At 44.6% G+C, this 288,358-nt stretch overlaps 2 protein-coding genes and 1 long non-coding RNA gene across 9 annotated transcripts; 1 reads left to right on the top strand and 2 right to left on the bottom strand.

Moving 5' to 3' along the window:
• Window positions 1-1,015: 1,015 nt before the first annotated feature.
• On the bottom strand, window positions 1,016-49,160 carry EXOG (exo/endonuclease G). Of its 4 annotated transcripts, XR_008731834.1 has the most exons (10): window positions 48,905-49,160; window positions 47,493-47,642; window positions 43,902-44,041; window positions 42,066-42,142; window positions 39,044-39,158; window positions 12,454-12,618; window positions 8,779-9,847; window positions 7,360-7,692; window positions 3,697-3,893; window positions 1,016-3,333 (listed from the first exon to the last, which is right to left on the bottom strand). XR_008731834.1 is itself a non-coding variant. In XM_055707923.1 (8 exons), exons 1-7 carry the CDS (start codon window positions 49,143-49,145, stop codon window positions 3,831-3,833), a joined length of 951 nt encoding a protein of 316 aa, XP_055563898.1. In that variant the 5' UTR covers window positions 49,146-49,160; the 3' UTR covers window positions 1,016-3,333; window positions 3,801-3,830. The 4 variants fall into 4 exon arrangements, 2 of the variants coding, with proteins under 2 accessions (XP_055563898.1, XP_055563897.1); XR_008731833.1 differs by lacking the exons at window positions 7,360-7,692; window positions 8,779-9,847; XM_055707923.1 differs by lacking the exons at window positions 7,360-7,692; window positions 8,779-9,847 and having other exon boundaries at window positions 3,801-3,893.
• A 1,473-nt stretch (window positions 49,161-50,633) lies between these two features.
• ACVR2B (activin A receptor type 2B) lies at window positions 50,634-158,932 on the bottom strand. The gene is made up of 11 exons (XM_055709474.1): window positions 158,541-158,932; window positions 78,892-79,099; window positions 75,045-75,154; window positions 73,543-73,694; window positions 72,262-72,405; window positions 71,013-71,156; window positions 69,966-70,114; window positions 66,222-66,336; window positions 63,404-63,542; window positions 60,933-61,063; window positions 50,634-59,796 (listed from the first exon to the last, which is right to left on the bottom strand). The coding sequence occupies exons 1-11, from the start codon at window positions 158,590-158,592 to the stop codon at window positions 59,602-59,604; spliced, it is 1,539 nt and encodes a 512-aa protein (XP_055565449.1). The 5' UTR covers window positions 158,593-158,932; the 3' UTR covers window positions 50,634-59,601.
• Window positions 158,933-159,132: 200 nt separating this feature from the next.
• Window positions 159,133-164,421, top strand: LOC114016718 (uncharacterized). 4 transcript variants are annotated; one of them, XR_008732171.1, is made up of 3 exons: window positions 159,133-159,223; window positions 160,034-160,259; window positions 161,494-164,421. It is a non-coding gene; the product is annotated as an uncharacterized LOC114016718 (long non-coding RNA). The 4 variants fall into 4 exon arrangements; XR_008732172.1 differs by lacking the exon at window positions 159,133-159,223 and adding an exon at window positions 159,400-159,610; XR_008732170.1 differs by lacking the exon at window positions 159,133-159,223 and having other exon boundaries at window positions 159,617-160,259.
• The last annotated feature ends 123,937 nt before the right edge of the window (window positions 164,422-288,358 follow it).

Genomic DNA, 288,358 nt, shown 5'->3' on the forward strand with positions numbered 1-288,358 from the left:
GGGAAGGAGGACACGGGGCCAGGCTCCATCCAGGAGCAACCCCGAGGATGATGCCAGATTTGGGGCAAGATGGTTCTCTGATTAGAAAAATTCTCTGCAGGTGGAAGGGTGAGAAGATGTGGTACATACTTTTTTGAGAGTTTGGATAGCAGATGCAATCCCTGATGTTTTATTTGAAATAACTCCTACTCATTTGTGGAAGAAGAGCTCACAATACTCACATTTCCAGTGCACCTTATTTCTCTTGTAACCTGCAGCCCACAACTGTCACCTTGATGCACAGTAAAATATGTAGACATAAAATGGTCAGGAAAATTCTCCATTTGCTAAGCAACAAATATGATCAGTGCTTCTTTGTTCACTCTAAGACTCTGTAAAAAAAAGGCCTAAAAATTTGAAAATGTAGATTACTAGCAAACCTTAAAGGTCATCCTGACACATAAGGCATTTAATGAATTCCTGGATTGATATTTTTCTTAATTCTTCTGGAATTAGATTATAATGATTGTATTTGCACAGTCTCAATTTTTTTGGAAATGAAGTGTTTGGTTTCATTAAATAAACTAGGGACTTTGCTTCAGAAAGAGTGACTTTCTTTATGAAACTAGCTTAATTGCAACTAAAATACGGGCATATATGCTGCAGTAATCACCCTCTTCCACAATTGTTTCAGTAATTCAATTAGCCTGATATACAAGAAAGGAAAGTAAATTTAGCTTCAAATTGAAGGCTACATATGATTGGTATATTTGACTTCAGGGGATATTTATAAGCAGATTATTCTTGGGGAACTTCAGCAGGTAGGACTAGAACTGCATTTTTTTAAAGACACTCTGTACAGGCACCGAAATAAATGGTCAGTGCTTATGGTAGTCCAGCCTGGAGATCCTCTGACAACATAGGTCCAAACACTTGAAAAAAGTCTGATCCAGGGCTTCCTTCTACAGAGGGCATGACATTTTTATAAATGGTTAAATCTACACAAGAATTACCACTAATTCCAACTTCAGAGAACTACATTGAAAATGTGTTTATTTAAAATTGCTATTCAGCTGTTCCTTAATTAAAGTTTACAAAGCCTGAGTATGCAGGAACACCCGCTAGAAGACCTGTAATTCTTGGCAAAGGGCAGAATTGAAGATGTGGTGCTTTTTTTTCCCACATTCTCTGAGCTAGCACAGGGAGTTTTCTGCCCACCAGCTTTCTTGGTCCCACACTAAGGCACCAAACCCCTCCAGTTTCTATGTGCAGCTCCGTAGCACCAAGCTCAAGGCTGCAGGGTCCATGAGATGTCACAGAAATAAAGAGTCAGCCTGAATATTGCAGTGTTTAATCCAAGCAAACCAGATTACTGGGAGGATTTATGTCCTAGTGCAAACTTCAGCAGTTAGTCCCATAACACATGTGAAGCTTCTGAAGCCTTATCTTCTCTTTATCAGTTGAATAATACCGGCTCCTGCCTAGCCAGACTAAATGGGATTTTAATTGAATGTTTCCTTTAAAAATCAATGGCAGGAAAACAACAGGGTCAATAGTGCATGAGCATGTGCTCAATTCCCCCAAATGACACACGCACACCCACCAAACACATCCATGTAGGCAATACAGCACTAGCGTGATTATTGTGATTATCATTATTACATATTCTTCTGAAATCTGAATTCAGCTCTTGATTCCTTGGGCTATGGGTAGGCACACGCTTGGGGAGGGGGCACGTAATTATAAATGTTGCAGCTGGTGCCCATTGCCTCACCCAGAAAAGCCTGGGATGGCTGCAGGAATCGCTGGGCACATTCTCATGGCCTGCCTTCACTGTGCAGAAAGGCAAATCAGATGATTGCCGTGGTCTCTTCTTGTTCGTGTCCTTGCTAAAATAAGTCACCCTGCTCTTCACCCTGTGATCGGTTCCCGAAGGCAAGTGCCTGCTCTCACATGGCTTCTTAAAAAGCCCATGCATCGCCGTTCAGATGCAGGCTTTTGCCAGTCCTGATCTGATTGCAGGAGACAGCCGTCTGCGGAGCTGCGTGGGATAGGGTAGTTTTTAAGGGATAGCCTGGTCTTTGGTCTGAACAGAGAAAAAATGTCCCTCAAAATGAGTCTGAAGGGACGGGACTCAACGTGAGCCTTTGGCTGATTCCGTGCAAGCTTCACGCATGCACATACACAACCGTGCCTCGGTCTTGGCTTCGGGCACCCTTCGTCTCCCAGTGACAGCCCTCCCCTAAAAGAAGGACATTAGTTATGGTGACCTGAACAGTATTTTCATGACAGTACCCACCAGAATTACTTCAGCTCCATCTTCTCTCCATGGATGGGATGGGTATTTCCAGCTCAGCTTCTGCAGGTGCTGCACAGCAGGTGTCTGCAGCCACAGGTCCCTATTGCTGCATCTTTCTGCTCCTTCCCGTGCCCATGACCCATGTCCCCTCCACCTCGTGCACTGCCTTGGGCCATGGGACTGATTCTGAGCCCACTGATGCTCACCAAAAGCTGAGCTCAGAAAAACGTGCTGCGTGCTGTAGTTCCTCCTGGCTTTCCTTCCCATGCCCCAAAAGACGTATGTCATGCATTGTTCCCCAGCCAGCACTGCCCTGGCTTTGCCATGCATGCTTTTAGCCCTTTACTGGGTTTCCTTGCCCCCCCGCTGCATAGCCACCTCTGCAAATCTGTCTCCTTCCCTACACATCCCCTCTGCATTTCGCACATCATTCCCTTCACTGTGTCCGGCTTTACCAGGTTTTCAAGCTTTGACTCGAACAGGGACATTTTTTAGCTGTATGAACCCTCTAGAGTTAAATCCCTCTGCAGATTTTTCTTTCCTCTTTTCTCTTTTTTTTTAACCCAAAATAAGGGTGCCTTTTTCCAGTGTAGCTTATACTGCTTGCAGCCTGCTTTGCTCCCAGATACATCTGAGCCACTTCCCAGTCATAACAGAGAGAGAAGTATGCTGAATGGCGTGAGCAGAAGAGATAAAGGCTGCTGTGCAGCAGCATCTGCTGCTGGGACCACTCCACGTCTCTCTTGCCCCTTCTCACCTGAGTGGAGCTGTGCATGGATGTCTGAGAGCTAAAAAAGATGCGTGCACAGTAGGAATCTAACCCTGCGCTCGTGGAGATGGAAATCTAAAGAATTTGTTAAAATCAAGATGCAGTTATCTCTTTCACATTTACTGCCAGTTCAGTGAGGATAAGTATCAGTCATCTTCCAGGTCATTAGCAGCCTTCCCCGAGCATTGCTTTCCAAGCTCTGCTTTCACAGCCTGAGGCTCCAGGTATTTTCGAAATACTACAGCAAGGTGGATGCAACTTCTAGGACACAGATCCCAGTTTTAACCTGCGTAAAGAAGAAAAGCTTTTAAAAGTCTATGTTTTGGTTGAAAACTGCTTATCCGTTTGAAAGAGCAATAACTAATAAAATCAGATATTTTGTAGCTCTTATTGCTCTAGGATGAGCTATTACTGCCCTACCCAGGTTACAAGGCATCGGCGTCAGCAGCACCAAGGCATATTCTCTCCCTTTCACCCCCAGGCTTATTTTACTCATGAGCCGCTGGAAAATGCAAAAGCTGGTGTTTGACGTTGGGGTGAGCTTTTTGGGGGACACCATGCTATCTGCTTTGCCACTAAATGAAGCAAAGCGGCCGCTCTACATCCCCTGCTGTGTGTTTGGCTGACTTGTTACCCGTGATAACCTCACCAGCTGCCCAGGCTGCTTCAAACGGCGCCTTGGCTGTGGCATCCATAGCCTGGGCTCTCCAGGGAAAGGGCTTTTAGAGGGAACACGCCTCCCTTCCACCTCACCCAGCTCACTCAGGCTTGGAAAGCCTCCAATCACAGCTGGTTGTAGCAAAGGTCGGGGTTTTCTGTCGGGCTTTTTTCTTCTCTCTTTCTGGCCTGGAAGAAAGCAGCAGAACCACAGGTGATGCAATTCGATTAGAAGCTCCCGAGGCTTAAATTAAACAGAATTATTTATCAAATCTCTGGGCCATTAACCCCGTCTCTAACAACAGCCGTACAATAACCTCCCCCTCGCTCCTCCCACATACACTTCCCTTCTCTTACAAAGGCTCAGTGAGATCCAATAACATAAAATAAATAAAACCCCCCACATCCTTCAGTTAAAAAAAAAGAAAGTGGCAATGACAATAACAAACAAACAAGTGACCTCAGTGCTGGATGCCGGATGCTTTGCTGGCTGCTACGGGACTCAGGCTGTGCTGCATCCCTGGGGGGGCACTGGTTGGGCCCCCCAGCTCGTGAGCCATGTGGGTGTTGCAAGGACAGCGGTGCTGCCCGCTGCCATTGACCTTTCCCTCATCCTCATCCTCACCCTGCACAAGCTAGCTAAACCTTCATCTGTGTAAATAAATCAGAGTCCCCAGCAGGGAGGTACACCCGCTGCCAGATATGTTTGGGATGATGCACAGTGCGCCTAGCACTCGTGTCTTCGCTTGATGCTCTTCCCAGGGCTGATGCTCCCAACCCTACAGCCAACACCAGCCTCCCCATCCCACCCCTCCAAACCTCACTGAGAAGGACCCTGAAGAACCAAGACCTCATTGCTAAGACTGCACACATTTAATATTTTTTTTTCTTTGCTAATTAATTTTTAGTTCTTTGTTCCCTGGTTGATGAGAATTTAGGTTTTGGGAGAGCTAGACTTTCTCATACTTTCACCTCAGCCACAGCAACTGAGCTTTATCTGGGGTGAGACAGTGTAATGGAAGCCAGACTCTGCTCTGCTTGCCATTGGTACTGGGAGCACCAAGTGAAACGTCAAGTTATTTTGCAACATGGAGTAAATCTGTAGTAGCTGGCAATGTGGCAAATGAGCTACATGTTGCTGAAAGGAAATCAATAGACTGCTTGAGCCTGGAAAATTTTACTTCTCTGATTTTGATATTTTATCCCATAGGTTGCATTTGTCTGATATTTTTTATAGTTCTCTGGGACAAAATCAGCCTGACAGACATGAAACCTTTGTTTGCACAAAGAAACTTTGTTTCTTCCTGTTTTCCTGCCTAAGCAAATTAAACATTTTACATTTCAGTCGTCTCCAGCATGCCTGCCCTGCAGGAATGTTACTGGTGCTATTTGCAGAGAGAAGATGCTGAATAAAAGAGCAGAACCTGTCCCTTGGTATTTTACACTTCCCCTACCCTTGGCTGATTAACAAAGATTTTAGTTCTATCTTAGTACTTCCTTCCGGCTTTGTTCAAATTATTTGTCTTGAACATTTCTTGGCTTGAAAGTATGTCAAGTTCAGTCTCTCCTGTGGGAATACCAGGACTTCTACTCCAACCACGAAACACTGCCGGTGCAGCCTGCTCCAGAGCAAGTAACTCGGCTTGCACCAGGAAAAGAGGCAGGAGAGACTCCATGAATACTGTTCACCTCCTGGGCCAAAGTTTAGAACTGCTAGTGTTTAACTTGCAATGGTTTATCAGTTCCCAACTGAAATAATAACACAGTCAGATGTAATCCAGATAGGTCAGAAAAGGTAGAGAATGAGGAGGCAGGAATTCTATGGAGTCTTTATGAAGCCCTCTATATTTATATGCATAAAGACAAACTTTACATATATAAAGATGATATGGTTTTATCACCTTTAAGGAAGCTGGGGCTGTGTTTCATTTAAATTAATTACAAATGTTACCCATTAACGTTCTTCTGACCTCTTGCTGACTAATTAAAGGCCTATCATGATGCTCAGAAATGTTATTCAAAGTGAACCAGTCTTGAAATACGTAATGTAATATATACGATTAAGAAAAGTATAGCAATTGCCTAATTAGGTAAACAAGTAATATAATAACTCTTATTTGAAAGTTTTTTCTGACTGCTTCCTGAGCTGGGAGACAATTAAAAAAATAAAAAAGAATGAAAAATCCAAGTCCAAATGCAGCAGGCCAGAACTGTTTTTTAGACACAGGGTAAACAAACCTCCCATGGTTTAACCGTCACTTATAAAGACAGAAAGAATTCAAGCTTTCCAAGTGGACTCTACTTTTGACAAAGCAAATCATTCTATTTCTGCCTTAAATCATGATCTGGAAATGAAGGGCATTTCAAATGTCACTTGATGTAGCGCACTGACGTGGCTGTATTTTGGTAAGAAACCTATCATTAACTAGTCTTAAAAGTTTGTACAGGGCTCGGCAACCATTTGATGGTCTGCTGCAAGCGCCACGGAGACAACCTCAATTCTGGCATTGCCACACTTGTGTAAGCCTGGCTGCGTGACCTTAAGACATCTGTCTGTATGTGGCAAGTACAGATCCTATTTCTCCCTTCCTTACATTTGCTCCAGTCGTTCACATCCGTGCAAAGCAGGTGCAAAACGTCATGACTGTTCTCACGCAAACAACGAGAAGGTCGGTCAATGCCAGTAATGATGCCTCAAAGTTAATTACCCCCTACTTTGAAGGGGGGGGAGGGTAAAATTAGAATATAATCCTGAATTTAACAAACATAAAAGAGCATTTAATTATTCTAGTTATATTGTTATCCCCAGACACTTTCTCATTTTCGACAGGATCTGCTCCTCTAGGGCAGGAGATAATTGCTTATTTCCTTGTACACTTCAGTGATCATTCTGGAGTAGTTAATGATTTATTAGGAGAGCTGGAAGTGTTCAGCCGCTCTGCAAGTCAGGCAGCAGCACTGTGTCCAGCACCTTTGATGCTGATAACAAAAAATCCAGCAGCCCAGAATCAGGGCCACTGATCAGGAGCACTGCCAGGCAGTGACAGGGTGGTGATACAGGCTCTTTGCAGAGATTCCCCTCCTGTGAGATACCTGTGATGAGTCAGACTCTGGGAAGAAAAGATAATTCTGGTGTAGGGAAGTCTCTCCCACTCCGTGTTTACCTGCTGTAAAATCTCCTCCGGGCCGGCGGAAGCACAGCTGCATTAGCACAAAGCCTGTGGTCTGGCTGGAACCCTCTCCAGACTTTCAGGTTGTCAAATTAACATTTGCATCAATTTAATTTTCACATGACTCATCATTAAGTGATTCAGTCTCCAAACAGCCTTCAAATGGAGCTGACCTCTCTTTCAAAGCTTGACCTCAGGTGGGGATTGAGAGGAGGAACAGGAGACTGATGCAAGTGCAGATGCCAGGGTCAGGCAGCTCTGGCTTCCCAGGGCGCAGCTCGCAGAGGACCAGGGCTGTCGCTGCGCACCCACCACCTGCCACACACGCTTCCTTGCCGCCTTGTATCAACCGGCAAAAAGGACAGTACGCACAGAGATAGGAGTGGAAAGCAACCGCAAGACAGCAAAAAGCACCCATGTGGGACCCTAACGCTGAGATTGAAACGTATTTTTTAGGTAAGACCTATGAGCTGTATGAAACTTACCCAAGTCCTGTGCACTCTCTTGGTGCCCGGGATGTCCTTTTGCCTGGAGCAAGCTGGGACGCGCTGGCGTTAAATGTCAGTAGATGGGACTACAGTGAAGAATTTGCAGGGGACATGCTTTCCTGAAAGCATAAAGGCCCAGCCTTTTTCAGCCTGTCTTTAGACCTCTGCAGCTGCATGTTTTGCCTCCAGACACTTCCCTAGTGGACATCAATAGTGATGTAGCAATCACACCAGCAGGCAGGCGAGTTTGAAGACCGGTCCCTTTTCAAGTTGCTTGTAAAAGAACTGTGGTTCCCATTGCTCCTAGGGAAGCAGGAGGGGCTGCAGCACCTGGTTTGATGAGGAACACAGAAACCAAATGTAGTGCTAATATTTGTAGAGGGAGAAAACAAAGCTCTAAAGGGGAACAAACCCCACAGCAGGTGTTCACCTACACCTGGGTAAGATGGGTCAAGCCACCCCTCTGGAGCCATCTACCGCTCTCTCAAAACTAGGAAGGGAGCAAACATCTGAAGTAGGTGGTTGGTCTGAATTCCCTCCATTGCCAATACCTGTCCCAAATGGCCTAAATTTGGTCAGACAAGGTCAGGCTCAGCCTGGCAGTTACCTCCTGAGTGCAGCATGCCAGACAACTTCACCACCATCAGCTAATGGGCCACCAAACAGCAGCATCTTAAGGATCACCTGGCAAAAGAACTGTGTACAGGTCTACATTCAAAGGTGGCCCATGGTGATCATCCTCCCCATCTCCCTTCCCTGTCTTTCTCATATATTCTATCTACAAAGCTCCAGTATCAATGGTTGCTCCTAAGCACCTACTTCTTTACACCATCCCAGTAGGATTCGAGGAAAACTCAGGTTAGAAGGGACCTCAGGTGGTCATGTGCTCCATGCTCTCCCATTTTGTTTCTTGGAGGGGAATTAAAGGCTCGAAAGAAGTAAGCAGGACCTGCTGGTTTTAGGAAGATCCCAGAAAAATGACGGCCTTGGGCCCACCTCACCAAGCAAAGTCATGTCTCCTCTGCTCCATAGTGTCAGCCCCCATTCCAAACGCGGCACTTTCTTCTTCTTTTTGTGCACTCCCACCCTTCAGCATCCTCCCCACCAAAAATCCCACCCGTATCGCCCAAAACCCTGGTTCATCTCAGGTCTTTGACCTATGCCAGTTTTGGGAGCCACCAGCAGCTGCCCAAGCTCTGTGCCCTGCTGCCAAGAGAGACCCAAGCCTGATAGGGAATGTTCTGGATTTTCCTGAAGGCTTGTTTTTTAGTAACTCTCCATTTTCAGAGCTTATTGGCTTGCTCTTATCGTGAAAGGTGCCCCTGGCAATACTCATCCTTCCTTTATACGGAAAACATCCCGGGCCTGAAGTTATATAAGTGTCACAAGGGTTTAAGGCATTTTTTCCCCACTCACTCATAAGTGTCAGTTAGCTTCTTATCCACAGGCTGGGAGTCCAGGAGCAGTTTGTGTCTCTTTGGCTCCCGTATCTCATCATAGGGCACTTTTCACTTCAGAAATCTCTCTTCCCTTCTTAGGCTACTCCTCAAGTCGGGAGAAAGACTATCAACTGATGTCTGAAGGGGAGGTCAGCCCAGCAAGCAGCTTGATTTGTCTCTCCGCAAAGCTGAAAGTCAGGGGTATTTATAAGACGGAAAGACACAGGGCACTGACCCTTTCATCTCACATTTCATTGTGAGGGATCTGAACTGTTAATTTTCCAGTGCACCGCCAAGAGGACCGCCAAAGAAAGTCCCAACTGCTAAAAAAACTCATAGTAAGCTGTGAGAGTCCTCTTGCTAGTTGAATGACAGAACTGTATTCAAAAGCATATAGATAAGCGTGAAAAAAGCTGTGAAACAGGGAGGAAAAGCATGAGAAACAAAAAGAGTCGCAGGCTGCCTCCGTGCTAGGGTGCTGAGCCAGCCACCAGCAGCACATGCAGACCGAGGCTGGAAAGGCCCAGAGCCCTGTCCTTCTCTCTGTTGTGGGCATGTTTCTCCAAATGCATTGCCAGAATTTCATAGAGACCATGGCCAAAGCCGCAGATAACAGCAGATAAAGATGTTCCATTTCTCCTCCGGACCAAAATTGGGGATATCTGCTTTGGTTTGGAACAGAGCCATGCGAGAGAGACTCTCACAGAGCTGGAGGAAACCTCTCCAGCCCAACCGCTTCCCTTGGACAGCTTTGTGGGAAGAGACCACAGCCAAGTGTCCATGGCTGGAGCCCTGAATATTTCAAGCTCTGTGAATCTCTGCTCATGTATTTGCTTCCTAATGTACCGGACTCCGTTAACGGCTCTTGATTTATGACGTGGATGTTGAAACTAGTCTGCTTCCCTGTTTGCCTGAACACATCGGATCCTGGAACCTTAAGGTCTCTTAAGCAGACACCATATGAGAGGACTCATCATTTAGCTTGCTGCTAAGATCTCTTTTTTAACACTCCATCGATGTTAAAAATCCTTAAATGAAGCTCAGGCCTAGAAACAAGAAAAGGGGTGTAAAGTTGTGTTGGTTTCCCACACAAGCACAGGACAGCTACGAGCAAGAGTTAGGCTCACATTTCTTACAAATGGTATGAAATAAATAAGATGGGAGGATGTCCTCCCATCTTTTCCTGACCAGAAATAATTCAGTTTATAATGGTTGCAAGCAAGAAACTTTTAGAGGGAAGCACGGTATTTGGGTGAACGTCTCTCGCACCTCTGAAATTTGTCTAGCTGATCTATACAGTCTTCCCGTGACCCAGCCGCAGATTCCAGCTATGGTTTAATGTAGCTCTCTTTTTCTTTATGTTACATGTGCCTAACTAATCTCTTTTCCACCCATAAATTTCAGCTAAATACATGCAATATCACAGAAATACAGCTGCTGCCATACAAGAAAACACTTTCCAGAGCTGAGGTCTGCACTCTTCTCCTCCCTTTCTCTGACACACTTACAGTGTATGGTTGCCAGAAAAGTTTATCTAAAATAAGAGTCCCACTGTGGACACCATGAAGTTAATGAATCAATCGATGTACTTAATCCTTACAGCAGGGTGTAATGCACTACCTGGCTTTAGCTGAAAGAAATTTGGAGTTTTTTTCTGATTCCTGGATCTTTTACAACAGCTTTACAGCCCACTACCAGGCTCTTTTGATGTGAACTGTCACTGATCAGCACTGATAATATAGCAAATGAGAGACTTGATGGGCTTCTTAACATCTCAGTCATCCATAGACCGATGACAGTTCCAGATTAGCTGTTGCTGTGCATGAATCCATCTAAAATACAATATTTTGCTATATATTTTTTTTAATACAGGCAAGAGTAATATATCTTGTTCAATATAAACTCAAAAAGAGGGCATAAATATAGACCAAAAAGAAACTTAAACCCTGGGGCACCTACAGATTAGACAGCAGCTGAGTTACGGCTTTGAGAACTTTGGTTGTGTTGAAATTTGTGTCTTTAAGGTTTTGCTTTTAGGTTTTTGGCTAAAGTTTCCAGACATTGAAATTCCTCATTAATTTTATTTCTCTATATTTTCATGGATCATTAATATGTGCAATTTATCAAGCAGGTGATAATAGCATGGCAATAGGAAAAGAAAAAAAAATATCAGTGCAATAATTTAATCAAGTGCCTAAGCCTGCATCACGGGGCTGAGACTTCTGGGTTTCATTGACTCCACACTTGACCTTGAGATAGTTGTGTCTGTCTGCCCATTTGTCTTCAAAATTATAACCTGCATTACAGGTGTGCTGTGAACTTGCAGTCCTGCCTAGGAAGCCCATAAAGAGCATCTGATGAGCGGTACCTCCCTGCACATCACAATGAGCATTTGTAGCATTGCTGGCAGGGAAATCTTGCCACCAGAGACAGTGGAGCGTAAGACACTACTCACCCCACCCTAAAATGGGTGCGTAAAGAATTAGAAGCACACACATCTCTCCATTGATTAGAAATTGAGTTCAGTGCAGCTCACTTAGCAGAGGTCATGGTTTCTTCCCTCCCTGGAAGAGCTTGCAGAGGATCCAGGCTAGACATCCGACTGGGACATGCTGGTGCTGTGATGTGCAGCCCCGCTCCCTCCTGCACGGCTCCTGTACCCAGCAGGGTCAGGTGAGGCAGCTCTGCAGCACAGGTGGGGCACGAGGGGAACCAGAGACCTGAGCTCCAGTTTTCATTTTCTTTCTGCAGGGCTTCATTAGCATACAGCAATGCCTGTTAAATCCAACCAGCACCCAGTTCAGACCCTGCTGTTCCTTCATTTCCATTTCTTTCAGTAAACTTGTATTATCACCATTGATCATTCTGTTAATATGGGGCAGTAGCTCACCAGCACTTGATAAATTACCTGACCAGTCATCACGGTCCATCACCTACCTAATTGCATCCCTGAAAGAAATGGTACTCAGCCCTGTAATGCTCTACTTAAAAGTAATATAGTTGCTCTGGAAAGCTGTTAACGGTGCTGCGCCACATCTCAAAACAACACAGCTGTTAAAAACTCATTGGGGAGGAGGATGCTGACGGTAGGTATTGAAAGCAGAAGTGATATAAAGCCTCTGTGCTTACTGTTCTAATTGTTTAACGCATAAAAACTGGCCAGCACTTGTCAATTATATCTTTTCTTTAAAAGAGAGACAGTAATGTGAGGCGAGAATGGGAAGGATGGGGCTGACTGCCACTGGCATGACTACGGGCTCGATGGGGTCACCACAGTTTGCGCAGTTTTTACATAAGTACCAAATCTGGTTCTAAAATTATTCCTCTTTTGAGAGACAATTGCGTGTTTCATAGCAGGCCCTGGCTCTCCAGAGCAGTCTTTGGTGCTGATTCCTAAATAAAAGTGTATCTCAGAAGGGTTTGGCTCAGGAAGCTGCAAGTCCAATTCTGATGACCTGCTTAGGTAATTAACGTAAGTATAGTGACAGCAAAAATACTGTGTCCTGCTGTGTTAGGACGCTCCAGACTGCCTAATCGGGGACCTCCCCGTGCCTTCAGCAGGAGATGTACCTCTGAAGGGTGAAGTCAGAAAACCTGGGGGCAGACGGCAGGAGTCATGAGCTGGTAATAGGCACCAGGCAGAGTCATGTACCTGATTTTCCTCTCCTGGAGCTTGGATCTCCCATCGGACGGACACCTTCAGCCACTTTGCACTCTCTTGTGTCACCAAAGTACAGCTCATGCTCTTCAAAGCACCATCAGTGAGTAAGGCACCACCCAGTCTGTGCAGGACAGGAATATTTTGACATTGGGTGCCCTGGAGGATTGACAGATGGGAGAATGAGTTTCTAAGCAGAAAGAATAGACAGCAACCTACCACACCTCTATTCCAGCCCTCCCACAGCCTGTGGGTATGCCAAGAGGCAGACTTTCTCTATGTCTATCCCTGGAGCTGGAGCCAAGCTGCCCCAGATGCACCACGCCTAGGACAGAAAGATGGAAAATTAGACCATCACCCCATAGTGCTGGCCACACACCGAAGGACAGACCAGCGCTCTGGTCTCTCCTCTCAGGACATTCCTGAGTTTTTCAGTCAACAACTGTCTCCTACAAAGGGAATAAGCCATGCCTGAAGCAGGGATCAGCACCCAGGAAGGCCATGACAGAAGACCCAGCAGCACCTGGGCCAGAGGATCACCCACCCATCACTTCATAGTTAGGATGGCTTTCCCTGAAACTTAACTTTGTTTTTCTTTGATGGCAAAATACAGCAATTTCTTCCTGCTCTTCCCGCCCAGACATTCCCCTCCATCCCAGATTAGAAATTCATAGCGCACACGGCAGGTCCATGACTGCTATTTTTGCACATTCTGCTCATCATTTTCTTTAGTCACACCTCTGTGATGTTTAATAAGACCTCGCTGAATTTGACAGCAGTTGTACGCCAGAAGCAGACATAGCATTAGTCATCTTTCCTCTACTGTGGAGTAATGCAATAATGACTAGTTAATTAAAGCCTGCCCCTTACTAATACACTGGGCTTCATGCTTTTTCTTTTGTATATTCAAAATCCAGGCATTTTCCCCTGCAGATCAGCCCTGTCTGAAGCGGACAAACCCTGGTGAATTGCACAGCGAAGGCAGTGCCAGAACACCAAGGAACGAGGGAGGAACAAGTGAAGTGAGAGCAAAAGAGGAAAAAGTACATGAAAAACAGTAAGGTAGAGGGAAAAGTGGGAGGACAGGGACTACTTGAAAGCCACAAGCATCCTGGGCCATTACCCACTGCCTTGTCTGAGACCTCTGCAGTCACCCCAAAAGTGAAATGGCAACACAGTCCACCGTGGTGCGAGGGAAGGTAGCAGGACACACAGAGCACATGTAGTAAGATACATGGACACATCAGGTAACGTGGAATAACAGTGCTTTAGAAAAGATGTTAATCTGTACACAAAAGTATTTTCTTTTGAGTTTTGAGCTTTCATCCTGTGCTCTAAAGTGGTTATAAGGCAAGAGAGTTACAATCGCTGGTAGATGCATGATATCTGCACCCTTCATCGTGAGTCGTCCTCACAAATTTCCTTTCTCATTATGTTCTTCCTCATCTGATATTTTTTATACTTTCTTTTGAAAACCAAGGGTAGGATTGTCATATGTCAATGTTTAAATTTAAGTTGTTAAGCACATTTTAAAATATCAGGTCAATAGCAGAACCATTTCAGTCTCCATTATAACTAAGACTGATGACAAACTAATGCAGGCCACGTAAGGTGGCTGCTAATTATTTTGTGTCTGAGGTAGAAGAGCGAGGACCTGATCCCACAGAGTGCGTCCTGAAAGTCAGACTGAGATATTTATCTCAGTGTACCAGGTCGCTTTTAAGACTCCTCTTGTGAGGCTTCAAATTTTGGCTTTTACTGAGCTGAGGATCACTGAGCGGAGGATGCAACACCATCCTCAGGCCATGTGCAGCAGCAGCATGGACACTCCAACAGCAAATGCACCTCTTCCCTGCTAGACCAACACCCTTTAACCCAAACACAGAATAGTTTTTTTCCTGTACAAGGCTTCTGACCTTCACAATGCAGCTGATGTTATGGAAAGGCCACAGATGAGCAGGAGTAACTGCCAAATAATTCACAAAAAACCAGGCTGTTTAGGCAACCCGGAGACTTATGACACAAAGGAAGACAACAACGATATGTTATCAGCGAGACATGATTTTGACATTAGATGTTGGATGATGAGAGCCCTGGGGACTCAAACATCAAGACAACATCCTGAGCTGGGGCTCCACGTGTTGATCCTGCTCTGTTCCTACATTCCTCTTTCGTAATGCCTGCTAAAGCCAGCACTAACAGGGACCAAAACAGGATGGTGCCAGTGGCTGAAAACCAGCTTGGGAGGGATGTAGCACCATTGGCTGGAGATGGAGACAAAAACCATGAAGAAGGTGAGGTGGGCCAAGGAGCCAGCAGAACTGACCACGAGTGTGGATCTACTTTACCCTTTAAATAAGGTGCTTAAATGTGCAAACTCCCGAAGAACAACAGCAGCCTGGAGTACTGTAATTGTAAAAACAAGAGCACTTTGTCAGACTTCCCTTTCATGGCATACTGTTTCACCCGAAACAATGTTCCAAAGGTCAACAACGCTGTCACATAAAGTTAAGTATCTCCTTCTGTATCCTGATGCCTCAGGGCCTTTTGCACCCCAAATATAGCTGAAAAGATCTAACATTAGGGATGTAATTTTGACAATTTTGGCCACCATGCCCAATATATTAGTGCTTATATTGTTAAATGTGTACCCTGAATTATATAGGTGGTGCACCATGACTGACTCCATGTTTTCATTTTCTACCTTTTCAACCCCAAAGGCACAAATTTCCTTTTTATGAAGAGTCCCCTTCGAAGTAACTGAGACTATTTGTGTGAATAAGGGTTTGTAGGGTCAAACCTGAAAAGTCTTAAGTCATTTGGATAGGAATCTCATCTTCTCATGCATACAGAAGATATGGGAAGAAAATACATAAACCTGTTAAATTATACATCATAGTCAAGACCTCCGTTCTGCTGTGTTGGCCCATTTGGAGCTGTACTCTGCTCCACTAAAAAGAGTGGGCCTACCTGACAGCTAATAGAACTGAAAATTTCATCCTATGGCTGCAGTTATATTGTCAAATCAGAATCAGATGGATTTCGTATTTAGGATGAAATCCTCAAGCAGGACTGTTCTTTCATGACCTTCAAAGCATGTTCAGATATGTTGTACTGGTAAATTAGCTGGAGGCCTGGTTATTACAAACAATACAGAGCATCTTGCATTAATGTGTCTTTCCACTCCCGCCCCCCCCCCCCCCCCCCCCCCCCCGCCTTCACCCCCCGAAACTGGCTGGTTTTACACAGATTTCTCAGGGAGGAAAGTCCCCAGCCCATGTCCTCACCCTAGCTACACCCAGGTACCTTACAGAAGGCTGCTAGATGGCATGAGCCAAGGCTGTGATAGAAACTGTGCCAAACATTACACAGCCTGGATGCTGCCAGCCCCGTACCCAAGACCTATCCTTGGACCACATATTTTCCTAGCACTCTTTCTGCTGCCTTGGAGTCCCCAGAAGCAGGTTCTCCAGCTCCCTGCCCAGCTCAGGCAGCCCCACCGCTTGGGCTCAACCCCCTCCAGGGGAGCACCCTCAGAGCAGGGCACAGAGACGGTGTGTGACCATGGGGTCACCTGCAGCATGAGCCCCTCAGCATCTTCTGCCCTATCTCCCCCAAAACGTTGTGGACCATCACTGCCAGCTGCCTGGAGGTGGTCCCCAGAGGGGCTGAGCAGCCGCTGCTGTTGGGTGCCAGCAGGCTGGCGTGGGCAAGCCCTGCAAGGGTGACAGCAGCAGCTTTTGGGAACTGAGCATGCTGAAACCACATCTCTCCTGTGCCCCAGCTTAAAAACAAGATCGTGCTTCCTTTCATAAGCCCACTCCTTCTTTCAGTTCCCAGGGATCTCTGAAAGGTCATGAAAGCTGCAATAACAGTCTTTAGTAATAGTAAAATGTTTCTTTTCAAGTATTTGTGTTATGTGTTGGATGTTGCTTACTAAAACATTCACCTGGAGGGAATGAAAACGCCCCCTCAGACACACACACATACATCCCGCAGATAAAAGCTCCTTCTAATTGCAGCAGGAAATGTGACATTTCAAACTGGATGGACGACGGCACTAATCATCCCCGGTGAGGAAGGATCCTGTGGGGACCGGGAGAGGGAGTGGGCAACCAAGCTGCTCCTTTCCAGCTCAGTGCCAATATGCTGTGAAACGTATTTTCTTAATTTAATAAACAGCCCTTCCCTCCCTCACACTAACCACTTCTCACGGAGCAAATACGAAGTGGAGAGACCCTGTGTCGCAGCAAAGGGGGGAAGTTGGTATCAGTTGTGTCCAAGATTCTCCACGTGTTGGCACTACGTGCAAATTTTCTTCTGCTTCCAAGGATGTTAAAGAGTGAAGTGGTTCCCTGCCATTGGTAGACTTCTAGTTAGCATTTAAATTCTTTTTCTCAAAAGGGAGGAAATAAATTTTACATTTAATTGAATGCAAACATACATCTTACATATGGCGTACGTAAAGGTGCTTTACTGCCTGTGGTTGTCCACTCCCCCTGGCTGCCACAGTCCCTTCAGGAAAATAAAAATAATGATGGTAAATTCAGACCTTCAACTCAGTGGATGAGTCCCTATAAGTAATGCCATACCGCTTGTTGAAAGACACTTTGAATGACACATAGACATGTGAGCACACAGTCAATAAATTATCCACCTCTAATTAAAAAAACCCAAAACCTCTCCCTTTTCCCCACCACCAACTACTCCTTCTCCGGCACACATCTGCTGCAGTATTTACATGGATTATTTTTTGTATTATTATTATCCCTTATCCTACCTCCTTACACAGGCACAGCCCCCCTGCCATAGGGTGGGAGCTGCTTAGAGCGGGGCTCAGTCCAGATGTGTTCGCCGCTGGATGCCCAATGCCTGGAGACGCAGCCCAGCACTCAGTGCATGGGATGGGCACAAGGTCCATGGAAGGCCTCCAGGAAGGGCTCATTGCTGCATGCTTAAATCTCATGATGCCTCCTCGAGGTCTAACCATGCTGAAATTGGGACAGTATTGTCATCACCAGTCACAACCAACACCTTCCTGCAAGCAGATATTTAAGCTGTTGTTTTAGAAACTGGCAGAGCAGTGCACCTCCTGACCCTCCTTTGGGTAACCCAAAAAATAGGGGAGTCATTTTGGACTGATCTTGGATGACACATCCTTCCCTGCCAAGCCCTTGCCACAGGATGGAAGAGAGCAGGCAGCTCTCCCCTTGCAGAGAGCATCAGCAGCGTTTTGGATGAGTGAGCTAGTGCAGGATCAGGCATTAGGGACAGAGGGTTTTCTAGGCATCCTTGGGATGCTCACATGGAAAACAGGAGACCCCATTCCACGGATTGAGGAAAAAATGTGCATTTCCTTCAGTTTTAATACCCAGGACTGGAAAATGCTGCATGGCCAGCACTGGGCACATAGCTCTGGGGCAGCAGTGGCCATCGGGGCAGAGAGCAGAGAGGAGGGTGGCAGGAGGGACACAGGCTCTGGCCCTCCCATCTACCTCCCTAAGCGGTTAGGTGACAGGCACAGACAAGGCACATCAGAAAGGGGACACCCCACGTGGGAGTGCAGTGGTTCCTTGCCTACGCATGGCACTGGCAAACCTTGCCGGCTGCCTGACTCGGAGCAGGGAAAAGGATCTGGGTGTTAAGTGGGCAGCATCACCATGGGAGTGGGTGCCGGGCTTTGGGCTCATGGGAGATGCACTGGGGATGGTCCATGGCAGGGCATCACCGCTGCTGGGTGCTCCCCTGACCCCTCTCCGCCTTTCCCTCACTAGCATCTTGCTTTTCTGGAGCATCTCATTTCAGCGTCCAGCTGTACTTGAGGTAAAAATGTGTTGTCTTGAGAAAAAAAAAAGAAGAAAAAAAAAAGTAATTTACTGTGAAGCACTGGCTGAAAATCATTTTCTGAACCACTGCACAATTTTAATCAGACGACCACACTGTATCCAATCAAGGGAGGATTTGCGAGGGGGGTAGGGGGGCGTTTCACCGTGGCCTTCCCCAGAGGACAGTAAATCCAAACTGCTCAGGAAGACGAGATGTCTCAGGCTTTGCAGCCTGCCCAAACCTAATTTGCACTAGAATTACATGGCCATTACTAATGTATACATTGACTCAAATTGATTACTTTGCTATTAGTAAGAGCAACATGCTCACTTTGGTGATGGCAGCTTCCAACAGAGGAGGAGGAGGAGTACAAAGTGGCGAGAGCAAAGTGAAGGTGCTGATTTGAAAGAGTACATGGAGATGAGGAGAGCCACGGGGGTGAAGGGGGCGACGGGGGTGAGGAAGGTCATGCTCAGGGGAGAGTTTGGCAAGCAAAAGAGCATGGAAATGGCTGGATGCTTTATACGCTTAGCACATCTTGCATTAAAAAGAAATACCACCTGGCTTAAACTTTGAGTCCCTGAAGTCTTATCACATGTAACAGGGGCATCTCTGGTTTTAATTCAGACTCCTAAGGCCATGGGAGACCCCAGACCTACCTGGGGCTCCCGTTCATGCTTGCAGTCCTGGGGGTGCTGCTCTGTGGGAGCGCCCAGACATGCTCCTGCACAGTCTCACCCACTTCTTCATGGCACTTACAGCCTTGGCAGGGCAGAGACTCACGCACCTTGCACCACCGATAAGCTCTGCAGTGAGGACTGCATCCTCCCTCGTTGGCCCAATGACAGCCAGAGCTTCTGAGCAGTTTAGGGAAAGTACGAATGTTTTAGCAGGAGAGTTCATGTCCCACTGCCTCCTACACCCCCATGGTGAATGTGTCCCCCCTGGGAGCGGGAACCTGGAATTCAAACCCCCAGTGCAAACTGGGTGCAGGGGTGTTTGAATACTGGCCTCCAGCATCTCCAATATGTGTCTGCTTTTCATCTACATGGCTTTTGCAAGAAGGATGTGGTCTGCTTTGGATACCCAACTCCTGGCAAGGGCTCAGGACAGGCAAGTCCAGGGATGGCGAGGGTGCTGCTCTGCTACTGATCGGACTTATCCTGATGGCAGGAACATCGATTTCTTTCCTGAAATCTCCTACTCGCTACAGCACAGATCTCATATAATGAAAACATAACCCTGGAGCCAAAACTCCTCTCCCACACAGCCACACGCAGATCCTAACTCCACGTGAACATACATTTTGCATTCCCACCCACAGGAATCCTGCCCCCCCTCCACATTAAAGCACCTGAAGACTGGAGCTGAGATAAGGGAGGATGGGGAAATTTTACCACAGCCTTTCACTGCTCCAGTACAGCTTCTCCCCGCACAGCTTTTCCCCATTACACTTGCTTGACATCACAGGATGCCTGTGACAAAGCCCAAAGGAAAGGTTAAGATATTGTCACCCAGGCTATCACACACTAAGCAATCACTCCGTTTGCTCTTTAACCATGGCAGGTATTTCCAGGGCTCCAAAGTTCACCGGGACAGGGGGTGGCAGTGGGGAATGGCAGCCCTGCCACCAGCATGTCCCTTGCCATGAGGTCCTGAGCTCTACCAGATTCTCTGATTAGATTTCCCTCGACTGGAATGGACAGTCAGTCTGATAACAATGCAGTTAGTAGTAGTGTAGCAATAGGAAGAGCAATACGGTTGTCTTCAAGATGGGGTTAAAACCGCTTAGGTTAACCCCAGCACCTTTTTCTGGAGCTCAAGCTGCTGCATCACAGCTTGAGGTGAGCTCAGTTAGGTGCAACGCTGTGTTCCAAATAAATAAGCAGGACAGTGGTTATGTTCTCTCCTCTTCCCACTTTCAGAGGACTGGGAGAGGAGTGGTATCTCCTTGCAGATGATGGAATTCAGCTTGTAGAGGTGTAGGTAAGATAAAGACAGGGAAAGACTGAAGCCTCAGTACCCAGAGCTGGAGACTGAAAAATGAAGTCACGTGTGACGAAAGGAAACCAACTGTGTGCATTGCAAATGCAGCGCTTGCAGCAAGCCCTACACTTCTTGCCCATCTGCTTTTGGGACCATTACATGCATATCCATGCACAGGCATAGGGCGATAATCCTACCTTGTCCACCTCGCCGAGCGGCATCACAGGGCTGATGTTCTACAGAAGGTCCTGCAGCTGCCACTGAAGCAGCTCAGGTTCCACCCAAAGGGACCTGCTGATGGCTGAGGGACATGATTTGGCATCTTCCCCTCTAGCATTGTCACCGGTTAGGTCAGCTTTCTCGCCTTGCTTTCACACCCTTCAGTTTTCACTTACCTTGCATCTTACAACACTTCAGTAATGAAATCCAAGTTCAAGCCCACTGTTACAGCCAGGCTGTCTAATCCAGCTATGGTTCCATTTCACCACGCTTTGTGTCCTGTTGTGGCTCCCCAGGTGCCATGGCCACCCTGCTTTTGAGGGACCACAGCACCAAAGAGCATCAGCTGGGTCACACAACAGGTGTAGGGGGAGGAAGGCTTATTTTTCTTAATACATGAGAATAAAATGAGGCTGGCAGGGAGACGGGCTGGTCTTCCTCCAGATGGGCGCACCCATGGAAAGATGTGACAGGACTTCAGGCTGTTGAGCACCAGCAGCTCGGTGGGTGCTCCCGTTCCCTCCCCAGCTCCAGCCTGCTGAGTGCCGAGCCCTGGCTCATCGGCTGCTGAGAGCTGCTAAAGAAAAATTGCACAGGTCTGTATTTGTTGTCTTGGGCATATTTATGCTTGACACAAACCAAATTTACTTCTGTCATCTGCTAAATACCTCCACACTGGTTTTTAAGCAAAGTTGGAAGCACTTCATTCCAGACCTGTTTTCTGCATCTTTCCCCACTCACTGGACACTCCGGTGGGGATCCCAGCCATTGTACCTCTCAAACTAACATCAAAAGCTTTGCATTCAGCTCTTGGAAGTGAGTGTTTTGGGAATATTATGTTGCCACAGCTGTTAATTTTTCACATGGCAGGTGGAAAACTTGCCCTCTTTGAAGGGCATGACGGAAAAGGCCAGTTGCTCTGTAATATTTTACAAGACGAGAAAGTGGGGGCTGTTTGTAGCCATCCCAGAGCATCCATCCCAGAGTATACACACAGACACTCCAGATATTTTAACCAAATACTCAAAGCTCTTGTTTGGTCTTTTCCTCCAGGCTATGGCAAAAGCGGACAAGCCATTAATTGCACAGGCAGATGGCTATTAGGAAGCGTGTGAGAACTGGCTACACCAGCACTGTGTAGGTGGAGCTGATTAGATGGACCTGAATAAAAAAAAAAAAAAAAAAAAAAAAGGTACATTTCCTTTGCTGCATGGTGAGAAAAGCTTTTCCTCTGTGACTGCAGGAGAAGACAATTCAAAAATAACAGGAAAATTGCTCCTCACTTCCCCACTGAGCCAGGTTACTAGCAAAAGCACTTTGGGGTTTATATATAAATTCCTCCACAGCTTCACTGCTGAGCAACAAACACATGGGACTAGGATGGGCACAGGGGGATTTGGCATTTTCTTCACACAGGCTGGCACAGGTTAAACACGTAGAGACCCAGGCACTACAGTACCAGAGGTGCCCTATTCCCTGCAAGCTGCCACCAAAAACCCCCTCTGTTGCCCTGCGGTCCCATCTTTAAGGAGCTCTGGTTTATCCACCTGCCTGAGATGCATCTTTGGAGCTGCTTCACCATGGAGACCTCCCACCAAAACCAGCTATCATAGTTCAACAGCCCATTCCACCCACCAGCACAGATGATGAAGGCACCTGGCAGGCAGGAGACCTTCCAGTCTTCTGGGGCTGACATGGCCACCTGTCCGGCCAGCAGCCCCTGGGGACAGCACAGCCCTAGCTGGCCAGTTCAGTAGGGTTTGTAGAAACTGGAAGTTTCCACTAGAAAAATCCATGGCTTCAAGTACATGAACCAAATTAAAGAAGGCTGTGAAATCATGCCTGCTCGGACATCTCACTAAACCAGGTGGTGTACTGGCAGAATCATGGAATTGTCTAGGTTGGAAAAGACCTTTAAGATCACCAAGTCCAATTGTAAACCTAACACTGCCAAGCCCACCAGTAAACCATGTCCCTAAGCACCACACCTACACATCTTTTAAATGCCTCCAGGGATGGTGACTCAACCACCTCCCTGGGCAGCCTGTTCCAGTGCTTGACAACCCTTTCGGTGAAGGAATTTTCCCTAATACCCAACCCTTAATATCCAATCTAAACCTTCCCTGGTACAACTTGAGGCCATTTCTTCTTGTCCTATCACTTGTTACTCGGGTGGAGAGACCCACACCCCCCTCACTGCAGCCTAGTTTCAGGCAGTCGTAGGGAGCAATTAGGTCTCCTCTGAGCCTGCTCTTCTCCAAGCTGAACCACCCCAGTTCCCTCAGCCAATTCCAACAAAGGGCTCATGACTGAGAAACCCAGAGGAACCCAGCGCCCACCTCCAGCAAACCCTGCTGGCCAGATTAGCTTCTGCAAATCCTGGGGTTTGTTACCTACCTGCCTCCATTTGTTTTACAGAACACCCAAGTGTCTGTCAGAGAGATGATTCCAGTGATGGAAACAACACAAGTGTGTGTTGCAGTATCTCTTGAAGCCCCTTGATGAAGTAATACCTTAAATTTCTGGGTTTGTATCTTCTCCCCTTCCAGCTGTTGCCTGCTGTATCTAATACACGTTACTTTTTAGGACAGGGACTGTTTCTCCACAGGTTAGTGCAGCACTTAGCACAACTAGCTAATGAGACCCATCTTTACTACTATGGGACAAACTGAAAATTGCAAAATAGTACTCCAAAGTGAACGAAACACACAAAAATTAAACCCAGAACTTTAAATTCCCACCACCCCCCTAAATTGTGTTTACAGATACAAAACAAGAGCATTACACAAGAACAGTGCAGGGTTAAATCGTCACCTAGACTGAAATTCATGAAGAAGCTGGAGTCAAAATTGTCTTTGGAGCAGATACACAACTTGGGTGGTCAATCTAAAGGCACTTTCAGACATTATTATCAAACCCCTTATCTAGGAAAAATCATTAGCTTCATACCACACTGCTGTCAGTATAACAATTCATTTTAAATGGGTATCGTAGCATCACAAGCAGACAGACAGGTATTAGGGGCCGGAGACACTTGTTTCATATCCCCCCATCATTTTTGGCCGCCGAGGCTGACACCATGGAAACAGTCTGCCCTCAAAAGGCCAAATACCAAAAGTGCGCGAGCGGAGCCAGTGGGCTGCAGCCCAAAGCCAGGAGCACGGTGGCAGCCCCTCCCCCCCCCCCGCATTCCCTTCGCTTGCCTGCCTCCTATTTACCATCACTTTCACCCTGATTGAAGATGAGCAGTTACAATCAAGAGTCAACAACAGTCCAGGGAATATCAGAAAATCACTGTATCAGGTTGTGGACAGCCTGGTGTTCAACTTCCCTTGTGATTCAGTTATTTAGCTTTAAACCCAAACAAAACAGCAGAGGAACAAAGGACAGAGTTCTCCGCTTCCAGGGCTCCTGCTGCTTAGCTGCATCATAGATTCGTATTGTCACTACAGATGCACGCAGGGAAGTGATTAAGTGTGCAACAGGAAAGACAGATGGACACGGACACGAGCACAGTTCTCATGAAGGATCTTCAAACAATTACTTACGTAGGTGGCTCAAACAAGTGTGTAAAGCCTCACCCCCCTTGCTATTACTTGTCTTATATTTCCTGTTGTAAAGTACATTTTTTTTGCTATATGCTAGACTCCACACTTACTTCAGATGAGGAAACCAGCAGCAGAGCAGGTGAGCGCACTCTCTGGCACAGACCAGCACTGGAAGTGGTTTCACTGTTCACCACCTGCTGCCACCCTCCAAGGGGAGCTGAGGAACACCAACCATGCTCCAACAGCTGAAAATTATATAGGGAGTCTAGTCTATGCGGTAAGCCAAGAGGCATGGAAGTTATGGTAACTGGGGCTTGCAGGAATTCCAGGGGGTACGTAAGGCCCGAGGAGGTACCGAGTTAAGGAGCAGCTGGGCTCTGCAGGAGGCCTCCAGAGGTGAGTCACATGCCGCACTTTTGCTGGTGTTGTAATGGCAAGCTGTCAGCAGAGAGGGAAGATACCTGGAGTTCCTCGCATACAACCAATGCTGTCCCAAAGGCGCTTTTTTTTGCTACGGATGGACACGTAGCCATAGCACTGAGAGCTGTTTCAGCTGTCCAGAGAAGGTGCAAGCACTGCATGAGATTTGTAACCTCAGCTGAAAGGATCGAGATGAAAGGGAAGGTGAAATGCTGAATTATAAAACATAAATAATTCAAATAATGGGGAAAAAGAGAAAGACAATGCAAAGAGTGATGACAGATACCTTTTCCAACGGGTGAGACCATCGCAGGGCCAAAAGGCTGCTTGGACTCCAGTGAAGCACACAAGACCATCAAGAGGCACGTGAAGTATCTGGCACTTTGTTATTCCAGGCAACACATGCTGTCATCTCCCACATTCTGCAAAGGGAGAGGTGGCTTGTTGTTTTGCGATTTACTGTTTTTGTTACATTTGATAGGATTAACAACCAAAACTCCAGGCTAAAATTGAAATGAGCAATTTCAATTTCCCTCTAATTTATGTGGGCAGTAAGTTTTTATGACGTCCTTAGCTAGTTGCATTTCTCTGGTTTTAAACATCTGGATTTTGTAAATATGTTCTTGGCAAACACAAAAGTGTCATGGGAAATGTAACTGCTTTATAAAGTGATCTACTTTTGGATACTGCAATTGAACTGAGATGAAGGAAACTATACAGTTTTTTAGAACATCCAGACGATGATTCACAACATCCAAATAATGCTCCTGATTCATCCTTTATGTAAACAGCCCAGTTCAACCTGGCACTACATGACCCTTCTCAGAAACCATTAACTCTCGCGTTAAAACTACTGAAGGTGTTTTTTATGGCACAACTCTAAAATTATATAGACTCTTACCACTAAAAAAAATTCTAAGTATTTCCAGTTTTTACTCTTTCTTTCCAGATGCAAAATCTGAGGATCAGAGGACACCAGTCATACTGATTTATGTCTGAAATTCAAGATGTATATACAAATAAAGTACAAAACTAGTGAAAAAAAAAATCATTCAATCTTTCAAGCAGATGTAAATCTAAGCAACTTCAGTTGCTGCTGAAACAGAACTGGAAATGCATTTTTAGTCAATCTTCTGTTTTCACACATAAGTTTTGTTGCGAAACCAACTTTATAAACCAAAGGCTGATGCTAGGAAAAAAGCCAGTGAATGACTACTACAAGCAATGAGAAAGCCATGCTTACCTCTCAGATCAAAAAATACGCAAGAAAACAAATTTATCCAAACTTAGTGGTGAAAGTGAAATATTAAGCTTACATTAATTTATGAAGACCCAGTCTACACTGGTAGCAACTTGTGTAAACTCTGCTTCTATTGCTTTTTTAAAAGAATTGCAGAATTATATATGAATGGAAGAAGTCTGCTGCAAATGACAACAGTTGACAGCTACTGACACGCTGAAGTATCCAAAGCACACAAGGTCAGGAGAGGTTAGAGACAATCTGATTTGGTTAACACAACTAAGTGAAGACTGTAAGGGATTCAGATTATGTCGTACAGGTCTGTAATAAAAGATCTCTAAAGTAAACATTTCCAATTAAATTTTTAAAAATCCCAGAAAGTACCACTGCTTCTACATCATATTGAAAGACATTTACAGGAAGAATTACATTTAAACATGTTCCAGTTATACTCCCAAGGTGTCTACAGTCTATTTTTATAATATTCCTAGAAGGGATTCCATACAAACCCCAAGTCTGACGTCTCGCTTGGAAAATAGCACATAGCCTTTTCTGGACGTCCAGTATCTATTCATGCCAGAAAGGGGTCATTTTCATTTCCCACATCTAAGTACTGCAGCAAACCATGTGTGTGCATCAAGTTACACAAGAATGAACGTTATTCCAAACCCATCAGCTTCCAAATGTTTTATTGCTTTCACAACTCAAAAAAGGATAATTCATAGAGCTCTTGTCTTTGTGTTTGTCTGCAGCTCCCTTTTCAAAGTACAAACCCCAAACATCTTCCTGAGCAAGTACTCAGCCAGCTTTTCCCTCTCTAGCTGCTACTTGTTTTTCCTGTAGTAGCTCCTCTTCTTTCTTCTTGTGAAGTTTCCTAAGATATTCATCAGGCTCAATTCCTGCCTCCCTTAACTCTGCCATGGCTTTCTCCAGCCGGTGCAATGTACGGGCACTCTGCACTTTTCGAGCAGTGATGTACAATGTAAATTCCTTGAAGCCCATCAGTTTACAGGTATCCACTTCACAGATATTTTTAACATCTTTGGTTTTGTCCACCTGGGGGAAGAAAACTAAACCTGACATCTTTTCCAGATCTTCAATATTTACTTGGAACTCAGTGAGGTGGTGACTGAAACCTATGGGATTGTTTGGCACCACAAAAGCCCCCAGTACCAAGGGTTCTGTAGATGTTGTGCTCCGTCTGGCAAGGATCACCTTGTATAGGTGGGATGGCACAGCTACATCATCCTTTCCGATTACCTGTCAAAAGGAAAGCTATGTTACAGATACAGATCTTATCAGTTGAAGGGGAGGAAAAAAAAAAAAAAAGATGCAAGACTAATCCTACTATGTCTGAAAATGAGCCATGGCATATAACTACACATCAAAACCATGTGCAATGTTATCAGACCAGAAGCTTTCCACAGAGGGTGGAAAGTAGCTGGATTGGGTCTTGCTGGGATGGAGACAGTTTTGCCTGTAGCAGCCCTCACAGTGCTGTGCTTTCCGTTGGTAGCTCGAAAGGCAGCTAGAACACACCAGTGCTTTGGCTGCTGCTGAGCAGCGCTTGCACAGCATCCAGGCTGTCCCACCAACATGCCCCCCTCACCAGCAGGCTGAGGGTGGGCAAGATCCTGGGAGGGGACACAGCCAGGACAGCTGACCCAGAATGACCAAAGGGATATTCCATACCATACATCTGCTCAGCACATACATCCATACCATACATCTGCTCAGCCACAGCGCTAAGAGAAGGGGGAGCAGGGAGGCATTCATCATGATGTTGGTCTTCCAGAGCAACCGCTATGCACACTGAAACCCTGCTTCCCAGGAAGCGGCCAGACACTGCCTGCTGATGGGAAGCAGAGAACAAATATTTTATTTTCCTTTGCTTCTGCATGCAAGCCTTTGCTTTTGCTTTATTAAACTGCCTTTATCTTGACCCACAAGTCTTTTTGCATCTTATTTTCTCCCTGCCCCCCTCCCTGTCCTGTTGAGGAGGGGATTGATGGAGCGGCCTGGTGGGCACTTGGCCAAGTCAACACACCACAGCACCATTTCTTTGCAGCCCCTTATATAGCTGTTCAGGAATAAGCTAGTTATTTGATGCCTGAATCTCTCAATCAGGAAAAGCAGGGCAAAGAATGCTTCACTGCAGGGTTATTCGCTCACTGTTGGTAAAAAAGTTTCCCAGAAAGTTCTCTGCTTTTTGCCTCTAACCCACTGGCATTATATTACACTGTTAAGAACAACAATACAGTCAAAAGGTCAAAAGATTAGTCAGTTATTGCCTAAATATTTGTAAAGATCAGCAACAAGAAGCTCTGGTAGAAGAACGAACTCGAATCTCCCAAGCAGATGCAACTTCAGCTACAGCTGAAACTGAACCAGAACCAAATCTGAAAAACATGCTTGGAAAGAGGGAGTCAGCCAAGACCCCAGCTCCCTGATCCTGGTGCAGATCCCTAAGTGTACTCTACCTGAAGGGATGGTAGAGCTCATTTCTCATACTGCCCCACACTGCTAATGCTTGGAAAGCTGTTTTCAGTAACGGTGGCTCTATAGTAAGTTCCTGACCTAACAGTTCCAAATCATATGCATTTTAATATGCATTTCAAATCAGCTCTAACTTACCTTCTGTCAGCTTTTTTTTAATCTCTATTACCTATACACAGGTTGCATTTAAAAGCTATGTTACCTAAGTAAGCATTTTTTTTGAGGGGACCTGGATATAAAGTACATTCAGTCACTCAGTATCTTGGAAGAGAAGCTATCCAAAGAAAATGAACCTGTTTCTTCCACAAATTCACTACAATTCAACTTAAGAGCTTGTACATGTTGGGTTTCCTGCTGGGTCACTCAGACAAGGATCCAGGAAATTAACTGAAGCACTGGGAGTGGAGGATCAGGACTCTGAATTCACATGACATCTGTTAAAAGCTCATACATGTATGTACACAGTAGACACCCCACCCTGGAATAAGGTGTCAGGAAGAAGTCCAAGGAAATACACCTCTTGATGATAAACATAATCTCTCCAGAATTCAAGATGTGACGCTCGTACATGCAATGTATTAGGTTTGGTGGTTTTTTCTTCAATATTGCTGAACTGAATCTGCCATGCTAAGAAAGTACAACAGGCTCACACACGGAAAGTCTTGAGTTTTGCATAACCCTTCTGTGCAGCTACCCTTCTAAAAGCTGTACTTCTATTCTAATGGCAACAGAAGAAAAAGATACAAAAACTATAAAGGCATCTTATTTCACACATAAACCCCAGTAATTTGGTACTATTTCTAGTATATGCACTACCTGCAAAAGCAAAGACTGCTTGTTTTGATTTTTTGACAGTTTTTGTTAGATACAGTTAAAATATAATTTCAGAGAAAGCAGGTATTTATTTTACTGCCACAACAACATTAATAGAAAGTATTTTACAAACTAATTCCGTGTATCAGTCCAGACAGGCTTTGTCCATTCATATGTCTGATATAACTCAGTCACAAAAGAAACACTTCCTATGTATGCTTTATTCTGAGAGTATTCAGCACTTTGGCAAAAGAAAACATGTTTTTACAACTAAACTTTGCCTGTGGCTACTGAATCACCAAGGTTCACATCAGTCTATTCCAATAGTTAATTAATCTCAGTTATGAATTCTTTCAGCGCTTGAAGTGTGTCTTCTACCTCTGTTGTCAGTTTTTTACGTGACCAGTCTTAAAGACTTACTGGTTAGACCAAAACCAGAGAAAGTACCTTCAAGAGAAAGGGAAAACTTTGACAATGTTTTTTTATGTTTTGTACGATAATGTAGTAGTAACATTACTACTGCCTCTCCCAAACATGCTCTTAGATTTCTTTACTCTGTTACAGAGTATTTGCTTCCCCGTCCCCAAACTAGGCTATTTAATAGCTTTGCTATAGTTTAAACTTTTTTTCTTGTGGGTTGGGGTTTGTTTCTTGGTTTTGTTAACAAAATCGATCTTGCTTATGCCACCAGCCTTCTCCTAAATAAAAGCTCTGCCTAGACATCTAACAGTCATTGAAACTGGTAAGTAATAAATAAATGCCTTATGCCAAATCTACTTTCCCTTTCAACGACAACAGATGTCTTGATAGGGAAATCAGAGCTCCCGAGTGTCAAAGCACTTTGCATTTAGCATTCAGTGTGGGTGAAACCACAGTTACAGCTCTGCAGGATCAATGGCATAAATAATCAAAACTGACTGATGCACAGGTAATTTTAAAATATACTAAAAACTACGCATCAACACATTGTTATACCTGGTGGGTTAAAACTGAATTCCAAAATGAATGGTGTTGGGAGTTTAACCTATCTGAGATAGGTGGCACTCAAAATGGGGAGTTTCTACATGCGTCGTACAGGGGTGAGAAGGAGGGAGCCAAGAAGCATTAAGAACCCTGAGTGGGAGAGGAATGAGTTCATATTCCCATATTCACCCCAATGCATCCAGTAACTGACACTATTGAAGGCAGAAGGTTGCAGTTCCTTTTCTCCTGCTGCAGCGGGCAGCTTGCAGCGCCTGCCCTGCAATCCCACCTTCTGCACACTCTAGGGCAGGGCAGAAGAGAAGGGAGGCTGTACACAGCTGCACTATACCCTGAAGCTGCTGTAGCCTCCTGAGAGAAGGCAGTAGCGAGACTAAAGCCTGTTCCCCAGATTCTCCCTGGGCCAACAATCTCCTGACCTGCAGCATTCCTGCGCAGTAAGCCGTGCACTGCCTTTTCCAGGGCCCTTCACATACTTTTTCCCCATTATAAATACATATCTGTGTACCAGGTCCTCCCCAGCTGAGTTCTCTCCCCTTCTCAACACCTCCTACAACCGCCCCCCGCCCCCAACCTCTGCCTGTTGTATAAAAGACTAGAGGAAGAGCGAACATGCAGATGGAGCTGCTACAAGTATCTCCAATTAGGGGGTATATAGCATATGTAAAACAAACAGGTGAATGAGTGTTGAGTGAGCTAGCAGAGGGAACAGGGGATTGAGTCTGAGGACTGAGTGGGTGGATAGAAAGGCTGGGGAATGAATAGAGCTGCACACAGAATAGTTAGGTATGAAATGGAAATGCTGAATGCCTGAAGTGGGTGTTAAGGAAAAACAGACCCCGTGCTTATGTAATATTATGCAAATATATATATTCTATGCAAAATAATGCACATTTATGCATAGTATATGCACCTATGAAGGAGGTAAGGAAAGAGAGGACTAGTTCAAAATGAAGGAAGAATTGGCCTTTTGAGAAATGTAGCTCTTAATACAACTCAACTCTACACAGGCAATGGCCATACACGTAATTTATGTACCACTTCAGTTCCACATAAGCTTTCTTTTGAGGTTTAAAATAAAATTTAAGTAGTGCACAGGCTTTATACTAGTTCTCTGAATAGCTGTAAACTACTCTAATTACATCACTGAGTTCTAATACTGTCAGAGTGATTAAAACAAACTTCAGCCTCTGAACAGCCAGAGTCCACAAGTGTCCTTTCCTTACAGGAATCGGGGCATAAAGTTCTATCCCCAGCTCATTCTGCCGGAGGAGAATACTATCAAAGAAGGGTGCCCAATTTCTCTGACAGAGTAAATATGCATTACAAAGAATATCTAAGTTTTGTCCTGCAGTTTAATGCTTATGTGAACCAGGCACAGGATGCACCACCAATAATTTATGCAGCCAGTGTAACCCAATGATTTCTGTTAGAAAAGGAATGCAGTTCTGGAACATGCCATATTTCCATCATTATGCTCTGTAATATACCACAGTTTGCTTTTTTATGGGAGTAGGTAGAGAAGCTACAGATAAATGTTTCCATAGGCACCCCCCGCATACAGCTCGACAGACAGGGAAGGAAGCTGGATTCTCTAGAAGTGAAGTTTGCAACAGAAGCAATAGGTAGGAAAAACAAACTCAACAATTCATTTCCTATTGCCACCTAGGGGATTCTCCTACCTAACTACAGCGGTCTGAATCACTGTTCTGATCTGCACCATTTCATTTATCTCAGTGCATGCCTAATAGAGCCAGACAGCATATGCTTCTATTGTAACAGAATAGAAAATGGGTTAAGATTATCCATGCACAGATGTTGACTTTGATTTGTACTAGTCTATCCACAGGCAGCAGATGATCTTTCAGCAATCAATGCCTGAAACAGCTAGCTGTCACAGCTGGAGAAGAGCTGCATTTTTAACAGTATCTGTGATTCAAAAAAAAATTTATGTGCTAATACAAGCAATAAATTCCAGCAATGGCCTGTTGAAAATCACTACTGTCCCACATGTCTTCACACTACGGTAATAACAGGCCACAGGGTAAATTTTTGTGCAATCCTTCCATTTTGTTATTCCTATAAAATTTTGCTTAATCTTTCAAATTTTCAATAGCCTCATAATACAAAAAAAAAAAAAACTATCAAGCTAAAAGCCTTCTTTTTATAGCATTAAATATATTCTTTTCCATTCATCATTTGGGAAAACAACATGAAATTTCAGATACTATTTCTCTTCGTTGTCTGTATCAGTCCAATGTGAAAACATTCATTGCCCTAACTTTCAGCAGCTGCTTGTTCCTTTCACTTTTGCTTTGCTCTTACTTTCTTTGGTGATTTGGTGGTGGCTGAAGTCCTTACAAGTGAACTGTAGTCATCTAATAATGCAACATTATGATAATGCAATTTTCAGCATAGTGTTTATTGGTTTTTATTATTATTGACATTGTTATTGACATTCCACAAGTGTGTATAAATTTGTTATACTCCTGGATGCCCAATTAAACGTGGACAGCTGTCATGAGGACAGGCCATTAAAATGTGTGCAATTCCTGACATTTAGAGATGTTTACATATTGCTAAAACAACAAACGTGTTGGTAAGCAGTTATACAAACTTAAAGAGCTCACAGGGACAGATAAAGATAAGGGCAGAAGTAATATGATTTCTTAAAACAGAGAGAACTCTGTGAGCTTTGATAAATCCGGTCTCGTAGCCAAGTCACTGGATGGGGATTTGTCTTAAGCTTGGCTTTCCTTGTGATTTTTGCCAAATCCTTAAACTGTTCTTGGTCGTAGTTTTTAAAATTGGAAGGACTAATTTGATATTATCTGTGGAGTGCTTAAGTATCACAGTAAGTAATGAAGACATTTGCTAAAGTCATGTAGGGTAAGTTAAAGCACATGGCATTAGCTAATTTTACCTTCGTGGTGGTAGTCAGGCAAATAGGAGGCAAATCCCTAAAAATGACAGGCTGGAGTTTATGAGAAAGAAAACTCCATGCTTAAATAAACAGGAGAAAAGGAATACATAAGGTGTAATGGCAGAACACTTCATACTATATTAGAAGAAAACAGAGTGTTACTCTTACCAGAAAGTTTTAAAAATACACAAATGTTACCATATTTTCACTTTATAATGGAGTTCTTAACATCTTCCCAGAGCAGTAACAAAATTATCTTCTTCTGAAAGGGTAGGAGGAATTCTTAAAAGAAAGGACTCTCGAATCTGAAAGTAGTATTTTGCCACCTAGTGACTAGAAAATGAAAATCAACCGTGAAGAGCATTAGCAGAAGGAATTAGCCTTTCATCAGCCAGAGCCAGTTCTGGACTGGCAATTATCTGAGATTCTCTTAGAACCTGGTAAACAGAAATCACATCCAATAATGCCTTAACTGCCAGCACACACCGAAGAGTCCTTGTACCAGAGGGTACCATCATCAAATACGTTAAAATGATAGCTCCAGAAATTCCCTCTGCACTCTACTGTTTCTTCACTCTCACGCTCGCTCTGTATAATAATCTGACTTTAGAAACAAGCCATACTGCAAACCAGAACAGACCGAAAACAAGCATACACACAATTCTCTGTGTAACAGTGCTTCCATCTACATCTGGCAGCAAAAAAATTAAGACTTCTGCCGCACTTCTTGATGGACAGAACCCAAGGACATCATTCTTGTCAACCAAAATAAGACTGTAGCTTTCTCTGAATAGGCATTCGTTTTGTTTTAGCTGTAACTTGAGGCATGATACTGATGAGGCCCACCAGATGTTCTACTGTAGATAATATTCTTGCTGATACAACCCCAGGTTTGACAACCCAGAGCTTTATTGTAATTTGATACTAAATTCTGTATAGAAACAGACTTTTTGGCATTATAAAAAACTCCCTTTGCTATCAGTATAATTTTCTTTACTTGATCATTGTGACAGCATTAACTGCCTTCACTCCAGTTCCTTTTGGATTTGTGTTAGGCAGCACTGATGCTGTTGATATTGTTTTTTCCCCAATATTTGAGAGAACTCTGTCAGATGGCATTGAGAAGAACCAAGGGATGTGAAGGCAAACCTAGCAATACAGAAAATACTACAGATAAAAATCATAGTAACAATCTGCAACAACACTGCACAGCCAAGCACTCCAAAATGCAAATGTACGTACTTGAGGAAAATTTAATTTGTTATGGCTGGTCTGATTGCTACTGCCAAATCATTTGGCAATCCTAAAAAAGAAAAAAAAAAAAGAGATGGTAAACACCCCCCCCCCCCCCGTGCCTAAATACATATTTATGATATTAAAAGACAGACACTTCACCACCACCCCCTTGTTGATTTTTTTTTTTTAATTAAAGAGGGTGTGTATACACATTATGATACTGCATTTATATGGTGACCAATGACTACTACTTCCACAGAATCCACTTAGGTTACTTAACACTGAATGCGCTACAGTCCCTATCACTACTCTTTCCATAATAAAAGAACCTTTGGGATGGGTACAGTGCTAAATAAAAGCAACCCCATAAATCTGTCCTGCACGTTTGGTGTCTCTTCTCCTCCAATTTTAACCCACTCTGTATTATTTTCATTTGTACATCATGTCTAAATTTAGGGCTGACAGCTCCAGACGTTTAAACCAGCTGATCTAAGACCTAGTCTTTTGTACGTAAGTTTTATGGGACGTGTATAATGGACCTCGATCCATTAGTTGCCTGTGTAGCCTTGAGCCTATCTGGAGCAGCCAACAAAAATTAACAGTCCCCAGTTTATTTCCTCCTATAACAAGGATTCCTTCCCCTGTAGCATCTTGGCTAGGAGAAAACCTCTACTACTTCTGAAAGTTGACTGGGGAAAACCATAAAGTACCATCTTATATGTGAGAGGTGCAATGATTTCCCAGGGACTTATACTTACTTTTCATCTAAGTCTGTGGCAGATATCTTCTGGTACAGTTACCATGCATCTCTGGCACAGCCTAGTCATTCAATTTTGAAAATTAAACAGCAGATATGATTCCAGTATGAACCCAGTATATCACTAAAATGTACATTAAAATGTTTCTTCAAACAACAAACAAAATTTTATCCAAATTGTACTTCCATTCACTAACCAGAGCCAATTTTCTTAAATTAGTATTTACTACAACAGCATTGAGAATAAGGAGGGTGAAGCATTGAGTGTGACACTGTAGAATTATTGCAAAATTTGTACTTCAAACTCCAAAATCTGCTGACAGAGGAAAATCACTACAGTGACAGTCACTGGAGAAGAGTACTGTATAAAACAAGAAAATGTCATTTTGATTTGATCTGGACAAAGATGAAAATCCTGTGTCTGCCTCTCCCATGACATAGAACAGACTTTTCCTGTTGGCATTCTATTTTACATATATTCACAAAATATGTTTTTCAGCTACCAAGCATGGTCATCAATCTACTCTTTGCAATAAAAGCCTCCCCTGCAGACAGATGAAATGACAGAACATATCTGAGGATACTGCAAGTTCAGCCAATAGACAGAACACCACTGGCATCTAAGGAGTTCAAGGTTAATTCCCTTTCTGGAATTAAACAACAAATGGTACCAGAGTCCAAGCAGGAACTGGGAACAATGCCATGACCGATGCTCTGTTGTTCCTCTATAGTGATCTAAAAATAACCTTTTTGGATGTCTGATGAGAAAAACACCAGCCTGTGAAGCCATGGATACATGTTTCACTGTTCCTTTAGTCAAAAACAAGGAAACTAGGATTGAAAAGAGGATCTGAGACAAATCAGTGCAGGCACATTCACTGTAGTACTTCAGTGTTTTCTTTTTTCCACAGTTCTAGTCTCAGAGAAGAAGAAAAACATGAGAAAGGAACCTAGCCTTAGCAGTCACATTGTCAGATTATAGGTTGTAAGTTTCAGTACTATTGTGTATACTGTAGCACTTCCAAAACAGCACATACAAAGGACACCTTCTCATATCAGCTTCATAAGCACAAACAATGAGGACTAAAAGCCTTTCATTTCTACGGCACTTGTTTGAACCCAGCAGTTCACTCTGAAAGACGGCTAAGAGGCACCTTCCCTTCTCGTCAGCTGCCAACTCTTAGCACTGGTTTAGGGGCAGAATCCCAGACTACAACAATCAGCGGCAATGGCTGCAATTATATCGAAGGTATCTGTTTGAAAAGAATTTCTCTCCAGTGCTTTGACAGGTTGTGTTCCCTCTTCTAAGTGTATGTGTTGAGATAAGAAGGGAAAAATAAAACCAATCCCAAAATCCAACACACCACTCCACTTTGAAGTCTCTCTCCCCAAAGGACAACTTCAATGACAAGCACAAGAACTTCTGCCGTAAAGAGATTTCAAAAAAACAAAACAATCCTCACACTGTATTTATTTACACTTAGGAGTGTAGCCAAAGGGAACCCAAATAAAATAATTTAATGTTTTAAACAAACAAACAAAACCCCTCAAAAGTAACATTTTACTTTTCCCACTTGTAGACAGCATTATCTGTACTTAAATACAGCTTAAATACAAATCAATTTACATGATGAATCTCACCATAGGAAGCTGAGTAAAGGATTTATGCGTGTGGCCAAATGGTGAAATGAAAGCATGAATACCATCATGTAGCATTCCACCGTTTTCAGTCCAACACTGAACTTCACTTCAGTTTATATTAAGACCAAAAGTGATAAAACATTCATAAAAGACCAGAGTTGTCATCAAACCCAAGGATGATGAAGACATCTTGGCAACAGACAAGAACAGAACGATATGATAATCTAAGCAGCATGGACATTTTGTGCCACTATTATTCCGTCACCATATCCTGGTAGCAAGTTATTTTGAATAAAAGGCAGTAAGATGCAGCGCCTGCTCTTATTTCTAGCTGGAGAATACTAAAATTTACATTTCAAAACCAAAATGGGGAGCCACAATAATTTCTCAGAAAATGTAATCTTTCTCTTCTAAGTAAACACTTTCTCTAGAGGAAAACTAGAGAAAGATGACCAAGATTAAAGTGAAGCAGTTCATAGATGATTCAGCTGCTTCCTGGAAAATCATTTCCAGCTATAAAACGTTCAAGTCAGCTCAGAATTTTTAATTCTTTGCTATGTAAGACAAATATGTATTTTTAGGGATAAAAAAATAAATGCAATATCCTGACAGCTACAAGGAGGCAAATTCCAGCAAGCTATGTGCAAGTCTGGAGAACTCTTATGGTACCGTTCTGCATGACAGTAAGCTAAATGCTCAGCTCAAGGCTGTTGAAAGGAAACATTTCCCTCCTGCTCCCAGCTATGTGCTTTTGGACGTATTCATGCTGTCACCAGTAAGCGCCGGACTCCTCTGTGTGCTGCTCTATCTTTCTAGGGCTGTAGAAAACAAGCCCAATAAGCAAATAAAGAGTCTGGTATGGATGGTCTTCTATTGCATTGAGTAATTAGGCATCTCGTGGAAAGATCTGACAGTCATCACTGCTGGCAGACAAGGGAAAGGACTGAAAAGTATAATGGGCAATGGCAAAGTCATCACTCTCCCTTTGGGTGACAAGGAACCACTGCCAGTCTAAAGCTGATTTTGCCACTAACATCACGTGGCATTGGTCATATCCCTTAACCACGGCTTATTTATCCACTTGCAAATGAGCACAGCTGTCACCTTCCTCACAAAGATGTGGTGAGAGCTGAAGTTTGGAACTGCCACTGAATATGCAATTATTACTACTGCATTTTCATATGCATAATACATGACTGTCTGGGGAAAAAATAACAACAAACCCAAACCCAAAGCTGTGATTTCATCACAGTCAAGGTTATAGACGTGCAGGTGGGGATATGAGACAGTTTTTAAAGAAGTAAAAAGGTAAAAGCGAACAGGAAAAATTAAATACTATCATGACTGCGTTCCAAGTTCAATCAAATGGAAATCACCTGTGTATTTATAATGGAGAAACAGTGCCTAAATCTTACCGCTCAACAAGCCAGTATTGAAAACTGAACACCTCTTTCTTTTGTGTCTCTCGTATCCCTCTGAAACAGGGGCTTGTTGTAGCAAGCTCATTCATTGCTCCTCAGAGAACTAGTTGGACAGCTGAATCACTCACAAGCTGAAGCTGCAGTTGATCCAAGTACTTATTTTCAAGGAAAAGTGTTTTTTCAAGAGGCGCAAAATACAGCATTTGTTATTTGCATCATGCTAGCTTTCATCTAGCAACTGAAGACAGCAATAATATCTCATTACAGCAGGGGCAGAAGGTAATACTCCCTCCCTTGAATGCCTTACTATGCTCAGATCCTACAGACATCTAAACACATGCTCACAAACAGCAAATCCAGATAAGTAGTATTAATTCACCCCTCAACTTGATAGCTTTCCCTATCTGTCTGTCTATCAGCAATGGTTTCTAACAACTGTGCATGATCAATCCTACACCCTCAAGGTATTTTAAGCAGGTAATAAAAATAGGGGACCAAAAGAAGAAGGGGGTGTATCAGTACCATGGACCAGTGATTACACTGCATCCACCTAAAACCTACGGAACTTGCAGCTGACTTTGGTCTGCTCAGAATCTCAGTTGCAAGGCCTCATCTAAGTGATGCATGCAGGATATCGGCAACCAACTGCTTCTGAATTAATGAATGGAAGTATTCCAATACCCTATATAGTTCTGAGAAACCTAAACTACCTTTGTATTGCACGGTCTCTAAAATACATAAATAAATGACTGAATAGATGCCTACATAACAGCAAAACCCACTAACTCTCTGCTTAGAGCCTGACATGTATTATGGAAATCAGGAAACAGCTTTACTGCAAACTGTAAACAGACATTTAATAGATCCCTCTTTGTAAATAAAACACATTATTTTAAAATTATACTTTTTCATGTGTAGGCAAGATCGAACATCACTGCTGATCTTGTGCCAACTAGTACTAGACATTCCCTACATTTTGCATGTACTAGGATGTTTAACTTTGTTTTATCAAGCTACAGTATCACTTTTAAATAAATATTACTACTGCACTGTTAACCCAGCAACATATATACATACCTGATAAGTAACACTCTTCTTTCCATCATCACTTGTTTCAGGCAAGGTCAGAGGTCCAGAAACTACCCAAACATCCTCAAATCTCTGGGTCAATTCCCGACAATACATTTCCATTCTGGAACATATTTGTCAGATAGGGTAAAGTCAGCTGGGAAAACATAATAAACTTTGAAACATACTGTGAAGGGCAAGATAAACATCTGACAGTTTGGGAGCAGTTTTCCAAACTCATGTGACTCAATTCAAAGAGGGAATAATGCAGGTCCAAGTCCTACTTGCCACTTGTCACAGGTTCACTTATTTACAAATAGGGATGTATTATCGCACACATTTGAAAAAGGTTTCTGTAGCCTTACCACCGGTGCTGAAAATCTGAGTTCTCTACTTACTGCCACACTTGACACTAGAAAGATACCGTTGATGGTCCCTTGGGGTTAGTAAAATACTTATTTTAAACAGCAGGTTGTGGCATTCTTACTGCGAAAGATTTTACCACGATACTCAATTTGTTATGCTCCTCCCCAAGGAACCAACATCCCATAAGCTCTTTCTGTAGCTCAAAGTACTTAGGAAAGTTTCTATGCACCATTCCCACAGTCTACTTGTCTTTTTTTTTTTTTTTTAATATAAAACTGTTTAAACATAGAGTAGTATGTTGCTTTTGCTTTTTAAACTGATTCAGTTTATAGCATAAAATATTTCTCCAAATAAGAAGGTTTCTGGATCCTGCCTATTTTATATAAAACAAAAGATTATAGCCTGTCTTCGATCTAACACCCCAAGTGTTAAATGAGTCACGTACAGTGAGCACCCACTGGTCCTTTACTAAAAGACAGAGTTGCACTTAAACGGACAGAGACCACAACATGAGCCAGATGAACCCAGCTAATCTGGCTGCCTCTTAAACAGAGAGGTTTCACCCCCTTCTTTGTTTCATCCCTATTCCTCACACCTCTCCTTTGGGTCACCTTTAGCACTCTTCATCTCTCAATAGCCTAGAACAAACTGTTTTGATTTAATGAGTTAAATCAGCTCATACAAATCAGAATTAGCAGGAATGAGCCCTTTCTTCATGTGATATGCCAAAGCATTGATCACAAGCTAATTTTTTTTCCTGCTGTTGTCAGCTTTGCTTCCAAGCAGCTCAGCTCCTCAGGCTGTCTCATGGCATGGCAATACAACCACCACCTGGCACAAGGAAAGAATGGGAACAAATGCAGCTAGGGAGCAAAGTGCTTTCGGTGGTAGCCAGGACAGAGAACAGATTACAGTGACCACGAATCACACTGAAGACAGAAAACAACAGTTAAACATCAGAAAATAAGAGAAGCACGTGTGTTAGTGGCAAGAGAACAAGAAATGATTAAAGTGCAGTTAGACCACACCACTGAGCCAATCTAATAGCTTACTATCTAACAGCTTGCTGAAAAATGCAGTCCTGCTCTCCCCTTTCCTACTGCTCCCCTTGTCTGCCCCAGCTGAAAGTCCTACTCCATCTTCCACATTGGCTCTGGCACTTATCTCACCAGTTGATCCAATTTTCTAATCTGGAAGAAACATAATCAAGCAAAACAAGATGCAAGTCAGTTCAACTAGGTTCACAAATGGAACTGACTCCCCAAGAGTCAGATTAGTACCACAGCTGGAACTAGGAAAGCAGCAAAAATACATGGCTGGAGGGCAAACACCACTTAAAAAACCCCAACAGATTATTAAACTAAATTGTATTATCTACCTGCACCTCAGAAGACAATTCAAGAAGCAAGCAAGGAGAAGGAGGGGGAGGAAGAGAGTACTGAAGCCAGGAAGGGATACAACACACGTGAAACACGGTATCCTTAAAACTATTCATCACTATACAAAGTGACTGACGGAAAAAGTGGCACCAATACCTTTGTCAAGCATTTAAACTGTGGGGTTGGGAGAAAGTGCTAATAGCTGCTTAAATGGTGGGGCTGACAGTGCCAGGGGAAATTTTCAAACACTCCCCACGATCCCCTTATTAGACAGAGATCCTGCTCAAGGGAAATAAAGGGGTTTTCCAACCTTGAATTAGTATAAATGCCTAGGTTTGGTATAAGGAAATTTTATGCTCAAATACTTCCAAGTATTAAAACAATACCAAAAAATCTCTTAACATGTTATATCATTTTATTTGTCTATAAAACAGTATAACCTTACTGAAAGCCTCATAGGATTTTATATGCATTCTTGTAAAACTGGAAAGCAGTGTGTAGTTGAATGACAATACGGTTTTGGTAGACTTTTAATACAGTACTGTATATAATTCTGCTAACCTTTCCTTGAGTGAACCTTGTGAAAACCCTAATTTTCCCCTCCTGTTTCTGAGTCTTAACATTCTGTAAGTCCTACGCAAGGAGCACTGGATGAATGCTACTTTTATTAATGTTTTCCTCTGCTCCCAGGAAGGAAAGAATACAAATCCTATGTGAAGAGATTTAAATTTATCAACCACTCACTTCACCTCAAAGCCGATCCAGCCAGTGCTCACAAGTGACAGAGAACCTGCCTGACTGCTACTTGGAAGCCAGCACTTGAAGAAACACCCAAGACCTGAAGTAGTCACGACTCAGTGGGGAGCACTCAGATCTTCAATTCAAAGTGAACCAATGTCCACATACAGAGATGGGAAGCACTTTTTTGAGGAAGAGGTGTTAAAGCAAGATCTAAACCCTTTCCTTGCTTCTACTGAATTTTCCTTGAGGACAGAGATGTTAAGCCTGGTACCTCTACCCACATCAGCCAGAGAAGTAATTTTATCTTTTCCAAAAATGTCCTTTACAGTTTTATTGAATAAATAACTAAAGCAATTGTTATACTGTTCTTGCACTGTAAGGACTGAGCTGCCTTTCATTTGAGAGAAAGTTCCTATGATCTCTACAGATAGCCTACAAAGTGCTGTAGAATACCTGGACATGAAGAAGCTTTATAAATATAGCATTTTTTGTTTATGCCACTGCCTGGTGTTTTTCACTTAGTTTACTTAAAAGCAATTTCTCACCTGTTCCAAAATCCAGCATTATTTTCATAATTCTGAGGCACGATGTTGGACAGATAAAATGTTTCAGCCATAGCTCTCTGCACAGAGAAAGAAAATAATTAAACATTTACAAGCTGAAAACACATTTTAGAAGTTTTCAGATCAGAATCCATTTCTAGTTTAGTCTTCACATGATCAACATAAAAGTTCACATAAAATCTAAGTCAGAACATCTCAAAAAAATATTTTGGATTATGAGGTGCATAACTGAGGCTACAAACCTTGCAAAATGTATCTACTTTTTGGGGCTTTGGGGGCGGGGGTTGACAGAAATACAGCACAAGAATGTCCAATTCTAGAGGCATAGGAATCACTATGTCACCCAGTGTCAGTTTCGTAACGTCTTTGGAAGTGACTAGCTACTCTTTTTTTTGAATGAGAAGGATGCTTTCACCCATGCTTGTCATTTATTTGACTGCCTAATGGGTAACTTTTTCTTTCCCTTACAAGTAAAAGTTTTATTAAAAATATTCATCATTATTTTATAAATTCATAACATGCAGGTGATGAAATTATTTACGAGACCGTAATGGCCAAACATGTACATATCTGCCTAATTTTATCTTTCAAAAGTGTTATAAACCTCTCTGAACAGAAGCCCACATGTCTCCAGATACAAAGGATGTGGCACTGAAAAACAACGCCCGTGCAGGCAAATAAAGAAAAAAATTTCCAAGATCTTAACCCAGAATCTTCACAGGTCCTGTACTTGTCAGTGTTTTTTACATAGTACTTTGTCAAATTGAAGGGGCTGACAGAACTCCTTAGGATAATGAGCAAATACTACCCACACTAATTACAACTGTGAAATAAAAATTTTATAATCCTTTATTTGAAAGACTGTATCATCTCACTGCATTTCAAGCCAGGTACAGGATCTCTGCACAGGTAGCTCACCAGCAAAATCTCCCCAAAGACCACAAATAAATAACCACAAAGGCATTTCCAGTAGAAGTAAAACAACTGGTTCTTTCATCCACCACATGCCACTGTGCTGTCACTCTACCCCACCGCATACTGTTCTGTCTGGTAGAAATACAAATTCAAACTGCTTTTTAATTGACAAATTGCTGCATTAGGCACATTTCACAAGAGGATCCAATAAATCCAAGGCTGCTTTGTTAGTCCGCCAAGGCATTAGAGCATGCTTTTCTTACAGCTCAAATAAATGGCAGGTGAAGACATTTTATAGACTGAAAGAACTATGGCAAAAGGTGGTTCTAATTTACCTCATACACACTGCCAGAAAGGAAAAAGCCTTTTAAATCATCCAGGCAATCCCCTTGCCGATACAGAACAGTACTTAACAGCTTCTTTGCTCTGCCCAATCTAGCCTTAAACATCTCAGCACCTGTTGGCCAGAATGAAGTCACCGTACCCTGTCTCCCTTGAACTGAGCTTTGGAAGACAATTGAGGTTAGTCTGATGAAGGTTATCATCTTCATTTTACAGGTAGACAATGTGACATACAAGAGGTTGAGAAGACTTGCTTAACACTACGCTGTTCAAGATATACTCACATCTTCTCTGCCAAACAAGCTAATCAAGGTGTAATTTAATGAAGTATGTCACCAGAGCATGCACCCGATTTAGACGCCTGAAGCAGACTGTGAGAGCATCTACAGTGCTCAGTCAGGAACACACCTTGTAACTCCAAGTCCAGATCTGTGCATCAATAATGAGATCATGTTCCATCTCAAAACAAACTGTAAAAGGAACACTGCACATTACTTTAAAGGGTCTTTTGACCCTTTCTGACTGAAAAACACAAATTAAAAAGAAAAAATAAAATCCTACTGTTGAAAATTTGTTATCTCCCGCTGGTGCCATGTGTCCTCGTGACCATCCGCTCCCAAGGTAATCTTCATTGACAGCACTAAACATTAGAGGGATGTTAGGATCTGGTCTGAATTTACAGTGCCTTCGGTCCGCACTGCCTGAGGAATAACACACCAAACTGTTAGGTTATCATTAAACCATCATAAAAACAAGACAAAAAACTGGTTCTGTCCCATCTTGCCAAGTGACCCAAGCTTAAGGATTCCACACATTCATCTAAATTGGGTATTTGTCTTCTCAACCATAAAAAAGAATAACTCTGCTTAAATACCTGTGCTTCAGTTCTCAATCTGTCCCTACTATACACTAGAAATTCTAACATGCTTTTATAGAGAAAAAGCAAAATACTTTGGCCTTTATCATAAATGCAGGCACATTAAAGGCAAGATTGCTAAAGATATAAACCAGTATATATTCACTCTTTAGGACAATTAAGATACACAGATCTTCACTACAACCATTTCTTCTTTTTCCAAGCCTAGCCTGAAGTAGGATGGGTATATCTTTATAAAATTAGACTTTGTAAAATAATAAGACTTTCTCTTGAATGGGTTAAGTAATTTGTTCTTCATGAACACAGAAATAAACATAGAGCTTTCCTGTTCCTTTCCAAGATTCCCCTTCTGCCTGTCCAGACATTTGGGAAATGTCCACGAAAATGACTAGGCCTAAAGTATTCTGGTAGACAACAACATTTTGCGGGGAGGGTTGGGAGGGGAGCTAACTTAACTGTTGCAGAGTTGGCAGCCCATTCTAAGTTGCTGTCTTCACTGGGGAGTCTGTGCCTTCTTCCCAGGTTTACTGGTCATACACCTACATTTGTGTCCTTCCACTGCGTGAAGTCCCAGTCAACTCCTTGGAAAAGAAATTACGCTGAGTAGGCTGCAACTTTGAGACTACTTCATCCCAAACACTGACTGCCTCCTTGGAAGTGATGGTCAGAAGAGCCCTACATGAATTATTCTGGCACTGACAACCTCCGGTAACACACCATCTTTCTTAGGAAACAGCTTGGGACCTAAGAACTTCCATAGTTAAGGAAGCTGCTCTAGAGAAGCAGCAGACGTACGTGCAAGGGCTAACTCAGCTGTGCCTGTGCAAGGGCTCCACACAGGGAGTGGCACAGCATGCAGCTGGAAAATAACTGGCTTAGAGCACCATCACTGTGTCCACATTTTTTTCTCCAAAATGACAATATAATTCAAAGTATCTACAGCATACTGATTTCTTTCTTTATAAAATTCAGGGTGTCATCTTAGGCATAATTTCATAGATGCAATATACAGGACTGTTTTACAGTCTCTTTTCATTTAAGCATGAATCCGGGCCTGTACACACCAGAGAATTTTCCTCAAACTCAGCAGTTTATAGAGCACCTCCTATTGCTATACAACGCGAATGGCAATTTTCAATAGTCATCACTGCTAGCTGTTAAAACTATTCTTTCTTCTATAGCCGACTGTGCATGCACAGGCAAACTGCAGCACTCTGGCTTTTTTGTCATGTCAATACTATCACTGAGCACATTTGCACCCTACGCTTCCTTGTGCTCCATACTGAGAAAAAAAGTGTGGTACATGTCTCCATTTGGCAGCTCTTTGAAGAACACAAGGATATGCAAAGACCACAAGGAAGAAGGGAAGAGGCGGACAATGAGCATGCATATGGATAATGCATTTCTTGGAAAACAGTGCCTGTAAGCAATTTCCTCTTTGCATAAGTCCATGGAGGTGATGTCAAAACATAGAGGTGGTCAGAGCACCTTTATGCACTGCAGGTAGAAGGAAGGAGCTTCACCTCTCTTTTATTTTGGTAAAGCATGTGACATGACACTTCAACACAGGAGTGATGCTTAGGAAGCCACATGGACAAGTTTATCAGTGTGCAAAACAACAGAATTCTTATTTTTAAAAAATCCTATTTAATCTCAGTATTTACGACAAAGTGTAATCTATCAATTAAACCTGAAAAACAGAAAAATGTATCCTTATTTATTCTGTGTTCACTGCTTTGACGAAAACAGCTAATTTCTTCTGTAATCAATTTTGTACATCTCATATACATGTAAAGATAATTTCTTTCCACTATGTTTTTTAAACATTTAAGTTCTTACTTATCAATAAAGTACATTTTTTTACATCACAGCCTTTTAAAACTCCAGAACACCAAAGGTTTTCGTGACCTTCCCCGAACAACACAGTTCTACCTCAAATCTCAATTGGAGTAGCTATCAGACATAAATCAAGAGTTGAATGCCTCAAGATGCTTGATCTCAGCTTACAGGTTACTTGTATCTGATCATTTGGAAAACATTTTAGCAATTCGGCTATTAAGGCCCACTTGAAAGTAAGCCTGGCATTACTGCTTTCTTCTCAGAAACAAGTGGAATCAATGATGCTACTTAGGGGTTGGTTATAAATATTTTCAGGATCACGCTTTTAATTTTGAAAGGTAATTTGAAGACAGTGATTAAGATATATTTAGAGGGCTACTGCATTCATAAAACATTTTACAATTATACAGTTACCTCCATTACTAATAATTTGCCTTATAAAAACTGAACTAATGCTATAAACTTAATTTACAATGACTGTATACTTCTCATATTTCATTCACTACTGACAGCAAAAAAAATCACTGAGCCTCTGTCTTGCATAAAGAACAGGAGAGAGAGTATTAGATAATGCACATCAGAAAATACAACAGAACTGCATCAGCGTAAATAATGGCTGCAGTAAGTAGGTAATGCCCTATCCATCTTTGAACAATTACAGCAGTTGAAGTCCTTTGCTCCATTTTTATCTCACAAATGGACATTCCTCTTTTCTTCCCATTCTGAGCAAATCTCTAAGATCTGCACATGAACAAGTCTGGTCACTAAAGGCGCTGACTCCACAAGCATTCACACATATGGGGCAGTACCTAAACTGGCATAAACTGGACCACAGAACTAACTACACTAGCTAAGGAAGCAAAAGCAATTTTCATGTGCTTCAGCAGTAACACTGATCTTTGCAGGTCTGAATCCAGTAAGGAAAGTTTAATTTTCAGCGTTTCATCTTTCCTCCATTCATGTTTAAAAGAGATAAGTTAAGCTTCACTCCTGCAACATGACTTAACTGACACAGCTATATTAATCTGGTGCTTACAGACTGTTTCATAGCAGAAATTTCCCACAGAAGGTAGCTCTAGTTCTCCTTCATTCCTCCCTTTCATAGCCCTTGGGCCAAGTGTATCTTGCAGGCTTCAGGACATTGTACATCCAATACCAGACTAGTCCCAACAAGTGAAAGAACACTGAAGAGGCCTGCCAACCTGCAATGACAGATCACTTAAATCACTAGCAACATTAGACATATACTCTCATGAATGAAACTGACATCCACCCAGAGGCACGCTGCCTCCAGTGGGATTGTGAATGGGTGGAAAAATCCATACCTAGAAATCACTATAGTATTTTTCTCCCTGCTTGCTCCTGGGTCCACCTTTCTGTGAACAGCAAAGCCCATTCTGGGCATCATAAACGTAAGCAAATAAATACCTACATACCCAGCGTCTTCTGTTTTGAAATATGTTCTATCACCCATCTAGGCACTCGTTTTGCCTGGTCATAAGACAATGCATGATTTGTATAATATCTGGTCTCTGTTCCAGCTTCAGGGAATCCATATTTTTCCAGCAGAGACTCTTCTACTGGTTCTAAGAAGAAAAATAAACAGAAAGCCATCCAAAGATGAAATGGGATCAGAAACAAGACAGTAAGAAAAGTATGTCAGTGGATGTAAATATACTGTATAGGGAACTACTTGAGGTTACTGCCACAATTAAGACCTAAAAAAAATACGGAGAGCTATCCAGTGAAACTCCCTTCTACAAAAAAAAAAGTTGTGCTTTTCATTGTGTCCTCACATGAGGATCTCAGCTCTAGGACTAACTCATCCACTCTACTGCCTCTCAATATCTACCTAGCAATTGCCTTGGGCTGGCCTTCAGAAGAAAAGCTAACAGATACTTAGGAACAAATCAGTCAAAAAAAGAAGTTACGGACACAGGAAATCAAAACACACCCATTTCACCCTTCAGAGTTGGAAATTACACTCCTCCTCACAAACTGAGATGTAGGAGTTGAGCAAAAGCACGAGTCCTGCAGTCACCAGGAGTGTGTGCTCACACGCTTCTGAATGAACGAAAGCTTCACGTTGAGGATTTGTTGGGGGTTTTTTTGTTGTTTATTTTTTTTTTTTTTGGCAAGTGACATTTTTGTCTCATGGAGGAATATTTACAGCATCTTACTGACTTCCTTGTCCTCCAGCCATGTGTTCGACAGCCACTCGTGTTTTTAGAGCCGTTCTTCCTGTGCTTTCCAACAGTCCGGTGCTTTTAAAGCCTTCAGGTTTCCCCCGGGCCCGGTGCCCCCCGCAGCCCCCTCCCCACGCCGCAGCCCCCTAGGCAGGTGGGCCGGGGCCTTCCCAAGGGGACAGCCACCACCCGTGCTGGCCGCAGCTCCCCGGGGCAGCCCAGGGCACGCAACAGCTTAAACGTAGCTATAGCCTGACCTGAACTGCATGTTTAAAAATAAATATATATATCTGTGTGTGGTGACATTATGGGGCCGTTACCAGATCACACCAGGCTGCTGCTCTCCGCTCCCCACTGCCACACGGGACGCTTGCTGCCACGGTGGCACGAAACCCCCTCCCTGGCAAGCCACCAGCGCCTCGGCGGGAGCAGGTGCGGCGAGGAGACTGCGTTTCCAGCGCAAGTTACAGCCCAGCATCCCCAAATAAGCCCCCCACGCCCCCAACCCGGCGCAGGTACCAGGGAACCGCCCGCCCTCCCGCCCCCCCGGGCGCCCCAGGCTGGGAAAAGGCTCCCCTGAGGGGAGGGCGCCGGTTCGGGGCCGCACGGCTGTGGGGAGCGGGGCCGCCGCGCCCGGCCTCCCCTCTGCCCGCGGCTCTTACCCTCCGGCAGGGCTCGCCCGGGGACCGGCTCCAGCTGGCTCTGGCTGCGGAGAAGCCGCCACGCAACCCAGCACGACACGGCGGCGCCCGCCGCGGCCCCGCAGAAGAAGCCGCCCAGAAAGCGGCGGTGCCGGGGCAAGGCCGCCATGGCGGCGGGCGGGGGTGTGCAGCCGCGGCGCCGCGCTACCCCGCCGCGCCCCCTGCCGGCTCGGCTGCGGCACTGCGGGCGTCTGGGCGCCATGGTGGCGGCATCGCCTCAGCGGCGCCGCGCGGGAAACCACCGGCAGGGAGGGGCGGCGCGGGGTTTGCCCGAGAGCGGTGGGGGAGGGAGGGCGAAGGCGCGGGGCTCGCCCTCACGGGGGCCGCAGGGACCGCCCGCCGAGGGGCGGCCTACCGAACCGCCAGCCGGCGAGCACCGCAGCGTGCAGCGTGATTGGCTTTAATCACCTTCTGGTGATGTGGCATCAGGCTTTCTGTCAGGACCACCACCAGCCCGATTACTGCTGGGGGTTTTTCCCTCACAGGTGCCCGGTAGTGTTTATATGGGCCTCATGTGGGCCCACTGCAAGCATTTCCAAGCCAGCACCAAGCGTGAGGCGTTTTTGCTGAAAAAAAGGACCAGTTTAGCCATGGAAAACACCAAAACATGAGGGCTGCGTCGCCACGCTGTCAGCTCACTGAAGGCAGCTTGCCCAGTGGTCTGGCCACACTTCGGTTTGTGGCTGAGGGCTTCTTCTTGTCTCATGTGGGGACTAGGACATGTGGGGACTAGGAGTGCAGGGGACTCAGGCTTCTTTTTTTTTTTTTTTTTTTTTTTTACCTTTTGTAATCTTCTTCCAGCTCCCGTCCCCCTGCCTCACAGAATCTTTTTCGGTGCCCTGCTGAAGTGGGGAAAAACCCCACCAAGCCCACGGTGTATGGAAGCTGCACCTCGGTCCCCGGTCTCAGCTCCCCCTGGCAGCAGATAGCTCACGCTGAAGCCATTTCCCTGACTGCAGTTTCCCCGCCTGGGAACCTTGCAGCACTCGTGCATGCTGCGTGGTTGCTAACAGCCTCCCTCGGAGGAGGAAAATCTCCAGCCATCTTCATCAAGGACCTGGTTGTGCGGTTGCTGTGGGCACACTGTGAACAGGGGTGTGCTGGTTCATAGCAGCTGTACGTTCAGTGTTGTAACTTTCAACTTCCAGCAGCTGTTAGGGAATTAGCGGACAAATTTTTGTAAATCAGGTTAGAACCATTTAGGCGACTGCTGTCCCTTGCTCTCTGCTCTGCTCTTCTGCTAGAGCTGGTGGAAGGGAAGGGCAGGCACTTCACTGCATGGTCCTGAGATTTACCTTAAACCGCCCCCCCCCCCCCCCCCCCCCGATCACTGGCAGCTGCAGCTACCTTGCTGGACTTTATTGGTAGAGCTTAGCATGCATGTAATTCCCTGTGTAAACAGGTTTTTGCTGGGAATGATAAGCAGTGCTACCATAGCGCTAGAAGAGGCAACACACTTAAAAGCGTACAGCAATTCAAGCTAATTCCCTCTTCCCTCTGGAGGAGTTACAAATGATGGGCAGCAGAGGCCTCAGCTATGCCTCTGCAGGGATTTTGTTAGGGATTTTGGATAGCTGAGAAGCTATTAAAACACCAAAACACTCTTCTATAAAAAAGGAAATACTCCAGCTAGATGCTAAAGACAACAAAGTAACAATGATTTTTCACATTGCACCAACAAAAGAAGCAATTATTTGTAATTTACTGTTTATTTTCATATACAAAAAGATAAACTTGAAATAGGTTCTTTCTAGTTTTTTTCCTCCTATCTGTTGGGGTGTAGCTGCTTCACACAGGGCAAATACTACATTCATACTGATTTATTCAGACACCCAGTGCAAAGCTGAAGCAGCAAAACTCCAACTTGGCAGATCTAATTTCAAACTTGAGACTCATTTCTAAAATACCACAGTAAAAAGGAACAAAGATCCACTGCAAATTCATGAACTATGATACAATGTTCTTTCCAAAATGTCTTCATTTCATAACTGCAATACAATGGATGTCTGCATTAGGCCATTTTATATATACATTTTATATATATATACTTTTGCAGAATACATATATAAAATATACATATATAAAAAATCAGCACACTTCAATCCAAAAGGGGTTACAGCAACGAGCTTAACTCTGTATACTTTTTTCTTTAACAGGATACTTTAGTATAACTTTTGTTAACTCAGTAGTACAAGCTATCTCTGTTCTACATTTTTATAGCTACAAGAGTGAAATATAACCTACAACATTTACATTTCACATATCTTGGTATACAAACAGTACTTATTGAATTTGAGCCAAGGACCAAAAGACTCTTTAAAAATTATTTCACCATCTGATAGAGCTTCCTGTAATTTACACTCAGTTTATTCTGCAATCTTCTAAATCATTTACTTAATCTCATAGTTTGAGTTTAAATCCATTCAAACTGGAAATCCTGGAGAAACAGGTTACTGCAAACTCTTATGTATACTCTATATATACAAGTTAAGTAACACAGCGTAATAAGACTTAGCTATTTATCCTAAAACTGATATACACATATTTCACTACGCTAGACAAGTCTTAGGATTTTTATTTTATTTCTTTAAATAAAGCACAAATTTAGAAGTAGCTGGTAAAACTTACAATAAGATGGTTTAAAATGACAAATGGTTAGGGTGAAATTTCTTTCTGCTGGTGCCAAAACTTTTTCTTGTGAGTTTTGTACTATGCTGTGTTGTTTAACTGTATGCATCTAATGTTACATGCAGAAAGCTCTTTCCACAAGAATTGACATCAAACTGTACTTAAGTCAACTTTACAGTATAAAATTTGTCAAACTTAAGGACGAATGTGAAAATATTAACAGGTGAAAGATCAGGCTTTCAACTCTATCATGAGGATCATGCAGAATTCATAAGTAGATAGTTTGAGCAGATTGACAATGGCATTGTGCGGACTTATGGCATAGAATTGAGGTCAAGAATGTTACTTAGTTTGCAGTAACCACCTCCTTCAATTCTCATCCACCAACAGATCAACTTTTGCATCATAGTTATTCCATTGGAAGGCCAGCAGCATTGCAAAATGCCTCCTCCTGGGAGATTTTAGTATTTTTTGTAAATGATTTACCAAAGATAATCACAAACCATCGATAGCCATAGAAACATTAGACAGTCAAGGAAAAAACAGGGAAAGGGAAGCATCTCCTTTTCTTCCTGTAGTAATAGTAAGTTAATTACTAATATTTAATTAATTAAATGAATTACTAGTAATAGTAAATTCATTACTATTTGGATTGGAAAGCTATTATTTTGTCCAAGTAAAATACAGACTGTAATGTTGCATCAGCTACATGGACACAATTTTAAAAAAACAGACATTTGGGAGGGGAACACATACGTAAGGTGTAGATTAAAAGAACGGTGTAACTTTTTTATTTTTTCCCCAGAAAATATATCCAGAACAGAATTCTCTTCAGCAAAGTACCATTAAGAAGTCATTACGGTTGAAGGTCTGCTTTTATGAGAAGGTTCTTGGGAGAAGGTGGTTGGAAAAAGGAAAGGGCCAGACGGGTTCTAGGTCTTGCCAACACGTTTTTTGCTATTGACAAAGTTGTTCTGGTTCCAAATCCACCTTCAGGAGCTATGAAATGCTCCAAACTCCTCCTCCTCCTCTCTCATGGCTGGAATTTTGGTTTGGATTGGTTTTTTTGGGGGGTTGGGTGGTGGGGGTCCTAGTGTTTTAACAGGGGTGGCAACACAAAGATGCCAGTGACCACTAAATTAGGATTTTAATTGACTAGGATGGTTACTGGTTAAACTTCAGCTCCTCAAAACAGTGGAAAATTTGAATTAAGTATGGCCAATGCCTGCCTTTTCACAAAATCAGAACCTATGAAGTCTTCCCAGAACATGTTTTAGTTTTGCAATACTAACCTTACTGGAATGTTATATACTGAGGTTTGTTTTGGTTTTTTTTAACAACTGGAAAGATTAAGAGGCCTCTGCTTAAAAATGGGCCAAAAAATGCAGAAATAGTATTTTAATCACATCATCTGCCCCATTAAAATACTGAAATAAAAGGCTAACAAAGGAAGCACTTTTCAGAAAACACTTTCTTGATATATATCCAGCACAATGCCATTATAGAGCTTCAGAGAAGCCCTTTTGGTTTCAATGTTGGAAAACAAAAAAGTTTTGCTTTTTTCCTTCAGTCCTTGGGGATCACTTTCCATTTACATATATATATCATATATATACCTGTATATATGTATATGATACATATATATAAACACCCATATATAGCAAGGTTCCTGTTTGTGTATGTTACAATATTGTAGTATCAAGGAGAATCCAGATAGCAACACTGTTGTTTAACATGAGGTTTGAGGTAATTGGTTCTTGAAATACCTGGATCACAGACTGCATCCAGAAATAACAGCTGGGCAATGAAAAGTGTTTTTTCAGACAGAAAAAACTAGTAAAAAAAAAAAAGCTTACAGCAGTTGCTTTTACATGGAGAAACAAAGGCACAACAGAATCGCATTACATTTCAGAACAGCTTGATGGACATAACACAAGTATGATCTCTTTCTGTGGAAGTGTCCTGACAAAAAGGATTACTGCTTACTCGATAGGTTACTACTTCAGTCAGGCAACCGAGCGTCACCCCAGAAGTAGAGTTTTAAGAAAGAAGTCCCATGTAAGTAAGGGACCAGGTGTACTTCGAAAGTGCTCCAGGAACAACACGCACATTCACGGTCCCACAGAACGGGATGGCACCTCTCCCGCTGGCTTCCACAGGGCCAGGACTTCACTAACACCACAGATGTAGGACTCCGCAATTGCAGGAGCCTGCTCAAAGTCGTTTAAGCACTGGTTTCAAAAGGCACACTGTCAAGCCAGCTTCAAGGTAGTGCAATGTACCGTTTGGTTTAAAGCTTTTCTCAGTAGCTCTTACCCCACTGACACTGTGCTGTCGAGGCTAAGGGAACCAAAAAGACCAGAGTGAATTTAACGTCCAATGGGAGAAGTTAGCTGAAGTAAAAAGAAAACATTTTAAGGTGGTTTTTTTTCTTTAATACTTCGAGAATACCTTGGATTGGCTACACAAATTTGGAATGCTCTTTTTCAAAGTAGGACTTTGGACATGACAGTGCTCCTTTTCTCTAGTGCCTCCAGCCCAGCGTAAAATCTGATGCTGGGAACAGAGAGCACATATCTGCGTGTCTGGTGAAGCCCGATTAGTTGTGTCATTTCAGAGAGCAGGAACTTCTAGGAATTGGTTTTATCAGGACTCTACTGGCAACAGCTCCTTACAGATCATATTGTCAATGCAGCAGACACAGCTGCTATAAACGGATACGGCAGTGAGCGAGATCAGCCCGGCTATTTGGTCTTGGTAAATTCTTAACACCCTGACTTCACAACTCACTGCAGCACCATGGCATATGCCAAACGACACACTTCTCACACATGGATACTTGCATGAATACGTGAAAAAAAACTCTTCCTGGTTAAACTGAAGATGGTCATAGAAAAGCAATTAAGCTTATTTAGCAGAAGGGATGTGACATGCAAGATAACCTAAACATATACTCAGTGCCGTCCTCAAAGCATGTCCAAGTACATCCAAACTTGCTCCTCTAACTGGTTTCAGGCTAAATGTGTTCTATCCTCTAGACTTTGATGTAGTGCACACAATTTAGACATCATATATATATTTATTTATTTGCTGTGCATACACAGACCTTTCTCCCCTTTCCCTGCAGAAACATATTAGACATTACAAAAATAATTTGTGGTATAAAAGAATTCTCACACAATGTAGAATTTTTGTTTGTATATGTAACTAAAATATATATATATATTTCCAAAAGTAAAAAAGTCAAAATGTCCTTATGTTCCTCTATTATATAGTCTATTTTATTTACAATGTTACCAAACAATATTCTGTATGTAAAAGTGATAATAGTGTACGGGACACTTCCTGCTTAGCAACTTCTCAAGCAGAGTGTGGCTTGAAGAGGACTGCAACAACAGCACTGTCACAACGTTATCAACCAGCACCTTCACCTGCAGTACGAGTTTCTTCCATACTAAGTGAAATCAAATCTTCCCCCTATAAACAGGGCAAGTTCTGACAGTCTGCCCAGAAAGCAGCCCAAGAGGAATGAAACCTGTGTTCTCCGCTTTCTGCTGTGATACTAAGGGGGATTGGGATTCCTAACAGCGAGGCCTGATCCAGCCAACCTGGAAATGGCCCCCAGCAACGCTGCACTGCGTGGACCCACAAGGCTTCTGCTGCAACCAACAACTTCACGTGGGAAAAGCAGGGAGTCAGACACCCAAGTAAAATGCAGTGGAGTTACCAGGGGACACTCACGGACCTTCTCTTTGGAACAAACACACACAAAGATCTTGGCATTTCCATAGGTGTCACTTTACCTAGCATAGCGTATTCTGTAAGAGAATTTCAGCTGAAGAACAAGGCAGAAGAGAAAATGGCTTTATCTTAAACAGAGAAAACTTTATGATCAGGACTAGCTAACACCCTTAATCATAATAAGCCTGGTACTACTTAACTGATGGTTAGACTGGTTTCTAGCCATCTCTTAGAACATGCACATGTATTTTCCCATGAGCCACGTACAATTTCCAACTTTGCCCTGCTAATGCAATTTCATTAGAAAGTCACAGCTCTATCATCTCAAAAAAAGTGGTGTTAGCTCCTGTGGTACCTCCACTTCCAAACTGTGAACTCAAACTTTCTCCACCTAGGAAACCAGCCCAGCTAGTGCAATAAATTCATAAAGGGAGTTACTCCAGAGAGATGGGGAATCCTGGCTCCTAAAGTCAAGGAGAATTTTTACCCAGGATAGTTAAGGTTAATATTCACCTAAGAAATGCCACACAAGAGAGGAAGGTCAACAATAAAATTCTGCAGCAAAGTTTTTGAAGAGCTACTTCCTCTAAGTCTGAATGGGAAGTGAAATTTGGTGCTTGGAAAGTACCGTAAGAGGTGTTGTACCCATCATATTCAAGGGAGTGTTAAGAGGAAAAGAGCCGCAATTGCTTATTACAGCTAAATGTATGGAGGTGCCCGATGGCTGGCTGGCTTGGAAAAAGCCTCTGCAGTACTGAACAGAACAAAAATCATGTTGTCAATGAGAGTTCAAATGCTAGAGTAGCGCTGAGGAAACCACTTGCTTGACAGCTCAAGCGTTGAAAGACCACTAAGTTAATCAGAGCTTGCCTTCATTAATAAAATAAATAAATACCAGTTTCAAAGAACAGCTTTAGCTAAACTGGTACAAATTTGTAAATAAGCAAAAGTTCAGCATTTCTTTCTCTGCTGCAACAGCAAGACACACATACCTACAAACATTTACAATTTGTAACTGAGCACACACGCAATTTGGAAATTCTTTTAAAAATCATTTTCTGAATCCTGTTGACAAGATGATCTATAAGGAACCATTACACCAGGGAAGATGTAATACTTTACAATCAACATTTGGTCAAAGTTTGTATGGTCGTGCAGTTCCCTGCAGTAAGATAAGCTACACGTGAGAAATTTTTATGCTTTCTCAAAAGAGAAGATTTCGGAGACTGTCTAATAGGCTATTAAAATCATATGGCACTTTCAATAAATACTTTAAAGCTTCTTAAAGAAATCAGGATAAAAAAGCAACTGCTGTAATAAGCCTGTTTTAGCCATAATACATAATGCTGAAGGAAAAAATCCAGAACAGCAAACAAACAGGTATTAACAGTTAAAAGACAGTACAGCTTTTTTCTTTCTGCAGCAATATGAACCAGCTCCCATGCCTGGGGAAATGGAAGCAAGCCCACCTCAAAACAAGTATTCACTCAATCTTAACCGCTCTACGCTCCACCCCAACCCTTACATCACTTCACTACTAAAACATAGTCACATTTTTATATAAATCTCAGTGCAGAAATGTATTAAACATGAAAAATACTGATCCTGCGAACTTTTATGACCATGCCTGACATTAAGTGAGCGCCTAATGTCATGACGCCAGAAGAGCTACCTACACACTTAATGCCAAGCATAGGTATGTTGCAGCATCAGACCCAAAGATGCCAACCACGACCAGGGACATTGGCTGGGACAAAATGGTATGGTTCCGTCTGGTTTTGTCAAGGTGTTCTCAACAGAAGCACATCAACAATAGAAACTTCCAAACCTACACACAGAAATACAGTTACATGTGTGTACATACTAATATGCAATATACATTCAGTAACTTGAAAGAATAGGTTAAGACTTTATTCAGATAGACAAATTAAGGCAATTATCTTAATGTCTCTTCAAGATAAAGGACCATGTCCTCATTTGTGATCTCTAGGTTTTAAAGCTATATTTTTCAAGAAATGTGTTTCAATTTTCTTTGTATTTTCTCCAATTAGTGATTTTTGCTTGCTTAATAAATTATAACTGTGCAAGGGTGCACGCTGACAATTTGGCAGTGGCAAGTCCAATTAGTTTATATAATACAGACTTTTTACATTTTCATAAGAGGGTGATCAGTTTAGAACTGCATTTTGGTTTAACAAACTGAAAAATTTAGGAGTTCTGGCCATTCCATGGATATAACTTTGTCAGTCTAGCAAGACACAGAATTCATGTTATATTCAAAGTCAAAAAAATAAAAATAATTAAAAAAAAAAAAAAAAAAAAAGATGTACTGTCCTTTCACTAAAACAGACCAAAAGAAAAAATAACACAGAATGGAAACAGCCTTCACAAATAAGAGTGAATAATGCCCAGGTACCTTATATAGGCAGTTATTCTACAACTGTATACAGTTATTTACAATGGTGCTTTATAAAACAAACAGAAAAAAAAAATGGTAGCACTTCCTAAAAGATTTTGGAACTTTTTTTCATTTTTTTCTTTTTTTAAAACTCCCTTGTCATAAAAGCCAACTTACATTAAAATATACTTACTACAAGACAACACAACTAACAAAATATATAATAAAACTCATACAAGTAGAAAATTCTGAGGTATTTCTGGTTTGAGGTGGTCTGTGGTCATGAAGTTTTTAATTTTTTTTCAGTTTAAACCTCGGAAGCCACGTAACGTGTGTGTGTGTGTGTTTTGTGGTTTTGTTTTTTTTTTTTAAGTTTTTTTTTTTTAAACATTGCATGTTTTGCAAATTAAAAAAATATTTCAATGTTGAATCAGCAGCATTAGGAACATTCACTGACTAGAGCGAGTTTATGGCATAATAAGAGTAACGGTATTTTAGAATATGCACCACTTTAAGACAAAAGAGTTTCATCACAGAGTGAGGAGAAAGCAGCGTCAAAGAAACCAGTCGGAGAGATGCTGCGATAATCACTGCTGCTGCTCAGCTGCCTGGGCATCCTGCAGCTGGGCAGGTCATAGGTTTCTCGGATGCTACAGGAGCCATCTGCCACCAGTTCAGGTATTTCCACCCCCGCCCCCAACCCCAAATTAAAAAGAGAAAAAAAAAAATATATAGAGCCAGTTTTCACACTTTTCCTCTCTCCACCATCTGCACTGGTAGCTTGGGCTGACAGATAATCAACCCTAAGGCCGAATTCCCTGAACTGACTCACACTTCAAGTGAGATGCAAAAATTTTCCCATCTTCCAGTATTTTACCAAAGTGCTCCTGAAAACACACTTTCCCACCTCTTCTGATTACATTGCTTGAAAGCATCCTTCCCATTACTATCTGGAGTCAAAAAATAAAATGTAATTATAGTTCTGCGCTGTTCTTTTACCACCCAAGCCTGAGATACTGGAGGAAGAACTAGCGCCTTGCTTACAACCACTGGCTCTTTAACTCAGCTTTCTCCATACGCTGCAGCTGTTAATACTCTGCCCAGAAATGTCCTTCCCCTCCTCTAATGGTTACCTGAGAAGTAGCTCCATAGCAAACGATGTTTCCCCAAATGCTGCCAAATCCAACGTCACTCTCCCCACCCCTATTCTATGCTCCCCCCTTCAATTCTACCATCAAGAATTAACATTCTCCGCCCAGTTACTTTTTTTCCATGTTACAATGACACCCGTTAGATCCGTAAAAGACACATCTGCTGTTTTTTTTTGAAGCTCACTTCCAACAAAAAAAAAAAAAAAAAAAAAAAGGAACTGAACCCAAAACCTAAACAAAATGGGGAAAAAAAATCCTTTTGAGGAAGGTGTATTCTTTATATAACAGTCTTTAAGTTTCCTCCACAGTTTGCAGCATTGCGTTTTCAAAGATGGTAGGTGGTTTTCCTTTATGTCACAGATGCTCCGCTCAGAAGACAGACCGATAAAGAGAAACCCAGAAAACTGAATAAAATGAAAACAACTGAAGTGAGTTTGTTGAGGTTCTGAGGTACCTGCACCTTTTCTGCATTCATTAGTCGGCACCTGAATGCTTGCTGAAATGTCCATTTTCTTAATACAGTAGAGCAATGTGCTGGTAAAATTGATCCAATCCAAAAAAATAATAATAATAATAATAACAATAATAATAAAAAGTCAAGATAAAATAGCAGCTGCATTCATGTGTTTGTTGGATTTTTGTGTTTTTGTTTTTTTGTTTTTTTTATGTGTTTTTTTTTTTTTAACTTTTTTCTTTTTTTTAAATCCACTGAGTCTGGAAAGACAAAAGTGAACCAGGACTTAGATACTAGACTCTTTGGGTGGTAAGTCCACGTTGGTGACGGATGTCACGATGGAGACGAGGCAGTCCGAGGTAGTGCCGTTTACGGATTTGCGGATCTGCGCAATGCGCTCCTCGACACAGCCCGCTGAGAGCCGAGCCTCCGCATCGTGGTCCCAGCACTCTTCGATGGTCACACAGAGCTGCGCCAAGCCCTGCAGACAACAAGGGGGAGAAAGCACCTTCAGCAACGAAACCTGCTCCAGGGACCACCTTTGCAGCGAACGGGGAAGTCCACTTCACACAGCCTAATGCTGTAAAGAAAAACTAAGAATATTTCCTCCATGGTATGCCAATTACCCTAAAATTAGCTTTAAGAATTGCTTTCAATATGTGGTTTGGGGATTTTTAAGATTCTGCTTTCTAAGGCTGTAGAGCTTGGTCACATCCAGCTTTTTTTCATAGCCCCTAAAGTATTTTTTTTAATATCAAAATACACCCCAAGATTCAGTAGTTAAAGCTTTAAAAGACATTAAGTATTACGAACCCCATGATAAAACCATGAGAGCTGGCAGCACCATATCAGTTACCACGAAACCATTGCTTTGTGGGCAATCGCTGCTGAGGATATCCCCAAAATAACCAAATTCAACTCTGCTAGAAGAGCACAGCTCTTATTTGAACCCTCATTTGAACTGGAATACTCATCTTTACAACCCACAGCTCTCCTTGACTTCTAGCCTATGAGTTAGTACACATGACTGTAGCCAAAACCGTGGCCGTTTGGTCAGAACAGGGGCATTTTTCCTGAAGCCCTGTGAGATTTCATCATCTGCTCAGCTTCCCAGTCTTAAAAAAAATCACCTCTTTTATTAAAAATGCAAGCCTGAAACAATCTACCTCTGGGAAACCCACGCTGCGTTTTGCTTCATTGTCTGCTTGGCTTCACATTTAATTAGTTTTTCCTCAAAAAATTGTTAAATCTTGTATGTTATCTAGCTAGTGAGGAACACGCCTCCAATGGTATGGATCGTTTTCTTTTTCTTAATGGAAGGGACTTTATTTTCCATCCTTTAGACCCACTAAACCACCACAAGCTCCGTGTTCAGCACTGGCTGACTTCAGACAGCTGATTTACCCTCTAAATACAAGGGACAAATGGGAAGTAGAGCATGAAGGTGTCGAGCAACCCCTCGTGCCCTGGCACTGACACTCTAGCACCAGGGAGCTGGTCTGTGCACCAGGGTGGGCTGGTTAGCTTCCCTCCAAAGCTAACGAGCGATGCATAACCACATCCCTTGTTCCCATCACACAGGAAAATATTTTCCACCGTTAACCAGGAGCAACGTACAGGGTGTTTCAGCCAGTGATCCTTGAACACAGGGCGCATCTTTTTGTGAACCACCACTTCTTGCAGGTCCTCAAGGGATGGGTGCTGACCTATTTCTTCTTCGAAAGGCAGCATGTATTCATCCACTGGACCTGAGGCGCACACAGAGAACTGAGTTAGTACAGAAACGTCCTCCGCAGAGCTACCTCCTCCCCATGCATGAGTGAGCTGCGACTCCAGAGCAACCTCAACCCGCTGCAGCAAAGCCTGAAGTTCACATGTCATTGCAGACAAATGCGATTTACATTCCTCCTGCACAATGGACTTTGCTGTCCCCACTGTTTGTCTGGCCACGCATTTTCCACCTCACTGAGTTACGAATCCAAACCCTCAGCCAGGCCTCCCGATCCCACTGCTCTCCTGGAGGAGACTCGCCGGGTAGTCTGGCTTAGTTTAATAGAAAGAGCAAATCAGCCCATCCTCCTCACATTTTAGCACAAATAGCACAGCAATTTGACAGACAACAACCTAGAGAAAGGTTTCAGCGTAAACATCATTTCATTTTAGGCACTGACTAGCAAGGTCAAGCACATACACCACTTGTGATCCGGCTTGTTCATAGGTTTGATTCAGCCCTGACACGCTGGAGCCAGATGCACTTGTCCCAAGTACCAGGTTTAAGTGCAAAATGATTTCTGAACACTTTAGTTATACCAGTTATAGCTGTGAACTGCCCGGGGCCACAGGAATGAGACAACTGTTTCGAGTATCAGTGCAGGTGCTGGACGGTAGCAATAATTTCTGCTTATTGAAACATCATTTGGCTTTTGGCGATGCATAGATGCTGTCTCACAAATGGCAGCCCCGCTTAACTGACAGGCTTTTTCAGGGTGCTCTGCAGCATCACTTATGGTTTCTCCGTAGCAAAGAGTGACCTCTTTCAAGAGTGGAGATATTTCAAGAGGGCCTTTCCAGACTAAAATAAAAGAGCTGACCACTTCAGCTGGTCATGAACTGTGACACCAACAACCTGACATTTAGGTAATCCAGAAACACCCATTCCAACGTATGACACAGTAACTCTCACAACGTCCCCTTCCTCTTCCTCCAAGAGGAATCAAGGCTACAGAGAGCTGCACTGGTGACCTCCAAGCCAAATCCGCTGTTTACACATCACTTCTGAGCTAGAAGTGCAGATGAGGTTCAGCTCCCAGTTATCCCAAAGGAAGCCTCCTCTCTGATTTAACAGTGCTGCGTATGGCACCTGGAGTAGCTTGGCCAGCTGTTGCCTGAGAAGCGTTGGAAGGGTATCACAAACATGACAGGCAAAAATCCAAGTGGATATTTGGGGGGCCTCAACAGAGAAGGGTTATTCTTTATATGAGTGGATCTGGGTACCGCTGTTTCACCCCACTGTGCTCCTACGTCCCTGCTCCTCTGGCATTTTTTCTAGTTAGTGGATTTTTGAAAAAAAGCCCTCCTCTTACCACACACCTATGCAGCCATCCTAATTATAATCAAGCTCCTTGGTCCTACTGTAATACTAACAAAAACATTTGAAGTCCAGGTGACGTACTGTTAATTTATGAACTTGATATTCAGTCCAGAGTACCTATAACTATACAGAAAGAAAGAAGTTGGAGCAAGCAGACTTGGGGCTACTACAATGAAATGATTGGTTCCCTGGCCGGGGCAAGGTCCTGCAAGTGGCCAGGGTGTCACCAAAGGGCAGCTCTGCTATTTGGATAGAAAAGATGCCCCATTTTGCAGCATCGTTTTAGGATGAAAAACCTGAGAAAGGAGACACCATTAAAGTTCATTCTTCTGGATTACTGAGAAGAAAGGGACGTCCTCTGAAGTTGTTCCATCTACAACAAACTCAGCCCACTGCTGAGAGAAGGCTTGATCAGCGAAAGTCAAAGTTTAATACCAAGCAACTTATGATAGCAGGGAAATGGGCATCCTGATCCAAGAAGATTTTTCCAGCCCTGTGGTCCTGCTATTTCACCGAGGTGTTTCACTTCTGGGCTTTCCATTCAGGCTACCACACTGCCCTGTAGAAGCGAGGTGTGACAGCCAAGCTGGAGCTGAGGGCAGCTCTTCTGTGGAGCTCAGAGCCTGCCCTGGTCACAGGCAGGAAAGCAGAGTGCCACAGAGAGCAGCACAGAGCAGGCTCAGGACTAAAGGACACCCGGCCACCGACAGAAGATTCATGTACTCCTTCTCACTCTGAGTTCTCAGCCAATATGCAATGCAACCGCAATTAAAGGCACTTTGAGACTTGAACACTACAAGGGTTGTTATCTACAGAAAATGACAGCTTATGTCAAAAAACAAGCAAGTGAAAAACAAGTTAGCTGCTTAATAAAAATATGCCATTGATTTTTTTTTTAAATATTTTTTTTTTTAAACAAAGCCAGGCCCATGCTCTGGATCACTAAATCATGCTGAAACAGAACCCTCCCCAGGGAAGAGACAATCTTTATTCTTACCATCAACTGCTCTGCATCTGGAGACTAGCTCCCACAACACCAGTCCCATTGCATACATGTCTATTCTCAGGAAGGCGTCTCGTTGGAAGTTGATTGCTCCTTCTAACACTTCGGGAGCCATATACCTCCTTGTTCCCACCTACAGAGAAAAAAAACCCCACAACTCAAGTTACATTCCAGTTGGGCCCATCAGCTTCTGCTGGCTGGAGACAAGTGACAGGTGGTTTCATTAGCCTTACGGCTACTTCTGCTAAAGTTGCACCTCACTCGAAAAACAAGCAAAAGGGAGCTGTTTTTTCTGACACCGAATTCTCATTAAGATCGCCTGAGTCTAGATAAACTACCTGAAGAAAAAAAGCAAAGTGCATGGCTACATGTGTGATATATCATTCAGCGTATGCTACAGGTCTAAATTAAATGCAGTGCGGCACGGTGGGTACAGATGAAATCCTGCCTGCTTTGCATCCCACCACATCTCGCTCCAGCAGCACACACTGCATGAGAAAATGCAGTCTCTGGAGACACACAAAACCCCCTGAGGGCAAGTCAGACTTGGTTATTTTAACTGTTGAAAGTTCAATCCCCTTTTACTAAAAAAAAAAATAAATCTATATCAATATATATATATATTAAAAAAAAAAAAAAAAAGAGGAGAAAAAAAAGAGGAGAGTAAAATTGACATATCCTGAAATGATAGGAAAAGGTGTTGGTTTGACAGCCCCTGAATAAAACAAGTCTCCTGCATCCACAGGAGTAGTAAAGCATGAACCCTGCAAAGTCTACCCTGCCCTGGCTTGCCATGATGTGGTTCAGAAAAGATCCCCTCTCACTTTGAGGGGATTCAGTCCTCATTATACTGCCTGTTTTGTTGTGATTAGCCCAGGTAGAGCCATACTGAGCTCCTCATATAGTTGTGGTTACATATGCAGCAGAATTACAGCCCATAATGTAGGGCAGCAGAAAGGAGAGCAAGGGGAAAAGCACCTTTATAACATGGGAACTGAAATGCTTTTAGTATTTTCCTTTAGGAAATTTTCATCTCTTCTTGCTGTTACCTGAGGCAGTCAGGACAGGGGGAAGCCAGGATATGAAAACATGTGCAAAATATTGGAAAAGTTCAAAAAACAGGTGGAAAAATGAGGAAACCTGTGGGGAGGAGCTAACCCAGAAGTGTTCACTCTTCCCGAGATAAAGGTAAAAAGGTAGCCTGCACTGGAGATGGGCATTTGGAAAACCCTGGAGGCACAAGGAGGGGATGCTGGCCTTGCTGTGCCCTGGTACAAGAGCAGAACGAGGAGCTTTGCTCTCTGCAGGGCAAAGGCAGAAAATTAAGAATCCATAAAAATGTAGTAGATTGTTTATGCGGCACACAGCCAGCTCACAAGATCTGCCATTGCTAAACGTCACCCAAGCAGTCAGCTTGGCCGAACTCTTAAAACTAAATTAATTACTTTTAGGAGTATTACTATTTGTATTGTAGTACTAGCATTAATATTCAGGAGTATTAATATTTACATTACAGTCTAGACAAGTGGTCCGTGTGGTGGATGGGGAACTGGCTGACAGGCCGCACCCAGAGGGGGTTAGAAAATTGCTCCTTTTATAAAACCGGCAACCTGTTGCGAGTGGGGTCCCCCAGGGATCGATATTGGGCCCAACGCTGTTTAATACCTTTGTAAGTGATCTGCATGATGGGATCAAGTGTACCCTGACGAAGTCTGCTGATGATACCAAACTGCGTGGGGAAGGGGACACTTCGTAAGGGAGGGCCATACTGCAGGAAGACCTGGATGGCTGGAAGAGTGGGGTAACGAGAACCTGAAGAAGTTCAACAAGGACAAGTGCACCTGGGAAAACATAATCCAGGAGTGCAGCACAGGCTGGGACCTACCCAGCTGGGGAGCAGCTCTGTGGAAAGGGACCTGGGGGTCCTGATGGACAAGCTCAATATGAGTGAATGGTGTGCTGCTGTGGCAAAGAAAGCCGATGGGATGCTAGGCTGCATCACCAGTAGAGATAAAGAAGTCATCATCCCATCCCACTCAGCGCTTGTCAGGCCACAACTGGAATATTGTGTTCAGTTTTGGTCCCCGCTATGCAAAAAAAGACGTGGACAGGTTGGAGATGTCCAGAGAAGGGCCACAAAGATCACCAAAGGGCTGGGAAGCCTGCCATGTGAGGAAAGGCTGAGACAATAGGGTTTGTTCAGCCTTGAGAAAAGAAGGCTTAGGGAAGACTTTATCACTGTGTTCCAGTATTTAAAGGGTGGCTACAAAGACGACTGAGACTCCCTTTTTGCAAGGCATTACATGGAAAAGACAAGGATTAATGGATACATCCTGGGGAGATGCCGATTGGACACAAAAGGAAATTTTTTCACAATGAGAACAATCAGCCATTGCAATAATCTCCCCAGGGAAGTGGTGGATTCCCCAACACTGGACACTTTTAAGATTCAGCTGGACTGTGCTTTTGCCAAGGTTGGGCCAGATGATCCTTGTGGTTCCCTCCAACCTGGTATTCTATGATTCTACGAATATTTAATACCGAAGCAATAAAGAGCCAACAAGTCCTGTGTTTGAAGGACGAAGCTGCCTGCCCCTGGGATTGGGGGAACCTCACCTGCACAGTGGTCAGGGGGGGTCTGAGCACTCTCCCAGATCAAAGCAGCTCCTGGAATTTATGTCTGAGCACAAGCTTTTATGGAAAATACATATCTCAAAGAGAATTAAATGCATCTATACAAACTACCTCCCACTTCCAAGGAGCTATGGTAAGCCCAAGTTTTTAAAATGTTATTGTTGACGATAATGATTACCTGTCCATGAGTGTCCCCTGGAGGCTTTCCAGGTTCAAACCGTACAGCTAGTCCAAAATCGGCTAGCACTGCTGTCAAGTCGTTCTTCAGCAAGACATTTTTACTCTTGAAGTCCCTATGGACAAGCCAAGAAGCAAGTTTGGGAAGGGTTTATTACAGCACACGTCCAAATCACATTGCAACAGACCACGCTGTAAGTCTCTAGGCTTAGCAGCCCCCGGCGATCAGCTCCTTCCTTCCCCAGCTGCCCGGCACAGCTGGCTCTGACAAATTCGGCTGCCTCTCACTGCCTGTGTCCCTAAAACACAACCAAGCAGCCCTGTGCTGCCCAGCAGAGTCAGTCAAACTCTGTGGTGAATCAACCTCAAAATAAAAGCAAGGAGTGATATGAAGGGGGGTGTTTAATTAAAGCAGGCAGTATAAGGCACCATTTCTGGCTCTGAGCACCAGCTGTGGACCCCCACCTCTGAGCACTTCTTACTAGTTCTCAGTCCCAACAACAAAAGCAAGACAGGTTCAGGCGGTGCATTTACTCTTTAACCTAGTAAGGATGTTTGCTCCTATCTACGAAATTAGATCTTCCTGGAAATTAACAGATGCTGGTGGGACTCTTTTCACCCTGACAACACGCTTCAACAGACTTTTGCCATAGTCATCTATTACACTTATGTTTTAATTGCAGGATCGATCTTCCCTGGAGAATTTGGAGGGTTGGAAAGCAAGCAGGGAAGGGGGTGAGCCCACACTCAGACAAGCTGTCAGGATCGGACTGGGCAGCTGCTGGGCAGGTGTAAGCATTTGCAGAGAGATGGCGGGTCTGTGTTGAAGGTGGCATTAAGGGGACATTTGTGTCAGTCCTCTGCTATAGCACGATGGTTTCAGGGCAGCTCAGGTAAATCTGCAGGGGCTGCAGAGGGAGGGGGGAGTGGAAGAGGGTCACACTGAGATGCCTAATCCAGTCAAGCCCTGTTCCCTGGGCTTCCTGCATTTTCATCTGAAAAGGAATGTTTGGCAATCTAATTAAATTACAGACCTTAGACAGCAGATGGCAATTGTCCTGTATGCTCAGCATTATAATTTCCCTATCATCAATTCACTCGGTGACCCTGCTGATTGCAGGACATTGCAGGCCTGCACAAAATAATTAATGAGGGCAGATACAATTGTTCCGCACTAGAGAGACCTGTCAAAATTCTTTGGGAAGAGAGGAACTGCTGGACCATAGAGAAGGGCTGCTCACTGTGGCCTCAGATGCCAGAGCACCAGCTCAAAGCACCACGAACAAAAATCATCCTGTACCGCCCAGCCCCTGATTCTGAACTTTAAAAATCAGAAGAAAGGATTTTTGCTTTCTAAACTAAATACAGCGTGATGGGTATTTCTGGCTTGACGATTATGATGGGGGAAGTGAGAGTGAAGTTGGAGAGCACCATACACCAGGGAGCCCCAGCTGAAACCAGCCTCCATCACCACAAGGGGACACACGGGGTTTCTAGGGACACAGTACAGTTTTGCAGAGCCCGCATAACATTTGTACTCCTCTGTTACACAGAAAAACACCATTTACCTAATACCTGTCGTCTTAGAGACTGACTGCTTCCATGTATAGCAGTTTCCCCACAGGCTTAGAAAACAGCCATCATCTAATGACATAGATAAACTCCTTTGCTCAGTCAGCATTAGGGGATTATGCCCTCCAGGATGATACAGATTGTGCACGAGATTTTTGCAAAGCAGTGGCTCAGCTAGGACCACACAGAAATTATTACAGTCTGCTAGAACGATATGCTTCCAAAGTGAAGTGGGATGTAAATCAGTATTATTGCAAAGGCATTTCCTGCTGGTTTTCACCAGCACTGCCCTTCGGGCATGCAACAGTTAACTACCACATCTTGATACATGATGTAGGGACTTCCCTTTGTATTTCCTTTTTCCCCCCAATTTCCATACATTTCCCCATTTTTCCACGCTTTCCTTCCTTCCACAATCCCCCATGAACCGGCAAGTGTGAGTTGCAATGCAAACATACCCAGGACAGGGAGACAGACTTAATCCAAGCCACGCCACGTAGAATTCCCACTAACACCTGATGCATTAGACCATCCTAAAACGGCCACCGGTAAAGTGGCCTGAAAAGAAGAAAGCGTCTTTTTCTGTGCAATGCTTCAAACTAGGGAATAAGAGAGCAAGCACGGGAGATTTTTTCAGCTTCCACGTGGGGGCACTTTCGCACCAACAAGCGATCCCAGAACCTTAATCCTCCTCGTAGTGCCAGGGGCCAGTAAAGCCTTGGCTGAACCCCTGCCCAGCAGTGACTCGGGGAGTCCCACCTGGCAACCCCGCCTCCTCGCATGCATTGTCTGAAGCCATTCAAAAATCCCACCCCCCTGACTGAAAACGTATTTGGTGGTTTCTTTTAAAACAAAAATAAAAGGAGTGGGGTAAAACAAGGGAGGTCCCGTGTGTCCTGAAATCCTTCTTCCCTAGGTATGTGCTGAACTCACACAAATGGTGCATTCTCGTCTTTTATCTTTTGCTAAATGGATGGGGACACTAATGAGCACGATCTGTGGCTTTAAAGCTTTTCTATAGCCTTTCTCTGTTCCCCACCCTTAGGAATTTTCATGTATAAACCACTGCCTTTATTCCACAGGGACAAATGTCAGGGACACAGGGGTCAGTTCCAGGAGCAGCACAAAGGCAGCTGCAGGCTCTTTCAACAGCCCCCAGCTCTCAGAAATCTTCAGGTTCCGGGGAGGGGGTGTGTGTTTTGGGGGCAGGGACAGCCTTGCGAAACCAGGGATTATCTTGCTGTACATGAAGACATGCCCATTAGACCGGGTACAAATTGCTGCAGCTGGACCGTGGGGTTTTAAGTCCCTCCTAGATGAAATGCAGTGGGTGGTGGGGGAGTACGGCAGTGGATTACAGCATGTAGCCTGCATAAATCCCTTCTGGAAAACTCCCCCCTCCTGCCATGACACTAGCAAACCAGCTGGTAGAGATGCTTTAGTCCAGGGCAAGCAAAGTGGAACTGGGAGAGGGGCTAAAACAAGGATCCTTGCATCGAGGATGGTTTAACCCACCACTTTCTGGATTCCCGCTGTCCCCACAGAGCTGCCACCCAGGTGGGTTGGAGCATGTGCCGAGACGTCTCAGAGGCACCGTGGTGCCTGCGCTGGTGTCCATCTTAAGCACCCTGGCACGATTTCGGCACTATGAAGCTACAGTGAAAAATAAATAGCAGCCATTTTCTGCATTTCTACAATTTCTCCATTTCTTACCTAATGATCAAAAGCTCTGTGGGAAGACATGCAGTGGAGTTATCAGTCTAAAACACTTAGGGAAAAACAGGGTCCAAATCTTGGTACAGCCACAGAAATACACAGATTATAATGTGATTTATCATGCACAGTCCTTTCAAAGAGCAGTTCTGCAGCAACCAGATTTTCCTTCCCACTACATGTCAAGAGAAGAGTTGATGGCAGAGGGAAGCACCTACCCTCCAGACATTTGCCATGAACCACTACCAACTGCACTGACTGTTTCACAGACAGGACACAATGCCCTTCACCGTTTCATACGTGACTGAAAAAAATTCTTGCGTTAGCATCGGATTTGTTGGGTTAAAAGGCATTCACATCCTAAAAGCACAATTTCCTCCTTCATTCAACAGCATCATTTCAAAGAGATTGTAAACATTTGAACACAGCACTTGAATGGTGTCAAGGAAAGAAGCCGTACCTGTGTGCTATAGCAGGTTTATGTCCTTCACCTTTGCACCAAGGGACATCTTCATGAAGGTAGGACAAGCCACGGGCCATTGTTTCTGCAACATGGCAGAGCTCATTCCAGCTGATAATATTGCCCTTCAGGTAATCCGTCAGAGAGCCCTGCGAAACAGGACATCGCATGTTCTTAATCGCAGACCCTGCTACGTGACAGATGTGCCAACTCATCAGTTCAGAAAATGGTTTTAATGAGTGCTTGAGAAATCTGAACCTTGATTCTACAGGGGGAAAAAAATCACTAGCAGAAGTAAGAAAGAAGAAGAAATTAAACCCAGAAGCGTTCGTGAGTCCTCAGCCCCTGACAGCACAGAAAGTGTCTGGATGTCTAAAAGGAGTGTACTAATCTGCCAGGCAAGTGGAGGGAGGTAAGGAAGGGACAAAATAATCTCAAACCGAGCAATTCATCTAACCTAAGAAAGGGGAAAGCCTTCCATGCAAGAAGATGATGCATCATATCAGCTGGTTGTGGCAATGATTGACTCAGTAGACCTTGGATTAAACAGAGGGATAACACTGCTGGCTCAACTCTGGATTTGCGTGTGTTTGTTTTATTTTAAGTGTTAGTCCTGTTTGATAACTAAAGCAATTCATGAAGCCGGAGGTGTGCCCCGAGCTTCAAAAGCAAACACAGAGCCCATCTGCAAGGGGTGAGTTGGGACTGAACAGTCTGTGACACCTGGCTCCCACGTGCTCAACTATGCATGGTAAGGGATGGTGACCACCACATATGTGAGCTGTAGTCTTTTGTGCCTCTCTCTCCCCGCCAGGTCCCACCTTTATTAATCTTATATTTGTGTAGGAAAGCCTTGAAAGCTAAAGGAAGGGCCTTTGAAGTAGGGGGGGAGGAGCATTCTTCCACTACCACTGAGCCATAGCTCACCAGGGACAGACTGGAGAGATTACAGGGGAGTTTCTGGGAGAATATTAGACACCAAACCCTTCTGTTCCACAACCAGCCGCTTCTCTGCCTTCCCAAAATGTATGTGCAATGATACGTTACCTTGTCATGGAAAGCTGTGATTAGCCAGAGCTCCGTCTCTAAGTTTGTCCCTCTTTTCTCTGCTGCGATAAATTGCAAAAGGTTTTCATGCTTCATGCCAGGCGTATTGAAAATCTCCCTCTCGCTTTGCCAAGATTGCTTATCCTAGAGCAGGGAGAAATGCACCATCAAAGATCACGCTTCCCTTTAAAGCAAACAGCTCTTTCAGCTCAGTCAGAGATGCTCACGGTCCTCTTAATATCACCCTCCAGCATTTGGATGTGATGTGTCCCTTCAGAATGAGGCTGTTTTCCTAAAAGGTAAGCGCTGGAGAAAGACTGGAAGTAGCTGTTCTCAGTCTCCCTTCTCCAAAATCATCCTCAGCAATTCCTAGAGCACATGTGTGGCGAGCGAGGAGGAATCCAAACTCAACCTCACTGAGAAATAAGATTTGTCAAGATTTCCTAAGGATGCTTGCAAGAATAAAGCCTGTGCATACAGCACCCAGATCCGCATTGTAGCTGAAACTGTTATGAATGCAAGATGTAATCTAGGCTCTATTGAATATTTACCAGTAGGTCACAGCTGGCTTGGACAGAATATGTGCAAATCTCCTTTAACGACACTATGACAACAAATACTGAGCAAAAAATTAATGAAGAAGGAGATAGCAGAGAAGCGCAAAGAAGTTTAAGTCATTCTTCTTTCATTTGAGTTTTGATTGCTTTACTGTTTCCATCTGCAATTCCTAGAGAGTCAAGTCAGGAGTGTTCAAAGGTTTCCTAGAGTGGAAGACGTGAGCTGACAGAAATGCTGCTGTGCAATTAGCTTTCACAGCGCCGGGGCTGTGCCTTTGTAAGCAGTAAACTGTTTGCTAGGTTCGGGTCTGGATTTACAATCTACCCAGGCAAGACACACAAAGCCAGGGCTTTGGTCCTTTGTGTGTGCTTTGGGCATCGCAGCTGCACGCTGTCTTACTGGACTTTAACACCACGGACATTTGCAGTGAAGTTAAAATACCCTGCAGATTTCAAAATGTGCTTGATTTTGCCCTTCTTGCAACAACTACTACTACAGGATGCATTCGGTAAGGAGATAATACAGAGAAAAGTGTAGGAACGGAGGGTCCTTGAACTTTTTCCCCCAGCGGAAGAGTCCAAATGCATTTTTGTTATGGCCTTAAAAAGCATAGCCTCCATGGGCACTTAGAGCATCTCAGCACAGGTGAGGAAGCCCAGCAAGTGAGAACCTAATGCAATGCCTTTCTCACCTGAATAGGGAAGATTTTCACTGCTACGTAGTCATTCATCAGCTGAGCCTTCCACACGCAGCCAAAGCGGCCCCTCGCCTTGATCTCCAAGAGCTGCAGAGGCTTTAGGCCAACCAGGGGAGAAGGCGGTGGCGGGCCAGGGTCCTGCATGAGAGAAAAACCTCGTCACCGGCTGAAGACAGACAGTAAAACAAAGGGAGGGGAGGAATGGAGATATTGCAGATGGGGAAAGAGGTGTAGAGAAGTAACATTTTATTTAATACAAATTATTTAGCCGTACTGTCTGCAGCAAGAGCAGCCCAAAATTCCCTATCTTGCTTTGTAGGGTATTTGTATAGAACATCTATAACAACCTATGCCTCCAGCTGTCACTTTGTGTGTCAAACTCCTACCTGCCATCCTCTGGGCAAAACCTGATTTCTCCCATGTTCTCAAAGCAAGAGCTATTTTGGGCTGTAAAACACTGATGACCTCAAGGCTACCTCCTGCCAAAAGTAGGAACTTCTTGATCTTTGTGACCCAACAGCCAACTACACCGAAAACCTCCCACTGCTTTGCACTTCATTAGCCATGTTTCACATAACCCTAGCAATGGGCAGTAAACAGGTCTGTCAGCATCATAAAGATCGTATCTGTTTAAACTCTGCACTGGTCCAAGAGAACAACGCAACCCTGCAGGATGCGTGGGGCTGGAGCTCTGTCCTATCTGCTTTCAGCTGGGAAAGGTTCACAGTATGGGCTGTAATGGGTAGAGGAGGGAGGGAGAGGTAGCTGCTCAGCCCTTCAGAAGAAACCAGAAGGCTCAGGGCACAGCAGAGCCAGCGAGGACCAGTTCCTGATGGCTTTGGACCATGAGGATGACCTCCTGCACTCATTCTCTGATGGCTCATAAAAACGAGCTTCAACAGGGAAAGCATCTCCCCTCCCTCCGTAAAGCTGGTACAAACTTTATCATCTCTCTGATCTCTGCTCCTCTGCTGAAAGTTGGCTGAAAACAGGCAACAGCTTGGAGATTTTGGGGGGAAGGGTAGCCAACAAGCAGGGCTATGGAACTCCATCCCTTAGGAATCTCAGACGTGGTGATAACCCCATCTAAATCCATCAGCCTCACAGGGGATGCTAACACCACCACGTTGGCCAGCTGTACCACCAACTTCAAAAAGATAAGAGAAGAAAACTTAGGCCACCTGAAAAAGGGTGGAGCAAAAGTGGATGTGAACATATACTACGCAGCCTCCATGCCTTTTGTAAGGTCCAAACAAAGGGGAGTAACTCCCTTACCTCGTTAATGTCGACATGCCCGTAGGGAGGCTTGCGGTGACGGTACATCCAGAAGGCCAAGAGGATGGCCATGGAGAGGACAGCAATGGGGAGCAGCGAGTATACCAAGATGTTGAGCAGGGAGGGCGTTGGTGGCGGTGGCTCGTATATAACTGCGAGAAAAGAGCAGGGTAAGCGAGGGGAAGGACCCTTCAGGCATGCAACAGCACTGTCAGCTACATGTCCAGATGCAACCCAGCCCCATCCTTCCTCCTCCTCCAAAGCTGACAACGCTTAATGGCATGTCCCATCACATCCAACAGTATTCATAACACTCTGCGGTTTACTCCTTTCCATGTGGCTATTAGTAATGGAGTTACAATGGTCCAAACCACACTTTGCAAGGTGAGCCTCCATCTGACCTTTATTTAAGATGGGTATTTCTTGCTGGGATACAGCAAGAAAATTTCCTCCTCTTAACCCTTCCAAAGGTATTAAGTGTGCATGAAATCCCTAGCAGTGTTGCTTTGCCTTTTACAGTGATTGACAAGGTGTCAGTTTTTAGTAGAATGCTGCCGGAGCCACAATCAAATGCACTATTCCCACAGTAGCTCTTGTTCCAAATTACATCAGTGCAGTTGAGACACAAACAATGGGAATACTAAATGGAGCCATGTTGCTATGTTGGAGACAGGGAAGGAAAAAATAGCAAGACTTGCCAAATTAAACAAAAAACTGTGAGAGAAATAATATTTGCTACTAGGTTGCTACGGGTACATTAATAACAGGAGATAATAAACCCCATGTAAACAATTAAATACCTAACAGGAAAGCCCAGGAAAATTTGATAATGGTCTATTGGAACATCTCAGTAAATGTAAGTAGTTGATAGCAAAAGAAACCATCCTAAGGAAAAAATCCACCTGCTTCAATAATTTGTATTGAATGATACTTTAGCAAGCGTACAGCTGAAAGAATCATCATTTCTCTATTAGCCTCCGAAGAAGTACTAGCTATTACTTTCCTTCCTTGAAGTATACCCACAAACTCTGAAAGCTGACACACACACCCATTCCCTTTCAATCCCCAGACCAACAAAGTAGCAATCAAATACAAAAATTACAAATGCTCAAGGTATCTGGAGACCTGTGACCTATGAAAATTAATGAAGAAGGTGTCAAATACCTTTTAAGAGTTTGAGCCTTCTTCCATGCTGTATAAATCACTCTGCCCTCTTCCCCTTGTGCAGGATTTTGGTTTTGTAATATCCCACTGTGAACATCCACCATAAAGAAAAACTAATCCTTGCTGGTGGTATCTGAGGTGCTGGGACAACACATTTTACCCACAGAGTGAAAGAACCTTAAAAAACTATTGTTAAAGAATTGTAGCAGAAGGATTTCTGGACCTTGTAACCAAAATGGTGCTTTGTGTCCTCTCGGATGTATCCAACAACCCAGAAGTCATCACAAACTGGGTCTAGAGGAAGAGACCCCCAACTCCCCGTCCACCGAGTCACTCACCTTCTGGGCCAGTGACTTCAGGCAAATGGGTAAATTTCTCATTGCAATAGTTGCCCTCGCAGCAGCAGAAAAACACTTGAGGGTTTTCTTCTGTGGCTACGCATTCCTGCCTGTGTCAGGGAGGGACAGACATGACAATGAAGGGAAGAGAAAAAACAACGTCAGCCAACTCCTGCCTCTGGTCTTGGGGAGCTGACCTGCCCCAAATCGTCTTCTCCATGCACCTTCTCCTGCTGCTGCGCTGCATAGATCGGCAGTCTCCACTTACAGAAAACAACTTGGCGTTCAAGTACCCCAGCGGATAGCAAAGACCCTTGAAAAGACCGTAAAGGAAACAAATGCTTCCATATGTACTGAAGGCATTAGATGGTGAGTAATAAATAACAGCCGCCGCCGCTAACTGAAAGAGCAGCAGAAAAACGATGGAGAGATGCCTTGTTCCCTGAACAGTGTCATTCTCACAGCCTGTATGTATGCTGTCAGTGGAGAGGAGTATTTGATCATGCAGTTAAAGACTGTGCCATAAAGTACATAAGATGAGGGCTGAGCGAGGACTGCTCTCACCGCCTTGAGCATCGCTAACTCTACGTGCTAGAAGGGCATCGAACACCAGCAGCAACGGTCCCACTGCAGGCAGGAGGGAGGCTGCAGGTTTGGGTTGTGGTTTTTTTTAAGTTTAATTTTCAAATGCTACCTCCTCCTTTAAAAAAGTTATTCCTGCATGAAAGCCTTTAAGAAAAACAGGTTGCAGCTCTCATTTTTTTTGTATTTGCCTGTTATCCAGGTAGCGCTACAGCCTCCTCAGCACTGAGGTTTCCTTCTACACTGTGCAAGGTGTTAGGGGACTTCCACGGATCAGACCAACTCCACTTTCACACATCCTCCCTCTCCCACAGATCAATGCCAAAAGAGCCGTGCAGTGATTTCTGCACTGCTCTAGCAGTCATTTCTTTCTCTTTCTTCAATGTCTGCTTCCCTTCCCTGCCACCTTTTGCTACATTACCCTCTGCTTTTAGTTACGAGGGTTGCAGAGCTGCTCTCCGCAGAGAACTGTATCAAACTATTTCCTGAAGCCCAGCTAAATTATATGCATAACTTCCTTCCTTTGACCACTCGGAGGAAGTAGCAAAACAATCATATGTGTTTGACATTATTACTCATTTATGAACCCATGCCAAGCCTCCCTTTCTGTGGTATCACTGACATACTGCCACGAGAAGAAAGAGCTCTCTTCAGTCATAACACGGGGTAGTTTTCAGTGCTTTACTCCTTTTGGGGGGGGGAAAGTGGCTATAGCCAAAATGTCTCCTGCAAGGTCTCAGCTGGGAAACGCTTGGTTTGTTTTTCAGGCTTTTATTTTTTTAAACTTCAAAGCAAAAAAAGCAGCTATTTGACTTATTCAAATGAACAAAGATTTAACAAGTTAAGCAATGTTTCCAGATGCTTTTTCGTGAAATCAGATAACAAGCCCTTTGGATTTAACAGCATCAGTATTGGAGTCTTCAATAGAAAACACATCCTTTGCTAAATCTGTTGGTTAAGAAATCAAGCTAATGAGTGAAAACAGCCTGCTCCACATCTGCAATTCATTATCCCTGTCTTTGAGTTGGTGTGCGCTCAGGGCAGCCATCCAGGTACACATGACATGTTATACTTAGCAAATATTACAAATGAGACAGTGGGAGAGAATGACACATTTTTCTATGGCACTGAGGGCACGTTTCATAGCAGTACACGTGCTCTTCAAGGGAACGTGAACACAATCTCTCTGGTGGGGCTGTGTAAATAAACAAAGAGCACACAAGTCGATTCTTAAACACTACCTTTTCCTATAACCTTAAATATACATGTGCCACGTTCTTGTTTCCTTACAGAGTAAGGAGCCATCACCCTCAGCATCCCAACCCTTGCACTCCTGCATTTTTCATCTTCCAGCAACAAGGAGGTAGCATCTGGCACGTAGCAGCATGTGCTGCCTGTGCTCCAAGGGGAGCTGCAGCCTGGAATAACAGGACCGTGCCCTGCATCCAGGGGACACTTTTGCAGAGATAGGTACAGATGCATCTCCCAAGGCTGCACCCAGGAGTCCGGTATCCAAAGATGCTGAAGATAGAGACAAAAAGGGCGTCAGCACAGCAGCATCAATTGAAAAATCATCTTTTTAGCCATTTTTCCTGTCTTGGGATGCAACACTACCTGTATGAAAGACTGCAGAGGGCACTCAGGGAAGGGGGGGGGGGGGGGGGGGGGGGGGGGAAGACTGCATTTAAACAGCCTTTATTTAATTAAAGCTAACCTTTATTTCAAATGTTGCTTTCAACACTTGTACTGTTTGTTAATTCTCAGAAGATCTTTTAGCTTTGCCCTGGAACTGTGTCTTTGAAGAATCAGCCTGCAGGATAATGGATGCTCTACCCTGGGGCTGCAAAAAGGCTTGTGAGGAGCCCTGGAAACTTTTTACCATTTTAACAGAGCAACACATTATGACAAAGTTTAAGAACCACTACATCCCTGAGCAGAGACACTCAGTGACAATACAAGTGTCACTGTATACGAGAGCAGGCATTGAAAGGAGAAATCTGTTTACAGTAAACACTTCTGCTTGGAAGTAGGAAACGAGAGTGACCTTCTGTTCTCAGAAGGATCAGCATTAAGATGACTAATGGGCCAAGGAGGATTGATTTATCGGGAAAGAATAAAAATTTAACTATATATAGAGCTTGGCTACGCAACTGGCAAGGGAATAGGTGTGGTGGGAAAGCAACCCCGGGGCTAAGAATAGAATGAAGATGAGGAACGACTCACACTTGGGAAAAGCTAAGACAACGGACACAAAAGTAGGGATAGCATACAGTGCCAAAGGGAGAAAACTCTCCACCCATGGGAATAAATCTAGTCCCAGCTTCAGACCCAGGGTTTAGGTCATGATGTCCTAAAATGTTTGGAATTAGAAGCTACAAAGATGCTCAGCTGGGAATTGGACAAAGGTGTGATCAACCTATACTGGTGTTTTATCAGGTGAAATCCTTGAATTTTATGTTCTGTTAATCCTTACTGAAAGGGCTGGGTTTGGGTGGCTTGGTTGCTCATTGGCATGTTTGTTTTTTTTAACAGAAACAGTAAGTCTAGAGCTACTGAACACTACCCTTTCTAACCGTGAAACTTCAGAGGGCTATTTTCTTTAGCTGTAATTCTTTTCCCCTCTGTAGAGTTCCATCAAGGGAAATGAGAAAAAACTAGTTTATTTTCCCAGCCATTTAATGAGGTTGGAGTCTTCATGCTACAAAACCTTGCTCCTTTTCAGCTTGCTACAGGCAGCGACACACAACCACACCTGTTGCTTTTGCTGCCCCACTCTTTCTCTTGGCCCGTCTTAACTCAGCCAAAGAACAGTGAAACTTTTTGCAACATCACAACGCCAGGATATCTCAACCTCTAACCACCCCCAGATATCTGTGCTTTTCTAGAAAGCTCCAAATGATTCCAAGTTTTCCTTTGTATCGCCAAACGCTCTTGGAAGAACATATTGCTTTTCATTTGATGATACAGGACAGGTTTTTCAATGCATGCCAGAACTATCAAAGCTTTGCTAAGGAAAAAAAAAAACCAACCACCACAACCAAACCCACAACAAAAAACCCTAAAAGTACCTTTTGCAGCTTCTATTTAGAACGTCAACGCAGAAAAGTGACAATTCTGAGACCTGCATTAGCAACAGAAGTAATTATAGGGGATGAATGGGCTGACTGACTTGGACTTGGCTTTCTTTTCCTGATGCAAATATCATGAGCCTTTGCACTTAGAGGAACAATTAAACCTGGATTCAGAAAACCAGTTAGGCTATTACCTGTCATAACAGTTGAAGTCATCTAACCAGCAGCCTTTCTTCACCAGCTCGATGGAGCCCGAGTTGTTTCTCCAGGAGGCGTAGCAGTGGAGCCGCTTGTCCTTCTCCCCCTCGCAGCGCTCCACGCCACTCTGGTTGGTCTTTTCCAGCTCCCAGTTGGCATTGTAGTAAATGCATTCCCTTGTCTCAGCCTCTCCATGGCCTGGTCCTAAAGCAAAATTCAAACCCCAAGTATGTTCAAGCAAAATCAGAAACAGATCCCAGGAGACACATCTCCAGGTGGCTATGCTTTAGGTGATGCATACATTTGCCTCCTGGGAACTAAGCAGCTCATCAAAGTGAGCTTCAGCATGGTGTTGAAGGTTATTCTTTGCTGATGTGAGATGGAGAACAGAGAGCACAGGTTTGCACAGGCTTACAATTTGAGCCCATGGTGAAGTCAAAAGCCCAGCTGAGACCCAACCCCCAGGTCTCCTCTGGCCAGTGCTTCAACCACAGGGCCCTGACATGGGGGGATGTACGAGGCAACCCACACCCAGTTACCTTGTAGCCACAAAAACCCTGTTTAAGCAAGACAACCTCCCAGGGTGCTACATGCCGCTTGCTGGGGTGTCACACAATGGAGTTGCCCTCTCTCTCCACCACTATTTTGAGAAACACCACCTAAAAACAAACGGTTTCTCATGTGTATAGGATGTAACTGAGAATAGATTATATCCATCCTGCTGAGGAGGGCCAGACCAGTGCCTGTTCCACACTTAGATCCCAGTTCAGTCTTATTTGGATAAGTCTCCATAGAATAAATGGCATGGTTTTAGCTGCAGTTGACACAGCTCACACTGCCTCTCCGCTCAAACAAGACCTTCAGCAAAATGCAACTGTTCCTCAAACAGCTCTCACCACCCCAGACATGTGGCCACCCGAAACAAAGAGTCTCCGCAGCCTGTGCATCTTCCCTCCTTTAGAACCTGGTATCAAAGGACCAAGGACCTCCTGCTGCCTCAAGTGAAACAATTCCCCCATAGACACCACGGCACAGAACTGAAACACGATTACAGACACTTCAGTTAAAACTGGAATCAAGCAAGGAAACACAGATGGCTTGTTTTGTCCTAAGCCTTAGAAATCCTATCTCCATTTGGAAATATTCTGCTTTATGGCATTTTGAGGATTAGTTTAAAATGAGAAGAAGAATGAAACAAACACATGGCATAAGCAGACAATCAGAAAAGGTACCATGAAGCTTTTGACTTTGTAAAACCTGAGATGCCCTGCAGCCATCTCTCTTCCGGATTACCCAACCTAAGGCAAGGTCAGACCTGGCTGTTATTTTTCTGGACTGCAATCATGAAAAATATAGGTAGCCCAATAAAATGTGTTGACAACTAAGTAAAAAACATGAATGGGTCCCACAGGATGGTGAAATGAAACTGCTGCGCTCCCAGAATAGCCAGACCTTTGCAAAGCACAGAACTAAATTTCTGGCTGGAAAAATTTGCAGTACTTTCACGACTCTTTATCTTCTCCAAAGGCGACACAACCTTTAATGTTGAGATTAAGGCAGTCAGGGCCATGTCTGCATGATATAACTGCAACCCAGCTTGTGATTCCCACTCAACATGGCAAACCAGCCAGTTCTGAAAGGCCTCTACAAAGTAATGCAATTCAGCCTTCGTAAGATGCTGAGCAGCAAGTGGCTTACAGCCAGCAGAGAAAAAACACCAGCATGAGCACAGGCACCAGCTCCAGGCCCCGGATACCTTCCGTAGCTTCATCGTTTCCACACCTGAACACCCACCCACTACTGATGTAAGTACCCTGACAACACCCAGCTATGGAAGGGAGTATTACTTCCAACTGAAGATCCAACATGCCAAGATTAAATGACTTGTCCCAAGGGAGCAGGAAGCTGGGAGAAGCCTGATCTGCCTTTCCACAGCCTGCAACTCCACAAGTTGCCAAGTCTGCACGCTGTTACCTCACAGCAGGATTCACCTCCAATTTTGCAGTGCACAGAGAGCCCGTTAAAGATGGTGCTTGAGCCAGAGATTGCGTTCAAACTATTCAGTGTAGCCTGATCTGTAGAAAAACAACCTTCTGCTGCCAACACATGCCACGCAAGGAGTGCAAATGATCTGCCACAAAGCAGAAGTGGAACTGCAAGAAGGTTGCAGGAGAAACCATAGCTTATGCACAAGCTAGGGGAGCCGTGTCCAGCCTGCTCTGATACCAACACCTGGAATCAGCAGTGGGCAATTTTCATGGTACGGCACAAACTCATCAGACTAGGAAGATCTCTTCGCAAGTTGAAGAGGTGCTCCATCCTTCAATAACTCTTTTGGGGAGGAATGTTTAATCTGCATCGTGGGAGAGACTGCAAGGGAAGAGGGGTATGAGAAAGTCATAAAGCTGACTTCTGAAACTAGAAATTATATTGACAGCACACATGAACAAGAGCTCAATTTCAATAGCACCTGCAGGTTTTATCGGCACTTGCAAAGCTACATTTGAGTTTTCCTCTGACAAGTTGCTTACTATAATAAAAACAACCTCCCGATATCCCTTAACACAGAACTGTGTCAATATTGACGCTCCTCATTAAAGCCTTGGTATTTGTTCTCTTGATACTTACACCACACTTTGTTAGGGCAGATTAAGCATTTTTCCTAAATACTGGTTAAAACAGCAGGAAAGCGAAGGAACACTGCCTTGTGTGCAGGGAGAGCGATATCTTTTTATTTATAAAGGAATGAATAAATATCTTAGCTTCGTTCTAATACTTCACATGGCTTCCAGCTGATACTTCATAGCTAATAACTCACTATCGCCTTCTGGTCCAGCCCTTGAAATACATTTTGTAATATCATTTCCATCATTCCAAACCCAATCTCGCTTTTGCTCTAGATGGAAATTTCCTCTCCCTCCCCAACCCCATCTCCTGGAGAGCAGGAAGGTTTAATGAGCCATTTGCCTGGGAAGCGGCCCCAAAATCTAATCCTGGCTCAGCCACCTCCATCTGTAACCTCGAGCAATATTATGTAGACTCTGTTTTCTTCCACCTGCAATGAAGGCCAATGCAATGCACAAAGCTGTGGTGAGATTTGATGTTTCCACTCTGCTTTGAAAAGGGAATGTTAAAAAGATGTGAAACAGGAGCTGTATCAGCTGTGGGACCAGCAAACTGAGGCTGCTAAATCCTGCGCTGAGCCCAGGCTCCCTTCCCCCAAGACAGTTGTCTTTTCTGGAACAAGTTTCAGCTGAAGACTAAGATCTGCTTGCAAACATGCAAACCCAACTCTGCAAACAGCAACCGTGCCAGGAAAAAGGCCTTTCACAGTTTTTCCCCTGCTGTCAAAGTTTAGATTAGTTGAATAAAAGCATGTATAAAGTTTTGGATGACTAAATGTATGTATGCTTTCCTTAAGACAGCTCCTAAGGATGCTTGCATTAAGGAGACACTTTTGAAACCTGCGTGTTTGCTACCTGCTTCCAGACCCTTTTAAAAAGCTGTTTGGTGAGGACCCTCATCCCGCTGGGTGCTCAGAACTGCGAGAAGCCCTTCTGTTTGTGCCCAAGATGGTCTCAGCAGGAAGAGGCATGACTCCAAGACTTGGGTATTAATTTACCTGCTGCTTTAGCTCATCGAGAAACACTCGTACCTTGCCTCTGTAATGGATCACACAGAGACCAAAGTTTGTAGCTAACTGCTTTACCTGCACTTGCTATGTTAAAACTCTCAACTGAATGGAAGGAGGGGGAACTGAAACAGGGTTTTGTCCCTTGGAGGGAGAAAGGTGGGGTGGTGATGACTAAGAGGAGGAAATTGGAGCTCTGCTCCTACATCTCTGGGAAGCCATGTAGTTTCTCCTGCCTCCTCCTCCCTCCTTAGGCAATGGATACATAAGGACCCATTCCCCCAAAACCACTGCAGGTCTGTAAGAAACACTGAGCTGGACACTTCTGCCGAGTGACACAGGTGAGAGAGACACAGATCAACCATGTCCTGCTTCTCATTTCAAGCTGCAAGAAAAAGCAGAGGGTATTGCCCCAAAACGGCTGCAGGAAGCGCTTGTCTCCTTCCACTGGACACAGCTGATGCATTAGCGCAACAAGGGTTGGGCTGGACTTGAGTGGGCTTCCCTCAACGCCCAGCAGCACAACCTGGCTCAAAGGCAGATGTTGAACCAAACCTGCACAACCGAAAGAGGAGACAGGATTAATTTTGGCCAAAAAAAGCCTTTCCTGAAACAAAAGCCTTTGGATGCAGTAACAAACCACAGCTTGAGAAGGACTAAAGGGGCTGTGTCCCACTGGCTCTGCCCTCCCCTCCCCCCAACGCTCTTGCTGTCTCCTGCATACCAGCGTCAGTAAGTGGTCGGCAAACTCCTGACACCCTTCATTCGGTGGCATTGCCTGGTAAGGACACCCTGCTCATACAGGATGGAAAATAAACACACCAGGGAGCTGCTAAGCTTTTGGCAGAAAGTCAACAGGAGTTGGGCGCAACGAGATATAAAAGATTTGCTAAGCCAGTGTTTGAAGATGGCTGTCGGAACTTGGTTTAATTCACTGGGCTCCCATTACCCTCCTGCCTAACCCTACTCCGCCAGCCACAAAGCAAAAGTTAGAAAAAAAAGCTGTTTCCTATCCAGCAGAGATTCCCAATAGGTACAGGCAAGAGGTACAAACACAGGTGGATCTGCTGGCCCTCCCCACACATAGACATTTTGCAGGGGAGATGTTTCCACCACGGCTGGACGATTGCCTGCACAAACTACTGCAGGCAGAACCGCCTCACTGCACTGGCAGCGCTTTGCAGAAAACGCTGAGCAAGCAAAGCATGAGCACGCATGCCGGGCAGGAGCATGGCATCTCCAGCAGCGCAGCCTGCTACCAGCCCCAGTTTTCTCCATCGAAAAGAGCCTCATGGTAGCAGCCAGACAAAAACAGTAAACATTTTAATACCACAATCCATAAACAGTCATTTAAGGAATAAAGTCTGAAGTCCTGTTTGAAATCAAAGTCTAAGGCAGAATTAGGCTTTCCAGGAGCAGATGGGTTTCTTGCATCCCACTGCATCCACCCAGCACTTCGGGGATGACGCAATGTGGCTTCTCCCGACACCTTCCTCAAACAAAAGCCGCGCAGAAATACCTTTATGCAAAATACCACCAAGCTGAAATAACTCCCAACGCATCATGAAGGCAGAGGAAGGCTACCCACCACCACCCATTTTTGGGGTGGAAATCAACATTTTTACCGTGGTCCTGAGAAACCATCGTCACGCCCATTCCCTCGGGTTGATTTTCTGCTCCAAATGACTGAAGCATCGCTAGGTTTTTGCTGAGCAAGACCCCCAGCACCTATCTGAGGCAGGTAACGATGGGAAGAGCACTTGAAACGCCATGCGACACAGGAAGACCTCTCTCCTCTACTTGGGAGTTGCAAGGCAGAGAGGGAGCTCATTAAAATGGGTCCTCTTGAACTGAAGGACTTCAGCCTGCTGAGGCATGGGACCTTGCTGCCGATCTGAGACTAAACTCTGCTCTTCTAATTTGGAGCTGCTGACAGATCACTGAGGCTGTGTCATTATCCAACAGCTGCTAAATTATAGCCAAGATCCAGTGTAGCAACTCTGGGTCTAGGTGTTAGCAGTTGCTGGGCTCCTAACTCATAATTAGATACATGGGGAATATCTTCCCCAAGGCTGAAGGCTGCTGTAAATCTCAGCTCTTTATCTCTGCTTGTCCCCTTTTTAAAAGCTAAAATGAAAGTATATACAAAAAGATGGGACGTGTCAAAATAGTCTGCATAAACACTGAGTGATTTACCAGACAGTCTCTTTGCCTAACTGTCAAAACCACCGGGCTTTATGTATGAAACTGTGTATGCAACTGAAGTTATTTGCAAACACTTAGTTATGTCCCTATATAGCTATTTGTACATGTAATTTTATAATATAAAATGACAGAGATTGTACACTGAATTGGGGTAATTGCCCTCTAATTTGGAGGGTAATTGCATGTAGCAATTAAGCAACTGTGGATGCATTCTTGCATGTGTGATTATGAAAGTCGGGCCCTTTGTTTGAGGTTTGGGTTTGTTTTCAAGAGCTATCCCTCAAACTGCAGCATGGTTGAGCAGAGCTGGGAAATAAGAGGCTGCTGGGCGCTCACCTTGCAGCTCAGCATCTGCTGGGATGAGCTACTCCGGCGCCAGCTCACACCCGCCCCTTCCCATTGCTCAGCACCTGCGGGGATGCTAAAACAGCCGCCTTCAAACACAGGGCTGCATCTTGGCACATCCTTCAGTGGGGGGACCACGATCCAAGCATGTGTAGAGCACACTGGGAGGGGAGGGAAAGGCAGGAAAAGAGGGCTGCTGTCCCCCAGCTCTCCCTCTCCCAGACACCTGCCCAGAAGTTATGTGCAGGACTGCAAACTGAAGCAATTGTAATAGTTATTGCTAGCATTCCAGATCCCAAAATTAAGCCAAAGAAAGGCTTACGACTGGGAAAGTTTGGAAAATGTTGCTCCAGAGAGACCAGCCAGTTGCATCTCTACAGAGCCGACAATGAATCCACAATTAGTAAGTGTTGCTCCAGCACTTATTCCCCAAGCGGGGTGATTTCATTCCTGCTGTACTTAAATAATAGGGTCTAAATACGTTTTTAGGCAAAGCATCAAACTAGTGATGACATCTGTGGTTAAATACATAACTGCACACGAGGGTTTAAAGACTCGTTGCTTGCATCCCCTGTTCCTCCACAAAAGCCTTGGAATGGCAGAGCCCCATATATAACACAGACAAGCCCCCTTGACTCTGCAAAGCCCCTTTCTCAAGCCCAAACTTCACCCCACCTTTGGGGATGTCTGTGGCCAGCATACATCTAGCCACAGAATAATTAAACACCCAAGGCTTGCCCCTTCCAGCCAGCTGGATGCAGGGATGGGCACTGCCCTGGCTAATTAAAAAACCCAAACACCTGGTACAGCATCGACTATTGCAAAATATTTTGGTTCTTGAGCCAGATCAGGTAAAACCAGGCCCCTGCAGCACTGAGAACAGCAACGGTGTAACGTCAAGGGAAGATATTACTTTGAATTTTGTTTTCTGTCAATACATTTGGCATATCCCACGATAAAAGAGCTCTAAGTTTTCTAGTCAATCAATGGCTGTTAATCTATTATCTCAGCATATATTGCCATGGTAACCTGCAATGATGCCATTGACAACCAGTCTCAGAAGGACAGGAGGCTTTAAGTCATTTTCTTTTAAAATTAAAAAAGGAACTTTAATATTAAGAAATACATCCTCTCTGCTCACCAGGGATGACAACTCAGGGCTTCTATATTCACACCATGACTCATGCTTCACAGCTTCCACGGACATCTGTGTAGCAAACCCCCCCCCCCCATCCCCACCCCCACCCCCCATCATATATCTCTTTTTTAACTTGGGCTTAAATCAGTAAAAGATAAGAAGGAAATTATTCAAAATAACTTAGATCTTTATTAGAATTTTCCCCCAAACTGCTAGTAAAACCTGTTTTGTAAAATACAGGGAGCATGTTTAAAGAGTCATTACTGCCAGCTCAGGGAAAGGATGCAATAAAGGTTTTAATTCTTCTGAATAATTTCCCTGGTATTTTAAGTCAGATAGGGTGGATAGGAGAAGGATTTGGAGAAGAGACATGCAGCATCCCAGCTCCTTACAAGTCCATAAAACCAGGCAGATTCCTGTTCAGGAAGATGGAGCTGAGTGAGATGACAGCATTATTCAATGTAGTGAAATACTGAGTGTACACACACACACACACATGCACACACACACACAGATTGCTGATGAGATTAATCTCTTGGCCTAAAGGGGAGGATCACTCAGGAAAAGGTTTAGTAAATCATTCCTCTGGCCAGGCAGAGCAATCCATGGAGGTTTGGCCAGGTCACTGGCTGGACTGGTGTGTGGCAGGACAGAAACGTTGCCAGCAGTTAATCAATTTTTGGAAGCTGAGCATTTTTGACTTGAACTCAGCTGGTCATTTCTATATTTTATTTAAAGAAGAGATCATTTTAGTTATCCATTAGAAAAATCCTATTTTATAGCATTTCAGTTAAGGACAAAGCCAAAATGTAATTAGATTTCTCCCTTTGCATCACTAACTGTATCTGTCTCCCCAAAAAACGTTTTAGTTCTTTAATAAAACCATCAGGGAGATCAATCAAAACCATTTAATGCCGTGGTGCTTCTGCAGTTCATGTTTAAATGCACTTTGGGTCACAAACGAGGCAATTTGGACAGCAGAGCTCAAACTGGATTAGTAATAACACCAAAAAACCGCCTAATTTCTCTTTTTTTTTTTTTCTTAATACAGATACACACTCCTCCGCTGCACCCAAGAGAACAGAAACAAAATCAAGTCAGCCTCGATGAACACAAAGTTACGCATCCAAAAAGGGCACTGCCACCAACCGCCTGCCTCCACGTGGCACAGGGTGGGGAACATGTGAAACTGCAGACTGCGCATCCAAACTTCCCAAGATGCTGAGCTGCTCTCTATCCATGTGTGACCATCCCCAAGAATGCCACCTCGTGCAGGACCTCTGCCACAAACGTAGCAGGTAAGTGCCAACTGCTCCGCCACCCTCCCTACTTGTTAGGAGACATCTCCTGGCTTCCTTTGTACCACCATGCCAAGAAAATGCCTGGCTCCATACAGGATTTCCAGAGAGGAGAGGTTGTGTTTTCTCCCTAGACCACGAGTTTTCAAACAAGCACACAGTTATTTAGAATTTCTTTTTTTAAAAATTTGAGGTGTGCATTTATAAAAACATTAAGCAGCCCATTTATTTGGCTCATAACAGGAACGGCTGCTTTCTGGCATGAAAAATGGACCCTTGTGGGCTAAGCACTGTGCAAACAAGCTACTGAGAAGGTTGTTTCAGCCGCCAAACTTCGTAGCCTCAGTGACAGAAAGTATTAGAGTTTAATTACAAATGAAGATATTTCCAGCTACACTCCTGAAAATCAAAAATAGAGGGCAGATTTTGACCAGATGCCACAAATCACTAAGTACAATATGCAAGAAATTCTGAAATAGCATTTAAAACATAATCATTTGTTCTCTCCTGCTCTCCTCAGCAGCCAGCGTGAGGTCTCCAAAGAGCATGGGAGGAGGAAGTGAAATCACGTATGTTCATAAATATTTTCCCCACACACAGTGAAGTTTTGAAAAGCTTTCAAAGCAAGCCTACAAAGAAATTTCCTTCCAGGCAAAGGGCTGAGGATACGGGAGCATCTCCTTGTGGACTACGGAGATTTAAGGAACAGCAATTTGGCGGTACCTTTCCCGGCTCTTTTATGTGTGCCTGCTACATCCCACCATCCCTGCTACATCCCACCATCCTCGCCTTCCCATGCTGCTGCCACCAGCAGAAATGCTTTTCAGAGCTCCTGATTGCGAAGGTCTTCTCCAGGGAGAGACTGATGTGTGTCTAACACACCACAGCACACCTGGCAAGCCACAGACAGCTTCAGTACCCAAACAGCAGCACCTCAATTCATAATCTACACGTGGTCCTCTGAGATTTATCAGCAGGGACATTTCAAATATGCTTTAAAATGTGCTGAGTCTACTAAGATTGGGCCCCAAGTGCTTTTCTATTGATTCTGCTTGACATTTCCAAATACCACAATTCCAAATTTAATTCACTGGTAATTGGAAAAACTGTAATGCATGTAAATGGACAAGAAGATGTTGGAAGTCCAAAAGGTCAAGCATCAGGAAAGCATGCCCCCAAGAACTAAATGGTGTTTGTTTGTCTTCTTGTCACCCTCTTCCACTTGAATAATCAAAGCTCAGAGTTGGCCAGTTTTCTCAGCAGGACAGAGCTAAAAAGGAAATAAAAAAGCATACTCACTCTGAACTGTGGGACAGGGTTCAAAATCACCATTTTAAACTCCATTGACCAAAATTCAAATACACTGTAGAGATGACTCACTTAATCAGCAGATTACATGAGCAAGTGGGAAACTCAGGGAAGAATTAAATTTGATAACTCTGTCAGTAGAAGATTCCCTCTATCTAGAAATTAGGTTTCTAAGATTACCTTCCTGTTATTCCGTAGCTTTACAGGCACTGAGCTTCTCCTCGCCAGCCAGCTGAAGGGGAGGCAGTGGCAGGCAGAACATCTTACCAGATGTGTGAATTCAGACCTCAGTTCCCCTGTGACAATGGGTGATTGATGGCTGAAACAAACTAGGGGCTCTACTTTATTCACCTGAGAAACCCAAACTTTTGCTTCTGAGGAACGAAGGGTTTCAGCAAGAAGAAATACTATGGGACCACGTCGGGGATGCTTGCCCAGCTCTTTACATAGAGCCCCGAGTCGCAGCAAAGCTCATGGCACCCTACAGCTTGCTCAAGGGTTCAATCTACTGACAGGTAATTAAGCCCTTCTGGGCAAAGACCATTTGCATATTATACAAAATACAGTATGACAAAATTCCCATATTTCTCCATTTCCTAGAGAATAAGACATGCAAATCTTTGCTGCCAGTCTGACCTGTATTCCCCAGCGCATGAACAATCACTGATGCTCTGACACCCTGGTGTATTTTAGCTCAAAGGGTAAGAATACGATCGAAGCACAGTGCACAAACAAGTGCTAGCAGAGTTTATAGCCACTGTTACAGTGATGAAGGATAAGCATGGGTTACTACATCCCAGTCAGTTTCCTCAGTTCAACCCACAGCACAACGTATGAAAATACCTGATAACTCCTTGAAGCAAGCAACACCTTTTACATGACATCCTAGATCTTCAGATCAGTCAGGTTTTGCAAAAGAAGAAACCGCTGACATTTAAAAGCCTCTTTCTCTGCATACACTGGTATTTCAAGAGTTAACAAACTTCAGTCAAAGCACGGGAAGGCAGCTAAACCTAGGGTGAAAGAGAAGTGAGGCAGGAAGAAAAGCAACTCTCTAGCCCTTGCAATCACACACTAGCCTTAAGCCCTCCAAAAGGAAGTAAAGACATTCCTAAAATTCTTCGAGAATGAGAAGCAAGTTGTCAGCCAAATCAGAAGTCCATTTCTCTCGTCTTTACACACTTAATGGCAAATCCCACATGAGCAATTTTAAAAGCCTCTTTTACAATGGAGTTTTCTCCCAAGTGGCTACAGCACATCTACGACTTCTCTCATGTTTACAGAAATGTACCTTTCTCCTTTGGGTCTATTAAAAAAACCTCCCGTCAAACGACCTGAGGAAGGAATACAGCACAACCCAATACCATCATGCAATTTCCAGTGATTGTTTCTGTTACAATAATGAAAGGCACGGAAGAAACGGCTGGATAACTGCAGCGATTCTCTAAAGACAAGTTATAAAAGAGATGCTGAAGAGATAGTATATAAAGGGGGGTGGGCGGGTGGCTGGGGGGAAATAAAGTCACCTATTAGCTTTCATCTTGATAACATGCACTCACAAGCATCTGGAATCCACTTTGAAATAAAAATATTCCTGAGCAGACTGTCCCACAAAGTTGAAACTCTGACTGTTTCAGAGGCGGAAAACAGTAAAATAATCACATGCTCTTGGACACGTCTTCTGCTTCCTGGCGTTTTATAGTTTTCTCAAGCCATAAGGAAGACTAAACCACTTTGGACTACAGTGCGCACATGCCATGGAAGGAGAAGCACTTACCCTCCATCCGTGTCCAAGCTTTCTGGATGACATGAGCTCAACAGCTCCACCCCAGAAACTGGGTACATTCCCTTTCAGTTCAACTTTCTATTTAGATGCCTGTTTCCATGGTGACCAGGCTCCCATATTACATAGAACAACATAAAGTAATATTCTAAGATTCAGTACTGTACTCCTAGACAATTTCCTAACTCCAGATAGGTGGGAATCTCCACCAGCCCCATGTCTGATGCTGCACCCATGTATTCAGTTTCTGACGTACAACAATAAGGAGATGGTGGTGCCCTTCTCTGGACACTTTCAGAAGTATTTAGAGGGATTTATCACTGGAAATGCAACAAGAACTCAAGAGAAGAGAAGGTTCCAGGGACACCTTATTGCAGTCTTTCAATGTATAAAGGAGGCTTACAAGGAAGATGGGGAAGAGGCTTTTTATCAAGGCCTGCAGTGATAGGACAAGGAACAATGGTTTTACATGGAAAGAGGATAGGTTTAGCTTGGACACACAGAAAAAAAATCTCCTGTGTTGAGGTTGAGACACTGGAACAGGTTGCCCAGAGAAGATGCAGATGCTACCTCATCGCAAGTGTTCGAGGCTAGGTTGGACGGGGCTTTGAGCAACCTGGTCTCATGAAAACGTCCCTGCCCATGGCAGGGGGGGTTGACTAGGTATCTCTAAAGGTCGCTCCCAACCCAAACCACTCTGTGATTCTATAATGGAGACAGTTGGGTGGCTGAAAGAAAAACAACAGTATATGGTTGTCAGCCTCGATTACACAACTGTTGTGGTGACAAGAGGACGTTTGATCCCCGATGATTCTTATCATGTTGAGCGTTACCAGTTGTGATCCAGAGCACACAACACTGCTCTGCTGCCAAAGTCAGCATCCAGATTTCACCACAAGGCCACTAACTGTTCCAAGTCACCTCCTGACTTGCCACGCTTTGGTTTCCCTGTAGACAAAAAGGACTATCAACATACATTGAGGTCTGAAGCACTATGCAAGATCTAGCTGAATTTCTAAGCAATCAGTTTCTGTAAATCATACAATCATTTAGGTTGGAAAAGACCTTTAAGATCATCGAGTCCAACCGTTAACACAGCACTGAGAAGTCCACTGCTAAAACATGTCCCCAAGCACCACACCTACACATCTTTTAAATACCCCCAGGGATGGTGACTCAACCACCTCCCTGGGCAGCCTGTTCCAATGCCTGACCACCTCTTCAGTGAACAAAATTTTAATATCCAACCTAAACCTCCTCTGGCGCAACTGTGGCCATTTCCTCCTGTCCTATCACTTGTCACTTGGGAAAAGAGACCCACACCCACCTCACTACAGCCTCCTTTCAGGTAGTTTGTAGGGAGCGATAAGGTCCCCCCTGAGCCTATTATGCTCCAGGCTAACCCCCCCAGTTCCCCCAGCCGCCCCCCACCAGCCTTGTGCCCCAGCCCCTTCCCCAGCCCCTGCCCGGCTCTGGACACGCTCCCGCCCCTCAGTGTCCCTCCTGTAGCGAGGGGCCCAACCCTGAACACAGGGTTCGAGGGGCGGCCTGACCAGGCCGAGCACGGGGGGATGCTCTGTGTGACCCCCGGGCAGGGCCCGGCACGGGGCCGGGGTGACCCTCACACAGCTCGCTCGGCCCCTCGGCCCGGCCTGCCCAGACCCTGCAGAGCCCCCTGCCCCCCGGCAGGGCAGTGCTCCCACCCAGCGCGGTGCCATCTGCAAACTGACCGAGGGTGCCCTCGATCCCCCTGTCCAGGTCATCGATAAAGAGATTAAACGGGACTGGCCCCAGCACAGAGCGCTGGGGAACACCACTCGTGACTGGTGCCAGCTGGGTGGCACTCCAGTCACCACTGCTCTTTGGGGCCGGCCGTGCAGCCGGTTTGTTACCCAGAGTACAGCACACCCATCCAAGCCATGAGCACCAGTTTCTCTGGGAGAATGCTGTGGGAAGTGGTGTCAAAAGCTTTACTAAAGTCTAGGTAGTCACCATCCACAGCCTTTCCCTCAGCCACTAGGTAGGTCATCTTGCTCATCTTGTCATAGAAGGAGATCAGGTTCGTTGATTAGGACCCACCTTGCATAAACCCATGCTGGCTGGGCCTGATCCCCTGTTGTCCTGTACATGCCGTGTGATAGTACACAAGCCTATCTGCTCCATAACCTTCCGTGGCACCGAGGTCAGGCTGACAGACCTGTAGTTCCCTGGATCCTCCTTCTGGCCCTTCTCATAGATGGGCATCACATTTGCTAACTTCCAGTCAACTGGGACCTCCCCGGTTAGCCAGGACTACTGATAAATGATTGAAAGCAGCTTGGCTGATGAAAGATAAATGAATGAAAGTGTCTCCTCCACCTACTAACCTGGACACTCAGTGGAGATACCTTTCCTGATATCAGAGAACAGATCAGACCTTGACACAGCAAACCATTTCAAAACTTCAAGACACTTTTCTTCTTCTTCCTTCTCCTCCAGATTTCAGTAAGAGGGAAACCAAGGATCAAATCATCCTTGTTTAAACCACTTTGCAAGAAAATCAAATATTCCCTCCATAACCTGCCACATGATCACTTCTGGCTGCAGCCAAACCCCTTCCTTTCTCCTCAAGAGCTTCATCAACAAGATACAATGATGACTTGTGTGTGTGAGTTGTAAGATGAGAGAGGTGCCTGCAGGAACATACACACAGAGGTCTGGCAGCTACACAGAGATAAGCAAACTGCAACACTGAACCCATCTTCCCACTGCCTCCCCCTGCTCAGACATATGCAGGGACACAGGCGTGAAAATTACTCCCACCTCTCTAATAAAAAGGTACTGTACGAGACAGTACTGTACACTCTCGTTAATCAGCAGGAACAGAAATGGAAGACATACCACCAATAAACTCCATTTTCCACTAAATAAAATAATTAAAAATTCCAAGGCAACGTGAAAAGTTTCACTGTGACAGCAGCCAGTTGAGCAATAAAACCACTAAGCTACCCACTAGGTTTGAACACACAGGTCTTGGTGCTCTTCAGCCAATTTTCCTGAACTTTGGTAAGGTGTTGCAGCTATCAGAGAAGAGCAAACAAACCTTTCGATAACTTTCTGGAGAGCACAGGACTGTCCATCTGCTTCTACACCAACAAGCAGGTGAACACACCTGCCCCAGGCAAGGCAGAAACAAGAACGAGAAACTCTCAACCTCTTATATCTTTCTTTTTGAGGTCTGAGCAAAGATAAGACAACAGAGAGTTTCAGCCCACCGCTAACAGGTACTCATTCCCGTGGGTACAAGTTTTTCCCATCACAGTTCAAGCTTTTCAACATAAATACTCTAGTACAGGATTCATTTTCTCTAACATAACCCCAGGAAACATAACCTATTATTCTAGCTATCCCAGGACCTCTGGTGAGCACTAAGAGATGTGTTCTTCTCCATGCTGAATTAAAAGTGGAGAATAATATTGTTGATCAATCTCATCCATCTTTAAGATGGTCCCTGCTTTGCAAGGCTGAGACAACTGATGAAGGATGAAAGAAGTGATGAACAACAAGTGATGGAAGGGTGAAACGATCACAGCTAGTGAGATTCAGGTTCAAAACAAACCTGGAGAAGGTGGTTCCTCATGAAAAGGGCAGGTGATGTGGGGAACCCCTTCTCAGAAGATGCCCTATAATTTTTCAAGAACCACGTGCACTTGCTTGTTCTGCCATTCCTTCCAAGGCACCTTTTGGCAATAGATAGGGTCAGGCCACCAGGCTGGGTGGGCTTTTGTTCTGGCCCAGTCTGGCCATTGTCCAGTTCCTATACTAAATGTCTTCAAACTAGAAAACGCAATTTTAAAATACTTCAAATGTTGCAAGATCCAAGCAGCTACTGGAAAACCAAATGCAGTGTATTATCAACTACAATATTGCTCGATTTCCATTTGACCTATCCAGACGGTCTGCATTTCTTTTCATGTTGGGATTTGAGGAACCCAACCCCTTCAAACAACTGCCCCAAGCCCAGAAATACCATTTGGAGCCAACAGCTGCTGGAGAAGGACACAACACCTCCACAAACTCCTCCCTGCCAGAGCGCGTCCCCGCTCCCCTTCGGATCAATGCTTACAACCATTTCTCACTGGGCTAGGATTTTGCATGCGGTTTTCATCTGTTCATCGGTATTTTCCACCTTAACAAGTTTTTAATGTTTTATGTAGCGAGGATGCCCCTGCCATTTAAAGAGGAAAGCATGCAGTAATAATTATTCATTAACAACACATCATAAGTGACCTTTACACTGAAGCAGAGGAAGCTGCCGTGCCTGCCCAGCTGTATTCTGGAAGTTGTGGGCCAAGAGTTTCAAAGGGAGTAGATTTTCATGCAGGGTAGCCAACCTAAGCTGTCTTGAAAAGACACCTGATTCTTGAGGGGATAAAAAATGCTCAGAATGTCTCAGATTGAGTATCCACAAGCCACTACACAGTTTTGAAAAATCTTAAGCAGAAAGGAGAAGTCACCATAGCCCTGGGCCAGGCTGACATCTCACAACCAGCTTTGATCTCAGCATAGCGAGGAATTAACATATTGTGTTCCTTGCCATCAAAGGTGCATTTCTAGCATGGGATAACTAATGGGGATTAGCTATCTCACTGCAAAATCTGAACAATACTGGTGTCTCTACTAAAAAGCAGTCCTACAGATTGAATCAAAAGCAAGAACAGACCTACAAGCCTGGCAGAAAGTGCTGGAGCCCCCAGTTTACAACAGGCTCTTCTAGCAGGACAGGGACTATGTTAGTCAAGCCAGATACAAGCCAGACGTGCCTAGCATGGCAAAAATACTACCCCTGTCCCTATGGCCACTGTTTTTTCAGAAGAAGATAATAAAGCTCTTTTATTCTTGGAAGAGGACTACTTCCATCTCCAAGTTGCCACCTCAGGCATACATGGATACATAGAGGAAGCACAGCACCATACACACAAGTGAGAAGCAGAGCACAGTCCAGGCACCAGAATAATTTGCAAAGTAAAAATAATGTGTATCACTTTATGCACAATTATATTTTCAAAAGGAAAATGTGTTGGGAATTTTTTTTTTAAGACAGCCAGTAATGTTTTGCAAGGATCACCGAGTCAAGCCCTCAATCTGGCTGTTTAGCTGATGACTGGAAAACAGCCCTGGCTATGTTTATTCTTTAGACAAAGTCCAGCTAAAAATGCATCCAGGCTTAAATAATCTGTGTAACAATGACCTCAACCCCCCAAATACAACATTGCATGGCATGCAGGTTTCCCAACAGGATGAAGCATTGTCAGGGCTGATACCCAGCTATCCCCTTTTGATGCACAATCTACCAACACAGCGCTTTCATCTTTGTACCACCATTACTGCTGTTGGAAGTAATACACTATTTCATTTCCATTTGCATTTCAATATGGCCCGAAGGGCTTAACGTACATCTGGTCCTCACTGCGCTAGTCCCTCCCCAAAGAGGATATTGCCTAAAGAAGGGGAGACAAAAGATGTACCGTGTCTTAGGCAAACTCAGGCATCAGCTCTTGGCTGAGACCCTGAGCACAGCCTCCCACATCCTAGCCTGGTGAAACATCCCGGTTTATTTTGCAGCTCTCCATGCCAGCACTGCTTTTCCAACAGCAGCAAATGTCATTATCTCGGTTATCACAGGTGGGGAGAGCCGGAGGAGGCGGCACAGCTCCAAGGCCAAGGTTATACACTGGGTCAGGAGGGAGCCACTAGGAATACTTGCTTCATCTATGTCAGAAGATCCCAAACTTTCTGTGTTACATAAACAACAAAAGCTTAACGTAAGACACTATATATAACGGGACTGCTGAGCACAGCCTGGGATCTGCAGATCTCACACACAGGCTTTTGGCTTTATATCCATCACCTTCCACAGTGCCCTTCTCTCCTCCCCCTGCACAGCCCAACCCAGCAGTTGCTTGGCTCCCATCACGAATGTTACCTTCAGTGGGAGAGAAGGACTTCATATATTTTTAAGACATTCATACATTTATAAAGTATTATAAATTAGGATTTGTGAGCTCTTCCACGCAGCAAAGCACTTGGTTATTTTCCAGACTGCGAAGGATTTTTATTCACACTCGGTGTCTCCTGCCCCAGTGCTGGCCCTAACTCCCCTTCAAACCCACCATCCTGGGGCTGAGCACAGGCAGAGAAGATAAATGACACCAAGTGTGTTGGAACAGTCATGCAGCTGATTAACCCCCTCTCCTCCTTTGGAGAGCTTGGGGCAGTCACATCGATTTTGCTCGTGACATCTGGGGACTGGCAGTGGCCACGCTGGGCATGGGGAGGTGGTCCCTCCTGCCCAGCACAGCGTCAGCCTCTGGCTGCTGGTAAGCAGAGAACTGCAGACAGGAGGATCCTCAGAACCAATTCAAAATAATCTTAAAATAGGGTGATGCTTCTCAATCGAGCAGGCAGTGCAAGCCTTGCCAAGATGCTTCAGCTTTCAGACGATCACTTTCCACATCAGCCGCACGTGTATTTATTCCTACCCAACCACCCGCCCATCCCCTGCCTCTACCACTGAGCTGCTGTACCTTTTTTTTTCCCCGACAGAGTATAACATGCTTATCACTCTGTCTATAAAATAAATATATAATTTTTTAAGCAAGGACACATATCAAAGAGCACAGGATGCAGTGCAGTGACTCATGCAACCAGCAAAGTAACAAATTGGCTGCATGCATGCTCGCATAGGGCATTCTGCAGCTCTTCCTATAATTAGTCCTTCAAACGCTAGAGGGGAAAGTAACAAATTCAAAGAGGTTCCACTTCCCAATTATTCACATATTTCCAAATCAAATGGTTGTCTGTCAGAGAGCAACATGCCATTGCCCTAGGATATCAAAATGCAAACTGAAAAGTCTCTCCAGGAACAGGATTTGCTTTCATTACATTTATATCACCTAATTCATTTTAAGATTATATATAATTAGTCTCTCCCTCCATTCCCCACCCCCCCAGTTCAACATTCTCTCCCAAGCAATTTCAGAACATACCACACGTGCCAATGGCGCTTCTTCTAAGGCAGGAGTGTCTTGCCTTTCAAAGAATACAAGGAATTTTAATTTCATTTTTTATCATTTTCTTCCTTTGAATTGCTAAATCTTTTGGGTACACGTTAGCACCAAACTGCTTCCACAAGACTTTTATCGGTTTGTTTTTTGGGTTTTGTTTTGTTTTGTTTTTTTAAAGCAAACACCTTTGAGAAACTTTCTATCTTCACTTTTCATTTGACTGCCTGAGATTTCAGGCTACCATCCCTAATGTTTTACAGCTGCTTTCCATCACCGTCAGACTCAGCATGCTATCTTCATTTGAACGTCTCCACTTTCATTTTAAATCCTCTCGATTCCAGCAGGTAAACCTGCTGTAAGGTTTAATACAAGAGAAACCCAAAGCGCCCGGATCACTTTCCCATCAACACACTATTACATCTCTCCCAGCAATGTTGTAATTTTCTTGAACTAGAAGAAAAGTGAGCTCCACATCCTGAAAAAGACTTTCAGCAAACACGAGGAGACTCCTGAGACAGGCAAGTTTTTTCTGACCAGCTATGACTATAAAGGAATTATTTCATTACTGTTCATTTTCTAATAGGGAAGGAGAAGGATCTTTCCCTGTGAGGGAGAGATGGCATTTGCTGCTGCTTCCTGCTCTGCTCCAACCTTCTGCTGAGATTTCCCTGAGTTTAGGGGAAAAAAAATCACATTAATCATCAACCATTTTAGTGCAGAAGATGTTGGAGTTAGATGAAAAAAGCATCAGATTTCTACCGGAGGTGAAACAGCACAGTATCAAATACAAGGCGTATGCCTGGTGTATCACTGCCGCCATCCCAGCACAAACCACCCAGCGGGTTTTGCTAAGATGAAATCAAGCATTCCCCTACGGCAAGAAGATGCCACAGGGGTGCAATGATTCTTGATGGTCCAGGATCCTGCAGTGTCTCACTGCTTTGGTACCACCACCCACAATTTCAGCTGCAGCCCTGTACCTGTCCTCGTCACCCTTTTGAAATGATGGGTTTCTGGGTTTTTAAGCAACAGAAGAGGGAAGTAAGTTTGTAGAGCTTCTTCCATTCTGCAAAACCATTTTATACAAAAACCCAAAAAGCAAAGGGATGTTTCACCCAATTCCCACAAGCACCCACAACCCTGGGCAGCCAGTGCTCGGATCGATACCGTTTAGCACCAGGGCTTTGAGCATCTCTATATGACTAAGAGAAAAATACCATGGCTCTTAACCCTGATAACTCACAGCCCTTAAAGGTAAAGCCAGGGTGGAGATGGGCTCGTTTTATCACAAAATAAACCAAGTGCGGGCAACCTCAAAGGAAGGAGCTGGGCTGTGCTAAAATAAGGACCAGAACTAGCAGGCAGGGTTGTCTGGATGTATAAATAGCTGAAGCAGAAAAACATCACAAACCCCCATGAAAAGAGAAGTAGGAAGAGAAAATAAAAGGGGGGGGAGGGAAGAAGAAGGAAAAAGAAAGCATTATTGAACTATGGCATCCTTATTAAAATATGGCATCCTGCACTGCTTCCAACCAAAGGACCCAGGAGAGCGTGGTGGCCAGAGAAGCCCCGTGGCCACATACCCTGGGTGTCACCAGCACCTTTCAACCCTCCACCCTGCCCAGCAATGACCGTGCTGGGTACGAGGACACTGGCACCGGGGCCAACCAACCTGCCAGGGACCACCGGCACATCGCCAGCAGCACAGGCAGGGAGAGGACGAGGAGGCAGCCTGGCATGGAAACCTCTGCCAGCACGAGGGCACCCCGAACGCACCTCAGCCGCTGCGAGCCAGGAAATTCTCTCCCCAAAATCTGGCTGAAGGGCTCAGGGAGGAGCATATCTGGTTCAGCACATCTGGAGCTGCGCACACAGGAGAGCACCAAGAGAGGAGGCGATGATGGGGGGGCAAGGGAGCCTGGCTCAGGCGTGTTAAAAGGCAAAAATATAAGTGACCACTTATACCCACCACAGATTTTTATTTTTTTTTTTTTTTTAGCTTAATGAGTTCCCAGAACCACCTTGAAAATTTCCCCCTCCCCTTGGATGACCCTTGGTGCAAACGGCTCCCACAGACACCTCCCACAGAGCCAGCCAACTTTGAGTGGGCCTTGTGCCAGCACCCCAGAAAACGGTGGTTTGCAAGAAATTTTCATCAGTCTTACTGCTTTTAAGACACTGATCAAGATCAGGACTACCAGCTCCTTGTCTTATTTTCAAGTGTTTTTACTCCCTATTCTCCAACTGCTTGTACGCCGCACTGCAATTCCCCATTAAATCCCAGCAGCTTATTTCCAGCTTTACTCGAGTTTTTTTGCAAGCCTCTCGCCCTCGACTAGGAAGCAAACATGCTGTTATCCCTCCCTCCTGGCTGATCCTCAGGTATGACTGACATATCAGCTGCAAAGGATTTTCCACATCATGGGTTCCCTCTTAAAATCGCAGCAGACAATTGCTGCCTGCAATTGGTTTGCAGCTTGTGCGCACACGGAGCTGTTCCAGCAGAGCTGTTAGGGCTCCCGTTCCTCCTGAATACCCGCAGGCAAGCATGTTTATCCTGGAATAATATTGTTTTGTTTCAATTTAGCCTCGTGGATATACTGCAATGAAATAAAACAGATTAAAAATTAATCTCCGCTCCAGATTAGGAATATCTACATGCATGCAGCCATTTAGGAGCAGCTATTTAATGTTAAATTCATATTGCATTTTAATTTCAACAACACATCTGATCACATCTTTAGCAGCTACTTCTTAAAAGCTGTAGTGCTCAAGACCAGGAAACCTAATGAGTTCCTGCAAATAGTTGCTCTATTCAGGAACTAGTAACACTTTAAACCAGGTAGGCAAACACAGGGTATGTTGAGCGAGAGCATTACAACAGCAGTCCAAAGAGCTCTTCCCAACGCAGCATCCAAGGAGCTGTTGGCAGCAGCGTGAGGCAGGTTTGTGCCACTGGAGAAAAGCCTCACGTGGATGTGATTTCACTGCTGAAGGACGGAGTGACCCACCTTCCCAGAGACTCAAAGTCACTCGAGGACTCGGAAAGCACAGTGCTCACAGGAGGGATGCCTTCCCACCCACACCCAGTGTTTCAGTGCCAAGACTTGCTGGTTGCATCCAATTTCCCCCGTATTCTTGCCCTATCGACTTCTGCACGGTGTCCCCTTGCTTGTCAAGTAGCAGAATCTGCAAACCAGAAAGCCACTGCCTTGAGTTCATCTGTACCAAACCCCCCACCTGCTGCACCAGGGATGCTCTCTGCATCTTCCCAGGTTGCAGTTGCGTTGGATGGGAGTCCTTCACTTCCTACAATCAGCAAAATGGCAAGACATACTGACAGCTCTGCAGAACAGAAGTTAGAAGTCTTTGGGAATGCCAACTATCTGATCTCCACAAAATCTTTGTTTCAAAGAGCAGCAGACAGCAAGATCAAAGCACACGTGGAAGTCTCCACAGACCTGAGCAATTCCAGGAGCAGCTTCCAAGTGCCTCAGAAGGTATTTCCCTTGGCTTCTGGAAGTAGGGCTGAGTCAATACCAAGTACTTTTGGGAAATCTCGCCTTACAAACCATTTGCCTAAGGGACAGCAAGAACGCCACAGCAGTGCTAGAAAGCAAGTGACTCTCATGCATTTCAACACACAAGGAAGCCTGATGAATCCACGAGATGTTTTCTGGGGCACAACAGTGAGCTGGTTTTGGCTGAGAGAAGTTGATTTTCTTCACAGTAGCTGTTACAGGGCTGTGTTTTGGATTTGTGCTGGAAACAGCATTGATAACAGAGGGATGTTTTCGTTATTGCCCAGCAGCCTCACACAGAGCCGAGGGCTTCTCTGCTCCTCACCCCACCCCACCAGCGCTGGCTGGGGGGCACAAGGAGCTGGGAGGGGACACGGGTGGGACAGCTGCCCCCCACTGACCAAGGGGACATTCCATACCGTACCACGTCATGCTCAGCACATAAAGCTGGGGAAGAAGAAGAGGGGGACATTCATAGTGACGGCGTTTGTCTTCCCCAGTCCCCGTTACTGGTGCTGGAGCCCAGCTGTCCCGGGGGTGGCTGCGCACCTGCCTGCAGTGGGAAGTGGCGAATGAATTCCTTGCTCTGCTTTGCTTGCGTGGCTTTTGCTTTACCTATCGAACTGTCTTTATCTCAACCCACCAGGTTTCTCACATTTACCCTTGCAATCCTCTCCCCTCTCCCACTGTGGGGGGGAGCAAGCAAGCAGCTGCGTGGGGCTGAGTCACCGGCTGGGGTTAAACCATGACACAGCAATCTCAAACTCAGGGCATCCTTAGCTGGAGGTTAAGGATTGACAATATTTTTTTTTTTTTTCTCAGAAGTCTCATCTGCATCAGCCACATGTACCTTCCAGGTATTTTCTCCCAATGCTATATTCTCTCAACTCATTATCCTAGGATGGAAGATCTCTGTCTCCCAATTATATTTCCGTCTTCCACTTATAGACAAAGGACACAACTTCTCCACAGTTCCTCTTGGAAGCACACAAATTTCTCACGCTGGACTAGCTGGAGAGCTCAAGCAGATGGTTTTCAACTCAAACACCAGTGTGGGTATCACATTTCATTTACAGTCAGATTTCTTGGTCCCATTCCTTCGGCAGAGCTTTCCATCGGTAGCAACAGCCTCTGCCACATCATGGGTATCCCCGCAGGATTTGGAACAGATATACTCAGTATCATTTCGCTCCTCAGCTGACCGTGCTGTTTCCAGCTCTACTGACTGCTAAGCAATCTTAGAGGCTTAAGTGGACTCTTATCTTGGAACAGATTTTAAGCCTGAAGAGCACCCAGTAGAATAAAGACAGTCTGCAGGTATCAGAAGATAAAGTTCCTCTGTCCGTGCTAAGCAGAAGGTTAAATTAGTGCATCACAGTTCTCTTCAACAATCTTAACGCCTACAAAATCTCCAGCCCATCAACACTAAGCTTCTGCTGGGTAACTCCTTTTGCCATCCAGCCGCTTCCCTGAATGGTCAACCTGTGGCTGGGTAACACATAGCATCTTCCAAGCACACAAATATACCATAAATCCAGCTGAAGACAGCACCTCTCCAACTCTGTTTGACCTGGGAATGGAGTAAGTTTGACTGCTTGCAGTTTAGCCTTGTTTTTAAAATGTACTTGTCAGAAAGAAGGTGAGAAATATGCATCGTGCCCTCCAAAGATGAGACATTTTTGGAGAGTAAAGCACATGGCTCAGGTAGAAACTAGCTACACTTACTTAATCACGAAGCATTTCTCCCAGCTGGCCTTGTAATATGTCGCTGTTAACCCACCTTCATCATGAGTGGATATTTTTTTTGATAATGAATCAGGTGCAAACGAGTCATTTCCTCCAGATGAGGTTGAATTAGGAGGGGGCTGCGGCAAAGGCAGCTCCAGCAGAGCAGACTGGGATTTCTTCCCAGTATATCCCTCTCTGGGGAAGGGACACATGTAGATTTTCCACATGAGCATTTCATGGGATAAAGCTCTTTCCTTGCCCGCTACAAGGGGACAAGCAGACCACAACCTGCTTCTCTGGAGCCATTGCTCACACAAGCAGAATTTCCCCCGGCTGCCTCGTGCTGCACATCTCTGAGCCTGGCTCTGCCCTCTCCCCTGGATAAACCACATCCCACTTGCATGCATGAGCAACGTAAGAGAACAGGACAGAAAGGGAGATGACTAGATGAGTAATTATATGTATTTATTTTTTTTTTTCCCCCCAAACAAAGCTAAAGCATCTCCATCACTGGTGGGTGGCTGAGATGAGGACGTACTTTACATTCGCCACTAAACAACTGCTCCGTTTCAAAAGGATGAGAGATTCAGAAGGTGAAAAAGATACAGTCCTCATGAAAGAGATACTGTCCTTGAAGCAGCGGTTGCAATGTGTGCCTAAGAGACAAAACCTACCTTAAAAGACACTGTAACAGCAGGAACCCAGCTACTAACATACAGTGACCTAACAGCACTTTCCATGCTGGGACAGAGCCCAACCAAGGATGCCATGTCTGTACCTAAGCAAAGGCAAAGATTTTCTTATCAATTTGAGTACTCAGAAGCAAGGCACTGTTTGCAGGATTTCCTCCCAAAAGCAAAAAATCTGCCAGGTTTCTGGCTGCCTTTAATTAATACAGCATCTCTGTTTCAAAACCAGGCTGCTTAGCCTACCTGCCCGAATAAAAAAATGTCTTTTTTTTTTGGTTAACATTAAAACATTCGTGACCACAAACATCCATTCTCCATGTTATTTATAGCACAGTTAATCTGAGAGTCACTGGACAAACAAAAGCCATTAGTAGTCTGGTGCTCAAAGCATGGCTAATCTTCCTGTATATTATAAAATACAGATACATCATTCACACACACTTGCATTTTAAATGCAGTCTCCTTCACCTTCCACATATTTTTTTTTCCTTGGAATTAAATCCCAGCAGCAGGTACTATTACAAGCAACTTTTCATACTCAGCAGTCAATGCTGGATGTTGCATTAGTTCATCCTCCATCACTAACACAGCTGGCTAGGTTTGGCGACCCCAGCTGCGGCAGGGCTCTATGGCAGATACACCTCTATAAGGGGTCACAAGTGCAGGGTACACATCCCGCCACATAAATCACAGAACAGAAAGATTTCCACTGATTTTTCCTTTTAACAATATTTTTCATGCTTTTTGTTGTTGCTGTTGTTTTTAAATGGGATGGTGTCCATGTAAAGCACCAACTCTTTATCAGAAGAGCCTCATCCTATGCTTACAAAGAGCCTCAGTACATTAACGTAGACTAAGCCACAGCAACCATGGGAGGACTTAATGCAAAGACAGCTCATATATATCCATACTAGGGACAGAATAAGCCCAGATAGAAGCAGCACATCTGCTCCTACCATCCTCGGTGTATTCTTCAAACAATGGGAAGAAAAGCACGGAGAAGCAATGACCCTCACTTCATTCAAAGGCTGCCCCTGCTCAATTCATGAAAGTTTGCCTTTCCTTTTCAAGTGAAAGGGCCAGAAGAATACTTGGGAAACCAAAAGACTGCTTGAGAGAAAAAAAAAAAATTAAACTGCAGGAGGCTTCAAAACCATCAAATCCCATAAACTTTGTTTAAAAGATTTACAGCAAACTAGTGTGTTGGGGGTTTAATTTTTTCTTTCTGGTTTTTAGGGGGGGGAAGTAAATATAGTTTTTTAATCAATCCCTCCACAAAGAGATTTACAATGCTAAAGTGCTGAAGCATAAACTGATACAGTGACAAACCCTCTTTCTCCTTAAATGTGCTAATAAGGTTGATCCTTTCTCCAAAGCTTTGTTCTTGGGAGGTTTCTGCAATGAGTTCACGTCTTTCACCAGCACAGAGCCCTGCTCATGTGGAAATCATCAGGCTGAATACATTTGCTGCCTCATCTGCCCCTCAGCATCAGGGCTCAATTGGGATTTGGGGTGGTGGGCGAATCACTGGCCAGCAATGAGAAAAAAAGAAGGAAAAAAAAAAGCGGGGTGTGGGGGGCGGGGGTGTGGTGTGGTGTGTGGAAGAGGGGAAGGTTACTTTTACAATGCAAAGTGAAGCACCATTTAAAATGGTCTCTCTGGAGTAGGAGCAGGTAGCACAGGACATGCCAGGCCTTGGGCGCAGCTCCCCAGCTCCTTCTGGATGATGGGCAGCAGCATCTACCTGCCGCGTTAATACAGCCGGCAAGGAAGCCCTGTCCCACCCCACAAACCTACTGAGGCAGAAGTAATCCCACCCCACACTATGGGTTTAAGAATGGAAACATTACCTGCAGGGGTAAACGACCCTAAAGTAGAAAGTTAAACCAAATGTAAGAAATCCCACCCCATTGAGACACGCACGGGAGCAGTTCTGACTTTTCAAAAGGAGTGAACTGATCAAAGGCACGCACGGTTAAAGGAAGACAGTCAATTCGCAGGGTCAATATCCATATTACCCGTTAACACAGCGAACCAGGTGCCTTGCTCAATGAGGAAGGTTCGGTGTCATGGACTGATTCCTGCAAAAAGTTAGGCTGAGACGTCCCTCCTTGCCCTCGGCCTCTGTGCAGCAGCAGATCGTCACGCTGATGAGCAGCTTCAAAGGTGCTCCACCCTGCAGCTACCGAAGTTCGACTCATCCCTGTAACCTCCGGGTTTTCTGCTTTAGTAGGTAATAGCAAAGAAAACCTCCTCCTCAGACAGCCTCCTCCAACCCACGTTGCAAACAGCTGCCAAGAAGTCCTAGTCTACATCCATCCTCGGATGCAAACGAAGGTCAACGAGGACTTTGGCTCTTCTAACACCCCACAACCGCTACAGCATCACTTTGAAGACAGATAAAGTTTAAAAACAAACAAAATCCCTGCGACTCACAGCTGCTCTGCTGCATCAGGGCTGTGGCCAAGGAAGGATTCCTCCTGCAATATTTTTAGCTGAACACATGTGCGACGTTTATTTCTTGAAGAAGAGAAACCTCCTCAAGGCTGTGGCAATGAACACATGTGAGAGGACATTTAACTCTTTCCTACTAAAGAGTCCATGAGACAAATGTGAAGATAAATGTCCCTGCAGACATTTTATGGGAAGACAGGGATTTTCTTTAATACCCCATGGGTTTTAGCTCCTGCTAACACCTTTTTCCTCCACCCCTGAACCAAGAGAAACCTCCAAACCCCTTTTACTAGTCTAAGTGCCCAATGGCCAGTTCATACTTATGTCCCAGGGAGGAAAATGTATATTAAACAGTACTTTCCAGGGACTTCCCAAGCGGGACCATTGCCATAGCATAGCAGGGCTCACATAAACACACCGATCCCTGCTAAAAAATTATCATATGCATGAACCTGTGATGTTCCCAACTCAAGGAACCTGAAAATCTTTCCAGTGTTCAAAATCAAGCTGCCCAGGGACAGACGAGGGAGGTTCCACACCACCCAGCCTGCTGCTCCGTCCTAGTCATTGTGTGGTGCAGGATACGGTCCTTGGGAAGGGGCTGCATCCCATTTTTAAATCCCCCTCCCCAGCCAGACTCCTGCATCCGAGATGGACACTATGCCCTATGGCCACCCTGTCCTTGCTGCTGACTGATGGTTAGAGGATTATTTATGGCAGAGGTCTTTCTCCATAAAATAAACATAAACGACTTAGCAGCACGAACGCAGGCTGGACACACAAGGCAGAGTATAAATAACCTGCTTACCCTTAAAACCTTTTTCCAACTCACCTATGCCAAGTGTTTCTGCAGAATCCCTGTCTCAAATTAGAAACCCAATGTATTTTGAACAGCCACTGGCACTGAGCGTTCCCCGCCTCCAGCGAGCAGACCGGCCACGCCGGCGCCGCTGACAAGCAAGGAGCTGGCTCCTTCCAGCTCACGGCTTCACCTACCCAGCATGAAGGTATTACTGGGGAAGGGCAAGGAATAAAATCAGAGACGAACGCAGAGTCTGCTGTTCAGGTGTGCCGTCTCCTTCCTTTTACGCAGGACCTGAAAGCAGCCCGGAAAGGCAGAGCCCAGCCTGGGGTGCTGGGATGTGCATGAGTGGCAATGCCAACCCCCAGCAGCACTCGGGCGAGCTGGCCAAAAGGGATTTGAGGCTTTGCCCCAAAGCTGGCCGTGTGCGTGCCAACCGCCTCTCAAGTCCATCGTGAGTTCGGATGTAACCAAGGCTCTTAAGGACAGGAGTGCGGCTAATCTGAGCTCATCTCACTCAGCGCCACCCTACTGAACTCCAGATGCTGACTCCACAGCACCATGGCGCAAGGCCCACATTCACCTCTTAGCAGGTGCTTTTCATTTTTTCAATTGGTCCCTTTCTTTTGTTTAAAGCTCAAAGCAGCAGCCCCTGGCCAGAAATGCTTTGTTACAGAAAACACAGAGCAGCCGGAGCCCTGCAGCATCCACATACACCTTCTCCTTGCGCAGCTGTTTGGCTGCAAAATGTGGTCCCTGCTCAACCGAGTCGGGGATGGCTCGTCCATGGGCTGGCACAGGGCTCGGTCACTGCCCCTGGCAGAGCCAGCCTAGCTCAGCCCCTTCTCACACTGCCCCGGGGCAATGCGGGGGCAGAGCTCATCACATCACCATCAGGCCTGAATTTTCAGCTCTGGTAGCTAAAGGTGGAAGGCCAAAACTCAAATTTATCCAAGCTGAAGTTCTGTTTACTTATGCAATAGGAGATGAAGGGGGCAAGATTATCACAAGATAATCACTCCCTTGATTAATTATAAAGCAAAGCCAGCTGCTTCCAATTCCTGCGTGGTCCAAGCTGCTTCAAAAGGAACCAGCCAGCACAGAAAAGTTTCAATTGCTTCCCTCAACTGCTGAATTCTAAACCTAAGAAAATAATCACACTACAGACAGTCCCACATCCATTCCCCAAAACTTCTCACTGTTTAAACTGAACAGATCGCTGCTTAAACATGAAAAAAACCCAGAAGTCATACCCATTCATTCAAGATTCACCTGTGCTCAATTAAAGATTACAGGAGCAGCTGATGAAAACATTTACAAGATATTATTAAATGTTACAAGGTGGGGAAGCCAACAGGAATCCAGATATTCAAATTTTTGCCAGGAATTTTATTCCACATGAACCACCCAAACAAAAAAAAAAAAAAAAAAAAAAAAAAAAAGAAGCAGTTGTAGAAGGTTCTTTTGCCTCAACAGAATTGGTAAGTGCAGCTATCAATAGCCATTGCAATAAATAAAACATTTGGAGGAAAGAAAATACCTGCATAATCATAAATTTGATGGAAGTAGTCTTTCCTGGTATGGGGTGTGCTGTGGTACATGGCCTGGCACAAATTATTCAAATAGCAAAGTACTCTGGGACTTGTAGTCCAGAGGGACAAGCGGGAATGATGACTGTAAGAGCAATGAAATGGGGCCAATCCAGATGAGTCCGGCATCGTCCCTGTGCTGCAATACAGGCACGAAGGCAGAAACCACCAAACCTGCTGCGTTTCTTCCTAGCAAGGGAAAGTCAGCAATTCTCCAAAAGTGATTCCACAAGGAGAAAATCCCCATTTGCCTCTTTCCCCAGCCCAACCCTCAGAGAGTGGCCATGACGCCGATGGGCAGCACATCTCTGGAGCAGCCCAGGGCTGACTCCATGTCCCCCATCTCCTAGGGGTTCTGCTGGGCATCATTGCTGCCCCTCAAGCCTCGAGGAAGAAGTGCTCCTGGAGGGGACAATTTAAGCAGATTTCTGTGACCGTGAATTCACCCAGAGGGCTACATGACACTTGTATGAAAGGGAACCTGCACCACGGAGCTGCTGCAGCAGGGATCAGGTGAGAGCCATGCAAGCATCCCCGCTCGTGTTTCCCTAGCAACTCCAGCTCCTGCTTCCCTGTACACATTCCCTTCCTCTCGCTTCAAAGTAGGCCAAGAATCTCTCCATCGCTCAGCCACACAAACCAGAGATTACAGGAGTTCAGTGAGCCCTATTTCCATTTAATACAGAATTTGATGGAGAATGCATTCACATTAAATCCTGGCTCTGCACGTGCACTCAAGCTCACCTGCAAGTACAGGAGGGACCCATTTGGAGTAAAGGTGTCTCAGCATCCCACCCAAAGCCTCTTGGCACTCAGTAAAAAAAACAAAGAAGATGGAGGACCAAACTCCAACACTTGCTTGCAAACTTGGAGGTACCTGAGCAGATACCACCTAAACCCCAAAATAACGCATGGGGTCTGACATCCTGTGGAAAACCAGCTCTAAGGCTCAGATCTGCCAAGATATCAAGGTGCTCTAAGTATTATTTTTTTATGGCTCAGGTCTACAACATCTTTCCCATCCTGGAGAATAAAGAGCAGCCAAGACAGGCACCCTGGACCCCCCCCTACCCGCCATGCCCTTACTCCCATGCAACACCAACACTTCACCGGTTAAACCAGCATCTGCCGCTGCTTTTTTGCCTCCCCCTATCATAAAAATGACACTTGGAGTTCAGGCATGAATGCCCAAACTCAATGGTGGGCATTAATCAGCCTCCATCCATTCAAACCTATCCCATGACAGAGAAATTAGCTCAAAAAACAGCTATTTAATCATCCAACACGGCATTTCCCCCAGCATCGCGACCATCCCACCCCGTCTGATGTAGCTACAGCACTAAAAGGTCACATTTAGGCACAGCTGTATCAGTGGAAAAAATACCAACTGGGTCGATGTCTCCTCCAAAATACCTCTGTCTGCACAACGAGGATTATTGGGTATAGTTATGGAATATATCTGGTCCTTTAGAAAAACACTGAGCTGTTTATTTACTGTAGTCACAGGCATGGCTGAATAAAGCTGGAGGTTCGTGTTAATTTTTTAGACAGAATCTCAGGGAAAGTGGCAGTTCAAGACTTACATCCCCCCTTATCCAAGTCAGCCCATAAGCATGGGCTTAAAATGAGACTAAAAGATGCTCAAGCTACTGGGCTTTGTGGAAGGCACACACTAAAACTAAAACAAAAACAAACAACAACAAAAAGAATGAAAGAAAGAAAAAGACAAGAAACAGAGCAAGAAGTGCTCCAGGGGAGAGGCGGCAGACAGCTTTCTCATTAGGAGATGACATAGCACGCTGCAGTTACATCTAAATCCACACCACAGGAATACCTCTTGATCCCCACTGAAGCCAAGACCAGTTTTCGGTCCCATGGATTAAAAGGAAAAAAGCATACCCCCAAAAGCCCATTTCCCAAACAAATTAATTAATCTCCAGCTATTTCTCTTGCTTTTGCACCAATGCAGAAAGAAGGGACCTAGCTAAATTGTTTTGATGTAGCTGGCATTAAAGGAAAACCCACTTAACGCTGGGCAATTCAGTGCTGCATGCACATGTGCTTTGCTGACCAAAAAGCCTTGCAACGTGCTCGACAATACGCACTTGAAACTTGGCCGCTACAGCTAAAAACCACACATGGCCAGAAACAGAAAGCACTCCTACAGCGGAGGACAGGCTGTCAACGAGGTACCATCGAGCAAAGCTTCTCAGTTTATCTCTCAACTGCACAAAATCCATTACAGCACGAGATGAAGTCAAAACACTTGGAAAAAAAGTGGAAAAAGGCAGCAACCGTAAAAGCATGCAGTATTGCACCAACACTGGGATGCCCCATCAGCCAGGGCTTGGCCGAACAGGTTGCTGGAGGGCTGACCCATGGGGCAACCCCTTCTGCATCTCCATCTGGCAGCTGGGGTTTGCACCCCAAAACTCCCAACAGTCCAGCTGGGAGAAAATTCCTGGCCAAGAAGATGGCAGAATCACAGCTCTTTCAACCCAGCAGAAGAAACACACATCGCCTTTGTGAACTTCATCGGTCGAGATAGCACCGACGGCAAAAGGCCAAGCGGGCGCGGAGAGGGCAGGCATGTAACGCTGCTGCCTAACATCTCCTTTAGGAAACATGGGATAAGAAGAGCTCATAGAAGGAAAGCCTGAGCGTTGAAAAAGGACTTAAACAATTTTGTTGAAAAATGGTTAAAACCAGGAACATTTATTTTCATCTGCATCTTGATATAGAAATGTGGATGATGAACAACCGTGTCCTTAAGTGTTAGAAAAACAGAGCATGATAGAAGGAGCTGCCACTCCTACTCTCCATCTACAGACATCCCCCTAAAAATAGGCTGCCTAACATCTGGTTAATGTTATTAAAAACCCTGATTCCGAGAGCATTCAGACAACATGCTTTAGTCCATACCATTCAGCAAAGGCCTCAGCCATGACGTTAAGACAATCTATATAAATATACGATAGGTCTACACCAGAATTGCAAGATGTGCTCCACTGAACAGGGGCCAAAGCTGGGACACAGGAAGACTTCAATCAAAATGTCATGTTCTTTCAGTGAATTGATCAGCTGCAACAGTGGGAGAAAAATGAACAGAGAGACAAGTTTTGCTTTGGAAACACCAACGCACTCCGCTCTACCCTGCAGGGCCACCACCTGATTGCCCTAGGGTGAGGGACTTCACTGAGGACACTGCAACTCCAGCTGCAATGGGATGGCAGGCAAAATGCATTTAAATCAAATTAAAACACTAATGTACCATCAGCAGCACTGGCAGTGAATACATGTTTATTTTATATTCACATATTGTATTTATGCATGCATGTGTATATATGTGATCTTTTAAAAATTCAACAGTAAACCTTTCACTGGCCACAAATCTCTTTTTTTTTTTTCTTCCTTTCACAAAAAATTAAGTATTGTCTAGGTTAACCAGCCACAAATCTCTGCTTTTTTTTTTTTATTATTATTCTTATTTTTCTTCCCCAAGAATGAGGTATGGCTCAGGTTCAGAGATGAGCACCGTGGATCCAGCCCGGCTCCATCACATGTGAATCCTGATCACGCTGGGGAACACTCTGCATCAGCCCCAAAAGGTTATATAGGAATATAATTAATAAGGTGACATATCCCACATAAATAACTTATGAAAAGCCTGCCGCTTGGGGAAGAGGTGGTAGCCAAAAGGTATCCTAATTCACTCTAATAACAACAGATTGGAGAGCAAATACAAATATCTGGATGAAGCATCCATCTTTGCACTGTCAAATATCCTCAGCTAGGAGGAATCTGTGCATCTGCCTGGAAAATATTCTTTTTCTATTTTTTTCTTCCTTTCTTCCCCCTCAGCTATTTTTGGGGGTGAAGGGTGGCATATGGGGAGCATTACAGTTTCAAGTTAGCGTGAAAATGAGCTAAAGCGGAACTTCTGGACAAGATGAGCTTTCTATTACCTAACTCGTTGCAGGACGTTTGCTATCGCCCACCCTTGTCTGCCAAGGGTGTCTCTACACCACAGCCAAATCGGAGTGAGATGCCAACTGCTGGCCAGGCAAGGGAGAAGAGTTTATGAGGAATTTCCAGGGGTTGCAGGTCAGCTATTGAAAGGCAAAATAATCTATAAATCACTCCTTCATATAAATGGATTATCTTTTGGGCACAGTAATCCGACGGTCCAGGTACACTATCAGAACTCCCTCTCAATAAAAGAACTTCAATCCTTTAAATATTCCCACTAGTGCACATTCAACAGTTTTGAAGTTATTTAGTTTATACCAGAGCCGACAATAGGGGCATCCTCTTCCTTCTCAGTGGAGCTCCTCTCCTTTTCCATTTGCGCTATGAACATGGAGCTTCTCCACATCTTTCCTTTCTCCCTGCAACCTTCCACCTTGGACCTGCCACCATGAAGCCACTGAAGCTACCAAGCACCCTAGGTCACCCTGACACCCAGGGCTTTGCACCCCCCTCCTGCCCTCAAGATGAAGTCAACTTCTGTTGCTTTGCAGTGTTCCTGCACCGAGAGCTGGGGGAGAGGGCAAGAAGAAACCCCCACGCAGTCCACCAGAACATCGCTCCCACTGCCCCTTATCAAAGAGCATGGAGCATTACAGGCCATGTATTACGTCTGCAGCAATTACCCACAACAGCTCGAGATTATTTGCTATTTTATAACAACGGAGCACGGGATGCTCTGGCATCGCTCCCACTCTTCGAGCGTAACTAACCTCCAAGACTGCTCAGACTGTCAGGAGGCTGATTACATGAAATAAAACACTGCATTTGACTATTAATTAATATTGACTTCACCGCTTGACCCCCGAACATGTAGAAATTTATAGGATCACTCTCCAGGTTTATTAGGGCACTATTAATAATCTGAGGAGTATTTGGAGTCAGTCACCTTAAGGAGCTAAAAAGAGCTCTTTGGTACGATGCATAGACATCATCTCAGGCTACTTTTGGCTTGGAAAAGCATTTGGCTAATTTTCAATTTGTCAAGTGAGTCCCTGACAAGTTGGTAACATATAACAGAGCAGATCTTCGGGAATCTCCAGCAAGCTTTTTCTCAGCCGTGGATGGCCACAACAGCGTGGCACAAGGATATTACAAGAAGCAAGATAATAACCAGATGGAGCAGTGCAATCATCTAAGCTATTTTGGTAGATCCACTGCAGATAAACACGATACAAAAGCCAATTAACTCCAATGTATCTGACATGTAAAACAAGTTTCAAATTGAAATTCTCCCCCCCCCCCCCCCATTTTTCCCCAAATACTGGGACTTCTGAACATACGGTGTTCTGATTTTTTTCAGCAAACACAGAATTAGCCTTTTCAAAAAAGGAAGCATTCAAGTATGGAGCATTTTAAGTCCATTTAAAAAAATGGAAAAAAAACCAACTACTTCTGTTAAAAACTTGTGTTTCCAAAAAAAACAAACAAGCAAAAAAACCAACAATGAAACCCAAACCAAAAATACCACACACACACTATTTTCAAGCTTTTACCTTAAAACTAGAAATCATCTTAGTTTCTTACATGTATCACATATGAAATTGTTAAGGACTATAGTTTTGGGTAGTTAGTGACAGGGAGGAGACTTATGAAAAAGTGTGCAGGAACATTTCTTCTGAGCCATAATGTTCTTTACAAAACCCAACGTGCTTCTTAGAAAGGCCAAATCTGTGAATATCAATCTCTAAATGTTACAAAGGGTAAATTTAGTAAGTGTGCTTTCCTCGAAAGTAGTAATAAGTAAAGTGTGCGCTGAGAGAACTAATAGCCTCCAGCTTTTTATCTTCTAAATCTATTTGTGACTTACAGATGCTTAAAAGCAGTGGTCCAAGGCCTGGGAGCTCAATGCCTGAGATGTTAAAAGCACTTTAAATCCTTTAGGCTGCTTTGAAAAATCTCTGCGTCTTTGCCACGTGTGGATATTTTGCACTGTGGAGCCAGGAATCAATGCAAGCATTTAAAGTTCCTTTTGTCAGGAATGACTTAAACTGGGAGAGCACACAGGCTCATAAACAAAACTGCTGACACCTTCTGCATTACTGAAAGCAAACCATGATGCAGCATTAATTGAACAAGCACCTTCAATCTGTCAAGTCAAAAAATACCCACAGGGGTTGTTCCTGGCAGAGCTCAGGTTGATGCTGCGGCCATCAGGGCCATGCCATTAAACTCGGAATTTTTCATGATACTTGAACAACAGTGACAGCATTCGAGCCATCTGGGAAAGATGAAAGGACCAGCACAGCTTCTGAGACCATCTTCACAGAGCCCAGGCTTGATTATCAGTAACTACATGGTTCCTGGGAATCTCACTCCACTTGGAAGATTTCTTGCAGACTGGCTGATTGTAACCTTACTAGCAGATTGCCACCTCCACTGAGTCTGCACTGCTCCTCCAGCCCCAGAAAACAGGTCCTCTCCAGCTTACATGAGTCCTTCAGCCCAAGAAACAGGGTTTCTCCCCCTGACAGTGGTCCTGTAGCCCAAGAAAATGGATGTTCTCCTGCTCCATATGCCCACACACGCACTTGTGTTATTTCCACCATGAGAAGTATCGGTTGCAATGGGATAGCTCTGTTTTCTCACCAGGCAGAGAAAGCATCAGGTACTCCACAGCTCATCCCAACACAAAACCCCAACTGTTTCCTTCCAGCACTGCATCACTGCAGCCAAGGGGCTCAGGTCTGCACGATCTGCTGAGATGGCACCACATAGCTACAGCAGAAAGGAGCTTTCAAAAATAAAAAGACAGTATCATCAGGGGGAACATAAAAACCAGTGAAGGTCTGGGCCACCACATCAGCACAACTGCCAGACTAGTAGCCTTTACTGGTGCAAACAAATGATGCTGGGCCAAAGAAACAAGCAAAATTAAAACCTACATTAAACGGCTCAAGTGCTTAAAATAATTTTTACCTTAAGCAATCAATCCTTCCAGTCCCCTCCATGTTAATAGAGAGAAATAGGAAAGATTAAGAAGGTGCTTGATTTTTAACCTCCTTTTCCACTCCCTTTACCATCTCTGCTCCAAGGAGACCTGCACTGCGCTTGCTTTTAAGTGAAGGATTAGAGAGTGACCCCTCCCCCTTCATAGGGGAAAACCGAAAAAAGATAGCACAAATTTAAAAATTAGCTAATTTAGGACCCAGTTTACAGCCAGCAGGGCTCCAAACTGCTTGAAACAGAAGGGCAAGGGAAGGCAAGACCCAGCATGAAAACTGCCTTCCCGAGGCTCTCCTCCGATGGGGAAAAACAGGAACCAGTGGGCTCTGACCCACTTGACACAGATAATTGGCTGTTCAGTGGTTGCTTTATCAGCAACACCTCACTAATGAAAAGAGTAGTTTTACTTTTCCTTTTAACCATATTCCTACCTTCTCCTCTTCTTTAGGTCACAGTATTTGGCAGCAGGAACTTCTGCTTGGCACTAGAATTAATCCTTCCTACTGACTCATTTTTGGTAAAAACCTGTGAGCATGAACACTTGAATTTGACAGACATTCACATTATTCACTTTTGCAACTCAAGGTACAAGACCCCTCTCAACTCTCTCCCAGAGTAAAATTACTGGTTTTTTTCTTAATTACACCATTGGTTAATGCAACCTCTGACAAAGGAAAGGTTAAACATTTAATTTGGCAAGGTTTAGTGCCAATCTTCATTAAGCCACAGTGGTTTAACCTCTATCTCCAAGGCAGTGTGCCTACATCATTCCCCTACTAGCAGGCATCCCTGCCCCACATATTTCCTTGGGATGCCTACGGCAGTTTTGCTGGAGCACCCTGGACCAGCCGTTCTCAGTGCAGTCACTAGGGACACTTTGCAATCCCAACACAGCGACATGTATTCTTCCCAACCACCAGTACACTATTTTGGATATCAAAATCAAGGCTTTCATTAGAGGGCTAATTACACTGTACGTTCAAACACACTGTTTTGCATGTCTCAAAAAACACAACTCCGTACAGTCTCGTACTCCAGCACCTCAGAGAAAGAGCATCTAGCAGCACTTGCAACCTGCTCTCTCCAGTGACTACAGGCAACCAGATTACTTATGGTGTTCTGCTCCTGAAACAACCCCACGAAACCCTCTCCATAATGTCAATGCACATATGACTAAGTAAACACAAGAAGAGCATAACACTAGCAACAAAGAGGAGAGCTGGTTGGAGAGGATGCATCTTCTTCTTCACATACTGAATGTACTTGTCATGACCTGGTAGCCCTTCAACTCAACCCAAGCTGATGCTACCTGATCACCTTATACACACGTGGGTTTATCGTTAACAGCAATTTCTTGTACACATAACCAGGAGACAACTTCAGCATGCACATGCTGGGTGCATACATAAGCTTCACCTAATAGCTCCAGTACCCTGCAGATACTGATACATTATTTTCAGCCTCCCTATGTGCTTACAGACTAGGGGCTGCGACACTGAAAGGCAAAGCAACCTCCCAACTACCACAGGGGACAGACTGCGAGAGAGTGGGGGATCAGCTTGGGATTTCGCACATGCCCAGAACTCTGATGACTACTTCATCCTTCCTCTCATCAATGGGATGGGCAAAAGTGGCCCACAAGTATGGCTATAATGGCTATAAACCCAACATGGCCACAGGGTGGTATGTTTCCAATGGAACAAGCTTATCTGCTCATTCCCCTTTTTGTCTGACTTAGCAGAGGAGTTAAAGCATGAAGTCTTGTACTTTGTTTTGCCCATAGTTTAAACAAGCAGTGTGGTTTCAATCGGTCTCTATAGCTTTGATGCATGACCTTCTCAGCTGCACCAGGAGATGTGAATTCCTCCTTGAGCAGTGAAATTTGGGTACACGGCATCGCCACAAGTAGGTGGTCTTCTGGCTCCCTTCACTAACAATAAGCATTAGGTGCTTCGAGAACAGAAAATTCTATCATGCCAGATGTTTTAACTGTAAAATACACTTAATACAGTTTTTTGTTAATATATATATATATATATATTTAAATCAGTGTAAGATGTAGAGGCATTGTACCATAATAAGCCAAAGCAGATTTTAGCCTCAGAGTTAAGGGTAACTTTCTAACAACCCTTACACCGTCCATGAACCGTGCAGCCCAGGAGCACATCAATGCCTGCACAGGCAGGGAAACACCACCAACAGCCTTCAAAGTGCCTCTGGTGCTTGTTTCTCACATGGCACCTTCCACTATTAACGTGTCCTTATCCGCTATCTCCCATTTATTAGAGAGCAACACTTCCCTATCAACAGGTTACGCTGCCACAAACAAGCGAAGGCCACTAAGGAGCGGGAGTTCAGGGGGATCGGGCAGCAACACTCCAAGCACCTCGCTTGGCTCAGCCTCCTTAAAGCTGGACAATTTCACTCCTCCAGGAGTTGTGACTGTAGGAAGGCTATTTGCCAAAAAAACCACAAACAGCACTTTATCGCAGAGATAACAGCGTTTCCCTGGATAGCAAGTTCTTGCTGTCAGAAAAGGCTCCTCTGGTGACCTCCTGACGTGGCTCAGCATTGTGGCGATGCAGGGGAGCAGCTGGAGGGGTGGCTGGTCCCTTTGCACCCCAACTCAAGCCCTTACAGACCTTCACACAAGGAAGAGGAGGAAAGGGACAGAACCACAAATGGGTGATAATTACCTGCTTCAAATAACCTACATGCCAACTGCAAAGGGAGGGGAGGGAAAGAAACTTTCAACATTTTAAATGGATTATATCAAACCAGAGCTGCTCACTCCAGGCAAAACAAAGGACAAGACTTCATGCTTTAACTTCTCTGCTAAGGCAGAAAAAAAGGGGGGATGAGAAGATAAGCCAGGTGCAGCCAAGCAAGGGCCGGGTTTGTTAAGTAAACACAAGAAGGACATAACACTAGCAACAGAGAGGAGATCTGGTTGGGGATGATGCAGCTTCTTTGTATACTGAATGTGAAGCAGGAGCAGGAATTGCCTGCTCCTTAGTGTGGGCAGAGACATCAGCCGTGTTATCTCCTTCCAGAGGTTCAAGCCCCCTTGTTTTCTTGGCATTGCAAGTAATCAGGCACAGACCCACACGCCGGGCAGTCACTGCCAGCTATCAACCCACCCCCATAAATTTGGGTTGGCAAAGGTAAATGCAGCAGCACCTCTAGAAACCTCCCCCATACACACACACTGCCAGCACCAGGGAAGAAACACAGCTCCGGAGGTGGCTTCCAACCAGCTACTGAAGGTGGTGCTCCCATGTCCACTTCTTCACAGACTTCTCGAACCATCACTAGCAAAACTGTCGGCTGAGCCTGGCATTTGATCCCTGACCTGGGGTTGCAAACACCACCGTGCAGAACAAATTGTCTACTTTGGAAAAGGGAAAAGCCAGCCCTCTGCATCTCGGTTTCATCTGGGAGCAATCCTGCAGCCTCCAAGAGGATCGTGTCCCACCAGGACTTGGGGGTCGCAACCTTCACTTGAGTTTAAGGAAGGTCTCCGCTAACCTTCATCGTTCAAATTCCCCTAATGACATTTCCAGGCTGTGGCCCCCACCCTGTCCCACTCTCTCCAGAGAGTCCCACTCTGATCCAGCTGCCTGAAGAATTTAAGGGGTGGGGGGAAAGCCCCCCTCAGTCTCTCAAACAATCCTTCATTTTGCAGCATCTTACGTTTTGTCGTGGGAGATCAAAGCAGCCCTGATACCACAACAGCGCAAAAGAAATTCCATGTTTCAGGTTCTCCTGCACAAGCATTCTGTCTCCTGCTCTGAAAGCAGAAATTACAAAATCTCAACCTAAACCTCTATAAAAGAGATATCAGCAATTCAAATGAGGCAGATTTTTTGTGTTGCTTTTACTCTAGCTGCATAAATCAGATAGTGAAAAATAAGACAGTGACACAAAAGACCCATCATAAAAATAGCTCAATTAATTTTCCTCTAAACAGTTCAAATAAATAAAGTGCCATTTCTGCATTTTGAGACTATTCAATTACAAGGAGGGGTAAAAAACCCCACCACCTTAACCAGAAATATAATGCAGCTATAGTATTTGAACAGCTATGAAAACCAAAAAGAGAGAGATTTATTTATTAAATTAATGCTGCCTTATCTGCATTGCAGAATGATCAATACAATTAGCAGGAAGCTTAAAAAAAAAAAAAACAAAAGGGAAAAATCCCCAAAATATTCCCAAAATATTTAAGAGCAAACTCCACAGTATATGGCTTTTGGGAAGCAGCGTGAAGGATCCGAGATCATTCAGGGCAGTGATGGTTTCAGTACCCACTAACTCATAGCAGGACACAGCATAGATGACCATAAACAGTTAAACATACTGTTCTGCTGTACAAACAATGATTAATTCATTACCATCACTATTAAAAACTAACTGCTGCCTTCATCAGTATATCAGCTGATCACTAATGTCCCCCTTACTTTTTTGCAGCAATAATTAATCAGTTTTGAAGTTTTAAAAGATCTTACCCAGTTAAGTAAATCATTAATTGGACTTCTTAAAGGACAGATATTTTTAGCATAAATGTTTCTCAATGAGTATGCAAACAAATTATAATAGGGGGAGGGAAGAGGGAATATATTCCTTCAATATTTCTACTTCTCACTCCTGTTTTTCGTTTCTCGTAACTGATTGAAATACTCAAGTTTCAGACTAAAATTTAGCAAATTCAGTCTGTACTCAAAAAGGAAATTTGGTGGGTTTTTTTATTGCTTTTCTTTTTAAAACTGAAAGCCAAAGACAGCAAACTCTTCCCCTCATCCTCTTTCCTTCCCACAAACCTGGCAGGCTCTCCAGGCTGAGCTGTGGCTCCTCCTAGAAAGCCTTTCAGTGGAGCTGAAATAACTGGACAGAGGAAAGTCAGGTTTTCCCCAGCCCAGTCCAGGCTTTATTAAAAAAGTGTCTCTAAGTGTTCTGATCAAAACTCATTTAATTCAATAGCAACACCACCATTTAATCTGTGCTTCCATTCATGGCACTTAAAAGCACTTTGTAGTTTCTTCTTTTATATATATATATATAAAAGACTTCTTAAAGTCCTTGATTAAAACTAGGTTATCTATACATTGAGAGGGAAAAAAATATTTATTAAGGGTTGATTCAGAGTGTTTCCTTCTAGTCTGTCTGCACAGCCCCAGTGGCACCAGGGTCTGCTCGGTGCTACAGTAACGTAGCAAGAAATCAACACCACCCCCTGGGAAGCAAGAGCCTGGGTGCAGGGCAGTGGGCTTGAGGTTATGGGTGTCCTTTAGGGTGCCCAACCAGCAGCTCAGCACCAGAGATGATGAGGGTGAAGGGAACGATGCATGACAGTCCCATTCCTCTGGTTGAAGAGGGGCCATTCCCACTTCCCAAGCTCAAAACTCCAAACCCCACCAGGATCACAACCTGTCATGAAAAGCGCTGGAGATGGGACACCCATAAACATGTGCAACATCCCAGTTCAAACACAATGGTGTGTTTCCAAACCAGAACAAAAAGGAGAAAAAACTTGACTGAGGTTAAAACACAGCAGCAGCGGTAAAATCACAAGCAAAACCTACCCGATTCCCAACTGGGCGCTACCTCGGCACGGATCCTCCAGAGCATCCTCACCACTCGGTCGGTCCCAGGGCTCGCTCATTAACACCTCCAGGGATCAAGCCTCAGTACTAGCCGCTCGAAGCCGGCAGCATCCCCACAGGCAGCACTGCCCTGCCCGCAGGCAGCCATTCATAAAATAAAACCCCAACAAAAGACACACACGCAGACATCCACACACACCTCTAACCAGAGAAAGACCATCTTACTCACTGCTCTCTCCTTCCCACGCTACCTCAAAACACTCATCTGCTGAAGCAATGCGCTGCTTGGCCGGCAGCCAGCTGGAAGCCAAAAGGGGCTTTTCCTTTCCTGCCGCTCAACCTCATTCAGGCACTTCTTGCTTGTACACAATGCTATTTATAGCTGCTGGCGAGCAACCAGGCGCAACCCAACCACAGAGCCCCAGCGGTTCCAAAAAAAAAAACACAAAAAAAACAAACCAAAAAAACAAACCCAACAAAAAAACCACCAAGATAATAACAAGATAATAAACTCAAGTGCAATCGGTTTGTTGTTCTGCTCCCGCAGACCCTGTCGCATGCAAACGCGATGGCAAGGGAGAGGAGAAGCACGGATGGGCTGTTCCGTGTTAAAAATAACCCAGCCAAAAAAGCCACCGCAGGGAAGCGTGACCTTTACTACTACTACTACAGCAAGAAAGCACGCTGCACCCTCTGCCTGGGTAGGTAGCACTGCTTTGTAAGGCAGAATTCAAAATAAAAGTGGTGGGGAGAAAGGTAGATGAAGGGGGGGGAAAATATGTGCCAAGAAAAATCTTTAGATACAAAAAAAAAAAAAAAGAAATTAAAAAAAAGGGGAAAAAAACTTTTCTCAGGGACGGTCCATTTTTCCCACCTCCAAAATGCAAAATTCTTGTTGCTTTGGACACCTCTTCCCAGGGAGCGACCCTGAAACATGGGTTTGGAAGGGGGAGAGGAAGAAGCAGCATTTCTCACAGATGATGATGCTATGATTATTATTATTATTATTACTATCATTATTACTATTATTATTTTGGAAGGAAAAGATAGTGGAGAGGATGGAGTGTCACTCATAGGCAGAGCTGACCCCCAGACGAAGCCACAGCCAGGGGGGGGGGGTCATCTTCCCACGCCATCCTGCAAGTGCTGGGTGCTAGCAGTGATGCCATGATAAAACCTACCCCTCGATCCTCCTGGTTTACACCCATTTTCTTCCCAAATCACATTTATTCCCAATGGAAAGACACTGCTGTCCGCAACAGAGACCTCAGCTGCCACTTGCATACACCAAAAGCATTCTTTGACCTAATTTGACCACTCAGCATTGAACTGTCCCCAAATACATGACCAAAGTTTCACAGCCACAGCTTTACTCTCCCCCAGCAAAGTGACTGGAGCTGAGATTTTCACAAAAAAACCCCAGTGGGTTTTGGTCCTTTCCTCTCTGCTGTGACTCCCTGGGGTCAGCACATGCATCCTACAAAGGACACACAACATTTCTTAAGAGAATTTGGGAAGCAGGGGCATGAACTGGCAACGATGTGCCTTCAGCAAGTGTGCGCCCATCAGTGCCGCTAAATAAATTGTCATAAATTGGGCAGTTAAAAAGAAAAAACACATCACACTTTGACGACGGTGTAAAACGGTGGAGCCACCAGGTCAGCAAGTATCAGCGACCCTAAACTCGCTCTCTCCTTCTTTCCTCTCCCACTTTTTCCCCCTGAACGAAAGCACTTTGATTTTGCCGAGACAGGTGTTTCAGATACAGCTTGAAAACTAATTAAATCATATCTGCAGCTTGAAAACTAATTAATCCTTTATTCCCTATTATAATAGATAATTACAATGCACGATTGGAAACGACTTGTCAGGTTTTCTGTTTAAAATGCTTGCACTTTATGGAAAATAAAATGGGGGAAATGGTTACAGGGCCTTCCCATCCTCCTGCAGCTCACCAACTGAGGCTGCTAAAAGGGGGCTTTTTTTCCAATATAGCACAAACAAAAACTACAGTTACTAAAAATAGCTTGGAGAATGAAAGACAATGGTAGGTCAGATTTCTCGGATCAATCCTGCTCATTTGAGCATATGGTCAACAGGCTACCGTTAAGAAGCCCACATGAAAACAAACAGGTAAGTAAAATATTTGCAATTAAAATAATGAGCAAGTCAGTATTCAGTGTGCAAGATGGGCAAGGGATGCTCCTCGCTTCCTTCTCTAACACCTTTTCCCATGGCAGGATCATGCAAAACCAATAATCCAGCGTCGCCAGGAAGGTTGAGCAAACACCCACAATCACCTATCAGCAAAGGCACCCAAGAACCATTCTCCCCAGGCGCCCCCACATTTCTCTTAAATGCTCTGGCATCCTTACTCCCACTGCGAGACAAAAAGTACATCCATGCTGAAAGTTTCCATAAGTCCTTTGCAACAAAATAAAATTTCCAGTCTTCCTCTGCCTGTTAAAAGAGTTGAACAGGTCCCAGGACTACTTGTGAAAGGTCTAGGAAAGCAACAAATAAAGCAACTCTATTGCCCATATTATCAAAAGGTGCTTGCTGAGATCTGTAAATCCTTAGTGAAAATGTGGAAAGGTCCGTACAGCCATGTAGGATGAAACCTACCAGGTATCAAAAAACAAAGTCATGGCAAGAGCCAAATAAAATGAGGTGACTTGATTTGCACTTAACAGAAAGCAGCCTGCAACTGAAACACCCCAGATGACCATTTTCCCCAAAAAAACACAAACTAATTCCAGACTTTCTGCATACGCTTTTTCCGCCTTCTCCTCCACCTGGTTGCTACTCTGCAAACTTCACGATCTCGATGCAACTCCATACTGTTGTGAGCTCCCGTTTTGAGGAAGCCACAAAAAAATTAAGGGCAAGTGATTCTGCTCATTGCTTCTTTTGTTTAATACCGTCAGTGGGGGGGGGGAGGTTGGTTTTTTTTCTTTTAGAAACAAAGATTTTTCTAAAGCACTCAAAGGCGAGAAGCACCTTTCAAAACCACCCGGCTCTCCAGTGGGTAACACATGGGGTCCCCCTCCAAACTGCCTCCACCTTCCCACGTCCCCCAGAGCAGCACTGAAAAATGACCACTGCCATATAAAATGACCAAAAGTACAGTCAAGGTTGTTTTCTTTCCAAGGAAACTCCTTGCCATTCAGGAAAATCTCCAGAACTGTGTGTAGCTGGCAGGAGGGAGAAGGACAAAACAAACAATTAGCACTATGGACAAAGATCTTCAGCACGTTCTGGTGCCAAACGTGCTTATTGTATAGTCCTTTAGCAAGCTATCCTTGAAGCAATCGTCTAAAGATTGATTGAGGCCCTGTATACCTTATTAATGAGGTTAATTATAAACTGTGTTACCAGCAGGGGGACTAAAGGGTGTGAAAACACCTCAAGAGGGCCAGCTCCCCTCTTCCCTGCCCAGGGAAGGTGTCAGCCAGCCTGGTTTTCCTCTTTCCCCATGGGGATGACCAAAGGTCTCAAATCCAACAGCAGTTTTAGACCACACCTCATCCCAGCAGAAAGCATCCCAGCACCACCGCCACATCCAAAACAACTCCTCCACCTCCTCCCTCCCTCCTAAAGTAGTGCTCACCCTGCAAGCCACAGCTTTCCAACCCCAAAATACGTCAATACGACAGACGTCAATACGTCACCCCATTTCACAACCGATGGTCTGTCACCAACAGGATGAAGATACAGAGAGATGTGGGGAGGGGGAAGCAGACAGAAAAGAGGGGAAATGGGTTTTAAATCAACACAATTAATTCCTTTGGTATTTATTCATATATTAGATTAGTAGTCTTGGAGGCAATTAAGTATCTTTGATAAGAGGATGCCCCATGGCAAAGCCTATTGCCCTCCTCCTCTTACCATTTAGGAGCTTGGGACAAAAGGGAGGGAGGAAATTCCACTATTTCAGATTGTATTGTGATAAGAGAAGAAGATATTTCCAAAATCTGCACAACAGGTTAGTTGCAAATTAGTGTTCTAACCCTTTGCATTTATCACTTTCCTTTAGAAATACAAATCTTAAACAATGAAACTAATACTGTGTATGAATGAAGACTATTAGAGAGAAATTAAACCCTCTGCCTTGTTTTGCCTATACTGATTTATTTTCTGATTTCCACCCTAACCCAAACTGATACTCTTCTCATAATATTTAATGAAACCCATAATGGGAAGATGTGTTTCTTCAAGCATTAAATCATCTGAGGATACTTAAACTGACCTTTTATATACACTAGAGCCAATCAAAGAAATCTCTTCTGCTACTACCGACTTCATTTTCATTGCTATTGTCAGCATCTCATGGACTTTTCCTCCCATGCAACAAATACACCCTCCAAAGCCACTGAAGCATAGCTTTGGGTATGGATTTGAAATACAGCTGAGGTTATCTCCTAGTTTTGATCACTTGAGCACAGCTCTCCCTCCACTTTGGTATTACTTAATCTCCATCACAATCCTAAACGTGTTTTTCACCCAAACACTCATTTCCTACTCTTTCAGTAATTAAGGCTGCAATGGAACAGCCTGGCAGCACTTTAGCTGTTTTTACGAATGCTGTTGTGACTCGAGTTACAAGGTACTGAGCCACTTTCATGTTTTTGCAAATGAGGTTAAGGGTTCCCCCCACTGCTGCAGGATTCCTGGCTCTCCATATTCCTGTTCAAAGTATCTTTTAGATTCCCGTGCAACACAGGCATTTCTAAGGAAGGTATGGCCCAAACGGCTTTCCAATTAACTATATAGCCTGGGCACAGGGAAAGAATTTTTCAAAACTGATTATATTACAGCCATGATTTTTTTGGCCAACCTTAAAGGGTCCCACTTTTCTCAGAGAGCACCAGCTCTTTATCCACTGAATACGAACTCCTTTCAAAAGATACTCTACCTCTAAGCCTCCAAAGGCAATGATAATACTTGCAAGACACTGGCCCAACATCTTGCTGTTACGCTGAGAAATACTCAGTGGCATCTCTTTTGGTCAGTAGTAGCAATATTTTCTTTAAGGAAACTTTGATGTGATTTCAGGCAAGTTACAAGACATATTAAAAATGACACACCATCTGCTTCCCAATGTGATGTTTTGCATTGTGTAACTAAACCAATTTAAGAAATGAAGTCTATTTGACATCTAATTAGTCTGTTTTGTAGCCTGATCACTTGTATATGTTTTAGAGGGGAAGAAGCACTCTAACAGCCTTGATCTTTTTCTTTTTTTTTTCCTCAAAGAAAACAATTAAAAATAATTAGTCACAGAACTGTTTTTCCTTCCTAAATATTTTCTTTTTCCCTATTTAGGAATCAAGACATATGTTTCTCCCATGCCACCCTCTATTTCTGGTAGAAAGTGAATCTAGCCATCCTTTTTTTTTTGGTTACCACAACCACAGAGCTTTCTCAGAGCCCTGGAAAAGGGAGAGGAACATTCCCCGGGTCGCAGAATTGAAGGCCCCATCAACACTGCCCAGTGTCACACGGTGGTTTGCCAGGTCCATTGTCTGCTTGCTTAAGTTAACAGTAATTCTCAGGAAATGCGTGGCCACCTCAAGAGTGATTTATCCTGGCAGGGTAGCACTAGGGTATAAAAGTGGTAGGCGCAATCCAAACAGAAACAAAACAACTCATACCAGAACATTTAAAATTCAAAGTCTAGACTCCAGCTTGCATACTGCTCCAGCTTCCTCACATGCTACACCAGCACAAAGAGGAAGACCGCAGGTAGTTAGCAACATGCCACATAAAATATCAAAGCAGGTCAAACTCGAAATCAGAAGTACCTTCTGGCATCTGTTCACCCCAGATAAGAATGTTCAAATTCATGTATCCATTGGGAATGCAGAGCAAGAAATGGTTAATGAGCACCTTTAATAGGGACAGCCGGCATGGTAGTTGCACCAAGGAGAAATGACTATTTTCCATGCACGAGCAGATGATAGAGAAGGAAATGCACCCATCTCCAGAAGCATTTCAAACACGTCTTGTAGAAATCAATGACGACAGCTTCCAGCACTGCAGACTCACTGCACGCACCCACACACCAAATGCAGACATGCCAGAAGACCAAAGACAAAATCTGATTCCAGCATCAGCCACAAACAACAGCGCACAGAAGCACAATGCGTTGCTCCATGCACCATTCCCCCAGAGGAAAAAAGGGGAGGGGAAACATCAAGTGGTTTTAACCCATAACATTTTTGTTGGATACATTCGTACCCTGATGGATCAGTTGGGAAGTTAATGACAAGGTCCAGAGCCTTTTCCAGGAGCAGTCACCTCCAGCCACGCTGGGAGCTCCCATCCCACCTGTATCTGGGGAGAACCCCATCTCCAGCAGTCTCTGCCCGCAACCCACACCTGCTGCAAGCCCCAGACCTATGAGGTATGGAGCTATTTTGGATAGGGAGGGAAAATAAATGAGTGAGAACCACAATTAGGCAAGAGTAACAGTTGGAGGGAGGGTCAGATCAGGTCACTCCCAGAGGATGTTGTTCCTGGAACCCCAAGAGTTATAGTTTGCAACCTTATCAGCTCCTGCAATGAAATACGACCACTCTTCTGGCCGGTCTTGTTTTCCGAGTTTTATTTTCTATTGTTCTGTACTAAGCAACTGCCTGTCCTTATCAGCACCGTCCTGGTCCCGCTTGTTTTCCTGTTACCTTCCCCTGCATCAGGCTGGTTCTTCAGCCTGGCCGGGACAGGCGTTTTGGAAGGTGTGATGAGTTTGATATAGCCTGATGTAATTACCGCCTTCCCGAAACAAGTCAAAAAGAAGGAGGGGAAAAAAAAAAAAGAACATTTCAGTTAGTTAAACATGCTGCTACCCAAGAAAAGAGCTGGAAGGAGACGGGGGGAATTTGCTAACTTTCACTCGGCAGCAGAGCAGAGCTGCTTTCAATATGCCATATTGACTTACCGCTGCTGGAGGCACAATAAAGGCAGGCCCTAGAGTCAATGCGGGCTCCTGCGGCTCTGTGTAAACTCCGCTTAAAATGTATTTCAAGGAACTTGATCTATTGACATGGCAACTGTGAAAACTTGAGTCCATTTGAAATTTAAATAGCATTTCCACCCTTCTCTAAATGCCAGCCCAGGGTGGGCCCCACAGCCGTTGTGTGGAAAATGCTTTCACTGGAAGACATCTCCCCCAACAGAATGCCTCCAGACACAACTGCTCTCCTCAAAAGCAGCCAGCACAACTGATTGGGGTCCCTTTTTGATGCAAATTCATATTATTCTGTTGGGGAACAGCAGGTGTTCAGCCATGCTTTCCTTTAGAAAAATTAGGACCTTGCTTTCTCCCCCTCCTTCTTGCACTTGGCTCCCTGTTCGCTCCAACCACTCTCACCCTCGGCGCACACTTGGGTGCCTCCTGGGCTGTGAAGTACAAATCAGCGCTATTCAGGAACTGCCCCAATCCATAAATATGACTTTTATTACACACGACAAAAGCTACATGGTAAGTGCCCACAGCAGACCGTGCAGAGTCTTCCCAGCGCGGTGAGCACCAGTCCCCTCTCCCATTGCACGGCCACCAAGACCCAGCATGGCACGACTTGAGGTTAAAATACTCATTTCACAACCAATTTCATTTGACTTATGGAGCTGCACTACCAGGTGCCTTACCAGCAACTGTGCCACGTAAGTAATTTACTCCAACTTTAGGAAGGGGCCTGAAGAAAAGAAACGGGGCATTGCCGAGTACCTCAAGGTCACTGTGGTCTATATAAAAGCCGGCCCATGCAGGGAGCACAAGCCAGCCCCAGGAAGGTGCCAGTACTGTTGGGGAATTATGTGTGTCACTCAATGACAAGGTCTACATTAAAGTAGTACCACAAGGCATGAAATGGCACCAAGCTCTCGCTGTGGTAGGAACCATTCAGGCATATAAGGGAAGGTTCCTGTCCTCCCTCCCTCTCTGTGCTGCCACCTTGTCATTTGCAATTTAATTTGAGAAGAAACAATGAAAAGGGAGAGCAATAGAGGTACGAACAGAAATCCACAAGGCACACAGATAATGTGATTTTACACAGTCACTGTCTAAAATTGATGGGGTTTGGAAAGTTAAAACCCTCAGCCTACTATGGAACCGTATCTTCAGGATTCCCTGAATTACCTATCTGAGCAAATCAAAGGGTCTTTTCTCCTGGCATGTGTGAATACCCACTCTCTGTAGGACCCCTGGAGTCTTAAAGAACAGTGTTGACGAAAGAAGCATCTTCATAGACCCATCTAAGGAGCACATGAAAGAGCAGCTGAGGATGCCCGCAGGAGACCTAGACAAATGGATGATTAAGGCTGGCATCGTCCGAGGGACACAGCAAAACACCACATCACTCAAGCGACAGGAGGGGGAGCTGTGAAGAACGTTTAAAGATGAGGGAAAGAAGTTTAAAAAAAAGACTGGAGGAAACATTGAAAAGCAGGAAGGAAAGGCGAGGGGACGTTCACAGAGGTGATGCAGCGGGGATGGCTGGAAAGGCCAAAGGAGCAGTGCCAAGAGCCTAGACATGGGAGAGTACCTAGCATTTGCCCATCACTGCAATTGATTTTATAAAGTAAAAAAACCCACCCAACAATAAAAAGGATAGAAATCTACATGTGACTACCTTCTGCTCAAGCCTTAACTCAAACCTGCTATTTGCAGTTGAAAGTGCCTATTAAAAAGTTACATAACCAACATTTCATCTGACCACATTTAAAATACTGTCACTTCAGTCCTCTTCGATAATAAAAAGGGAGGGGGATGAGTGATAAACGAAAAGTGCTTTTATTTCAGCTCTTCAAAATCAAAACAAAAATCATTAGACTTGTAGGAGTATTAGTCTAATTCAAGCCTTAAATTCCTAATTTGAGACCCGTTTATTTAAGCATAATCTAAGATAGACATCTGAAGTTATAAAATCACAAGACACTTCCAGCAAATTTGCCAGGTTTTATTGCCAATAATGATCACTGTCTCTATTACGGGCTCCAGTTAAGACCCTATTATGCTGGACTCTTTATAAAATACAATCCGAACCAATAAAAGTCTACCTGGCTGGCTTACAGCAGTTGGATGATACAAAGAAGAATAGATAATAAAGAACTGAAAGGAGGTCTGAAAGTCTTCTCTCTATATATTTTTTTAAAGAAAATTTTAATCAAACAGACCATTACTCAGTGGCTATAGCTGCAACGCTTTTTTATATATATTATTTTTATATTTTTGTTTATACACACATGATTTTTCCTCTCCTTTGTAAAAAAGCTCAGGCAGGTCCTCTTTGGAGCAGCTTGGGGTAGATTCACATCAGAGCCCACAGAAGCAGACCCAGCAGTTTAACAGAGATGAAGCGCACATGGTCTGAGGGATTCACCTACCAAGAGCTGCTCACAGCACCAACACTAAAGTGACAATCAAATGTTCTGTTCATTGGTGAAAACAGAGATATTTTCTTCCTTTCTCAGCAGTACAGTCATAAGCAAAATCAGGCATATGTTGATGCAGACTAACCAGTTTTAAACAACATCAATTTTTTAGGTCTTATTTTCCACCAAGCGATCAACTCTCAACCTTTCCACAGCTCCACCTGAAACTATTTTATTTTTGCAGCAAAAGAACACCCACCCCTGTAAAGGCACAGCACTTCTCAAGTGAGAAAAAAGGCAAAAAACTAAGTAAAAAAAAATGTTGAGGACATATGAAGGGTTATGCTGCTGATACTCTTCAAGATGCATGGCTACAGGGCATTTTCAGTAACACCCTGGTCTGCCAGGAGGATGGCTTCTCCTGTGACCAGCACACATAGCAAGGATGTGGAAAGAAACTCAGATTGTCAGAGAGAAAGCTGGGATGTAAATGCAATATTGAAAGTAGAGGGTTTACCCTAAATGTAAAAAAATGTGGTAAAAAAAACTTGTGTACCCATCATTTCATACGCCTGGCTAAACATCCTTTAACAAATTAAACCGCTAAAAGACGCGCTGAATCAAAGTCAATGTCAAAGCACAATGCTTGACATTTGTTTTCAAAAATTAGCTATTGGCAGCATCTAAAATGCACCGTCACACCAGAACTACAGCCATATAATTCACTTTTTAGCTGCCCAGAAACAGGGATAACAAAAATCTATTGGCCAGTCACACCACGGCTCGTACTAACAACATTCCTGACGTCCAGCGCTGCTTCATTCTGCCTTTGGCAGAAGTTTGGAGTTTCGTTCTTGAAGTTGTATAATAGATACTTTTGATTTGTAACTGAATGGAAGATTATAATCAACCTTGGGACATTCACTCACTCATGGAATAAAGCCACACAGTCCACTATAAATATTTATAATTTTTTCCACATTTGTTAGTATAATTAAAGGGAATGAAATTCAATGCAACAGTTGGGGGAGGGAGGGAAGTAAAACCTGTTATTTACAGTGTCCTTTAAAATTAAATGTATAGACATTAATTGCTTATTATACACACTGTTATTCACCCAGCAACACACAGAAAACTGAGCCAAAGAGAAGAGCCTGCTGCTTATAAACACCCTGCAATAATTTGTCCCAACCGTTCATTCAGACAAGAAAAGGCACAGGGCATCTTGTTCGCCTCATTTGCGCCAGCAGCGAATATAAGATGCTACCGCAGCAGCACAGTATCGTTTTACACACTGCAGCGCCCGCGTGAATGACTGTGCAGTGTCAGATGCTACCAGCCCAATTTAGGAGTATTTTATACCACCATGTCCCAGGCAAGATAAATACAATTGGCCTCGTTATCACTATATATAAACCACCTACAAGCTCCGGGCAGAAGTGCAAGGGCACAGAGTGGTTAGGAAAATGCTGGTTCCAGCTCCATCCTTCCTGCTGCTGCTCTTCTTGGGGTGGGGGGTGGGGGGGGGTGTTTAGCAAACAAGCTGCCCATAACCTGGGTACTAAATCTGCAAAGTCAAACAATCACCTTGCCACAAGCTGAGACATTCAGTTTACACTGCAGTTCCTGATGAGGAGGTCCCATTTTCAAAAGGGTCAAATATTTAGGCATAGAGGTTTTTAAAGCTCGTCTTCAGCCAGAAGAAGGGGGATTTTATTCTGGTTCCGTCGCCTATTCATTCTTTCTTTAATAATGCATGCTTCTGTTAAAAAGGGCAGCGCACTATTTTTAGACTATCCCATAACATGTAAGAAAGCATCAGCTAGGGTTTTTTTAAGCCTGGTACGGCAAAGGTTTAGGAGTCTGGAAAAATGGGGCACAGGTAGGAGTTGGTCTCAGGTTGCAGGGACAGATTTGCAGGCTAGGTGAGAAAGCACCAAAAACGTGCATGGCTTTCTCCGACTCTTCTCAAACCTGAAATGTGCCGACAGAAAAGTAAGGAGAGAAAGAAAGAAAACAAAGTCACTGAAGTGCTATTGCTTGGAAACCACTTTAATGAAAGCCACCGCAGAGTATGACAAGATACCTAACCTACACTGACAGGGAAAACAGGCAAATCAAATCCACACAGCCACTTTTACATGCCCTCTGCTGCAAAAATAGCTGGATAATAACCATTTCGCAGCTGAAGACATTTGCAGGATCCAACACCTCTCTGAAATCTAAAGACTGCTGCTGTACACGAAGGAAACCCTTCTGGAAGCATCAGCTTTGAGGCAGGAAGATCCTTCTTTACTGCTGCTGTAAAGGACAAAGAGCTTATTGGAATTAAGGGATGTCTCACCCCCTTCACAACAAAATACTAGTCCTTATTTGCTTTGTTACAAATAGGCTTAATTTCTCCCCTGCCCCCTTTTCAACACGGGAGCACGGTACAGAGTGGTGTTTCTAAAGGATGCTGCCTGCCTCTGTTCCCATTTTTAGGAGACCCATGGGGAGGAATCCCACCTCACTCCCCAGCTTCCATCAGTTCAACACCCTGGGAAGGGGAGCAGAGGAAGACCACAGGCTCTCTTAATTCCCTTCAAATTTCATTCCTCGGGGGGTGGGGGGAAGCATCTCCTTTTGGCACTGAAACTGAACTCCTGCCCCAGGATTTGATAAGCAATGCTGACTTAGGCTGATAAAGCCCTGACTCCAGCTGCAAAGGCAGGGCAGTCAGACACCAGGCTCTACAGCAGGATCACATCCAAAACAATACATGTGGAAAAGGTCAGTGCTCCAGCCTTTACTCATTAAACCCTTCCTAGAGCCAGCACAGTTTGCTTGCTGGATATAACAGCATCCTCCAAAAACGTGTCAGTGATATACAAGCTTTAAATCAGATCCCTGAACGCAAAAAATAAATGCCAAGTCAGATGCAGCTACATATGCCAAGGGACTTTTTGCTCAAATAAACCCAAATAGATTTTAAACCTGCTCTGCTGGATAACTGTGTCCATCCAGCACCCCAGATCTCCTCACTGCCTACCCAGGTGCATTCTTGTACTTACAGGGAATATCACGTGTTTCTTCCACGCAAGAACAGTGAGAAGCTAAAATAAGATTGTATCTTTAGAAAGCCCCATAACAAATGGATAAACCGGGGGGCAGGGGGGGGCGGTGAAGAAACAACAAACCCTAACCCAAAAATCCAATCCTACAACTAGAATGTTTGCTCTCTAGCCCAATATTAAAAAAAACAAACAACAACAACCACAAAAAGCACCAAAAAAACCCTGTGCAGGGTGCCCAGGTCACACAGCCAAACTGCCTTGAGGCTTATATCCTAATTCCACCTTTATTCTTTTCAGACCATACATTAATTTTTAAAGAAGGAGTTCAACGGGCCCATGTTTTATAAAGCACAAGAAGGTTATCACTGTTCTCCCACCAAGTGACCCAGCCAGGTACTAACACTTCGGACCAGCACAGCCGATGACTGAGCATCACGCCCTGTTTGCTGGAGCATCTGCTGGTGCTGCTGCAGTGCAGTGGCTCTTCTAAGAGGCTACACATGCATATGCACATTTTTCACTTTTTTTCTGGCAACGCCCAGTGTGTGTCCCCTGCTGTGGTCAGCCCAAACTGGGAGTCCAGCTAACCCTCCCCCTACAAGCCCACCAAATCCACCCATGAGAGTGGTGGTCAGGGACAAGGGCTGAGCTCCCCGAATTCTTCTGTATCCTCAGATTCCTCCTCCAACGCCAGCTGATGCAGCATGGGGACAGGAATAGCCCCCCATTAATCACTCCTCATTTTGGAGACAACATATTCCTCAGTCATGAGAAGCAATTCTGTGACCAAGACGACACCACCATGAAAACCTCTGCCCGCTAAAGAGTAGGACGAGCTCTGCCCTATCCCCTTCTCCCGGAGCAGCAAGATTTCAGTACCTTATATCCTCTTAAGAGCCACCACCGCTCCTCACCCCCCGGGAGACTTAGAGAGCTTCAGCAGGAATACATGCAAAATCCTCATCAGCTGATCAAAAGCTTTGCTTACTACCACCCTTTACGTAACCAGCTAGCAGCATCCTAATTATCCAGCTAAACGTAATGAATTCAATTCGCTTCGCCTTCACGCACTTTCACTACCACGCTAGATATGAAGTAAGGCGCAGGGCAACTCACCCCGTAACACTTCAGTGAAAACTAGAGAGTCTGGAGATGTGGAAATGCTGGGTGAAACCTTCCGCCAAGTCTGCAACTGAAATATTAACCTACATCAGGACCAGCAAACGTTGAGTATACCCCGAGGAAAGCCCTATTTACTGCTCTGGGTGGGGTTTTCCAGTGCTTTTTGCTCAGCCAGAGATGGAGAAGCAACAGAACAGCTGCAGCAGAGTAGATGGATACTTTTTTTTTTTTTTTTTCCCCTTGCTCCAGTTCCCTATCGCACTGTAAGTAATCTCTGCTCTCATCATCAAGAATGCCTGCAATGACTGCAGAATATTACCCAAATTTTCTCCGTTGGGTCCTTCCACCCTGCCTTGGGTTAACATCTACATTAAGCTTTCATTTCCTGTCCTGGTTTTCAGCTTTGGGGTTTTTCGTTTTTTGGGGGTTTTTTTCAATTTTTTTTTTTAATTGAACCTCACTGTACTCCATACAAGCCTTGCACGTAACGAAGTAAACAGCACCACAATGCATTCCTCAACACTAGCTGAACCACTAAATAGCTGCCTGGAGTTTGAGGCTGAAGCAGCTGGGTGTTGGATTACAAACGCAAAAAAAATGCCAAGGCATAACCGTAATACGTGCAATACATTGATGACCTACTGCGCTTAAATAACTCCTCGGAAAGCAGATCAGCCATTCAAAATATTGGGTTTTTTTTTTTTTTTTTTTTTACACCTAAGAGAGAAGAGAAAGTAATCTGTGCTAATAATGCAAATCCGAAAAATCCAAGGCACATTTCTTGCATGTAAAATAATTATGCTGGTGAGAGGGGGCAGGGGAAAAACACAGCCTCACCGGGTCAGCAGGCTGGGAGGGACAGAATTTCACGCTTCTGAAACATTTCCAAAGAGCGATATCCCTCCCCACCCGTGCCAGTAGCAAGCGTCTTGCTCCACACAGTTGGGCAGAGGATTTCCGAGGCCAATTGCGTCAATTTGAGCCCCCTCAGATCCTCCGTTTTCCTGTGAGGAGTAGGGCAGCGCTTTTCAAAGCACGTGGAGTCCACAACAGAAAGTCCCAGCCAAAGAGCACACGTAGCATTTTAAAGCAGTGTATCAGCATACCGTAATCTCAAGTATGCCTAGTAAAGCTCTCCATGGAGTTTGCCGAGTGCCTTTGGGTTTCGGATGAGGAATGCAGGGTCTCTGACCCCTACGCACAGCAAGATGAAATGGGTGTTTTCATTCAAGCTACAACATCAGTTAAGATAAAGCAGCTAAAGAGTAAAATTCCCCAAAAATTTGATTTTTTTACCATAAGGTAACAACTGCACGATAGTTATAGCATTTTAAAATCATCACAAAGGCAAAGCTGGGAAGTTCTCACCCACAGTTAAGCAAGGTCCTGGAAGGTCACCTATGTCACCACGAATGCTACATGTGTCCCATCTCCAGCAATATTTACAGCAGAGAAGGGAGGATGTGGTAGCTTATCTCCCTGCTACAATGCACCTACTCAGCCACAGAGTCACAGCTCCCCACTGCCTTGCCTTCCTTCAAATCAGAGCGACGCCTAGTTAGAAGCTGTTGTTCAAAGCCATATCGTGTTGGACCACAAGCAACATTTCAAAACCTTAGTTTGCTGCTGCAAAGTTAGCTGTAGGAGTTTGCACCATACAGCTGCTACTCTGCAACAAGAAATGAATTGCCAGCGCTCCCAAGTATCACGCTTTTGCTAAAACGCATCCAAATGGAAGCAAGTCTTTGGCCAAGGCAGACTGCAAGGAACTGGAGGAAGTGGTTCCTCCTGTAGCACTTCCAAAGTTTTCTGTAGAAAGAATGACAGAGGGACTAGCATCCACCTCCTCTTTTGTTCTGAAGTGCTATGTTCAGTGCAGAGCAGGAACATCTCAATCTGCAAAGACTAATTCAAGTTGTTTGAAGACAGTCAAAACTTCAGTGTCCCAGCAGCAGATGGGACACAACCAGCAGCATCTCACCAGTCGTCAACCTCTTGGTCAACTGGCTGGAGAAAACTGCAGACTCTGGAATACAACACTTTAAAGCATTTCGTAGGGCTTTTTCCTTTGGGAGGTTGGGGAAAAGGTTCCTCTTATGTTCAAAAATCCCCGACAGCAGGATATTAAAGCTGGATTAATTCAGAAACTGAGTAGCTTAGCCTAGCAAGCAGTGGCAAGGCAGTGTCTGGACTTTCCTGCTCCTGCACACACAGGACGGACCAGCTGGCTCCAGCTGACCTGGCCAGATACCTGACAGCGAACAACAAGAAAGCGCAGCAAGCAAACAGAACAGAATTCCCATCTGTGTGTGCCTGATTGAAAACCTGATGGATTAAAAGGTGACCAAAACTGGAAAGGGGAAACACGGAAGAAGGGAGTCAAAAAGGACATATGCTTCACAAAGAAGAAGAGTATCAGCAGACTGAAAAATTTCTCTCTCTCCATTTTGCTTGATAATAATATTCCTCCCTGTGAAAAAGGGGAGATGCTGCCAGGAGAATTTTTGACCATGCATCCAGAAGAAAAATAACTCGAAAGCCACCAGGGCTGCTCTGTGCTTGGTCCCAGTCCAGTCCAGCCCACCGCACCTACCCCAGCTACGTGGACAGGGAAGGAGGATTGCAAGCCTTCCTGCACAACCATCACACTAAACTGGAGTTGGATATACAACTGGGAAGGCAGAATATTTCCAAGAAACTGGATTGGGCCCAAGAGCCCATTAGATGGAGTCAGACATGGAGAGACCCACTAGAGGAAACTGAGACGTTCATGTGTGCCAGCCTGGATTAAGATGAGCACAGGTCTACCTGTCTCCAACAGACCCTCCTGCTCCCCGCTGGATGCTCTGCTGAGCTCTCTGATCTATTGCAAGCTCTTCCTTTACTCCCTCTGCCACTGGGCCACCCGTTGAGCGCAGCAGAGGAAGAGTCAGCTCATGGAAGGGGGTTGGAAAGGCAATGAAAACTCTGCTAGCAGAGAAGGGGGGGGAGGGGGCGAAAGCTCCCTCCACTTCATCCCCTCACACGTGCTGTTGTCTCAGGTCACCAACCACTCGATGGAGGCAGGGAAACCAGCTACCATGAAGGAAACAACTGCCCTTTCATGCCACAGACTTACAGCCCTCTCCCAGTGCTGAGACAGCTCAAATTTTAATTAAAGTGCAGGATCGTGCTTGTAGCAGAATAAAGAGGGTAAAAAAAAAAAAAAATCACTACGGCAAAATACAGTTTCTTTTTTGGGGCCCACTGTTTTATGAAACTCTGGCTAGTTTTGCCAACAGCTGGTCCACAACCTGCACAGTATTTCCAGAAGTGTTTCCAGTCCAATCTACTCAATTCAGCTAGAATAACTCGCTCATTTCATAACGGCAGCTGGTTTGCAACACTGCTGCTTTTAAAGGGGAGAAAAAGACTGGATCATTTTTAGGAATGCAAACAAAACCAAACAAACAAAAATAAAGATGCAAGCCTTGGTTCAGCTGTGATTTTAAATAAGAGAGTACTCTCAAACGTAATCCTACCAGGACAACAGCAGATTTTCCACATGGGGATTTTCACCCTCTTAGAAGAAATTGCATTGGAACATCCTGAACAGCTTTCTGAAATACACACTACTGCCTGGAAACAAGGGATATGCGAGAGCTGCCACAGCCACCCTCCAGCTGATGACCCCTGCTTTCCTGGGATGGCTCCACTGAGGAACCCCAGATGTCCTTCACCTTCCTCCTGCATCCCACATCCTATCAACTGCACATTCTCACCACTCCATGGCCCATCCCGATGTCCAGCTGGGGTGGGATGGCTGTGTGGATGTCCCCAAGGCCACAGTAGTGGTCCACCTGCTCCTGCAGCGACTGGGCTGGACCTCACCTCAGAGAGTGGCTCCCATCCCATAGTCTGGCTGGTGGCCCACAGACCACATGAAGCCAATGTCCGGATCACAACACATTTTAAAGAGCATCCAGCAGGGTATCACGGAGATGAGTGCTGGGCCAAGGAAAATCAGGAATGTTGGACGAGATGCAACTGTAGAAGGGGATGTGGGCAGAAAGCGTAACGGCAGAGCACCCGGCTTGCTTGCGGCTCCAGCGCTCCACTCCCTACGTCCTCGCAAAACAGGGACCATCTTTCTTCTGGCTCTTCCCACTCTCTGGTTGCACCCAGCAGAGAGCACGATGAGAAATGCAACCCCAGCCCAGCATGCTGCTGCAACAAGCGGGATGTGGATGGGACAGAGGAGCAGCCACCTCGCCAGCCAGCTGCTGGATGTCGGGAGAGAGGGCATGAACAGAAAAGATACTGTCTTTCCTCCTGGAGACATCACACATGCCAATAAAAAGTAAGAAAACCACAAACATTCAGTAGCTTTTATTCCCAACAACAGGTGTTTCATTGCCTTAAACTTCTCCGCTGTGGCTGCACCTGTTCTGCCAGTCCAAGTACCAGTAACGGCAATAGGGGCAGGGCACGTAACGGCTCCCGCACCAAGGCAGGACCCCTCCTATCTGCTGTGTGCTGATGGCACGCTCCAAACTGTAGAGTCATGGAAAACTGGATGGCAGGCTCGGCAAATCCTGACCCCGGCACAAAGTCAACAGAAAGTATCACGATGCCTCAAAGCTAACGCTGTTTCACTAAGACAGGAAAAAAAAAACCCAAACCGAAACAAGCAGAGCAGCAGTCTAAATTTCCTACCCACACTTATAAGTTCTAGACCCCATTTAAAACAAAAATATTACAGTTCGGAAAGGTGCTTTATTTTCTGTAACCTCTAGCTGAATGCTTCCTCAGGGAGGGGATTGCATCTGCGGGAGAGCAGACAGGCTGCAGTGGTAACTCTGTCTTTGAAGCACACTGCAAACTTCCAGCTTTTCCAAGGAGGGCTGAAGAGAAAGCAAGAATATATTGGCCCCACTTACAAGCAGGGAATGTGCACCACGTCATCCACAAAACCAAAAGTAGAGGGATAATTAAGGAGAGCTCAGTTTTACAGAATTAATGCACATGTTTAAGTAGGTATACAACAGCTTCTCAACATGCTTCAAGTGAGGCACACAGACACGTCAAGGACCCAAGCAGACTTAGGTGGCCCATGGAGGGAAAAAGTCTTTACCACAGAGTAAACCCCCTTGTTGTTTTATAAGGCTGTAATTCACCCTTGAGATTAATACATTCTAAGGGGTTACAGCAACTCAGAACCAGCCCCACCATTTCCATGCCAAACCTCCTGTTTTCAAATAAGCAAAATGTCAGATGGCATCAGGTCAGCCTCAAATGGGATTTCTCTTTCCCTGCCTTGACTGCTAGCCACTTACCCAGCTTACCTTGAAGGACATGTGGTACAGATCAACTGAGGTGAAGCCTGAAAGGACAGAGGTTACATTATTCCCTTCACAGATGGAAGGTTTGCACATACACATGGCGACCTTTGTGTTTTGCAGAACAGATGATTTCTTACTTGAAAAATACAGTTTGTGTCAGCCACCACGACCACTCGAGGAGAGGCTGCAGCGTGCTCTGGCAGATGAGAAATGAGGAACCACTGCTGGGTTTTGGAGCGATATCCCTGTTACAGAAACTCCCCCCAACTGGTTTTTGTCTTTTCTTGGCCAGCACGGGGGCAGGATTCCCAAACTTCGTACTTTTACTGACAAGTGAGGGGAATTAGTTTGTCCGTCATTTCCAGAAAAGTCCACCTCTTGCACCAAAATCTGATCTTTGTTACTGTCAGCGTCAGCCCCAGCTTCCAGCCCTGGCTAAATGCCACTACAGCTCACAACCGGGGTGAGCCCCATGTCTTTACAGGGATGGAAATTATAAGAAAAAATTAGGTAGCTACATCTCATAAAAAAAGATACCAGCCTGAGACTCTTCAATACCCTCCAAGCTACTTTTCCCCCTGTATTTTCCTGGCCCTAGGGATTTCTAAGTGGTGCTCCAGCACCCACCAGTGCCCCACTGCCGGTTTGTGTTTTCAACTACATGTCTGACAACAAACGTGCACGTCTCCATGAAAAATTCAAAGGGGACACACGAGCGCTGAGAAAGCTCAGGAACATCTCCCCCCGTTGCTTTCTAATCGCTAATGCCCATCCCAGGGACCCTGCAACAAGCACAGCGCAAGGCAGCCCCCCGGCACCGTGCGCCCCGGCACGTGCCACCACCGCCTGCCCCAGTGCCGCCTGGCCAGCCCCGACGGATGAAAGCCCGTGTAGCCTTCGACAGAAGGGCTTTAGCGGAGGGATAAACAGATGTGTAGGAGATGCAGATACCAACAGCATTAAGTCGCACGATACCAAGATCCGGAGGCAGAAGAGGTGGAGAAACAAAGAGGTGACGGAAGCAGCAAAAGGAAGCACCGACGGGCTGCCGTGTCTCTCTTCCTGCAAATCTTCCCATTTCCCCACTCCTTCCTCTCCAAACCGTGTTAGTGGGCAATGTTCCCCTTCCTTGTCTTCCCTGGGAACCAGCCCTCCACAGCTCCAAAACCAGGATAATTAAACAAAAAAACCCTCCACAAACATCCCCCTAATTCTAAAAAAGTTAAATAAAAAAGGAAAGAAAAAAAACAAAACAAAGGGGGGGGGGCACCAACCCATTTAAAAAAGTATACCTTTTATATGTTATCCTTTTAAAAGAGCATTTATATACTACTAAACTGCAGCACTATTTTAAACACTCATTTTCTGCCACTAGCTCAGCTGTAACAACAGAGAAGAACTTCTTTCTCCTTTTCAAGCTCATGTCTGGTAAAGAAATACAAAAAAAAAAAGCGCCAGGAAAAAAGGGAAACAAGTATTTCCAGGCTATGAGGGTTTTCTCCTGGGGTTTTTTCTCCCTTTTTTTGAAGTACCATTAAAAAAAAAAAAACCAAACCAAAACAACAACCACCCACCCAACATTACTTTCATGATGCTGACCACAGTGTTTAAGCCAGCGAGGCCTCAATAAATATTTTTACAATGAAGCCTGCAAGAAAAGATAATACTTAAGACATTTATAGGACTTTTGTTTCTTTATAAATACATCATGAAAACTGAAAAGACAGAATTATTATTTCTAGTGTAACTTTGCAAAAGTTAGGGAAAAGAGAACACATAACACATACCTTAACATTTTACTAAAAGGAGACTTTCCTGGGAGGATGCTCCCAGGAGCTCCCACTCTCCTGACTTCGTTGAAGCAACATCAACAACAATAATCTAATTTACAGTCCAGACAAAAGGCATTTCCAAAGATGTGAAGGGAGGGAGAAGGGCATTTTAGTACGGCATTACCAGTTTAATTCAGTCCAGTTACCTGTGATTTAACTCCTGACAGCTCATCCTCCACCAAACAACGGATGAGTTAACGGATGAGGGATGAGTGTCGATGCCCATATGTGCAAAAGCACCCTGAAACATCTTTAAATTGCAGCCAAAATGGATCGGATCACAGCAGGCACTATCCAGACCTTGCAAAAAACCCCAAAACCGCGACTGACAAGCATGGTCATGCTGGGAACGGGAGCTCAGCCCGGGATGGGGGATGCTCCAGCCCAGAGGGTTTCCTTTGACTCCTCCGAACATGAGGAGCAAGAGAAGAAACGCATAAAGAATTGCAAGCATCCACCCCCAAACTGCCACTTGGGAGGAAGACAAATAAAAAGCCTTTCTCAGGCAGGGTTTTAAGGACTCCTGACTAATGGCAAATCGTTTGTCACTAGGACTCCAAAAAGTGAGTCGGAGAGGACCACCCCTCAATGGGGAAAGGGTAGGGACCGGTTTCACTGTTTCCAGTTAGGTTCCTCCAACATGACGAGCAACAGGCACCGTGGGGAGGGGAAGTGAGCAGAGTTTGTTGCAAATGCAGAAGGACCAACACAACCATCACAGCAGAATGACCTCCCTGGTGACGGAGATGCTGTGAGAGGGTCCCTGCCCACAGCGCCCATCATCCCTCTCCTCCCCTAGCAGGGGAGGCACTGCGTGAGTGGTGGTTACAGCCTTCTCCTCTACTGAACTGTCAAGACTGACTTCAGACTACCCTTCCCTGAAAACTGTAGATAAAAATCTGTAAAGATACGTAATCTATAAAAGAGCTGAGCTTCCCTGGCCCAGCTGCCGTTGACAAGCTCAGCAGCAGTGCCCGTAAAAACACCCTGACACATTCCCTGCGCACACACGCACAAACAAAAACCCCACCAGGCTCAGCTGCGTTTGTTCTGACAAGTGAGAAAACATTTACTGAAGTCAGAACAGACAATTTCTTCTAAAGAGAGAGAAAGGTAGAGAAAGCACAACTGGAGGAGGGGAAGAAGTAGGCAAGTTGCATGAGAAGTGATAAAAGAAAAAGGTTAATAAAAAAAAAAAAACAACAAAAAAACCCAAACACAAACCAAACCCACGTATCACTTGCTACTGGCCATGTTTCCCATTAGGGGAAACCTGTAAACACATCTGAGTGGTCTGCGAAGCAGGATGGATGCAGTGAAGAGGAGGAGGTGACCAACATGAGGTATGGAGAAGTCCTACACCTTGTAGGAGGTGCCTGATCCTGCAGCCTCCTGGACCTGGAGGCTGATAAACCCACCAAGCCACTGAAGAGAATAAAGCTGCCCCAATGGCTGGTGGCGGCCTAGCACAGAGTAAGGATGACATTTTAGAGCTGCTGTAAGAACGGTTTACCTTTCTGGGGAAAATTTCACCAGCTATAAAGAGCTCCGGGACATCAATCACATTCCGCTCTTCATGGAAAGCCTCCAAAGGACCAGAGCTGCTCGCATAACCCATTCTTCAAGTGATACCTTAACCTGCAGCACTAAGAGAGCTGTTACCAACTGGGTGGCACCACAAAAATATTAAAAAAAAACCTTCAGGAAAGCACACAATGGCAAACTTCGCCTGCGGTCACGTGCAACCTGTCCCTGCAGACAGGGTGGCATCGGTTCCTGCCCTGTTCTTCCTTTCCAGGATTTTTTGCTACCCAGTAAAGAGCTGGATTTTTGCCTTCTACAAACTCATCCCTCAGAGATGCATAGAAGATGTAAAACATCACCTTCCATTTAAAGAAAAATATTTTCCAGCCCTCAAGGAATGGGAAAAGAAATACAAAAAGCACAAAAACGCATCCGGTGTGCATTCTCACACCTGAAACCCCAGAAAGCAAATAAAACCAGCCCAGTTATATTTGTCATTGTTTGCTTTCAATTCCCAGTATCTAAAGCCAAGTCTGAAGGTTTTAGCAGGAGGGAGGGTGAGAACAGGACAATGAACTCATCACTTCTAACATACTGGAAATAATCTGCTCCTCGGACCTGCCCGTCCAGCGTGGTGATGGAAGGGAAGGAGCAGTAGTATTTCACACTCCCAGGTCCACGTTCTACATCCATAATCAGCTCTCCAGTACCGCCACATGCTTCAGGAGAAGATCCAAGCAGATTTATAGGAGGCTGATTCTGGATTACAAGTCCCCAAGGAAATTTTCCTCCCAACACCCACAAGCCAGAGGCTGATTTATACCCAACATGTAATAGACTATATTCCTTAGAGACAACTCCTTGTCTTCAGCCCCGCTGCCATTGCTGCAACTGGAGGCTTGGTTTGTTTTAACAGTTGTAGAGTTTATAAATACTGAAAGCAGCACTCAATTTAGGCTGGAGACAGCTAAACTAGCTTAGACCAACAGGACGCCAAGCGGTGAGGAACAGTAATGAGATGATGACACATTCATAACCTGAGGCTTTCATTAAAAACTTGCAGCCCAAGAAGGCTCGTCCCTTCAGAGCAGAAACGTTCAGCTCTCCTAATTGCTCAAAGAGCAAATTTTTGCACTAAGCACGAAACCTGGGGAGAGGTCCTGAAGAGCACATGTATCTGTTAGGCAGAAACTGGGGAAGTACGAACCAGAGGGGTCTAAATAAGGTGGCGCACAACCCATTTCAGATGTCGCTGGGGGCTTCGGTGTGCACCCACACAGACAGGAGCCGCTAACAGTGGTACCAGCACAAAGTCAGGAGCCCTTGGTACACAGATTCAAGAAAAAGCAGGACCCCCTAACAGAGGTTGCTGGATGCCAAAATTCCCTGGACAGAGCTTTCTTCATCCACAACCACACCACAGTCTCTTTTCCAGTTTTTAATTATTTCTAAAGGCGTAACACGCTACTCTGAGCAAAGCCACAGCACATACACCAACTGACTGCAAAACTCGGCATTTGCAACATCGTCTGTGCTTGAGGTGAAGCCATCTAGATGGTACATTATTAAAATAATAACTGTAGGTATCTACCTCCCAGCACAGGACCGTTGAGATGAACTAGAGGTCCACATACAAATGCTTGTCTTTGCGGATCAGGGACTTCTACCTTGTGCAAACACCACCAAGGGCCTGAGCATCACTGCCATAGAGCACATCTCTCTGCTCCGGTCATCATCTGTGCGTGCGAGTAACAGCACTTCCACATCCCACTGGGGTGGTACTCTCAGATTATCATCCTCAAGATATATGAAAGTGAAGTTGGTAGGGATATTGCAGAAGACAGTCCTTTACAGAGATGATACGATACTGCTGTTCCTGCCTCTGCAACCATTGCTGATGCTGGTGAGCATCTCAAGGGCACAGGCACCTCCAGCCTATGATCCACCCAAATATAGGTGATGGAAGGCACCAGAATTTAGAGTCTCCAAAACCTTGAGAATGAAGCTCTGCCAAAGCACAAGTCTAACTTTTATAGCTGTTCAAAATCAGATCTAACTGTCCAGTAAATAGGGAAGATCCATTTATCTATCCAGCTAGAAAAACATCTGCTGGTCAAAGAAGCAGCAATCAAACAAAGAAATGGTGCCAGCTACGTTTTTCAGTGCACAAGCCAGTGCCACAGAAATACATTCCTGCGAGTGCCAGCATCCTAATGAAAACAAATCCCAAAACACAAAAAAAAAAAGAGGCAAAAGCACAAAACCCCACCTTTCTTTCCCCCACAATTCTGCCCCATGACCATGTGCTACAAACAGAAATCTGTTTGGGGTTGGGTTTTTCTCCCCTTTGCCACCCAAAATGTAAACCCTTTTGTTTGGGTCTGAAAAAAGAGAAAAGTAACGCCAACCACTCTTCAAATTAAATTTTGGTTTCATGAGGTTTTGTGGAGAGGGGGGGTTGTTTGTTTTTTTTGTTTTGTTTTGTTGAAGTTTAACAGCACAAACCAAAACAAGCAGCTGTTCTTTCCAGAATGGTCTCCTGATTCTTCTCAACACAAGAAGATGAGCAGAGAAGGTCAAACATCCCAGCTCTCAAAATCACTGTTGCAAATGGGACCTTCTAGGCAAAAAACAGCCCAAAAAGGAAAAACCAACAACTTCTAATTCTACCTCATCTTCAGACCCTTCCCCTACACAGGGTTCATGGAGCCGGAAAAGAAAGGGAAGCTGGAACACAAATGCACATACAGAAGTACATTTAAGAAAGCAAAGCACCAAAATTGATTAGAGTGATCCGCTGCTTTAATAAAGAGCCTAATGATGTCCAAATTATAGCAAAGCTCAATTGTGTAACCAAGGAGCCAAGATTTCATCCTTGATAAGGACATGGATTTCTGTCTTGCAGGAGAAGCCTGCAGTTCACTAACAAAGATGACCTTTTATATTATACCCTTCCAGGCCACAATTAGCTGGAGAAATAATGTACTAACTTGGCAACATGAGTTTTTGTACACTGCAGTAATTTTTAGCAGAATCTTGCCAAGACCATTACCATCTTCTAACAAGACAAAAAAAATATATATACAAATACAAAACCCAGTGCTCTCCAGACCCAAATTACTTTCCGCAATTCAATGCGGTTTTAATTAAGATGATTAAATTACAGCAAAAATGATTAAGATGATATCCCGCAGCAAACCACTAAAGGTATAACACCTTAATCCAGAAGAAGCTGGCATACACATATCCATGATAAAGTATTCATGAAAAGCTAGAATTTTACACATGAACCAATTTTACATCACTCAAACAATACCTTGGGAGATATTTGTCACAAGTAAAAAAACAGTGACATCCATCAACAGAGCACAGTTTTTCTGAGACTACACAGAAAGAAATCTACACAGAAAAAAATTGAAAAGGCTACAATTACTTTGACAATGTTTCTACAGCTCAAAGGAATTTGGGGGTTGAAATAAATGGTTTCCTTCTCCTTCCCAGGGCTCCCAAAATCAATTTTATACATTTTTTCTTTTTTTTGAAGCAGAAGTTAGATCAGAAATGCATGTGAAATCAGGTCACTGCAATAATCATGTATGTGGTACATTTCCACTGTTGCCTATTAACTATGAGGTTTAAATGAATGAGGAAAGTCTCAGATCCATATTTCACCAGTGGAAATTATTAATATAAACATAGCGCAGCTCAGGTTTTAACCTTACCATCCAAATGGGCCTTCTCTCTCCTTCAGAGAAGGGTAAAAGGTATTAAATTAACTGGCAGGGTTTAAAAAGCAGCTACATGGAGGCATGTATCCCATTAAGACTTGGGAAAGGATGCTGAGATGGGAGCCGTGGGCTTCAGGTAGCTTCTTGTGGTGCTTCAGCACCTGATAAATTCAAGCCTGTGATCTTCAAGGAGCGATAGCTTCAGTGTATTTAAAAAAAAAAAAAAAAAAAAAAAGCTGTGCCACTGTGATGGAAAAAAAAGTTACAATCCAGCTATTTCTAGGTGCAATATTCTGGAAACCCTCTGCAGGGACAGAGGCAGATGACAGAAAATGGTAAGGGAGATTTGCAAAGAGGAGGAATGAGCGACAGAGCTCTGGCCAGTGCCTCTCCCAGCCCATGCCCAGAGAATGGGACAGGACAGGGACAGGGCTGGAATGTGGCCATACTGCTTGGGTGGGAGGAGATCTGAAGGGCATAGCACCCGTTGTGCTGTGCCATGCCACTTGGCCACGGACTGTTTTATTCAGGAATACAGAGGTAAATCCAAATTGTCTTAAAAGTTTTGTCTAGATACACGGGAAGGTACCGAGTAACCAAGCTGTGCCTTGCTCTGGACCTCTGTGACTCCACCGAGACTGACTCATACCAGGGGCTTTTGCAGAGGTAACTACATGGGAATAAAGTCCCACAACACAGATCCATCCCCAAAATGCTGCTACACTTGCCATCTGGGACTCCTTCAGAGCCGTTTGCTTGTTCACACTAGCTGTTAGGTCTCAAAATAGGAAAAAGACCAAACAACTCAAAACACCCACAAAACTAAAAAACAAGAAGAAAAGAAATTGGCATGTTGCATTACATGGCCATACTAGGGAGCTACTAACAGCCCACAGAGTCACCCAACCCCTCGGGCATTCAGGACACAAAACCCCTGAAGAGCTCTTTAAGGACAAGTGCATTAGGGAAACCTGGAGATTTGTTGGTTTTACATATATATATATATATATATATGTGTGTGTGTGTATATATATATATAACACTGTGAATGCCCGGTTAACAGCTAGCTTCCCTCCCAGCAGTAATTAGCTGGATCTGACAAGAGGCAAGACCCAGTCCAGGTGAGAGGTTAACTTTGTATTTTTCTTTAATAGACAAAGAAAAGTCTAAATGGAGAAAGATAAAATTCCAACATAATCCTCCACTGAGGCTGCTATGAAATAACTCTTTTGTTTAATTATTATGAGTTGGATCGGCAAACACTAGATCCCGATGGACAGAGAGCAGCTGTTACTATAACAGAAAGACATTCATCTTCCCTCCTCGGGACCCTGAAACTCTATCAACAATGCCTGTAAAACGACCCTCTGCTCCCCGCCCCCCCCTCCGAATTTTCGCCTGGTTTTCATATTCAGACCTATTTTTAGCCGACTTTATCTTGCCATACCACACTTCAAAGTTTTGCACGTTAGCTGGTTTGAAATCATTCCCGTGCACAAAAAGCATCAGGGACAGCAACCGGGCGATCCTGGAGCGCAGGCTGCAAGAACGCGCGTCCCTCACTCGGGGTTTCTTCTTTCATCAGCAATTCATTGAGAAGGAGCCTATAGACACAGTTACACAGCCAGATACACTTGCATCTCACTTATCTAAAAGAGTAGGAGTGATCTCATTTACCTTTGGGGCTTACGGTTACCTTGGAAGGGCTTGTTTTAGCTGTTATTTACATAATAAATAGCCAATCTGTACAGGATTGCATGGGAAAGGAAATTCTATTACCAATAAAAAAAAAGAAAAAAAGGTTTCTCATGTTTGCTTTTAGCAGCGCTAACGCTGTCCTATTAGACGATAGCAGAAGCTATCTATGGAAAATTATCTATAGCCATAAAAATTATCTGTAAAACACTTCCGCAGTTATCTCAGGTACAATATAAATGTTAAAATACCCTCTAGGAACAGGCGCATCAAGCCAAACCCTCTCCCGATGCAAACAGGTGACAGCCACGGGGACGTGCACTTGCAGGAATGGTACATTCAATAGCTTGGGGTTGGGGTTTTTTGTTTGTTTCCCTTTTTTTTTTTTTTTTTTTTTCTTTTTGCATCCACCACCTTCAAAATTCAGGCTGAATGAGCTTTATGCCACCGAGCTGCACCCACAAGGGGAACTGCCCAGCAACAGCAAGCGTGCGTACCAGAAACACTCCATCAGGCTTTGCTTTCCTTTATCGCCTGTGTAAAGAAACCTGGAAATGGAGAACGGAGGGCCAGCACTTTGCTTCAGTCTCTAAAAGGTGACTAAAATCTACAGGGGAATTTCTTGCTATGATGAAGCACACTGAGCCTGCCCTTTCTACAGGCTCTGCTTCAGGCTTTCACTTAAAAAAAGATGCTCCAGGAGCCTGAGGAAGGGACTAAACAGCGAGACAGTAAAACAGCGATCAGCTCATCTCCACTTTGGTTTGTTGGGGTTTTGGGGTTAGGGTTTTTTTCTTGTTTGTTTTGTGTTTATTTTTTTTAAGAGCATTTGTCTTTGAAATGTTTCAAAGGAAGCCAAGGAGCATGGATGAGGCGGCTCTGTGGCAGGGCATACCCCATGAAAGCATCCCCACCCAAGGGTCCACGTGCAGCATTCCAGCTGGAGAGGCTACAGCTCCGGTATTATCACCGGAGTCGGGCACTTGTACCTGTACACCACGCCTGTCGGAGGGCAAAGGCAACATCCCGGCAAGGCAGCACCAAGCATCAAATGCACCATCCTCCTCCTCTCCTTTGGGTTGTGCTAAGCATTATCTCGTGTGCATCCCAGGCTTCCTACATAAACAGGAGTTTCACAGCAGGGAATAGTTTCAGGTATGTCACCTACCGCCAAACTGGCTTTTCAGGAACCCAGCAGGTGAGCTGAGCCTTAGTCAGTGCAACTGCAATAGGTATCTGGGAAAAAGCCTTGCCCCAGGCATAGGAATATGCTTTAGCAGAGACTCTCTTACAAAAATAAAAGTGCCTGGTAAGTTGTGGGTGCATGTGAAAGCAAAGGATTCCAAGTTCAAACTTCTGTGCACCCGAGAGCTACTCAATAGCCACCGAGCTGTAAGGGGATACTCCCACCATGAAAACCAAGGACAACCGAATTTCTCAGCCTGCACATATATAGGGAAATTAGCATTCTTAACCCATTAATTACTCTCGGGAACTAAAGTGGCAATACAAATCCTGCTGTGTTTCAGTTATCATACTGGGGAAAGAAAATTAAAGACTTGGAGAAACAAGTGAGCCACGCAGTCCACACAGTAGCCCTGGTCCTGGCAAGTTTACCCTTGGCTACCACCAAGACAACCACAAAGCTGCACTTCGCTGAGCAACCGCATCTCAAGTCAACCATATTTTCTCTCTGCTGAGCACAGAGGCTTCTGCAAATCCACCTGGTAGCGTACAGGTCTGAAGCAAAGCAAATGCCTATGCACGCCTGAGTGCCTACCAACTTCACAGGCTCTTCCAAGACCAGCACCATAGCCTCCCAACAACTTCAAGAGTGTAAAGCTCAGCTTGCTGCCTCAGAAAAAGGACTGAACACTGACTGCGCAAAGTTTAAATGTCCTCCTTTCCCAGAAAAATAAAAGCATTGATGGCAAACGGAGTGACTGGAGGGGTGAGTTTGCAGACAGCTCAGCCAAACTCTGACAACAGCCACCAGTCTGCAGAAGCAAGCCAGAGACTGCAAAACATGAGAACGGCACAAAGAGGGCTTAAAAAGCCTGAAATACCCTCATCTTATGAAATGCTTTTGAGAAGTCACCAAAAAGAGAAAGAGCTTGATCGAACATTTCTTCACTTCAGACCCACGGTTACATTCCTCCTTCCCCAGGAATTCCAAACTGCCTGCAGAGGTGAATTATGTATAAATACAGTATTCCTAAAAGCCAAATTTAAAAAGTTGCACACATTACACAGGGCTTTTCAAATAGATAATGTCAGAGGAAAGAAGGGTTAGCTGCCTAGATTGACCATTTGATAGATCAGGCACAAATGGAGCTAACTTTATCCCTCTCATCCACTCAAAGGCTTATAATCTCACACCTCTGAGCAATAAATTAGGAAGAAGCATTACATTAGCACTATGGGCACCAGATAGAAAATTTAAACTTCTGCTACCAGTTAGAAAACAAGTTCTATAATGGGAAAATCTTTAAATAAAATAAAATTTAAAAAGAAGGTAGAGACAGTCACAGCACCTAAAACACTACAGGGCAGCATCAGCCCCCACAGACTTCTTAAAATGACAACTTTTGCAGCTGTGGTTTGGGGCTCATTCAGTACAGGCCTGAGATTTTTGCATTGGTCTGGAAAGTGCCAGAGACACTCTCATCTCTCCCAGTTTTTGTTTATATCTCCATAAAACTGACATCAATACATTCCATTTCCAGCTTTACTGGAGGAGGTTTAACACACCCCCTCTGCTCCCATGAGCCCCTTTTTCTTCTTCCCTCATCACACAAGGGTGCATATTAGACATGAAGAGTCGAGTTCAAAACCCAGGTCTTAATCTGCATGAGTATCCACTTAGATAAAAATTAATGTAGCTCAAACTGTAAAGTGCTGCATCTTTTTGTGAATGCGCTTTATTCTCTTTAAATAGAGGAGGAGAACTTGTGTACGGATCTATTAGTATGAGACTGAGACAGGAGTTAGTATGAGACTGAGACAGGAGAAAGAAAACAAAATGATTCCTGTGGTTTCCTAAAGTTATCAGGACATTCCATTTTTCCCAGAAAATTTAATTCCAGGCAGACAAAAAAGGGTAACGTGGCAGTCAAAGCCCAGCCACGGACCCAAGAGGATGGGGAGCAGCATTCTTGCCCTGCCACTGACTCCCAAGATCTCAGAGAAGTCACTCCCACCATAGAAGAGGTAGGAACACCTTGTAAATTGCATCCCATAAATCCTGCACTACAGCAACAGGATGCAAACGTCCACCAATACAAGTTTTACTTCTAACAGCTCTGGTGCAAACATTTTAACAGGTTTGTTTCAGCTCCCCAACACACCCCTCCTTCCCAAACCCATCAAGGAGCCAAAAAATGGTTCTTCAAGTCCTGGCTGCCCCCTGGCCAGCACCCACCACCAGGCAGCCCTGCCTGCACCTAGCCCTGTGCCCTCCTCCCAGCAGCCTCCTGCCTGCACAGCTCCCCTAAGATCCGAAACCGAATCTGCGATGAAATGGCACACCAAGCTGGAAATTGCAGAATTATTAATGAGAAACACCTAATTCGCATCTTCCTCCAGCTGAGCACAAACAGGCTTGCTCCTTCCGCTATGTCTCTTTTATATTTAAATATACAAACCTGTATGCATGAGCCAGCCCCTGCTCACAGGCAACCCAATGTAAGAGGAAAAGATCTTCTCTAAAAGCAAAACCACACCAACCACCTCCAAAGTCACCAAAAGGGAAAAAAAAAAAAAAAAAAAAAAGAATAACACAACAATAATAATAATAAAAATCCCATAAGGTGGCCAGAACACACTACCAGGTTAAAGCTTGATTTTAGCCAATACAGCAACACTTTCCCATACAGCTTACTTTTTTAGTATAGGTACAAAATATTTGGTGTGACCTTGGGTGAGCCACTTCACGATGTAGCAGGGAGCACTTGCAGACAGCCCCATTTTCCGGCACTTGGCCCCTCTGCTTAGTGCTTTTGGGACAGGGTCCTTTTCTCTACACAAACAGCACTTTGCAAAAGAAGAACTGTATTTTTCAAGGCACCTAGACAGCAGTAACGTATTTTTCTTAAGTAGCATGATGGACCAATGCCACATGCAATAACATAATCAGAGCTACAGGACTCAAATACTGGCAGAATAAGAGGCACTTGCGTGCTAGAGGGAAGCATGTTATTATTTTACAGTGTACACTGACAATTGCCGCTCTTAACTTTTAGTTTGAATCAAAGCTATACCGTAGTAAGGGAGAAACATGACAGAGAGAAAAGAACATGAAATTGGTGAAAAAGACCAATGGTTATATTCAAATCTAAGCATAAAATGTGCTGGGTCTGCAAAATGCAGGCAGAGCATTTCATCTTTAATTTACTTCTCTGCCCCTCTGACTTCAGTAGTTCCAAGAAAACTTACAAGGAAGATGGGTGTGATTTATATTTTTTTGATACACCTTAAAGGAGCAAATGACTAAAGAGATACAAAATTATTCCAGAATGAAGTAATAATGAAGCAAAGAGATTAGACATTAGTTGACCCTCAATGGTTAATAGAGGGGAAAGGCAGGAGAGAAGAGAGCTTACACTGGTGAATGCTGCGGCCACAAACACCTCTCTTAAACACATCCAATTTCACTGATGTGAAAATCTCCACATGAAGGAACAGGCGAAAAAGAGCTTAAGTGGGAACAGGGTGCAGAATGCCAAGTGCTACACTGAATAATTCAGATCCAGGCAGTGCTATTGGCCAGGCAAGAAAATCACACCCCCCTGCTAGTTTTAAAATCAAAGGCCAAGGAGGGATAAAAGGGAAAGACAACACCTTTTTAAAGCAGAGACTACGGTCTGCAGTTCCCATTTCCCAACTTCCCACAATGTTTTGTTACAGGGAGAGCGCCGGAGCCGGGGTACCGCAGGGTACTGCGGTAGTGCCAAGGCACAGCACCACGCTGCCCGCATCTGACCTGGGAACCTGGAAAACGCTGTGTCAAAGGAGTGGTGTCAAAAAACGTGGCAGCAAGAGACGACCAACTCTGAGGCAGGTACCAGCCAACCCTGACTTCACCAGAGTTGCCTTTGCAACTTTTTCAGTGCATAAGCAGTTCTCCAGTTGCCAAAACTGAAGGTAAGACCCCACGAGCGCTCTCTCTTGGGTCTAGACTCCTACTGAACTCACCCGAGTTGTCTCCCTGCCTTCAGCCATCCCAAAGGACAGCAACGCTTCTTCAGCCGTGGCTGATGGGGCTGGGTACACAGGTTTCCAGGCGAGGGGTGGGTGCCGTGGTGAGAAGCCAGCTGTGCCCCCGGCGCTGGGTGCAGTGCTGCCGGCAGAAGGGGCATCCAGCATCACCTTGCTTCGGCCACACAGCCAGAAACAGGGGGGTCATCAAGTTGCTTCTGCAACTTTTAGACTACAGCTACTACATTAAGCTCGAAATAACCATCCTGGGTGTGTTTGGTAGAACAGTGTTGTATTTTATGGGGCTTGAAAGATGCAGCACTAGTAAAATCACATTAAATTCTGACTATTCTAGTGCAGCTCCACATGGTCACCTACTATTAACGTTAAATTTTAGAAATACTTCTAACAGTAGGCTTTGAAACATGACAGCCAAAACACCTTCCACTGCAAGGCCTAAAAGTGGAGTAACTTTGATGTCCATTAGTTTTAATTTAAAGGTGTCCTGGCTTTCTAGGAACAGGGACCATGCAGACAGAGCACACAAGTAAGTGCCCAGCCTCAAACTATCTCTTCCATCCACCTCCTTCTCTCTTAATTTATCAAGATAAACATCCCTTGGTTCCTTTTATACCTGCAATACTTCTGCAGAGGAACCCACCATGCAGACAGGCATGACGCAAATCACAGCAGCAGGATTCCCAGGCTGGTCCAGCCATCCTGTTACCAACACTCCAAAAGCCACCCCCTCTTCCTTCTCAACCTGTGTGCCCACCCTGCTTCCTAAAACCAGTACAGCCAGGAAACCCCTCCAAGTTGATCTGCAAAGCGAGGAGTGCCTGCATGGTGGGGATGGGGGGGGGGAAATGGTGAGAAAGGAGAGAACAAAAACAAAACAAAAAAAAAAAAAGGAAGGAAAAAAAGTGAGGCTGGCCTGTTTCTTTCTTCTCTACCATCTATTCAGTGGCAGCAGGGGAGGTCTACAACTGTTGCGTCACATAAAGCACAAAAAACCTGACAAGCATGTTTTAGCTGATGGAGACCAGAGTGGACAGGAGGCTGGTGACAGCTCGAATACGGGGAGTTAAGAGACCTCCGCTTTAATTGGCTGCTTCTTACTATCTCATCAAGCAAGTAGGAGCCTTACAGCCTGGATGGGCTGCTCAAAGGCACAAGAACTGGCAGAAATCTCAGTGTTTAAATACTTCAGTTAACTACCCAGGCTCAGGTTAGACCCTCACTCCAGCCCGGGGAGACTGAAGTTTTAACCCTGCCCAAGCCACAAAAACATAGACCAGAGGGAAGATGCAGAAGGTGCTTGGAAATGGAGCAGGGGGAGAAGAGCGGAGTTAAACCACAGGCTGTGCAGGACCTGGAGAGGTGTTTATAAATAATGCCACTAAAAATAATACACTGTGCACTTGCACCTCTAACATAGCATTTTCTTCTCCACAGAACTGTGACAATGGTGATCTCGGCAGTATAATTATCTAGATTTGATGACAGATTAAAAAAATATATATCCCAAACACCTGTTCAAGAGTTTTGTGTTTTTAAAGGCCATTGCCATTAACCTTGGGCCATGCACTTCATTGTGTTTAATTAGCAAGCTAATGAAGCCAGTTTTATTCCCTTTCTCAAGCACAAGAGGATAAATACAAGACGGTGAAAGAGGAGACCAGACCCATTTGCAGCACAGTTCATTGCTGCATGGCATTACTTAAACTTGCACCAAAATAAAAGTAATGTAATGGCTCGGGAAAACGTGTTAGCAATGCATTCTGCAAGACAAATCCTTTTACACCTTCTGTATTTTCTAAAGCTCATAGATTAAAACATGATTTCTGAACATTTGGCCTGAAGAAAATTTGCAAACAAAGGGCTAAAAATGAACATAATGTTTTCCTCAATGAATCCTCAGTATTCCAAAAATTAAGCATAACAGATTTTTTTTTTTTTTTTAAAGAATAGCAGCCTGTGCTCGCTTTGTTACAGCCAGCCAAGGTAGCGATGAGAAGCATCAACAATGGAGGTCAAGCGATTTTTGAAAAGCCCACCACTTTCGCATAGTCCTAACATGTACACACACAAAAGACATACTTCAAGCAAAGCCCAGTGCTATGAATCCCAGCAACACACTGCAACTTTGGGTATTTGAGGTTGTTTTCTTTATTGGTTTGGACTGAACAGCTTTAGGAAAAACTGGACAATGAAGATCACATTGATAAATACTCATAAATATCGCCAGAAAGGCTTTAAAGGAGAGGGAGGGATTTACAGAATTCCTAACGCACTGATTGAATGATTCAAGAGGACCCTTCCAAATAAGCAGAATTATATTAATTTTCTGGCATTTATTGTATTAATGGGGGCGGGGGGGGGTAAGTCAGCATAGGTATGCCCTATCAGATTATCCTTTCCATAACATGATACGTTTAACAAGCTTTCAGGGTTTGGTTTTTGGTTTTGTTTTTTTTTTGTAAAGCAATTGCTTTTTTCCTCCAACTTAGATTTCTGCCACTATATGCACACAGCCATAGGATCGGGTTAAAAAACAATACCAACCCACCACCAAGCCAACCCCATCCCCAAAACAAAAACCAAAACCCCCGGAAGCCATCTCTTTTATTGAATCACCCGAGATAAAAGGATTCCAAGATAGATGGAAAGAAAATACATTGACCATAAATCTCCTTTATGCACATAATAGAATTTTCCAGCCAAGAGAGCTGTTGTGATGATAGCAACGCCGAGCACCACGAATGTTGATGGCACATACAGAGCCCCAGACACACACCACCCCCCCCACCCTCCTTCCAAAATACCTGCTCCCCCTCAGCACTGCTATGTAAATACAAGCCCGCACAACCCCCTTCCCAACACATGGAAACAAAGCTGCGTACAAGTGTCCCAGCCATCAGATCAAAAAGCCTAAGCTGGCTTTGCTCACCATCAATTTCTTTTTTTTTAATTATCGTTTCTTATTGCCCGCTCCCCTTTCATCGCCGCCCCCCCCCCCTCCCCCCCGCGACCCGGCCTCACGCTTGCGGTGTGACTTAAAAAATAATAAAAATAACGAAGCGATGGCACTGTTGATGATGCCAAAGGCAGGCGGTGGCAGTGCATATTTAATGGGCACTCGGAACAAAGGAAGCCCGGCTGCAGGAGCGCCCCGGGGCCGGCTCCGCCGCCCGCTCCCCCCACCGGGCAGCCCCTTCCCCGGGGCGGGGGGACACACACCCCCGCGGGGAACCCCCCCGCCCCCCCCCTTCCCCCCGCTTTGCAATACAATGAAGCCGCGATGGCCGAGCCCACGGGGAGTCCCCGGGCTGCCCGTCGCCGAGCGGGGAGCGGGCTCGGCTGCAGCATCGCTGCCTCCCACACCCTGCCCCCGGGAAGCTCCGCGGCTACAACCAGGCGCCCCCCCCACCCCCCACCCCCCGGGCCGTCCTCCCCCCTTCCCCGAGCTGGGAAATGGAGGGAACGTAACAAGTTACAGCCCAGCGCCGGGGCGGCGGGCTTAGCCCCCCGCAGAGGGGAGTCAAGGGGGTCTTGGTGACCAAGCGAGTGTGGGGGCAACACTGCTGCCGCCCCGTACACCCAGCAATAATAAAAAGGAATGGGGGGGGGGGGGGGGAATAATATTAATTAAAAAAGAAAAAACAAGGAGGGAAAGTGGGGAGCGTGGGGATTTCGAGCGTGCCCGCGTTTTCAGTGCTGGAGAGGGGCACAGGAGCTCTGACACGTACCCCGAGGGCTGCGGGATGGGGCACCCCACGGCGAGCCCCCGCCCACGCAGCGCTGCCCGGTGCCCCCGGCCGTGCCCGGGCTCCCGGGTAACTTCCCCCCCGGTTCCCCCGGCCAAACGCGCACCCGCAGGCTGCGGCTGAAGTTTGGGGGCTAGCCCCGTTCCGTGATATAAACGGCATGAAGACCACAGAAAACACAAACACACCCCCGCCACAAAAGCCATCTCCCGGGGGATGCTCCCCCAGACCCCCTCCCCCACCCCGCACACCCCCTTTTTTCCCAACTTTCTCCCGGCTCCCCGCAGCGCCAGCCAGCCCCGAACGGCTCCTTTCCTGCTAACGGTCAGACCCCGACGGGACCACGGCGTCCCGGGGGGGCTGAGGGGGGGAACCGCGGGGGTCCCTCTCGGGGTGGAAGGGGTCCCCTCCACCCCCCCGGGATCCACAGCCCGCCAGGAGCTGAGCGCACACATGGCCACTACCTGCGCGGCTCCGCACCATGTTCGGAGCAACCCCCAGGTCTCCTCCCGCTGCTCCCAACTTCTCTCCCCCCCTCAGCAACCCCCCCACCCCACTCCCGCAGCACCCGCCCAGAAGTAAATGCCCATTTTTGTAAAGTTTCCTCGATATCGCGCCGTGTTTACATTGCCATTAATTCCCACAGGCTGCCTGAAGGGAACAAAAAGCAGCACGGGAAGGCTCGTCCTGCGAGCAGGGAGAAAACGAGGGTGAGGGGGTAAAAAGCAAAATAATAATAATAAAGCAAACGAAGCAGCTCGCAGCGGTGGGGTTATTCCCCAGTTTGTAGGCTCGCTGGTTGCTCTGCGCTGGTTTGGAGGGTGGCTGCAAGTATAATTGCACGGCCCATTCAATTCTGCATTTGAAGAGGCGACCGTAAGCCCGAGCGGGAGGTAAACACGCCGAAATGCACTTACCTGCACAGAAAGTTCCACAAAGCAAGGCGAAAGTCAGCCACGAAGCAATCATATTCCTTTACTTTTTTCCTTTCCTCGTGTGCCCCTCTGTCCCCAAGGGAAACAAAAATAAAAATAAAAAGATCGAGAGAGAGTGAAAGAAGGGGGGAGAAGCGAGGCTCTGCCCTCTCTCTCTCTCTTAAAAAGAAAAAAGAAGAAAAAAATCCTGAAAAAAAAAATAAATCGGATTTAATTCCTCCGCAGTTGCAAAAGGTATCCAGTGGAGAGGAACAGCCCCGGACGGTTCGACCTGCTCCTGCCTGGCCCCGGCGTTTGCTCCGAGCTTTCCAAGAGTTTCTTTCCCTGGGCTTTTGTGCTGGGAGCGCGGCGTGCACCACACACCGACTCCCCCTCCTCCTCCTCCTCCTCCTCCTCCTCCCAACCCAGCCCCTCCGGCTCCCCCAGCAGCAGGGGCGAGCGCACACGCCCGCGTGCGCGCACAATCAGCCCGCCCCCCCTCCCTTCTCCGCAATGCACGCGCAGCCCCGTGCAATGCACGCGCAGCTCCCCCCCCCCCCCCCCCCCACCACCACCACCACCACACACACACGCGCGCACACCCCGCGCTCCCCCGCGCAACGCACACGCGCTCCCGGCGCCGGCAGCTCCCGGGGCGGCGGCGGCCGCAGCGAAACTTGGCGAGGGTACGGACCCCGCACCCAGCGCGGCTGCGGGGCGCCAGGCAAGAGCCCGCGGAGGGGGCGCGCAGCGGGGCGGGGGGCTGGCGGCGGGCCGGCGGCGGGGGGCCGCGGCATCGCGGGGCGAGGGGGCGGCGGGAGCAGGGGCTGGGTCGGGAATTGCCATCTACCGGGGAGGGGAATAAAACCAAACAAACAACACAAAGCGGAAAAAATAAATTAAAAAAAAAGGGGGGGGGGAGAAGGGGAGGTTGGGGTTTTTGTGCGCGCGCGTGGTTTGTTGTTGGTTTGGTTTTTTTTTTAATAATTAAAAAAACCTGAACCGAGTCCAAAATGGCTTCTAAAAAAAGGGAGAAGCCAGCGCGGAGCCAGCGGGGGAAACCCGGATGTTCGGTACAAAGCGGCTGGAGGGGGCGGGGCGCGCGGGGGCTCCGCGGCCGCTGAGTGGGCAGCGGCGCTGTCCGTCAGGCCGCGCCCCGCGGGGAGCCTGCGGCGTGGGGGGCGGGAGGGGGCGCGGGGCGACCCCCGGGGGAAGGGGGCGGCCGCCGGGAACCCCCCGCACCCGCCGCCTGGCCGGAGGAGCTAGCGGCGTGACCCCCCCGGGGCGTCGGAATAAACCGTGTCCTTGCAGAAAAAAGAGCCTGTCTCCAACAGCTCCAGGCGGGGGGGGCGGGGGGCTGCCCCGGGGACCCTGCACCCAGAATAGTGCCCTGACCCCCAGGGGTGGCAGGAGCGGTTGCTCGGGGACAGTGCCCGGGGCTGAGGGGGCACCTCCGCCGTCACTTTCCGTGTTAACGAGGTTTTCTCTATTGCCAGGATTACAGGAATGGAGCGCTCTCCGCAATTTATTTTAATGATAATCGCTAAATAGCACGGCGTTAGGGAGCACCGGAGCAATCTGGAGGGGAAGGAGGCGGAGGGGAAGGTGCCGGAGTTGGGTCGTTCCCCACGATTTGGGTCTGCGAGAGAAGGGGCCGTGGCACAGCCGAGCTGCACAGGGTGCTGAGCCCCAGCTTAGCTCCCTGCCGTCTGCCCGGTGGGGGTAAGGCTGAAAACATTACTAAAATAATTTGCTTTTTTAACTCTGGAGGGAGATAAGACTAAATAGGAATCATTCTTCTAAAAGTTTGAGCAGCATTTTTTTTCCCAGAATAAATACATATATTATTTTTTTTACGGTAAGAGGTTCACAGGAAACTTCAGGTGGCTTTTATAAGGGCTTGTAACCTCTTTGAAGCTGGAGACTTTTTTTATATACGTGTAGCACTTGTGTAACAAGGTCTTAACTGTGAATGGGATTCCTAGGTGCAGTTGCAATAAACTGATTAATAGTATCATTCATGGTATCATAGCTCATTCATATGTTTGCTGTAAGGAACACACTGGCGGGAATATTAGCGGTTGCGACTTTAAACACGGTACTCTTGGGGGGAAAGCTGCAGCTAACGCGCACACCGATGGGCAATGCAATGGGTAAAGCTACAATAAAAAGCTCAGGAAAAAATTTTTTGGAGCAAAAAGCAGCAAAAACAAGCCCACAAAGAGCTAATGCTGGGCAGGTCTGTAGCACAGAAGCAGCATGGTGGGTATTGTCATCCAGCTAGTCAAACCAAGGGTGGGCGCTGAGGAGACGTGTCTGTCAAAGGTGGGGGTTGGGGATGATCCCTATTTATCCAGAAACAAGCGCTCAGAAGTAGGGTTGGTTTGTTTTTGTTTAATCTGGTGACAGCCAGGACTGATTTTGTCGCTGCATGCTGGTGGGACAAGTCACGGAGAAGTCCATGAGGGTGCAAAAGGGAGTGCAGCACAGTGATGGAAGGAGAAGGAAGTGTCACTTGTTGGTGACACCTGGCCGTGGGCCACAGCAGCTCGGGATGTGTTTGAAGCCTCAAGGACAAATAATGGGTCAACATTTTGTATAAGGCTGCTTCCTTCATTCAAAAGCAAATAAGGCATCAATATTTCTTCTTATTTCATTCAAGGAATAAATTCTTAAACAGCTACCGAGTGGCTGAAGTACAGAGAAATATATGGGGGGATAAAATATGACCACAGTGTTTCAGTGTACCGGCGTCCCCATCAGTAGCTGAAACAAGACATTTAGTTCATACCAAGAAAATATTACCCCCGGGAGCGGGCAGCGTGGCTAACGTTGGCCATCACTGGGGCTGTGTCCCTGCCCAGACTGAAACGCTCCCTGGTGAACGTTGTTCCTATTTTTAATTGCTGCGCTATGAAAAGCCCCATTTGACAGTACCTGACTTCATGCTTTACAGGCAGGGACCTGGCAGCACATTTATCACAGGGCTGTCATCGCTTTTGAGGAAACGGGCCCAGAGCGCTTCGGATGTTGTCCTGAAGCCACCCAGTAAGACAGGCATGGTGTGGCCTTTTGCACTTGGACAGCGTGGTGCTTCACGGTGCAGGCAATGCTGCAAACAGAAACCCACAGGGAGCTGGACTCAGGGTGATTTTCGCCCAGAGGTAAACGATACCTTGAATTTTCATTTATTAAATTGCAGTCCGTCTTGCTTACATTGTTTCACAGGCAGATGTTTACCCTGCTGAAAAGCTAAAATGTTTTCTCTACTGGCAACATAAAAGCCCAGGAGTGAGTGTTGTCACTGGAGATAATGTTACAGCCTTAGCAAGATGACACTTAAAAACTTTGTCAGCCTCCAAGAATTTTGGAAATAGCAATGAACGAAGGTAGCAAATGTTAATAGCAAGCGCTGCTTGCAAGAAGTGCCCTCACAAGCAGCGTTTTCAAGAGCTTCTTTCTGTTTCCAGTTGTCTGAGCTGCACGGCTCAGACCATTTTTAAATAATTATACTTAACAGTTAGAAAAACCTCCTGCACTAAAATAAATTTTAGCTAAGATGGTTTTATGCTTTGCGGTCTCATATGACACTCAATCTTTCTCGTGTGACTGTTGTAACAAGTCAAATTCATGTATTTTGATACCCCGCATGTGATAAAGATACTTGGATCACTTAAGCCTGTACAAAACTGCAGTGCTCGCATGTCATTTATCTTAAAATCCTATTGTAGCTCTCGTGAAATGCAATTTCTTCAGCGAATGGAAATTTATACTGACAGGTGTTATAAAACATGGAAAATACTGGGGGAAGGGGGCCCAACATTTCCTTTATCTCTTCAGATATTCACTAATGGATTTATTTTGCAGCTCGGCCTCGGTTTGTTGCAGGTTACGGAGCTCTGGTGCAATTAAGGGGACCCATTTCCAGCCTTCTTAAGCAGAACTTGCATTACTTGCAACAGGTGAGGAACGTGCACTGCAGCCCCAAGACAGCAAGCTGGTTTGCAGGCTGCAGTTTCCCTACCGGTCCCTAAAGCTGCTTGTAGGAAATCACTCAGCCTAAAGGAACTCCTGGGATCCCAGCCTCTACCTTCCCGTTTCAAAACGCATGGGTAAGAAAAACCAATTTATATTCATAACCTTGAGTAAATAAATTGTCACTTTAACTACGCATTTTATTGTAATTAAGCACTTCCCGGTAATAACCAACCCACACTATGAAGCAGTTTCTTAATATAACGGTAAGCTAAGTTCTCGGTTGTGAGCAGAATTAGGAAGCTTTTAAAAGCACAGGCCAATTAATATAAAAATAAAAAGATGTTGCACAGTTCTTCACGTGGAGAAAAGGTGCTTTTGCTAAAGAACTTGATCCTTATTTTCAAGAAATGCTGTTGCTGTTCAGCCAGCACCCCACCTGCAGAATTTCCTAGTAGGATTTATATCCAGTATTAGCCTGACACTGCTCCCAGTGGCTTTGCCTAACTCTTAACGGGAACAGACCTGAGACAGATTTAAATCTTCCCCAGCTTTCTAAGGACTCGCTGCTGTCACCTCTCCGTGATGCAGCTACAATTAACTTCGCTGGAATTTCTATATTTGAAAGCAGCTTTAAATTAGAGCCTTCTGAACTTCCAGACGTGGATGCAGATGGTCTTTGCTACTGTCTGTACGAGCCCTTGGTTTTCGCACCAAAAAAGCCCACCCACGTTGACAAATTTGCCCTTTGCGGTCTGGCTTCAGTGTAGCCAGTAAAAATAGCGAGTGATACGGCAGACAGAACGGGCCCTAAACGATATTTTTTGATAGCTTTTATTAGCTCCAGACTAAAGAGCACGGCGTCAGATGTTGACAGATTAGGAGGGGGGAGTATTCAAAGCAAAGGGATGTTACCAAGATGCCCATACACCAGCACTTTTGCCATTCTCCAGAACTGGAACTTTTCCCTTGGTTTTCAGTTGTATTTGGATTAAAGAGTAAATACCAGCAACTGGCATGTGTCAGCCGGCGTCAGAGCCGTGTGCCAAAGCTTTGCTCAGGTTAGATCTTTAGCATCGCTTTACTTTCCTGTGGATTTTGTTAGGACTTCTGGGCCATAGCTTGTTATTTTTTACTGCTATAACTAGCAGAGTCGTCATATGATTATTTCCCTTTAAATCTGGGAGAACTTGTCTGGCCTATTGGGTGGGGAACTTAATTGCAAGAAGGCTCTGAAGGATGGTTGGTGCTGGACGGTAGCTGTACCATCAGCATGTTACCCGTCCCCAAAAAGGAGAATCCAGGCTCTAATCCATACCGCCAGGTCATGCCAGCTCAATGGGTACCAGAGCACGTCCACACTCGAGTTGGAGACAACATCTGTGCTTAGACAAGGAACATGATGGATGTCATATGACTAATTCAATGGTGATATATGCTTAATTGGTAAAGGACCACATTTTCTACTTTTTTTTTAACCCAGGACATAGCGTTAAAGGTCTGCCTGATGTTTCATGTTCCTTTCAGGTATTTTCTTCACGTGAGATTCACGCTACTTAAGGTTACTGTGGCCGCTGGCTTTGTCTTACGCCCTTGAGTGCTACTATGCTTTTTAGTGATGAGAAACCAGCATTCAAACTCCCCTGAAGCACCAAGCTGTGCTGCTCCTCCCGCAGCTTGCAGAGAGACTTCCCTGAACCTCAGGTACAAATGCTCCAGCTGTTGGAAAAGCCAGTGGCCAGGAGTGGAACAGCACAATATTTATGTAAGTGGACTACAGGACCAAACTTTAGACATTGATTTTAATGACCTGTTTTCAAGCTCTCTCCCTCAATTTCCCTGTAATATACAAATACAGCATTGGTGATGCTTAGCTAATAAAAAAAATAAATATCTCTCTAACTTCCAAGAGTGCGTGTTGCAGTGAGTGGAAATCAATGTATCTTAAATTTGGTGGAAGATGTTTCTACCAGCTGGTGGTACTTAACCATTCAAAGAGATTACCAAGTGCCACAGCAGCAAAATCTCTTCTGCTTGAAACATTTAAGATTGCCTGGATGTCTGTCAGGAAAATGTGCTCCAAAACTGGTGGTAGCAACACCAGAATAGCTTCATGGCGACAATCCTGGTGACTGTGACAGCCTCCAGTAATGGCAATCTATTAATCTCTTGCTCCATGCCCATAAAGCACTCTGTCCTCCTTCCATTCAATGCTCAAAGTAAATAAATATGGGTCCCATCATCAGATTGTTTTGCTTGCACAGAGCAGATCTACAAAGCGTCTAAGTGAGATGGACAAGGAGAAGGGTGAAAGAACACCTGCCCACCCGCTGTGCGCAGCAGCCGGCATTGCTGACAGCGGCTGGGGTTGGCAGGTGAGGGGCAGGGTGTTACACCTCCCCTGTGCCGGACCAGGCTAGGGCAGCCTGAAGTGCTGCAGTCTTTTGGGTGGCTGCCAGCAGATCCCATGAGGTTTTCCAGCGCCTCAGAAAGGGCCTGGGAGTACAACAGCCCTTGAATCTGCAGAGAACACCATCTCCAGTCAATGCCCATAGACTGTTCCCTAACCCCATCCATTTGAGTTACCATCCTCTGTAAAAGAAGGCAGTAGTTGTTTACCCACGTTGTCTTCAGCTGTCTGTGTTTGACCTGAAGATGCAGTGCTGGTGTTTTAAAGTGTACGTGGTGGCCACAGCAGCTTCGAGCCAAGGCTTGTCACCTCTCCAGCTCTCTCACCTCCCTCCCTCCCCAGGTGTTTGGTTGGCAGAAGAACATCTTTTAAATTCCAGTATTTTATTTAAAAAGCTAGACTTGGAAGGTTTCAAACTGGTTGTAATTAAGCATTAACAATGGGAAGGTTCCTATGGAGGTGCTGTGTCCCTGCAGTGCCTGTGCCTAAGAAGAGCCTGTGCATCCCTCCCGCGGCCAGCTGGGCTGCAGCGCAGCGTGTATAGGGTTCACTGCTCTTACCTGTGGCCTTGTGCCTCCTGACGCACTCAAGGCATGTGTGGAGGGACCCATAAAATATGTCCTGGAGTGGTTGAGTGTATTTTTAGAGTTTGTCCCAGATTATTGGCCATTGTCCCAGATTTCAGTGGTTAGGGTATAAGAATGCCCGGTGGGGCTGAGTGCTTCCTGCCTTGCTCTCAGGAAGGCTTTAATCAGGAAAAATACCCTCTCAGAGAAGGCAAATAATTAAGTTTTTGTGGCAAATACTCTACTGCCATTAGCGGGAGGTGATAAACACTCCAGACCACAGTATAAATAGAGCAAGGCAGACGCGCTAAGCTTTAAAGTGCAATATTATTGTGTTATGTGGTGCTGAGTAATGAATTGGACATCACTAGCAAGGTGGTTTTCCTTTTGTCTTTATTGGGACCAGAGGGTTTTTTTACACTATGAGTTGTCTGCCTCTGCTGCTCATTGTGGGGAAATGCTGATGTAGATCACCTGAAGGAAACATGTCCCACACACTGGCAGCTGGCAGCGTGCAAGCTGGGAGCTAATGTTGGAAGGGATCTTTTGGTGTCATCCAGTCCATCCTCCTCCCTTTGGCAGTGTTCATTCAACCTGTGTCATTCCTGGGAAATACTCATCCAACCTCTTCCTGCAGTGCTGGGCCCTGCACAGTGCTCCAGGCTCTCAGGGCATCATGAGTTTCACATGCAGAACATTTTCCCTCCTGGGTATCCTCAGCCTTTCCTGCTGCAGTTTGGTCCGTACTGAGCACGTGTGGGACAGATTGCTCCTTTTCTGTCTGCTCCAGCTTTTACCTGTTGGAAAATCGTCTCTCTTCAACCTGCCAGGGCCAAAACAGACCGACTCATTTGTCCCTTCCTCATATTTCTGGCTGCACAGCATGACCCTCACTCCATCCCTTGGGCTGCTTAGCCATATCTCAGGGGCTGAATTCCCGTGCTGAAGTCCTGGGCTCCCCATACGACCATCTCTGGCATGTGCTTCTCAGCTCCAGGGGTCTTCTCTTGGCTCAGCCCTCCCAGTTACACTGCAGGTTGTTGGCATGCTGAAGGGCTCTCTGGTGGACTCATCCAGGCAATTTCTGGCTTTCATGACCTTCCACCTTGGTCGTACAACCTCCTATCAACTGCTTCTTGCCTAGCTGCCCTGATGCCTTTTCTCAGCCTCCTTAGCTTCATAGCATAGGACACACTACATGTCATAAAAAGTGCAAAGTATAAAAACTGTTCTGTTAGGAATCCGACTACTGGTCCATCTATTTTGTAGAGAGACAGGAGTGACACATTGCCAATACAGATGCAGGTGAGTCCTGCTGCAGCCAGTCATGCCTGTGAGAGGGACCTGCTTTCCTTCCCGGCGTTCCCCGGCATTCAATTCTTGGACATTTTGGCATATTGTCAGTGACAGATCTATTCACAAGTGAGAGCAGCCAGGCCTGCAGGCTGTGGTGCCAGGGTATTGTGGGCTCCTGGATGGGCAGAGCCTCTCCATTGATTTCAGAAGAACGAGACAGAAATATTTTCATAGCCAGACTCAAGTTTTTATCTATTCATAGCTACCTTGGTGTCCCCTAAATTGGACACTTTGGCAGGAATGCTGCACTTCATGTCTTGACTTTCCTGGCCCCATATCCACCCAACCTTCTCTTGCTCCCAAAGGCCACTGATCTTGTCCTTTATTTTTGCCACCAAATGCCACTTACTTGTGCTGAAAAGCAGGATCTGGCAGCAGGGAAATTATCAATAATCAGCAAGTAACCAGCCTGTTTCCCTTTCTGTGTGGCCTATCCGTGCTGTGGGATAGTGCACAGACCCTTAATTATTCACCTGCAATAGTTTAAATGTTTGCAAGTGGCTACTAACCAGATTTGAAAAGAATTCAATAATGGAGGGAAAAGAATTAAAAAAAAACCAAGGACGGCATGGGACAGGGATGAGAATGGTGAAGGACATATGGCAGAGGTACTGGTTGGGGGTATTCCGGTGGCCTGGGTTCCAGCTCAAGCTTCTGCAGGATCTCTGATAGGCTTTGCTTTACTTATCTCTTAAGTCCTGATCAGAATGGGAACAACGGGCTTTATCCACAGAAGTAATTAAAATGTTGCACTCTCTGGCAGGGGAGTTAAAATCAATTTCTCAAATACAAGATGAAGAACAATTGGCCAGGCTGCTGCCGTGCAGAAAAAGATCCAAGGCTGTGATGCTTGCGAGTGCAGCAGAAATCCAGTGCTGCAAAAGCCCAGCGCGGGGTGCCTGTTCAGAGGGGCACGCTGCAGAAGGCATGGGACAACCTTTCTGTTCAACTTGGCGGCGGCAGGGTCTTGGCTCAAGAACAATTTCCACACCTCAGGAAAGATACAGCTCAGCTGGGAAAAGCCCAAAGAGGTGCAAAAAGAATGATGGGGGGGTGTTGAAAGCGTGCCTTTGAGGATGGGCTGTGAGCAGTGTGAGGTCTGAAGAGGGGACCAAGCTAGGACAAAACGAGTTGCCAAATACATGCAAGGCTGGTGCAAAGAGGCGTGGTGGTCCTTGTACCTTCTGCAAGTAGGGCGAGTAATGGGCTTCAGCTCCAGCAGGAAAGACGTAGATAAAAGAGCAGGAAAAACTTTCCTAGTGTATGAATAGTTCTGCACAGGGATATTCCCACAGGCTGTTGTGGAATTGTCACTGCAGGAAGGTGTTAGGCAAAGATCATGCAGGAATTGTTGAGGTATTGTTGATTGTGCTGGGGGCCTCTCAGAAGGCTTTATCCAGCTTTCTTTTCCTATTTCCTCCGGCTGCCACTGAAATCGATGGAATTCAGCACTTCAGTATTTGGGAAGACCTGCCACAGTATCAATTCCCTGTTTGCAATCACGGAGATTGCAAAAGCTATCACAAGCATATTTAGCTGATGTGCAGCTCCTAGGATTGTAGGGGTACAGAAGCAAGCTAAGAAACAGGTGTGCCTAAGCTGCAGAAGTTAGTTACTCTAGAGCATTAAAAATCCAGCCTTTGACAAGGAAATACTGCACATGAGTGGAGCTTTTACGTGTGAAATACTGCAAAGAAATCTCAGTTCTGTGTAGTGTTAGAGAGGCACAAGGAAATCTCATTAGAACCCACTGACAATGATCTGTTATAAAGGGAACAGGAGCAATTCGTGAGCTCTCAGAAAAATAAAGTGCGTGTCTGTTCTGCCCCTGTCCTCACTCTGTGGCTACCCTAGGACACAGATTTCTTGAGAGAAGGATCTGTGCCTTCTTCCTCAGTTAGCTCTTCTACATCATGTTTTATTTGCTAGGAGACTTGCATGATGGGCAGCAAACACTCTTGTTCCTATTTTAAACCTATGGAAACTGCAGTACAGAGAAATTAAATTACTTGCACATGGTCAGAGAGCAATTTTATGGCAGGGCTAGGACCAGAACCCAGCTCCCTTGCTCCCAAACCCGTGGGCCACCCTTCGGCTCTTCACAGACTCTTAATTTAATCACCTTCCAAGGAAGTCTGTTGGCCCCTTCCAAATGACTTCCACGGGAGTAATGCCAGGCATCAAATGAAGTCACTGGGAATATCAATGCAAAAGAAGCCAATATTAGTTGCAAAGAAAGAGCTGATGGAAGGGAAAAAATAGATTTTACAAAAAAAAGGAATAAGTTCTAGCGCCGGTTCCATAATATCATTCCCCCTTTAATTTGTGCCTGGTCAAAATTAAAAAAAAAAATAGATTGCTAATATTAATAGATGAAATGAATCTTGAATTTTATAATAGTGGAGGAAATGAAAGGACCAAAGTAATATTGTGTTGTTAACTGAGATTTTAATAATGATTCTGTCCTCAGTTGGTGCATTTGTTCCACAGAAAGTAAATCATTAATGAAGAGGAGGGGAAAACAGTTTTATGGTGATGGATTTTTGAAAGAAAAGTTTTAATTTTGCTTAAATTCTAGAAATTCTAAAGTATGTCTGGAGCTCAAAACTAAAAGACAAACATCTTAAGAACCAGTCCATCAAGATGAGATTTAGCCAAGTGGCGGACACTGTCTGGGGTAGGATGGAGCAATGTCCATGGCTCCTCTCTGAGAGAGCTGAGGTGAGTGGAAGAGATGGTTGGAGACGGTGTTGATGGAGAAAGGAAGGTTTGAGGGTTTGCCGTTGGTTGGTTGCATTCTCATAGCTGTTTCTAAATGGCATCGGGAAAGCAGTAAGGACATCATCCTCACCCTAAAGCAAAGGAGATCTAACTGGGCTCGTCCTGTGGTTTCTGTGGACTTTTGCAAGGTCTGCTTCCACCATGTCCTCTACAGGGCATGGGTGAACTCAAACCATTCTCAGGGCTGGAGGGTGTTTGACTTCCCAGGTAATGAAAGAGCCCACTAAGGCTAGCATGTCCAGCGGTGCCTCTTGACCTACCCACCACTATCTTCAGCCACCTCCAAGGAGTCCCAATAAAAGGGCTCCCTGGATCAGCAGCCCATTTCACACCAAGCCCCCTGATTCAAAATGTTGAACATGGGGAGGATCACAGTCTCAGTGCAGTGGAGAAGAAAAGCATCTCTTTAGCTGGGATTTGGTGCCTAAGAAAAAGCAAACAAGGCACATACGTGCCTGCGTGTGCATGAAAGAGATGGGGGAAAAGACAGAATTCCCCTCATTCCTTAATGAGCACAGCACCCCAACAATGAATGTGGAAATCTGCAAATTGAACGACATACTGTATTTAAATTATCAAATCAATAAAGAGACATAAACATTAAACAACATTATATGAGAGCCTGGAGTGTCACCACAAAAATTAAGACTATGTAATTAAAAGTACAATGCAATTTATTTTTATATCGTTCTTCATTGAAATCAACAAATCTTACTACTTACCCAAAAATGTAAAGTAGGCTGCAAACTAATTCAAAAAATGAAGACAAAGTGGCTATTGAAAAACCTATGTTTCTTGGTCCCTTAGATCTGGCAGCAGTCATGATTTAATATTTTAACTACTATAATAGGTTATACTGCAGAAGAAAAGTGCATTAATTACTATGGGAAACCTAAAAAAAAAAAATCTAATTAAGAAGAATAAAATCATTCTTATTGACGGGGAAAAATAAAACTATGTAGAGGGAAATGAAGGATGAAAAAGCTGAAGACACACCAATATTAATAAATGCGGTCTGTGCAGCGTAGAAAACACACTTCTGTAGTTGCTGGGGGGTGTGGATTTGGATCTGGCTGGAGATGACAGTTTGCCGTGGCCAAACCTCTTCTCCAGGATCTCACCCACTGGAAGCACCTTCTAATTAGGTGCAGCAGAGGGAGGTGAGGCTGCTCTGGATTCAGCTCAACATGCCCGTGCAGGGCCGGCCCCACTGGCTGTGTCTGAAACAACAGACCAAGAGCATCAGATCACATTGTGTTTCTGGATATAGTATGGGTAATTAAATAATGATCTCAGTAGTTGCCATCCTTCCTGAAATGTCACAGGAGGTGTGTGTAAGGAAGCAGTCCTGTGTCCCAAACCGTGCAATACGTCATGCCTGGGGACACCATAGGGATGAATCACCGTGGGCAGGTGCGAATCTGCCTTTCAACTAGCCACAGCCCTTTAAAGTAACTTAAAAGGAACTTTTCTGTGTTAAATATCCACCGCGTTCTTTGCTCAGCCCCAGCTAAGGTGATCTTTTGAATTTATCCCCGTTGTAAGGGAGCACCTGCACCCCCATCGTGAACCTTCATGGGATCCCCAGGGATGCAGGGCTGCTTTGGGAGCAGGTGCATCTTTTAACAGCCAGAAACAGCAGCCAAAAATGTTAGGAGGTGTTTGGCTATGTTTTCCAGATGTGAAACTAGATGGGACCATGTGTGGTTTTGCCATTGCTGGGACTGTATTCTAGGGCTCTGATTTTGAGCTTTCATCCCGATTTGGAATAAGAGTGTGTTTATTTCATGATCTTGAGTATTCTTGTGATGGGAAAACTGATTTTCTGCCCAGCTTTACAGCCCTCATTCCTAAAGATCCCACCAATGTCAAAATGTCTGTGGAAGTTAAGAAGAAAGGAGAGGATGCCGTAGGGTCAACAGCTACACTAAGTGTTTAAACAAATACATGCAGTTTAATTACTTCAGCTGGTATTAGCAGTATTAATGTCTTTTCAAGCCAGAAGTTATCCTTTGATCACTTATATTTACTTCACATATGAAATGGACTACACAAATTTGGCCAGTTACCTTGTACTGAATCCAGTAACTTGTACATCATTAACATCTCCACATATGAAAAATTAGTAGTATAAATTTTGCACAGCCTTTCCAGGATTACAAATCTTCATCAAAGGCAAGAGGAACTGTCTGAGGAATAAGGACTTCAAGATTCAATGAGTGCATACCATGCCAGAGAAGAAGAAACTAAGCAAAATTGTTGCAATAAAGGATGCTGTTAGGGATACGTGCTTGCACAGAAAGCCAGCAAAAGGGCACTGCAGCACCTCAGCTGTATTTTGGTGGCATTACTGACACCCGGAGCTGCACAGCTTTTTGCTCAAAGGTAAGCTCATTCTCCTTTCCCACCTGTACCCACAGGAAACAAGGTTGCAAAGCAGTAAGCATAAGCAGGGGTTGGTTTGAAGGGGTTTTGATTGACTGGGGGTTACTTTGCAGCACAGAAACATCCTAGCAGTAGTGCCTTTTGATTAGCAAAGAATTTTTCTGTTGAACCTTGCAAAACACACAAGGATTACTGCTGGAAAGTATCACATAGACCATGTGTAAGTATCTGCACAAGGGTTGCAGAAACAGCCTTTAGTTATAGAACACAGAAACAAGCAAAGATTAAAATCATCCTTTGAGAGAAAGATAGAAGGGGGTTTATGTGGTAGCGGCTGAAGGCCATTGCATGGGGATGTGCCATAGTGTACATGCTCTGCTAATCCAGGATCTATAGACATAAGAATTTTGTATAGCCTAGCCTGAGCTAGCTGCACAACCAGACACCCAGGGCTGATGCAATCCCAGTGTGCAGCTCACGTACCGCATTTTGCATCATGTGGCTGTGACTCATGAATGGAACTGGGGGTTGGGGTCTAGGGACACATGAGAGGACCTGGGGCTGTGAGCTGTTTGTCAGGTCTAGAACATTTTTAGCTACCTGAGTGTGGGACTGCCGGTTTGCCCTCAACCCAGCCGTAACTCCCTTTGCACTGCGGGATACAGAGCAAGTTGCACCAGCAAATGCCTGAGATGCACAGAGAGCATCAGGGCAGGGGGAGGTTGCGAGGGCAGTGGTGGGATTAGACTCGCCTCATTTCAAATATTTGCAGTGTAGGCTCTGAAATGCGAGCTGTCATACTGGGCTTTCCAGGCAGCAGGAAGAAATAATTATTTTTATTATGCAATTCGTCTGCTCTGTGTTAACTGTCTACTTTAGGAAGAGATGAATCACCGTAGATTCCATCGACTGTATTGACTGACTCTCCATTGAATAGCAAGGGAGCCATGGGTGACTAGCTCAAGTGCAGATTTCTGCTTCAGTTGGGTGAATCTACCAAATGCTTCGTGCCCATAGTGTAAGACTTTGTGCTCTGAGCAGCTCAGACTGTGGCATTTCAGTCAATAACTTCTGCAGAAGCACAGTATTTTTGGAGAAGTGACACCCATCAGGAGAAGTTTGCAATGTAAGTAGACAAAAAAATAGCAGGTGGGAAACAGAGGTGCCCCATGAGCAGTAGGAGGTAAGTTCTGTGCTTCCAGCTCCTGCACCATGTCCCTCAAACCCCATGTCTTTTTTATAGCAGGTTCCCATGTCTTCACAGAAGGATTAGTTCATGTGTGAACTAGTCGTACTGACAATTAGGTCAGGATGATTGCTGTCATCTCTCTCCTGCCAAACTGAAAGGGTCCTGTTGAAGCCATGTCTCATCCCACTGTGCTATTGCTGCACCTTAGCCTCAGCGCATCAGCCACTTCTGAGGGAGTCTTGGGTCATCAGGAAAGAAACTGGCTGGGTCATCAGGAAAGCGTACACTTGAAAGAGAAAAAAACCCCATCAGTCTGTAGGAGGGTATGCCATTGAAAGCAAAAACCAGCCTACACGTGTAAAAGCGGCAGCCTCTACAGTGTGGTGTACGTCCAGACACTTAGCCTGTTGTTTCAGGAACCATCTCCCTTCGGCTGTGATCACTCTCAACTGTTTGCAGTCTGTGTGCGGTGACGTGCATGGAATATTACTATGAAAAAGTGCGTTCTTGTTAATAGGTATAGTTTAGGATGATTGTTAGCAGAGCATAAGGCCTTATTGATTGAAAGTGGCATATGGCAAGGATATATAATGATTCACTTTGGCTGCTAGTTTGAAATCCTATTCACGGGTGAAAAAAAACCCCACTCTCCTTTGCAGTCAGGCTTCATTCTTTCTGCAGTGTGTTTTTCAACCCGGGCCATTTTACAAGTGATCCATAGGAGAGATTTCCTGCTCTCCTGGGTGTGTGCTCGAAGCTCTTTTCAGTCCTGCAAGGGCAGGTCACAAGAACAAAAGCTAAAGTTATCATATGCCTCCCTTTGAGGGAAAGGTTGGTTGTCTTGCAGCTCTCTCCTCTAAAAGTCTTTTTCAGGGATTTAGTGTTTATGAAAGGTGGTGGACTTGAAAACCTGATGTGTGGTAAATGCCAGGGAGAGGTACAGCCCAAACGATCCCTGTTTTCCAGCAGCACTCCTTGGTGCCCAGTGGGAGAGCATGCAAATTCCCACCTGTGGCAACAGCCTCATGGAAATGGGTTTGACATTTTTACTAATTGCATTTGTGAAAGACGAAGCTGCCGGTGCTCCGGCAAGCTGGAGTAAAGGTGAGCACTTCTCTGGATCCCGCTTCTCTTCACCAGGGGGAAAAAACGCATGTTCCTACATGGCGTTAGCAAATGCAGAGCAATTAACCTGAGGTGAAATCCCAGTGAAGGCAAAGCAGCCAAAGTATTAATACACATGAACTGAAAGAGATAAGCCCTGAGGACCTCATCTGTCTTCCCTGTCTGTTAGCAGGTCCAAGTGAAGCTTGAGTTGTCTCACCTGGTTTGCCGTGCATACACCTTGCGGCTGGGTAAGGTGGAACCTTGTGAATCCTGAATGCCGCGCCCCCCCCCTCACCCCCACCACATCACTGGTACTTCTGAGGGATGTGTTGAACCTCAGGAGAGGTGTCCTGAAGGATGACAGCTTGGAGTGACACTTCCCTGGTGCTCAATAGCAAATATTTCTGCACCTGATGCTAATAGGGACCCCAGCAGCCACTCCGCCACCGCTGCCACAAGGGCAGAGCAGGGAAGGGGTTTGCTGCATTGGCTGAACAGTGGAAATGGAAAAAGGTGATCCCAGCGACCCCTCAGAGCAATCTTGCAACCTCCACCATACAGAGAAAGCCTGTGGGGGCTGGTCCTAACCACCAGTGGATCAGCTCATCTGAGAAGATAACTGATGGAGGGCGAGAGTGTGATACCTGCCCATTTCTGTAGCCCTGCAAACCTCCCTGACCTTTATCTGGCTGGTTTAATAGCATGATGTTCAGTGATATCTGGACACTTTTCTTGGCAACAGCACCATGCATGATTCAAGTGGCATTCACCTCACTGCTGGATGCACAGCCCTTGTGTTTTCCCACCAGAAATTAAAGAACGGAGCCTTCATATATGTCTCTTCTGGGAAGCGATGCTTTCTAGGAATTGCTTACAAAGAATTAAGTAACCCATTTGATTGTCATCCAGAAGCCCTGGGCTTGCTACATGATCTTGGATGATTCTTTTTAACAGGGAGATACTTCTTCAAGATGGTCTCAAGGTTTTGCCTGTGGTAGGCAAAACAGAGCTCCCTTGAATAAAGTAATTCTGAACAAGAAAATAAACTGAATGCCTTTCATTATACCTGTCACCAGTTTATTTACTCCATGGCCTCTTTCTGCCATAAAAGTCTTGAATGATTTCAGCATACTAAAACATCTGCACTCATTTTCAGAAAATAACAACTGCCAATGTATGAACTCACTATTTTCTCAGAACGCCTATTGTTCAGTGTCCGACCCTTATTGTTTCTCATCTCCTGTGAGCGGTTTACAATAAAATCCACTTTATTTACAGTAGAAAGCAAAATATGTCAGAGCAAGACAATCGACTAGAAGCCTTCAGTCAATAACAGCTTTTTTTTTGTGCATGCTAAAATGTAGTCATTTCTTGCCTTCATTGAAATTGGTGGCAAAATTCCCAATTGGAGGTGTCTGTTCAGTCCTGTGCCAGATCCTGGGCTCCTGCTAAGCGTAAGCTGGTATGCCTTACCATGCACCTTCTAAAACTGGATGCAGTATGTGCAGGCTATCTTTTCATGGGCTCCATAAGCCATCCTGCAGTGAGCACTCACAATTTAAGACCTTGTATCAGGACAACACTTGAGCATCGCTCAACTGGTTTGCTGATTAGGAACCTTTGTATGAGATTGAACCGTTGACAGGTGAATCATCTCTGTCCCACACTGTCTCAGTCTTTACTCTTGGTTTGTGGCCAACAACAGCTCCCACTGAAGGCCTTTCTTATACACTTTTCCAGCAAACACTTTGCATGGGGTCATCACATCTCGGAGATAAACACTGAAAAGCTGAAGCGTGCTATTAAGCTTCTTAAAACATTAGAAAGACAATCATTTTGACAGAATAGATGTTAATCACACTTATATAAAAGATTTTCATCTTCAAAGCATTTAACCAACATTAATTACATGTAATTGGCTTTTCCAGGTACGTCATGAAAAATGCACCTTTCATGTCACTTGTGGCTCCTATCTTACCCAGGGTTCCTGAGAGAAAGCTGTGCCTCCTCAGTGCAGCACAGCTTCCCGAAGCCACCCTAGGCCTCATCTTGCACATCACAAAGGGCAACATTTGAAACAGCAGTTGCACAGAACGCAGACACCTCAGCTGAACGGAGAGATCTGCGAAAAAAATCATGCCATCCCACTCGGGTGCCGGCAAAGTCATAAGTGTCTCCATTTCCCTGGCAAAAGCTTCCAAGGAGACTCTTTGAAGTTTTGCTGTACCCTGTCTTCACCAAGCCCATGAAGGTCCCGTACCCACACTCTGGTGTCTGCAAACACTGCTTCTTGCCCAAAATGCCCGGGGTGCCCTAGCCGGCGGGTAAGGTGCTCTCTGGACTCCAGCAGCACTGCATTTGAAAGGGTACAGGGAAAAGAGAAGGGATGATATTTTCCATACTAACCTTGTCTTCAAGCACTTGCCCAAGAAGTTGAAAATCTGGATCAATTCCCTTCACTCTGAGGGGGTCTGAAACTCCAATGTGCCACCACCCTGTCATGCTTTTCCTGCCTGAATTTTTCATTGAAACAACTGCTACACTCAGCCACAAGCAATTTGAAAAAGTTAAGATTTTTATTCCAATTTACAGTGTGTGTGAGACAAAAAAAAAAAAAAAAAAGGATTTCTTGCTCAGTGAACTGTCAGGATTCAGCTAGGAAATACGAGTTCCACGTGTCCTTGGAAAAACTTGCTAGTATTCAGGTTCCCTAGGGCTCAGGGCTGAAAGGAAAGGATTTTGGAAGCATTAGTCACCAAAGAAAAGTAAAGTCCACCAAAAGGATAAAGAAAAATTCCAAGAAAAGTAAAAAAAAAAAATAATTGTAAACAGGGACTAGATCATGGGGAACTTTTCCTGGAGATGAGTACTGGATAGAGGATAAGGTTCACAGCAGGTAGGAAACGAAACCCAAGCACTCTGTGATCAACAGCACCACCTCGGATAGAGCCATAGGACCTTGCCTATCGATCAGAGATCGGTGAAGGTCCTGACAGGTGTCTTCACTCTGGTTCTTTCAGAAGGCAACATGGAAGGTGGTATTATGCTTGTTTTCTTGTTTTCATATTGAATGTAGCATCGTTTGCAAGCTGTTTATCCCTTTTCATACACGTAGCTAATAGAGCTAAAAAATGTGCTGTTAGTTCAATGGCTCGTAAATGGATGAAAGCTCCACCTGGCACTGCTGCATTGCGTTGAGGTAAATAAAGCTGCTTTCCCCAAAGCCCAGGATTTTCATAACTTTTATTCTTAGCCCTAGACGGCTGCAAAGGCCAGAGGCTGGGTTTCCCATGGAGTTGTTTGGGTGTGGGATAATAAATTGCCAACCTCTTGAACTGTCCTGCATGTCCTTCATTAGCATGCATTAGAGAGAGGGAGACCTGCATGGTACCGTCAGGATGAGCAGGAAAATGGTCCTGCTGTGCAAAAGAGAATTCAAGGAGCCCAGGGACCTAACCCCAAATTATAGGGAGGCAGGTTTTTAGAAAAGCATTTAAGTGGAAGGTTCCAGTGCAAGCCATAATTGTGCTCGTAAATCATCAAGATCCTTTAAAAATCCCACACAGTGTCACCTGCCCTCAGTAGCTACAGTGGCTGTTTATTTTGCAGACACCTTCACAATTGTGTTCTCAAGATTATAATTCAGTTAGTGGCAACACAGTTGTGAAAGGCTACCCGCACCCTTGAAGTAAATGGTTAAGTGCTTTGTTGGTTCAGAGCTAGAAGACTCTCCACCTTGCAGGACTGAGCCCTGTAATCTATTCGTATTTCCTTTTCAACTTCTGCAAGTAACCCCAAACAGGCTGGGAACACTAAGTGCAAAGTTACGGGAGATGACTGTGGCAATTTCTGAATGACAAGAGCGTTTAAAAGAAATGTCAAGAGTCTGTGGGCTGCAAGCTTTTATGTTTCAAGGAGAAACAAGAAGAAAGGAGGGACAATAAATCAAATGCAACAGTTTTAACCTCTTGAAAGCCATGTTCCCGACACAGCGCGGGCCACAGTCCTTTGATCAGATCCATTATTTTCTGCAAAGCGATGGAAGCAGCAGGGTGGGCTCCTCCATGCATGCCCAGGGGCCGTGTATACTACACTTTGCTTGACATGTGCTATGCATTTATGGGTTAACTTCAAACATGAGCTGATTTATAATTTTTAATCAAAAAAGGATTATAACCTAATAAATCCTAATAACATATTCTGTCTGGAGGTTATGTGATGTAGTCATATAATATATACTGGTAGCCTTGCTCTCCTGAGCCTGGAAGATGGGGTGAAGTTTTTTGCTTGTCAGTAAGCTGTTCTTTGGAAATGTTTAAAGGGATCAAGACCCTCTAAGCACCATGATGTGAATGGCCATCCCCTTGGATAGAGCCTTTCCTGCTATCACAGGTTTTGAAGTACCTAGGCAGAAACACACTCAGAATCTTGCAGCATCCCTGTGTGCTACGTATCTTTTCTCTCACTTTCAAAGGATGGGTGTTGCTGGTTAAGGGCTAATTATTGGTAGTTAGCTAGTTGAATCTAAGCGTTAAACATACCAAACACACCACTGATGATAGTCAGAGCCCCAAGGAGCCCTCAACAACAAACTGCTAGAGGCTAAGGGTTGGTTTGTAAGGGCCCATCATTTTCTGAAGTTAAAAAATTATGACCACACAAAGGAAGACTTAACTCTCTCTATTGGATTTCCTGGATTTTGGTTCTCCCGCCCAGATAGACAGGTATTGTCATGGGGAATCTGCAAGTAAGCCAGACCTGACAATTATCAAAGAGGATTTCTGAGCCTTCTGTTCCCAAAGAATGATCATCTTCCCTCCAATCCATACTCTGCCTCCCAGAAAAAGGCTGTCCTGGAAGAACATTTACTTCCCAGGAGACCTAATTAACATTACAAGACTAATGGCAGCTAAGTGTAAAGAATTTTTAAAAAGTTCTTTGAATGCAGTGCCATTTTTAAAGCTTCTCCTCCCTGCCCTTTCTTTCCACACAATAGCTAAAACACCGCAGTGGGGATGTGGTAGGGGTCAAGAAATCCAAGGTATTTTCAAGTTTTAACTATCTTGCTGCTACCTCATGTTTCCCTACTATGTTTGCACCCATCTGGGTTTTTTGGCCTCCCTCTATAGTTGCTTCCTAGCCAGGAATGTTCTCTTGGTACGTATGCACGGGCATGGCATGAGGAGCCTCGGAGGGCGGTCGATGAGCAAGACCTCAACAGAGACTCCTGGTCTTGCCACATCTTTATCACTGCTGGAGAATAATGCAAATGGGAGCCTGACCCAAGCCATAGCAATCTCAAACGGAGTTTGGAGCTATTCCTTTATGTCTTGATTTACTAATTATGGAAAGATTTTCAAACCAGTCAGAGACGGTAGTTGTTCAGGATCAACGAAGTCTACATCAGTACAATAGCTCTCACTCAGGTGTTGAGAGTGTGGAGAGGACATTTCTCAGAGGTGATCCACTTACAACTCTGGTTTGGAAAATTCTTTCAGGACAGCTATGATCTTGGAGATCATGGAAAAGGCAACTCTTCAGGCTTTTTTTCTACTAGGCTACAGTTAAAACCCCTGGTTTCTGCAGGGCTCGGATAAAACAAGCCTGGGCTGACAAACCTCAGTTGCAACCTTGTGTAATATTAACAGTGCTTTGTAATAGGTCTTGGATATGGAAATTCATACACTTCTGTCTTCATCGATTGCTTTTCAAAGCATCCTAAAATACTGCTCCTTCCACCAGTGCTTGTGAAAAGAATGTTTTCTCTCTCTCCCTGGCTCAGAGGAAACAGTTGCCTTTAATTCTTATTGTGCTAGCATTGACTGTATTACTATTAATAAAAGCATCTGTCCAGTATTTCCAAACTCCTCTTTTGGGAAATAATAGCTGTGCTTTCACAATCTCATTGAAATTCAGGATGCAAAGGGGTGTCTGTCTCCCCACCTAGGCCCAGACACCCTCACCATTTCTTTCCTTCCACAGTTCAAAAACATCTTCTGCTCTTCATTTCTCAACTTGTCAGAGCATTAAGGCTCTGCTATAGAGCAGTAAACGCAGCTAGCACGCTGTTCTGAACAGCCCGGTGAGCCAACCAGGCTGCTCACAGACGACGACATTAGATCCCAATGCCTTTCCTGGGAGAGAGGGATGACTGTGCAAACAAACAAAAGCTCAGCCAGATTCTCAAAAGAGAGAGTTTTCTGAAACCAGAGTGAGATTTATCCAAAGCCCTGCCACCACCCACTGCTCAGATTTCCAAGAACAGGACTTGTTGGACCTGACAGAACCCACCCAAAATTCCTCCAATTAAAAAATCATTGTAATTAAAAAAAAAAAAAAAATCCCAGTTGTAAGCAAAGTTCAACTACAAAACAACGAAATGAAAAGCAGAGAAATGTGCCTGATTCAGATGAAACACTACAAACACGGAGCAGCCTCACTCACCGCAGCCATCCCCCTTCACCAGCACCTTTCCGGAACAAAAAATTGGAGTTTGGAGCACAAGTAATTCACAGATTGAAGTCAGCTTTTAATTCTGCTTAGCTCTTAGCACAACTTGACCCTAACCCTGATCCAAAAGAATGGATGTTGCTAATAGATGCATTCAACAGGCAGCTTCCTAATCTTCTTCTTTCCCTCCAGCCAGTCTTTGCTCTATCTGCAGCATCAGACTGTGACCTTAATAGGTACTTGCTAGGTCTATCTATTACAACCACAATCTTTGCCAAACCTGGAGGCTTTCAAGCCTAAAATGGTGAGCTGCCACAGTTTGGATTAAAGACACCAAAGGCTGTCTGGATGGAGCTGCAATAGATCTTTCCTCTGAGAATGAGATAGCAAGAGAATCATACAACACACACCTATGGCTTATATCACCCAGCTTTCCGATTCAGCCTCCCAGAGGCATTGCACAGCCAGTATTTCGGGGAGCTGGAGCTGCAGTTCTAGGGTGCACAACAATTGCTGCGATCCTGCTTGGTGAGATGCAGCGAGCCGGGAATTTTTCACGGAGATTGGTTCTGCACCCATTGATGTCCTGGGCAAAAGCACCTGCAAGACTTAATGCTGCAGTTTTACGTTCATAATCAAAGTCTGTGACTGTATTGTGCACTTTAAGGAATATATACTTGGTTTCATAAAGGCAAAACACGCATCAAGGACTTCTTTAATTGCACATAAGCCCTGATCTTTGCAGCTCCAATTTTATAAAATGTGTTCTGCTCTTATTGCCTGAAACCATCAGAGGCTACAGAATTGTCCCCAGATTTTTAAAGCCCTGATTTTTCAGTTGTGCTTTAGAGTGTCGTGAGACTTTTTGGAAAAACGAAATTTTAGCCTTGCTAATAAAGAAGCAGTAATAATTAGAAAATATCTTGCTCAGTGCAGATTTTATAACTCCACAGATACCATGGTATTAACATTCTGTTTGTCCACCTGTTAGAAGAAACAGATCTGAAGAGTCATAACTCTAAAACAGTGGGTGACAATTTAATGAAAAATTGAGCTCTGCATTTAATTTCCTTTTAAGTTCAGTTGAGCATTCTGCAAGATCAAAGGGGCTTTGTGGTTTGCAAATGATCTATGGTATCAGAGAAACAGATTATAACCCAGGCACAGTTTGGTATTTAAGTAAGTATCCACTTTTAATACCAATGTTTAAAGTAGGCTAATGGAACTAAAGCGCAAGTATAATTTCCTATGATACAAGTCTATAATCCAGTTTAATATATCAGCTGAACACTAAAAGCATATTGTAAATTTCTTTCAGTGCTTTGGCCCCATTTGGAAAGTATCTTGAGACACCATAAAGCATTTTTAAGAAAACAAGAAGTCTTACCCTAGCTTGTAAGCGTTTGAGGCAGGGACAGCACCTATGCACTTGCAGAATGCCTGGAGAAATGAGTGTCTTGGGTCTGGTGCATGAAGAATAGTTAAACAACAGCAACACTGCGTATTCAGTGAGGACTTTCTTTTAGTGTGGGTGCTGGAGTTCTGCCTAGAAGGCATCCTGCACTTGACATCTCCCCCTTTCAAATCCATCGAATCCATGCACCATTACAGTGGGCAGTGGACTTACAAAAAAAAAAAAAAAATCCAGGTTAAAAGGTGCCTCTGTTTTTCTTGTTGGTGTTTTGGTGCTTTGTTTTTGGTTTGTTTTTTTTTTTTTTTTTTCTTTTCTTTTAGTTTTGTTTTGTTTTGTTTTAAATGAGTCCCTGGAGTGGCAGATTCCATATTTCCCCTTTCAGAAATATGCTCCAACTTAAACCTAACCAGTTTTTTCCCCTCCATGGTTCAGAGAAGAGGCTGCTATAGACTCAGTTCTGTCACTTGCACGCTCCTTCCTACTTACTAGCTTACATTTATGGCCAATTCATTCTTGTTCATTCTTGTGCCAGCGTTGCCCTTCAGGCTAATAGGTCTATCCCCACCTTGATGTTCACCTCTTCGATACGTTTATAAGCAGTCATTATATACACGTGTCTTTCCCAGCCTGAAGGAGTCAAATTTGTAATCTCCTCTTGCAAAGCAGTTTGTTCGTGTCCCTGATCAGTGGTCCTTCCTGTTTCAATCTGAATTCATCAGATTTGAACACCAGTGACGGGAATTGTACAGACTGTTCCAGAAGAGGCCCCATCAGCCGCCTGTACGATGGCATTAATACAGCTGTATCTTTGCTAGAAATGTGTCTCTTGGTGCATCTCAGGATTGCATTATTCTAACGTGACATGATATGATGTTGGTAGCTCAGATGTCTCATGATTGACCAATACATCTGGGTCTTTGTCCTCTGCATTCCCAAGGAATCCACAAAGTTTCTGATTATGGCAGGAATTAATGCAAAGTGCAAGGTCATGTATTCAGGATTTTAGTTTCATCCATCCCCTTCCTGCTATTCCAATCTGTGAGGTCATCCAGGCTTTCCTGTGGGATATCTAGAGCCCCTTCAGTATTGATACTGCTTCTCAACTTGATGTCACCAGCACATTTTCTTCCCATCCCTTCTACTTTTGGTGCTAAGCTCTACCTGTATCTTTTGCCTCGTGAAAGAGGTCACGGCTTAGCACAACCTGTGGTTATTTCTCATCAGGCTATAGTCCCTTGCCCTTTTTATAGTGTACTGCTCGTTCTTGTTTTCTCCAAGTCATCATTTCCCATGTGTCATCACCTAAAAATCAAGAGGAGATGACTGTTTAGGTTGATGGGGAATGCTGGACACCCTCTGATGAAAGCTCCATTCCAACTGGTACCAAAATTCAAGTTAAATCCATTTTACTAATGCCCAGAAGGACTAGTCTGCTGCACAGACTTAGTGTAGAATATCAGTTGTCTTTTCTGTGAAAACAAAGAAAACCCCTTCACATCTCCCTGATTAGAGGTAGATTAGAGATTTCGATTTACCTTATCACTGATTTGGAGAGGTGAGCTGCTTTGCTGGATTTGTGATTCAAGCAGCTCTTTTCTCAGACAAGACTATCATGGCTAGTTTGGGATGCCGTGCTGTTGATTCTATGTGTAGTGCTTTCAAGACCTGTGGTCTTGAAAGGAACGTGTCTGGGATTTTCAAATTCAGAATATGCTGAAAGTCAACAGAATCTGACACTTGGCTCCTTTGCTTTGAAAGTCTATATTTACAGCCTTAATGCTTTCACATCCTCGTTTCTTCTTCTTGTACCCCAAAGTGAAGGAGGTGGCATCCAATTAAGCACAAAAATACATGACTCAGTTGCCAAAAGAATAGGTATGTGGTAAATGGATGTAGGGATATCCAGGACATCTGGGGCAAGTAGGTACGATATAAAATCCACTTGTGCTCCTCTGCAGCAGCAAATGAAAGATGCTAGATCATTTCAGATGGCACTAGACACATATCTCCAGGCAACTGAAACATGCCCAGCGCAGCCATGAATCACTTGCTTCCTCTGGCTAATGAAAAGAATTTGCTTTGGAGAAACTTGCTGGACAAATGAATACAAAGCTACTGCAAAAGAGAGACCAAAGTTTTGGAAGAAGCTGAAGACTAAAGATTTGAGGTCTGCAGAGAGACTGTAATGCAGAAAAGATGGGAGGAGGATGGAGTCCTGGCAGCAGGACAAGGAGGAGGAAGAGTAAGAAAGACCCCAGATTGCATCCCAAAGTCTTCTCCAGTATCATTCACCCTACTGACCCACTTTCAACTGAGTTCCTCATTCTGAAGCTGGACAGACTGAAGTCAGAACCTTTACTTAGACAGAAGGAGCAGGAGAAGCACAAGGCAAAGTGACTTACAATACATCAAAACACTGAAGTATCAAAACTAGGTCATCAGTTGTAGCATAATAGGATAGGTGCTTCAGTTTTCACCTCATTAATTCAGTTGCCCCACTGGATAAACAACTCTGCCTTGTAGTTAATCTTCAAACAAACATGCTCTTAAAACCCAGTGGGTATTTATCTAATATAGGATAACTGTCTTAGTGAAGTGAAATTAAATGCTTTTGGGTAAAATTCATTTAGCCTCTTGCTGGAATGGTTTCCTGAATGAGGTGAGGGAGAGGAAATGCTTAAGTCCTGTCTGGAGCAAGGATGGTGACACCAAAGGCAGCTGGAGCATATTGCTGGGAACAAACTCCTCCCATGGAGCTAAGCACACACTAGATGACCAAAAATATAGGTTCTTAGCACTTGTGTAGTAGATAGCTTAGCACCTTGTAGTAGTAGAAATCAAACTTTCAAGTGTGGTCAGTGTCACTGATACCATTTTACACGTGAGGAGACCGTGGTGTTGAGGAGCAGCTAAGGAACCAGTGGTGAAGCTGTGAGCGTGGTCCAGGGCTCTTCATTCAGAGCTGCAGTGCCAAACTGCCTGGCTTTCCCCAAGCCATGGGGAAAACTACAGCAGCATGAGAGCTGCCCTTCTTAGAAGACAGCCCCTCTCACACACGCTGTACCTCAGGAACTGGCGCCTGGCTACAGCAAAATGAGCCTGCACCCATCCTGCCCTGGACCTTGTCTCAGGCTGTGTGCAAGGACACCCTTTGGACACCACATTTGGCACAAAGGCTTCACCTCAGCTCCTGGTAATTAGGAGGTGGTGGAAACCCTGGAGCTGGAGGATGCTTGTTTACTCCAGTCTGTTCATGTCTGGTCATGGAACGGTCAGTCCCTCTTTGAATCTCCTTAAATCCTTGGCCACTGCAACATCCAGTGGAAATGAGCTCCACAAATCCATCACGTTTTCCACAGTGACTTTTCTTACTAATCTTGAATTTCCTGCCTTCTGCTCTTTAATTTTATGCTTTGTGTTGGGAGACATGAAAAAAAAAAGTGCTGAGCCAGCCTCCTTTTCACTGTTTCTGATAGTGCACAGCGTTAGGGTGGGGAATTTTGTCAACCAGCATGTGTGCCTTCCCTTTGGAGCCCAAAGTCCTCAGTCTCAACAGGATTCCTGGCTCCTTCCCGACGCCACTGGCTGTCCCACCTCCCTGCCTGAAGTCTTCCCGGGCAGGCTCGGCAGCACCTCTGCCCGCAGGCTGGGGCACGCTTACACCTCCTGGGTCCCTTTTCACCAGTCTCCCTCTTCCCCTTGCCACAGGCCTGACAGCACGAGCTTTTATCACAGCCCTTCTTATTTAGCTCCCTTCCACTGTAAACACCACTTATCTTTTCAATCTCTCTCCATATAAGATTTTTTTTCCCAGGTCTCAAATTATTCTTGTCATCCTTATCTGAACATCCTTTAATTCCCTTGGCAGTGACATATAGCATTCCAGATGAGAGAGGAGCCTTGGTTTTATACCATGCTGAAATTTACTCCATCCCATTTCTTACACATCCTAACCTTTGCTTGGCTCTTTGACAGAAGCTGTACCCTGAGCTGAAAACTTAAGTGAGGAGGGTGCAATAATGATTCAGACATATTTTCTGTTGGTCACTGTTGTTAATAAGGTGCTTCATTGTTTCTCAAGCTGTCTGCAAGCGCATTCCCCTTTTCAGCTCATCTTCCTTTGTGCAGTACTCCAAACAGGGAGCTGCTAACTACCTTTCCTTGCTGACAGCAGCTCAGGTCCTCCAGGGTGGAAGAGGCATCTGTAATTAGTGGCTGCAGAGATAACCAGTCACTAGCCCCCACAGAGGACTGGTATTGAGACAGTGCAAGTCAACATAACTCGTTTTGTTTTGCCTTAATTAATATATTTGTAATTGATGGAAGATTTTTGTAGACATTTTGAAGCCCCTTTAAATTATCCTGAGATCCCTTGCCATCTATCATTGCAGCAGTCTTACGATAGTGCTGCATCTGCAACTAGTAAGTGTACTCATATTCCTTTCCACTCTTCTTATACGGATTATTTTACATTCACCAGCAATGGTTTAACTGAAGGATAACAGGGCAAGGACTCTTACCTTGATCTGGGTTTATATGGTGCCTAACAAAGTAAGACCTTGATCCACAGCTAAGCCCACAATATAATACTACTGCTAATACTAACTTGTCATGTACCTTCACGCTGTCCACTCACCTAATTCAGTTATGACCTTCAGAAATTCTTTATTGCCTATTCTGGACACAGGAGTGATGTTAGCTATAAATTTTACCGCCTTGCTTGTCCATCCTTTTTCTGTATCACTCTTTCTTTTCTTTTAGTTTGTGGCTTCTCGCCTGTTGGTCTTAGATTTCAAGCTGTTTTGAACATGAAGGTTCCCTTGTTGAATATATGGTCTCACATGCTATGCACTCTTCCAAAAATAAAAACAAATTAATAGTATCTTATCATATGAACCATCCCATTGAAGTTAAGAGAATTCCTGGTGTGAAAAGACACAAGATAAATAACAGTAGTAGAATCTGTCCCTAAGAGTTTGTCTTAATTAAAAGTTTAACTACATGCATTAATAATTTACAACTGAAAAGGTTATGAATGTGTAATGTTTAATAACAGTAATGCAAAAAGGTGATATTTTCTAGCACCCACATGAATGCTTATCCAGTGAATTTAGAAATAACTTTGGCTGCGTGGTTCAGCCTGTAATTAAGATTTGATTAATCCCTAAAGCTCAGCTTAACTTAGATTAAACCTACATTGATTTGAATTTCTTTACAATTACACTCCTAGTACAGTGAACTTACCTGTTCATCATGGTGCTTTCCATAGTGCTAGCAATGGATTTAAGGGGTCTGTCTGATCTTTGACTACAGTGTCACAAAGCATCCTATAGGAAAAATGTCCACATCAAGGAAAGGCCATCCAACTCACTTGGTTATGCATGCCATGATGAGAAATGACTGATGTGATAGGAACAACAAACATCATTTCTTCCAGAACTAGCTGTTCCCCTCTTGGGCTGCATGATAGGAAACAGAAACCAATGTCCACCAAAACGGATGAGAACTCTTTCCTCTTAATCACAAATACACAGCTGTAGGCCTTGCCATGAGTTTATCTTGTCACAAAGAAGGCAAAAAGCCCACCGTGGCACAAGGTTTTCATTGCCAATGGCAAGTGGTTACAAGAGCTGGAGGAGATAAAAGCACAGCTGTATGAAGTTCAATGCTGGGACTTAGCAAGGCAGGAATAGACCAAAAGTCTGCATGCAGCTTCTGTTGAGAATCTTTGTAATGGATGGTACAATTCCCATGGGGACCCACATCCTCTCAGTCATTACAAGACCAAGAAATCTTGAACCCGGTTTGTCCGAAAGTCCAACTTTTCTGGCTTTAGCAGAACTGCAGATGGTTGTAATAGCTCTCCCCAGTGATCCTGGGACTCAATCATTCAGAATAAATGTACCAGATGCAGGTCTTGGCTATGCCAAAGAGAAATAAGGAATGGATACAGTGTTTCTCCTAGACTTTACAATAATCATCCCACAATAAGATCAGGGAATCACAGAAAGCAACTAACCCTGACCGAGGACTTGGGGAACAGCACGTTCCCTGGAGTCTGCAGCTGCCTCTAATCTACATCTTGGTGGCAGAGTTTTGTCCTGAGGCTCTCCTCCCATGCCCAACCTTCCTGTATCAGACAGAGATGTGGTGAGCTGGAAGGCTACCTGAACACTCAAAAAATCCTCACACAGCTGCGTGTCCTGTGTCTAACAGGCAGCTCTTCTTACCCAGCTTCTGAAAGAAACCATCTGTTAAACAACTCCCCCGATCCACATCAGCTCTACGGGTGCTCTGGAATTACAGCTGCAGTGAACCAATGCAGCTAGGCTTAAAATGCATTATTAGGAGGATTCATGGTGACTCCATAACATCCAGAGAAATTCTGCTTTCTAGAATTATTTGGCTGAATATTTATTTTCGGGACCTGCTGGCTATCTATTAGCAGTGTATTACCCTAAAGTGGCACTTCTAAATAGCCAATTAACCTCCACAGGGCAGTCAGCATCCTGTCCACAAGAGGATACCTGGAAGGTCAACAACATTTGTTTCAGGTGTAAGACTGCCTGGTAAGGAATGACAACTTGTTACAACCGTTACAGCCGGAGTAGCCAAGTGTGAGACTCCACCTGTCTGTTGCGGTGCCTTTTGCCCCTGGTTGCCTCCACGTTTTAAGGGAGGTATCACAACAGGGTAGCAAAAGTCACTTACTGTTCAGCAGCAGCAACACACCTGCTGGGTAGAGGTGGTCAAAAGGCAAAATCCTGGGATACAGCCCCTGAAGTGTAAGGAGGGGAGTTTCAAAGGCTGAGCCTGCCCTGCCTTTGAAGATGTGGCGGTGCTCATCTGTCACTGCAAATGCAAATACAAAGCATAGACTAAAAGGAAGCCGTGATTCCCCCTGTTTAAGTGAGCTAGCATCTCTGCAGGTGGAGGTGATGGCTTTCTTGCAGGTCACCAGATCTTAGAAATGGGAAATGCTGTGTAAACAAGACCTGCAGGTTCCTGAGGTCTGGGCTTTTCGTGTCTGTTACTAAGGAAGGGGCACAGCTGCAGAAATGAAGAACAAGAAGACTAGAGCAGTTTCTTTAATCTTGTTGGTGATTCACCCGGTGCCTGTGCCTCAGAGTCAACAGGAGAGATGGTTCTGGGGAAATTGTATAGACAATATGTACTATCTAGGTTATAAAGGAAAATCCGGGTTACTGTAGATGAGTCCAATTAGTGTGCACAGTGTAGCTTTATAACTAACGCAGCGTGCCATGCAGCCTGCTGCTGTAGATACAAAGGGGAGGGTTGCATGTGGGGTAGGACTGATCTCATGTTGCACCCCAGCACCTTAACAGGGCAGGCAGAGAGCTAAGTCTCCAATAACAAAGCAAGATTTTTTTTCTTTTTACCCCGCTCACATGATACCCAGCAGACATGGTTATGGTGGTATCAGCACATGTTGCCTTCCAAACTCTTCTTAATCTCAAACACCTGTTCCGTTTTGGAGGATGATTTAAATGTTCACAGCTCAGGTTATGTAAAGTCCTGTGAGAATCGATGCATTCAAGCCTAAAGAGTTTCAGTTTGGGTTTCTTCTTTTCCTGTGGAGTATGAAAATGGTGCTGTTATAAGGTTTTCAGTTTAAGGCTTCTGCTGCTTCAGGGATCTGACTAAAACAAGTTACCCTATACACAGACGCTGCATCCGTGGTTGCTTTCCCTTGCTGATATGACCTGCAAGGCTCACCATTTCTGCTGCTACTCAGGACAAAGGAACTGGGATCTAAAAGGGATATTTAGCATTCAAAGAAGAGCAGCCAGACTGAGTCTCCAGGTATCTCCAAATTTCATTTGAAGTAAGACAGTTGGCAGAGCTTCCCTGAGAACTGCCATCATTGTTATATTAAACCCAAACTTTGGTCGATGATTTTTGATCTTGTTGAGTCTAGGATCCCTCTAGAAAGTAGCTCTAATGGGGGCCTTCAAGTCTTGTACCCTTTCTTGTTCCACGTGGCTCCGAAGACCAGCTTCCACAGACTGCAGAAACGACAGGAACCTTCCCCCTCACCAAAAACACTTGCATACCATCAGGAGAGCTCCTGGTCACCTTGAGAGTGTGGAAACAGATAAAGATCCTAATGCCACATTTTATCAGCACTCTAAGCCATGTGCACACTTGACACAGACACACCATAATAGTTGCAGACCTGCAGGAACAGGCACCTACAGGCAGAAGCATCCTGAAGATGTGAACAATTTCCTTCCAGAGGGACCCCAAAACTTCCACGTCTTCCCCTTGATCTTATGTTACGCATTCTGTAATTCCCATTGACTGGAAAGAATTTTGCTTATGTGGTAGTTCTCTTTGCTTATAGTAGTACCCTTTATCAGATACTCACTTGAGATATTTTGAGGGCCTTCTTTGGTAGCTTGTCACTGATAACCATCACAGGAGAAGTCCAGCCTGGAAGAGCAACAGTCTGCTGGGTGGGAGCTAGATCTCCACCCGCAGAGGCTTTCCTCTGAATAGATTGTCCTGACTGGCCACCATTCTACATTTTCTGTTCTGTTCAGGGTATTCCCCTGTGTTTTCTCTAATATTTCAGATCAAATCCCCTGCACTTGCCGGAGCAGATCAAGAGAGAAACATTTTTTCAGAAGTGAAGGCACGGAGTTGTTTGGCAATTAAAATAGCATTCACAAGAAGAGTGAGTTTCCCAGCACACATTCATGTGCCGCTATCACAAATATCTATGCTGACCAAAATAGGCTCAGAGCAGAAAAAAAAGGGAGAACATGGACGTTCCATTCCTACTTCTGTCTCCATGCCTTTTAAGTCATCAAAAGTTTCTCAGCATGGTATGAATCTGGGAGAGCAAATGGGTAAAACCCCATTCCTAGGAAAGGGGGATCAAAAAGCACCCAGAATGACAAATTCCTGATTTTCTGAATTAATTTCCTTACCGGGAATTTGGAGCTCCAGAACATGTACCCGTTGGTGATGAGTGAAGGTAATAAACGCTGCCATGTAACCTTGGCTGTTCCCTGCAAGCTGCAGTTACCCAGAAGCCCAGTCACCTAACATAAAAGGAAACTATCCACTTTAATTAGCAGAGCAATCAAAAGACTCTTACACAGGAAAGCATTTATCACCAAATAGAAAATGAATGATACTTTAAAATTAGAATATGCAGAATTCATAGCCAAAGGCACTCAGGAGAAAAAGAGCTTTGCACCAAACCAGACGGGGATTTTTTTTGGCTTCAGTCTAATGAACTTTAACAATAGATATCAAATTCTGTCTGGCAGCACATTTTAGCAATGGATCTGATTTTTCAGAAATACTAAGCAAGCCTCACCAGTAACAGGAGGAAAAGACTGGCATGTAGAAAACCCTTATTAACCTGTATTCAGACCTCAAACCCAGATCCTTGGAAATCCAGCCTGTTAAAAAAATCTTCACCTATACTTTCAAAATGCAGTACAAATAAGCAGCAGGGAAATTTTATTTTATTTGTTCATGTTGATGAAGACTTCATTGTATCCCACCTACAGCCAAAAATGCTGCGCAAGGAGAAACCAGGCAACACTGTATTTCAGAGAACAGAAAAAATTCCTTCACCAAAAGGGTGATCAATCACTGGAACAAGCTGCCCAGGGAAGGGGTTGAGAGTCACCATCCCTGCAGATATTAAGAAGAGGTGCAGATGTGGCACTTAGGGACATGTTTTAGTGGTGGACTTGGCAGTTCTGGGTGCACAGTTGGACTCGATAATCTTAAAGGTCTTTTCCAACATAAACGATGCCGTGATTATCAGGAGGATGGGCCAAGCTTGAATTGGAAGAGGAGAGCAATCTCTTCTGGGTCTTCACTGTACTTAGGGAAAAAACTGAAATGCCTGAAAGTCAGGGAAAGGCTAGAGACAAAAACACTGTCCTATTGCTTTGGAAGCTCACTGGGATTTTGCAGTACAGGAGACTGGAGACGTTTTGAAGAAGGTAGGAGATGCTGTCACTAAGTGGTCAGTCTTCCTAGTGATTGTTAAAATGCAAAATGCAGAGTTTTCCACTGGGTTTACAAATCTCACCTTGCGAGGAAACCAAAAGCCAAGGACTGAGGTTTAGCTCCTCCAAAATGCTTCCTACCAAGGAAGTTCCATAATTACTGCAAAAAGGCAACTGTACGTCAGCCTGCTACAGACTCTCAAGTACAGATGGGATTATTTGATTGTAACATTTCAAAATGCACAAGCTTCTGTTCATATGAACACAAATTACACAAGTCGTCTTAGGTCTGCAAAGTTAGGATTCCACAAGTTGCATCCAACAGGAAAGTTGGTCTGAATGCTAAGTAAGGCCATAATGACAGCTTTACTCACAGTAGCTATTCAGCCATTTGATGTACGAAGAGCATCAAGGGAGTGAGACAGGGTGTGGGTCCTGATAAACAAGAGGGAGACAAATCAGGAAGTCAGCCCATACTTACCCAGCTTATTTGTTTCTGCTTTCTTCAAAGGCCCTCCTTTGTTTTAAGAAGATCAGTGATTTTATAGACCCACTGGATTTGCCATGATCTGCAGACTGTAACTTCTAGGATTAAAATATAAAAAAATTGCTTTGTCCAGGGAATTTAAGATGGGTCCCCAGTGTACTGTTCCAGCCACATGTTCCTCAGATATAGCCGTTCTACGAATGGTCAAGGGATGTTGGTGCCTTCAGTTCCTGCTGAACTCTCCCATTTCTGTTTTTACCAATTAGTATAAGCAGGAGCACATGTGGCTTAACTACAACAGATTTGCTGGATCAGAAAGAGGTAATGCAGAAACAGTGTAAACAAGAAAACCACAAGCCAACAACAAGAAGGTCCTTGTCTGAACCCACCCTCACATCTCCACACAACTAAGCAACCCTAATTCCATCTACTTCCAGTTGGTACTTGCCTTTTGCGTTTGGTATCCAGGCTGTTCTGTGCTTCAAAGACACAATAACCACCAAGATAATTCTTGAAACTCTGTATGCTAAAGAATTCAATTTGTCTGCAGAGATTTTAGAAGTGCTTAATAGAACCTGTCTATTACCCTGCTGTTTGTGTAAAAAGCCCTTCTAATGCTGAATGTCCTTGGATGTCGTAGTAGCAGGGCCAACACAGATATGCACAGAATAATCTAAAGCATCCCTTGTTACATCTTGGTGGAACAACGACTTCCTTATGGCTCAGCAGAAGGTTTGAACAACTTTGTTCACCTTGCCTAAGAAGTGTGGCTCACCTACTAGCTGGTAGCAGTCAGAAGCTAGTGGAGTAGGGAGAGTGGTGTCTGGGTAGAGTCTTGCAGATCAGGTTCAGTGCCGTCTGCCAGGAGTGGCCTCAGAATTACTCAGGGTGGTAAATCCATCCCCATTTTTCCATTCACGGTTTCAATGGAAATGGAGCTGGAGGATGCCTTTTGGATGGTCATATCCTATTGTTAATTTTTTATTGTTTCCAGATCTAGATTTAAACGTCCCAAGCAAGAGAGCTGCCACTGGAAATCATTCCATAGTGTAAGAGATTTGCTTGTTAAGAAATTATCCATTCGTTTGGCCCAGTCTTAGACCTCTTTAAATAGTCTTATAAACACTATATATGGACAGAGCACGTCAGTGGGATGCCTGATCCATTTCTGAATAGTCTGCCTTGACTATACAGCACTGTGCAACACCACATTGGTGCATGAGCTTGAATCAAGCTTACAATACCCACAGAAGTGTGGTGGTCTGCCCGAGCTAATTAGGCCTCCACCTCAGTTGCAGTCACATCTCCAGATCTGGTATAGACACTCTTTATTATCCTTCCAAACTTCCACTCCACCTTAACAAAGTCTCCAGCATTATCAGCGTAGAGACAACACAAAGGACTCACCTTTGCTGCAAACCCAGATGCAATCGCAGCTTGAATGATTCCTACCTCATTGTAAAGTATTGTATCTCCATCATGAGTTCACAATGATTTGATAATAGCCTGAAATAAAGAGAATAGAGATCCACGAGAGCAGTGTTTAAAAAGTATATAGACCAAACGCAGTCATCGTACTAGCAGGCTGTCTATTTACAGCATTAAAGGAAACACTGAGCTTCTAATGATGGTTTACACACATGGAAAAGAAAAGAGAAAGCTAGTTTTCAGAAAGGACTAGAGGTAGCTGGTACTACAGACCCATCTTGGGTTGCCCATATACATAGCCAGCACAGCTGCTGCAACTGCACGGAGCTGTTCTTCTAGGAGGTGGGCCACCACCACCGCCCCCTTCAAATCTGGCTGCTCTAAATTCTCCTCTAGAGATTGTTTCAAGATATAAGCAACACTGTCTTGGCACTAAATCTATCTGAACTCATCACCCTCAGGTCCTTCTATGCTCACTGCCAAAGCAATTGGTAGAGCCAAGGGAGCCCAGGGCACTCTTCACCTCACTCTAACATTGGTCAGAAGGTCACTCTTTAGAAAGGTTTATTTCTCTCCTTCCACTACACATGGTGGCTGGGTCAGGTGGACATCTGCAATGTAGACAACTCCAAAGGTAGTTGTGGTGGGCTTCACCTTAGTTGTCACCTGGGAAGTAGATTCAGAAATGTATGGAGTCCAAAGGTTTTAGGGATGAATTCCAGGCATGAGGAAGAAAAGAGGCTTTAGTAAAACCAGTTCCATGTTTTAAAACCCCGTCATTGTGTTCATGCTTCAGCCATGGGTGAAGGTTTTGGGTCCCTATAACATTCACTTTGAGAAAGTTCCTGTGTTGAAATAAGTGATTGATACAGAAAGGAAAAAAAACATGATTTATTAAAGGCACTCACTCTGCACGCAGAAGCAGTTGGTCGAGAGTGGTATGGAACATGTTGTTCATTGGCTTCAGCAACTCTTAAGACCATTCTGCTTGCTTGGTCTCACCTCCCTCATAATGTAGGCTGTAGACTCTCCCTATGGGAATCACGCACCAGGCTTTTGACTTTCAGCTGATTTAGAGTGTATTTTCTAGGAACACATCCAGACTTGATTTAAAGCTGTCAGATGATGGGGAATTTAGGTAAGTTGTTCCAGGAGCTAAAAATGCCTATGGTTGAGAGTGTATGCTCATTTTTAGGTTGAATTTTGAGAGATTCAGCTTTCATAGAATCATAGAATCATTTAGGTTGGAAAAGACCTTTAAGAACATTGTGTCCCAGCTACTGCATCTCATCATGCTTTTTGACCTCTTCTATGGGGGGAAATCAACCCTGTCCCAAATGTGAGTTGTAAACACATAGCATGCTGTACTTATGCTCCTTGCAGTGACTCTTCTCATGAAAGAAAATTTCCCCCACTTTGAAAGTGAAATGTCCCACCTTGTACTTTCTGAGCGAGGAGAGTTGCTGCACCTTTTACCTCACTGTGCAACAGCTTCCCCAGGTAGCCTTTAATCTGCAAGATGAAAGAGCTTTCTAATAGCGTATCAGGAAATTTACTTGCACAGTGTGATTAAGTCTCACTTAAATTTCTGTTTGTTAAGTTAAACAGAATAAACATTTCTTCCCCTCCTTCCCCTTTTATGGCTGGTGCAGAAGCTACGGGATGTTCCAAATCCCAGAAAACCCTGAACATCTTCTGTCCAAAACGCATCTAGTTTTTTCTTCCTTAAGTCAGAAATTGCTAAAGATGTGCATTTTAAGATATGCTGCAGACAGGGATTATTATTATTTTTTTTTTTACACTACATAAAATAAGGAGACATGAACAGAATCTCTATTAGGAACCCATCTAATATGAAAGCATAAAAATCTTCTTGTTGTTAAAGTCTTTTATAAGATGCTGTAGGATCGCAGGCTATTTACTCTGACATCCCTTTAAAAGTTACTGAAGCTGCCAACATTAAAAAAAAAACCTAGCAAAACCCATGTCTTTGGGGACTTCTCCAATGATAGTTCTTTATTTATGACTCCATTTAAAAATTTTAACTCAGCGCATTTGTTTACTTATGATGGGACTGGCTTCTCCCCACCCCACATGCCTTTGTAGGGGAACAAAGGGGTGCCAAGAGCTAGCCCTATAGCAAGCAGCCCCATGGGATGCGTTAGTGCTCTCTCTCCAGCATTTTTCCCATTATGCCTAGGGCAGGGAGAGAGTCACAGCTTGGCATGTAGGAAACTGAGAGGAAATTAATCCCTTGGGCTGGTCTGGGGTGCTCGTACCCAGCACTTGTGACACAAGTGAGATAGCATTGAGTGGTCCTGTATGGGTAAGGCCAACTTCCAGCACCAGAAGGGCCATTTCCAGAGAAAATTTCTATAAGGGAAGGAACCACAGTCACAGCCTGAATCCTCAACAGGGAGCAAACCCAGATCCTACCAGCACTCCCAGCACTCCCAGATTTAACACTTCCTTTTCAATCTCACCCCACCCTGGCTGCAGATCACTGCCACAGCCACAAAGAGAGACCTACCTCTTCTCTTTACCCCCAAGCAGAAAAGCCTCAGGCCATTTGGTGGGAATTAAAGCTAAAATTCAGGCAGGGAGCCAAAAGTGAGCCTGTACGGGACAGGGAACAGCAGAGATGTGCTTGGTCAGCAGGCAGCAGCTCACCGAAACCTGCACCCACTCAGATTTCCACATCAGCTTGTCAGCATGGAAAGGACTGACCGCTGCCATCACCCAGTGCTCGAAACGTCCAGAGGTGCTCAAGCAGAGAAACCCCAAAGACTGTTGTTAGATCTTCCTATACCTTAATACTCTTGCCAGTTTGTGGTAGCAAATGGGTGCACATTTTTTTAAATTAAAGATGGCATGAAAAGGTTTCAAACATGCTGGATTTCTGCCTGGCTGCAGGACTGGATTGTGTTAGAGAAACTTCACAGCGCTTTAAAAGGGATTGTGTAAGGGCAGCCATGCCCCTCTGAAAAATAAATGTCTCTCTGGCCTGAGTTTTGTTTCCCCATTGTCTCCCTTGAGCAGCCCAGTAATCCCACTGCTCTGCTGTTTTGCTTTGTCCTATTCAGAAGGAAACCCCTGACACAATGAGACCCCTTTGACACAGGGAAAACATCAGGGGTGTTGAGCTGTGAAGAGCTGTGTCAGTTGTGAGCCTGGTCAGAAGCAGTGTGGTGGTTTGTTGGTTTTTTTTCTCCCCCAAATTGGATAGAAACAGGAGAAAAAAGGAAGGAAAATTAAAAAAATAGAAGGCAGGGGCCAAGAGGAGTGTATGCAGACCTCCCAAAGTCTTGATAACAGTAGGAATGTCCCCTTTCCAAGTGCCACTTGTCAGCGCAGCCATGCGTATGAGCAAGGGGGGGGGGGCTGGCAATCCCCCTGCTCACCTCCATGGGCAGGGTAGGGCTGGGCTGATGCCTTCCAGGCTTGCAAAGCCCCATGCCCCAGCAGCCAGAGGATGCTGAGCCCTGCTGCAGCCTCCTGCGGACCTGGGCATGCTGTCACTGGGGAGAGCATCAGCACACGATGCCCTTTTCCCATCCATCCTCGCTGGCAGACCTTCTCAAGGATGTGCTTTTGCCACACAAGGGCTGAATGCAAAGCTTGAAGGTCGTCTCAGAGCAATGATGATTTACCATTTTGGAATAAATCTGTAAAGTGGCTTTTACAGAGCAGCAGGCCTCAAGCCAAGGGGCCATTTTTGGGTACAGATTTGTGAATGGCAGAAATTGGCATTCATCTCTCCAGGCAGGTTTCTGAAATGTATACTGTCCTTTAAATTATTCCTTAATATTTAATATCATGGTAGGATGAAGTCTGATTTTATGGTTAAAAATGTCAATTTTCACAGCTGATTGAACTTGTTTAAATGGCAAGCAGTTTACTTGTATTGAAAACCATATAAACAGATCAACTTATTTACTGACATTAAAAGAAGAGGGTACTTTATGCCTCAAAGCCTTTCGGGTTTTGAAACTGAAAATGAGCTCAGACAACTAACTTCATACTGCATTTTTCCCCCCAATTGATTGTAGTTTATAAAAAAAGCCCATGTATCTAGCAGCAAGAGGAGTTGCTTAAGATGCTAAGACACCCTTTCAAAAGTTCTCCGTAATTAATTATCAGCTGCTTGCAAGTCCATTCTGTTTTTCCTTTTGTTTGTATTATTTTAATGGTGACTATAATGTACATATAATGAGAAAAGCAGCATCTTATACAAATAAATCTTAAGACTTTAAGCAGGATTAGGCAAGCTAAAAAAAACCCACCCTGAAATCCAGATGCATGGAATCACAGAAATCAGCTTTGTTAATGCTTTCCTAACTCTGAAGCCAATTAAAGTATTCATGGACGTGAAGGAACCAGGGTTCATACTGGCACAGATTTCCTCTGCCTCCTCTTAAAAATAGCTGCAACATTCAGTCCGATGTCTGTGCTGTTAAAAAAAAAAAAAAAAAAAGTATTTGATTTTGATTCAAGGAAAGCAGGGGATAGAAAGTGGAAATAGGGGATAGAAAGTGGCCTGAGTGTGGATAACAAATCTCCCGCCTCGTTAGTGGGTCAAAGGATCCTTCCAACAGTTCTGGTCGGTGGAGGAGCTCAGTTTGAAATCTATCCATTAGAGGGCAATGCACTATCCATAGTGATGTCCTGGAGACAGAAAGCAGCAGCAGGAATTTCAGGAGGGGGCAAAGAGAAGGTCAGAAGTGACAGCCAAAGAGCAAATCCAAGAATTAGATCTGATTGGGGTGGTGCCTGGAAGATGTGCTGGATGATGGGACACAAAAGTGAAAACAGAAGGATGGAGGGTAACATAGAGCACCAGACCCCTGACAACATGTGGCTGGTAGGATCTACGGGATTGTCCTCAAAAGAGGGTAGGTCAAGAGGGTACTACTTTGCAGACCACTTGTCATCACCAGCTGGGTGACTCTACATGCAGTATGCTTAGGCAATGACCAATGGGAACTCAGAGTTCAACTGATAACAGATGAGTCCTTAATATCAGAAATGTCTTAAAAATTTGAGCTTACAAGGGAAATCACCATCTGTCTCTGAAAGCAGCAAACACGGTGAAAAAAAAGTTCATCTCTACCAAAGTGTGCCCAGGGACGTGAAGTTTTAAAGAGCGTGTTTGCCTTCCAGTTTTTGCCCCCAAGGCAACTACTGAATTTATTGTCTGAGGCAACCCCCAAGGCTTCCCTTGAGGACATCAATTCCCCACGTCCTTCCCACCAGTGCTAAAGGATCTGCTTCTTTGGAGACCTTCCTGGGACCAGCCCTGAGGTCAGGGAAGCAATCCATGCTGCTCTGCCTGGAGACACCCCTGCCACCCATCCAGGCAGGAGATGTCGGCACTGCCCCGGTGAGCACCCTCCCTGGGGGGTATTTGGCTGAGCCTGCAGGACTGCTCTCAGCAGGCAGCTGGGATGTGGCCACCCTGTTTTTTTCAGAAGAGGGTTTGTCCATATGGGTGCCAGCATGGCCGTGCCAGTTGGCAGGAGGATCAGAGGATGGATGGCAGCCTGCTGTGGTCGCTGGTACAGGCGTAGCCTCGGGAAGCGCTGGCTGGGAGCTGGGAAGCTACACTGTAATTCTTGCTTACTGACCACCTTTTTATTGCAAAGAGCTTTGAATGATGGTGCAGAAATTGTTCAGTGAAGAGAGAGTGAAGAAGGCACTTGGATATCACTGTGGCTGCTGCTTTCGAGAGAAGAGTAATTTGTCTAATATACAATCTGTCACCCTCCATTCGTGCTGAAAAAGTGAGGAGCTGCTGGAAACTAACCACACATATGGTGACATGGCTCCATCATTAGCTTGGGTAGGAGACAAATCTCCCCGCATGGCTTTGGCATGCTGTATTGGAAACGCTTATCTCTTGGGCTCATGTTAAAGACTAGCCAAGACGGACCCTTCTTTCCACCTGCTTTGCCTCACAGGCTGTGTTGTCACCACACAGCCTCCATCAGTAAATAAATGTTTCTCATAACTCAAAGCAATTTATCCATGGAAAAGTTAACTGGTTACACTGCAGGCCCTCATGTCACATATATGATGAAGCGAACCCCAATATATATACATACATATAAATCAACAATTTCAGCCCTCCAGTGTAACCCCTCCCTGAACCAAAATACACCTCTGGAAGTGGCATCTTCTGCAATATTTTAGAGTGTGCAGAAATTACCCTCTGGGTGGGTATGGATATTTCCTTTGGTTCCTCCTTCACTGCAGTGTTTTGCTAATAGCTGTCTCCAAATGGAGCTCTTCCCTCTCACCAGCATTTCCTCAGGCTGCATTTTGCAGGACCAAGGAGGGGAGAACTATGTATTACACTAAAAATAATAATTAAATAACTACTAATTCAGTTACCATGTCTAATCATGATAATAACTGCCTGCAAATTGTTCTTTCAGGGCCCTCCCTACAGCAGCAGAAATTTTATGGTGACTCTTCCAAAGATGCCTGAGGAGCCCTGCATAAATATTAATAGGAGGGAGGTCTGGGTCTTCCTGAACTGCACTGAAGTGCTCAGCCTCACCGGACAGAGGCTCATCCATTTTTGAAGTGGTGCAACTACCAGCTGCAGAGTTACTTCAGATTTACGCCGCTGCAGCTGGGAGCAGAGGCAGGCTCTGCTCATGTAGCGGAGCCTATAAAGTAGCGCCACACACACCTGCCTTACCCTGAGCCTTGGCACCTTCATCTCAATGTTCATTTCCAGCCCTTCTCACTTTCTGGCATTCAGCTGTACAGCCAGCCCTCTGCTAAATATTTTATGTGTATTGTGTGTAGCCGAAACAAGTTTACACGAGGTGAGAAATGGTGGCGTAGCTGAACACACGCGGTCTACAAGGGCCTTCTGTGCTCGGTGGCGGGCGCTGGCTTGGCCCCCCACCGCCAGCTGCCACCCCAGCTGAAGGTGCCACTCGGGTGCACACAGGCACGCTTGCCCGGTGATCCCATCCCATCCATCTGCTGAAGCCAGCAACAAAACTTTAAAAGGGTTGTGGGATGCAGACCCCAATGAGGAAACCCCCCAGAGGTGACCTTGCGGGAGGGCTGGCTGGCTGCTGTCTCCTCCTGTGGCCAGCCACCAGATTTTTGCTTCTGAGGTCGGCCACAGGAAGGTGTGAGGGCACAGGACCACTTTGGAAGCTAAATAATTTTCAGGACTAAATGAGTTATTTGGAATAAAGGGCTAGGTAAAATAGCATCACCTTCCCATGCCTTCAGACTTCCCCCAGCCTTTCTCCTTTCCCAAAGCCCAGGATAGCAGAGTGCTTTGCTGGTTCCCTATGAAAAGCAGGTCTCGGGTCATTATCCTGGTGCACAAGCATGCTGCGAGGTCCGTGGAGCTGGCTTGACTGCCTAAATCACAAATGAATTTTTATTCCAGTGACGCCAAGGCAGGTTTCTCTTTATGCTAATCCCTTGTGCTTCAGGGTGTCACAGCGCACGGGAAGCACAAAATCATGCTTTATGAGTGTGATCTGTCTGCAGATTCAGTATCACTTCTCTCCCAATCTTACCTGCCACAGTCAGTGAGAGATCATAAATACACCCCTAATGCCACAATTAGCATACGCTCTTGAAAGAAAATTGTGCTTGTAGCAAGAGTCCCCAAGGGCCGATATCAACAGAGAGACATTACAGAGCAGGAACTGAAGATCAGGGCTGAGCTTTCAAGTCCATGCTCCCTCGCTAGGCAGTGGTCTCTGCAGGGATTATTCCTGCTTTTATCAGGAACAGGCAATGCAAAAGGACTGCACACGCTAACTTGGCTTTGACTTAAGGTTGGACCATCTTTTTTGGTGGGGCGGTAACCGATGCCAGACTTTCAGCTGCCTGCTTCACTAAATCTGGCTGAATAATTGAAAAACAAAACAAAAACAAAACAAAAACCCCACCCTAACGTTTAGCTTAATTTTTGTTCTTCCTCTTTTCCTTTGGTTTTCTAAGCTGCTCCTGGCAAAGGGGACCAACTCTCTTGCCAGCTTTGACGAGGTAGATTGACAGGATGCCTGCACAAAGCGAGAAGGACAGCTGAAGGAGACAGTTTAGAAAGCAAAGGTAACGAACGAGCCCTGCTCCTTGGATCTGTATTTGTCTGTCAGAGCAGGGGCCCCATCCTGCAGGGACCTGCACAGCTTTTTTCCTAGGAGTAGAGTTAAGTGCCTGCTTACAGGTTTGCAGCAGGGATATGGTACGCTGCAAACCCTCCCGAGCAAGCTTTAAAGAGTATGGGTTTGTCTGCTACCTGCTCTAACAAGCCTTTGATGTTACCGCGACTTCTAATGGGATCCAATTGCGACCATAATCATAAATAAGTGAAAAATATAAAACAGGTAACAAAAGCCGCATAAATGTGTTGCCACTTGAAGATTTTTGAATTCCTCCCTTGCTCAGCGTGGTTCCCTGAAATAAATGGAAACGGCAGACCTGCTGAGGAGGAATACTGACATTTTGTGGTGCCTGATTTGTGATGCAATGGGAATGCTGGGGGGCAGTGCGGACAAATTTTCACTTTATATTCTGCTCAAATGAGACAAAGATTACAGTTAGGAGTCAAGTACTATCAAATTATTTATTGAATTCTGTTGGGGTGGAGAGGGTATTTGCTCTTTTTTCCAGAAAAAAATATTGATTTTAAGGATGGCTTTGATATCAATTAGGCTCAACATGAGAGACAGGCAGTCACTTTGTATAGGGAATTTAATTAAAAGCTCTGTACTTAGTCAGAAGAGTGTTCTAAGGATAAAATTGTTTTCCCCCTTTGGGTCAATTTTCTGTTATGTTTATATAATGCAATTAAAGAAGGACCCATGCCAAGCAATACTTATGTCTCATATAAAGCTGTCCATATGTAATGACTGGCTCTTTGGACTTCCAATAGATTAACAAGTGTTAGCTGCATTTGGCTTTGGTCGTCTTTTGTTTCATTGCTACAAGAACACGTCCTTACAGGTGCACACCTCTAAGTGTGTAAGCAAAGAAATTAAGGGAAGGGTGATATTCTGCAAAGCTCTTTCCTTTTGAGGAATTAGAAGGAACAACCGACTTGACCTGAAGCAACTGATGTTCGTACATAGTTACTAAAGAAAGCCCATGTCAGAGCTTGTAACTAAGATTAGTCTTTAATATAAGGGTACATGAACTACCAGCTTTTTGGGAAAGAGCTCTGAGGGGCACAAAGCTCACGCCTGTTTGTTATCCTGGAGCTGAATCGCTAGCACTGGTTAGATGAAAGTCTTGCACAAATTTGGATTTCAGCCCAAGACTCCCCATTGCTTCAGTGGGTTTTAGAGCATCAGTTGCCTGTTTTTCCCTGCAAACGAGCTTGGGAAGGATCACAGCAAGCAGCTGGCAAGAGGCTGAACAGGGGCTAAACCAGACCTGGCCTTGGAGGATGCTGAGGTCTGCAAGTGCTGCAGTCCTGTGACTTCTCTGCAGCCTCCTCTTGGCACTCAGGATATGAACAAATGGATTATTCCCTTGACTTACTTATATACATGGAAGTTTGGGGCTGTGGATATGATTCTGAATAAAGTTTTGAATACAGCTAGTTTCCTTTTTGCACATGATATTCTGTTCTCAAAAAATGTACTCATTTCAGCTATTTTAACTCCTAATTAGAGGTGCAACAACTGACATTTAAGTCTGGTCAGGTGGGAAAGGATCTGCAGGGTCTCTGAAGCCCTTCTGATTTTCTGGGAACGTCATGGTCCGCTACCTTTTGTTTGTCAGAGGATACACTCCAGGCTATTCCTGTGGTACACATAGGACAGGACACCCAGGAAATGTCAGCCCTGCTCTGAGTTTCCTCCCATTGAAGCTGGTGGTAGACCTTTCATCTAAGCAGAGTCAGAGCAACATTGCAGAATAACTGAGAATCCCAGCCATAATTTTAAAGGAAAAGTGCAAAGCCAAACACGCACAGGAAAGAAGCCAAAAGAAATTGGCATTGTGGAGGATGATTCCTGCCTTATATATTGCAGTGGTGGGTACTAGGGAAAATAAATACATAAGACAGATACGTAAACAGCTAGGAGAATTACAGAGACAGATATATGTGTACACAGGGCTGATGCCAAACCTGCTGAAGTCAATGAAAAGCCAAAGATGGATGTACCAGATGACTCCAGAACAGGTTTAGATAATGCAGGGGATAAGAGAAAAGGCCCTGCTCGAAGTCGGTCTTTGGCATTCAAGTAGTTGCTCAGACAACTCAAGCAGACTAAAGAGCCACTCAGCAATGCACAAACATCCCTTTTATCTGTTCGTGCTCCTGCCATAGCACGTGCAGTCCTCACCTGTCCTTCTAGTAAGGCAGAAAGCCCACATGAGGCTCCTGCATCACTTACCTCCCTCCCCTCCCCTCCCCTCCCATGCTAAGCATCCTCTGCAGATCCTCCATGCTGGAGATGGTTTCACTCAGATGGAGTTTATTATGCATGATAAAGCTGGCATATATTTGCTCTGATGTAATTATCGTTTTACAGCAAGAGGCTGCAAATCATTCAAAAGCACTCAGGCCTAGCTTCTCAACAGTGACTGGGATCTCAGGGGCAGAGAGGTAACTAAACACCTTAGGGGTTGTTCATAGCTTGTCTTCCCCTCCTTCTCTGTCAGGGATTTTCAGCCTGTGCTATACCAACCCCATTCCCCCGCTGTTACAGCAGCAACAAGTTTCAGGACCCTTTGCACCCATCAAAGAACGTATGGAGGCTGTGACCCCACACGAGGCCCCATGTTCCAAGTGATTTCTCACTTCATTGCCATATGGATATGCCAGCACATACAGTCTTTTTTTTTTTCTTTTTTTTTTTCCTCTGATTTCCATCTGCTAAGAGGGAGCTAGAGTGTAGGTCTTTGCAAGGAGTAGATGAAAATGTTAAAAGCCTGAAACCCCCCCCCCCCCCCCCCCATGTTATTCAGGGAACATAAAACTAATGTTGTTTATTGGATCTGATTTTTATGGTGTACACAAGGAAAATGGCTTTCCTGCTCTCCTTGTAGCCTGCTCTGCAAATCCTTCAGTCTAGCAGAAGCAGTTGCCTCAGGGACACTCCCAGGCACACACAACTCCTTCCATTTTAGTGGGGCCTTTCCAAACTTGGCCTTTTTGAGGGCTGAGAGGTTGCTTCACTGGCTTCCACTGACTTCCCTGGAACCACAAGCTGGCCTGTTATCCTGGCTACCCAGAAGAACACAAACCTATCAATTATTAATATTTCAATATTGCTTTTGGGTTCCACAATCATTATTTGCACTCACTTATTTCACAAAAAAATACAAAGTGGACAGCCTGGTATTACAGACTTATGCTTGCCCATCATAATATGAATCCTGCAGCAATTTTAAACCATGGTTTGATGACACACCACTTCTGGCTTTGGAGTCAAAGTGCTGGATCTAAAAGACCACCTGGCATACAGCATCGGTCTATTAGGGGCTTATTAGTTGTTCAAAACCATTCACAGATTCACCCTTTATCAGGAACTGCTCTGCCAGATCAAGTGTTTAGTCTTCCCGCAACTGGGAGCATACTTTCTATCCTGTCCCATTCCCACCAGTTCATGGAAGTGCAGATAGTTGTTGTCCAAACTCGGGTCTGTAGAGGTGGCTGAACTGGCACTGCACAGACCTGACACTAGTGACGGTGGAAGTGTGCTTTTACATTTGTGGCAGCAGAGTCCCCTTTCACAAGATGCACTTTCAGCACGTTAAGTTTCAAATGTTTTGTAAAAAGAGAGGTGTGGGAGCAGAGGCAGCACCTGAAGGCATTTGCAGCCATGTGCACTTAACAGGCCTTAGAAATGAAGGAAAGATAAGCAGATTTCTAATGACAGGCAATATGCTGAGTGAAAAAGTGTGAGATGATCCACTGTGACCCACACGGCACTAGAGTGAAGATGCCCTTTACTTACCGGATGGAACAGACTCATTTACCTAATCATCATCTGCAGTTAAGACAGCAAGAAGGAGGTTGCACAAGACAAAACAGACTGACACAGAAGTCCTCCCTTGTGCAATAAAGTTCAGCCATATAAATGAAGCGTTGTGTACAGGCTTTCGGCACGTTTTAGTTGTGCCCTTCATTCAGAGAGCTGTTTACAAGGGAAAAGATCTCCCTACCAGTAATCTTGAGGGCTAGGAATTCCCCATGATGATCATCGAGCTTTATGGGTTAGTACCAGCTGGCATGTTATCTGCTGTAGGAAGCAGCACCAGCAGCCTCATCAGCCCCCTTGCACTGGGACCTGCCCTATCCCTCACGTTGCCACTGTGCTAACTCCTCACTGCTGAGCTCAGCTTTAGCCCAGACGTATATAAACTCCTTTACACACATGGTCCTAATCCCACTAATGGGAGAACCCATTCTTTTTGCGATCTAACTCCTCCACACATGCAACTCTGTACAACTCACCCTCTTAGTGTGGGACCTCCCACACTGAGGGATGGAGCTGCTGACACACAGATGCTCACAGCACCCAGGCTGCACCTCCACATCCATTTCACCTAACACTCAGACCCTTTCTGCTGCCTGAGCCTGAAGCAGCATTAATAGTTACCCTCCTTGTGGTAACTGGGAAACCACTACTGGAAAGGGAAGCCCCATAATGCTGTTTTAAAAGGCACATTTCTACCAGGTTCCCACGCTAGCCTGTATATTGTGTCCCCTCTTTCTGCTATCCAGTAAGAAATCCTGCAGAGACAGTGATGATCCCTGCACCTTCAAGTGGTGCAGCTCCTGCTGGCAGCAGTACCGCATCCAGCATCCAGCAAAGCATCCTTCCCAAGCCCTGTACCCACCACCCATGGAGGGCTCAGTCCCGCTAGCTTTGCTGCTACCTCCTCAGGGTCACCCCAACACAAATCACTGTGACCGTCATATGGCTACTCAATTTTTTTGTCCTCCAAGTCTGCAAGAACCATGTTGGGAAACAACAGCAGAGCTCTCCTCAGGCCCTGTCCAAGCCCTTGCGAGTCAACGGGAGTTCTCCCATTAATTTAGGTTCCCAAGGCATATGCCTCGGTGACCGATAACCTTGCAAATGAATTACTTTCCTGTGCTGGTTTCAGAAGACCCAGCTAGCACAGTTATTTCAAAAGACACTGCTACAGGCGTGATCTTAACATTTAATTACATAACATTTTAATAAGCACTTGAGAGCATTTGAATATGTCTCCCACCCTTTCTGATTCTGCCAGGTTTGTTTCTCTTTAAAAAATAATTTGAACAAACACAGTGCAAACCAGGCTCTAGTTGTTTCTAGCTACTAAAGATCTCCTTAAATTTCCCCAATGAGTACAGCTTCTCCACATCAGACAGATCCTCATTCATTTTGGGAAGAAACTGGGACGGAGAGAGTGGGGGAGAAGAAAAGACAGAGGAAAAAAAAGAGGCTTATGTTTCAAAGATCACTACAGGCCAAATATTCTCAGGCACCCCGGCTTTTACAGAGAAATCCTTAACAGTATAAAAATGGAAACACTTCAAAGATAAAATAAATAATTTAATAATAGTCTGCTTCTCCAAAGGGTTTTGAACAAGTTTTAGATTTGCCAGTGAATGTTTCCCTTAGGCAGTAGGCCAGTGGAAAAAAAGGCACAGTGTGCCTCTTCTTTCGTAAGATGTGCTTTGTATTATTTTATTTCTTGATAAGATTCAGAAATAATTCTTTCCCCTCTCACCCTCCCACCACAAAAAAAACCCAAAACAAACAACTTTTTTTTTTTTTTTTAAGAAAAGCCAAAGATGGTGCAGATGCAAATGATCTCTTACATACAACAGACACCAAAAAAATTGTTGAAATAGATCCAACGCCATCCAGATTGCATCTTTTTCTTTGTGGTTGCTTCACTCACTATCACGTGCTGAGAAGCTCCTCACATACTACAGTGAGGTATGTCTAAAGCGAAGCCATTTGAAGACCCCAACTGCCTTCTGTGTAAGTAAGACTACAGTATTTATAGGCAAGACTCTACAGTATTTATAAGCAAGACTCTACAGTATTTATAGGCTTGTAAGGAAAATGCACAAGACTAAACTGTAGCATTACTGGTTGTAACATTCTTGGTAGGTCAAAGAGGCTGCTATTCTAGTAAAAAAGCTTTTATTTGGCAATTACAAGAACAGTAGGAAAGACTGAGCTGCATTAGTATCTTCTTCAGATTGGCCTCTACATGCTACCTAGTTTCATTCACCTTTTCTTGTAATTATTGACAACGAAAAAAATGATGGGAGGCTGCCTTGTTATCTGTTGATGGATGTTGTGCTGGTTTTTACTTGTCTTTACTCACAAGTCTTACCTGCAAGAATCCCAGGACCCTGAGACCTGTGTCAAAGTATGGAGCAAGCAGACTTGCCCTTGGTACAGTAGGATCAGGTTAGGGAGCATTAAAAAAAGCTGAATATACAGAAGTTCATGGGATGCACCCATGAGTGCTGAAGGACCTGGCTGATGGCACTGTAAAGCCATTCTTAATTATTTTTGGAAGGTCATGGCAACTAGGAGTGGTTCCTGAGAACTGAAAGACAGCAGATGCCACTATGGTCTTCAAGAGGGGCAAGAAGGAAGATCTGAGGAACTACAGGCCAGTCATCCTTACCTTGGCCCTTTAAATGATAGTGGAGCGAATCCAGCTGGAAGCATTTTCCAACCACATGAAAGAAAAGAAGGTGATTGGAAGTAGCCAGCATGGAGTTCTGAAGGAGAAATCATACCTGACCAACCTGATAGCCTTTTATGATGAGGTGACTGGTTTGGTGGATGAGGGGAGAGCAGTGGATGTTGCGTATTTTCATTTTAACAAGACTTATGACAGGATCTCTCCTCACATCCGCATTGACAAAGTGATGAAGTACGGGCTAGATGGACAGTGAGGTGGACTGAACACTGGCCGAGATGCTGAAGTCAAGGGGTGAGCAGCAGCACAGAATGCAGCTGTAGGACAGTCACTAGCGGTGTGTGCCAGGGCTCAATACTGGGGCTGATACTCTTCAACATCCACATTAATTGCTTGGACAGAGCGACATTCTCAGCAAGTTTGCAGATGATGGAAAACAGGGAGAAGTGTCTGACAGTTGTGTTGCTGTTTAGAGGGACTTCAACAGGCTGAACTAACCCAACGGGAACCTCATGAAGTTCAAGAGGGGAAAATGCAAGCTCCCATGCTGAGGGAGGGGCAACCCCATGCACCAATACATACTGGGGGCCAACTGTCTGGGAAACATCTTTGCAGAAAAGTCCCAGGTGTACAAGTCAAACATGAGCCAACAATGTGTCATGGCAGCAAAGAAAGCCAACAGTGTCCTGAGCTGCATTAGGGGGACCATCACCAGCACATCAAGGGGGCTGTTCTATTTCCTCTGCTTAGCACCGCAGAGGCACATTTGGAGTGCTGGGACCAGTTCTGGGCTCCCCAGTATGAGAAGGACATGGACATACTGGAGTGAGTCTGCTGAAGGGTCATAAAGGTGGTTAAGGGGTTGGAGAATATGATGTAAGAGAAGAGGCTGCAAGAGCTGGGAGTCTGGAAAAGAGGCTGGAGGAGAGAAGGCTTAGGGGGATCTTATCAATGTGCATAAATACCTAAGGGGGGTGGGGTGAGTGTTTAAGAAGATGAAACCAGATTCTTCTCAGTGCTACCCAGTGACAGGACAAGATGCAATGGACATAAACTGAAATAGATAATTGCATTTAAATGAAATAAAAACTATTTTGCAGTGAGGGTGGTCAAACACTGAAACAGGTTGCCCAGAGAGTGCGTGGCATGTCCTTTAGAGATATTGAACTCCAGCTAGAATAGATCCTGGGCAACCTGCTCTTGCTGATCCTGCTCTGAGCAAGGTGGTTGGGCTAGGTGGTTCCAGAGGCACCTTCCAGCCTCAGCACCTCTGTGATTCTGTGCTGGGTGGGGGTGCAATGTCTCCATCCGTTGCAGAGCACAGTTCCACCACACTGAATGCAGGGAGCTCGCTCGCTAGAAGTGGACCAGCTGCTTTTGTGGTTTTGGGTGTTACAGGCTGTGGTACAGACTCCAACAATGATGATAATAAAACCAGTCCTTTCCAATGATTTCACCACCTCTTTATTTTATTCTGTGGTTTTCCCATGTTATCCAAGCACAGATCCCTGTGATTGCTTTTCCTGCTCCATTATTCTCTCTGCATTAACCTCCGCCCACCCAGCAGCTTTCCTTTACCAAGGTGTGCCTGGAGATACCTGGGAAGTAAAAATCATAAACCAAATTATAACATAACCAAATTCAAAGCTGATATTTAGGTTCAGACTTTGGCCAAAGGAGTAAAAGTGAGAGGAGATCAGAGTAAGAAAAGTGATGAATGGTTAACAACAGGTAAGACATCTCCCTTCCACTGTAAATGTTTCCTTCACTTGGGTTTCCATGGACCACAGCATTATATTCAGCATTATCCACCTTGCCTTTGAACAAGTTTTTTGCAAATGAGATGCTGACAGCCACATGTGGGGTCTGACTCCTTTCTCAGGGATGCTGACACAGAGCAGGAGGACCTTCCCGCAGACAGCTGGTCCCGCAGCACCAGAGCTGTCAGAGCAGGAGACCCACAGGCTTCAGCAATGGCAGCTTTGGGAAAGAAGAGGTTATATTATGGCAAAAGGAAATGAGAGGGCTGGACTAAGAAATTTGGGTAGCTGCTTGACCCTCTTGAACGAGCACAAATCAAGGATTATTCTGTTGCCATCTGGTGAGTTATAGGGCTGTAAAACTAGTACGAGTGGAGAAACAAGCTCTACATCTTGCTGACGCTGTGTCAGTAAAAAGCATTTTGAGTTATTTCGTCTGTGTCACACTGATATTTACCACCATAACTGCTTCCTTTGACTTTTTTTTATTTCTAGTTCACTTTAAGCTGTTCTATACAGATACACAATATTACCTTTAATGTGCAAGATCATCCTCCGGTCAACGCATCTTTCACCGGGGAGATGACATACAGCTAAAATGCGGAATTTTCACCTCTCTCTTTCCTGTCTTTTCCTTCCTACCAAGCATGGGATATGCATAGAGATAACATACTGGGCCCAATCCTTATCTCTGTTGCAGCTTTGGCACTGATATGGATTTACATGGATGTAGCAGAACAGAATTGAGCTTACTGTCTGTTTCTTTTTCATGGACACACATCACGAGTCAGGATTTTGTTCTGACTTCAAAGCAAATGCGGTATGTAGATTAATATGCTCTACCTCAAAGGAAGTTGTCACCAGGCACACAAAGTGCGTCTTCTTTTATGATAACCCATAATTTATCAAAGAAAATCAAATCAATTTGTTGGCAAAAGAAACATGTTTTTCATGAATTTAGACAACACCAAAGGTTTCGATGACAAAGCAATAGAAGGCTGTATTAATCAGACATAGCATCAAACACTTCGTGGGGAAGAGCACAAAGCTCAGCTGGAACATTCATTGTCTCAGGACCTCAGTCCCCAGATGGCAGCTTTGCCCTCTGGTACCACTCACCCTCTCCTCCCATCTCCCTTTGTACTATGGGAGCTGAGGGCTTGAAGATTGATAGCCGCATGGGGTGGATGTAAAATACACCCTTGTGCAAGTACCTGCTCAAGGTACAGGTCATTGGGAAATTTAGCCAGAAAGCTGTTGTACACAGAGTAGACTAGTCTCTGTCCCTGTGCTTCCATGGTGGTCTCCCTTGCCCCAGGCACAGAAACGGAGGCCAATTTTTTAACACATCCTACCAACCAGAAGTTGTCCCTCAGAGATGGGCAGAGTTTTTCTCTCACTTTGCGGTGTTTCAGATGCAGGGTTTCCATTAGTGACCTCTCTATTCAGTTCAGAATCAAGGAACATTCCTCAAACACAAAACAAACAAAAAGGTGGAAGAAGAATAGGGCAGATGACGCCATCAAATGAAAGGAAGAGCAGAGCAGCATCCTACAGCTTGAATAGAAAAGTGATGACTAAAATAGTCATGTCTAGTACACATCCAGTACCGGGGCTGGATCCCAAGGGACATTGTGTGCAGACATACAATACAAAGATTGTCATGAACAAGGATTACTTCACCACCTCCTGCAGCCACTTCAGAAGTGAGTTAAAGGTAAGACTTGAAAAATGCCTAGAAAAATTGTAGCACATCTTAGGGCAAGAAGTGATGTATTTATAATCTAACAGACCTGAGAGCACTGGGGAGGGATGGAAGATACCAAGTCCCAGTCTCAAGGCAGGTTCAGGTAGAGCTTAACTATTCCTGATGTTTTTTAAACTGTTCTCTGAACTCTCCAGTAATGAAGATGCTATGCCTTCCCCAGGACAGACCAAGACAAGGATGGCCAAGAGATGGCAGGGAGCAGACCCACCTGTTTTCTTGCAGAAGAGTTTAGCTACATGCGTGAAAGCTGGGCTGGGCAACCTTTCCTCAGGGCCCCAGACCATTTCATTTACTAGCACAGATGTAGCCTCCTTGTAATAAAGCCTTTTTATACTTGAGAGCAACCTTCTCACCCTTTTAGTACCATTTGTTTGTGGTTCTAATGGATCCTTCTTGAGATGGAAAGGTTGGAGGACCAGAGCTGCACGCTGTGGATGTGGTCAACCACCTTTGCTTCATTTTTGAATGAATTTTGTGCAATTTTTGGAAAGCTTTCCTTTTTCTGTTGAAAGCACCCATCTGAGACACCCAATAAGTTGGCAACACTGGACAGTATCGCTGGAATCTTGATAAACTGGGTACATTTTTGGGAGCTATGCAATTGAAAGAGTCTGGTTACAGTGACCTAATTGAAGAAAGGATGATTTTCCCTGCTGGCATGGTTTTATGTCTTTGTATTATGAGTAGTTCCTTTTTGAAACTAAGTCAAATGAAATGTGCCCTCTCATGATGCATTTTTAACATGCTGATATAATTCCTTAAGTACAATATTCATGGCACCAAAATGCTCTTCAGTATTAATTACTGTGACAGTGACATCGAGTTTTTTTGTCAAATGCCTTCACAGCTTAGCTGGTCAAGGCTCCTTTTAATCATTCATACCCTCCTTGCTTCACAGTAATTCCTGCTAAGCTTGTGACACAGCCTGAACTCAGTGGATGGGCCAGGTTACATCATGGAAGAGCAGAAATACAAAACTCTTTAGTTCCAAAGCCTGCTCTGGAGACAGACACGATGTAAGAAGCTTGTCAGGGTGAGTGCAAACCACATCCTCTCAAACCTGTTCTTGCTAATAAGAAGTAACAAGACCAGCTGTAATTTATATGCACTGGTTGGTTAAGATTTTCTTTATACAGCCAACATATGCTTTCAGTCTAACATCACCTAGTTCAAAGAAAACAATAAAAAAGGACAAATGCCAAAGGACCACGAACATCAGCTCAGCAAGCGTGTCTTGTCTGTAGTAGGCAGTGGCCGTGCCAAAGTTCCAACGGCAGCCTCTTGCCACATCGTCAGCAATCTTGGAGATGCAGAGGAGTGGTACGTGGAAGACAAGATGCTGTAATTTCAGCCAGAGCCTGGAGCAGTCTCTCTCTCTCCTTCTGTGATGATAATCACTACCATGCAGTTCTTCAACTTTAGGCAGTAATAATAAGGCCAAGATCAGTTTTGTGCCAAGATCAGTTTTGTTTGTTTTTAAATGGGAGTGCAAATCTCCTCACTATTTTCCTTCTGCGAGATCGAGCCTGCTGATTACCTTTTGCTTGTCTGGGCTTGGGATGTCAGCCATTCACCCTTTGGTTCCCCAGTGCAAGTTTCTAGTCTGTGATTACTTGTGGCAACTCTTCCTTCAAAACCATCCACGTTTATACATAGAAATAATAATGTTTCTATTCTTCCACCTCCTCCCTGGGCTTAATTTCAATGCTCAAGTCTTGCTTAAAGCAACAAACAAGTTGCAGATACGTTTAGAAACCTTGGGTGTTTTGTTCTTCTCCTTTCCTTGTGCTGGTGTTGATTCGCCTTGTGAAAATATTCATGCCTTGATTTTGTTTTTCAGCATGTTTAGTAGTGTCTTCCAAATTGCCCTGTGTGAAGGAGGGAGGCATAATCTGTGTCTTGTTAATGCTCAGATCTCTCAGAGGGGTCTCTCTCCCTCAGCTAAACCAGCTGATGCTTTCAGAGGCAGGCAGCACCCTGGGGCATAGCAGTGAGGACAGAGTGAAGTTTCAGCATTGATGTATCTAAGAAGTAAGTAAACAACATGTTACCCAAACAACATATCGCCCAAGTAAGATGTGAGAACTACATTTTTTCTTGGGCTTATCTTTGACTGCACCGCTGCAAAGCACTCCTAGATCTGCAGCACAAATACCAGGCAGTTCAGGACTAGTTACCAAGCATATCCAATGATGCCAGGGCCATCAATGTCAGCACAGCTTTAAGAAAAAAATTAGGTGTTGCTATGCCCACCATTTCAAGCTCTGAATTAACAAGATCTTGAAGTTGCACTGAACCAATCCTTCTGAACGTAGTCAGAGTCATGCCAAAATGGTTTCCAGAGGTGAAGAATCAGGAAATAAATTTTAAATAAAGGCCATAACATGTGTTAACCTATTGCACTTCAATCTCCACTCTTTCTTTTGTGCTTCCCCTTTAAAATTTTTGTTCCTAAAATATATATGCATGTAAGTTACTAGAACAGCTCCTGCCAACTGCACAATGTGATTCTGTATAATAAGTATTCAAAAAAACCCCACCAATCCAGAGTGAAAATATCAAATTCATTATTTACAGCAATGACTCTTACACACCTCTTGCACCTCACGTTCTCTTTACCTCTTGTGCCATCCATCTTTTGCTCAAGAAGACAAAGTAACAACACACATACGTAAACAGAGAGTGTAAAAGTCAAACCCACCAAACAGCTTTCGAACAGTACGGTCCTTGCTCCAAGCTCAAACACAACAAGGTCATTTGCAGTCCTCAAGCTTCTGAGATTATTTATGAAGCAACAACCACTACGCTCATTGTACCTCCTGCTCGCAATGGGACTCATCGTTCAGAGCTGTTGAGCAGTTGGGAACAATTACAGAGGATAAACTGAATGAAATATGTGATGCTGTGAATGTGTCAAGATTTCGACCAGTGGAATTTACATACATGAATAAATATTGAATACTGTTTAGTAATGAGGCTCCTGCATAGCCTCAGTACCGGGCATCCTGCGACGTAAAAATAATTGCTACCTTTATTATCAGTTACCAGCTTTAACAGCAAGCAAGAAGCAACTTCAAGTCTGTGAGGCAAAAAGGGAATTAGGAGATGTATCTCCATTAGCTTGTGCAAATAGTAAAAGCTCCCTCTTAGCCTCTTTCAGTAGGGAGAGTAAGTGGACTGTAGTTTTCTCTTTGCCTATATTTAGATTATGATGAACAAACAGAAACATGAGCATATTGTGGATTAAGATAAATTCCCCCAAGATGCTGTTGTAGAATTATTAGGACAAAAAAGATGGATTCCAAAAGTCAACTGAGCAAAGCCGTTATTCACAGAAGTGGAGAGATCTCCAGACATACGGCTATTTCACAATCCTGGCTGGGGCCTCAGGGTTCAGGAAGGTTCATTTCCACCATGACTCAAGCCCCAAATAACTCTTCTGCTCAGCCAAGCGCTTCCTTGGCTCACTGGAACGTGGCTAAGCGTCCAGTGGGTACGAACGCAACGTCTGAACTGGAAACACCCAGCTACGTGCCAGGAAAGGCACTAAAACTTTGCCCTCCCCAAAGAGCCTGTGGTTTGTAAGATGGGAAGCCTTGTGGGGTCTCCAAAGCTCCCAGCTTTTCAAAGGGTGGTCTACAGCTCCTTTTCCAAACCTAAGTGGCAATGGATTGCTTTTCATTTCAGGCTCACTCGTGGACACAAGTTTCCCTGACTCCTTTCATCACAGAGGAGGAAGGAGATGCATAATGCCATATGAATGTGTTTGGTGTTCTAGCCCAGAGAGCTTCCCAGCAGTGTAAGCTTAGCAATAACGGGAATAAGAACAATATGTAAAAGAAAAGGACAAAAATGAATCAGAAAGATTTGATGATAAAGATCACGTGGTCCCAACTCAGGGCAGTATTGTTGTCCAGGATAAGCTGGAGAGCATTCCTGATATAAAAAACAGCTAGTCAGGGGTGGCCAAGAATGGAATTAAGCAAAATATCCAGTGGGCTGAAAATGGCTCAAAACCAGTTTCTGGAAGAGGTGCGGTCACTTAATAAGGCAGGGAACTGCATTTGCTGTTTCTGCGTTCCTAGGGTAGCTCTTTAAGCATTTGAAGGGAACTTCAACACATCTGTGAAGTTAAACACTTGTCTACACATTCTCTTACATGTGGGTCTGTGGGTTCAGTTCAAGGCTCTGCTATGTGTCTCCTGCACGAGTTCGTGCATCCAACTGGGGCTTCAGGAAGCTGTGGGGAAAACGATACTGTGCTTCTTCCATCCCATCCATCTTTGCTCCTTTATCTACTGCAGGCTCCTCAGCGCAAGGTTTGTTCCCTGTGATGTGTCATACCTCTCGTAGGAGCTCTCCTCTTTGCCCACTAAACTTTCCAGTCCCTGAGGACAGGAAGGTAAGCTGGCTGGGTGGAAACATTTGTTCTTTCCTGCTTTTCTTTCCTTCTCTTTCACACTGTAATGTCAGTCATAAGGCTCTGAAAACCACATTATGTTCTCTTGATCATCTCTTGCCAACTCATTAATTCATCAATTGCTATTGTTCAGTGCTGCGATTAGATGCAACTAATTGCAAAGAGCTGATGAAGCAACACAGTTGGATTCCCCTCCCTGCAGCTGCGCCGGTCGGTACAGACCTTGCAGGAATACACCAGCAGCCGCCTCTGTGCATACACCCACCTCTGCTGAGATGTTTCTGCCCTGACAGTAACTCTTGTGGAGGCGATACATGGAGGGCTTACAGGTTTTCCAGCCACAGATTGTAGTTTATTATCAAACCGGGCTCCCAAAAGCTGACCTGGTATCTCCTGGTCCATGACCTGCCACCTAGGCAAGGTGAAAAACACCCATGTTATTGCTTTGTCTATCAGGTGAGCCACCTGCAGGTTTAAAAAGTGGAAGTATTAGTTCAGCTTACCACATCTTCTCTTTAAAGAGGACCTCCTCAACAAAACTCTAAATAACAACTTTCCCATAAGTCATGCAACCTCTCTGTTTAAAAAAGTACTTTTTGTCCTTTTTCTTCCCAAACTGATGGTTGAGGTGAAGGAAATTTTCCTTTTCTCCTGTTCCCACAGGTAGCTATGATGTATAGATACATAGATGTATATCTATGATAGATGCATACATAAAATTTGCCGTGCAACCTTCAGCAGCAGCAGAATGGACTTGACCTGATTTTTGGCTCAGTGTTACATGCTGGATGAGTGAGAACTGATGAGACTCTGGACAGTTTTAAATCCGTCCCCCCTCCCCTTTGACAAAGCCAGGAGGAGCAGGAAAAGCATCCAAGCTACCTGTTTGACCCAAGGGCTGGAAATATTATCAGGTCCCAAGTAATTGCTCAGGTTTCAAAAGGACTTCCTAGCAACCTGTGGGTCTTTCTTCTGGGGATTTCTTCCCTTTTTAATGAATGTTTTGTTGGGTACAATCCAAAAGCAATTTACAGAGAGAAACTTCCTACTTGCTACAAGCTATTGGCATTTTCACGTCCTGTTTGTATGTAAGCTGGATACTCAGAAGTATTATTTAGGTTTTGAGGGAGAGGCATGCTGTTGAAGAAGCACAGTTTTCACCGAAGAGGAATGCTCTATGCTTTCTGAAAATCAGTTCTCTAAGGTGTTTTAATTTGTACACCCAGAAACAATGGCATCCAACCACACTGAAATCACTGTATTGGTAAATCTTGGCCAAGTCTTTGCTTAGTAATTATTTTAATGCTGGCTTTTTTTTTCCTTTTAATCTGGCATATACAACCACCATCTATGTTAGACTACAGAGACAAAAGATTGCATGGGCCACAGACTGGATCTTTCACTCCACATATTTTCTTTCATCCCAGTCTGGTCCAAAACAGAACATATTAGCATGACGGTGTCTCACCCTGCCTGCAGTCTATGCTGTCACTATTCTGGCAACAAGCAGAGTTGTCAATCTGGCACTTTATACCAGCTCCGAGTACACTTAAAAATCTATAAACAACAGCAAGATAGAGAAACTTCCTTCAGTATTTATTTGCTAGATAGATAAGACGGGAGATGCTCCGTTCATTTTGGCAAACAATATGCATTTTATGACCTTCTCGTGATGGTTTTATGCCTATTATGATAGGTTTGCCTTTTTTATTAAATAAAGAAAAGCAAATGTAAAAAGCTAACATTCAGATAACATTTAAAATGTAGATAAAGTGACAAAGCTCTGCTGAGTTGAAGTTATGACTGACATTTTGTCCTTTGTTGGGGTAGCAAAAGGAGAGAAATGCAAGAAAAAAAAAGGAAATAACTTTCAACTTTCCATTTAATTATCGGGGGACTCTGTCAATTAGTGACACTATTCATCATTTTAGGGGTAGACCCCTAATTCTGCAACCCTCTCTGAGCATCACTGTGCTGCTGTTGACAACCTCCTCATGCTACAAGTTGTGAGTGCACCTTGGGATTTTCTGCAGGGAGGATTTGGGTCCAGAGGCTCCCTGTGGTGGAGGGGCTGTTTTTTGATCATAGCACAGTGTTATTGTGCAGTTTTATAGAGTGGAAGAAGTTAACCATTGTTGGAAACCTTATTTTTATCCCTGGCTTCTTGGACAAGTCACTATTCCTCTCCTTAAAATGGGGATGAGGATCCCTGGCTGAGAAAGGGTAAAATAAAGATGACACTAGAGATATTGATAATTCTGGAAAAAGTTATATTAATATATTTTTCCCTCCTCCTCTGGTTTCATAATTGAATAGTTATGAAATAAAATGTTCTTCCCCCCTTCTGTACTTGGAACATGGTGATTTATCAACATAGACAGTCTGAGGCCCGGTAGATAAAATGCAAAGCGTGAACTGAAATAAACAACTGAAGTTCACAGCATGAACTAAATGATGTTTTATTACCTTTAATATTTCAATTGCTTCTTAACATAAGAAGCAGAAACCAGGGTGCCTTCAGCAGCTCTCTAAACCTCCCTTTCCTTTGCATTGCTTTAGCTGTCCTCCTCCCTCTCCCGGGGAGCCACGCTGCACAGAAAAGCAAAGATCTAAATTCGCCTTCACCAGGAACCAGCTCTGGGACGTGGCAATTTCAGGATTCCTCACTGAGCATCTCATTAGGGCATCTAAGGGGGAAACTTCGTCACTTCGGGCTGCTTCTGTAACTGAGGGAGACAGAACTCTCCCATGAGGCATTCACATCTCACATACACCACATTTTTCCCTAAGAGGTACGCTTTGCTCTCCAACATTTATGGAGAACATCTAAGGCACTTTGGCCATCCTACTAACAAGTCTACATGCTTGGCAAGATCAAAAGTCATCTTTCCTCCTGCCATTCTCCCAACAGTTTATTAACTAAGATCAGCTGTGCTTTCCATTTTGAATCTGGCTGACCCTGAAGTTTCTCTCAGTGTTTTAATATAGTCTCACCTCTCCAGCAGACCATCTCTAATGTGTTCAATCCTCTTCAATAAATCAGTGTCTCTTGGATGGGCTGATTCAGACTGAAGTCTGCAGCTGCATGCAGTCTGAATGGCAGCAGAATTCTCACCTGGCTCTTCCATAGTCCCTCAAAAGAAATGAAACACATGGGAATTAAAAGCATGCTGGATGGAAAACTGTCGGCTGTAGCTCATTAGCAGAGACCATGACTTGGTGTCTGGCTGCAGCAATTGAAGCATGGAGCAGTTTGTTGCAGAGTGGACCACTCTCTCCTCATTCTCATTCTTGAATCCTTAGTTTTCATATTCTACCACCACCAAGTCAATTGTTGGTTTATTGGATCCACAGATAAATAACCAGAGGAAATGTTTAATATACTAATTTTCACCTTTTGGCACCTGAAAGAAACACTGCATTAAACTTTGTTATATGATCTCTGAACAGTGTTTCAAGCACTTCCACTCCATTATTTCCCATTTTTTTTTATGTTTAGGAATTGGTTCAACTGTACTTCCTAGTAGAAATTCTGTTGGGCAGACTAATTACTTAAATCATCGATTTTATCAATTACTTAAAAAGACCAGCTTCTGGACCAACAGGACAAAGGGGAGGAGGGGATTTCAGAACAATGTATTCAGGAAAATTCTCTGTCTTGCAGACCAAGAACTGCAAACTTTAATTCAAACTGCTCTCTCAGAAGGCTTTACAACTTCACACACAAGTATATTTGTGGTCTCCAGTGAATGAAGATGAGGATGACTCTTTTCAAAAGGCTCTCTGGAAAATGCCACCTTGGGTTGGTATTCTTCTCTTCCAAGAATGCTGAGAATTGACACACAGCTATACACACAGAGAAGCAAATGTATTATTCTCAAACCACTCTGCTGCTGCTTTCTCACCATTGTAGGCTTTCTACACAGCCATTCCGATCATCTTTTCATTATCAGACAAATCCTTAAGAATTTCCTCTGGCAACTTATCCACTGCAACCAGAGAATGTTTTCCTTGAGCAAGGATGAATCAACATTAGGTAAAAGCTTCAGGATTTCACTGAGGCTTTAAAAGGCTGGAGAGTACCAAGCTAAAGCACATGTGACTTTTAAGCCTCATTCTCCTTACACCTACCATGCTTAATGAAGTCCTCCTGGCTTTATAGCTACCATCCCAAGAAGCAAAGCTTGAATCTGTAGACATGCCAAGTGTTTGTAAGTCCAGCTGAAGTCATTAGACCGGAGGATTTTAGCAGTTCTGAAAATCAGGGTGTGCCTTACTTAATTCTGCTTCCCTGATTTCTCTCAAGGGGATGGTCAGACATGCAACAACTGCGTTATGCACCACTCGCAACACCCAGGCTGGTACCTTGGCACTGCTGCCATCTTCCAAACCAGGTGCCCCTAAAACAAGTGCAATTGCTTGGGATGCATTCTCATTCATGAACCCTTCATTCTCATGGGTTTGGATAGTTCAGTAACGAAAGCCAGACAAAGCTCTCCAGCATCCTCTGCAAAATGTAGGTTTTCCCGTAGGCTGGAGGCCAGTGCCTGCTGCCGGGATCTCTGCACAGGAGGAAGGCAGCAACACCGCAGCTGTGGGCATTGCAGCAAGGACCGGGCAGAGGATGAGTGCTGAGTGAGTCTGTCCATCATCTACTGTCCGTGGTATAGCCAGCTGCTACAGAGGGGGACTGCATTGCCAGCAACAGATTAATTCTTGTCTGGGAGGGTTCCTTTCCATTCACGTTGGTGGCTTTTTCTTTTTTTTTTTCCCCCTTACAAAATCACTCATCTCCCCAGTCCTAATGTATACTTTATACCCTAACTCACCTTTCTTCAAGGAGAAAATTATTGCAGTGATGAACAGTTTTTGCAAGCACAGGTACAGCTGAATACCAGAGTACTGGCTGAAAAACAGCATTATACATTAAGCATTGTGTTATTTTAACAGCGCTCAGTATCGCTTTGCTTCCAATCAGCCAGAGATCCAGCTATTCTTCTGCATTGGGAGCACCAGTAAATATTTGATCTTTTCAATCTGCAGGCAGCCAGCCAAACAAGGACTGACTGTTCCACCAGTCTCCTTATTTTCTTATCGCATGCTCTTTGGAGGCATTCTTAAGTCAACAGACTCTGTCCCTCTTTCCTTCCCCCTCTGTCTCTCACATAATGCCCTGATTTCACATTGCTGTTATACTCCATCACACAATGAAAAATGCCAGCCGCAGATGTTGCCACAATGTCATTACATTAACAATTGTGAACAACTGGACTTGATGATCTCAAAGGTCTTTTCCAACCTAAATGACCCCATGATTCTATGACTCTGTACGTTGCGTGTGCATAACAAATTCCTCACCAAATATTTCCAGGGTTGCAGTATAACTTATCACAGAACGCAGGTAAAGAGTTAAAGCAGGGGGCTGGCAGCTCAAGTGCCAGCTCTCTGATACAGATACATCCCTGTGCACGGACCCTCTGAATTGTTTCTTAGCACAGAGAAGCACTCATACCTTTAAATTGTAGTAACATGAGTGGCAATAATTTCCCACAATATAAATTCCCCACAGTACAAATTTAGCAATTCATTCTCCTTGGAGTGGTCGAAAGAAGCTCACCAACTGTATGATTTTGTAATAAAGAGCTGGAATAAAATTTCAGAGAGGCTGACTGATTTCTCTTCTTCAAAATTCCATAGTCTCGGGAAACACTTTACATTTTCCAGACAATGCTAGCTGATGTGACTAGTGATTTTGCATTTTCCTCTTGACTTATGTAGATTTTCAAAAACTGCTGAGCACCTGGGAAGTTAGATTCCTGCCTGGCATCTGCAGAGGTCTCCTACAGTAAAAACGAAGAAATGCAACGCATCTAGCCGCTGGACATGCCACACCACCACCACAGAAGCTCTGTCCAGCAAAGGATTAAATGCGCTGTTGAATTAGGACCCATGGAGCATCCAGGCTCCATGTGTAGCCATAAATAAAATCATGGCTTCATGCACTGGGCTGGCCTGCAGTGACCCACGCGGCTGTGCTGTCCCTGGGGTGTTTTTTGGCTCGTGCTCTCGGGCTCTGTCGCCAGCATGGCGCAGGGCTTCGTGCAGCCGGCTCTGGGTAGGAAGCAGTTTGGACACAGCCACCCTGAGGCTGGCAGGAGAAAAAAAGAAAAAAAAGGGTTTAGCAATAAAGGTATAAAGTATGTCACCGCTCATGGCTTCAGGGTAAGGGAGCAGTCCCTTCTTGAAATCCGCATCAGCCACAGCCACCATCCATGGCTTGGGCACAGCTTCTCAGAGCCCAAGGGGTCCCGGTGGGCATCCAGAGGGGCTGGAGCAAGGCTTTTGTCTTGGAGTTCTCATGTGTGGCTGAGCAAGAGGCAGTGAGGTCAGAAAACATGTCTGAGCCAAGTTCATGGGTATAAGGTCTTTATCTTCTTGGGAGGATACTTTAATGTTCACATTTTTGCCCTCTATCTTTTTCCTCTCTATGAATGAACAAACCCCAATAAATAAATAAAGCTTCCATCTGATACTTTTCCTCAGGAGACAAAAAGTTAAAAAGCGGGGAGATGTTACACGTACAGACAGCTGGTACATTCTTTTGCTGTCAGTTCTCTCCGGCAATCAATATTATGAAATGTTATGATTATTATCAAATATCATTATGTTAATTTTGAATCTGTTACGAGTCCCATGTACTGCAGTCATTACACTTTGAATAAATGATCTTCTGAGTTTTAAAAAATAATTAAAAAAATAACAAACATATAAGATAAAACTCCCTGCCTAGCTATTAACTAGCAGGAAGATTTAGGTAGGCAGACGGATCCGCTCCTTGTGGTGTTCAGCTTGATAAATTGTGGCTTTCCTCCAAATAGAGGCAGAGTTTAGTATTTCACACCATGACAGGTTCTCTCTGTACTTTGTGGATAAGGTTGCTTGGATCAGAACCAAACTTGCAGCTATTCACGGAAGGTGGTAGAGTTTCTAAAGGAGCACGTCTTTATTGTATCATGGTGCTGCCTGCTAAAGGCTCGGCCGAGACCCCAGCCCCGCAGTGCTAGGCACTGCGTAAACACAGAGGAAGAGACAAGACAGCTAAGGAGTTGCAAAGAAAAAAACTGTATGGAGAAGCTGGAGAAAGACTGTCTCTGGGCTCCTGCTGCCCGTTCCCATGCTCTGTATCTAGCGGACCAGGCTGTTTTGCAAAAACACTTCTGGGACCTCTAAGGAGGGAAACACGGCAATCGCTGCAAGGGTGACAAGGGTATGCCAAGTTATCTGCGCTGTTATGCTTTTCAAGATCAGGGATATCTGACCATGGGAACTAGCAGGGGAATTTTAGGAAATCATCAAGAGCAAAGGCTGCTCTCCTAAAACTGCATTTCTTCACCCTTAGGGATCTGGAGCTTCATGGATTTTTTTTTTCTGCAGCCCTCCAACTCACCTGGATTTTGTTTCACACTTGAAGCTCAGTTGTGTTTTGTCAGGAGGGTGGTGGAACCCAAGGGTCGCTGGTGCGTCCCATGGCTGATTTATGGCTTGGTGGTGCAGAAGCCAGGTGCAGACTTGCCAGGGGGTTAAGGGTCTGCCTGCCCCCCATTTCTGGGCTTGCTGTGGCCAGCTCTGTCCCAGCCGTGTGGGGCAGGAATGCCTGCACAGCCTCCTTGTAGTTCTGTGCTGCATCCACCGCTCATAAGCTAGATGAATCTTGCGGTTTCCTGGTATTTGCATACCAATGCAGGAAAAATGCAGAGGGTAGAGCTGAGATTTGCTGCGAGTTTGGGACTTGCAAGAATGCCAGATTCAGAGATACTCTGTAAGGCAGACAGAGGGTGAAGGCACAAAGGTTAAACAAACAAAAATAAAAGGGTTTTGCACCAAATCCTCCAAGCAAAAACTGCCCAGCTAACTTCAGCTCTGAGGGGCAAGCATTAGGCTTTCTTCCCAAGATTAAAAAATATAGCCTGCTACTTCAGACAGAAAGCTAAATAAAGCCACGCTGGCTCTTCTCGTCTCAGATGCTAACGAAATTAATGGCAGTATTTTTGTGGCCAATCATTCATTAGCCTCTTTTCCCTGCTCCCTAAACCTTCATAAACACAAGCCAAAACCCTCCCTGAGAGAGATCTTGACTACAGTCAGGTTTTGCTTCTCTCCGGGCTGGTGTGAGATTATAATGCTTCTCAAGGTGTTCTCTTCCTCATAATGAAGCTCCATCTGTTCTACAGATGGTAAAGATCACAAGAACCAGCACTAAATATCCCTCCCCCACCGAAGAGTTTTTACCTTATGGTAATGTTGCTCTTTGTTTTCCCTGTCTTTCCCAGGAGCAGAGGCGCGTGGTGCAGAGCACAGAGACTAATCCATTGCCCCAGCAAGGCAGCACGGTGGTGGCTGCCTCTGCGCAGGGAGGGCTTCATCGATTTTGGCTAGGGGAAAGCAAAACCGTCTTCACTGACTTTTCAGGAAACTGTGCACTGGCCACCTTTGAATACTCCAGCTGTAGTTTTCCTCCCATCTCCACTCAACCGCTACTTGTATCACCCCCAGCGCTGCCCCCAGCAGACAACTCCCTCCCCTCTCACTGTCGCACAGGTTACTTCAAGGGCAAACTAAAAATCTGCTGCAGTGAGGACCTGCCAGTTGGGACACAAAGGGAATTCAAGGGGTCAGGTCCTAAAGGATGGGAAAGAAATTTACAGGTGTTAACAGTTTGTTCCCTGCCCCACATTTCTGCGTGCCTTTGGCTCAGGAATGGAAGAGGGTTTTTTTCAGCATTAGACCCTGTAGAGCACTTGGAGGGGTAGAGCTCCTGGGTATGCTGCAACCTCCAACTTTTGGCCTCCTCTGGTGTAACCTCGCTAAGCACGCAGACATTGAAGGAGAGAAAATGGAGTCATCGTTGATGATCTTGCCCTCCATACAATCCAAAAAATTAAATTCACTTAGCTAGATAAACAAGTTTGAGTTCTGAAACAGGATAACCACAGTGGATCCTGAAGACAATCCTCTAAAGCAGCTGGCAATGGAGTAACTTCATTTATGTGGTTTAAGATTTGCCTAACAGAAAATACTACTACTTTTCTCTTCTTGACAGGTAGATAATCCTAAGAGGTTTGACTACCACATTAACATCCAAACCACAAATGATGGGTAATCTGAAAAGCTGGATTGTCTGACACACACACACACCCTTTACATCTGCTTTCTACATCAGAGCCAGAATTAGTTCTAATGTTGTGTTTGTATTAAATATGTGGATTAATGGAGCTCAGCAAGAGTGCTGAATTATCTCTTCCTGTCTCCACTGGATTTGGACTGCATCTCTCCATGCAGACAGATGTGTAGCTTGTTATATTTTGTATTTTGCACTTGGAAAGACTGTGGCTTGGTACTAAATCAACAGTTGCTTGTTCAAAAGAAGTGGTTCCAAGCATCTATTAAAGCTAAGAAAATCTGGGCTGGGGGAGGTAGCAGGGAGAAAGTCCTACAAGGAAACATTCTGGGGCTGTTGGCTCAGCCCATAGCCCACCAACAGTGCCATTACTCAGGGAGAACCAACCCCCTTCATGCATAGTAAAAGACCAAAGTCCTGATCCAGGAAAGTCTGATGGCATGGGCGGACCCAAACAATGAAGATATTTTGCTCTAGTGTTCTGGCTCAGTCCCAGCTCAGGTAATTGTGTCCCACTTATCTACATTTCTTCCTCAGTTTTCCCTGACATTTAGCAATTTTCTTCCTTTCCTGTCCAAACCAGCAGTTTAACAATCCAGCTGGCTGCTGAATAGTCACTGTCCTTTGAATGATGGCTAAATGTCTCCTCTGTGCACACGTATACGCAGTTTGCAAGGCACCTTGGGACCTTATGAACTGGGGAAAGGAGAGAAGCAATGTGAAAGTGATCGGGTTTGTTTTCTTTTTTTATTGGTCTCACAACTGGGAACACTGCTGGCACAAGATCTTAGAAGCCCAGAACAGGTAAAGCGGCATTTGCCCAAATTAATAACTCTATGAAAATAAAGCCAAAATCACAACGAATGTTTCCATAACCAATTCCCTCTGGCAAACACCTTGCTGAAATAGTAGTTTCAGCAAGACTTGGATGCAGATGAGCTCCGAGTCCCAGAAAGGACATGCGTGCCCATGACTGCGGTGCGTGGTGACACGCTTCTGGGCACCTGGCCATGATGTGGAAGTCAAAGTACAGAGCTGGGCTCCAGCCTCGCTGAGGCAGAGCCCAGGGGCACTTCAAGCTCTGAAGGCACAGAGTGGAGCACCGAGACAAGAGGTCTGGAACTGCACTGGGTTGTAGATGTTGGTGCCTGAATCAGGGCCATTGGCAAGGTGACAGCAGTGCCACCGTCGGGACTGTATGTCTAGAGCTGGCTGCAGGCACAGACGCTGAACTGGAGAGTACCTGCAGATGGGGAAAGGGAACTGGGAGAAAAGTGAGCTTCTAAGCCTTCCACAAAACTGGGCCTGCAGCTCAGTTCTCCAGGTTACAGCAAGACTAGGGTGATAGCCTCTCCTTTTCCTTCTTTTAGGTACAGACAAATGTACAGGGAATTACAGGATCAAGCAAGAGCGGCTTTGGCTTTGTAGCCCAACAGTTGGGAGGGACAGATCTGCATTGTCATGACTCATACCCTAAAAATACCTGTGTCTCTTCATTGACTGTGCGGGGAGCCCAGGGTGACCAGCTTGATGTAGATGTGTGCTGGGGAGATGTCTGAAATTAGACAAAGTGAATCCCATCCCTAAAGCCAGCCTGGGTAGGAGGTAGTGTAGGATGGTGCAATGCAAGAGTCTACATGTGAGCTGGAAGTCTGCACTCCCACTGCCGGCACTGGGGATCTAGTCAACATGGTCGGCGGAGCCTAGGAAGCGATTTGTCTCACTGTAAAGCAGACTCCTACGTTTGGTCAGTGAATCACCCTCTATACGCCCACATTTCAGTGAGATGTATCCTATCCCTGAAGTTAGGAGAGATGAATCTCACCCCTAAGTCTTTTTCCTCTTTTTTTTTGTATCTGCTGTTAAATTTCCAACGTGCTATAACACTAAATCAGCTGCTTGAGTTAGCTATTACTTCACTTTTCCTCCGTCTCCAACCGAACCGTGATAAACTAACACAATTCAGTGTTTATTTTCCAAATTCCCTTTCCAAATTGAAGCCAAAATCAGAATCTTCCAACCCTTCCTCATTTTCAAGCAAGCCCTTCAGTACATACATACCGCAGCAGTGCACTGGGGCTGCCTTCCTCCTCCAATTCCCGTATAAAGCTTTTAAAACTCTCCGTTGCAGCAGACAGCTCAACCTGGCTGCCTCCCTCAGATTGCAATGGAAATTCCCGTGTCTTTCCACCATTTTTTCCTTTCCTATCCAGATACTGTGAAAGATGGCAAGTGGAGAGTTCTTGTCAATACTACTGCCAGTGTGGTTCTCAAATAATTGCATGTCAGGTGCACCAATTACAAAACTAATACAGGCTGTGATTACATTTTGTGTATGGGTTTTCAAGGCATATGATAATGAATATTAATAGAAACTGTTTCTCCGGTAAATGATTATTTTCTCAATAGTTGGTATAAATAAAACCACTTGGATATGAAACAGATTTTTTGATGTCTATATCACAAATGCAGTGATGTGTTTCCACAAGAAAAGGCACACCTGCCAGTATACGCTAGTAGAAATGTAAATATTTGCAACTTTTGCAATAATTAAATCCAATCCTCCAAGGCCCATCTCACAGCATCCGAAGACAGAATTTAGGTTCATTAGCTAACAAAGAATGAATGAAGTGGCGCAAACCAGCTAGAGTGAAATTAAACCTCAGAAATCACCCAGAGAAGGCACGGTTGGCATTACCAACCTTCAGATGCCTGCAGGTAGATGTCTGCAGGTGAGTTGGTCACTCGGGCAGTCATCCCCTCCCAGTTAACGGAGGCAGATACTTAAGGCATGATTCTGTCTTCCATTTTAAGTATCTAATTTAGGATGAAATGAATCATTGGCTCTCTGGACTACATTTCCACTGGCTGCAGAGGGAGCTGAGGGTGACCAGCTGAGATTCAGATGGTTAGTTAGGTGCACACAGGGATAACAGCCTACCTTAAAAGCAAACTTTTTTTTTTTTTTTTTTCCAGAATAAATGCCCGGAAAGCAAGTGTTACCAAGTTTAGAAGAAGAGAAGAGTCACAGATGCCAAACTGGGCTTATTTACCCATTTGAGAGACCGTATCACAGTCCATTTCATCCTCCCACTGTCTTTTATTCCACCGTAAGGTCAGAGCAGCTGGACCTGTACCCTCCTCTGAATTGCCTCTCTTGGCAAGTAACTCTTGTGTAAGGGTGGACTTATGGGTAATGGGCAACAGCATCAACTTCATGAGGATATCAAGAGAAAAATTCATGAAGGGAAGACAAGGCAAGGCAGGGCAGGGCAAGGGAGGAAAAGGGAAGGGAAAGGGAATTTTCCTGTAAATGCCTGTGTTTTTCTTCCAAACTGGAAGTCTTCTTCAGGAAGCAGCTGTTATCCCTGAAGAGCTGTGTTTACTGAAACATGAAAAAAAAGGAGTTTTGACAGATTATTTCTGGCCTCCTACGGTTTAGTTGCAGTCAAATCTGTCATTAAGAAGTGGACAGGGGACTTGAGGGAATATCTGCAGACATCCATTCTGAGGAGATCAAAGGGAGCTTTACTGATGAATTTACTGTCCTACTGACTTATTTTTTTAGAAATTCTAGACACGTGGAGAGGCGTTAAAAAGATGAAAGGGTAAAAAAAAAAAAAAGACAGCAACATTCTGCTCTTCAAAAAAAGGACAACTTAGTCTATTACATCCTCCAAATCTAGTTCCAACACCTTTTAAAATAAGGGAACAAATATTGAAAGAAAGGAAAAAGATTCATCAGCTCCTGCACTATACTTGTTGGTTATGGCTTTTTTAAAACATCTAGTTGTCCAGCTAAGCTACCATGCGTTCTCCTCATCCTCTCAGTGCTGCTTCTTTCCCTTTCCTTCTTTCTTTGCAGCATCTTTGCTGCATCATCTTCCATTAGACCACAATCTCTTAAAAGCAGGAATCCTCTTTTAGCATTTCTATAGGCAGGAGAGATGTTTGTCATGACTGAAGACCTGGGGTGCTATCATGAGACAGTAGAAGAAACAGGAGGAGAACTGAGGTTTAACAATGGAAAGTGAAAATCAGACGAACTAGATTCATGTTGTTGGTTTTGTTTTGTTTTTTTTTTTGTTGGTTGGTTGGTTTTGGTTTGGTTTTTGGTGTTTTGTTTTGTTTTGTTTTGTTTTGGTTAAATTATAGTGTTAAAGCTCCTGATGTGTTGCATTTGAATGCTGTTTTGTCACAAACTCTCTGATGCCCATACCGTTACCTGACTCAGCGATAGAGGAAATAAAAAGCAAAGTACACCAGGTTAGGCTGCTGTTTTCCAAATGGATTCAAGAGGCTCAAATGAACTTGCCATAAAACCATGCTGGCTTTATGAGAAGCATAGCATGCCAATCCCAGTTTAGCACAATTCTTAGGCATGTGTTTAGACTTAAGCATGTGAGCAGGATCCTGAAGTTAACGGGATTAATTGGAGGTTGTGTACACTGGGCAATGCAGGGCATGTCTTGCTTGGTATCACTGTAAAGTGTCACAAAGATGAGGCTTTCTGAGGGAAAACATTTCCCTTCTCCATCAGCTTCTTTTGTTGCAGCAAAGAGGAAACACAATTGCCCTTGCCTTGCTCAGACCCTGAAGTGCCTTTCATAGTCATCACCTCCCTTCTACAGAAGTGTAAATTAGGCAAGAAAAAGCAAAGATACAGACCCTGAAAAGATGTCTTAATAGCAGGTGCTTGTCCTGACCCCACTCATGCCGACAAGCACTGTTCCATGCATCCTGCTGGATACCCACTTGGCCCTGGTTCATAGGTCCGAGTACTCCTAATTCACATTAACAAGACCCAGACCCTCAAAAATTAGGCAGTTTATAATGGTGTCCTCTCAGTGTGGGGTTAAGGCCCTAAATGGGAGCCACGTTCTTTACCTACTGGGGTGCTGGGGTATGAGTCCACAAGCCCCAGGTAAATGGCCTGAAATTGGCCCCTTTTCAAGAATACAAGTTTCATGAGTCATAAAATCCCTGTTCTGCAGCCTGTTGGTTAGGATGCTCAGGCAGATGTTTGGGGTCCTATCCTGCTTTCAGCCCAGGTTATGTATTTGATATTTGATGGTATTTCATGAAAACACACAATCACTTCATGAACAGGAACCCAGTCTTCAGTGGTATGGTTCTATTTTTTTCCAGCTGAATAGTGCAAAAGGAGGAAAAGGAGAGAAGCAATATAAAAGTGATGATGCAAAAAGGAAAATTCAGCCCTGTTTCTGTGCTGTCTGGGAGGAAGATTCAGGAGTATGCTGCTTTGGGTTGGTAGGAGAGGATTTCAGTGATACTTTAGCCTTGGTGTCAATGGTCTGAAACACAGAGCTGAACTTCACACACAGCTCAGTCCTACTGCTGCTTAATTGCCAATACAAAAGATATTATCTCTACTAAAGCATGAACCCGAACCTTCGATTTTCAGGAAATTGGTAGGCAAAGCTGTGGGAGGAATTAAAAAAAGAAAGTAAGCCCATCTTGTTTGCTAAATCAGTTGGTGGATGTGGCAATGTAAGGGCTGAACTCCCCGAAAGCCATGCTGGAAATTCTGCAGTTGCTTTTCTCCAAGCTGAGCTCAAGACTGTGTGGTCTGTCCTGTGAAAAGTAGATGAGAAATCCAAAAATAAAAGAGCTGACAGTAAGTTGTGATCAGCACACTATACATATGTAAATTGTTGCTGACCCTGAGAAGAGCTGCCTCCGCATTATGATAAGGTCTGAAACCTGATTGAAATTTTTCATAAAGGGCATTATTTTGGAGGTGATCCTTAAATGAGCAGAGCAGGAAAATCATCAGCCTCTTTCTTCAATAGTCAGAAAAATAGGTTACCGATGAGAGGGACTTTGGTCAAATGAATTTCTTTAGAATTCAGCCACTGGATTTTTCTATATCTCAGAGCTCTCTTTAATGACAGCATAGTTCTGGGGTACAATTATATAATTATTATTGTACTATTAATGCGCAGGCATTTCCTAGTGTTACTACCACTGAAGCTTTAATCTAGCTCATAAAGGCCTTTCACAATGCAATATTAATAATACCAGAGCATGCTGGATGCAGTCTTGCATCCTTACTGCGTCCTTTTAACATCAGCAGGATGATGGAGCAGAACGACACTAACCATCTCCATGACACAGACATTTAGGCCATTAGTATTTTTACTTATTAATAAAGATAACAAGCAACAGAAAGACTGGGAATTTGTTGCCATGTCGCTCAGCTACAAAAGGGTCTTTTTGGTTTTTGGTTTTTTTTTAAGAAGTATGAGGGTTTTCTGGAAATTTAAAGCCAAAATAATTTCTGTTTTGCTGTGAATGTGCCAGGCAGACATCTGGAAGGGCTTCCTCTCTGCTCTCCATGTGAACCGTCCTCGTGTAGCTTGGAGGAGAAAGCAGCAAGCTGGGTGTTCAAAGATGCTCTGTTTATGCTGGGTGTTCAGAGATGCTCTGTTTATGCTGGTGCCTCTGGTACTTCAGCTGCTCAGCGATATTCAGATCAGACCTATCTTCTTAAGATATCTTTCTCCTGACTCCTATTGCTTCAGATCTTTGGCTTAACCACTTCCTTGCTGTTTTTCCAACAAACCTGCCCATCTGAGAGGCTGCAGATGTTTCAGTAGCAGCATGCTCCCTTGGAAGAAGGATCAGAACAAGCTTCAAGGATGTCATTGCTGTGGCTGTGCTCGTCATGCTGTGCCATGTGCCCCTCAACAGCTGTGGATTTTTCCTATTTCCTTTCAAACATCCTATATATGTGATTTGGACCAGTTTACACAGCAAAGACTGGCCAAGTTGCAAACGTCAGTCTGCCACCTTTAATAAACAACTCTTCTTATTACATGTGCTTTCAGAGTCACCTGGAAAGCCCTGAAAAGCCCACTTTTTCCATTGCTCTGCTTGCCCATGCTTCTGCCTGCCTCTTTGCACAGCAGCTAGACCTGTTGTCACCCCTCACCTTAACCCTGCGTCCTCACCTACTACTAATAAATCCTATTTCACCTCCCAACAATTATGCCCCAAACTGCCTCAAGATCTCTTCTTCCCAAGGAGCCTCGCATCCCATATCCCTGGCTTGGGGCAGGTGCAGAAAGGTCATCTTTTTCCACCACCACCCTCAACCCCTCTCAACATTGACTCACTGCTCTTAAAAGAAGCATGGGAGAAGCATATGTTTTAGCTGCCTGAGGCACCCCAACTGCTAGGGTTTTATTCTCCTTGACCCACCTTAACTATTGCCCTTATAAAACCCCCTCGGGGAAGAAGGTGGAAGATGGCTGAGAAGGAACTACTCTAGTTACAGAGGAAGAAGGACATCTTTAGGTCTTCACTCACAGCCCTGTTCTGGAAATGTTCTTTTGAATGAGCTCTCTCTTCCACCCTGGGGTAAGTGTTTCCGCATGCTATCCCTTTGAGTGTTTGTAAGCTGTGCTAAGTAAGCCATCTTTCCTAAATTAGCTCTGTAGCTTTTCCCCACCCTGTCTCCAGGTACAGCTTCTTCCTTCCCATTTCTTTCTCCCACCTACAAAGAGAGAACATTCCTGATTTAGTAATCTCCATGTTTCTGCCTGTGGGAGTTTGTGTAGGGCTTACAAATGGAAAGGACAAGTCCAGGACACAAGTACTCCACTTGTTTTTGGGCCAAGACTGCCAGAAGAGAAGAAAGGAGGGTTGGTTTCAAGTTCAGCTGGGGGCAGGCTGGTCTGAATTTATCTCCTGTTCATGACAAGGGCTGCTGCATCTGTTGGATGCACAGAGCTTCCCTTGACTTTCCAGAAAGACAGATTGTTCCCTGTCCCCTGCCTTAGCTCCAGGCACTCTTGCTTGTCCTCACAAAAGGCAGACCAAGCACCAGTGGCCTCTAAATCCCATCCAAGCTTGCAATGTTGGGAGGTTCCAGAAAGCCTGTCTTCATTTGTGTCTGGCAAGTAAAGAGATAGATTAGGAATGCCGTGGATGCCAGCAGACTGACCACACCAGATACACATGCACGTACTATGGACCTGTGTTCTCCACCCCGATATTCATGAAGCTTGACCCACACCTGCAGATCAGGTTCTCACCAGTGTCTCTGACCACACGGTGCACTGAACCATTACACAGATACGCTCAATATTTTGGCCACCACTTAGCTCTCTTTTTGCCAAGCTATAAAAAAAATATGTACGGGAGGAATCGGACACTGCATTGGTTATGGTGAAGACCTCCCTCTGGTAACCCCAGTAGAAGCAAACCAAGCTTTAGTTGATGTTCTAAAGAACCAGTTCCAGGCACCTTCAGGGTGAGACCTGTACCTGACTTCAGACAGGAATTAGACACACAGTCTACGAATTTATATAGGCAATGAAAAGGGAAAACTTCCAAATAACCAGCTCACTGTAAAAAGACTTGAAATTCCAAATGAAAGCATTTCAAGGTGGAACATAGCTTAGAATTAGTTTTTATAACAACTAGCACTGGGGTAATAGAAATTTAACACCCACAAGAATTTAAAGGAGTTGTTTTATCTGCTGGAAGAAACCTGTACTATTCCACTAGTCTGATCAGAGATTGAAATTTATAGGATGAAGGAAGCAAGCTATTTGAATTGGATCAAAATCACCTAAAAGTTCAAAAGGGTTGTACACACAAAGCGTATAGGAACAAGACATACAAAGATCTGAGTTCTCATGCTTTGTGTCAAACAGTGTAAAACTGCAGTCTTGACAGAATTTCTTGTTTTAAATCCAGTATTTTGTTTGCAAATAACTTTATAGCTGGTGCATGTAATGCAGTAGTATATTCAAGTAACATTATTTTAATAAGGTTTATAAAAAAGCACTTGAGTGTTAAAGCTCCATTGTCTCTAGACAAATCTCCAAAATCCTCATCCAATTCAGTCCCTCTTACACAGCATATGTAAGAACATTGGAGCTTCTTTTGCCCTGGCTTCAGGTAACTACCCAGACTCTCAATCTGAGACTGATTTATTTATTACCCCCAGTCAGACATATTAAGCCTATTGCTATTCTCATTAACAAACAGTGGTTTCCCTGTACATTACTTCAACAGCCAACTATTTTTATAATTACCTTGCAAATTTTAGCTCAAAGTAACACTCTCCTGTCTTAAGCTGTTTTAACAAATTCAGCCCCCTGGGCTTGATCCAAGTGAAAATCCAGTGAAATTGGTGGGAAGACTTGCATGGACTTGAAGGGATTTTGGAGGCGCTCCTATGCACATGCCGTAATTTGTATTTGGAAATGTGCTTATTTGTAATCTCATCCATGGATAAACAATATTGTTGTTAAGCAAGCTAACACTGCCTACTACTAATCTAAGCCAATAATTTTCATTGAAATATTCTGCCTTCCATTTCTTATAACTCTGCAAACTTTTTATGACATAAGAAAAGTTTTTCCACACTGAGTGCTTGCCTCAGGTAGATTCTTTTCAATATAATCAAAAGCAGTCCAGACTTTTCTGCGGATAGCCCTGAGGAAAAGGAGGGGGGAAAAGTCCAGTTTACTAATGCTGGATTTTGGAATCCTTTTTTCCCAAGACTCCCCATCACCCCTTTCCTTAGGATGAGAGACTTCACATTTGGGAGGAAGGGTGGCATTTTTGATACCATCTTTTCCACTCCATAAATGCTTGTGATTTTCAGATGGAATATTGTTTCTTGAGCCCCTGTTCTGATCTCTGTCTAAAGAAGTGTAGATCTGGGGAGAGAAAGAATCCTTTTTCACTTCGTGCTTTGTTGATTTAACTGCCACTTTGTACTTTAGCCTAGGTAGATCACAGATCTGGCAAACACTGTGAACTTTGTGCCCTGGAGGGACAGCGCAGGCTGCAGGGCAGGTAAAGCCATCCTCCTAAAAAGCCTGTGAGTCTCTGAATCCCCTTCCCTTCCCAGGCTGGGTTGTATGTTTTGAAAAGCACCCACCTTTCTACTATTTTGCCAGATGTTTTTCTACGAAAAGCTGAGGCTGTCATTCCTCTGACACCACTTGTCTGCCAGAAATCAAAATCTCTAGAGAGCTGAGTTTGACATCACTGAAAAATGAATAACATATTTCAATACCTTTTTGGTTGTGGTCTGGACATCAGTGGGGTATGTTTTTCCATATACTTCCATGGTAACTGAGCTAGCATTGCCTTTCCTGTGTCAGATCTTCACATCAGTAGGTTTAGCCATGACTGTACATTGTCCTGTACTATACGGCGTCTGGACAGAGAGAGAATTTTGGATGGCACACTATTTATGGCAAGCACACTCAGACACGTGGTGACACCTCCATGTTCACCTGATATGAGCAGGAGGCATAGAGAAAACAAGAAGTGACCAAAGGATGACATCTCACCTCATGTCCCAAGTAAGGCAGCAGAAAACCCAGGATCCTTCACAGACACATGCTGTGCTGTAGGACTATAACGGAGAGGCAGATAGTTAGGGGTTTGTATGGACGCTGCTGCTTCTCCAGCTAAAATGAATCCAGCATCTGAACTAGCTTGTCCTGAAAACCAGCCATCTGGTCATGGCACCGCAGTCCCAGGAAGAGCATTCAAATGCAAAGGATTACAAAGGTTCAGTAGGATTTTTGCAACTTATATTTTTATCCTGCTGGGAAATTACCACTGAAAAACTTGAAGGAGAAGGATATCTCTGATGCCCTGACCAGCACTCCTCATCTGCACAGGCTCCACATCCACCAGTGAGCCCTTGCTGAGCTGACAGTCCAAGCGGCACAACCGTATCGTTCTTTCTATACCAGAAAGTTATATATACCAGTTACTTTGCAAAGCACACAGGGAGTGTACAGCTCTATATAAAGCCATACTATTCCCTGCTGCGTGGTGCTGAATATGTCAAAAGAAAGAAAAAAGAAAGATAAGAGAATTCCACTATAAGTGCAAAAATGTTTATTGTTGTTGCTGTTGCACAGCTCTGCACCCAACGTGAGACAATTCCTCTCTCATTAAGTCATGATGAATGATAGATATGGCCAGCGGCTAAGACTAGTTCTTAGATTAAATGTTGTGAGAAATGTCTTTCTACCACCAGGCAGGTGAGATCATTTCTTTTTCCCATTATACCGGTTTCTTCTCTCTATTTCTGAGTAACACAGCATGACTTGATAGTTTCTGCCTCTAAACTATTGACATATGTTTGCTTTGAGAGGGGCCTCCTAAAGTGTGAAGAATGGGCCACCTAGCTCCTAACTACTCACGGCCAGCGTGGCTGTTAGGCTGGAGCCTCTGCAGCGCTTAACCCTTTGCCAGGTGTTACAGAATTAGGGGACTCCACCAGGTCTTGTAGGATTTTCCTCTGGAGAAGCCAGAAGGCAGCTTTCCTGCTTTCTCGTGTCATCAGCTGCACTCTCTCGATCTCTAGATGTTCTTTGAGTTACCTGCCTAGCCCACTCCACAGCTTATCTTTGCACATTTCCAGGTGTAATGAACCACCTGTAGCAGTACTACATACACAGCGTCCATCACAGAGGATGGCAACACTTCTTTATTGAAGGAGTCACTTGGGAGGCTTTAGAGGACTGATGCTAACAAGAACAGAATTTTGTTCCTGGTGCTACTCCCAAGTGATTTTGATCACGAGCCCTCACTATACCTCCTTCAGTCAGTGCCTCGTACATTGGAGCCCTGCCTCTGCACAGATTTCCTCATGTATCAAGTTTCTGTGTGCAAAATTAAGCAAAGCTGTGTATTTTTGGAGGATTGAGGCTTTAAGACTGCAAGGGAATATCTACATGATTAATTAGAAGAGGTCTAAGGAGGAAGCCAAAGTGCTGGCCCCTAATCACCCAAGCTTGCTCCTTGTCTTGGTGGCGGTGTCATCAGACCTTAACAGATAGAAGTCCTAGGATTGTTTTCATTTTCACTCTTAGTTGAAAAAAAAAATAAAAATCAATAAATCCCATGTGCTATGAGCCCCACCGCAAGCACCAGCTCCGTGCACTTTACTAGCAAGCAGAGCTTTTATTCCTATCTCAAGATGAGACAAGGAAAGAGAAAGAAGTATGCAAAGCCGGATTTGTAAACCTAGGATGCCTGACCTAAATAAGGATTACTTGTGAGTGACAAAACAGAGTTGGAAGTAAAAGGACAAATTCTGAAGCCCTACATTATTTGAAGAAAACAACCATTCAATTAAAAAATACCTTGAAATCCCTTGGAGAGGGATGTGAGTTGCAGAAGTTTGGTCTGGATCTCAAACTCTCCAAGAGTTCCAGGATATTTATTCCTGTTCAGAATTTTGGCTGGGAAGGTTGGAAGGAAGAGTGAGCCATGAATTTTGGATCTAACTTCAGACTGAGCTATCATAAATCCAAAAGAACTGGACGTTCTCATCTAGGAATTAATTTTTTTTTCTTTAAAATGTGATTCACTCAGCATGACTAAGGGCATGTCTTTATGGATGGATGGACAACTTCTTCCCACTTATCCCACCAGCCAGCTCTTTTCCAGTGGTCATATGGCCACCTTGGCAGGGTTCTGCATGTGGGTTAGTAGGAGCACAATCAGACAGACAGAGGCGTCACAGGAAGTACTGTGAAATGAGCAATAACGGTTGCCTCCTTTTGGATGTGACCCTAATATTCAGAAATTGAAGAACTGTCTTTTAGGACTTTAACAAAAAAAAATTCATCTGGATTATATGTGTAGGTACATATGTGTTTTCACATAAGTTTTGACTCTGATCCTATGAAATTCCTGCCCATTTGAATAGGACCATTCCCACATCTAAGTGCTTTGCTGGATCAGGGCCACTGCCAGGAAAGTGGAAAGTATTTCCTATATTATTGTGATTACACAGCAAAAGGAACTGTAATTAATATCTGCATTGCATTCCAGCTTATTCAATCTGCAGCAAAACCAAAGTTGTAGTAAAAGTGCCTACATTCTTTTTTTCAGAACTCTTTACCTTTTAGATGTTTGGTAAGTCTCTTGTTAACACCAGAAAGGTCAGATACAAAGGTAGATGGAATGCATATACAGAAGACACCACTACCATAATTGAAGTTTCACACTTCAAAGAGAAACTTTTCAATTTAAGGGGTGAGTACCAATCACTTAAGAAAAAGGGATCTTGGAAAGAAACACATAAAACTCTTATCTCCATCTTTAATTCCAGTGTGCATAGGATTATACCAGAAGTGGTGAGTGAGTGTCCTAAAATAAACAGAGAAAGTCTCTAGGACTTGAATTAAAGCCATTGCATTTTCCCAGCCAGGAAATTTTGAAAGTATTTCATTTCCAAGCACAGTAATTTTGATTTCTATCTAAAGATCACTTATTAAGGCACAAACCTCTAAACCATTTTTAGTCATTTACGAAAGGATCTAGCTAGCTCAAATCCTGCTTCAAATGAGACCTAAACACTTGAAATTCATCAAAAGTCCCAGCCTCTGCATACACCAAGTCTGCTTTGTCCTGGAGACATCTAAGGACATTAAGCCTGAAAGACCACTGGCTGCGTAGCTGTGGTCACTAGCCCTCACCAGGCATCCTTTAACCTAGAAGATGGCCATCTCCTGTTTTGCTAGAGGTGCAAGACAGCAGTACAGGGTGGTGGAGGCATCACCAGCCTCTGGCCCATTTCTCTAGCAGTTAAATGCTCACCCACAGCAGGATGCCATAGTTTGTGTCTCCTCAATCCAGAGGAGACTAGTGTCCCAGTTTCCTGTCTCCTGAGAGGTCCTTAACCACTAGGATATAAGGTGGCCCAGACATACCTGCTCTTGCACTCTTCTCTTGCAGCTGGGCTGTGTCTGCAGGCAGGAACGCAAAAATTTCCAGGAGAGAAAAAGAGGTTGAAAGACGTTTCCCAAGGACTAGGTAAAAACTGAGGAAAGGAGTGGCTGGTGGTCAAGGGAAAAGACCTAGGCTTCAGGTCCCTGCTGCAGACCTCTTCACTGTTCCCCATTGATGAGTTAAAGAAAATTGCATGGGATTGCCAGGAAGCTGGGCCGGGAGCCCAGTTTTGATTTCCTCCAGCTAAGAGCGCTTACGGTTAGGCTAAAGTTAGATTTCTTCTCTCTCTCTGGCCAGCCCCATGACTTCGACAGTCCTGGCTGCTCTGCAGCCCTGGGAGAGTGGTGAAGGCAGAGATAGTCCCTACAGTGTTGGGCACAGGCTGGGGTGCCATCCCCCTCTTCCCTGCTGAGCACAACTTGGGGACCAGGGTCTTCTTCCTGGCTGGATATGCTACTCTACAAAATAGCAGCATTGCTACTGTCACCATCACACCCTTTTTTTTTTTTTCAGCCTAGCAGACCAGATTCCCTGCTGAGTGGTGGCACCCAAGGTTTCCCATTGCCTCCCTGTATTGTCAGGCAAACGCAGACCAAATTGTCCTCTGGACCTTTGTACAGTCCAGAGAAGGTCTCATAAGTATGGAGAAAGAAAACACCAAAATTAGGTAGGCTGGACTCTAGTCTGCAGCTGTTCAGAAGGGTCAGATTCTATTACAAGAAAAGGTACTTCGGTATATTAGGCCACCTGGACCATATCACCTCCATTCTTCCTCGGGATAAGGCACCTAGAATTCCAATGAAATAACATACAAATCAGCCAGTGAAGCTTAGCCAATGACTTTCCACGCTACTATTAAATGTTCATTGGAGAGGAGAAGCCCCTCTGCTTCATATGTGCTCCTCATGTAAGAACCACGCAGGGAATGAAGACTGCGTTAGAGAACGGCACACGTCAGAGAAGCTGCCATCTCATATTAGTCTCATCTCTTTTACCATTCAAAAGAAGGGTGCAGAGTCTCTGATTCCCAGCTTCTCAGTGCTGCTGAGTACTAAAGGAAGTTTGGTTTCCCTTCATTTCCCAAACAGGGCAACAGCCTCGGCAAGGTTGCAAGAAAGGACCAAAGTTCCCAGAACTGAGCCTAAAACTGAGCCATCTTGATGGTAATTATGTATCATCAAGCATCTTCGTGATGAGAGAACACCAGGTCCTAAAGGGCTTTTTAGCAGAGAAACTTTATCAGCTAGATTCAGGACCTGGAAGTTCAACTCATATTAAATAGAAAAATGCCCATGCTCCTTTCCTTTCCTAAAAGCCATCTAATGCAGAAATTTAGCAGAATACCAAAGATAAAAAAAAAACATTTGCCATGGATTGTGTTATCCCAGCCAAAATGAAATTTCTTTCTGGAAGAGAATTTTTAGCTGGATATACTACCAGGACTGATATGGTAACTATGTGTTTTGGTTCCCCCCCCCCCGCCCCCCCCGTGAGCCGCCTTGAAGGTTTTCTGGCCTTTAAAAATGAATAATATTTGTTCTCAGCTTCTATAGCCACTGAAGGTATAACAGTCTTATAAAAATCAGGCTACATTTAGTTGATTGTGTTTAGATTTTAGGGGTCTGACAGTGAAAACAAGTATTTGAAAATGTTGGTCTTACCTCAAAGCAAACCTCATACGTTCCTAGATTAGAAGGTTACTATTTGTGCTTGGTGGGCAGGTAAAACCTTCTAATATTCATTTTCCTTCTTAACTGTAGCATGTGCAAATGTTTTCCACATTTCCTGCAGAAAGATATTTAAAAGTAATTTTTGAATATTCCATTTAGGAAAACACATTTTGGATTGCTTCAAAACAAAATTACTATTCATAAAATTATGTGGTTGCTTTCATATTACCTTGTGACAATGCATTAGCAGCCGTGCTTTATACCTGTTGTATAATGTGGTCACAACGCAATTATTAGAGTGTATCTTTTTGTTCTTAAAGCCCTGAGAAGCAGCTGTGATTTAATATTGATTGAGGCATCCTATTTAGCAGCCCATCCTCCTGGAGCTGTAATGAAGTTGCTTTGTACTTCGAACAAGGAGAGAAGCGGTACTATTAGAACAGTGATAGTTCTCAGTGTCTTAGAAAAAGATTCCTGTGTACCATAATAAATGTACAGAAAAGGTATGTTTTTCTTAATTTATTTAAGTGCATAAATTGTGTTTCTCTTTCCTGATTGTATTGGTGGAGCCATTCTGTTTTCCCCACTGACTGTGATCAAGACAACCTTAGCATGGGAGACAGCTCCCCAGTGCAAACAGCTAGAAGACAAAGAAATACTTGGGATACACCTCTCCGGGTGCCAGGCTCCAAGTGGTATGCATGGCTGGATTTTCTTATGGCTCTGCCCACCACTCTTACCACCGCAATTCACCCAGCCATATTTTGACCCCTTCATAGAGAAGTCCTGGAAAACACCCATGTGGGAAACTGCTGGAGGTTTCTAGACATTCAGATAATTTAGCTGATGTTCACCCTACAGTTACCAGGTTAAATTAAATCCTTACTTCCTCAAACCCTTCCTTTAATTCAAGGTTAATTCCTGTTTCACATGTTAGTTACAAATCCCCGTGTTCAGGAGGGGCAGGATTCAACTGTTGAACTGAAATCTACTGAGGTCACTTCTCTGGGGACAATTAATCTGCTTCCTGAATTTGGATCTGGCTTGAAACCTGGACAACCACTCACATAAGTGGGAGAGATGAGATGCAGGAGTTGGGCTTGGCCAACATCAGGACGATTACTTTGGAGCTGGTTAGCTCTGTGTAAGCCCTGGTCCAGCTCTGATCCTCCCAATGGCTCAGTGTCCTGTAGGTCCATGATTCTGCTTTGATTCTGCTTTAATTCACATACACCTTTGAGGAACATTAGCTCCAATAATGTCATCACAATTCCCATACTGGTCATGATCAGAGAAGATAGTGAGTTTGTGGATCCTTGATCTTACCCAGTAGGTTTCTGTATTATGCTGCAAGCAAGCTGCATGCATAATAATACACAGAGAACACTAAAACTATACTGCTACTGATAAAATACAGCATTTTTCAGGATTTTCCTTACATCCCCCCTTCCCTATTTCACACACACACAGAGAAAAAAAAAAAAAAAGAAAAGAAAAGAACTGGCAGCAAAATGAAAATCAAGATTCAGTGTTTATCTTCAGAATGCATATGGTTTAGGTAGCTCCAATGTGACCTTCTACTCAGGTCTGACCTATGAAGAACACAGTTAAATTATGTATAATGGTTTTGTGATGAAATGCAATGCCAATTATAGGAGTGAGATGAGGCCATAAACATACTGCACATAAAAATCAGAGAAGGAACTTAAATCCCAGTCCCAGAACCAAAAGATTAGTGCTCTAACCACTGACTGTAGTCAAAGCTTCCTTCTGGAAATGAAGGTTAAATTTCTTCTTGTAGTCCCACTGTGTGGCCAGAAGAGTAATTTAAGTGCTTTCAATAATATGGAAGTTAGAGTTTTCATCCTTTCTCTTTAGGAGGTTTTCTACATTTAGTACAATATTTTTCAATCAAAATTCAGGCAGTTTACTTGTAAGGCTAAAAATGGATAATGACTTTTCGGTCAATTGCTTTTGACTGTCAATATGAAGCCTGCATTACCATTCCACAATATCATTAAACAATCAATAGCAATTAGTGTCTAGTCAAGCTTGGTGTTTTAATCATTTAAATCAAAATGCCCATAATTGTTATTGTATGTAAATATTTGAAGATGTTTATAGTGGAGATGAATTTTACCCATCTAGCCAAGAGAACTAGAATTAGTGAGAGCAAAGACAGGCTTTAAAGTCTCATTTCCCCTCTTGCTGAGACTGGGACAAGAAGGAACAGGATCTTCCCATATCTTGGGGAAAACCCTGCCCTATCAAGGGCAATATGAGTTTGTTGGTGGGCAACCACTGTGTACTGGGGCTGCCACTTTGCTTTACCTAATTTTGCAGGGGCTCAGGAAACCCAGAGACTGCAGAGTGCATTTAGGCCATGGGGCTGTGGGCTCCATATCACAGGTTAGAACATCCTTTTTGTGCACAGAAGACCCCCTTGCTCACAGAAGTCATCATGCATGATTTCAGTCTAAAATAGTGCCAGGAGAGCACACAAGGAACTGGAATTCAGGGCACCGGTACTCAGTACCTCAGCTTACACCAGAATATGTTCTGTATTCATTCTCCAGAATATGTAATAGGATTTCATATTTTGGACATTTCATTTAGAGTTTTTTGTGCCCTTAGCAGTGATCCTTAAGCAAATGACAGAGCGTCTCCCCCCACTGCTGGCTTTACCCAGAGCCAGCTCAGCTGAGCATGGGGAGCTGCATGCAGTGCTGCTATAAAACTCACCGAGGTCAAGCAGAGGATGAATTTGTCCTATTAAACAGAACAAGAATCTTACCAAGGAATGGCATGTGAATTGCTTTTTGAGAGAGCAGACTAAAGTCTCACAAGCCCAGTTGCAGGAGTCAGCTGTGTGTCCCCCAACATGCCGCATCCACGTGTATAGATATGACTAGTTCCTTCTGCCTGATCCATCATCCAGTCTCCTCCAGAACAACATCCCTTGCCTGTGGGAGGGATTTGCTACAGCTAGACACCATTCAAGTTCCTGGGTCCTGTTCTGGAAACCATATAGGAAACAGCAGCAGGAGAAGGTGCTTGCAGTTGCCACGATTAATAGTCTTAGATGGTTAAAAAGGCATTATAAAGGGTATTAGCTGGCTAAAGAGACATTTGGAAGAAGGCTACAAGGGTCATAATGTTCATGATTTGTGTGTAACAGGACACATTGACCACTGCAGCATTCAATTAACAGAGTGATTTATATCCAAAGATTTTTGGAAACACATAACAGTCTTTGAATGTTGCTGCAAACTACCATGACCGCTGCAATCATTAAAAGGCCAAAGAGATAAGTAAGATAACAGTGAGCACAACAGAAAACAACCCAGGAAAAACATACATCCTGCTAGCCTCTTGTTCGAGCTGGCATGCAACCAGAGCTGCTCCATGAAAGTGAACCAAGCTGCTACTCCAGGCAGTACATTCATTTTCCAGTCAATACAAGGAATAGAGATTAACAGGTTTGCTGTGGGAACATTAAAAAAGATCCCATGTCATACAGGTCAGTTCAGAATATGGAAATATAGAATATGTTTTCTTTGGATTCAGGTCCCAGACATCTAAATACTTTAAACCTGCTACTTGGCATTCTAAGCCACCACCAGTGGTTTATTGTCCTGGTTACTAATCCAGGCTTCAGCCCAGGAAAGGCTTGGGTGTATGCTTAACAATAAGCTCAGGTAGACCCAATTAAGTCAATGTGTTCAGCAGGCTAAGTCCTTGCAGGATCAGCGCCTTAGACCTTCTGGACATCTTGCCTGTGTCAGAGCTGCACCTCAAAGGACAGGGGGGGTTGTGCAATCCCAAAAGCTCTAGGTAAATGGTAAGACATAACCCAGAAAACAATTTGTACACGTCTGTAACAGCAAAGTGTTTAGCAGGTTGAAGCAGCATACCTCATGACAGAGCGGTGGCAGAAGGACATTTTGTGTTTCACAACTGATTCCAGTGGAGTCCTGCAGCTCAGATGTTCCTAATGTCACATGGCCACTTTCTAGGGGGACTTTCTGTTGTCATTTGAGTAAGTGTCCCACTGTTAGACGTGGCACTGTTGGAAGTAATTTGGTCCTGACTGCCTGAGGAACCCACTTTTACTCTTCTGGATATTCTGGGAGGACTGAAAAACCAATTCCATGCCTAGTATGAGTGACCAGTGACTATTCAGAAGCATAAAATTAATGATCAGAAGGGAATCTTTACAGAATTGGGATTCCCAGCTCTCCCATCACACACAATTTCTCCTGGCTTTGGTAGTTCATGAGCAATCATGTTTAAAATGTTACTTTCTTCAGGCTATTTTTTTTTATGTAAACCATCAAATTGCAGCCTGAAATAGGTTCAGCAGAACCTATGCAAAATATCAAAGCCAGCCTCCTACACCCTCAAAGTGTTAAGAGCAGAGCCTGCATTCAGAATCTGAGCCCAACAAATTTCCAAAATACCACACCAAAGGAAGATGCAGCACCAGGCTCCAATGCCCCAAACAGAGCAGAGGGGTTTATTTAGAAAAAAGAGAACAAGCCATTTTACATTTGCATAACAATAGGTCACGTAGCCAAAACACCTCTTGGAAACTTCAGCATAGCTGCAAATAGGAACTTTCTTCCTTGAATCTCATGATCCTATTATGTTTAATGACTAAACTAACAGTAACATCCATGAGATTCATGGACCAAAGGCAAAAGAAGACCTGATTAAAATGTTCCGCCTCCACTTCCCAGTCCCACAAACGCTTTTGCCACTTCATTGTTGTTCTCTCCTTCCCCATCCCTCTCATTCTACTGTTCTGAGGCATGTACAGTATGTCTTCACCAATTCGGCATCTGGGTATATCAGAAATGAACCTGAAAGTCTGTTGAATTCCTTCCAGAATTAGTTCCCTAATAGTCTTTTCAGTTAAAATTTTTCATCTGGTTCCAGTGAGCATCCAGGTTTTAAAAAAGACAAGCCAGTAGTACTGGACAATCAGTTCTCAAAGCTAAAGGCTCTCCAATAACATGCCAGCACAGGAAGAATTTTAATAGAACCCACAGGAATTTAGAGATGACTTTTTTTTGTGTACACCTTTTCTCTCTCTCTCTCTTCCCCCCCCCCCCCCCCCCTTTTTCTATTTTTTTGTTTCCCTTCTGGTGAACTCAAGCAACAGGCAATTTCCATTAATTTCTCCAGTTCAGCTATTCAGACTAATGGCCCAGATGCACATACACAGTTTTATTTTTCAGCAAAGTCACCACCCAATTTCAAAGCTGTCCCTAGGGTGATGCGGAAAATTTCCAGCAGTGCTATCACACTTCATTTTGGGATGCCCCTACCTTAAAAAACAAGTAATGCAGCAGGACTGACATATGCAACCATGACCAGTTTCCCTGGTCACTGCTGAGGAGCTTTATCATTCCTGCAAGCAAACTGCTCCCATGCAGTGCAAGGTCAGGGCCCCTATAGAAGCTGCTTCCACTGAAAAGCAGGGGGAGGAGGAGACACGAAGATCCCTTAAATCAGAGGAAAGAAAAGAGGCAATGAAAGATTTTCAACAATTTTCTAATATAAAACAGCTCTGCAAAACTAGAAAAGTGGCTGTGGGAAGCAGTCAGAAATCTGCTCTTTATCCCATCTCAGCACTGCTAAATGGTGAGAAACTTGGCAGCGGGCCCACACTTTTACTTATCTTCTAAGTCTAAAATCATGCTGCTTTCCCCCCTCCCCTTAATTCTGTGCTAAGCGTTGTGCATAGAAGGGAAAACACCGCTTTAGATGTGAGATCAGCAGTAGAGTCTGTGGCATTTGGGTATTCTATTCCATCAAAATGAGCTTTTCTTCCAAGGTGAAGTGTACAATGTAACATTACTTAATTGCCCACACTGCTTGGTGGATGCTGACATATATTGTAGAAATGTTAACTGTTTTACATTTCAATGCATTCCCTCTCCTAGTCCTTCTACTCTGCTGCTTTGCTAGGATGAATCTGGCCAGCTGCCAGATAGGAAGCTTATTTTTCACTGGTGATCATAACTCTGGCTGGTTGTAGCAAATAACGAAACTGGCGGTGTTCGGAGGTTTACACAGGAAGCCCTGCTGCGCCACCTTAATTGGGATCACTCTTCTAGCAATGTAGTAAAAAGGTATTAAGTTAAGATAAATGAACTGCTTATGGGAAACTACAAATGTCTCTCTGCATCAAGTTCACTGATAGGGAAAGCGAATGCCGCTCCTCTCCTCTTTTTTTCCCGAGCTCCTCCTTCCATTATCACAGCTCCCCGGCTACGCATTCCTCCCCTCCAGCCTAGCAATGCTGCTTTTACAGCCCTGACCAAGATTACATGCATTTGTCTGCCCTAAAGACCGGATGGCATCCTACAGCTGACTCAATTTTCCCTTGTTCTCAATACCCTGCTGCCCTGGTGGAGTCAAACCATGGGGACTTTTCTCTGGGCTGGAGCCTCATACGTATCTGGCCTCTCGGCTCTTTTATAACACTGCTCTCCAGAGGCCCTCCTCACTGCATTGTATGAAACTCAAAACACAAGCCACAAGCCCATGAAAAGACAGCAATAAACATTTACATTGTGTGGCTCTGATGGTGCTACAAGATACAGCCCCAGGCCTGAGGTTACTCTGAGCAGGACCAAATTTTGCACCCATTGTGAGGATGCTGACTTCAGAGACGTGCGAGGCACATCCCATAAATCCTTCATGTAGTCATCCCATTGTCTGCTAGGTCCAGGCAAATTAAATCCAGTGATCTGGCCAATTTTCAAGGGCAACTTGAGAAAGACACAGTTACACAATCCCACAGAGGCCAAAACTTTTAGGTGAATACGCTGCTCCAGCAACCAGGGCCCACAAGAGATGCTGAGAGCCCTGAGAAGGTTCAGCTGAGCTGCATTGTGTAAAGAGACTGCAGGCTCGACCTGCAGTAATGCAATGAGTCAATGTTTCCATCAGGTCAGATTTAGGTTAAAAAAAAAATAAAATAAGAGCCTTCTAAGTGCTGATTCACCCCAGTGTCATTAAATTTTGTTTAAGCAAAGTGCACTTCAGGTCCCTCTGCCCTCCTAGCAAGCTGATCCAAATCTGCACTCGACTAGATCCATGGTGACACAGGGAGGTAGCACCAGAAACCTTGACTCATCACCCGTGCAGATCATTGTCCCCCCCCCGGAGCTAGGAAACATAGGAAAAGAAGAAGTCCTGCTGGCACTATTCTTGCAGCCACACATTGCTTCCCCCTCAAATTTCTACCATTAAGGCAAAAGGAGAACAGACCTGATGTGAGTCTGATCACAAATACCTTAGGCTTCTGTAAATTGGACATCTGTGTCAGAGCTTTCTCTTTATGGTGGTCAGACATGAGCTCAAATGGTAAAGGGGCTCTGCAGGGATTCCTTGGAGGAGCTGAATTCCCTTTCCCCCTTCACTTGGCTGTCTGAGTTTGCATTTAAAACTGTCATTTAGATGGATAAACTAGGCCAGATGAATCCCATCTGAAGCTATATGGGTGTAAATCCTCTGCTCTGTTTCACTAGGAACTTGCTCCCCTGTCTGGGAACATCAGCCCCACAGGGACAGTGGGAGGAAGAACCTTTTCTACCAGGGACCGCTTTTTCCACCTCCGTGGGACAACCAAACACACTGCAAAGCTAGACCCAGGCAGAAGAGTTCCTTAGCATGTATCTTCACTCACCTGGATGCAGGAGGAGAGATCCTAGCAACTTTCCTAGGACCAAGATTTGGAAAGCAGCTAAAGACTAAAGCCAACATTTCTGGAGGACAAACTGCTTGCAGCAGAGCGTACATATTCTCCCTTGTTGCACAGATAGCCCTGTGCTTTCCAGGCTGGCTTTGCTGGTCGTGCAAAATGTTCATACTTCTATAAGAAATTAACTCATTCTTCACACAAGACAAAGGTCTGACATTCACCTTCAGTTTTAAAACTTAGGAAGCAAGTGAGGCACAGCAAGTATTCCCTTTCACCTAAGTGTATTATTTTGGTGCATACTCCGTGTTCTAGAAGCATAACTGAAACCTCTCTGATCCCTTTCCCATCTAGCTTCCCCTTTCTCATTTCCCGGAGGCCCAGCATAGACATCACCTCATTCAAAGCCCATCACAACCATAAACTGGTGTTTTACTCACCCTGTTGTCCTTTTGAGACTCTATAGCTATTGAGCATTAGCTTGTTTACAGCCACCCCCACCAACAACCTGACTGATATACCTGTGCCTATAAATACCTACAGTTTGCTGCTGCTTTACCTGCCAGAGCTCACCTGCAGCATCAAAGTCCTCCTTGCTCACACCTGAGTGCTTTGGATGAGGAGATGAATGGCACAGGGTCCATTCCCTGCTCTGCTAGGGACTCACTTAACACTTGCTGCAACAGCACTAGAAGGCACTGGGGTGCAATTCACCAAGATAAGAAGGATTTGGATGAAATATCAAGCCTGACCCCATCATAGCCAAGAACTCTGCCAGGACTGAGTTTTTGTTGTGTTGATCCATGAGCGCTGTGCAGTGCTGCCCATGGGCTCACCTCTGGTGAGCAGCTCCCTCTGGCTGGGTCCGAAGCCTCCTAAGGGAGTCATTCTCTGCTTTTGGCCATGCTTAGCTAAGGATTTATACTGGTGTCACAAAGTCTTATGAGAGCAAGATCTCAAGAAGGGACAAAAAGACAAGCTGCTCAGAGCTTGTCAGGTCAAGGGGGCTGCCTGTTCATTGCCTCCGCTGCATTTAGGGAAACAGGACTTCTGCTGGCATTTTTTGGTGAATAAAAAAAATCGTATCAGTCCAATACTTGGCCCATGTTGCTGTTTCCTCTTCCTAAGAGAAACAACCTTGCAAGGCCCAAATATTGACCTTCCATGAGGGCAGAAGTATTATTTCCCTTCTTTAACTTTGGGCATTCTTTAACATTGGTCACAATGGCAGAGAATAAAATTGTAAAAGAAGATTTTTCTCCTCTTTTTTCACTGCAGAAATCAATACCTGTATCCACAGTGGGTTTGGGTGGGCTGTGTCCCCTGTAGCACCCCCCAGGGACCAGGCACCCCTCCATGTGCCGCTGCCCTGTGGTTGGGAATCACTGTGTCATGGCAGGGAAAGGCTTATTTCCATCCTCTGACCCACAGGAGAGACCAGAGCACCCCAAGGCCCCCAGTGTCCCCCACCCCACATCATCTCTATTTGCTGCAAGGGGTGAGGAAGAGCTGGAAGAAGTCATGGGGATGGTGCCATGAGCAGCAAAGCAGGGAGGAGGTGGACAAGGAAGGAGACCTGCATGTCACCACCACCTGCTTACATTCTGACAGCACGGTGACAACTGTGCGGTGACATTCCCATGCACTGTCTTGACAACCCATCAGCAAGGTGCAAACAGCAAAGTGTTGCATGATGAGGGGCCTGGCATAACAGCTTAGGAGAAAGCGCAGGTAGGCTGTAGGAAAGCCAGCAGTTCACACGTATCTCGTTAAACATGACAAGGGTGTTATATCCACAAGGCTCAGAGATCTCCATTTTGGCTAAAAAAGAGATACTGAAACCTTTTCCTTTCCAAGGACAGTAATGTCACGATGATATTTATCCAGGATACATCAGCAACCTCAACAGAGTGTCTGTAAGTAAACCTAGACCTCTCCACACAAGTCCATACCCCTCCCCTCTGAACTGCTCCCCTCCCCTCTGCCTCATGCATGGCCCCACTGCCCTTCCATGTATGACCCCCCAGATCCCACCATGGGCTACAGCTCTCGCTTTCCCCCAAAAGCCTACCCACCCCTACACCCAACTGCATAACACTACAGCCTACCTCCTCCCAGCACTACATACCACCCCATAAGCCTTATCCACCGGGCTTGGACTGGGATTCACCAGGAGGGAGGGATGGGATGGGTTATGGCTGCTTCCCATGGGTACCCCCAAGCTGCCTCTGCTTGGGCTCATCCTGCCACAGTGTCTAATTCCTGCCATTCAACTGGGACCAAGCTGACTGGTCCAGTTATCCCAGCTATGGGGTTTCTTGAAGGTATCATATAGCAGATTCATGCCAGGAGTTTAGAAAAGTACTTTCATTAGCAAGGAACTATAACAAAGCTTCAGAGAGGGCATACTTTGAGTTGATGGTGACTTAGGGCCACTAAACTTTTCCCAAAGAGGAGTAATAGATAGTGAGGAAGGCTGCAGAAAAGACATTTGTTGCAGTGAATCCCACGTACTTCAGACCTGGAAATGGAGAACTTGTGGCTTTTCCAGAAGCTGTAATTACATTTCATACAGCTCATGGACACGTTGTTTTTTGGCAATATTACAGACTGACGTTCATTTCTGGTCCACCAAATGAGTCCGAAAGGCTGATTCAGCCCTTGGAAAAAATTTCTAACTCCTGCTTCAAAACATGAATAAAAAGTACCTGCCCTGCCCAAAACACTACACCTCACCTTGCCAGTAAATCCTTCCAGAGCAGAGATCAGTTCCAGGCTGCATCTCTGTGTGATTTTCTCCTCTTTGCAGAGCATTGCCCCATAGCCACTTCTGTCTAGCTGCTTCCCTAACGTCTCCTTGGAGAGATTTGATCTGGATGTTTATTGAACTTTGTCCAGTGTTTATTATTTAAGGAATTCACAAGATAGATGTGAACACTTTCAGCCTAGCTGTGCTTTGGGTTACCACGACAATTGTTTAACATGTCCCAGCCTCCATGGGGCTCCTTGCCAATTAAAAGGGTTCCAGTGGGCGCTTGTTAACCTCTTTGTATATTAAAGTAAAACAATTTCTCTTCTTAGATCCTAAATTTCCACAGAAACTCTTCAGTCGTGCCCAGAGCTGGGCAACCTGCTGACTGTGAGCAGTCACACAAAATCAGCTCCTTTTCCTGTTTGTGATTTTGCCACTAATAGAGGCTGATCTTTCCCAAATCTGCACCTATTCACTCTTAATTAGCTCAACTGGTTTATACAAATATATGATGCTGACATCAGGATTGCTCACACACTGATCATTGCAGCTATGAATAAGAGGATCCTGGCTCCTCATCTGTTCTTCACACTGCTGGGACCACGTGTCATCCTACCCTTCAACTGCATAAGCCGAGAGCAGGGCATGAAGGTTTTCACATGGCTTCACCAGTGCTTCTAGCACAAACACATGAGTGAAAGTGATCTTGTCCATACTTTGGTATGCAGAAATAATTGCGTGGCTAAGCACACCAGAACAGCAGTCATACTACATGGTAGCATTGGTTTTCAGCTTGTGTTTATGTAAGTTAGGGTCTGAATGCTGGTCCCACTGCCCAGCTGTTTCTGTGTGCTTGGAAAACTCCCTGAGAGAGCACCAGTTGTGCTTTCCACAAGCAACATAGCACAAAGGTATCATGCAGACATGAAAACATCCCAACAGCCATGACTTCTCAGTCTTTATATGGTTATTTTTTGACAGCCATCTACACCTCCCCTGGATTTTTCCCTGAAATTATACAGTGAGGGCATTCCATGGATTGCTACCCAAACTAGTCTATTTCTTGCTGCTGTTTCTCTTTCCTTTGGAGCCCTCAGGGATGTGGGGGTTTGTCACATCACCCTCCAAACAATCAAGCTGCAACAAGATCTTTTACCATCACATACCATCATACTCTTCACACCAGTCCCTCTGCTGCCTTCTTTTATTCTCTCCTCATCTAGGGCACACTCACTCTCTCTGCTTCTTCCTCACTTCTCTTCCTTGTCTCCTCTCTCTTCACTGGCTCTCAACCACTTAACAGAACCAGCCACAGCTGCACCTTGTCTACATGAGCCAACCCACCGCCCCTGAAGCCAAAACACAACTGTATGTTATCAATGCTAATTAACCCAGCTTCATTTCTCTGCAGGGTTTCACATGGACCTCACATAGGTATCCCTCATTCCCATAAGGGGAACTTCTTGCACATACCTTTATGGGATTGTTACGGCCAGAGATTGCACAAGGATTGGGAGACACCTAAATTTTGCCCACACAAGGGCTCGTGTCTGGTTGCATGATGGAGGAAACAGAAGGTCATGAAGGGAGCGCAGCCACTGCTCAGCTCTATTTGAGGCCAAAACCAAAAGTCAGGCTTTAGTAGTCTATTCAGTTTCCCATTGTCTTTTCAAATGAATTGGTGCCCTACTTCTACATAATTCAATAACTCCACTTCTTCTTCCATTCTAAGCAACATCCATGACATCAGTGAAGACAGCCTAAGGAGACATCCAACATAATTGTCACCAAAATGACAGTTTTCTCCATGCAATGACACGCAGGTGTCCTGTATGTGACAAGAAGTCGAAGCAGGCCTGCTACGCAACCGGATACATGTGTATGCAGGTACTACATCATGAAGGCTGGGTGTGTTTTTGTTACTCTTAGGGGGTTCTCCAGGGTTGCTGGGACCTAAAATGGTAGACTGCCAGAGACAACCACATCATCCACAGCTTTAAGAGGAGTAAGAAGTCACGGGAGAAAGATAAGGGAAAGTTGGTTATGAGCTGACCAAGCTCACCCATGGACCATGGCATGAGCATCCCTGAGCTCTGGAGAAAGCACAAGTCCTGGTGCATCAGTGTTTGTGTCTGACTGATACAGGATGGCAGGCTGCATGGATACCTCCAGCCCTGCCTTTTTCTACATCCAGCTGCAACCAGTATGTCACAAGAATCTGTAAACAGTCAAAAAAAAAACCCCAAAAATATGGTGGGATTTTTTTTTTCTTTCTACAAGCCACCTGCTCCCTGTCAATGCGGAGCACAACCCTTTGTGTAGCAAATCCAATAAACAAAACTGTAAAGCATCTGTCCTGCAACTGGATCCCAGCCCATGACAAAGAGCAAATCTGATCCACAACAAACAGCTGGGAAGAGCATTCAGTCCTCACACTGTGCTTCACAGCTTGTCCGCAGCTTCCTACCAAAACTAACCAGAACTTCTGCTCAGCACCAAAAAGAAGGAGGGGGGAAAGAAAAAGGTAAAGTAATTCTGCATCACAGCAAGCGTAGGTACTACAGGGGAGAAATGCTGTTTGCCACAGTTTTATCATGGCCAAGCTGAGCAGCCCAGCTCTGTTTTTATTAAATTAAAATGCAAAATTTCTGAGGGTTTTTATGAGATTAGGAGAAAAATCCATATAGGTCCACTTCACCTGTATGATAAAGTGTCACCCTCAGTGGACAGAAAGCCTTAATTCAGTCTTTCATTCAGAAGAGTTTCGAGTCCTGGTAGACCAGGAACTAAGCTTACAACGTGCAGGGCTAGATTTAGGGAGTTGCCATGTCAACACACCTCCACCGTTAGCAAGAACACCTCAGAGACTGGGATGTGAACTAGAAGCCCTATTTTTAAGTCCTATATTCAAATTCAGTGCAACACAAAACTCAGACTCAAATTCCCCTGAAAAAGGTGAAACTCTCCCTGCTTCACCCCAGGTGGAATTTGGTCCACGACCCTGTGACCACCTTGGGCCAATAAAGTAAAGAAATGTCCTTTCTGCTGAGCAACAGCTAGAACATCCTTCTTCCTTAGAAGAATATCAGGCCGTGGAAAAGTAAATTCACTCAGATATAACATTTCCAAGGGGGTAATTCTTCTCTCTCACTCTCAAAATGGGGGAAAGCTCTTTGCCAGTATGTAATTTCTTTCCTAATCACATTGCAGTGTCACATACCAGTGAGCTAAGGGCTCCCGCAGCAGCGTTATTCTCCAGCATATGTGACTTTGTATAACATGTGCTTCGCTCGGCAGTCATCAGCAACAGAGAGCAAGAACATACTTCTTCCTCTATGACATTATTAGGCATTAAGAGCCCTATATAGCAGTGCATTTCAGCTTCTTTATTTTCTCCCAGTAAAAGCAGCTTGGCCACCTGGTGTGCTGCACACACAGTTAAATTCCAAATGTAATGTATTTTGTAGCGAAAGAGATTAGAAAGCTGCTGTAATGAATCTCATTACCAGTGTCTTTATATCCTCATCTACTTGGAAGCAGAGATCATCCAGACCCAGGTACTGTACTTATTTAAAAGAATATCATCTACCTCTCAACCCTGTCATTACAAGACAAATTGTTTCCTTTGGCTTGATGTTCTAGCCATGCTTTTCTCAGTCTTAAAACATGTTAGCAGCCAGATTTTCTCAAGAACTGAAGGCCAGATTTCTAAGTGCTCAGCACCCACAACTGGGCTAGATTATTTTACAAGTGTTTGATTCCCATTTAGACACCTAAAATAAGAGCCAGATTTTCAGACACGCTCAAAAGCCTCCAAGATCTTCTGCAAATCTGGACCTAGAGTTACTCCCGTAACTTGCCAAATTAGTGGAAATTAAAGTAGACAGCTTCTCATCATGTTACTTGTTGCGATGATAAACAAGCAGTCTTACTGTTAGATCCATTTCCAAGTGCCACCCCCCTTTTAAAGGCAGTTATTTGTTGGTCTGTTCAAACACAGGCCAACACTTCCTACTGTGATTTCCACGTAAAAAAAAAAAAAACAAAAAACAAAACAGATTTTGGTATGTTCATATGTTCTCCAAAGAAAAAAAGATATAATTTAAGCTTTATTTGGTCAACATTCCATTTATGATCAATGGCACAGAGTCTAGCTGGAGGCCTGTAGCTCATGGTGCTCCCCAGGGGTCAGCAGTGGGTCCAGACCTGTTCAGTTTATCCATCATTGACCTGGATGAAGGGACAAAGTACCCTCAGCAAGTTCACTGATGATAAAAAACTGGAGGAGTGCCTGATACACCAGAAGGCTGCACTGCCATTCAGCGAGACCTGAATAGACTGGAGAGTTGGGTGGAAAGGAACCTCATGAAGTTCAACACAGGTAGATATAGAGTCCTGCACATGGGGAGGAACAGCCCCACACAGCAGCACAGGCTGGGGTTGACCTGCTGGGGGGCAGCTCTGCAGAGGACCCGGGAGGGAGTTCTGGTGGACTGCAAGTTGCCTGTGGGCTGGCAGCGTGCCCTCATGGCCAAGAGGGCAAGGGTGGCCTGAGGTTCATTAGGAGGAGCGTGGCCAGCAGGTTGAGGGAGGTGATCCTCCCCCTTTGCCCTGGTGAGACCACATCTGGAGTGCTGTGTCCAGTGCTCCCCAGTTCAAGAGGGACATGGAACTACTGGAGAGTGTCCACTGGAGGGCTATGAAGATGATTAGGAGATGGGAACATCTCCCTGATGAGGACAGGCTGAAAGAGCTGGGCCTGTTTCACCTGGAGAAAAGAAGACTGAGAGGGGATCTCATCAACGTCTACAGATATCTTAAGGGCAAGTGTCAGGAGGATGGGACCAGGCTCCTTTCAGTGGTGCCCAGCAACAGGACAAGGGGCAATGGGCACAAACTGAAACACAAGAATTTCCATCTGAATATGAGGAAAAACTTGCTTATTCTGAGGGTGACAGAGCACTGGGACAGGCTGCCCAGAGAGGTTGTGGAGTCTCTTTCTCTGGAGACACTCAAAACCCATCTGGATATGACTTGTCAACCTGCTCCAGGTGAACCTGCTTTAGCGGGGGGTTGGACTAGGAGATGTCCAATGGTGCCTTCCAACCCCGACCATCCTGTGATTCTGCATAACATTTCCAAGACAGTTCACACAGTGGCAGAGACATATGGCCAGGAAACTTCAACCCAGAAAATTAATATTGGGAATACAATTGCAGCTGGTGGGCTAGAGTGAAGAGTCCTTTGTATCTCTGACAGCTGAATACGTGTCCTCCCCTGGTCCAGATCTGAGTTATAGCAGACCGGCCTCTCTTCCTGCCTTTCATTTGTGTGACTGCTCAAATGTATGTAATTACATCACTTTTTCATGCTATAAGTGCTGCACAGGACTGCAACTGAAACGCAAGAACCACCCCTTCCTTCTGATCCCATTGCCATGCTGTTTCCTGACCTCAGGCTTCAAGAACAAATGTGGGCCAAAACTGATTTTCCTCTCTCAGGAATGCTTCCAGAATTCCAAAAATGTTCATATAAGCATGACAGAAAGCCTCTAGACTGAAAATTACGGAGAAACTCAATCACCAAGGAGTGCAGGAGACTCCTTTAACTGAGCCCAGCCAGACCAGGGACTGCTCTAGACTAAACCTCAAATTCTGCCACAGCTGCTCATCTTTTGTACAAGTAACTTAGTATTTATTAGGCAATCAAATAAGATTTACTAGCTATCATTTTGGTGGTTGCAATAAACAGGACATTACGATTTCAGTGAAAAAGACACATTCCCTTCTACTTCTTCCTTGGCTGAACCTTCACATTTGTTGTTTTATAAGCACTGGGATTTCAGAGCAGCCAATTTCTGATTTGTACTTCTCTGTATCTATTTATTAACTTAAACATGTCTCATACGGCTGTTCTCACCAGTGCTGTATCACATCTCAATACAGATGAACTCCTTCATTTTTTTCAAACTCTTTGGTGCAAATACACAAGTTGCAGAAGAAAACTGGGAGCCATCCACAGTGGTTCTGCGCATTGGATGGAGACAAATTTCTTATAAATATTCTTTGTAAGGAAGTTCTACCTGTTCTAGAGGTAAGTAATAAATTTCAGTGTGAAAATATAGCAGATCAAGATGATAAAACTTGTCCTGTGATCAAAACTCTGGGAAAAGACCTGGTTTGAGTTCCCTGATCTGATGATACAGACTTTCTTGGGCAAAACAAAAAATACATGACCTTGGGCAAATTATTTAACCTGTTAGTTCCTCAGATGAGGCTAAAGTCACCCCTTTCCTCCCACTCTTTCTGATGGTATGATCTGATCTCTCCCTATTTGCTACGATGCCCCCCAAAAAATAAAAATATCTAGGCCCTCGGCCCTACAGTGTTCAAGAACAAACGTATGTTAAGGAGAGCAGAGAAAAGGAGCCAGTAAAATGTGCATCCACCATTAAGAAAATCTCAGGCATTTCAGGTGACAGATTCAGTGCCAAATAGTAACAATATGCACATGCATATTCTAAAGACAGCTTTCAGGTTTCCTCAATAGCCTGTTCTTCCAAAGCTGGCTCTTGGGAGCACCACCCTGCAAACCCTAAAGGCAAAAATATGCTTTGCAGCTTGTTTAGAGACTAGCAAATAGGGAGGAGATCTGCTGGAAGATGCAAGGAAAAAGTCATGTGAGTAAAAATGCTATCATTTACAGATAAACACAGAATGCATTTTATTTTTGAACCAATGAGGTTTGGTAGGCACAACAAGTTACTGAGTCCCTGCTGCTATCCTTCATCTCTTGCTCCAGTCTATCAGCATTGTAAGTCAGCATATCTGGATGTGAAGCACTCCCCATATGAATGGGCTATTCATCTTCTGACACTGCACAGGCAGAGCATGTGAAATGTCGAGAGATTAGACACTGCCAGAGTGAGAGATTCCTCGATGCAATTAAAGTGTGAAGAACACATAAATCACAGATTTAAATGACTCCATCCAAACAGCCGCCACACACGGCCCCCTCTGCCCAGGCAGGGTGGGCTTGGCGGTGGTGTAACCAGCCCTGAACCCGACAGAGGAGCTGGTGTTTGGACCGTGGCATGAGCACAGAGATGGAAGTGACCAGCGTGGAGCCTTTCCTAATGGGCTGTGATTGAGTGGACCACGTTAGGCTGCTCTGACAGGTGAGGCAAACCCAGTGAAATAGCCCAGGGAAGCAGGGTGAGGAGCAGAGGCGAGATGAAACAGCAATATTTGAATAAAAACGGTGACAGAAAGGCAGCCATGCTGATATAATATCAGCAATGAGAGGGAGAACGTAAGAAAAAGTACATGGTAAATTAAGCACCAAGGCTGTTAAAGGTCCAGTTATTTTCCAGCTAGTTGCCTTCTGATTGTTCGTTAAAGTACAATATCCAGCCCTGAAAAACAGCCAGTGAAAGTTCAATCATTTTCCCTGTTGGCAAGAGGTCACAGGATCTGGAAACAACCTGGCTCTCCAGATCTTGACTCACTGCAGTGGTACCTTGGTCATTAATATTCATATAAGAGCTAATGGTGCAGAGTTGGGTGTTTGCATTCATCCTTCCTGGTATTTCCTATACTTGGATGTGTAGGAAAACACCATCTTTTCAGAAAAAAAGGAAAAAAAAAAAGAAAAAAAAAAAAAAAAAAGGGAGGTCTGTGGTAGATGCTCATAAAAGCTGCCATGTTTTCTTTAGTCCTTAAAGTGGCTGCAGCCCCAGGTTTAGCAGGGTGTTAACTCCCCAGCGCCCACCATGCCATGGGGCTGCAGGCAAGGAGATGCCAACTGCCCCAGGCTCATCAGAGGACTGCTGGGTCCCTCATGCTGCCCACATCTGGCACCAGGGGTGGCGACTCAAACCCCATCAACTCTGTGACCCAGGGCTTATAGAGGAGGCTAAACCCTCTGGCCTCCTTCCCAATCCCACCATTGGTAAAGTTGTGATCATCACAAAGCTGACTTTCCTAAACATGCCAAGCCCTTGAGGCTCCAGCTTTGGTCTGTAGGAGCTGTCTATAGCTATATCTTCTGTGCAAAGGGTGCAGAGGCTTCAGCAGCTGCATAGCCAGGCAGGTGCTAAGGGTGCAGGATGCTCCCCATGCAGGCAGGTTCTCTATCAGCCCCACAGCAGGGCTTGTTCCTGGTGGGGACCTGCCATGGCCATGGCCAAGAGTGCTGCCCCTTTTGTGCCACCACTGAAGGGCTGTGACATGCCCCCCATGGTCCTGCTCCCTGTAATGAGGATGGGGTGAAATGCAGGAGCTGAGCACTCGTCCCAAACGCCTGAAACCCGCCGCGTGGGCATAGCGAGACACAAACTTTCTGCCTCCCAGCACGTCAGTGGGCGGCATTTCTCTCTCCCTGCAGATATTACACCATCTCCGAGGATGGTAAGGGGAGAAACAAGCAGCTAGAGGCGCAGGCTGGCTGAAGGCACACCGCCGGCACCCTGCACTAGCCTTGAAATACGAAGCAGCGCTGTCCTTGTTCATGCCTGGCAGCAAATCTCTGCCACGTTTGCTCCTGCTCATCGCACTCCCAGGGAGGACTTTTGGGGCAGGGACCTGCTCCCTAGTTGGCGTTGATTCATCTGCTGCGCAGCGTTGCGGGGCTGCGGTAGCTGGCAGAAAGCTCCCACACTGATTTTGTCAAAAGTGCCGGGCAATAATGGAACGACACCTCGCCGTGTTTGCAAACAAACACTGCCTCCCTTCCTGTTTAACACCATCTGCCACCCAACCCGATTTCCCTGCCCCCGTCCCTCCCCAAAAATGACAGCAAGAGACAACTCCAAAAAGCAGCTGCTAAGACAAACCACACTCTTCTGCGCTCGATTTTAAAAGGTGCTGGCGAGGAGGCTGCGGTCCCACGCTGCCCCTGCCCGTGCGCAGCACACTCCTTTCTGCATGCTCACAGCTGAGCAACTGGCAGGGCTGGGAATTTCTCTATTGCCAGTGAAAACACAGACCAGCTCAATGTGAGTTTGCTCTCAATCTCTTCCATTGCATGGTCTTCTTCCTGACCTCTCTGCCCAGTGGTAGGAGCTGGTGTGGATGTGGGGATGGAAGCAAGAGAAAACTCCACTTAGCTCCCCACCTCCAGCAGCAGATTTGCTCAGCTTCCCTGCATGGGTCCTTATATCTTCCCCCAACAGCACTGGCAGGCTCAAAACTAGGGCTGACCAGGTTATGGCATGTATCTGGCACCCACGCAATCGCAAACATTTCCCCAGGGCTGCTGCACCGACTGATGTGCCTCCAGGGAGCAGACAAAAGTCTTCCAGATGAGCCCAGCTTTTGGGCTAACCTTTCTCATTTGCTGTCCTTGAAACAAAGAAAAGGGAGTAAAAGAAAATACCTTCATACATCCAAGGAATTAGTTTACTGAAGAAGGCTCCAGATTCCTCAAGGCTTCAACCAAGGGGGGGTGGGGGTGGGAATAGTCCCTTGAGCAAAGAGAAAGTTTGGTTGAAGAAAACCAAACATTCTGCTGACAGCACTGCAGGTGGGAACCTGCTGCCTTATTTATCACAGAGCTGCAGAAAACAGAAAATGAGGGTGTTGCATACCATAATGCCCCAGATGACAGGGTGTTGCATACCATAATGCCCTGGATAACATATTGACACTTCTGTGATATCTTTATTGTATGCCTCCATTGCATTAAACCCCACAATTGTTAATTAGAGCTCATATGCATTATCTTAAAAATCAGAGGCTCTTTCATGTCACCTATTTCATACCTCTTCTCCATAGCATTCACATCCCCTCTTAACATGGCAGAAGTATCCCCTTTGTCGAGCCAAGGAATCAAGAAAGTGCCTCTATCTTGGGCCCAAGCAGCAGACACACACATCTCCTGGACTTGTCTCCTGCATGCAAGAGGGGCCCAAGCTCCAATATTTAGACATCATCCAGTAGATGCACTGTCTTGATATGATCTTAAGCCTCAGCCACCACTTAGAATCAGAATCATAGAATCATTTGGGTTGGAAGAGACCTTAAAGACCATCTAGTTCCGCCCCCCTGCCATGGGCAGGGACACCTGCTGCTAGACTAGGTTGCTCCAAGCCCCATCAGCCTGGCCTTGGGCACTGCCAGGGATGGGGCAGCCACAGCTGCTCTGGGCAACATGTGCCAGTGTCTCACCACCCTCACAATAAGAATTTCTTCCTAGTATCTAATATAAATCTCCCTTCTTTCAGTTTAAAGCCATTCCCCTTTGTCCTATCGCTACATGCTCTTGTAGAAAGCCCCTCTCCAGCTTTCTTGTTGGCCCCTTTAGGTACTGGGAGGCTGCAATAGGGTCTCCCCGGACCCTTCTCTTCTCCAGGCTGAACAACCCCAAGTCTTTCAGCCTGCCTCCATAGGAAAGGGGCTCCAGTCCATCCTCATGGCCCTCCTCTGGACTAGCGCCAGCAGGTCCATGTCCTTCTTATGTTGGGGGGCCCAGAGCTGAACACAGCATTGCAGGTGGGGTCTCAGGAGAGCCGAGTGGAGGGGGAGAATCCCCTCCCTCAACCTGCTGGACACACTTCTTTTGATGCAGCCCAGGATTCTATTGGCTTTCTGGGCTGCAAGTGCACATTGCCAGACCACGTTGAGCTTCTCATCCATCAACACTCCCAAGTCTTTCTCCTCAGGGCTGCTCTCAATCCATTCTCCACCCAGCCTGTATTTGTGCTTGGCCAGGTGTAGGATCTTGTACTTGTTGCACTTCAACAGATCACCTGTCCCTGCTCTCCCTTTAATCCTGACACATAAGCTCTCAGTTGGCTCCTCGTCCAACCCTACGTGAGGCTCCATGCACTCCAGCTAGTCATTGATATAGAAGGTGACACCCCTTCCTCATCTCCCCTGCTTGTCCTTCCTAAAGAGCCTGTACCTTTCCGTTCCAACACTCCGGTCATAAGAGCCATCCCACCGGGTCTCTGTGATGCCAATAAGATCACAAACCTGCAAGCGTGCACACGTCTCTAACTCCCATGCTATGTGCATAGAGACGTTTAAATTGGGCTCCAATTAAGCTGACTTACTGGCTAGAGTGGCTGGAATTCCTTTATCCTGCTCACCTGTGATCCCTGTCCAGACTGTGGGCATCTATTGCTGTACTGGCATCAAACTGGTAGGAGTGGGAAGGATTGAGGTTTCCCTCCCCTGGCAACTTCAGTTTAAACAGAAAGAGTCCCGCTAAATGGAGAGAGTCCCATTACTTTGAGGCAATACTCAGAGATAATGTAGACTGTCAGCTGCTGGCATTTTTATGTGGATGGTCTTTACACAGTGCTCATCCTTTGCATGAAAGCCAGTGGTTTATATTTAAGAGACTAGCTTTATTTCTTCACCCGGGACAGGATAGATTAAGGCCAAATGAGTGTTATCTTTCTGCTCATCAACAGCTAGGCCAGGCTCGCACCCATTGTAATTTGAGGTGTAGTTCAAAAGAAATCTATCCAGATCTTTTTCCAGCTCCCATTAATCATCTGCTTCACACCCCCTTTCTAACAGCTCTCCAATACACCATTTGAAGCTGGATTATATTAAAATGCTTGAGCATTTTTCAGTCCATCCTGGCTCAGAAAGCCTTCAGAATGTCCACATTCATTTTGGGCAAAAAATGCCCTGAATTTGATATAGTTCTTGGCCTCTGAGTGTACAAATAGCATGTATTGTGCATACAGCAAGTGTTACATCCAAGCTACCCCTTCCCTTTGCTGGGGAAGGAGATGTCTTCTTGTTTTTTTCAGTCTCTGCAGTACCGGCCATTGCCAGGCAGAGGACGTCTACGTTAGCCTTCACTCTACAGACCGTTTCCCACATGGAAAGGGATAAATCCCAGCAAAGCAGCTGGCTGGGTGCACTGGTCAGCCTGCTTTTGTTTCCATGGAAGAATCCTTTAAGTAGGCTATGATCCACCAGAAAAATAAAGTACTTCCATCTGGGCACTGGTGGAGATGTTTTATTCCCAGAACAACAACTTGCCTTTCTTTCATCAACTAGTTTAGTCTTTTCTGCCCTAGTCACTGACCTGAAGATGAAGCCATCTGTCCACCTTCCAACAGCCTTCACGTTACATACCAAAATGCCACAGGATGCGGCACTGATGATCTCTGCCAGGGTCAAAATGGAAAGCATGTCCCACGACCTTATAGCTTTTTAGATTTCTCATAATCCTCTCTGCCTTTTCCCACTGGTACCAAGTCACCTCCGGTTTAGTTTTCATGTGATGACTCTATAGGAATTCAAATATTTGGGATTATGGCAATAATTTTTAACCAACTTAAGTACATTTCATAAACTAGTTGCCTCCCAGGTGGCTGGCCTGTTTAAAGGCTACAAGTGAACAGCCATAGAGTAAACCCTTTTCATGCCGACCGGGTACCCCAGGTACTACACTTCTGATGTTACAACACTTCTGGTTTCACAGGAAACTTGGTCGTGAAGTTCTGCCACCCCCAGTGACTGAAATACATTCTCTCGCACTTGAGGGCATCATATGTTTTCACTGTAAAACACAGGCTCCATTTCAGTGATGATTCCTTAGCTCTTCAATGATCTCCATCCAAGGCTTCTCATTGCCTGTTTTGCTCTCCTGGTAATCAGACCCTCCCCATGCTCACCTACCCCTGGCTGCAGAGACCGCTGCTATGCACCCACTGCATTAAGCTCTCGAGCCCCACCTGGTCCTGCCCTGACATTCCATGTCCGAGGGACGGGATGCTTGTCTTCTCTGGAGACTTGATTCACTGTGGCTTCGTGCACAATTGCTGCAGAAGAAACTGGGTTTTTTTGCTTCAAATACAGGGACTCAAAGCGCAATCCAGGCAGAAACAAGCAGCCATGAATGATACTGTCCTTCACCACCCCTCCTCAATCCTGGCTCCAAGGGCATGAGGAGCTAACCCTACTAGCATCTATTTCGGCATGAGCCCATCCTCTGCATAAATCCACATTATTCTCCCTTCTAAATGTCCTAACCCTTTATAAATGCCTACGTGTATTTTCACAGAAAAGTAGTATATCTAATGGGGTTTAGTTCGACATTTCCCTTCTAATTCTTGCAAACAATCTCTGTCTGACAAGTTTTGGTTTTGGCTTAGGTATCTAGGACTAATACAGATTTTTACCTCTGTATTTGTGTTTGAGAGAAACCAACCGAGAGACTGTCACCAAAGGAGTTCTCCAAGACAAGCACACATATCAATGTGCCACTCAGCACTGGGTTCAGTCCCCTTATGCCCTTCATTACAGATATTCATTGATGGGTGTCCTATGTGCTTCTGTGGAAGCTGACAGGAGTTTAACTCTACATTTATGCCATAAAGTCCATCATTGCCCTTTAGGAAGCATATATTGCTTGCATCTTCTACCTCATCGAAATCAGACAGAGAGGCAGACGGACACACACACCCACACACACCCCCCCACACACCAACACCCCCCACCCCCTCTCCCCCCTTCTTTTGCCTCTGGATGAAATAGTGGATTTCAGAGGTTGTTTTTGAGAGCTCTCATGGCTTTTTTTTGTCTGCACATCCCATCATGAAACATATATGACCCTGGGCTACTTCATAATCAAATTTTGCTACAAAACAAGCTGCTCTTTCACAGTAGAAAAAAAATCTCATTGCAGTTTTTCCATTTTATAGTTGGTCAGCTCAGGTGTTTCTGGTGTTTCTCAATACCTGTCTTTTCAGCCTTTCACAGTTTCCTCCTTTGCTGCTGCTGACAGCACTGTTCTGGGCCAGGTGAAGTTCTCCTACACCAGCAATCAGCAATGGTTTACGGCACTCATAATGATGAAATTCCATCTGTCTCACAGCAGATCCCTCAGGAGGTTGCTAATCAAACAACATTCAATTAGCCCCTCCAGCTCTGCCACATATTCAGCTACATCATCTCCTCATCCTACTATGAAACTCAAAGGAGCTGACAAAATTGCTTAGCGGTGGTGCACAGTACTGTTGCATCTTCTGCAATTCTTCTAAGCATTTAGCTTCTCTTTTCTGAGATTGTAATAAACTCCTCAAAGGTGAGTAGGTTTAATTGCTACAGAAATCAATTTTGCTTGTTGTCTGTTGGTTCTTATCTGTAATCTGCTCTGAAAGAAAATAGCAGCCCAACTATACTGCTGGCAGGCCTCATTTTCTTCATTAAGGACCTCCATTTTTCCCAGAAGGTTCCAGTTGTATAAAAGGATTTCTCAAGTCACAGCAAACTCTTTACTCAATCTGGGAACTTGCTGCTGTGTTTAACCTGTTGCTTTGTTTAATTTGTTCAACTGCTTTACTAACTCCTACTCACAAAACAGAAAGTAATGTGTCGAGGGGAGCTAGGGATGGATCCCAAAAGCATCAGGCAACCCCATTTAAACTTTTTTATCGTCATTAATATAACCTTCATTGTTGTCTCCAGAGATCTATTGCAGTGCTTTTAGTAAGGAGACTTGGAAACGCATGAAGGTAGAATTAAGCCCTTTTAGTACCATTGGGGCAGAGGCACATTGATTTTGGGGAACTACAGCCATGCTGTTCCTGAGTAATGGAGTTATTTAGGATGTCAGTTGAGAGTCTTCTAGGATCATTTGGTTTGGATTAGCAAAAAAGACATTTGTCTGAATCACAGGAATTGATGAGGAATGAAAAGCCATGATAAGATCTGGAGTTAGATGATATCTAGCCTCTTCCCTACCACACTGCTGGTTTTTAACAAGACTTTATCAAACCTGTTAAGTGAACACGATGGAGCTAACACGATGGAGAGATAGGCCCTTCCCACCCACCCAAAAAAAATCCTACAAGAAATCAGATAATAACAGACTTTGAATACAAACTTCTGAATACAATTTTGCCAAGCCTGCAGATAAAGGTCAGAACCGCCTTGGCAAAGAGGTGGTTGCTGCTGGGGTGAAACGCAGTCTGAGCAAGAGGAGAGGTTTGGGGCTGTGTTTACTTTGCACAAACCTGTTCACCCATCACTGGTTTCAGAGAATGACCTTCCATAACCTACATGCTGGGTTTGGTTTGGAAGCAATGTCCCTTGAAAGGAGCTTCACAAGCAACTTTCCTGTCTTGCGTGAAGTAGCTACAACAGCATGGCTCCGGCTAGCAGCAGGAGGTGGGCAAATTGGATTGCATGTCACAAAACACACTTGATCTTCGGCAGCGACTTACCCTGCGTTGCCCATCATTATCAATAGAGGAAAAAACAGAGGAAATATTCAGCCCTGTGTGCCTTGCCTAGACAGCAGACTACTCTTAAAGGTTTAGAGGGCGAAGTGCGGTGCTGGAGTCCCTTTTTTGGTACGGCCTCTTCTTTTACTGCGAAACAGGGATGAACAGATTTAATGAAGCGTGGAAGTAGGATCAGACAGAGCAGGGTCTGTCCCACTCCCCTGCTGAGTGCTTCTGTGATCCTGATAAGTGACATGTTTTCTCCGTGGCCCAGGCTGCCATCAGAAAAAGCAGGCACGACATTTCCTTCCTCCAATACCTTGTCTTTCATGTTCAGCTTAAAGCTCTTCAGAAAATGGTCTACTTCTAACCTTGTTTTTGCTGTGCTGCCATCATTGAAGAGCCCTGTCTCACTTCAGCTGTCTAGACATGACCATAGTGCAAATATTAAGCAGCACTGACAGCTGAAAGCCTGCTTCCATCTTATTTCCTTAGATGTCAGCAAATAATGCCATGGCATCAGGGATGACACACCATGGCCTGACATCACAGAAGTGACAACATGCTGAAATCAAGACATGACAAAAATTCAAGGCGTGCACACAGCCGCTCCTGAACCTCTTTTAGGTTGGCAGGCAAAGACAGGAGTAGACCCTGTGAAGCTCATCGCACATTGCACAAGTCTCACAGCCTCCAACAGATGAACCAGCCGAACCTGCAGCTTGGCTGGGTTTTGCCTGCATTGCTCAACTACGCTGAGGAACAGAACAGCACCAGACGTCGGGTCGTTAGACAGAAGGAGATATGAAGTGCTTTAATTCTAGGTCACTCTTTCTTGTGTCACTCAGTAGTAGGTAAAAGCCATTGTCACTTGACTGTCATTGTGAATTGAAACAACAGTAGACTTTGCAGCCACCAGAGAGGTGCAATTGCATGCCTGAGGGTAAACTGCAGGGCAGGACTTGGAGACCCTGGTGCATCCATACTGAGGCAGTCATGGCTCATCTCCTCCCTGAGCTATAAACAGCTACATGAAAAGACTCAGAGCTCAGCAGTGCCTCTTGCAAATCTGTCTTGCCCTTTGCCCAGGTCCTCTCTGATGTACATGCATCCTACAGGAGTGGGGAGCCAGCATCGCAGCTCCCCTGCTTCGGGGGGCTCAGCAGCCAGCTGCCTCCGCCTCCCAGGCGGCCCAGCATTGCTGCTGGCAATGCTATCCCCACTGCTGATGAGGCTCTTTTTCTTCTGCAGATCAATAGGGAACTTCCAAGGGAACTCATCCCGACTGCACTAAACAAGTGGTACTTCAATGCTGCTACAACAGCTTCCTAAAATACTCCAAGATAGATTGACGGGGCAAAACCCATGGGTTAGACTGGAATAATGCTCATCCAAAATCCAGCTTTCCTCAAGGGTGCCCTGCCTCTGTCTCGGCCCCAGAAATGCAGAGCTGTCCTCTGCTGGTGGCTTGTAGCCTTTGCCATGTGCAAGGTGCAAGCAAGTGGTCAAGGCTGAACTGGATTTCTTGTCCCCTTAATCAGCCCTTCAAAAGCCAAAGGTAAGTCCCTGTGCATGCAGCGGGCAGGAAAGAAGTCCTTTGGGTAGTCTTGCATTTGGAAACCCTCTGCCAAACACAGTCTTTCTGTCACAGAAAGCTCCTCCTTGAAAAGAAATGTGCCCGTGACCATTTTGGAGCAATCTGACCTTTTTCATGGAGATATATGCCTCCCTGTCAATGGCTCATAAATGGATGAACAGCTCAGCTCTTTTTAATAGAGTTAGGCACAGGGTAATAATAGACTTGTGCAGCTCTCTCTCTTTGCTTAATTCATCTTTCTACAAATCATTAACATTGTTGGAATAACTGCTATCATTAGCTTGGACTCCTCCTCGCAGCTGCTAACAGCAACATTGCAGCGCACAGCACATGGAAAATGGGGTTCCCTGCTCTTGTTTGCACAACAGAGGCTGGGGGCAGGGCTTTTCATTCTCCTGTCAGAGGAAGAAAGGTGCTGAATAAAGCAGAGCAAACTCTTTTCCTCCTCCACCAAAAAGCATAGCGCAGGGATCAGTGCAGCAGATGCAGACACAGCAGGGCTCCAGCTGAGGCTGTCAGTGCAGAGGTTGTAGCTTAAGCCCAGCGCAGGTAAAAGCCATGCCAAGCCTTGTCGCTGCACTCTCCAAACTATTAAGCTGCAACAAGGTCTTTTACCACCACATACCAACACACTCTTCATGCCAGTCCTTCTGCTGCCTTCTCCTAGTCTCGCCTCATCCAGGGCCTGCTCTCTCTTCTCTTCCTTCTTCCTCGGCTGTTCCCTCTTCATTTGCTGCCCAACCCCTTAACAGAACCAGCCACAGCTGCACCTTATCTACATCAGCCAACCCCCCACCCCTGAAGCCAGCCCACAGTTGTATATTATCAATGCTAATTATCCCAGCTTCATTCCTCTACAAAGCCTCTTCTACACCTCTTAAGATGCCTCTAACCCATGTGAACAAATCTGTGGTCTCCACATGCAAGAAAATTATACCCTCCTGCTGCCATGGTTCTTACGGGGCTGATGCTCACCAACTGATGATGGTAAAACTGCTCTCTTTGCTCTCATTTTCATCATTTCTGAGCCAAGTGTGTTTCAGGCTTCAAGGTAGAGCATGGCCATAGCAGTGATGACCCTGTACAGCATCAAGCAGGCTTAACGCCAGGCTGATGTTCCTTTTGAAGTGTCAACAGTTGCTGGGAGCTGAACAGAACCTCGCTGCTGTGTGGCATGGTGCACCCAGCACTGGCCTGACCTAAATTCATCCCAGGCATAGCCTGGTGCTGGATCAAAGCAGCCCATCCCCTGGCACTGCTCTGGGCAACCTGTCCGCTTGGCATGGTGGAGAGAGCTCTGCTTGCTGCTACTGCCAGCCTCAGGAACATCATGGGGAAGAAAGCAAAACCCTCTGCTTGCATTTCCTGGCATGTGCTTTGGTTCAGCAACCAAATAACCCAAAGCCAAGTCCTGTGGTTCCTCAGACCCCAAATTATTAAATAAGTCCATGGCAGCGGATGGGGCTCAGCCCTCAAGAGCTCTGGGCCTGATCCCGTGGTTGGGATCGGCACATGTGTCTGATTAGCATTGTGGGATCATCTTTTAATTAAATTGACTGTGTTTGGTTTACAAGCACAGCGGTCTGGACTTGATGACAGCAGTACACAGGATGGGGTCCACGGCTATTTATGCACGTTGGGGCATGATGCACGCTCTTGTTTCATGTGCACAGCCCTAAATGATATCCCTGGGATTACACATGTGCAACTGAGAACAGCAATTGGCCTGGGCTCGGCAGCGTTGTGTGACTCTTCCAGTAATCTGAAATGGTCATTTCCTAGCAGTCTGTTTGTTTCTGTGTCAAGGGAAATAATCTAATTTGAGTGCTGTAAAATCTACAATTATTGTGCAACAATTTTAATGAGATGGAGTGGAGGGGGGGCGGCGATCAGGAGAACATCGAGATGAATGATGCTGTGTGAAGGTGAAAGCAAGGCAAATCTTCTCCCCAGAAGACTGAAAACAAAATCTACCACTCCAGTAACAACATTGCCATCTGCAATTAATGAAGGCTCACGTGTGACCCCAGGCTCACGTATACCGTGAGCAGAGTTATGCTGAGATGAGACACCCGTAATGCACATGGCTTAAAGACATCCGCATCCTCACAATGTGCTGGAGTTGGCTGCTTGGACACAACTTTTTCTGCTAAAGTGTTGGAGCCAGACCACATGTATTATCAAACCTGCTCAGACAACTGGGAGTGAAAGGTTCCTGAGCCAGGTTTGTGTACATTGTGTTCTTTCATAAAAGATCTCCATGGTGAGTCCTGTCTCTCCTGCATTCAGCCCATCAGTATTATAAATTTCCAGTCCAGTGATTCCAGTTTGGTGATGGTGCAGAAGCAAGGCTGCGTTCAGGTCTGTACTGGGGCTGATCCAGAGACCAGCACCCCCCCAGCCATTAGCACTGGCTGGTGTGGGGCACAGTTCTCAGATGTGGGAAGTGACTGTGTGGCTGTACAGGCTTCCCCAGCAACATTGTATATAGATCCCATGCAGACACTGCTCCCAGGGAAGCAAGATTTTGACTTTGTGGTCATAAACTTCTGGTCTGCTCATTGCTCCATGTGCAAAAAGCCGGGGTGTTCTGCTGTGATTTAACTGCAGTGGAGAAACTGCTATGGAGGTGGCAGTACAGCTGTGCTCCTTTGGGGTGGAAGGCCAACCTGAAGATCCCTCCGATACAGGGAAATACAACAAACCCACTTCAGTGAACAGTCCTTGTGACAGGCAGCTGGGATGAGAAGTGAATGCACTACTGTGTCCTTGGCGAGGCAAGGACAAACCTCAGTGTTGGTGTGGTGGGTTGACCTTGGCTGGACACCAGGTGCCCACCAAAGCTGCTTTATGACTCCTGTGCTCATAGTCATGACCTTGTGCTCATAGCCCTGGAGAGTGCCTTTTGACTGTTCTGGCATTGCCCATGTCTTACAAACAACTGGGCTGAAAGCATCTTGCTCTAACCACACAAGTTAATTGCTCTCCACTGTCTGGGCTGTGTTCATGGTGGCCGTTACCCAGTTCCTCCTGTCCCACTCTGGTGTCAGACAAAACGGGAACCACATCTCAGCCACAATTGGGTTTTGTGTCTCATTTGAAGCGCTCCCCAAGAGGACACTTCACGTTTCTGTCTGAGCCACTTTATTTCTATCACACAAGCAGCACTCAAGCTAATGCACAGCGAGAGCCCTAGCGGGAAGTTCTTCAGGAAGAGGTAAGAGCCAATATGTAAAGTGGTTAATGAGCTTGTCACAGACAGCAGTGCATCAGGTTACCACTACCAGAAGTGGCTAGAGCCAAGCAAACACTCCTCTTCTCCAGCAGTAAGCACCTTAAAGCCTGTCCCTGCCCCAGGGCCAGGAGCACTGAGAGCAGGCAGGGCCAAAGGGAAAATTACATCTTGTAACCCAGAGGCAAGCCAAACCACTGAAGCAATTACACCCAACACTTAGGGGCAGCAATAAGAGAAAAAACCCTGGACCCGTTCCCCCTCCCTCTGCAGGGTCAGGCAATTCTCCTTGCTGCTTGTGTGGTCTCTTCCCAAAGCATCAGGAATCAAAAGAACAGCCCCAAAGAACAGGAAAATGGGGCTGTAAAAGATAAAATCAGCTTTGGGAATAGGAGGTGGTGGAGAAGCAGAAACAGCTCTCCATTCTTCTTTTAGGCAGTTCAGGTAATGTATCAGAATTCTCTTAACAGCAACAGGTCAGCAAGGACTGTACCACTTCAAATAGATATCACGTAGCTCACAAGATAAATTGCAAAGTCTGCAGGAGAATGGTACATGGCATCGTGTAATTTAGGGATGGCATGCCACACCACAAGAAACCATGATGTCTTGACCAAAGCTGAGAGCTCAGAAGGATGCAAAAAAACAAAATGGATAAGCCATTTAAACAGAACTCAGACAATCCAAACTTGACATAAACTTCATTATAGCACAGATTTTGGAAGTGAGTAGAGTGCAAGATACGAGCCTGCACCAGACAGAGCACCAGGCAATGTCTAACCAAGAAAACTGAGGCGTGAATGGCCAGGGGATGGGTCATCTTCTGGCTGCCACAGGGTTCTTCGACTGTCCCCTGGAATACCTGGTGGTGGCCACTGACTGCCATCCTAGGCTGGTAGAGCCTCTTTTCACCCTCATTCCCCCATGTGGGTCAGTGCGCTAGAAACCCCAATAATAAAACAGAAGACAGTGCCACTGGGAGTAGGCACAAGGGACTGTGAGCCAAGCCTCGCATTTAAGGATAATCCTGGAAAGCAAATGTGGCCCATAGGTTCATGTTTTCATAACACTCTAGCATTACAAAGCTGAGACAAATCATCTGTCAGCCCAAAGAAGTGTGTGATGTTGAGACGAAATAGATATGGGAAGAGGAGGCCCCTGACATTTTAGGCCACTACATTCTCATAAAGAAAACAAATGAAGAAAAGTGCAAAATACAAAGCAGTCATGTCACCAGCTCCAAGCACTGGGGGAAAATGCAAGGGAAAACTTTTCCAGAAGCCCAGGCTACACTGAATATGATGGAAATGCAAAATTAGCATAATGTTTTTTCCCCATTTCAAAATCCACAGAGCCTCTTGTCTCCTGCCACCTGCTTTACCTACTCAACCAGACCAATCACCTAGTGGTTACAGCACAGAGCTGGACTGTGAGAGCATCTGTTGCAGAAGTATGTGTAGATACACTGGGTGCCTCCATCTTTTCTCATTTGATTCCCTTCAAGAGTAAATATAGTCCAGGAAACAGTCGCTGCTCGAAAGGTGTGGGGGGATGGAGCTTGACCTTTTAACGCTGTTACGTCGTTAATGTGCGATGAACCTAAATCAAGGATCCCATCTCAGCACCACGCTAATTTCCACACATTATTCTTTTTAGGCCTTCAATCTCATTCCCCATAGAAACCATAATTCATGGAAACATGTAAGAGATGGACTTCAGGCAAAGAACAAGGACAGGACAAATCATGCTAATTTAATTTACTTGGTTAATTACATTTCATATCTCATTCATTTGAGATATACAGATGAGTAAAATTCATACGGACACAGACATTGAAAAGCCAAAAATAAAGTCATGAGCAGTTTCATCTTCGAGTTGTGCAGAAAATGAAAGTGAGAAAAGGAGAGAGAGAATGTGTTAGTTAGCAGATGCTGTAAGGGGACAGGGAAAATACAGTTTGTTCCTTCTGTAATGTCTCTGACCTCATCTTTCCCTTTTCCACACTCTTCTGTATTTATTTTGGTCGTCTCAGTTCTATCACTACATTTTCCCATTCTCACTTTTGTTTTGCTCCACAATCCAACCTTCTTCAGTAGCAGGTTCCCTGGGCCACATTCCTGTGGCCAGTTGAAATACTTCCAGTAGATGACCAAAGGGAGGCATAAATGACTTTGAGTTACTCCAGCTACAGCCCACATCCATCAGAAGCAGTTTCTCTGACTTATCCTTGTAATCCCAAGAAACTGCTCCGACAAGCAGGATTTCCTACTTTTTCTTGCTGAAGTGAATGGCATAAAAAACCCAGGGATCTGCCAGTTCTGTGCCACCCAGAGCTTCAGATCCTAATTTGATTGCTGTGTTGTACCTCAAGAGCAGCTGCGAATGGTGGAGAATCTGGGCCTCTGCCTTCACACATCCAAATCCGTCTTTAAATCTCACTTCTTCAAACAACTTCTTCCTACTTTTTTCAGCATCGACAAGTTTCAGGTGCCTCCATCATCTTCTCGGATGCCTGCTTCTCATCTTTAGAGTTCTTACTTTACAAAAGGACTAATCCTCATCTGCAGTCACACAGAGTAATAAACATGGCTGTTAAGATTCTTTAGAACATCAGCCAGTGGCCAGGTGTGAAGCTTCACAGATGTAGATTGCCACATTGGTTCAGCTCCATAAAGTCCTGCAGTCTTGCAGAACCACAAAATTGTCACCTGGAGGAGTCCCCAGTGCTCATGACTGTTAAGGAAAGCCATAACCCTGTGCCAGCAGATGCATGCCTAGATCATCATAAAGGCTCCTACCCCTCCTCTGCCACCAGTGATGCCTACCCTCCCATGTCTGACAAGACAGGTATAGCCTTCCTGCCTCCCGTTACCTAATCCTGACTTCCATAGATCACATCATCTTGTTTTCTTCATCCCTATATGAATCAAAGAAAACCATCAGCATCCACAGCTGATCTACCAAAGAAAAAGATCTTTAAATCCTTCAGTCTAGTCTGGGCACTTGATAGCCTTATTATGCATGTAAGGGACTTTAGATGCATGGACACGAGCCTTGAGATGCCAGTGGCTTCTAGGACCAGAACACAGACCCAGGCCTGCTTTATTTATGAGTGTAGACATAAGCATTATGCCTCTAATTGTAATGTTTTTTGCTTCTCTGCATTTCAACCAAACCCATCCACTCCGTGTCCCAGGGCTGCTCTCAGCAATGCCTTACACAGTAGCTACTTACCCCTGATACTGCATCAAAATATGCTGAGCAAATGGAATGTATTATTACCAAGTCACTGAAGCAACAGAAGTCAACAAATGAAAGAATGAACTCGCAGGAATTGTCTCAGATCAGTATTGCAAAGATCACAGCCCTCACAGAAGTGAATGACAAATTGTAAATCACCGTCCTTGGCCCGGGCTGACATGGTTTGGTCCAGCCATCACATAGAACATGAGTGAGATCAGTGTCCAAAGCCCGGTGGGAGAGGTACATCTGACCCAGTGTTAGCACTGACGGTGTGAATGCCTCCGTCGGAGCTGAACAGCCCGATTCCTCCATATCCACACAGAGAAGAAGACACTTCTATTGTGCAGTTCAGCTCATCCTAAACCAGACATCTTTAGGGTCAGATAAATCACACTCATTTCTCTGTGTTGGCTATGATGGAAGCCATGGGTGACCAGCTTAGCCAGAGACCCCTATCTCACTGGGTGAGCTGCATCTCCCTCCTCTGCCTCATCCCCATCAGCACAAGCTCCTGTCCTTTAGTGAAAAACTGCCACAACAGCCGGGGCCATGGGTGCTGCCACAGTGGCAGTTGCTCCAGGGTGCCAGCGAGGAAGCACAAGAGATGCACCCTGCACCAACCTCTGCCCTGACCACCTCACTGACTCCCATGCCAGCTCCCCAAAATACGGGATCCATGCCTTCAAGCACAGTCTGTAACAAGCACCCTAACATTCATGTTCAGGTAGGTCTGCGTTGGGAAGTTATTTGGCATTTCCCCAGTAGGCTCTTGAACACACAGAATTCATAGATGTATCAAATTTGCCTTTTTCCTGTCCAGGTCTAGCACCATGAAACACACTGAACAGACTTTAAATACCATCCAAAGGGAAACAGTTTCCTTCAAAAAGGTCCTCACACAGTTTAAGCTAAATCAGACCCATATCCAACTGTATAAATATCATCGTTATGCCTTATTCCTATAAAAACAATAAGTATTGAGAGCTTTGTTGTTTGCCCAGGAGGTAAAGCCCATGCCAGGCAGCACAAGGCAGGCTGCCAGGCAGGAGGTGGACATGGTTACAGAAGCAGTCTTTTCCAGATCCGGCCTCTGAGACTGGTGAAAAAGGTTTCTGTGAGTGAAAGACATTTCCCATACAGCTCACACGTCAAAGGCAGGGAAATGCGCAGGGAGGCTGAATGCTGCACTGATCTCACAGCTCGGGTGTGTTACAGCTGCAAACTCTATGTCCCTTTGGTGACAATGAGGCAAGTCACCATAACCATCAGCTCTGACTACACCTCCCTATCCTCATGTGTGGAAAAGTCTTGATTCTCCAGCAGAAATTTAGATATTCCACAAATTCTTCAGAAATTTGTCATTCTTCATCTGGAAATGCCGCAGTGTCTTCTGGGGCTGTCTTTGATTTATTCCGTGCTCCTGTTGCTATCATGATTACCTACAGACCAGCTGTATTACAGCCTGTGTGACAAAAGGGAACTACCTTTTGGAAACCCTTGTTTGTAGCATGAAAGGACAAGGCAACAGGGACTTGGGCTGCAGAGCACAGTGGATGAGGCAGACTGTAACTTCCACAAGTCCCTCCAGCACATTTTCCAAATAGACATGTCAGTACTTTTCTGCTGGTGTGTTTTGGTGTATGGCCATTGGAAAGCAGAAGACACTTCTCATGTTAAGAAAGGAAAGATTTAGGACACCTCTAAAATGGTCTTTCTTCACACCTCGCCCCTTGCACCCAGCTGAAAACACACTGAACCACTGTATCTCCACACAACTGCATCTTTATGTACATCACTCGGCGAAAGGGTAGTTGGAGCTGTTGCCTGCTCCCTGGGTAAAGCTCAGAGCCCGGCACAGGAGTTCTCAGCCTCACTTCACAGACATTTCGAGAGAAATGAGACTACAAATGATCAGGTCATACTTGCCAGTAAGCACTTAGGAACTATAATCTTGTGCTTTGGCTGAATGGTAGAGCCAACCAAGCTACATTTACGGTATTTCCTTCCTATCACGCATATTTCAGCCTCAGTAAAAAAAGAAAAAAGGGCATCAAAACACAGCCAGGTTGTAAAATCTGACCATCTGCAGCGCGGCTGGTGGAAAACCATTTTTACTTTGCCTTGAGAGGCATTTTTCCAAAGCTGTCAAACAGCTATCACCAAAGACCACTGGATTATTTACTAGTCCAACATCTGTCAAGAAATAATTAGGTTGTTAAAGGTAGATTGTTAGTTACCGGCATTAGGCATCCATTAACATTAATTGAACTCAGAATTATTTAGGAGCAAAGTCTGGCCCCGTTGAAGTTAATGGGAGCTTTTCAATTAACTCTTGACTGACCTGATGGATTTGACTCATGGCAGACAGAAAAGTGATGGGTTTCTGTTCAACCCATGAATGGAGACATCTGCTAGAGGGACATGATCTCAGAGGGGATATACTCTGAGGGAGTATTTCAGACAACCCAACCACTTTGGAATACTCAGCAAAATCTCATTCACCCCTGAAGAACTGCTGACCTGCTGTGTCTCTCCTCTGCACTGGGTTATGGAGGTGCTTGCTTTTAAGTCAGCCTATACATCCTATACGTCCCCCCACTCACATCAGCAAAGGGATCCGCATTGTGTTTTAAAGATTCAGGTTTTAAATTCATCAGCCTGAATCCAGTGCAACCCTTGGGGAATGTGAATCACAGCATTTGGAGGCTGGTCCAAGGTGTAAGTCAGAGCAGCCTGCAAGGTGCCCTAGCCCACCCTGACCTTCAACAGGATATTCTCCAGATGGAGCTGACGTGCTTCTGATTTTGGGATAGCAGGGATCGACTCTTCTGCAATGGTGGGACAGATGGACGAGTGGCCCTTACACAGCTGAAATTCAGCCCATCACCCTCAGTCCTGAAGCTTAGAAAAGAATGCACTTTCACAGCCACATGTGTCTAAAAGAGAGCAATGAAATAGTTGGTGGGTAATTAGCATTGCTGGTATTTATATCATTAAGGATCCAGGGAGAAGCAAAACAAGGTTGTGCCACATACTCGCTGATTGGAGATGATTGTGTTTCTGCTGATGCTGATATTTCAGTGTAATAATTTGCCCTTGCTGTTCTCCCCCTCCATGCAGTCAACAGGGACAGGTTTGCTTGGTCTTCTAGTTAAGAAGAGAGGGTCTCACCTTGCTGTCACGTGCAGCATGTAACAACAGGCTATCCAAATGGAAAACGTTAGTTTTGCATTAATACCTTGACACAGACTTCTGGACTTCACTGCTAGGTTAAGAGTTAAACTTTTAGTTTTCGGATCCCTTGTGTGATATAAACTATCATTATGAGATACATTTTCTTTCCATTATGCTGTAATAAAACCCTCCTCCTTATAATATAAATATATACATTTCCTCCGAGGCATCCTATTTGCTAAAGAACATCATGGAAATCTAATCTCCTTTTAATCAATAAAACACCAAATGATGTTTCTATTTAATGCAAACTTTGCTTCTTACCATGTAATGAACCTGTTTCTATTAAGAACACAGCCATTAATGGAATAAGTAATGCATTACTACTATTCCACTGCTACAGTCGGGTTTCTCTTAGTATTTCCATTATAAATGCTGCTATTTAAGAGTCTGCAGTTTTCTGAGTTGAAGTTTTGCCTATAAAATCCTTCTATACTGCTTGAGGGCTTGGGGTTGGGGGCTTGGGTAGGGAAGAAGGTTGCAGTTGTCGTCACGTGCAGTGGCGCTCTCCTGCTCAGCCACAGACTCACTGTACGACCCTGGACAAGTCATTTAACCTTTTAGAGCTTCAGTCAGCCCAAATAGAAAAATGGTCTGGAAGAGAGAGAGGCCTCAGAGGCAAGAGAGATCCAAGTTTAACTACATTTGAAAGGATGGCTCTAGGGAATGGTAATGGACTAGAGAGTCTTTTGCTTTTGGGACATCAGTACAATTTATCGTAGGTCAGTAATGAAAAGAAAATGGAAGCGTGGCATTTTGCCAAGTATAAGAACTAGGGGGGAGCTGCTCAAACCATTTGTGATGGATGGCTATAAGAGGAGATAAACAGCTGTAATTTGGGCCAGAAAATACTTATGACCCAATCTATGCTTTTGAAAAGAATCTCTTTATTCCTATGTTTTTGTGAAGCTATTGCTGAAGGAAGTTCAGGACCTCTTTCTTCACAAGATGCTCACTCAGAATATTTTATATCCTTATTGGGTTGTGGTTCATCTCCGTCATACTGTTTCTATTATCTGATAAATGACAGGGCTTTCAAGAAAGAGAACAAGCAACATGTATTAGGAAACTCTGAGACATGCAATCACTGGTGCAGAAGTTGAAGGGAATTTGAGGATTAACAAACATTTTGATGAGCAGGCAGCAAAATAAAACAAGGAGCCAGACAATTCACAGCTGAATTTCATGCTCACATCCTCATGAATGCTGTTGCCTCCCATGCAAGCAGAACAGACTGGGAGATCAGATCCTCCACCAGGGCATGAAGAACATGCCTGGGGTGAAAAAGGTGGCTGTCCCTTGCATGGGTTGGTTACCTGACGTTGCAGGTTAAAGCAGAAATGGCAGGACAGTTTGGATTTCAAGCTGCTTTAGCAGCTCCAGCTCAAAGTAAAAGAGAAGATGGAGCTCTAGATGCTAATTAGAGCTAATGTCCAAGTTGCTTTCCCTTTGCTCTTATTCCAGCTTAAGTGAAGAACTTCTTGTACTGCAGATGTGTGTAAACCAGCTTCAACGCATGAGGAATCCTGGCTGCAGGGGAACTGGGAAGGACATCCTCAACTCCTCTTTCTTTTCTCCCTCATCTCTCAACACTGAGATAAACTGGATAAAGTTAAATATGGTCCTGGAAACACCACAACAAGGGACATCACAGCTCCAAACCCTTCTAGATAGCCAGGACACCAGCCTGGAGAATGCTTGTCCAGCACCCCTGGAAAAAGAGGTCATCTTTAACCCTGAAGGCAAGACACTGAGGGTCAATACAAGGTCCTCTCTTATTAATTGAGTAACCAGAGCATATTTGCTGGGACTTACTGCCATCTTCAGTTTTCAGGCAAAGCTAAGGCGTGGATGGCAGGGCATAGTGGCCTCTGAGTCTGGTGGTGGGGCGATGATTCCCTAGCCATGGTCTTCCAAGTTATTGTGTCGATTGCCTACCCACATATTGTTTCCTCCATTATACTCTGCTTACCTTTCTGAGTTTTTCTTCACGGGTGTGAGTGTAAGAAACACCTTTCTAGACATGGGAGCAAATCTCTAAACTGATTGCCTGACTCAAGGGTCATAGACAAGCCCTGTCTCCAAATATGCAGGAGAAAAAGCAATGATCAGTGTCTCCTCTTGACAGCGGGGGGAACATGAAGCATGAACACCACTTAAGGTCATTGGAGATCCCCACAGTGGAGTCAGGAACCAAAGTTAGTTCTCCTAATCCAAACAGAGAGCCTTAATCATGGGACGGGTCAGGTAGGACATGTGATATGCAACAGTCTGATAAAAAAGGATGGCTCAAGGAGGAGGGCCTGGGAGAAGGACCGGTCCATACATTAGGTCCAGTTAGCAGTGACTGCACTGGTGGAGGAGGCAGGGAGGAAGGAGCAGAAGAGGAAATTGGCAGGGATCCATCACATCTGGAGGCTTTATCCTAGAACAGGTAACACATTCGTTATTTCACATTTATTTTCTTGCCATGTTAGGGAAGGGGAAAATAGACACGCTTATTTCTCCTGCTCATTTTCCTGGACCATCTGGTGCTGAAGCAGAGATGACATATCACTGCGAACAAGGGGAAGATGTCACAGTTTTCACTAATAGCTGTGGGAGGAAAATAATTATTTTAAAAGTATGTGGGCTGTACAGACCGTACTTGTTAAGTCAAACTACCAGGAAACTTATTTCAGACACAAAACATTTGATATTAAATAATCAGTAATGCTAGAGATCAGCAGTCCCAGCCATAAATGTCGGGCTCAGTTCTGCTCTTGCCACAACCATACCTCAGGCACCACCTCACTGAAGCTGGTGCACAATCTTTTGGGTTTAGTGGATCAAGGAAGGATGAGACATTATAGACAAGTCTATGCTACAGATTACTCGTACCACGCACATCAGTGATTGCAATCAGGTAGGGAAACAGGTCAGGATAAGAGATGAAGCCAATAACATGACATGCATCACCTTCTGAGAAATGACAAGAACATATTGATTTTGTCCCCCTTAGTTCTGATCCCTTCTGTATTGTTTCTGTAAAGTCCTCAGGGTGTCTATGTACACTTGCAGCTCTAGGTAATTTCATAATAAATAATAATTAAACTTTGAAGCACCAGAGATGTGAAGAGAAATGAAATACTTGTCCTACATTGGAATGCTCAGAAACATCAGTCTCACTGAATAGAAACAAGTGAAATTTGCAATTGTCGTTCAGCAGCTTTAGGGGGCTTTTGGAAATACCTTGAAAACTTCCTAATTCCACCGAGAAACTTGCAAGATGCATGGAATGATAACTGAAAATAGGGCTTTTTAAAAATCAAATGGAACAATTTGACTCATAAGTAGTCTTCTTTTTTTGGAATGAAATGAACATTTCCTCTCCCTCCCCCCAAACAAATCTGTTTCACTGAAATGTTGGCATTTGAAAAATGTTGATAAACTCTAGTTACAATGAGAGCTAGTCAGAGAATGGAAACAGATTTGGTAAATAAGTATAAACAAAACAGCTTGAATTTGATTCCTGGTATTTTGTGGAATTGCTTTGCTTGTTCTTTGTAAACAAGTAGAGCTACGACTTTGGGCATTCAAAAGACAAACACAATGCCCAGAATGTTTCGAGATTTGTGCCAGGCTAAAATAATAATATTCATTATTCCGTATGGTATCATTTTCCCGTTCAGAGCATTCTTTTAAGCCAATAGCAGCCAATCACTCAGAGGAAGTGATGGACGTGCAGAACAAACAGTTTAAATACTAAACACCTGACAGTTGTTTTCTGAAAAACTTGTTGAACGCTGAATATCAAATGCTTGTGGAGACATTTGGATCCTGTCTTGTAGTAATGAAGATCCTCAGATACAAAAGCATGGATGCGTTCAGACTATCCCCCTTTCCCATAGATATTTATGAAAACAGATAACTATCATACCCCCTGCTGTACATTGTCTCCTCACTCCATAAAAAAAAAGAAAAATCATCTCGGTGGTATTCCAGACAGGCCTATCAGTCTAGCTACATTGCAAGAGTAAGCTTTTAAGTGTTTTCAACCCAGAATTATTTATCAATAGTAGTTCAAAGGTAAGTTTTGTAACAAATAGGTACCTAATTCGATAGGACTTTGCTAAAAGTTCTGGAGAGAAGGTCACAGTAAGACCTCCAGAGGTTTTTGCTGGAAACACTGTACTTGGTTCTTTTTCGTAGAAGGGAGCTGCCATATCCAATTGGAAATAAAAGACATCTATTACAAACTTAATGCAATGTTATTGGAACTAAATTAAATCTCTTCATTTTTGATGCAGTAATGGGTCAGCAAGCAGAACTCAAGAGCACAGCCTCAGACAAGTAATGTTCTGCGGTCAGAGATGCCACTAGCAGAAGTACACTTTATAAACAAGGAACCCCTGAAAAATTGTTTGGAATATTTAAAAGAATAGTACTTTTCCCAGTCACAATCAGACCTGCAGATATTCACCAACAAGCTGTTTCCCAGTCATCACCACAACCCTTCAAACAGAAAATCCATGCCCTAGATAAAGAAGATCACTTTTTTAATGTTATTTTTTCTCCTTCCTGAAATAGGTTATACAGCAAGCTCTCTACTTCAGCTGATTAAAACACACCATGCGTAAGGGAGTGGGAGACACACACACAGAGTCAGACCCTCGATTTATATAATCTCTATTGACTTCAGCTGAGTGACACCAATTTATAGCAAGAAAGGGTCTGCCTACAGACTCTTAAAAGATTGATTGGTAACCTACAACAAACCGTTTTCAGGCAATAAGGTATTTTTCTTAGAATGATTCTTCCTATGCTTGACTATGAGACAAAAACTTTGCAAACAGAAGCAGGGGCTACACTGGGATATTTATGATACCCGAAAGGAAATACCTTGTATCTGAAATGCTCAACAGTCCAATTTACATGTTTATTGCGCAAAAGAGCCATTTATTTACAGGCAGAAAGCTGCCTATACATTTTAAAGCAGTTTTTTTAAAAAAGGAATGAATCTGAAAGTGCAAAATAGGAGGACATTTTTCAGCTGTTTTGCTGTCTTCCTTCTCTTGGTCGCTGGGAAGAAATTCAGTAAAGTAACACTTCAAATAGTAGAGATCATTCATAGCATCTCCATCCACTTTCCACGCCTGCTTTGGCAGCCTGTCTTGTGTCATAACTATCACAAGTTTATTTATAGTTCAGCGGTGTTATGAGAGGTCAAGCAAAGAGGAAGAAATTCTGATGAAACCACTAGGTAGTCCAGAGAGGAATTTTCTTGTGCTGAGGGTGTTTTTTGGGTTGTTTGTTGTTTTGGGTTTTTTTAAATGTTCATTTCCAAAATAACATGGTTTGGAAGCTATTCCTTCCTTTGATTTCTCTGTGTTCCTCCTCTCTGGCTGTTTTGGCAGTGATGCTCTGGAAAAGGGGTAATGCTGAAGCCTCTTCTCAGAGCTGACACGGCAGGTCACGTGAGGTTTCTCTGTTGGTGGCTTTTGGTGACTTCACAGAGATGTTCCTCTGGATGAGGCACTGGGGATTCAACCTCAAGGAGTGCTGATGTCCTGCCATCCAAAGCAGCTGGTCTAAAAAACTGCAATTACAGAAGCAATGAGCTGTGCTGAGCTGGGAGAACGTATGGGCAGGCTTTTGCTCACCACTGTTCTCGTGGCTGGAGGAAGTGGTTGTGACCAACCCAAAATACCATCTCCCTGCTCTCCTCCTTGCACACCTGGGAAGGCTGGTCCCTGCCCGCCAGCACCAAGGAAGGAGTCGGCTCCAAATTCCCCACGGGACTGAACCAGTTACTTCTTCTCTTTCTCCTCCAGGGCACTTACCTCCATCGGGAGCGGGCTTGGGTGCTGTGTAGAGGGGTGGAGAAAGCATAGATGTCCCCCACATGGTACAGAGGAAAATTCAAGGTATAGGGATGCAGTCAACCTCAAAGGCACCCAGGACTTTTTGGGTAAGAGTAGGCACAACCTAGGGAACCCAGGCTCTCCTGCCACCGCACGCTTTTCTGTTATGAAGCAGAGCTGGCTCTGCAGCCTGGAATGGGGAAGATCAAGGACTTCCTTGAGCAAATACAGGAGAAACAATTTTGAAAGCATTGCATGAAAGGCTTAGTCAGGCTGCTGCTTCTTCAACGAGGCAGTAATGCAGTGGTGGCAGTTCAGAGATGGTTAATACCTCACCTTCTAACTGGGATTGAATAGATTCACTTGGTACATGCAGATATAGATGAGGCCCAGTTTTCAATATCGTGCTGCCTGTAACATATGACAGGGTCAACAGGCTGCTGTAGAGATCAAGAGAACAGATCAGCCTTCCAAAAATTCAATATTAATTATTGAATATTTATGTTTACCAGGGGGAATGAGTGATCAGAGTTTCCCTTCAAGTCTGTGTATGAATCTTTGTACTTCAAGAACAATATAAATCAGGCCTTTTCATTTGTCATTTGTGTGAGGTGAAAATTAACATCACAAGCATTATTAATAAGGCATGAATGACAGAAAGAAGAGAGGAAGCAGAGCAGCTCACTCCCTACAAGTTTCTCTCTCTGTATATTAAGGAGATTTATCGTATACCAACTCCCTGCTCTATCCACTTTTTCTTTTCTTTTCTCTCTGGAAAATTTGGGCTTCAATAACATTCACATGCCACTGATGAATATACCTGCCCCTCAGCCATCAAATTATAGCCCTTTACAAATACTAATGAATTCATCCTTGCAGCAGCCCTTGTATTAAAAACACCAGGTACCAGGTCTGTTCTCTGGGGTGGCACTGGGGGGGTGGGGTGGACTGAGGTCTCAGGGATGGGTGAAGGCGCAGAATAACAGCACACCAGCACTGAAACAGAGGTAAAGGATCCATACAAAGAATGCGCAGAAGAAGGTTATACAGACAAGACTTATCGATCATAACGGTCCTTCTGGCCTTCAGAATCCACTTAATAAAAGTTAACTTTCCCTGGCTTTGGGCCCTTTGGCCGTACATCTCAGCCTGTTTCATAAAGGAAATTATTGTCCTCAGCCTTACAAGTGAGGAAAGTGAGCAACTGAGAAATTAGAGCCCCAGGCTCAGGGATACTCAGGTGTTTGATTTTAACAGGATTTCACCTAAAACTGCCAGTCTGTCAGGTGTGTTGGCTCAAGAGCTTAACCCTCTGATTTATAGCCCCATTGCTTGGCCTGAGCACAGGGGCAGTCAGAGGCAATGGGAAGGTGGATAGTGGTCTCCATCCATCATGGTCCTTCTGGGTGATCAGAGGATGGATACACAAACCTCAATGCCCTTGGGAAAACCCAAAGCTGAGAACAGGTGTTACGAGTGTAACACTGCTCACCCAGATGGAGACCTGAAAGTTTGGCACAGACACCCAGAGGTGCAGATGGTAGCCCCCCTCTTCCCTCCCCCAGCCACCAAAGGTCCCATAATAAGGAGGCAAAAGCTGCAAGTGGCTGTTTGGAGCACTCTGGGGACTGTCCCTGGGCTGCAGTCACCCTTTTCAGTGTTCAGCAATACAAAACCTGCCTTAGAAAAAAGTGCATCTTGGCAAAAACATTGCTCCTGGTGAGGTGTGAGGTCTGGTGAGGTGGTGGTTTCCTTAAAATGGGCTGGAGAAATTATGTTCATTCAATAGTCAGTTTTTCCAATGTTTTGTTTCATTTTAAAATGCCACTTTGTTCTGCCTTCTCTCCACTCTCTACAAAAAATCTACATGAGTCAGTCTCTTTGACTTTTTGGCTTCTGTCCCCCACTGCTTGCAACCTTCAAATTCCCAGAGAAGGTTAGTGTCCGATGGGTAAATGTGTCTCCAGCTATGAAGATAAAATGTCTGTGGCTGCTGAGAAACTCTCATGCTTTTCACACTATTTACTGTACAATATTGATAGATTACAATATTACACCTAATCATAATTAACAATGATACTTAGCAGCATCTATATGGCTCTTCACACCTTTAAAGTGCTGTGCAAACACTCATTAATTAATCTTTGCTTGGGGGATGCTGTACAGCAGTCTCCTTCACAGGGCACCAAGAGCCAGCCCCTGGAAGCAGAGCCGTGCTTGCTGGGACACGCCGGCTGCTGGGGGCTGCCTGTGGAGATGGAAACTGCTCCTGCAGGGAAGGTCCAGCCCTCCACTTCTGGGAGGTACCGATAGCTGCCTTGCTGTCCCCAGGGGAGTTGTGAAACAGCAAAACCCTGCAGGAACAGGCAGCAGAGACAAGAGAGGGGCAAATGGTGGTGATGCTAACTGCTCTTACTCCCCAGTGCTGGTGCTGGTCCAGCTTGGTGGCTTGAAGCCGTCTAATGAAGGTCAGTGCCTTGTCTTGGGTTAGCCCAAATCCTGCCTGCTCCTGAGCTCAGGGTGCTCACAGCTAGCTCAAAGCAGTGGGTGAGGAGGGAGATGGAGGTGGCAATGTGGGCAGGCGGTGGAAAGGGGAATGTGAAGGTCACCAACATGGGAACTGCTGCAGGAGCCCATTGCAGCAGCTACCCCTTCCAGAGCTCCTTCACACGCTGCTCCCCACTGTGGTTGTTTGGGCCCTGGCAGGGGCTTTCTCTCCAGTCTGCATTTTGGAGGTGAACAGCAGGTGCATTTTTTGCGCCTCCTGCAGCCCGTTCAGTGCTGGTATCTCTGCCTGGATGAAATGCGTCTTTTCTCAGCTTTTCACTGTCTTGCTCTGAAATCTCCACTCCCATCCCTCTGCAGAGCTCAGTAACAGCTTGCTTCATCTTCCTACTGTCAGCACTCTGCTTTGACCCTTTAATCAGGGGACTTGGCTTTTATCTGGAAGACATATGCCTTAGGTGTCTTGTATAAGGTGCCACACAAAGCAAATTCAGCCAGGCCTGCCAATAACACATCATCTAACCAGATGGGGATAAACAGACTTGAATTCATTTGCTCCTTTTTCTCTACTCAGTAGTAGGAAGCACCAGAGAAAAGGCTGTTACTAGCTTTGTATAATGTCTCTGAGTGCAGGGGTTTTGTGCTTTGCATTCCAGGAGAGCTTAGGTCAGCAACAACTTCTTTTGATTAGAGTTGGTTGGCATTAATAAAATAAGATGACTGTTGCCACTTGTCCCTGTGACATTGCAGGTACCAAAAATGACCGGTGCCATGGAGGGCTTTTATTTTTTAACTCAGTGAAATCTCAGTTGTGCTTTTTTTGTGCAATTCAGATAAAACAAGGAGGAAGTGTGAGGCCCCCTAGGCATAGATATATGGTTTGTGTTGAATTGTCAGTGGAGAAGTGACCAAGCTCATTTTTTTTTCTTTGGTGACCTCAGCAAGATTGATATCTAGATCTCATCAGCTGAAGTGAAAGAGTTATTATTACAGAGCCCGGAGCAGAGCTGACATATTTGCAATGAATGAAGCTGTTTCTAGCTTAGGGAATTCAAATGGCCAGGCCAGGGACATGCTCTTTATAGTAAGATCAGAGATACCAGCATTCAGGCCGACAAAATGGGTCTCAGCCAGTCAAAAGATCAAAGAAACACTTCTGAGGAGAACAGCTTTCCTTCTGAAAGTGCTAATTGGAATATTTGATAGTGGCATCATTATCTTTTTTTTTTTTTTCCCAATACTTTTTAAACCCATTATCTTTCTTTGGGTTCTCTCCGTTAAAATTACCCATTTTTCTCCTTGGGAAATTTAAAGAACAGTAGAACATCCTTAAAAAACCCTTTCAAAGCAAACAGATTTGATCTAGCCAAGAGAAAACAGACATGGACACAGTTGCCTTTCTGCAAGGGAACATATTCCTCACTTAACAAGGCCAGTTTATTCCCTGCGTTACAGTCCTTGCCATGGTCACATTTGATATACAATTGTAGAACATGGACAGTGACATGCTAGGAAAGTTCCTGATAGGAGCACGGCCATGGGAAAGCATCCCTCAGGGGTGGGTGGCAAGGCTAGGTATTTATTATTTGGTATACGTGATCCAGAAGGAGACACCAACCCCCACATCATGATCCTGGAATCTGTACAAACTGTGATCGTGAGGAGCTTGTGTTTTAAATAAAGCAAAGTGCATGCTCATTTACTGATTGGGATTAGAGGCACACAGAGATTAGGACCCTGATCAGACACCCGCTGTAGTCAACAAGGGGGGAGGGGG

This window comes from Falco cherrug, chromosome 4 (genome assembly GCF_023634085.1).
Source record: "Falco cherrug isolate bFalChe1 chromosome 4, bFalChe1.pri, whole genome shotgun sequence".
In the NCBI taxonomy this organism is placed as follows: domain Eukaryota; kingdom Metazoa; phylum Chordata; class Aves; order Falconiformes; family Falconidae; genus Falco; species Falco cherrug.

Bases quoted from the DNA above. Each gene is read 5' to 3' on its own strand.
- EXOG (XM_055707922.1), bottom strand. From the start codon at position 49,145: ATGGCGCCCAGACGCCCGCAGTGCCGCAGCCGAGCCGGCAGGGGGCGC. The intron at 47,643-48,904 runs GTAAGAGCCGCG...TTTTCTTCTTAG, and splicing joins CGGGCGAGCCCTGCCGGAGG to AACCAGTAGAAGAGTCTCTG. The intron at 44,042-47,492 runs GTATGTAGGTAT...GTTATTCCTCAG, and splicing joins TTCAAAACAGAAGACGCTGG to GCAGTGCGGACCGAAGGCAC.
- ACVR2B (XM_055709474.1), bottom strand. From the start codon at position 158,592: ATGATTGCTTCGTGGCTGACTTTCGCCTTGCTTTGTGGAACTTTCTGT. The intron at 73,695-75,044 runs GTGAGTGACTCG...CTTTTCTCGCAG, and splicing joins TGAAGTCACTGGCCCAGAAG to TTATATACGAGCCACCGCCA. The intron at 71,157-72,261 runs GTGAGAAAGGCA...TCCCTGCTCTAG, and splicing joins TGAAAATCTTCCCTATTCAG to GATAAGCAATCTTGGCAAAG.